We start from the raw sequence: 288,358 nt of genomic DNA on the forward strand, positions 1-288,358 counted from the left end.
TTGAGGAAAAGTACGCCTTGAAATGGAGAGCGGACCCAATAGGCGGAGACAGTGAAACCAGATTCAACCACTCTCGAGCACCCGGCGCCCTCAATTTAATATAAACCCCGTGCAACGTGCTCATTCCATCTGAGAGCAAGCTGCGATGTTACCTGTTTACATTTACGTTTTTACTTCGATATTTATGGGGTCCCGGCGAAGAAAAGTAGGTCATTCGGGATGCAATCATTTCCAAAACGCCGCACACGGTAATGAGGTCATGATTTCTTCTTCTCGAAATGATGTTTCAGGCTCAATGGCCAGAGAGCCGCGCTGTGCCAGATCAAATCATGATATTATATTTGGTTGTTTGCCCCAAATCAATTTTAGTAGAGGAGGAGTTGGAGGTAGAAGTAAGCTAAATAAAGGAGTTGCAGAGTGTGGTGTCCTCCTTTGTCCCCTTTATTCATTATTGTTGAAGGTCAAATTAATCACCTGATGGCCTTTTTGGCTGCGGAGCCAAAGCAAAATCACGGTGACATTAGCACAGCAGGAATTCAACTAAAGCAGCCTCATCGGATTTATATTTATACCCTCAGCCTGCATTGTTCCGTCTTCTTTGCTTGTCTTTTTCTCCTGCACTCATGACATGACTTTACAAGAATATAATGTGGGAAAATGTACACAACCCACTGTAATCTGATTAAATATGACACCATCCATAATGCCATACTGTATTTTCACATGAAAGCCTGATTTGTTGGCAAGTTTGAGTTTGGACTTTTACAAACTGAAGTCATTTTGACCAGTCTGCACTCGTATTTTTATTATTTAAGGGTTGGGGCTTGGGTTTCAGTACATGTGCATGTGTGTGTGCAATTTCTTGTGTTTGTGTGTGTGTGTGTGTGTGTGTGTGTGTGAGAGCATGTTAGTTTGTGAGCAAGTGTGCATTCCACATGCATGACCATAAAGTCATTTTGTAGGATTTATGGAATCAATTATATACTTGTACATAATATGCATGTGTGCGTGTCTGTGTGTGTGTGTGTGTGTGTGTGTGTGTGTGTGTGTGCGTGAGAGAGAGAGAGATGCCATCCAAGTCTTCCCCTGCGGGAACAAAGCACCACTGATCTGATGACACAGTGACCGGAATCATCATGGGACTGCCGGTCCTGTTGGCTGCACACCTTCATCACACACACACACACTTCTGCATACAATATTCACACATCCATATGTACACTGAAAGACATTTTTGTTCTCTGTAATAATTCCTGTAATTCCAATCGGGAAAGAGGTGTCACTGTCACCTTTAATACAAAACTTCATGAGCAGTGTTGCCTTCTGCTCCCACTGCCCTTGTTTCCGGCCGATTTTAGCAACAGCTCTGTGCGGATCGGCCACTTGTTTGCCGACATGTTAGCCATATCGACTTCATTTCATGGCAAACGTGTGTATGATACTCGGCTTGTTGTGGAGTAAGTTCTGCACCAAAGTAGCCAAAAAACAGCTGCTTTAATGTTGGTGATGTAGCATTTTAATCGTTGTGCTCATTTCAGCTCTATATTATTATTCTGGGACTCCACTAGAGAAGCTTTGCATGCTTCACAGTTCCAGAAAGTCCTCGTGTATCTTCTCCTGGCCCTTCATGCAGCCCCTCAGTTCCCCCTCCGTCTGAAACAAGCTGTTTTAGACAAACTGAACCACGTCCAAACACCTGAAGAGTCGTCCTGAGCAGAGCGCTCCAATAACTCAGACAGGCTGAGCGGGTGGACGAGCGTCCCTGTACTTGGTGGCCGTGCTGTGCCTGGAGCAGATGACCTGCTGGGGGGGGGCGTGGCTGAGTGGGGTGACTGTATAGTTGTGACATCACAACCTTACTGAAGTCCCGACGGCTCGTTTAAAGGCACAGTGTCTGAATACGGGCTGTGTGCATTTCTCTGTGGACTGAGCGTTTTCCTACTTTCACAGTATTTATACAGCACCCAGAGCTGCTTTATAATCAAACGAGACATGGAGATCTCACTTTCTACAACATGGGACCTTTAAAAATGTCAAGCCAGAGACAGATGATACGGATGATGTTTTGTGTTGCTCAGACAATGATATTGATTTTGATCTAACCATTTATATATTTAAAATGACAATACTCACTTACTTTTTCCACTTGTACATGCAAAGATTTAGAAAAAGAGGTATAACCATTAAATGGGAGTGTTTTTAATTGCTGCCCTGTCCTTTTTGTACAAGCTGTTTGAACAGATGCCTTTCATTTGGCTGTTGATCATGGTTCCTTTTCTGCTTTTGCTGGTGAAAAAAAAAAAAAAAAAAGAGATCTTCATCTATTTTCAGTTTAATTAACATGAGTCTAATTTTACTTCCTTCATAATTGCTGTACAAGAATAAAACTACCGACATGAGAGTCTCCAGCAAACAAACCAGACTGGGATCAGAATCTCTCAGAAATACTTTTTCTCTCACACTTAACCCAATGTTCCCTCTATAACAAGATTAACTTTCAAAGGATCCCATAATCAATCAATGACATTAGCTGAAGAATTCAACCATGCCAGCAAATCAAACCACATTACTGATTAAGTATTGGATAGACGAGTCTGGCCCTTGAGCGTGACATGTGGAGATTACATGGTGCACCGTCAGGGTCGCACTCATCACACGGCTGTCTTTGGTGACGAGGACGATGAACACAGTGTGTGGTGGCAGCATTGTGACTCACTGGCCGACCACTTCGGCTCATCTCGTGCCGTCTTGCCATCCGTCTTGATTTCGTTCTAGCTCCATAATTGGTGTGACTCACTAATGGCTGTCTGTCAGAGATCACGCTCCACATCCCTCCCCAGCAGCGAGAGTCAGTCAGGGGGTCAGGCCACCACGCCGTGGCTAATGACGGGCAGGACTCGCTGGGCTTCTGATTGACTCTTGTCAGATTTGTAAAGATTTGTTTGTGTTAACTGTAGTACTTCCGTCACTTTTATGCTACTTATATGTTAGCACTTTTCAGATATCCTACAACCTGTGTCAGTGAGTCGTAGTAGGAACAAGGGGAACATGGTTTGTGGAACATGTTATAGCACTTTTAGAACATGTTATAGCACTTTTAGAAATGTCCATACTGGACAAGTCATACTGGACTGTCTTTTTCACATATTTCCAGAAGACGCCTCCCCTCTGAACATCAAGTAGAATGATAGAGTAGATTAAAGCTGCACTTCTTCATATTTCATACATTAACAATGGCTCAAATGACGACGTGTAATGTGAAGGGGCTCACTCGTAATGACGAACCCACAGAGAATGATCAACTTTCACAGCAACAAACAGCTTCACGCAGCGTTTTAGTGTCTTTTAACTCTATGTTTTGTTTTTTTACGGCCTCGCAAGTGATTTTCGAGTTAACTCCTCGTTTTCCCACAGCAGCTTTCAAGGAAAAAGCTCTGATAAACCCCCCTGTACACAACCTGTCCGGCACCAAGCAGCAGACAGACAAAGTTAGCGACCCGCTGGTGAACATAGCGGAGCATTTAACGGCTCAAGAGCCAGATATTTTCCTCAGAAGTTGAGACCGAAACAGAGCAAAAGGGGGAGTAAATATTTCACTTAAATTCATCAGGTGGCCAGAAACACGACCACAAATGAACGATAATGTTGCTCTCTGTTTGCTGGGTGTGTGAAAATACAACTGTTTGCAAACATGTTCGCCTTGTCCGCAATAAGTCATCACTGTGCTAGTTGCACTGACCCCAAGTGGCCAAAAGAAGAAATCAATTCATTTACGTTTGACCAGTTGGCATAAAGTGTTGCTCAAAATATGGATTGAATTTACGCTTAGAGTAATCTATTCTATATAATAACTTTTTCTAAACGGAGAATGGAGGACAATTCAGGCAGCTCATCAGCGTCAACTCCACCTCTGTAGGTGTACCCAGATTGCTACGTCAACTCATTTTATTTGCACGATCAGGACATCTGTTTCCTGGCATCAGTGAATCGGTTGAGAACATATGTCCTCTTGTTTATATGTTCAGGAGGATGCGGGGACCTTTTCCCCTGTACCAATCGATCAGTAAAGAGAGTTTTTCAAGTGTGACTCTGCAAACACTCAACATGTGTCTCCTAAAACAGCACTTAGGAGTCAGTGAACGCACATGGCTGGTAAAAGCATCTTAACATCAGTGGTCCACGATGCTGGAAGCTATATTACTTTATCTGTCTGTAAGCCACGTTATATAAAAATACGGCAGGAAGAACTAATGAAAGAAATAACACAATAAAAGCATTTTACATTATGAAAATGTAGCCTAATGTACAGTTGACACATCAACGATTCCTGCTTGCTTCGAAGAATTAGAATAGAATTAAGTATAGACCATAGAAGTATAGGCTACACTTTGATCAGTTTGACTGCTGCTTGTGGCAGCTGTTGAAACACAAATTATCTTCAAATCAGGCATCCAAAGACAGAAGCTCTGGGATGGTGGAAACCCGTATGCCTGGGACGCTGCTTTGACACCGTGACGGCGTTTTCCCTGGCGCACATTGCGATTTCTGCGAGATTGACAACCGATGTTTACTGTTTCTCCCTCCTCTGTCTTAAAGACTTTATTCTCAACATTTCGACTTCATTCTCAAAATGCAAAAGAAAAACAAAAAACGTCCTCCTCTGATTTATGTTTTGTTATGTCTCGCACTAATGCTGAAAGTTTGACTTTATTCTCGACATTTCTACTTCATTCTCGAAGGCCAAATAAAAAAAAAAAACCTGATCCGTATTCTTCATATATGTTTACACCCTATCTTTAATTTTGTCATCCTGTCTGTCCGTCCTGGGAGAGGGACCCCTCCTCTGCTGCTCTTCCTGAGGTTTCCTCAAACCTTTTTAGGTTGAGGCAGATTTATGATTTGTGATATTGGGCTATATAAATGAAATTGACTTGACTTGACAGCAAGGATCTGTTAAATGGTATTTCAACTTGCCGATCTGATGCAAGCAAGACTGCTGGCAGACAGAAAGCTTGAGCAGATAACCAAGAGTGTGCGGGGGGGGGGGGGGGGGGGGGGCGGCGATAATCATTGTGAGCCACAGACACGATTTTCTACCAGCTCAAACTTTTGCTGTGAACTTTATTATAATCAAATCGATAACAAACGCACCGGTATGACAGGATATAGTGTATTTTGTAATCTGTAATCTCTGTAAATTGATTGCAACATTTACAAATACATCCAAAGAACAATGTAATTGAACCAGCAGCATACGGTGGCAAAGCGGTGCCCGCCTCCCGGCAGGTGAAAGAGAATATTCTTTCAAGGCTAATTACTTTAGAGCCCAATTTAGCAAGTATTTAAATTCATTACCTATTCCAGCCAAAATCTATCTCTGACATTTGGATTTATTTTTAGTTTCCATCTGAATCATCCCAAGGTACCAACAACACAGGGCCTTTTCATTCAGGCCCGTTTCGTCAGGATTCACAATTTTCTGCCTTTGCCCCCCCCCCCCCCCCCCCCCCCCCCCCCCCCGAGATAAAATATTAACGCTGAAGCCTTGACAAAATGATGACATCTTATCAATTAATGATGGGTTTAAAAGAGCAGGGGGAAATAGAAAGCCCTAATGTCCTTTTTCATCTCGTGGAAAAAAGACTGATGTTGTGGAATATTTATACGCCAGCAATTAGACCTGGCCTTTTAAAGAGTACCAGCTCTGACAAATCACTCATCGTGTGAAAATGACATACGTAGTGTTGTTTCGTACAGCTGGGCTGCCTCCGTTTCTAGCTCATGAGAGTAACATAATTTGCATACAGGGACTCCCATGCCTTTCTCTTCCCATTCACCCCACTCGCCCTGAATTAGCTTAAATAAACTATGAAAAATATGAATATGTATATATAAACATTATACCACCCAAAAAGAGAACTTTGACCTCATCTGTCCACGTTCATGTAAACTGATCAGCTGGTGAAGCAATTGTTTGTTCACAGCATAACATCTTTTTAAGATGATAATATGTCAGTGCTGTGCCCCCACCATGCTGCAATAACCAGAGAGGATAAACGGTTCTGCTGTTAACATCAAGAAAGCAGGCAAAGCCGTTAAATGTTACTGTACCGGTCTGTGAGTCACCATGAGTTATGCAAGTTATTCACACTTGGATCATGTTTACAGTGACTCTTTTTATCTCTTATTAGAGCTCTGAAGACCTGTTTTCCATTTAGCTGACATGGAGCTGCGCCAGCCAATTTGATGGGTGTTAACGCCGACTGTGCTGCGCCGACATGTGAGCATCACCCCCCCCCCCCCGCCCCTTAACTGAAACTGCCCTGACACTGTATGCATCAGGTGTTGACAAAATAAAATAAATGCAACACCTGTTCAATACAATGCAAAACCCTTTGAATGAATAATGCCTTTGTGAAGCTCGTAATTTCCAAGTTTGTGTCAGAGAGGTGTTTAAATATTTGAAATCGTAGTTTGATTGTTGGATTGTTCTGTACAGTTTCTTCCCCTCTGCAGTCATCCTGACCCTCCCCCCCCCCCCCCCCCCCCCCAAACACAAACACAAGTTATACGTTATATTAACATACATCACCCCTGTCCCCCCTGCGTTACATTAACGCAGTGGGGGAAGATGTAAATGTTAGACCTAGAAGCGTTAAGGTTACTTCTATTTCAGTAGTTTTATTCTACACTCCAAGTATAGCCTTGGTGCTGTCCATGTGCATAATTGACACGTCCCCACGATGTAGGAAGTAGGAAAACTTGTCATCTATCGATACAGGTTCAAGGTCATGTGGGGGCAGCATTCATTGTACTGAGCGTAGCGGCGTAGCACAAAAGAAACAAAAGAGGCAGACAGAGAGCAGGTTCGAGGTGAGCGCCAAGGCATTGTACTACTCAAACAACACTCACATAACAATATTGTTGGCAGCGCGTTGCGTGTTGTTCATTATTTCAGTGTTTTCAGTTTAGAAACGTTTAGAAAAGTTTATTTCATTTTTCTCTTATTTTTTTTGTAATACTTGAAATAATGTTGAGACATTGGCTGTAGTATGGCCTGTTTGCTCAAAGTATTATTTTGCTAAGTTGTTTCATTTAAATATGTTCTCATGTGAAATGTTAATAACTGTTTATCTATCTGATTGGCACTAAAATCTGCACAAAGGTTCCATACACTTTTTTCTTTTTTTCTTTTCGCAGATAAACCTAGCAACCCACTAAAAAAAGTAGGAAAGAGCCCTAATTCCCATCACTAGTTACCACCTGTCTCTGTTAACACTGGGCTTTCAGGCTACGAGCGGGAGAGGCTGGGGTTGTTTACCACTACCTTACAAGCCAGACTGCGATTGGCACGGAGCTGGATTCCCTGATGTCAGTGGCAGAGAGAAGGACCCTGATTAAACTGTTGTCCATGATGGACAATGGCCGCCACCCTCGTCCTGCTCAACAGACAGATTGAGGAAGTCTTTTGTCCCTCAGGCCGCGTGGCTTTTCAACTCCTCCACAGCTCAACAGGGAGCTGAAACTTACTATAAAGCTCTGCGCATACCTTGTTATTAAAAAAAATATTGACTATAGCTGTTTTGAATATACAGAATGAATGAGACTCTGCTTACACTCAGCATTTTTAATATAAAATGCTAGGATGAGTGCTCGTACTTGAATTGGAATACCAATATTAAGGGTCTACAGCCATGCTGGCGGCTCTGTGAGGCTGTACTTAGTCACAGTGTGATTTGAGCTAAATGCTAACATCTGCATGCTAACAAGCTCAAAATGACAATGCTGACATGCTGATGTTTAGCACTTAACTATGTTCACCAGGTTTCCCGTCTATGTTTTAGCGTGTTAGCATGCTAACATTTGCTAATTAGCACGAGGTACAGCTGAGGCTGATGGGAATGTTAGTAGTTTTATAGAATTTGGCCATATACCAAAGTAGTGGACAAAATTTAATTTTGACCTAATTATGGCACAATGCAAAAAAGTCAGAGGAAGCAGAGGTGATTACAACTGATGCTAAAGAGGACATGAATGTGTGTACAAAAGTTCATGGCAAACCATCCAATAGTTGTTTGAGAGCTTCCCCCCAAAAAAATGTCACCACCACCTGCTGGTGGTGCTCGAGGAAAGTCAGGGGATCACCAGAGTCATCGGGATCAATCTTCTGGAGACCATGAATGTCTGTTCAAGGTTTAATGGCAATCCATCCAATGATATTATTCACAATATTGTTTACAATATTTCAGTCTGGACCAAAGTGGTGGACTGACAGATCAAGTTTGCCATCCCTAGAGCCATGCTATATCACATGCCATGACTAAGGTTCCAGCATAGCATTTGGGGGCAAAAGTCATTCACAATAATTACTTTGGGGATACTAATGATCATTTGTAATAAGAAATAGTTAGAGATATTTATGTTCACAGATGACGGGCTGGGCTCTTTCCAGACCATTTACAGACAGAGGATTTTGGTATGGAAATCCAGGGTTTTATCCAGCAGCTTCCTGACTGAACGGGACCAGATATGGTACCTCACGCAGCTGCACATTCCTGCCTCCTCTCGTAACTTGTTTGAGCAGGAGACCGGGTCCATTTTCCCGGACACGCCATTACTAAGACATCAGTACCTGAGAAAGTGGTGGTACTAAGTGATATATAGCTGTACTCATTTGGATAGAAATGTAATTTGCCAGTAATATACTGTAGGCCCTGTTCATGTGTTTTTGCAGGTGTATGCTGTTCTACAGTCACAAACATTTCACTACATGGACACTGACAGACAAGAATGCCAATATAGCATGAAAAGGATCATGGGAAATTACCCATTACATCTACTGCAACTGTAACTGTATATGACTCATGTGCTTGACATGTACAAAATTGCTTCCACCATGACGAACCTCTGTTAGCACCTGGGGATGAAATTGATTTCACCTGGGGGTGAATTGAGATTGATTTTCTGTGGCTTGATTTTGCTCTTGAAGACAGCACAGTGGCAACGGCGACCTGGAGAAAGCAGAGAACAGACTGTATATGAAGCTTGACAACTTGATGAGATGGCCATTGCACTTAAAACCCGGCTTTGCTGTAGCTTGTAGATATATAGAAGAAATGTACGTCAGAATCCTTCCTTTAAATTGCCGTTTGCTATACATTTCAACTTCCTGGAAATCTTTTAATCAGACGTATGCAAATCAAACCCAGATCAGAACATATTATTTTGCAATCACTCTCTTGACGTCTGTTGCTCCCACCGTTTCATACACACACACACACACACACTTAGACATCTTTATAAAAACACACAGCACTTACAGTAAAGGCTTATCACGACATAACTGCTTGCAACTGTAAGCTTTGAATCTGTGGCGCTGGATGAATATATCAGTCTTTTTCATTCTCCACATTAGTTACCTCAGTTCTGCTGCTTTGTGAGTTGCCCCCCCTTGGTACACGAGCAGCACTCTGTCAGTGGCAAGATACGGCTTCATCTCGCTGGCAGTGAAGGATCTGTCGCGCCGAGCTTAGTAGGGAGACACACATCAGCCAGGATGAACATAGCATCACACCTCCACAAGGTTACCAAACAGCTATTGGGTACGAGTTGTAAACGTCGTAAATTACGCTTTCAGCAATTCTGGTCCAGTCAACTGAGAGTTCCCTTTTGGCATCTAAGTGCCACAGTGGAAGAGAAGTGTTTTCACAGCACTAGAAGAGGCAATTCAATTTGTCCACCGTCACTCTATTTTGAGGGTGAGTCTGAATCGACGAGGAGCAAAGGGATCCTAAATCACCTGTGAACTGCAGGCTTGCAAGGAAGGCAAGGCATGCGGCTCAGGGCATTAGAGTTCAATTGCTCAGTTAAATCTTCGGGCTTCCGCTGAGAGCATAACGACACCCACAAAGCCCTTAAATGCAGCTGTCAATCCATTGTTAAAAGAGGTGCCCCGTAATTAGTGAGTCAGAAAAGGCCATAGGCTTACTGATTGATTTTATTGATCAGCGTCCAGGTGTTATGGCATCTTGTTCTGACCATGGCAGGATTTGTTCTCATAGAACTCTTCTGATAATCCTGCCCGATTGGGTCTTGAGGTCGAGTTCTGGTGATGAATGATCAAGTAGATAGTGGCTTGTGCGCAGTGGGAGTCCCCTTGATATACGATGACGTATTTGATTTTGGGTCTTGACAGCCTCAAGGGTGCACCCAAGACAGGCCGAGATGAAGGATCGGATGGTGGCGTGTGTGCAAGAAGTGAGAGAGAAAATTTCTGTTCCCAACAGTAAAACACATATGATAGAGTTGTTTGGGCAGTGCGAGATACATTTGAACTTACAGGCTTATGTTTAAATGAGGCTAATGATAATAACATGATCTGAAGAGCGAATTAGTGTAGATTTTTTAGCCGCGTTGGCGGTGTGGCTTTACAGATTGCTTGTTTTTTTTTTTGGTCAGTCGGTCCAATAATTTCAACCAGACTGAAATATTTCAACAGCTATTGGATGGATCTCCACGAACACATGTACAGAAATTCATGGTCTCCAGTGGAAGAATCCTGATAACTGACTCCTCTAGCGCCGCAAGCAGGTCAAGGTTTTCACTTATTCTCTGAAATATCTCAACATCTACTTGATTGGATTGGCACAGAATCTTATCTTCTCAAATACCTGAAAAACTAATGACATGCCCATCAGCCTCTGCTGTACCGTGTTCAGTGCTAATTAGCACGCAAACAGGCTGAATTAAGACTGTGAACTTGGTCAACATTATAACATGCTAAACATTCAACATGTTAACGTTGTCATTGTGAGCATGTTAGCATGCTGACGTTAGCATTTAGCTGAAACCACAGCTGTTGGTGGCTATGGCTGTAGACTTTTAGCCTGGCTTTTGTCTTCCTTCAGCATTTCAAATGAATCAGGTTTCAGGAACTTGCAGTGTTAATGCATCCAAGGTAAAAATGCCATAGCTCTGGGCTGTATGATTTTAGCATAGTGGCCACAGTCAGAACTGCAGGCCATGCGATGTTATCTGGTCCAGAAAGAAACTCTGATAAGCCTGGAAAACTATGATATATATGAGCTGGGTGCTCAACTTTCATTGTAATGACTTGGAACACTGTATCCAGTTCTCCAACATGCACGATCCAAGTTACCAACTATAACTGTGTACTTGCTCCTCACCTGCTGCAGGGCAGGAGATTGCTGTTTTTCTAAGCCAGTGTGATGTCTCAGCATCTTAAGCAGAGATGACAGATGAGTTGAGAGTGCTGTCCACAGCCCTCACCTTCATTCTACCCACTTTTTGTCACTGTACTCACATAGATGATGGACGGCACCTGTCAGTGGTTTGACTACATGAGAGTATGAGCACTAATAATGATTCATGGGAAGGTTAAAAAGTTCCCTATAGGCGAATTATTAAGTGAGTGGAGAAGAAGGTGGCTCTCGTGTTTGAGTATCAGCATGAAACAAAACACATAAACACAGAAGATATTGATGGCGTTGATATTTCTTGACCCGTCCATGTTCATGTTTACATGTGGATGGCATGTAGTGGTGTTATTAGTTTGTGTCTCCGCTGTCCCTTCTCCAAAACATTCCAAGCCATAGCACACACTATGAAAACTCCATTAAAGCTGCACTCATCAATTTTCTTTTATCTCAACACTGAATCCAATGACTACGTATCTGTGAAAGATATGAGCGACTCCTCATAAAAGGACCCATAGTGAATTATCCTTTGACTCTGAAGTTCCCCTCAGCTCTGCGGCGCGTTTGTGCGTCTTTCTGCTCATTGTTTTGATTTTACGGCCCGCAACTTTTATACTGCTTTACTATTGATGTGTCACTGCTCTCATTATCTGTAACAGCTTTTGGCAGGACAGAGGCTCAGGCGCAGAGAAAAATTAGCACACGTGTCAGAGTTAAAAAAAACAAAACATAGATGGGAGATCAGTCCAAATTTAGGCAAAAACAAATCAGGCAGGGAGCAGGCAAACTCCAAAAACCAGAGAGACAAACACTAAGGAGAACACACTAGGGAGAACAAAGACAACATGGTGAGGGAGCAGCTAGGGGAGTATATAACGGGGCTGGGGCTGAGAGCAAGACCAGGGACAGGTAAGTGGATGCAGGTGTGGATAATCAAAAAGAAAACCTGCACCATGTGGTCTATTGTGAGTTCCAAAACATCACCAGGGAGCTGGGATTTCAAGAATAATGCAATATATGGCAGAAGCTGAAATTAGGTTCAACATTACTCTTTTAATAAAAATGCATTTTGTAAAGTCTGAAAATCCTTGTCCTCGATTTCAGTCGTCTTGAAGAGAGGAAGAGCGATGGAGAGCAGGAACAAGTAGTCTTTATGCTGGGGGCAGTGACATTGCTCATTTTAATCACTGGAAAGCAAAATGAGTTTAACAAGATGAATACTCTATGGCACCAGCATATCTGTAGTAAGTAAGTACGCTTCAGTTGGGGGTGGGGGGGGGGGGGTCACTCATAAAAAAGCTTGCTGACATGTCAAAGAAACACAATTTGAGATATTATAATTCGATGTGTGCTTTTAAGTGTAGGGTTGAATTGACAGATTGAATCTGTTTTTATATGAGAGTCAAGTGGTAACCTACGTATGTAAACCAGGACCACGGCAGCTGTAAAAGCTGGATTCAGTATGTCAGAGCATGTCGGTAGAGATGCGTGATGTAATCTATCCTCAAATCACCGCCTAACGACTGGAAGGTCCCCTGACGATGGCTCTGCTGGACCTCTCAGGCCTTTACCTCTGGGACTGTAACCTCTGCTCTACGCTTTGCGTCTTCCTCTTCTCCGTCTTTTGACCACGCCAACACTTTCATCTCAGCTGTCACCCATGGCTTGTGGTTTGACAATCTTTGTAAATATTTACTATTTCTTCTCCGTGATGGATATGGAGTCACTTGTGTCACTATCGCTTCAAAGGATGGATTGAAATCTTCCAGTGGGTAGAGGAGAAAGGAAAGGCCGCTCAGCAGAGACGCTGATCAATAAAGACCGTTGAGCAAGGCATTGCATCTCAGCTACTTTCATGGAGCAGCTCAGGCTGTGCTCCCACAGAGCAGCCCTTTCATCCGTGCACCAGTCCAGAAACCCAAGAGACTCAATCCACAATTACTTCAAACGGGAAAGAAGAAATCTGAGAAATAGGGAGCAGAGAATGCTCGGTGTGTTTACCATCAAAAAAAATAAAGCAATGACTTGATGGTCAAATATGTCCTCAATCAATCCTCTTTTCATTTCAATTTTCCATCGTTCTAGAGTGAGGTCTGATATTTGATGGTCAATGCACAGAAAAAAAAAAACCCAATTTAAATTAAACAGTTAAATGAGATTAGACTTGAGATTAGCTGAGTTTGTGCTGAAACAAAGGATACCATGCATGTGGGGTATAAAGAGCATTTATAAAGTACTTAACAAAGGCAAAAAGAAATGCACAGTTAGTCTAGTTAAATGTAAGTTAAATGTAAACATTGTGACTCATCATGAGTTGACTTCTATCATGTCCAGCTTTTCACCTACTTTTCTTTTTGGTGGAAATGGTCTGCTATATTCTTGAGAAAGATGAGTAACTTTGCTCTTTCTAGTTTAGAGAAATTAGTTTTTGATTGACAGCCCAGTGTCCACCGTGTATTAGATACTACTACAAATTCCCCCTTTACATATATATTCCAACAGGCGGGAAGGTCACATGTCGATCGTTGCTGTCTCGATTTGCATTGGCTGTGAGTGAGTCCTATCCAGACCCTCTAATCACAACATCAATCAAAGCAGTTCCCACTTTCATTACCATTTTTGTAAAAAAAAAAAAAAAAAAAAAAAGTACCAACAGAACAACACAGCGCATAATTGCTTTCCAAAAAATATACTTTAATACAGACATTTTTATAACCAGCGTGCATCTATGACTTGTAAACCCATGTAAATAGGGTTCGAGACAAAAGCACTCATGACACAAAAAACATACGACAGAACAAGTCCTGACATGCCTTTGTAAGTACAACACAACAAACAAGTGGAGCGGCTTGATATTCAGGGTTGGGAGGTGAGAAAAAGGAGCTTTGACCCATCTCTACATGTCGGTGGTGTTCCCTCCCTTTATCAGCATGCAGTGCAGTCCGTAATCCATGCACCAAAATGTTACACTGGCAGGGTGTTGTTTGATTTATATCCTGTCTGATCTTCAAGGTGAAGTCACTGCTTCCCGACACACCTACTGTATCTACGCCTGTAGATGCGTTTCGGTTTGTTTGCATGTGTGTGTGTGTGTGTGTGTGTGTGTACATGTTTCAGTAGTGGGGAGGCTTGGGGAAAAGGTTAAATGAATTGGTAGTGATCGGCGAAGACATCGTGTGTGTGTGTGTGTGTGTGTGAACACTTGAACAGGAAGTTTGGATTTTGTTGACACATGGGTGGATAGTATGAGTCGCTGACTAGTCATGGTATTGATGATTGATTAGCTTAGGTAGGCAGTGCTGTGGTTGGAGATTTCCCCAGCGAGACATGGCCGTGAGCAACCAAAGATTTCAAGCCACAACATAACACACACGGAAAAATGAAACACCTTTTGTTGACTTCTGCTGCTGGATTCTTCGCTTGGACTTCACGGTGTCTTGGAACTGTTTTATTTGTCCGCGTGAACCTGTGTGTTACTACACACTGAAAGCGGGACCACCCTGTGATGACAAGGCGCTTGGAGCATTCACATCTATTTGTTGGCTGGCTGTGTGACCCTGCTCGCTTTTGGATGAAGCCCCTGGCTCACTGGGAGATCAGCAAACAACAAGACTGCTCGCCTGAGCTCGTGCCCACACATTAATACACCTTGAAAGATCTGAGCCATCCCTGTGAAAAGTAATGTTGGACATTTATGACTGATGACACTCTGGCCTTTGCTTGTCTCTTAAAAATTATTTCCCACACTGTGGCACCTACTAATTTTGCATTTTACAGCAGCATCAAGAGACATATTTGGGAAAAAAATATTCAGGTTTAAATATTTTACTCTGCTAACCAACAGGCAGTGTTTGCAAATCATGCTTTTACATATTTTTTTCATATAGTGTTTATACAAATTCAGATAATATAATTAAAAAGGGAAAACACTGCCGTACAACATGGCTATACTGTAATTTAGCACAATGAGACAAGTGTTTTTTATTTTACTTTTGCAAACAGTAACAGCTAATTCTCACAGACCTGAGATATGGCTTGAACATTTTAACATCAATAAATTAAGCATGTAATGTTGAGACACGGGCATAATCACCATAAAAAAAAAAAAGAGGCCATCTCCACGAAAATTGCAAATCTCTAGTGGCAACTAAACCACATTTCACACGATGTGTTCCCTCTTGAGTTGACTTTAAATCTGGATTTCCTTTGGCCACCAAACAGGATGTTTCTGGTTGCGATGAAAGCTTAATATAAAAATAAAACACACCAAAAAAACAACAACTTAAAGCTGCATTAATATTTTTTGTTGTCCACTTGGGGGCAAAGAATAGCCAAAGCAAGCTGGCAGATACACAGCCAACACGTGATGGCTGATGTGTTGGCAAACAGTTGCCGACTTGCACTCACATACGGAAACATTTTCTAATAGCATTCCTTTGAAATTGTGTTTCGGGCCACCTCATTAACGTAAGTCTAAACTTCACTCAACTTTTACGTATGTTTTGTTCTCTGTGTTGAGAAAAAAAGATCTAGGGCTGTATTCATCCCGCCGACTATACTAGCAGTACGTGCTGATTTGGCCAAAATGCAGCCTGTAGTATGCAGTATGCAAACAGTCTTCCTCACCTACTGTGTCCCACAATGCAAAGTGACGTAAACAGTTACTGTATCTTCACTCATATTAAATCTACGAGGCCTCATTTAAAAGTTTGTTCCAACTTCCCTAAGGCGGGGGGCATTATCCTAAGTCTTCCGACTAAGCCTGGCCAGGCATACTGCAAAATAAATCAACTTTACAGTTACGTACTGAATGTAGTATTTAGTACATGCTGCATGCTGCATTTGTCGGTTGCGGAAAGCAGCTACCTGCTGCTGAAATGGGGTTGAAGAGAGTGATGAGACTGAACCGCACAGCAAGTGTGCAGCTATAAAAACCAAAATGATCAGCTCAAGAAGCTAAAAAGGAAATAGCCGCTGAGTCGGGTGATGATTCTCTGTGATTTTAGCACTACGAGCAACTCTTTCACAACACACAGAGGCATCTTATCAACTGCTAACACAAGAACGTATTGATTAATGCAGGTTTAAGTTCCACAAACGTTATCCAAAAAGCGTACGTCGTCATCAACAAAGCAACTCGTGAAAAATGACCTCTTACTTCAGGGAAACACTTGTGTGAGACAGAAGCTGACTCGTCACGGTTTCATGTCGTTATGCTAATGATATCAAGGCATCACAATTAAAAATTGGCGCAGATGCATCGATGCCTAAAGATGCGAAATGGTACCCCTACCAGACTGGCCAAACGTGATCGTGGATTGGAACACACTCAGTACATTGCAGACAGACACCATACTGTTACTTTTTTTTTTTAAACATTGTGAAGCACTGTGCAGCATAGAGAATACAACAGTGTTTTGACAAATATCCAGTAATAGCGAACAAACATGCACCACAAAGTCAAGTAGAAGACATTTTAACACTCACTGCTACGTCTACTGCAGCTAACGCTCAAGTGTTGGACTGTGTGACAGTATTTAGCTTTAACATTGCTGCTGACCTGTGCTTATGATGGGAATACTCATTGCTTTTGTACAAGGCTGCTTAGCTAAGCCACTCTTGTGCTAGGTTATTTATTGTTGCATTGTTTCATCACAGTGCCTATAGAGAGCCTATCATAATACAGGTAGTGAACTGCAATCTGTATGCATACGTGTGTGTGTGTGTGTGTGTGTGTGGGTGGGTGCATGTGTGGTGTATGCAGTTGTGTGCATGTTTGTGTGCTGGCACTTCATAAATGTGTTGTCCTCCTGCGTCTGCAACGGAGGCAACAGGAGACTGGCATCTCCGAGTCCCACTGACCACTTCCACCACGAAAAGATGAAAGCTTTGACCCGAACTAGTCTACGCGGGATGAACTAAAAGTGAAAGTATCCAAATTCAGAAGACTCCTCTGTCCTCTTGGCGAGCGGAGATGAATGAAGATGCGCCGCCAAAGCAAAGTACTGAAACGGCATAGAAAAACAACGCTTTCTCTACAGGCGCCATCACAGGGCTTCAAAGGGGAAGGCGAGGACAAGATGAAAGGCTGGATGCATTGTGGAATTTTGAAAAACACTGGCCAGCTCTCAACTAACTGATGTCAAGGTTTGCGTTTTTTAGCAGTCTCTTTTTGCATTGGGATATGAAGGCAGACGCTATCAAGTCGAATCAAGTGCCCTCTAATCACTAGCAGGTGTGCAATGATGGTCTAGCGAACGTCCAAGATATCCTCCATTAACAGGACGGAGTGTCCACCACACAAGTATTTACAAGATATCTAGCGGGGGGGGGGGGGGGGGGTGGTGAAGCGCTGAGCGTGTCTGTCTGTACGGTTCCTTCTTGTGCCCTCGGTTCTTCTTTTTTTTTTAATCAAATATTGAACAGAACTACCGAAACATGCCGGAGCCCGAAACCTTCTCTAGTTTTTGAAGTTTTGTCTCTGTTCTTAATTAATTTTGCAAGTGAAATATAAAAACAAAAGCTAGAATCATCAACTATATATGTATAAAAAAAAAAAAAAAACACCCTTCTAAAGTTGCACTCTCTCCGTCTCCGCAAGAAATGAACGAAAGATTTAAAGTTCTGCCTGTCGTCCAGACAGGCTCTGAAGCACACCGTATCTAGATTACAGGAGGTTATTATGGACTCAGTAAGAGAACACCTATAGGGATGAGGTTTACCGTTACATTGGACACACTTTGTTCTCGGAGATGGGCAGCTGGGCAAATGAGCCGCAGTCGGTGGGAGAATCGTCAGACCTGGGCGACACAGTGCCGCCCACGGGGATGCGGGCCGCAATGGCTGACATTTCTCCCGTTTGACTCTCTGCAGTGATTCCGGGTCGCTCTGAGGTCTGGTTCATGTTGCTGTCTGGGATGGTCCCCATGCCGGTGAAGAGCTGGATTAGGCACTTCCGAAACTGGACAGAAAACAAGAGAATTAAAAGGCTTGATTGAAATCTTTTAGGGAGACTAGGAGAAGTCGATGACCATGGATCAAGAAAAAGCTACAGCACATAACTCCACAGACGTGAGAGTAGTATCAATCTCCTCGTCTACGTCTCGGCAAGACAGCGAAATGCCACACTGAACTGTTCATTGTAATGGATTCAAAAAGTAACCGACTCACTGTTAGCTTACATGCCCCTTATGGCCATTAGGAGGCATGGCAGTGTCTCCAGATACGCATGACACACTAAATCAGTATAATTGAAATTCTTGCCTCTGCATGTGCAATGTGCATAAAATCAGTAATTCGGGGAAATCTTTTTTTTTTTTTTTTGTGGTCAAACACATTTCTGCTGCTAATAATCAGAGAGCATCAGTCACTACATTACACAGCGTGCAGCTGTGTCTGCATTGCCCTCTCAAACACACACACGTACACAATGGCAATGGCAGTGACAGTGACGCCCTGTCAATAGTTTTTCTTGGAAGAACATAGCCATTTTCAACCGGCCCTCACTAATAGTCCCACAATCATTGGTTTCCACATTACTTTGAATCTAAAAACCCTAATTGACCTTTTTTTCAGTGTTGAAGCTCCCACTCTGTGAAGCCCCGGGGAGAAATCATGATTCCTGACCCTTAATGACCTGTCTAATTTAACACACAAGCCTCCTAACTTCTCCCCTCAATCCAGTAATGCTTTCAAAGAGTGGCAATAACACCTCTGTTACCCTCTAACGTCATGAAAAAGCAAAAGGCTGCAATGTTACAGTCTGTGGCTTTGTTCACTCTGGGACCTTAAATACGCTTACTTCTAGTACTTGTATAACGCTTCCCTCCAACACTGAAAAATATAGCTTTTAAAACACTCCCGCAGAGAGAATAAGGTCATAAAATGTCATCTTAATGGCAAAGTGAATAGCCTGAAACACATTTATAGAAGATACTTCCATCTGCTTACATAGTTTAAAGCTGAATTCTAAAGAGTCACAAAGGGCGGTAACACCAATGTCAATCATATCCAATAGGCCTGCACCATTCATTTTATCAATGCAATACCATAATTGTAAGCATCCTGTACTGCAGGAATGGACATTGCCAAAATAACTGATGTTTAATGTTTTGTTTATTGGACCAAAGCCTCTCCCAATAGAGGGTGCAGTTCAAGTTTAAAGGGGGGAAAAAGAGGATAACTTGAGATATGACGAAAGGGAATATGAATATGAAGGGGAATGCTGGATGCGGGAACTCGGGATATGTAGATGCCGTTTTGTGTCAGGTATGTTACGTGGTCGGGTAAAATCATACCTTACACCTGCATTCATTGATTTTTCCTTCCGCTCGGGGGCATACAGTATGACCTTCTAAAGTTCTTCAGGCAAAAAACGGCTGCCTATTGACACATCCAGCTGACGTGTAGCGAAATTAGCATTCATTTGGAGTCGTTTCCCAGTCCACCGGGGGAATGTGAATCCAACATTCACTCTCCTTTTAGCTCTGTTTCGGTCCCCACTAACTCCAGAGGATAATATCTGTCTCTTCCGCCGCTAAATGCTCCTCCATGTTCACCAGCTAATTGCTAACTTTGTCTGTCTTCTATTCGGTGCTGGGTTGCTGCATTTGTGACCTCGGCACTTCGTATGATCCTCTATATTTGGTCACACAGCTTTCCCTACGGAAACCTTATGTTCACCTTTTATACAGCGGGTTGTATCCTCAAAAGTTATTTTCGTTATCTCAAAGACTTTCTGTCCGAAAGGATAAAATGCCTGGGGGCAAAACAATTTTCACCGACTGCACCGGCCACTCACCTGGCCCGCCATAGTTAGAGCAGCAGAGAAGAAATGCAGGGTGGAGTGGCACAGTCTGTGGAAATATTGGATTTAAACGTCAGTTTACTGTCGGGCAGACAGCGGACATCTGTGGGATCATGAAAATACCTTTGATGCTGCAACCTGCTGCTGGATAACAGTTAAAAAAATGTAGCTTTGATTTTTTTTCCCCTAAGGTTTGTGAAGGGGCCACTAAGTGACCAAATCACCGAGTAACGCACGGAGTGCTCTGGTCACAAATTGGGATAGTTGCCGGGCAGGCGGCGCTCAGTGGGTGAATCAGTTGCGTCTGGAGTAAAACCTGGACCTTATTTTTACAAAATTTGGAATTTTGAATTAGGAGGAGAACAAAGTACATTTTGTCAAAACGGATCAATAAAATGTTCCTCTCACATCAGCGCCCTAGTTGGCGAAACATCCATTTATTGATCTACATTAAAGTATATCTTATTAAAACAGTCCAGGCTTCATTTTCTTACATGCTTCATTATTTTTGGATCGCTGCTTTGCCTTTCCTATTGATCGAGCAGTATGGCATTGAGAATCAAAGCCATCCATATGAATTGGATTTATAAATAAGTAATAAATGGATATTTCCAGAATGTTCTTTCACCTTCGACCTTTCTCCCTCTAAAATCGCTACTCCAAGTAGCGCTAGCCATGCATCACGGAAATCCCCTGAGACTCTGGTTCACCTCACCCTGTTATGTAACTGTTATGTATCACAATCCAGCACTAGAGGTCAGCTGACTTCTATAAGCGCTAGCAATTTGGCTGAAGCCACAGGAGCTCTGCTCAAACTAGAGTCTGGCTGCTTGCTGTCCTTATTTACATCCAGTCAATGCCTTCGTGGAGACACTGGCTGACCCATTTCAGATCAGCTGGACATGCAGACTGCATGCAGCTCCCTGGCAAGGGAGGTCTGATCCAGGAGTCAGGCCAAGCACATATACGTGTAGTAGACTTCTAGAAATAGATCACTTTACATCGTGCTGTAGGCAAGCCTCATATTTGGTCATGTTTGTCATAACTGGCCTTGACAGTTTTAATGTTCACTCTGCTGGCCGGGCCGTAAAGAATTGTATTGAAAGAATAAAACCTGTCATGCCACAGGCAATGGAGCAGTGTGAGAACGGGAGGGAATAGATGTTAACATGAAAAGGTTCTTAAAGAACTTCAGGGGACTTCAGTTTCATGTAAAGTGTAATTAGAGCTTCACAGGACAACTTTATACAGTGACTCCAAACTGCAGAAAGAGGTAAAGCAAACTGATGCGACGTCAGTAAATTGGGCACAGCATGCTCGTGTTTACCAGAGATACAAAAGAACTAAAGTTGTTGAGTCCAGCATTCTGGGAGCAGTCAGCCCTGCAGGGCATCAGTGTTTTGCTTGAGGACACTGTGAGGTCTCTTTCTGCACACAGACATTGTTTTGCTGAAGAGCAGAATGCAACGCTTTGCACTGCAAGTCCCACTCTGTGCATCCACGACGCGTACATCATTCACACAACTGCCATAGGATTTTGAATAAGATCCCATCATGCACACTTTGCCTGATGAAGTCATGAAAAAACCCTAATATTTGTCTTAACTTGGCATCACAGTTTCCCAGAGCAGCTTAGTCACCACTGAAATCAGCTTGTGCGCAGGTTGATGAAAATGACAGTTGCCACTGCAGCCATCAAGAAATAATCTTTGATATCCCGCTTAATGGCTGCAATCTGAGTGCTCTTTTCTCACCGTGCAAGGCGCATATTATGATGAAAAGGGATCATAATCAAAATCCATTCCAATTTTAAATAAATACCTGTATATTTTCTCATACTGTATCTAATGTATTTTTTTTAACAGAGCCACGCATGAACATTTGTACTCTCTGGATTTCATGTTTCTTTTATTCATACGTCATGCATTATTGAGAGACAGGCTAACACCCAATAACAAAAGAAAGAAAAAAAAAACATCTCTGCAGCAGCTTTCTTCTGCTGCATACAGTGATGTGTCTCGACTCGGGCAGAGGAAGGAATTTAGCTGCACTGCTAGAACTGGTTTGCTACTGGGTATTGCAAAAAGACAGGAAATACTGAAAAATAACTGAGTTACCTGTTTGTTCATGAAGACGTAGATGATTGGGTTGTAGACAGCAGCTGTCTTGGAAAAGAAGGCGGGGATGGAGGCCAGCCTGGGGTCCAGTTCGATGGTCGGATGAGCTGTGACCAGTATGGAGAAGGCGGCGTACGGCGTCCAGCCCACCATGAATGCCACAATCATCACCACCACCATACGGGTCACCTGCCGCTCTGGCTTCCTGGCAGTGGCCAGACGGCCGTGAGATACCTGAAGGAAACACAGAAAACAAGCTGTAATTCATCAAAGAGTTCATCTCTTAGGATGTGAACAAATACAGGTTTTTTTCAAGGCTGATACACAATTATTTTATCTTAAACTTTTATTTTCTTTTTCAAAAGAAGAAATATTTCGCTTGTGTTTCAAATCATTTTGAGCCTTTGAAACAGCTCTCAGACTACCACAATTCTGTTCTTTAGGCAGGTCACCAGTAAACCGGTAGGGAGTCTCCAGACAGCACCTTTAATTTGGCATCACAATTTCCCTGCACAGCTTAATTGTTACTGTTATAGCCCCTATTGCACCTCTCCTCCCACTTAATGTACTGTGGGTGCATTTACAGAAAGTCACCCAAAATTTGCAGATGGGCCCCTATTAAATGGGAGTTGCCCATTTTGCCCCGTTGGCCATCCAGCCTTGAGTGCAACCGCCATGAAACAGTCTTCATGTCCCACTTAATGGCTCCAATCTGTGGCCTGGAGTAAATTTACAATTTAAGTACAAGCATTTGTCTTCATACCATATGTCAACTGCAGCTACATCGAATGTGAGCAGCAATGACTGGCCAAAACCTGATAATCCTGTAATAAAATCCCCAAATCAGGGTAATACATTCAGCAAACTAACTTGGATATGAATCACTATGAATATAATCCTCCCATCAGCACACTGCTGGAGTCTGAGTCCTTCCACTTTCCCTTCTGGTCCCTGCTGACCTCAAAGTTTCTGTCTCTCAAAACATGTTGGAAACCTTTCAAACTAAAAGCCACGTACCTGTAATCTTAGCACAATAAAGCAATAATCACCCCCCCCCCCTTCCCCTCACCCTTGATGTTCCGATTGGTTTAGAGGAAATTATTTCCTAAACATGACGGAAAGTCTGAGCTGCTTTTATAAAGTGCATTTCATAACTTCGTGATTTGTGTGTCGTGATCTCATACTGACCTTCCTGAGCTTCCGCAGGAGCTTTCCATAGCAGAAAAATATTACTCCCAGAGGCAGAATGAAACAGGTGGTGAAGAAAGTGATGATGTAGCTGTGATCCATCATGTTGGTTGAATACCTGTTCAGAGGTGGAGAGCAAAGATGTTTACGTTGGCATTTTGTGAGCTTTAAACTGCATTAAAACCATTAGAATAGTTTTTGAAATGTTTCGCTTCAAGTAAATGCAGTGACGTGTAGTGCACTATCAATAACAATAGATAGCGATCAATCAACAGATTGATGCATACAGCCTAAAACATGCCAAGCCATTTTGTTTGGTAACATTTGGGTGTCCCTTTAAGAACAAAATGGTTAACAACCGCATAATTTCCCAGCTATGAGCTGTCTGAGAAATGTCATTTTGACATTCAGAGGCTTTTATCTGGCTGGAGAGAAAGACGACAGTTTTGCACCTCATTTGAGCTTCAGTTAAAAGGGAAATTTCACAGCTGAGACAAATCTCTGTGACACAATTAGGAGCCTGGAGGCCACTAATTTAGTCTAATTATGTCATTTCCATGAGAAAGCCTTACCTCCGTCAAATGAAACAAGCTCCAGATTAATGTGTAAGGACCTACCTGGCAGACAGAAAGGTGTGTGTGTGCGTGTGTGTGTGTGTGTGTGTTTGTATACATGCATCTTAATCCTTGGCTGAGCACACGTTTGTGACAGGGCGATTCACGCCTCATTCCTCGTGAATTTATGGTCACGTGACCCATATGCCAAATTGTAAATCATCAAGCAGAAAGATTTGCTTGTTTTTTTTTTTAATTGCTTTTTTGAACAAAACGATTCATTCAGGAGAGTGGGCTGAGCTAAAAGATTTGTTTGTTGGTATATCTGTACAAAATAACTCTCTGGGCCCACGTGATAGCAGCTCACTTGAGGCTGTAACTGTAAAAGTCTTGAATCCCTGATGTGTTCAAGGACCCCTGTGCAGCTCTGGGCCCACTGAATCATTCAGATTTCCTCCCTTCATTCGGCGCCCCTGAAGGCAGGACATGGAAATGCTCATGTTTTTGCTCATTTTTCTTCTAATTGCACCCCTACAGACAGTCATGCAACTTTTGGTTGTGCTCAAGTGGCTCCGCCTGGACTTTCATTAAAACATAATCCACTCCTGTGTCGACCTCATGCCATTTGGCCGAAAGACGCACATAGTTGCATTTGTTCATTCAATTCAATCAGCAGCCCAATTTCAGGTCACCAAATGGATCAGACTAAGTCAATTGGGTCTCCGCACTGGGTGTATTCATTGCTGACTCCACCGGCGCACTTGACCGAATGACGTGTTCAGTTTCCCCAGCAGCTCCATCTTTTGGTCAGGAGGCCAAAATCATTTGAGAGTCGGTGACTTAATGAGCCACTTCCGCATATCAGCCAGGCACCATTTAAACCATCTCCAAGAGCGCAGTCATTTTTGATGAGGTGCATCACATGGACCCGGCCCTGCCGATTCTGTCACAAAATCCCCCCAAAAATCTAATTCGCTGAAAGAATCGAGTCTTCCTGCCACCGGCTGGCGTGGCCCTGCTCACCAGCTGACTGCTCGACTGTCACAGTGAACCTCTTAATTTAAACTGGGGAGCTCAGTTTCAGCTTTGAAAGTTGATGTAACACTGAGTTTTTGGGGAGGTCTTTTTTTGATACTACCACTGGGGGTTGGGGGGGTGTTTAAATCCTTATTGTTTCGTATATATATGTTTTAAGTGAACAACCTTGCATTCAATCACTTTAATACAGCTGCATAAAATCTCACCTCAGCCAGAGGAAGTACTGAATACAAACTCCCCTACACATGACTGCAGTGTCAACAAAAACTGTGACAAAAAAAATATTACTTGGCCACATTTCAACAGCGAAAATGAGGCAAAAACTAAATAAAAGCAGCCAATGATAACAGTTTCAGTCTAGACGGACAAATTAACTAATGTCTATTTCATTACTACTTACTTGCATTATATACTCCTGATTACAGTATCCTCAACTGCCCCCAAATATCCCCTCTTCAGTTAATTTAGCTGCTTGACCACTAATAAGCAGCAACTTGCCAGTAATGTTAGTCAGCTACTTAACAAATGTATAAACTTAAATTCATCTGCAAGCCAACTGAAAATTAGCCAAGAAAGCAGCTGGGACAAACCCCAAAAAGCACACAGCTAACGTTAACGTAACGTGACCAAAACTAGACAAAATGCCTTCAGCTTTTCTACGACTAAAATGTTGATCAAAGGCTATGACTAAATCAAAATCAGGTGCAAAAAATTTAACATTGCACGACTGCTAGACCGAACGGCATCACTGAAACCATTCAGCTTTACAGATGCCGCTAGCACCTTTGTGATTAGGCTAGTCATATACATAATGCATGCTTGTGTCTATGCTTTCATCACATGACACTTAACTAAGCAACAGGCCGACCGCAGAAAAAATGACAACGATAAGTTTAATGGGGGCCTGGGTAGAGGGTTTCTGATTTGCTGTACATGTGCACGTTTTTTTTTTCCCAGCGAGTCCAGGGATTAGAGCAGGCAACCTCCATCTGTGTGTGTCTTTGTGATCAACGTTTGACACGATACCCGAGCACTGGAGGGGATTTGAAAGAAAGTCGGCGGCATACAGGCGGTGGATTGTATCCCGGCCCCTCACCAAGGACGCAGCCACCTGCTGACAATCCGCTGACGCCAACTTCTCCTGCGCCATCCTTCAAAACCGCGCATGTAAGCTTTTTAACATTCCGAAGTCATCCGGTGCAGAACATCCGCACGAATCCCGAGACAAAAAACATGCACATAAATGAGGCTTTTAAAATGCATCAGGCTGTGCACATGGCAACACTGTGGACCTCACACTCCTGCTCCTAGCGCTCCTGCTGTTAACCAAATGTTTCCTGACAGAACTCGTGCAGCGTGCAGCCAGAGGTGGATTGGGTCATATATGCGCTGCGTATCTCCGTAAGGTGATGTCTTACTTGTATTGTCTGAACCATCCGTTACCCCTGCGCTTCATCTGAGCGATGGTTCCCTAACAAGGCTTGAGGCAAACACTCAGCCCCCTATCTGCACGCCTTTGATCAAAGCAGCTAAATAGCATTACCCAGATGGCACCCTGAGGGCCAAGGTCAGAGCCGACCTGTTTCTTGACTTTTTCCACGAGACACATTCGCACAGAGTGAGTTTAACTGAGTTAATTCAACTGAAGCAGCAATGTAGATCTGAGCCACAAGGCTGAGTGTAGAACGTCTATAATCTTTATCTGAAGAAGAATGAACAAAGTTTAGTTTAAAGCTGCTGCAGTCAATATTTTTATAGTAACACTGGGTCAAATGACCACGTGTAATGTAATGGTGTTGCTCATAGTAATTCAACTCTGCACCCCTCAGCTCAACGGAGCATTTTAGCTTCTTTCAGCTCATTGTTTTGGTTTTTACAGCCAATAACTTCACTGTTTGGGTTCAGTCTGACAATAAAGCTGAACCTTGAACCGTACAGCTTCTTGTGCACGTTTAAAGTTTGGTTGGGAAAGCAGGATTTGATTTAAAAAAAAAACTTTTTGCCTCTTAAAAATGATAAAGGAAAGTGAGTGTGTGAGTGTGTGCGCGTGGTGTGAGAAACTGACAAGTTTGCTTCAGCACATACATACAGTAGCATGCGCAGTACATGTGGCTGTCACTCACAAACCACCATTTCTGAATACTTCACAAAAAAAAGCTATTTTTTCTGCATGAAGGTGCGAAAATAATAATTACAAGCGTCAGTATTAAAGGGTCACTTCACCCAAATCATAAAACAAACGTATTGTCTCACTTACTTTGTGGTTTTGTGGCAGGATTTTGAGATGCTGTGCTCTAAAACTAGCGCCCCCCACCCCCAATACAATGGAGGTGAATAGAATGTTGTTTGTGCTGATCAAAGCACGAAAAAAAGACATTTGAAAAATTCCACAGCAACTCCAGAAACAATGTCGTGGCCCAAATCAATAATCCACAAAGCTCACTGTTGAAGGTTTTCACTGGGCTGATTTCTCAGGTACTAAGAAATCGCACAAAAAAACATCCACAGTGAGGATTAAGTGTGAAAAGTAGTTTTTTTTTAGATTAACTGGACCCTTTAAGATCATTTTCTCTGTGTTGTCTGACAGTTTTAACAGCCACAGCTCTTTGAGGTTTACAGAGATAACACAACGCTCGTTCCTCACCAGTCAGGCTCACAGGTGGTTCCGATCTTGCTTATAGTGTATCTGTTCCAGCCCAGCACGGGAGGGAAGGTCCAGATGAAGGAGAAGGTCCAGACGAACAGCAGACCCAGGATCGCATGCTTCGCTTGCAGCCGGATGTTCCCCAGCGGCCGGCAGATCACGAAGAATCGCTCAAAGGACAGGACGGCGAGGGACCACAGGGCCACGATCCCTGGAGCAAACAGCAGGTCAGTGTGGAGGGTGCTCGGTCAGAAACACACAAGTCCTGGAATTTGCTTTTCATTTGTTATCTGACACAGTAATGAACCTAAAAAAAATAGTTCTGTGTCTGTGTATCTGTGTGACATCTCATTAGTGTCATTACATCCACGCTTGTGGAACTGATCGCTCGCCTGGTTAAGATGCCCCCCCCCCCATGCTGTAACCACGCTTCTTAATTTTTGACAAAGTATCCCAAGTCTGTATTGCACATAGTTAAAAGTGGCCGTGCCGTTGCTAGAAATAGTTTAATGATTCCGCGGTGGGTGCATTAGGCTTCCTCCTAATGGGCTAAAAAAAGTCGGCTATAATTATGGTAATAAGTCACTCTCACAGACCGGTTAATTACCTATCTCTCCACAGCCAGGTACTCCTAGTGTCTGCCTACTAGGCTCAGTGGAGAGGACAAAAGAGAGAGGTGGAAACCAGGGTGTTCAATAATGTCGCACACATTTAAACAAGAGGCTCTCCAAAGCTTCACCAATGCAAACTACGCCAATTGTTTTGTAGCTTTTTAAAGTAGACCATCAAAGAGTGTGTTTTTGCTGTCCATCCGCTTTTCACCCAATACATTTCCGCGTATTCATCTGTAAAGCACAGGTGCGCTCAGACAGAAAAAGCACTGAAAATAGACAGAAAAAAAGAAAATATTCTCACCGTGAGCAGAATATTAAGTGGCACATCCATCCTGCTCACGGGAAAGCGCAAGCTCAGCTTAATCACTTTCTAATGTACTCACACATAACACCCCCCCCCCCCACACACACACTCACACACACAGGTGATATGAATGCAACACAGCTGAGAATCACTGTAGCTGCTGTCCAGCCTCGCTCCAGTGGGCTATTGATTATACATCAGCGCCGCTTCCTCCTGATAATCAAGAGAGTCAAATGTTTTCTTCTAGCGCCGCGCCGGCTTCTCATCCTACTGACAAAATGTGTGTGCTTGTGTTGCCATGTGCTCGCGCGCCCCTTTGCCCCACAAATATTTGTTTTCAGGGACTCCTTAATTCTAAAGTTTTTTTCGTGTGGTACTTCAATGCACCACAGTCCCAGCGTACTTAGACTAATGTGGATTTTGTTATTTAGCGTCAGTATGTAAAGTCTATTTCCCAGGCTATATGAATTCAGCTAACACACAATGTAATGCAGGTCTGGCTCCTTATGGGATATATATGTAACCCATACTTAGGGCCAAGGCTGTCTCATTAAAGCGCCACAAGTTAAACTTGATAATAAATCTGTCACCTGTGACCACAGCCAACAAACCATGTACCAGCCTCCGCCTGACTGGATCCAGTATCCTCTTTTCTCTTGATTCCCAGTACTGCAGGCTACCCCCCCCCCCCCCCCCCCCACCCCCAGACTGCCCAGGATCCAACTTTGGGAACCTCTGTATTCTGTCTTAAACAGGGACCCTGAAGGTAATCCACGGACTTAGTTAAATGTTATTCGTGGTCACGGTGCTGGTAACCTACTTATGGCAAGTCATGAACATGTGCGGCGTGTGTTGAGGCTCCTGAACGTGGTTTTGAGTTCTGCCTTAAAAATACTTTCTTTTCTTTCTTTTTTTTGGTCACTGATCCTACAGTCGGGTTTCATGCACACATCGCAAGCAGAGCAGCAAATATCATGCAGGTGCAGTTTCCAAACACCAAACATGAAAAATCTAAAACACCATAAAACACCACAAGTTAACACCGAGTCAGCCACTATAGTGACTTTTTGACCTGAACTCCATGAAGTTTTCCCGTCTCGTATCTCGACCATTTAAAATACAGCTCTACTTCGCGCACACACTGATGTCCATCCAAATCCGTGTGCTCCAGTTTTAGTTTGCCATATGCTCTGTAATGCATATTGCACGTGCAGGGCTGCATTATGGGGGATGAGCTTTAAAGGGTGCAGCAAACAAGCTGCAATAGATTTGCAAAATTCATTTCTGGACCTGATTAAACGAGACAGTAAAAACACTCCTGTGCGGTTAATATGCCGCTTTATACACTGTGAAGTTTCCTTAACGTTCTTGAAGTATTCACTCAGTATCCCTGCAGCAAGTAGTATGTTACTCTGACATCTGTCAAAGCTGCTGACGCCCTGACCCTCAGTCAACTGATTTCCGCACTTTTATTTGACCTCCCTCCCAGATGCCCTGACTTATGAACAGATGTGGAAGTCAGTGCTGATCTGAGGGTGCGCCACGCGGAGCTGTTTCACAGTGGCCGCACATCTTTGCAATATAAGTAGAAAAAGCTCTGACACCTGCAGTTGTGGAGGTTGAGTGATGCAGCCCTACAATTACAGTACCAGAAAGAAAAAAAAAGAAAAGGAAAGAAAAGGAAAGGAAAGGAAAGGAAAGACAGGTAAACCTACCGAAGAAAGTAACAGCAAACCCCTCCAAGACGCAAGCCCACTTCCCAAGGAAGAAATAACCCCTGGCGTTTGTCAGGAAACTTATTAGTCCACCGGTGAGGGAGACCAGGAAGTCAGCGATGGCCAGATTGACTATGATATAGTTCAGGGGCTGCCTGAGTTGTTTGAACTTGAAAGTGACGAACATGACGAGGAAGTTTTCGCTCAGAGACAGCGAGGTGACCACAAACATGACCACGGCCAGGATGGTGAAGTTCCACGGCGCGATGTTCTTGATGGGTCCGTTAAACGGATCATCGGTAGGGGGGAGTTCGGCTGCCACAGTGTAGGACACAGCGTTCACTGACAGGCTTAACGTATCCATTGTCCATGCCCAGAGAGTAGGCTACTTGCTTGGGGACCCTAATCGAGAGGGGGGAGGAGGAGGTGGAGGAGGAGGAGGAGAGGGGGGGGGGCTGTTCTTTCTCTTTTTCTCACGCTCGCAACTTCATGTGGCTCCCGGGCTGCTGCCGCTTACACGCGCTGGCCGCGCCGCGGAGCGTCCTGCGCGCCCTGGGACTCTTTCACAAAGTTCCTGCGTTGAAGTCCTCGCTGGTGGACGCGCATGGTGGAGCACGGGAGAGACGGAGGCGCCGAGTGGAGCTGTCGGAGCGTGGGTCTGGGTCCGTGTGAGAGCGGAGCACACGCTGCGCGGCGCGGACAGAGGCGATGTGCTTGAGAGGCGCTGGCAGCAAGTCAGTGCGTAAATGACCGATCAGTGGCATCTTGGAAGCTCTTATATAGGCGGCTCCGGCATCACCGCTGCAGCGCCCCAGGAGCGGCGACAGGGCGCCGCGCGTCCTCTTCACGCGCGCTTCCTTGCGCGCCGACCAGTCCTGATTAACACACACACACACACACACACACACACACACACACACTAACTGAGCCTCTGCTTTTAGGAATTTTGCCTTTGCCAGTGCGCAATTCATTCATCATGCGTGGTGAGGGACCCCAGCAGGCTGACTGTGGACATTGTAGTGTTCATCACACATTACCTGTGGAACTAAGACGTACTCCACTCAGGCAGCTTTGAGTGATATGTGCCAAACACCTGCGTGCTCAGTCAAGCCTAATCTTGTGTGTGCGCTGCATACAGGCCTTATCAGTGGAGGACACGCAAGTCTAAAGATGCCTTCTGCCTGCTGCATGGTAATTGAAATCAAATAACAGTCCTTGCTGCATCTAAATGTGGCGTCAAGAGGTCAAGTCACCCAACAGGCTGGGCTTTGATTATGTTAGACTGCCCCCCACCACCACCACCACCACATGGACACACACCACCATAACCACCTGCTCCCTAATCATCTAATGAGCTTCAAAAAAAAAAAAAAAAAAAAAGGGACACACTTTCCATGTTTCTCTAATTTCAGTCTTCCACAGATCCAAAAAAAAAGAAAAGAAGAATCATCCGCTAACGTGCTGCAAGCAGAGCGAGAGCGAGCGTTCACCACTGAGCACACAGGATCAGTGAGGAGGAACGAAAGACACTCATGTGCTCCTCACACCGTGCACCTGCACAACATACAGCCACAACAGTCTGCGTGCGAAAGTTTGTGCAACGCGCACGAGTTCTAAAACAATGGCAGAAATCCTTTCGGGGATCTTTTAAATCTGCATGAGGCGACAAATGCACAACCAGGTGATCTATTGAACAGCTATATTAGTTCAATGAGTTATATTTAGGCGAATACACTTTAGGATTAGAGGTTTAGGCAGCTGTGACTGGTCAGGGAAAAGTTATGGGAAATCCTTTGAGTGCATTTTGAAGCGCCCTTTTTTGTGTACAAAGCATGAACGTTATCTGCGTCTAAAGGCGTCATTTTTCTTTCATAACCACAGCACAAGACTTTCTCACTCAAGCCCATCCACAGTACACCTTGGGTGTTCAGGGGAATGGGGAGAATTTCTTATTTAGATGCCTGCCAACATTTCTCCAGCCTGCCTATCTAATTTTATAGCTACGGCTGTCCAAAAATGGCACCTTTCAAAACAGAAAGGAAGATATCTCATGCTACTGGAAGGCGCGCATCATTCTAAGGAGCTGTCTCGTCAATAACTCCAGTGGCCTGTGCAGCAGGTTATGACTCAGAGACATTATCAATAGCTCAAAAGGTTGGAGGAAACAGCTCCCAGCTGAACCTGATAGTGTTGCAGTGATCGTGTTGCCAGAATGGTGCGTAGTCCAGTCGCTCTGAAGAGCTGCTGGAATTAAAAATGTGTTCCAAATTGATTCCACATTTTTCCAAACATGTCATTTATATTTTAGGTTTCACTTTCACATGAAGTTGAAGAGCCAGAACTTGAAGGTCAAGCTCCACGTCAACTTTTCCTCAGAGGTGAATCACCTCCCCGCTGTCTCCATCTCTGCCCAGTCTTTGATCTAGTTCCCTCTTGTGGAAGCCAGCCTGTCACACCTCAGTGACCATCACGTAAATGAGGATTTATCGCCTCCGCTGTCTTTCCAGACCTCTGTATGACTGCTCTTTGTTTGGCAGGTGTTTTAAAGTGCCATTGCCAAGCTCAACCTTGCAGAGTCACAAGAGCAGATCCATTTAGCTTCGGTCCAAACTTAAATTACTGGCTAAAATACTTTCTTTGATTTTCTTTAAATGTGGCGTCACTGCATCAGCGTTGATTTGTATTACACTCTGAGTCAATGATTTAAACCCCAAACAAATCTGAATGCCAGTAATACTGAAGAAACAACATTGCACCACTGTGGCACATGTGGTTTTGCAGTACTGACGTTTTCAACCTTGCTGAGAGACAACGCAATCCCATCTCCTCCTACCCCTCAATTACATGTTTACCAGGCTTCCACCAGGGCAGTGACCTGTGGAATTGGCTGGTCTAGCTGTTTCACCGAAGGCTTAGGGTTGAATGGGGAATATAAGCCCATGGGGGAAATCCTGAGAAGCGCTGGCAGCTGAAGGACAGCCCTAAAATGGACGTGGTCATTCCTTCAGCTCTCTATTACAGTGTGGAAGTGGTAAAAAATGGGAGAAACCTTTACACACTTTTTTCCCAGATTAGCCGGTGGTGCATTGATCCAATGACAAACTGTAGAAGTAGAAGAGGCCCACTGTTGGTTTGTAGAAAGAATTAGATGACAGATAGCTTATATTTATAATATGTGTTGAAATTGCCCTAAATGTACACCCACTGATATTCAACCATCCCAAGTGGAAATGAGTCTCTTTCATATTATCTTGCATATTTTCAAAACAGCTGTTAAGTGTTCTTCATTCTCCATATATAGAGAGTTTGAGAAAATACAAACAATAAGGCATGAGTCTGTCTCTGTCCTGGCTGCTCGTCCAAGCATGAAAGAGAAGTAGCCAATCAGGGTTACACTGAAATGCGAGTCTGTTATTATATTTTTCCTTATCATACTTATACTATTAGAGGAAAATGGTATTTCTAAAGCTGGGCCCTATTTTTTTTTTGTGTTTTCTTTTTACACATTTTGGGGTCTAAATGACTAACAGGTACAATACAATTTGGAATTGGACCAGTAGAGCGCTTCTGTCGGCAGCTGTGAAAAGGGGCTGCAATGGCTGCAATGTAACCCTTGTGGGCAACTGTGCCCGTCAAAGTACGCTCATTGAAAGTGCTTGTTTTTGCCAGTGACGGGCTCAGGTTGTTGTTCAGAGGTGTCTGACAACATTATGGAAAGGATCCCCACAGAGATAGACCTTTTTTGTCAAAGAGTTTTTGTTTAACCAGAAACAGAAAGTCTCGCTCAAGGAGAAGTCTCGCTCTGAAATCTTGTGAGAGGTGAGCTCACGCAGACGAGCCGCTCGTAGAATATAATTTCCAAAGTCATGGCGAGGTGGTGATCCTTTCCACAGTGTTGATAAGTCAACCGGAAGCCGCGATTTCAAAGCTTGCGGGGCAGCAGTAACTAAAGCGCACAGGGTTTAGCAAACTGTCAATTTCAAGCTGCCTCGTCTCAAAATAATCTTCATTTAATATAATAATAATAATATCAAACTATAATGCGCCCCAACACCCTCACCAACTTCATCTCCAGCCATGCTCTGCTGCTCTCCTGTCCGACGGTTTTCACACTTTCAAACTCGGGGCAACCTTTCCACTTTATGGTTTATGGGGTCCCTCTGTTTCCCTGGTGGCCAAGAGGCAAAACTGACCTCACAGGCATCGTTTGTTTCACTTTGCTCCAGATCTCCTGCAGTGTGCAGAAACGCCCCCCAGCTCTGGAGCTTTTGTGTCGGTGTGTGTGAGAGCAGTTGCGATAACATCCTGTGACTTATTTAGGGGAGTTTGGACGTGTTGTGCAAGACGCCGGTCCTCTACTCGATGAAACAGTGTGGAGACTTGGCAGTGAATTGTATTTCTAAAGCTTTCCAAATCTACTGTCGACACACTGACAAGACGATCTGGGATTTAGACTATACACAGCACCTAAGATAGTACAACCACATTTATGTGATAACAGTTGGGAGAAAAAGTAGTACTGAGATCCAAGCTAATTGTCATTGCACTTATGGAGTGAGGAACATGTTTTTTGGGTGGCAGTGAAACAAAACGGTGTCCGTAAAGCCCAACTATCTACCTGATAAGGCCAGGCTTTATGAACGTCTCTGTTTGCTAAATGTTTAGAGTGTATTAGTGTCTATACAATTGCGCCCAGAGGCATTTTGGTCTGTGTCCATTGATAACGTTGGAAATCGAGATGCCAGGCTAAGCTAAGACTGTCCTCTGCTAAAACATACAGTGAAAACATGTAACATTTTCTAGTTAATACATTGCAGTGGACTGTAATTATTGCAGGAGCTTAAGTTTGGCATATGTAAAGGGGCATCGTATACTACTTCTGAATTTCACTAGATGTGAACAGTAGTGTTTTAACCAGTTGCATACTGTGGGGAAAAAAATGTCATTTAATTACCGAGGATGTCCATTGAATATAAAAGTCAATGGAAATGTGTTTATCACAGAAGGAGTAACCGACAAGAGTGAATGTGTGAGAATACTAAATTTAGGGAACTTAGGCCAGGAAACATAAAGAACTGTGAAATGCTCCTGTTTTTAACCTGCTTTACATAGGTTACGTTTCTGTTACTGTGGTGCTCATCCCGGGGTCCCTTAACACACACACAAACATACACCTTTGCTCTTGAGAATCGTGTATTCAAGGTGCGTAGAACGTGTATTTAGAGTTCTCTCACAGACCTGTCTGGTTATCAGAAGTCGAATAAAAAATAAAAAGGGATTTTGTGTAGTGTGATTTCAAAGCGCAGGGTTTTTCTTTGCAATAACTACCAAACACACAAACATTTAAGCCTCCGCTCTGAACAAATTTCCAATACCATCCACATCAGACGTTTGAGCTCACATACCCAACATCTACCTTAACAGACTGGTGTCCTGCATGTGGCACTGGAGCAGTGACTGTGTCTCAGACGTTGAGAGTCGAGGTTCTGCGCCTACCATTTTAACATCTGATACAGCCACCAGCAACAACGTCGGGGCTCACGCCAGTAATTACAACCACTGGGAGAATAAATGTTTTACAAGGAATCTCGCTGCATCTAAAAGCAGCCTGGTTGTATAACAGCAGTGTAGCTGGCCACCACGCCTGTTAACATTTCCCTGAATATATGACACAGAATTTCACTAAATGAGCTATAGGCTAATAAGTGAACTAAATCGCCCCCCCCCCCCTATGGGTAATTTGCATATCATTCCCAAATCGTGCTGGGACTCATCCTCGACATGCTGTTGCCAGGTAGCATGTATCAGCAGATCACGCCTTTGTTATTAAGGGGAGTAGATGATGTGCTCTGGAGTGAGGGGTCATGTGTGCATGAAAGGACATTATCACATGAATGCAAAGCATGTGAAGGAGGTCCGTGTAGAGAGACTGAATAGGAATGTGCGTAGAGAGGAGCAACGCATTGCTGTGGTGCTGCCATGTGAGGGTTAGGTCTCTGCTGTTTGCCGTGTCCTTGTGTTGTGTAGACAAAGCAGGAAAGTAAGCTGAAACATGTCAACTGTATTCAGATTTGACAACGTCTGGGCGACTCCTTTAGCCATTCAGCAGTGAAATACTGTCGTTACCATGTATTAAACATTTCCAAGTACCGGAAAAAAAAAAGATGACGAGCTGTTTCTTGTCGTCTACAGAGCTTTGTGTGCATGTAAGGGTGTCATATGACATTTTAACCCCTAATAATTAATCTTCACCTTTAATTTCAGACTTTAAAGCCTAAGACTGGCGGTAGTCTCCATTTTTCTTACTGGCAACAAATCCCATGATGAGATCAAAAACAACAATGAATTGATCCTGCTAACAAGTACTGTCTATGCCATAGAGCTCCATTGTTGTCCACAAACTATTATGTCCCTTCATTACCATGAACACACAGTGTAGTTTATTTCCAGTCAGTACTCACTAGTACACGTATTAATGTGTATTAATCTCTGGCTGAAAATAGTCCCCCAACGAACGCATCGTGGTGCACAGCAGTGGTGGAAAGTACAATTACACAAATAATGTACTTAAGTACAATTTTGAGGAACTTGTACTTTACTTGAGTGTTTCCATTTTCTTCTACTTCACATGTCTACTCAGAGGCAATTATTGCACTTTTTACTCCACTACATTTATTTGATAACTTTATCCACTAGTTACTCAGCCGACTCAGATTTATAATACAAAATACAATGAACAAATACATTATGATGTATGGGTTAAGATATGAAAAGACTTTATTGATCCCGGGGGGGAAAATTCACAAGCTACCCAGCAATATATGAAGTGATTCAACTTAGCCCCACCTTCACCAGCTGCAACATTAAAGTGACGGACACCTTACCGCATCAATACTTTCAATCCAATGATATCATATATTTTTTCAAAATGACCCATTCTGCATAATGAGCACTCTTTTTTTCACTCTTTTAAAGCAGGACTTTTGCAGGACAAGTGAAAATATGTGTCTCTTTGTTTCTGAACAGCCAAACAAACAGCAAACACCAGAAGTGACGACGGTGAGTCCGCCAGGGGACAAATAATAACAACTTCCTCCTTGTAAACATCAGGGCTCACACGAAATGAGGTTTAAGTTCTGAGAAGCAGCACCTAAGGGGCACCAATCACCTCATCACTGCTCTCATTTCTTCATAGACTTAACACTAGATGTTACTATTCATTTGACAGCATATTAGAGTCTCGAGATGCTACATGCTCCATCGTTAAGAAGCTGTGATTCTGATTTAAAAAGGTGCATTTTTCCCTCTGGAGGCAGATTAATCCTATCTTACACATACGATGTCTCTTTCTTTGACATACAGCAGTCAAACGGAGGTCACGCTATCATTCTTTGTGAAATCAAAATCAGGCAGATCAATACTTCCCACTAGCCTCTGTTGACTCGGCGAGATAACCTCTGCCATTCTCCTCGCAGCTCTGTGCTTTTCCAAGAAAGCGGCTCTAAACCCAGTTTTGAGTAATGACTTAGTGAGAGGTTTTACGTTGATTACTCTTGAGGCTCCGGTAGGATGGGCCGCTCTGTAAAACTAAAAGCAGCAGGCCATCTGCAGGGAATTGCATTACCCCCAAAGACAGGAGAACAGACAATGATTATACACAAATTCCAAACGCAATCCCTCCTGGGTTACATGCTTTCTTTAGACACAAATGTCATTAAGTGCATAAAGGGACACCGTTTAGAAGAAGAATGATGCACGCTATAGACATATGGACATAATCCCGTGTTTGTGGGGTGACTGTTCATGCGTTTAACCTTGCTAAATATGTGTTTACCTTGAGAGATGTTTAATGCAACAATAAAAATCAATTACAGGCATGCAATGAAAGCCAGAGCCAGTCGGAGGAGGAAATATCTGTATAATTATAGGTCACCTACAGCTACTGATTTTTAGATTAGGTTTTACTGATTTTAAATGAGTGAGGACAAATCGGATAATCGTCAGCTGAGAGTTAAATGTGTCCTTTGAGATGCTATTGTGTTACTAGCCTACTGCACACAACCTGTGCTCATCTTAAAACCCATTTTGCCCCACTGGCAACAATTGTTGCCGAAGTATATCACTGTCATTTTCTATTCACAATAAAAAATCTTAAAGGTTCGAATGCATCTTTTTCCACTTATATGCTAGTAGACAACTTAGACTAAGGTTTTGATGCATAAAAAATAATTTCCAAGTGCTTCCTGTCACATAACATCACCTGCTTCCTGCTCCTTCCGGCTGAAGACATGGCGGATGCAAATCCTCCTGGAAAGAGGTCATTTTCATAAATTTCTTATGATTTTCCCCCCAAACATATTTATTATTATTTAATCATTGAAGTCTCTAGAGTAACCCTCCCCCAAAAAATTGTACCTGGGATAAATATTTTTTTGTTCATGGGCTTGTTTCTGTGACTGGCAACAATTGTTGCCGGTCATAAAAATGCAGTTTTCTTCAAAACAAAGTGGAAGAAATAAATACATAACATGATTCAGAGGGACTCAACTGATAAAATGATATGCCTTACAACTCCGAAAAAATTTTGGGCACAAATGGGTTTTAAGCATGTGTGGAAAAGGTTGTTGGGAAGGAAATGCTCTGGAAAGTGCTGCTGTTGATTGAAACTCAGCCTAAACTTACTATTATAGTATTTTGATCATCCTGGAGTTGAAGAGAGGTCGTCTAACTCCTGTCCCAAAGCTACTTGGATGAGGATCAGGGAAAAAATCTGGGCGTCCCTAGTTTGACTGAGAGCTTTGGTTTTTCAACAAGAAATCACTTCAAACAGAGGCTCAGGCTAGAGGCCCCCTGACGCCTTGGTTCCCTCGGGCCTATGCCCATTCAGTAGCCCATCCATTAGACTGTCAGACTGTGAGGAATAAGGTACTTTTTTTCCAATCTTAAGGCGACTCAAAGGAATTGTTTGACGTTTTGGGGAATGCGCTCATTCACTATCTTGCAAAGAGCGAGATGAGAAGATCACCACTCTCACATCTGTACGTCAAGCGTGAAGCTAAAGCCAGCAGCCGGTTTAGCTTAGCTTAGCTTCACGTAAAGGCTAGAAACAGGCGTAAACAGCTAGCCTGGCTCAGTCCAAAGGTAACAAAATCTGCCTGCCAGCACCTCTAAAGCCACTAATTAGCAACTTGTATTTCATTTGTTTAATCTGTGTAAAAGCTAAGCTTGCTGGCTGCTGACTGTAGAAAGAAATTGAATGAGCATGTAGCTTTAAGTACAACACATTTTTCTTGATGACCAATCTCAGTTGAACTGTTTTAATGCGAAGCAGCAGCAGGGTATTTTGTTTGAATTAGCAGTAACTTAATACAGCTCTGCAGAGTGTAAAGAGAGCAAACTGTAAACACTGGCTGTTATCAATTAGATGTATTACATGCATGCATCATTTCCCTGTGAATCCTTTGTGCTTACGTTGGCAATCTGTATCCAGTGTGGGAATGGCGGACTCCGCCACTACCAATAAAAACTACTATATAGAGAGGTGATTACTGATCGTAAATACATTGAATGGCTATCTCAGAAAAAAAATGCTGACCATAAATAATATTAAAAATGTGTTTCTGAAGGATTATAAACTTTAAATGGTTAACAACTTCCTTAAATACTCACTGTAACCTTTTATCTTGGCCACACTCAATTTTCCAGCAAATTTCCCCCCATAATTCTGCCACACCGCGTAGCATGTAGCAAATACCTGCTGTATACGAAAGCTGGATAACAAGAGGTAAGACATGAGTAACTTTCTCATAATAGGAAGTGATCCGACATTTACAGACATGCCCCCGGAGAGTAGTTTGGAAAGGTCAAGCCACTGCAACACCAGTGGAGGCCCGCATGCGTGAGTGTCGCATTACACCAAATGAACAGCATAATGCCGTGCTCTCTGATTCAGCACAGTGCTAAAAGGTTACAACAAATGACAAACAGTTTAACACCAAAGTCATTTATCTGCACAATGGCAAAGGTTGCTGCAGCTTCATGGGACTGTTGCATATTATTAGCATGTGCAGGGAACATCTGTCATTGTGTACAATTACAAAAGAGTAATTAGCATTTATATAGCTTCCAAATGTGGCAGGGGAACATGATTAGGATAACTACAGGAGGGGTAAAGGCTGAGGTGTGACGCGTGTGAGAGCGTTCACGTCCAACTTTGCTATTATGCCACTTTCCCCAACAGACCAATTAACATATGTTGGTGAACATGACATCTAATAGTTTAGGATGAAAATTAGATGAAGGAAATAATTTGAACTTTCACGGCTTTTCATTTCTTATTCATGAAAGAAATGTAGTTGCTGAGGTTGTGATTTACACTCCGGCCTGCACGAGTGGCACAATCAGATTGTTTCCAGCTGCCCGTAGCCTCGATTCCATCTTCCCCGGGCTTGACCAATACACTAATGTGGGGATAAATGCCAGTCCATTTCCCTTACCTGCCTCTTTCAGGAAAGGCGTTGACAATTATCATTCGTCTCCTGATGGGGGGTTGTCTGGGCCTCTCATGTGGCAGATAAGAGAGTAGGCAAATAAACTGGGAGAGAGAAACGTGTAATGCCATTCGGCGGACTGGCATATGAAGAAAGGTCCCGGGATGAGTGTCATCAAAACAAGTCGCTAAAATCTTATTCCACCCCCCACCCCCCTTCCCAGACCAGACACCCAGTCAGGGCCATGGCTTTTGATCTCTAAAAGGTCCACAGAGTGGGAAGAAATTAACAGAGGCTGAAGGTGCAGAAATGATATTGGCACTTTGTCATAGGTCATCACTGCTTCACATACCGGAGGCCTGCAAAGTCAATAGGTGTTCATTCAAAGGGAGAGAAATCAGAGCGAGGAGTACAAAGCAAATTTGACTTGAGCGACTCTCCTTGGTCGATCTGCAGGGCCTGAGTCAATTTGAAGTTCCCCCTAATTCTGCCGAAACTTTCAGACTCAGGACAAATATTGAGGCACGCTGTTACCATATCAGAGGAATTGATTTGTTTTCAGGGTTTTCAGGTGTGTGTGTGCTGTTTCCCAGACTGACAACTTCTATCTAATGAGTTCGCTTGGACTTAATTAAGCTGTTATCGTCTTTTCCTGCTCTTCACTCCGTATCACACACTTGAAATAACTAAGATTTTAGACACTGAGTCCCAGTCCCCTGAATGTACCCCCACTATTTTTTTTAATTATTTGGGTATTTTCTATTTTATCTGTTTAGTCAACTGTTCAGTCTTTGTGCTAAGATAAGCTAACCAGCTGCTACAGGAAGATTCATCAGAATCAGAATCAGAATCAGAAACTGTTTATTGCCAAGTAACATACATTACAAGGAATTTGCTGTGGTCTGAAGGTGCTATTGTTTTGATAACAAATAAGTAGAATATAAAAGCTAAAATAACAATAAGAATAAAAATAAAAATAAGATAAGATAAATAACAACAGTGCAGTGACCAGAATAAAGTAAAGTGTCCAGATAAAGTGTCCAGTAGAGGGTGAGTGCGTTAATGTAACGCAGTGGGCAGTGATGTACTTTAATATAACGTTCATGTATACCGTACAGATATGAGACTGGTATTGATCTTCTCACTTAAGTCTTGACAAGAAAACAAATAATCGTACTGAAATCACACTGTAAAATACCCCATTGTGTAAGTTTTGTATTTGCACAATATAAACTCCCCGAATGTTGCTAAAAAAAAACAAGCCTAAATCTCCAGGGGAAAATACAGAGGACATGAATTCAGGTAACTTTCTGCTGAGTCTTTCAGGTTACATGATCTATTAGTTCAAGATAAACCAAACATTACTCGTGTTACTGTTCATTCTATTATTTTTCCCACCTTTTGTGCCTTCTCTATTTTTACATATCGCTCCAGCCTTTCTTTGGGTAAAAATGTTCAATAGAAGGGCAGAGAGGAGATACATAAATCCTCAACAATATCTGTCTTTTTTTTTTCAAGCTCGCCAAAAGTTTCTTGTTTTGAAATACACTGTTATTGAAGTTCTTGGAGTTGTGTGAGATTTAAAAGAACATAAGTTATGATTTGGGTTGAACTTTCTGAGACGAGATTATTTCTGATTCCTGGATATTTTCTGTATGTCCCAGAGTTTGAAATGTAAAGACTCAGACTCATCCATCTGTTTCCAACCCAAACGCCAACACCTGATATGTTGCTCCTGTTTGAATGCATTCCAAGTCAATCTCTCCGTCTGTTTCCAGTCTTTATGCTAAGCTAAGCTAAATGGCTGCTGGCTTTAGCTTCACGCTTAAAGTGCAGATATGAGAGTGGTGATCTTCTCATCTAACTCTTCAAGATAGCGAATCCGCATATTTCCCAAAACGTCAAACAATTCCTTTGAGTCGATTGGAAAAATCGCATCTTATTCCTCACAGTCTGACAGTATAATGGATGGGCTACTGAATGGGCATAGGCCCGGGGGAACCAAGGCGTCAGGGGGCCCCGAGTCTGAACCTCTGTGAGAAGTGTGTTTTTGAAAAACCAAAGATCTCAGTCAAGTCAAGATTTTTTCCCTGATCCCCTTTCAGGTCCTTTAATGTTGAGTATCTGTCATACCTTGTACAATCAGATTTTAGACACTGATTTTTTTGCTTAAAACTGCTATTCCTTACCATTTGTAGACTTTGTGCATCGTTTTATACACATTTATTCCCAGTCCAGACACAGTATGTATCTTTAGGAACTTCAGAGTTTCAAATAAACATCTATGGGTTTGATCAAAGTTTGTACAGACTAAAACAGTCCCTCTCAATCATCACTTCTGACCCACTAGAAGTGTGTGGCGGGGGTCTGTATCTGCTGAGAGCCTGTATTTTCTTATTTTGCCGTGTTCGGGACATTTCTCGGTGTCAACCTTTGGGCAGTGGGTGTGTAGCCCCCACAGCCAATAACACCGTGTAGGGTGTGAGGGGGCGGGACTAAAAACGTAGAGACCAGGCGCCAGATCGTAAGCACGTGTCCAAGAGGACGCTACGAGCCGGGAGAGGAGGACTTTGAGTGTTGTGTTTACAAACCGCAACCGACAAATCCTACTCATTCTGCTTTTAAGAAAAGCTTCCGCTAATATCTGAACTTTCATTTCCCAAAATAAAGACTTAACTCTTTGGTCAGGTCAGAGCCGGGGCAGTAAAGGTGAAAACACTGATTAGAAGGACGTTAGCGCCCCATGTGGCTCTTTGGAGGAGCTCAGCGTTGCTAAATGAGCGTGGCCTACGGTGAGGAGTGTGATGGAGCAGCTGGCTGACTGATGGGACCTTCAGCGCCGCTGGAAATCCAGACTGGATGCCCCTGATGCATGTCTCAGGCCACAGACACTTCTGAGAAAGTCGACCAGATTTATCCACACCCCCCTCCCCTTGCTGTGTGCATGTTTGTGTGTGTATGCGTCTCTGTGTATGTGCTTGTTCATGCTTATGCGCAAGTAAAAATACATGGATGTATTTTCCCTGTGCAAGCATCTGGTGTACTCTGTGCTTAGACTGGCATTTCGAGGTTAAAGGCGGACTGAAACGTGCTGAAAAAAACTTACTGAAGAGGTTTTTCCTGTAGAAGCATTCAAATGTTCTGGCTCCGTTTAATATTTTGGCCTGTATAAGCTATTTAATGTATATAATGTACTTAGACAAATCATATTGCTTTAATTATGTTTAGATGATTGGTTAAAAATAGGAGAACATTTTAATTACTTTTGCCGAGAATATGAAATGTGGAAAGGATATCACATCATTCACGTATTCCTATCCTTCTTTCTACCCATAGTTTTGGTTGTTCACTAGTGTCAAATGTCCAATAAAAAGGGAAATCATGTGACTAAAAAAAAAAAAAAAAACCTCTCCAATAAAATCCCTCAGATTAATAAAAGTTCTTTAAAGGTTAGCAACTCCTTAATACTCCTCAAAACGCACCTGGGATGCAGTTGGAGCATTGTAATTCCAAGGTCACAAGTTTCCCCGCTTGCTCTAATGAGGCGCGCCGCAAAATTGAGATCAAACACAAATCACGTCGAGAGGGCAGCAGGGAAGGGGCGAGGCGGGCGAAGACGGGGCTCCAGAAACGAGGCCAGTCTCAGCTGTTCGCCTGGAGACTCGAGAAGGCCAAGGAGATGTTGATCTGTCTGCGCTGAGAAAAAAAACCATGTGTCACCTCAAAAAACACAACCCTCCTCCCCCTTCATCCCACTGCGGCCACATGGGGACCGGGCAGACATGATGTTCTTCACTCCCTTCATCTGTATTACACAACATGACCCACTTTGTCTTGATCGTCCAGAGAAGACGTACCGGCAACAAGTACGCGGCGCAGGCAGAAATTGTATTTTGGGTGGGCCAATACAAAAGAGGGTGGGCCATCTTTTTCCAGAAAAATCTATGAAAAGTTAGAAGAAAAAACAACAAACAGACTAAAGGAAAAACGAGCGACCAGTTAACTTTGCAACGTTCTGCATCCCAAAGGCAATAACAGCAAAACACTGCCTATCCAGCAGAGCATCAGTCTGTAAGGGCTGTAAGGGCATAGACTAAAAGTGCCAATGCGCAGCCGGCTGGATATAGACTAAAGGACGGCTATATCCAGCCGGCTGCGCATCGGCTCTACAGCCATTGATAATTATATTTTATTGTGGCTTTCGACTACAAACTCTTGCTGACAGGAACACTGAGCATTTCCTATACACTTTGACTTTGGGAAGTGGTCAGTGGCCACAACCGATGGTGTGTTTAAATGTCTATTGAATCATTCACACCAATTAGCACCCTGGATTTACCCAATCAGTCACCGTATAGCTTTGTTAAAAATGCTAGCAATGCTACTTTCACCATGAATCAACATCTCAACTGACTGGTAGATTTGATTTTTGGAATTTTGCTTCTAGTGGGAAAGAGGAGAGAGAGGGGTATGACATGCAACAAAGGACATAGCAGTTATATGGCTTGCACTGTAACCACTTGCCTACCGGGGCACAGTTGAGACTGAATGTGAATGTGATTCCTTTTTTTCCCCTGTTGTACGGACCTGTTTTTTTTCACCACACACAGTCTGCAGAAGAACATTGGATCATTCCCCACTGAACAAGGCCATGTTCAGAATAAGATGTCATCCGCTAATCCACCGGGACGCATCAGGTAGTTTTTAGAAGAAAATGTCGGCCTGTATTCATTCTACCGCAAAACCACTGTAGGAGGAATACAGACACATCAGCAGTCGTCAGCCTAACAGATTGGTAGGACGGGCGAGTGTCCAAGTTAGGAGTTGAAGAGAACAGCTTGAAGGCTAATGAGCCAGTCAAGTGGATATCCTCTAGAAAAATATGTCAGGAGCTGCTCTCATCTCGGCGATGTGCTCAGCTGAACTATAGCTTAATTCCTCTTCAGACACACAGACCCTTCTTGGAATCTTTAGACTAACGAAGCGGAATAAACCTATTAACCTGTTGGACAACATGTGGAAAATACCACATCACTACGTTCAGCATCTATCAAACTCAGGAAAATCCCTCTGTAAAAACAGAGAAGAAGGAGCGGTCAGGTGTGAGAGAATTTACACAGAAAGCAAAGCAGAATGCATAAAACCAATCGCTTGTCATTTTCTGTTACGGAAACAGATTGGAATGGCTCCACTGCATTTTAATTATTTCAGTTTAACTCTGCATGTAGATTTTAACGAAAAAAATGGTTTGGTCATTTATCACCGAATAGCAGTTTCACTCTGCATCCTGCGCTGATTAAAATGACAGGAGAGGGCTCCTGTCGGCGCTGGCTTGCAAAAAAAAAGAAAAAATAAGCAGGAAAGACGTAAACTGCCCATAGTTCCTTCTGTCTGGCATCTGTGCACTCAGCAGAGGTTATAACCTGCTCTGGAGAGGACAACAGGAAGTCTACCAATTTGACTGGCAGGTAGCCGCTCAGTCTCTGACACACGTGAAGCCATTAATGCAGTGCTGGGCGGCAGACTCCGGTGTGTTCATGTGCGTGCATGTCTACATGTGCACACATTCAAGTGCATGAAAGTGCATACATGTTATGAAATGTTATTTTTCTCACAAGTAATAATAATACTGATGCATTTTGTATTTTCAAATAGTAGATGTAAACCTTGATGTAAAGACCTTTGAGCCGATGTTCCACGCCTTGCCTGAAAGGGTACAGCAGGTTCACTTTTTGTTTCGTGCCAACTCTAAACGGTCGCTGTAATTGTTCCTCCTGTACTAACTCTATTCCCTAGAAATTATGTTCATATAGTAATAATTTGTTTTCCCAATGATGCTGCGATGGGAAACTGAATTCCTGCCTGGATTATGTCTATGGGCTTTTCGAGATCAGGAAGCGCTGCATATCGGTGCAGCACTGAAGTCACAGGGAGGTGGTCGGTGCACAAAGGTTTAGGTTAGGGAAAGTAAAAATCAAGTTATTTGGATGGCTGTAGGCTGGCGCAGCTACACGCTGCTTTGCGCGAGTCCTTCTTTCTCCCGAACCTCCTCGACCGAGGTGGTGAGTGCAGAGTTAACATGACCCGTACAGAGTCACATTTATGGAAAACACGCTAGGTTGAACTATGCCAAAATCTTGCATTAACCAAGTGCTGTGAGTGCCTTAACATAACTGTTCAAAAAAAAAAGTAGATAAGCGGATATTGCAGGCAAACAAATGGAATGTGTTGTCAGTATCAACATTTTTACAGTTTGCCAGATATGTTAATCAGTAACATTTCCTCATTATGTCCCCTGTATGTGCAATTTCAGGGAGACAGCGTTGTTTGCTCATAGTGTCCCTGAAGAGATCCCTTCCTCGCATGATTCCAGTGGAAGTGATGGGGGACAAAATCCACATGCCTCCTTCTGTGTAGAGTCCAGTCTTCCAGATACCCTCTTTGTGTTTCTTTCTGACTGACAGTAACACAAAGACGGAACTTCATTCTAGAAAATCTGACGACACCCACTTGATTTGACGAACTCTGAACATGGAAGCCTCATATAACCAAGTGCTTTCTTTGGATAGGGATTTGCTTTAGGTAGAGATCTCAGGTCAAACACTTTCCACCAGGATACACAGTTCAGTTCTTTGCCGAGTCAGTGAGATTTCCAAGGAGCTGGAGCACTGTGGAGGCAAACTCCTCAGACTGCTGTGTGTCTGATTAATATAGGCAGCGCTCCTTAAGCAGAGTCAGGCACCAGCCTCATGTGAATTCATGAGGGGTAGAGGAGTGGGAGTGACTCTCCCCTCGTGGTGACAGCTCTCCTGGAGTGAATCACCAAATGGGCTGTGAGCTCCCCGGGGAGAGTGTGCTCACAGTGGAGTCGCTGTAACACATCCACCACTCCCAATGGAGGGTCACCTGGATCAGGAAATTCTATCTAAATCCTGACATTGTTTTATATTGAAGCAGGGATAACAGGCCTCAGCACAGATAGCTACACATGTAAAGACAAACCTCGAGGGGGGCGCAGGAAAGAGGGATTAATAGTGGTTCTGCATCAGATACTTTTCTGACTTTCTGACTTCTCTGCTGCTCCCCTTCACTGCATCCACATGCAAATGTCACCTGGCAAACAGAGCACCATGTAAGAAGTTACAACCTTGGTTTATCTCTCTGTGTCTATGGCATTTTCTCTTTTTTACTCCCATGATATGAAAACTGGTGCTGAGGTTAAAGACCTGATAAAACTTAAGAAAGGCACATCTATTAGTCATTAAAAGATGAAGTGATAAATCATTAACGGGATGATAGGAGAGGGGAGTTATGTTGCTACTGAGGTGCACGGGTCCAGTACTGTGCTGGACACTTAAAAGTCCTTCTGAAAAGGTAACATGTCCAAAATTCACTCTGCTTTTAGCTCTGTTTTGGTCTCCACCAACCCCTGAGAAAACATATCTGATTCTGTAGCTGCTAAATGCTCCACCATGTTCACCAGCTAGTCGCTAACTTTGTCTGTCTGCCGTTTGAGCAGGTAACGTACAGTGGGGTCTGTAAATTGTAGTGTTGGGAGGAGACTATAGACGTAAAATATGAGAAAACTGAACACTAAGAAATGGAAATGACTGAATGAGTAAAGTCGGGTCAGTAACACAGTATTAATCAGAGAGGCTTATTTTTAGTATGGGTCAACCCCAAACACATTTATCAAGTAATGTACACAGCGGATGCTGATTTGCACCGCATGCTTTGTTGGGGAGCTGGTAACACTCCTTACAGAAGCAGCAACACAATGACTTACTCCTGTGTCATATTTAATTCACATTTGTACCAACCCATTAAGCAAAACATGCCGGACACACTTAGTGTTAAGCTTCAGAGCTCCCGCAAACTCTAACTGACTCAGTTCTGAGATGACCGCAGTCGTCTGGTACAACTCTAAGTGATTAAGCCATAACTTGAGATTGTGTCAGAGGACCAACACTCAACTATAAAATCCCATTTCAAAACATTTGGTTTCAATAGACAGTGTCAGTGTCAGTGTTTGAACGGTGGTGGTGTATTACTTTGACTTAATGTTCTCCACAGTTCCATACCATCCATCCATTTGTCAAGTAATATTGTGGACAGTGTATCATACATCATGTTGCTGTTTCTGCACTGTAAGTGCACTTGTCCTTGCACTTTGTTCCAGCACAGACTGTGTTTCCTCCCCAGCGTTGCCACCAGTGCATCTCCTATATTCATGTACTTGAGAACATTGCAATTTATTCCTCCACTTATGTCACAGTGTCACTTCAAAGGAATAAGACCGAGCATTACTCTCTTTCTGTAGCTCTGATTTATAAAACTTGAACTGTGGATCAAGATGGAGATATTGTCATAATAGTGGGTCATGTTTTGCACTCATACTGTACTTTTGCCTCGCTGTATACGATTGCCCTCTGCCAGTGCCTCTTGATTCACAGGCTTATTGTAAATTCCTCTTTATTACACTGATAATCTGAATCAAAATGAGTTTCTGATATTATTGTGTGCTGTGTTTGTCTTTGGTTTAAAAGGGCATATTGTGATATTGCTTATAGACAACTTAAATGCTTCTTTGGCCGGGTATTTGTAAAGCAGACATAGTGCCTCAGTTTAGTTACTAAAAAGTGCATGTTGTGTACTAAATGTAAGTAATATTGAATGTAACCTCAAAGAAAACAGCCAGATGTAAATGTGCTTCAATACATGTTGTTTTTGAGTTAGCTGGTCTTTTATTTTTGATGGGAAATTATTTCATATCACCTCAAAGCTATACTATAATTTTTAAAATGCACCTGCACATATGTACAGTATTTTACCTTTTTCTGAGAGGAATATGAATGTGCATCTGGTTGATCAAGTCATAAAGAAACTAGCTTAAAAGAAGGAAGAGACGAGATATATGTAGGGGGAAAATGAATCCAAACTGTCAACAGAGACGCAAGAAATCCCTGTGCTTCTTTCCTTTGTAGTCCGTCGATGAGAGTTAGATACCGCTCTATCTGTGCGCTAACTAAGAAGCTGGAGCGCGGTTAGCTAGGCTTAGCGAGAAAGAAGCATGGTTAAAAGAACATCTCTAAAGCTCACTAATCAAACGTGCTGTATCTAGCTCGTTTATTTCTTAAAACTTAATGGCAAGTTTATGCTAAGCTAAGCTAACTGTCCGCTAGCTCCAGCTTCACATTTAGAATCCACCGAGAGTGGTGCTGATCTGCTCACCTTGACAAGAAAGCGACCTTGCAGGGTATGAGGAAGACAGCGCAGCAGGGAGCAAAAAGCAATATTATGGATCAGTTGTCATTGGTGTCACACACCCCCCTGTGGTCATTACAGTGATTACTTAACAAAGCCACAGGGGGCACAGAAGAAACGAGGGAGCAGTTCACAGTGAGGTCTGTGGATTATCCTGCTGAGCGACGAGGACTTATTTCTGGAGAGAGATCTTACTGTTGAATTGTTCGCATGTCTATTTTCAATGCTGTGAGAACCTCAAACAAAATGCTATTTCATAGATACATTTCTCACAGTGCATTATCTCAAAGCGTGGGTGTCTCCGGGGGGGGTACATGTTCACACGTTTGGTGCATATGGGCCGTCCACATTACGATCATGAGCGTTTCGACCCTTTTGCATCTGGCATAAACCATCAGGTGACTCTGTCTTCTGCTTTTGAGGTTCATCACAGTAAAATGATCATCAGCGCTTTGAAAGGCGATGATGTGTTCTGGCTCTGTGAAGGAAACACATCACCCTTCTTTGCCGTCACCTAGAAGCTTTTATTTTCATTGTTATGTTAGCCGCTGTGTATTGTGAATGCATGATACGAGCAGCAGCACTTCCGTTGGTAGCATCGAGTGGGATCTTATTAAAATATTGCAGCTGAAGGAATGGTTTCAGTCAGTGTAACTCGAGTCTGGGTGGTTTTCATGCAGGCACACGCTGACAATGCAAGTCATTCACAGCGAAGCTCAATCAAAAATAATAGTTTCACTGCTGCAGCAGAGGCTGAAAAGAAGCCAGGTCGCTGTGTGGTTACAATATAATCCTGATTTACCCCCCAAATCAGGTCAGAATCTATGAGCTGAGGCTATTGATTGGTCTGAATGACCGCGCTGTCACTGTTTTCGAACAATACCTCCATTTGTTCCTGCCTCTGTGTGGTTGGATGTTTACCTGTCTGATATGAAGGAGGCGGCCGCGATCTAATTACAGTCCCCATGTATACACAATTAAACCAATCTCCTGCTTTTCTGTTCCTTTGCAGTTGGATTGTACAATGAGGTGTCCGCCTGAGCTCAATGGTAATGAGAGCGTGGCAAAAGAGCCCCCTTGTGACAGGTCGCCGTCATCTATCAGCTTTTATCCTCTTTCAGGCCTGCTCCTATAATCAACCACGACGCTAGCGTGTGTGAAAGCTCATCACATTACCAATGAAAACAATTTGGCGCTAATGGCGCTCTGGCGTGGTATTGATTTTATAGGTTTATACCCAGCTGCCCAAACCGTGTTTACACAGCACCATGACCTTTAACCACACAGGTACTGGACTTGGATGGAGATGGAAGAGTTTGGACAGTTTTTATAATCCCTGCCAGCTAATATGTCTTCATTTGAAGGCTGACATGAGAACGCTACCCAGGCCGCAGTTTTATACAGTACTGTAAGGTCGTGATGGATGTAATCAATTACAGTGGTGATGGTAGGCAACCTGCAGCCATGTCCCTCCTCCTCTGTCCCCCCTCCAGCCTGGAGAAGCCAGCATCTCCCTCTGCCCTGGACTATCCCCACCAGTTCATCTCTATTAGGGGGCAAATGAGCTGTCGAGCTGCTCGCACAAGTGATCAGACAAACGAAGTAGGACTCTGTCCTCTGGAGAGGCTCCTGTCACCCCAGTATGGGCATCTTCCTTCCACTCTGCACGCCGAGGCTACTGATCGATCAATAACCTAGACACGAATTGCTTCTTTAAAAGAAAAAGTAAGCCTTTATAAGCCACTTAAAAACATTGATTCAAAATTTAGTTCCACAAACCTGCTCATTAGGGATGACTTGGGTGATAGCAATGGTGGGCATTTCTCATGAAATATCGCTGTTGTCTGGTAATTCCAAGTTCTGACCCAGAAACAAAAGCTTAGAGAATAGATAATGCTGCCAGGCCAGGCCACTCATTTATCTTTATCCGGATAAACTCCTTATCCTTCATCTGCCTTTAATTCTCTCACTTCTCATTTGCTCTGTCATCGATACCGGCAAAAGCCAAAGCGGGCCGGCCAGCTGCCAAGGAGAGCAGACATTAACACGCCGTCCCTGTAAAATATCCTCAAGAACGAACAAAACAAAACAAAAAAAAAAAAAAGCAAATTGTTTTCGGGAAAGTGAAGAAAAGTCAAACGGCAGTGGCCACCGAGGCCTTCGCGTTGCGTCAGAGGCAGGTGAACCCTAGCAGTGCTGACCTTTGGGTGTCGGAGCGATCCATCAGCCTGACCCTGTGGGTGCTCCAGCTCCCCTAAACAGCCCAGTCTGTACCCTTGATATCTGCCTAACAGGAGGCATTACATTAATCTCAGTGCTGACACTGGTTACGATAGCACCAGTGGAACTTCCTGGATGCTCCAGCTCCACCATCCAACTTCTAGCCTCGAATCACTTCTGTGCTCATCATCTTGATAACACAACTTTTTCAGCTTCACAAGCCCACATCATGTCTATCCTTACTGCTGTAAGTGTAGAACTCGTTCCTTGGACGTTAATGCTCAGGAAGACTTTTATATGAACCGGCCAACTTCTTTCAGATCAACAAAATCACCACAGTGAAGAAATGTTTTTCTTCCCAGCTGGGTTTGTTGAAACACTGTGACTCACCAAAAGGACACAGACATCATTTGTTGGAAATCACTGACAAATGAACTTTCAGAATACTCTAAACCATGTTTTTTTTTTCAAGGCATTAACATTTTAGGAAAAGGTTAATGCTTCATGATTGACAGATATTTCATTTCAATTCTCAGCACCCTTAAAGAAAAGGTAAAACAAACACCCTGAATCCAGACACCTCGAGGGAACCAGCGTTGCAATCATTTGACTAAATGCTGCTTCAATTACTGGCTGTCACCCAAACAGGATGTTGCAACTTTAATGCCAATGCCACCTGACCCATGTTCCTGCCTATGTTCCCTTTCTAGTTATGTCTGCCATACTGTACAATATACACTGTTGCCCATAAAGTTGGATTAATTTTGTTTTCAGACACATTCCTCTTTTTATTCCTATTTATATCAGTAATGACCTTTGACCAGGTGCAATGATTACATACTGAGTCCCAGTTACCCAGGTGAAACGAATTCATGCTTAACAGTTGTTTGGCGCTATAAAAGGCAAGACATTCGCTGTGTTGTCCTTTTCCTGCTTAAAGTCTGTATGCAGTAAGTCCACGTTTTCAGAATTGGCTGTGTCATTTTCAACCAAATTTGACACAGAGGTTCCCTAGGCTACGCCTCGTCCGACGCAACTGGCAATACGCCAAAGAGCGCTTGCACTCCGACAGGACGGACACAAACAAGCCAACATTGCTGATTTCCTTGGATTATCGCAGAGTGCGGTCTGTAAAATCCTCAAACATCATCGAGAGGAGGGTCATTTGAGGCCACGAAAATCTCCAGGACGACCACGACTAACTACCAGACGAGATGATCGGCAACTGCTTAATCTGTGCCGTAGAAATCGGAAAATGCCAACGAGCCGCCTTCGTCGTTTGTGGAGAAGACACCATGGAATCAACGTTTCCCGCCAAACTGTAAATCGAAGATTGCTTCAGCATTGTTACCGAGCAAGACGAATGACCAAGTGTCCACGCCTAACTGTTCAACGCAGAGATTGTTGGGCTAGGGAGCACATAAGATTACAGCTTGGGCACTGGCGACATGTTGTCTTTATGGTTGAGTGTCGCTATATCCTTGACCGTATAGATGGAAGACAAAGGGTGCGGGGATGAAGTGGTGAGAGCCTCCGCGATGACTGCATCCAGGAAACCACTCAGGGAGGTGGCGGCTCAGTGATGGTATGGGCCGGTATTCATTATGGAGGAAAAACGCCATTGGTGGTGCTGGATGGAAACGTCAACGCCGTCGTGTACCAGGACATCCTGGAGAACCATTGTCTCCCACACGCAAGAAGGGTCTATGGGAACAACTGTAGGCTGCAAGACGACAACGCAAGAGCACACAGGGCAGCTGCCGTGAGAGAACTTCTTGATGCAGAGGGGGTGCAGCATATGAACCCTATCGAGCATGCCTGGGATGCCTTAGGCCGAGCCCTTAATGAGAGGGACAATATTCCTCAGAGTCTACAGGAATTAGCCCGGGATCTGACCGAAGAGGGGGACGCCCTGCCCCTTGACGGCATCAACAAGCTTGAGGACAGTACGCTACGAGGTCTTAACGCATTGATCTGTGTCAGGGGTGGCCATACTCAATATTAGTGACTGAGTGACGTCTGAAAGAGTAATACTGGACATTCTTATGCATGAAATCCCCTCGAATATGTGTTTCCTGTTAAATTGACCAAGGTTGAAAAATTGAAACAAAGCCCTTAATCCTATTGTTCAATACCCCCAATTTTGTTTGTGGTTTAATTTTCACTGTCATATGTTTGGAAGAGATTGATCAATAAAGTTTTGAGAAGATATACACTTTATCTATCAAGAATAAATCACATTGTCACAATCATTTCATGAGAAGAGGTACAAAATATTTTATTCCAACTTTATGGGCAACAGTGTATTTTCATGACCACTTGTACGATGTTCTCTACAAACACACCTTTTAGTGATGTTATGTACTGTAACTACAAATCTGTTTTGTCCTCTTTGACACAAAAGTGAAATTTACTTTGTAAAACTCACAAAGTTGGATAAGAACCTCCTCTTTGCCTTCAAGTACCGCCCCAATTCAGGCACTCAACGATCTCGCTGCCACTCTCAGTACAACTGATCACAACGGACTCCTGGACCATTTAGGAAAAAACAGACTGGAGCACCGTGGCCCAGCACTGTCTTGGCTCATTTCCCATCTATCGGATAAAATGCCCTGCGTGGTTCACAGTATGCTATCTGAACTCTCCAAAAGGTAATTTAAGGTTTGGTGAGCACGCCCCCCCTTGGCGCACACAGACGAAAAAAATCTGGAAGTTGTCCATCTTCTGCCATGACCATATGCGGAGCAACATTTAGTTTGATCTGTTTTCCTGTTATGTACTGTAACTACAAATGCAAGAGAGACTGAGACACCAAAGCAAGTGGATTTGTGATCTTTGTTGCGGTGGCTCCCCCTGCAGATGGATACAGATTCTGGCACTGGTCAAACTCCTACTAATCCACCAGATTACGTGTCCCATGTGCTTTAACTCATAGTCACTGTCCATGTTACTGTTCTGTCTGATAAAGCTCAGCCATCCTGGTAAGGGATCTCTCTAAAAGTGGATCGGAGCCATGACGGGAGATGCCACCAAAACTCATCAACTTGCACTAATGCACTAATAGCAATAATAATGGTATAAACTGCCCCGCCTTAACAGTGGAGAGAGGGAGCTTTCAGTTGTTCACAGTCTGCACACAGTCCTGAGAAGAGGTCTAATCCGGCAACATAAGTGAAAACACCTGTGTGGCCGGACTGGTCTGCATCCGATTCAGTTGCACATTGCTGGAAGATTTGCAAAGAACCCCTTTTCACAAACCAAATTAAGCTTGTGCTAACATGCCCCAAACCTCAACAATGGAGAAGCACCTGCAAATAGTTTCAAGAAACAACAACGGTTCAAACAATTAAAGCCGTAAAAGACTTCCAGAACTGCTCGATCTGTACTTTTCCCAATACAGACATCCAGAGAAGAACTGCTGCATGTTAGAAAGCAGGTGCACGTGTGCATCGTAGCAAATGGATACTGGGAAAATAGATGACTTGACATTCAGCTCTTCTCAACTCATGGCATGTTGTAAAACTGCATTTGTAGATGGACAGTATATATTCATTCCATTGCAACCATTTTGCGATCACATGGCTTGCTGCGTCCATGAATCCCCGCCTGATTTAGATCTTTGCACCGGGTCGCAGGCAGCGTACGTGTGTTATCGCAGTACCTCAAGGTGACTGGCTCTCCCTTCATCTCCCGGGGGAATCGAATCAATCACAGATCTGTAATGTCAGCCACGGCCTCGCCTCGTTAGTATATTGTCGGGTCAGCCACAACATCTCCATTAGTTATGTGAAATGCGGCCTGCAAATGCAACTCAGCGTCATTAAGACATCATGAATCTGATGCTCAGGTATTACAGTGTCGACTACTGACGCGCAGTCCACAAGAATGTGACATCCAACAGCAAAACCAGCAGTGCGGTCAACTGAGCGCGATCAATTCCGAAGGCAGAACATTCGGGAGTGTGATGGAAAAGGGGAAATATTAAATGTGTTTGCCACATTTGCGTTGAGACTGCAGCGTGCTGGCCGAGTTATTTTCCTCCTTGTTGTTTGTGTTGCCAGCACAAAGCAATAAGCCGACCACGTACCCTTTGTTGGACCAGTGCTCACTGAGGTATCCAAGGGAAATTCAAGGGGGTGATATTCCAAAATCCTCAAGTATCTGTGAAGGTATGGTTCTCTGCTGTCTGGCCCTGCCCGGGCTCAACAAATAGGCCGCCTTTGAGTTTGGCCAAAAACAATGTTTTTCTGAGCCACGGTCAATGAAAGCCGAGATGCACCACCCAGCACTTTCATTTCCCTCAAGTCCCCCCAGGTTATTGCTCCCTGGTCTGCGCTGTAATGCAGCTTTCCCCCTCTGATTTCTAAATGGCCACATTACACGGAAACAAACACACCAGTTTTGTCTCGACAGAAATGACTATGCGGAGAGAAATGTGTCGAATTTTACTCAGCATACTGCAAGGTTTACAGTAATACTATATATACTACCAGGCTAATGTCTTAAGTATTGCTATAATACAGTTGTTTACTTTCCAAAAATGAAAAGAAATCATAAACTCACCCAGCATACTCAGGGCGGGGAACACTGTGAGAAGGAGAACCCGGATCGAACTGGTTCAGGGTCTTGGGTGAACATACCTGTTTGACGCAAACAAGCAAACGCTGTCATGGCATCTAGACGGCCTAAAAGTAAGTTATATAAATAACACTTCATTTGGATGTTCAACTAACTAGAGATATGTAAACTTATTGGTGAAATCATTATTTTGGTTTAATATTTTTTTGTACATGTAACCACAAAGTGTTCTTCGTTAATATATCACACGAGGGGGGGGGGGGGGGGGGGGGGGTCATATATGTGTATTATTTTAATCTTAAAGCCACCGGGTGTGTCATTTTTACCCTCCCAGTGAAAATGGGTGTGTTTCTTTCACCCCATACGTTCACTTTTCAAACTACAAAGTCCTCCTTCATTGCACTATATGATATTTCTGATATGAAACCCTTCTTTATTGTCACTAAGTTAGCACCGGAGAATCCAACTGAAGAGGAACAGAACAGAACATGTATACATGTAAGTACAGCCAAGTGTTGGTTTTCAGCATCTAAAGTCAAGTTGTACACCAGTGGTTCCTTTCTAAATGATCTGCCTTTAATTTACAGCCTCAGCTCACCACTGATGCACGAGGGCAGAGACCTTAGGGTGCCACTCGAGGTCCGGACGCACAACCAGGAGGCCCTTGCAGTTCCTTGTCCTTCTTCTTGATGCGGGTTGCCATCTAGTGGTTCTACTGGGTCCATACTGTTCCTAAAGGAGGGGTTTCACAGCACAGATCTGAGCTACTACAGAGGACACTTTGAATAAAATGAGCAAGTAGAAATGCATTCCGTAATGTAATCACGAAAGACAAGGTACGACTAATTCGGTGGTTCCCAAAAAGCCATTTCAGGGTGGTGGAATGAAACTGAAGCAAAGCTGGTTGGACCTGTCAAACGCAGGTGTCACTGATAACAACAGTGATTGCAGCAATCAGTGTTGTTATCAGTGACACCTTGTTATCAGCTAATTGAAAATAAAGACCTGGACTTTGTTTTGATATATGATGCCAGCTGATATGAGCCAAGCTGTAGTTGAACATAAAGGTGAACATTACTACTTTAAATGAAGGCACTGTCAGTGGCGTATTGCAGTGCCTCCAGTGGTGAGCACACACATTTAACTCTTCATTCTTACTAATGCAACACCTTTTATCCTAACCGATGTAAGCAGTGTGTTAAAATAGTGCTGGACTTAGTGGATCACATTGGGCGTGCAGTGCTCTGATTCACTAAAAAGGGGCAAACCAGCTCAAGATGCACAATAAAACATTTGTTTTATTTAACAGAAACGTGTCAGTGGGGAAAATGTTTGACAATGTGAACACATTTTGTGAATCTACACAGGATAAAGTAAAGGTATTTAAAAATGTAAAAGTATTAACTGTTTGATTTAGGAGGCAAGTCAAAAACCTAAGGAGTTGAAAGTCATTCTATTCTAGTAATCATACACCGGTAACTGAGTGCGGTGTGATGAAATAATCGATTAGTGGTAAAGAAACAGACTGTTCAGGCCTCTGTGACTGAGACACGGTGCTTCACAGAAATGACCAAAGAGTGAAAAAGACCAAAAACACAGGAGTGGTAGTTTTCAGCTGGCTGAAAACTCCAAATATACTCATAGTGAATATAAATAAAGAAATGTGACCGGAAAAGGCCAGCGCTCTTAAACTGCACTGTTGCCCTTCACAATAATCCTGATTTCGGGTTTCACGTTTGTCTATTTTGTCCAGTTAAAATGTGGCAGCTTCTGTATCAAATCAGCAGAGGGAGTCGTCACCCCTCGGTTGCTGCTGCACACGTCACTCGGGGATGTTCGCTCCCTGCGTGAGTTCCTCTTTGCGCCACCAGAGGGCGGTCCTGGCCAAATTATACAGGCTCTCATTTTGGATTTCCTGTGACTCACTGACATGAAATCACATGTTTGAAAAAAGGGGGTCCCAGTCCCTTCCCCTCCATTTGACTTCCCGCTGGGCGTTTAAAGAGAGAGAGAGACTGTGGCTGTGTGCTGAGAGCAGCCAATAAGTGTCTTACATTACAGCTGGTCGACTGGTGAATCTCTAGGACTGCTTTGTAAAATGACAATATTTTTAAAGGGTCAAGTACTTTTTTTTGTTGTTGCAGTTTTTGCTTTCTCTGTAATTCGGGTGTATTTGCGTGTACATCTAAAACGGTCATTGTGTTCGTGGGTTTAAAGCACAGGGAGGCACTGGCCGGGGACTCTGAGCACATCCACTGACTGCAACAAGCGTCTTTTTGTTCAAACATCTGCTTATCTTCACCGTCGCTGTTCTGTCAATTCCCATTTGTGTCGAGGTTGCACTCAGATAAGATTATCTGCACGCTGTTTATTAACCTATTTCCCTTCAGTGGCGGGACAAAGGCCTGCGGTGCGCGCCATCAGCAGGCCAACAAGCCATTATTAAAAAAAAAAAAAAAATCACAAAAGAATCCGCGGCATAAATCAGGCTCATATTCATCTGGACCTACTGCTGAGAGCAACAGGTTCACCTTTTACTCCAAATGTTTGAATTAATAATAATAAAATCAACATTTCCTATTAAGCATTTATTGCAATGGTTAACTATTTTATTCTTCTTTGTTATTATCGCTGTTAATAGGCTATTATTATTATTATTATTATTATTATCATTATCATTTATATATGGCCATTGTATTCTTTTTTTTAAATGATAATGCAGGTGTGGTCAACTCTCAGTCAACACCCTGGTGTTTAATCGCAGAATTAAATGTTATTTCATTAGTTTAATAATTTTTCCAATAATGATCAATCAAGATTTTCTTTTTTCTTTTTTTTTTACCCTCCGTCGGTTTAGTGAGCGCCACGTCTCCTCCTGTAACAAATTCGAGTTTAAGAGTTTAAACTTTAAATCATTTGTAAATTTAGAAGATAAAAATTCGAATCATTCATTATGTTAAATTGCGATTATGGTTTCACGGTGACGGGCCGCTTGGCAGCTCTCGTCTTTGGCTGCAGATGAACTGGAGCAAGTGCCCATCTTTCTGCCATTGATCTGACACCGGGTCAGCCAGTAGCTGCTTCATTTAACATTTCACAAAAGCGAAGGGACCGAGCAACGGCTGTCAGCTTTGCTCTTCAGAAAGATTACAGGACGATGTTTATTTTTGTCGATACATAGCTTCTCCCATAGTGATCATTTTGGAAAGACTTTCGAACAAGGCAATAAAATCAATGCATGGCCTGTGATCAGGGGAGAATACGCGGATATAAATTAGAAAAAGAGGGCCATTTGCAGAATTAGAAAACGTGTGTACTGCATCCCTTCAACTTGAAGAAATACAGTCAAAATTGTGAATCACCTCGCGTTGAAAACCTTTTTAAAATCCACAATCTTTCCCCGGTGAGCAAATGGGCAGCAAGGTGCATTTGCTGAAGCCTTTCAAATGCTAACGTGGCCATATTTCACTCTTACAACCTCCTCACATCTCCATAAAATATTACAGCACTCAGAGTGATGACTGGAGCCCGGCGCCTTCTCACACACACACACACACACACACACACACTTTCACCGTAATAACGCAGTTTGTCTCAAAGAAAGAAAGAAAACACTGATTATCTCAGTCATAATAAAAAGCCAGCGCCGAGTTTATACTCTGTATCCAGCTCGGTTCCACCTGAAAGGCCAGACACTGCTCTGCTCTTTTTGTCCACTTCTTTCAAACGCTTGATGAAATAACATGAAATAAAACGAGTAGGTAAAACGAGTGAAGCCGTATTTTATTTATTTTTTTATTTTTTTATTTTTTACGAAGGCAGATTGCGCTGGAATAACTATAAAATAATAGTTTATGCGACCTCATTCTCCAAAGTGCCGGGATCAACTCGCAAAATATTGTGCAAAGGAAATAATAATGATAAAAAAAAAAACAGGCTGACTGGTTGTAAGGTCCTCATAATATATCAATTTAAAAAAAAAAATGTAAATACAAAACAAAATTAAAAGAAAGTTGAATCTGTTTTTTCTTCCGCGGACTTGTCTTTAAAATGGAATCTTCTATCTCCGTCAAATTCTCCACAAACGTGAGGAGTCCTGCCTCACCCCCCCGCTGGGTCCCGTCTCTGCTTTAATACACTCACACTGTCTGCGGTAACAGCTTATAATGTAAATGTATATTCTTTGTCATATGTGGAAACAATGATTTCCGCGGTGTGAGACGCATCATTAACAGCACAGCTAAAGATCTTAATAGAGTGGGGCTGCCGGTGCATTCAAGGTCTCCTCCGACACCCTGACTTCCCACATTTTCAAAGTCTTCAATACGGCTTTGAGCAACAGTCGAGTGGTTTTAATCGAGGATGAAAAGGAGGTGTATATTTATCGACTATTTGCTATAATGGGGCTATTTGCTTCTGCACGGAAAAGTCCGAAAAATGTTAATCTGGCGTGGCCTTTTTAGAACACATTCAGAGTGAGTACAAATAGCCAATGCTATTTTTCGAAAAAGGCGCACAACTCTTAAACTCTAGTCTTAAAAATAATAACAGGCTATATGTTACATTCGCCTGCTTTTTTAGGCCGTGTACCCGTTGTGAAACGTCACTTATGCGCAACATAGATCATCATCTATCACAATTAAATCCAGTCGGTCGCAATGAGCGCTGAGCAGCGTCGGTCACTTGCAGCTGAACTGGAAACTGCGATTTCCGACAGCACGTCAAGGCAGCACCCGTCCAGCAGAGATGCACGTGCGAAGCAGCGGAGCTTCCGTCTCCTCCAATCAGGGCGCTGTCTCACTCAGCCCCGTCCAATGGGAATAGCGCGCGTGCAGGTGGCTGCGCTATTATCAGCGGGTCCCGCTTCACTCCCAGCCTAGAGCGAGTCAATTTATGGAAAGACAAGTCGACCCCTTTAATGGTTCCCATCAAAACCACTAAAAACGTCGTCAGGCCGTCCGACTTCCGCGAGGATTCCTGTGGCGGACGCACGCAGCCTCCTCCCAGCTGACAGACTCCGACCAAAACAAACACGCGGAGACATTTTTGGGGAGTTTGACCAAGCTCTTCGCTTCCCGAGAGAGACGAGAAAGTGCGCGTTTGCTCAAGTTTTCCAACATTTCAAGAGTCTGCTTCTTCCTCCTCCAGGATACTTTTGCAGAAGGCGGCGGAAGTGGCCTGGCTCCTGACTGTCACCGGTCCGCTCTGCGCCTTTATTTACTCCTGTTACTTTCTTTTTATCTCCCGTTTTTATCCCAGCGAGTTTGGTGGTTCATGTTCACAAATGTTAGCGGTCGGGCAGATGGAGGCTAACCGGCAGAGTGCTTTCGTCCTGGGCAGCACCCCGCTGGCGGCGTTGCACAATATGACCGAGATGAAGACGTCCCTGTTCCCTTACGCGCTGCAGCAGAGCCCGGCGGGCTTCAAGGCGCCCCACATCTCCAACCTCAACTCCCAGCTCGCCATTGGGACCCCGCACGGAATAAGCGACATCCTGGGGAGACCCATCACCACGGCCGGACAGCTGCTCTCCGGGTTCCCCAGGATAAACGGCCTGACTACCGCCGCGGCAGCGGGGATGTACTTCAGCCCGACGATGTCGCGGTACCCGAAGCCCCTGGCCGAGCTGCCGGGGAGGGCGCCCATCTTCTGGCCCGGGGTGATGCAGGGTTCTCCCTGGAGGGACCCGCGGATTCACTGTCCTAGTAAGTCCTGTCTGTCTGTCTTGTCTTGTCTGTCTGTCTGTCCACTTTAGGATCAGTGTATGCACAGTATAAACTCAGAAAGGCCAGGGCTCCTCTGTGGGGCTGCAGAGTGAATTTGTAGAGCTATGTCGCTTGTCTTGTGATTTTAGATATTATTTAGGCCTGCAGGAGGCCTGTCACCAAGCAGAGCCAACACACACAAACAAATCGAACTGCACTTTAGTTTACACAGTCACCACAGCCGATCTGAATGTCTTCTTATGAATATTAAAGCTGTGCCAAAAGGATAAAGTGTTATTAAGCACCACAGGGGCGAGACTCTTGAGCATCACAGACACTGGAAGTTCCCAATAGAACATTACATTTTAATGGGAGACTTGGGACTTTCAACCTTAATATATAATACAATTAATAGTATTAATGTTTAATATTAGGCTCTAATAGTACAGCCGCAATTAGTCGGTCAGTAAACGCATCACGTAGCTCCGACTCACTCCAGGAGTATTAACTTACAGGAGCATCTCAAGATAAACAGTTGTTTGTGCTTCCACTGTTCTGTGGAGAACTGACCTGCCCGCGTTTCTCTCGTTTTTTGTCCCTTCCTTCTCTCCAGGTCAGACTAATTTAATGATGGACAAGGACGGCAAGAAGAAACACTCCAGGCCGACGTTTTCAGGACAGCAGATTTTTGCGCTGGAAAAAACCTTCGAGCAGACGAAATACCTGGCCGGCCCGGAGAGAGCCCGCCTGGCTTACTCTTTAGGAATGACCGAGAGCCAAGTCAAGGTAAAAACAAACAAACAAACAAACAAACAAACAAACTAAACAAACTGTCAGACACCTGCTTAGTCGTTTTAGGCGAACGTGGAAATTATTATTTGGACTTTCACTTTTCTGCAATTTGTCCAATCCTACTTTTGAGTGCGCAGGCCGAGGCAGGTTATTTCTGAACAACTGCAGACAACTCAGTTATATTATCAACTCAAATGTATTATTATTGCTGTTATATGAATGTAGCCAGGGTTATTTACGCCTGCTGTGATCAGTTTGAATAATGGACCATGTCTGCCTTGGAAGTCGTTTCTGGACCTGTTGAGCATCTGTGCGCGTCTCTCCTCCTCCCCCCCCCCCCCCCCCCCCCCAACAGGTCTGGTTCCAGAACAGAAGAACCAAATGGCGGAAGAGACACGCGGCAGAGATGGCCACGGCCAAGAAGAAGCACGACTCGGAGACGGAGAAGATGAAGGAGAGCTCGGACAACGAGGACGACGACGAGTACAACAAGCCGCTGGACCCAAATTCAGACGACGAGAAAATCACGAGACTGTTGAAAAAGCACAAGGCCACCAACCTGGCGCTGATCAGCCCCTGCAGTAACAGCTCGGACACCTTGTGATGCCCACAGCCTGAGGGGGGAGGGGGGTGGTGGTGGCAAAGGGTCCAACAGAGACTTGTCGCACTCTTTCTGACCCCCTTTCCACCACATGACATTACGGACATGACGCCTGACGGGATCGCATTGAGCTCAGACGGAGCGAGAAAAAAAAATGCGTAAAAAAAACAAAACAAAAAAGAAAACAAGCCCCGCCAAGACGCGCTGAAGACGCGCTGAAGACGCGCTGAAGACGCGCTCACCAAAAGGTGGCCAGAGACGCATTTGGCCGCATCCAAGACCCACTGACAGACACTGCACACACGGAGATACACCTCCTGCCACAACTGGACTGCAAGAAGACTGATAACCACAAGCTCACGCCAGTTGAAAGGACAACAACAACAACAACAACAACAAAAAAAACAAAAAAAAAACACAAATATTGGGACTGGAAATTGTTTTGGCGACGCAAATCAGTTTTTAACTCATAGGACTGGAGTTTTAACAGCAGGTGTAAATGTAAACAGAATATTATATATACACACACACACACACACTCCGGATCAGTGTTGGGCTCATTAGCTGCTTCCCTCTCACTCATGCAGGGTAACTCATGTCACAGTATTTCCCGTGACACCTCTTGCAGCCTCTGGCACCTTTTAAAAAGTCAGGGAGGCCGCTGAATGTCCTTATTAATTATTATCATTATTAATTGGTGGCATCATTTTCAGTATTGTTTTCATCTGGAGAAAGATGTTTGCCATGTTTTTTTTAATTCAGCTTTAATCTTTTTTTAATTTTTTTTTTTTTTTGGTTTAAACAAAAGCCACTTTTTTTTTTTTGTTTGTTTTTGTTTCAATGGAGCTGATTTAACAGGGGCAACACTGATCCGGATCCCGGACGCATGTTTGTTTTAAAATGGCAGGTGTGAACGGGGCCTGCCTGTGATGCTTCTAAAGCTCAGTTTAACCAGGGTATCCACAGTCCTAAAAGGCGAGAGAATCAGACGTTGTGAGGGGGCGCAGGCTTCGAGACCTGCGGCCTAAAGGTGGAGATGTTCAAGAGATTGTATATATTTTTTACGGAATAAGTTATGTCGTTTCAGCCAGTGGGAACGTGGCAGCCTTTTTCTCCCTCCGCGCTTACACCCCCCCACCCACCCCCCTCTCAGATATACCTGCTGCTTTCTTTTTAATTCCCGTTAACGTCGCCCCCCCCCCTTTTTTTTTCTCTCCACGTTTTGCAGATCTCCATCCAGCACCGGCACACACACATGTATAGAGGCAAGATGCTGTAAATATTCACTGTAAAAACAAAACAAAAACAACAACAACCAAACGCCCAGCTTGTGTTAACGACATCCCAGCACACACACTTTTCTTTGCGGTTTCACTCGAGAATGTTTCAGTTTGACCTCATCACGCAGTGTGTGTGTGTGTGTGTGTGTCGGAATTAAAGAGAGTATTATTGCTTCCGGGGAGGTTAGAGGAAGAAAAAAAAAAACACTTTGTATTATGAATAAATTATTTAACAAGCATTTTTGTTGTATTATGAGTTTTGTTTGAATGTACGGGCTTAATATAAATTAAAGATAAATTCATGACTATCAATAATTGAATTTCATTATTGGCAACAGTGATGCTTTTAGAGGGTTCGTGCTGATTTAACGTGAGAAGGATATATATTTCTATCTGAAGCGGAAATGAGGAAAGGAAATAGGAAGCAGGCCAGTAATAATAATAATCATGTATCTGTACATTTGATTTAGTTGGCGCATTTTTCAGCCAGTGTTTACTAAAAAGCAATGTGACATTTAAAATGTTTTTTTTTTAATCCACAGGTTCAGCTTTTATTTCTGTTTTCCGTTAAGGCGTCCCAACAAGTTACATCAAGAGTAAAGATTATTAGCAGTAGTATTAGTAGTATTAAAGGCTGCTGGGGTTTTTTTACTAATCAAAGCGGAACATGCCACTAAAAGTCTTTTAATACTGGAGTGTGTCTTTAGCAGCCACTTTCATACTCCCCACCTCCGGACTGATGACCTCCGTCGGGCCTCTGGTCCCCTGGGGGGCTGACCAGCAACACCAGTCACTGTTAGTGCATCTAAGGAAACGATCGGTCACAGTTTTATACTCGGTTTTTATACTTGATGCTCGGTGGAAATAGTCGCTGGACTTTCTGTTCAGATCTCACCCAGTGACGTGGAGACCCGTGTCAGAAGTGCCCCCCCTCTGGCTCTCACGTGGTACTACGCCGGCTCCTTCCTCCCTGTAGTTGAGAGCCGATGGGAGCTTTCCGTCGTGGTCTTTGATAAACCGTGTATGAAGGGGACACCGGCCCCCACATAAAGTGACTCCGAATGAAGAAAACGGAGAAAACTTCGATAAAACGTTTGTAACGGAAACTTTCTTACAGGCTGATATTCCCACGCCTAATGATGGCGTTATAATGCCTTTATTGTATTCTTCTTCTTTTTAAAACTTCCTTTTGGTATATATATATATTATATATATATAATATATATATATATATATATAATATATATATATGCACTTTTGTGAGCGTGTTTGTATGGAACCCTCCTGAAGGTCATTGGTGAAATTCGGAATAGTTCCGATTAGTTTTCGGGAGGTTTCGGTTTAGTATCAAATGAGCCACATAAACTGCTCATCTGCCGGTTACAGTGCGCGCAATGTAAAGAGCAAATAGACGTTTTGAAGTGGATTTATAAGATGTAAAATAAATAGAATGTACACGTCAATAGGAATGCCTCACTTTGCTTCAGCCTGGATAAAAATGTCCGTTTAAGTGCGTAAAAGTGCATTTCGCTGCAAGAACATGACGTGTATAAATACATCCGATGGGAATATGAGCCTTTATGGTGATACCACAGTAAGTACAAAATATAAACAGCCTGCAGAAGGCCGATAGAACTTAAATATAAAGCTATAAAGCTATAATCCTGTAGGAAAATTATATTTCGTTCGTGCGTATGGAGGCCCATCTCCAGCCAATTACAGCTGGTGTCACAACGCCCCCCACCCCCCCCAAAGAAAAACGGCCGTATGAGATGCGTAACTCTCACGCCTGTTGGCGAGCCCCACCCCTCTGTAACACTGCTGCGGTAATACACTGACGACACACTGATGAGCCCGCGGAGGGGCTTAATTGATGAAGCCCTCATTGTGCGGCAAAGTGGTAAAAATGAGAGGCAATGAGGACCAACAGCCAGTGAGCTCTAATGGTTTTTTATTGCTTGAGAACTGCATCACCTACAGCGGGAGGCCAGGCCGTCCAGGAGGGGCTAGAATAAAATCTCTATCTGCTGTTACAAGATGGAGTGAAGAAAGAAACTGCGGCTTATACTCCTACAGTGTGCTCACAATGACCAGCGGCAACAAAATCAAGCAGGAAAAAAAGAATTAAAACAAAAACAACAACAAACAAAAAAAAAAAAAAAACTTTTTGCCTACGAACCAAATCACGCGAGACAACAGAAAGTCTGCGGCAGGCACAAAATCATTTCCACTTGCGGTGATTTAGATTTAAAAATAATAATAATAATAATAATAATAATAAAATAAAATAAAAATAAAAAATCACGGAGGATCAACCTGACGGCTTCACACAGTCTGAAATCTGTAGTGTAGGAGGTGACATGAAATAAAAGGTCGCCCCTTTAATGCTCCAATTCTTTGCAATGAAGGCTGCTGAGGGCTACAAACAAATAAAAAGCAAGCCTTCCTGCTCCTTCCCCGCGCTTAGAGTTTCTCTCTAGTTTGTTTGTTTGTTTATTTTGTTTTTTTTTTAAGACATTTCATAATCAATACCATTACCATCTGACTTAAGTATTTTATAACTCTTACACACTTCATTTCTGTGTGGGATACTTGGCACCATAATGCAGTAACACAACAAAACAAAAACAAAAAAAAAAACAGTTTACATTTTTAAGGATACCCAAGCCTAAAATATCACATTCAGAACCATAACATTATAGAAATAAGTTAGAGTAAGAATAATAATGAAATAATGTGAGAGTGCTATATATGAAACATTATCTTATATACTTGCATGGTCTATGGCACTGCTTAAAACATTCTTGGATAGGCAATAAATCACTGAACAGCTTCTGCTCCTCTCCTCCTTGTACTGACTATTCCAAAGGTCACGGTGGCTGCAGGAACACCCACACAGCCGCTCCCGTCCGCGCACGCTTCAGCATAAACATTTTGGTAAAGAATTATAAATTATCTCTTTAAAAAGTACAGTATATAAAATGAGACTCAACTGATGTGTCAGGCATGGCAGTGTGTGGCGCACACGACAACAACGACAACTCAAAAAAAACAAAACAAAAACAAAAAAAAAAAAATATATATATATATATATATTCATTTGTTGAAATAAACTGAACAGTTCTATCTATTCCAACAAAGGGACCACGCAGTTTGGTCAGAAAAGAGAACGGCACTAAAACCATCAACAAGTCTATGTTATACTGTCCAATGTACAAATAACCCTAACAATATAGATATACAACTTTTTTTGCATTGCACTTTTCTTTTTTTAAAACACCTTACATACTGTGTGGAAAGTAGCTTCTATACATAGAGGCATACCTAAAAATGGCAAGTACGGTGTCTAAAAGGATGTAGTAGGACTGATTTCAATTAGAGTTTTGGCAACGAGGCTGTGGCATGGAAAAGAGGCGTCCGTCCGTCCGTCCGTCCTTTTTTTTTTCTTCTCTGGGGAATGGGGTTGCATGGCAACAGTGAGGTCAGCGATGTGTGTCTTGTCTGGAGCCGGGCCCTCGGGTGCTCGTCCACATCTCAACAAGTGTTTTATGGAGAGAAACCGGCTGGGTGTTTTTTTTTTTTGTTGTTTTTTTTCTCGTATGGATGAGGTGTCAGGACAACTGCAACTGGTCAGCACGGCTGAAAAACTTTGTGTCGGTTCTTCAGTGTACGCTTGTGCAAACTGTGTGTGTGTGTGTGTGTGTGTGTGTGTGTGTGTGTGTGTGTGTGTGTGTGTTGGTGTCCTGTTTGTTTCTCTGGTGTTCTCACAGAGGCGCTTCACGGAATATCTTCTCCCCCCTTTGGCAACACTTCCCTGTGGAGAGAAAAAAGGCAACGTTTTATTCCTAAATACCAAGAAATCATTTCAATCAAAGACAAATGACCTGATGCCCACTTTGTTTTAAGGAAGTTTAAATACAAAATGCAGCTCTAGTTTGTCAGTAAATGTCTTAAAATGACTGGAGCATTTTAAGCAGTCATGTCACACTTTTCCACTGATGGTGTTTTATTCTGGAATAAAACCATTTGTGCAAAGTCATGAAAAAGAAATCGAGCAAATCAAAGCAAACAATGGCAACAATGGGAAGAATTATAATTAAGAAAAAAAGAATATTTACCACGACATCACTGCACCACACAACACTTGTGCTTATTTGCATTAGGTTTACCTGCCCCCGCTGTTATTCGGAAGGACAGGAAGACAGGCTGGCAGGGGGACAGAGACAAACCACAGTCAGAGACAACAAGTTGCAGACCCCTGGGACCAGTGTGAGCCACTTCCCTCTCTGACCACCGATTGGCTCGCAGGTTAAACTCACATACCAGCGGCGTGTGTTTTTGGCCCCCCCGTGCTAACTACATTGGACATTTTTTTAAACATAGCTGGCTGTGATTTTAGCAGCAGCGTGTGGCGGGGAGGTGGGGGCCGCTGCAGTACCTCTCAGTGTGCTCGGGTCACCTCGCACACACACTCTACTGTCTGTGTCACACTAAGTATTGATGAAAGACCTGACTTAAGGCGCCTCTCTTTCAGCAGAAGGCCTTCTGTCTGACACCGCAGAGTCTGAAGCGACAGTGTTAAACACTTTCTATACAGTCCGCTTTAAAAAACATCCTCTCTGTGCTGCTCTGACCTCGCGCCCTTAAACATAAGCAGCTCGAAGTAAAAAAGGCTGACTCACTCTGGAATAAAGCTGCTGGTGGGATTCTATCTGTCTTTTTCTTTTAATTCTCGATCATAAGAATTGTTCATGCTTCAAAATGTTCTTCCTGTCCGCCTGTAAAGCATCTGAAACAGCATTTACACTACGGAAACTAAAACTTTAAACTCAGGGGAGTAATGGCGCTTCAGCAATGAGGCGTTAGAGCTGTTGTTGGTAATAAAATCAATGCAGGTGAAAGCCAGTGTAGCAACTAAACCAACCTTTAATAACATTATCAACCTCATTTAGCTGCAACACGTTAATATCCAGATAAACCGCATGTTCCCCACTCAGACTCAGTTTACAGTGAACAGTTTAATGACAACACGGAGAGGGCAGAGCCCCCTGTTGTTACCTTGTGGTCCCCCATGCAGACATTGGGCCCGATGTTATCATAGACTATAGACTTCTCCTCGTTTTCAGGCTGCAGAGACACAAAAAGTGTTGGGGATGAAAACGTGACGAACAATATGTTTTATTCTTCGTATGGAGCGGCCGGTCCGCGCTGCGCTCACACACACACACACACACACACACACACACACACACACACACACACACACACACACACACACACACACACACACACACACACACACACACACACACACACACACACACACACACACACGCACACACACACACACACACACACACACACGCGCACACACACGCGCACACACACGCGCACACACACACACGGTCAGCAGTGCCCTGTTAGTAGTTACACGGCGCAGTCATTACAGGCTTGTGTCATGTTTCATGACGCATTCCTGGATGAGCAATCAATGTGCCGGCTCCATTGAACACAATTAGTGGGGATTATATTGTTGATTTCAAAATAAAACCGTACAGCGGTGAGATTAAAACAGGTCCATACTACTAAACACAATACCAGCACTGTGGCTGTGCACCATTTGGACATTGAAATGAATTGTGAAAATCAGCCAGGACAATAACAATTAGTTTAGGTGCCAATAAAATCCTCATTATGTCGCCAGTGCGGTCACTCGTTTATTTACCATTTGCATACGGTTTCTGGTTCACATACTCACTCTGACTCAGCCATTCAGTTTGCAGTTTAGTATAAATAGTTGGGGTGGATACACACCAGTTGTAGCTGGCAAGTAATTAAGGGTTTATTATGTACTTAGACACTTAGATCGCTGGATTGTAAGGAACAGCCTTTAGTATTTACAGACACAACAAAATGAATCAAAGTAACCAACAGAAAGTGAAAAAAATGGATTGCTGGATTTCTCAGTTATGAAGAACAACTCAGGAGACGTCATAGGTTTGTTCTGCTGAACTCCTTCAAGGGAAATTGTTGTTGCAGACTCAGTGGCCCAGCATCCGATTTAGGAAGAACACAAGCATGCATTGAACTGAATGCACCTCCAGCACAGTTTTTTTTTTAACTTTGAGACTTGTGCAGTGAAGAGAAATGGAAAAAAAGCGGGAGTCATTTACAAAGTGGACATTTGCGTGTGGACCAAACGCTCTCTCGCTGTAATCTGAGTGCCTATCTGAGGGAACCAGGTTCCAATATCGCTCTCTGCACACAGAGAAGCTGTTACTCACTCGCACATGAATCTGCAGACTGTGAGTATAAATCACACTTGTCTGGTTGAACTAAAGACTTTTTAAACAGCCGCACCCCCCCCCCCCCATGTGTAGGCTATACACACACTCACACAGAGGCTGGTGGGTGCTACCAGTTGTGACTCGGTGAGCTGCACTGGCGCCTCAGAAGAAAGAGACAGAGAGCTCGAGAATGAACCATAAAGCGAAATCCAAATTAACTTCAGGCCAATCCTGCAGCGGAGCGGGGTCAGCACACCTCACTCTACCTTTCCTGGCGGGCCCCACGCACCGGCACCTCTCTATTTGTCTGGCCCCCCGAGCCGCTGCCTCCCAAAGCCCGGGATACATTCATCAAACGCACACTTGATAATTTACAAAGGCAGCATAAAATTGTTGATTTTTTTTTTTTTCCCCCGGCGCTGCATAATCTTTAGACAGATAAACAAATTACCCAGGGCCCCACCGGCAGAGAGGGAGCGCTCGCTCGGCTAAACATTCATTACCGGCGCTCCCGGAGCCGGTGCCGCGCCGCGCAGCCAGCGGGCAACCTTTGGCGTGTTAGGGCTCGGCAAGCAGAAAATAACATGATGGCGAGTTAACCGACCGCGCCATGATAGATGACGCCACACGCCGGGCTGTTTACGGGCCTGTGTCTCAACAATCTGTAATGCTCGGAGCCAGAGAGAGTGTGTGTGTGTGTGTGTGTGTGTGTGTGTGTGTGTGTGAGCTCAGTGAATCATCAGCCAATCTGCGAACACACTAACTGTTCCACTCTGTCCCCTGCATTACAAGCAATTAGCCGGTGCTTGAGGGGAAGAAAAGCAAACAACAACCCAGCTGTGAGTGAGTGAGTGTGTGTGTGTGTGTGTGTATGTGTGTGTGTGTGTGTGTGAATCACTTTTTTACATAATTCTGACACATTAAGTGGGTGAAACAAACTGGGTGTTATCATTCTAAAATGCTTTACAGTCTTTGTTTTTCAGCGCTCACTGTAACACAGGGATCAGAGTTGTTGTTGTTAGTTTGGCTTCCAGTGAAGAAGAAAGATCAGGAAGGAATTTCTCATTTGCGGTGGACAAAAGAAAGCCAAACTTCCTGAGCAGCCCCCCGCGGTGGGCCGTACCTGTACAATACACTGCTGCATGTCTCTCTCACACACACACACACACACACACACGAAAGCCTGGAAAACACTCCAACCTCTAGCGTTGAACTTAATCCTGGTGTTTGAGAATCTAAAACGCGAGGAAATTTCCGCACTTCCTGGATTGTTTCTGGGGATTGTGGCAGCTCATTTTTATTTTGGGAATAAAGAAATCTGGGGAGAACTTGGCAGCGCTGCACGGTGGATCTATAAGTAATCCAGCAAACAAAGTAGAGGGAGAGGATAGAGGTGGCAGCTTGGCTGCAGTTTACAATGCTGGGATGGATCTGGGTGGGCCCTGCAGGGTTTGACTCTCCGAGGAAGCAGACAGATCTGCAGCTTTATGAAGAAGACGGGGCCCACTGGGGTGAAGTGCTGGGATATATATACTGTCTGGGTGGACCCACGGCTTAGCGCTCCAAATTAATATTCGCAGACACCTCATCCTTCCATCTGTGAAGTGACAGAGGGCGAGGGTGAAAGGGGGGGGGGGCTAATGTGGATCAAGGACGATAGAGTTGTAGAAATAAAGGGTGAGACATGTATAAAAGAAACCTGTATTTTAGTTGAGGAGACATTTTGGTGAAAATATGAAGGAATCTGACTTTTAAAGGCAATCAAAAGCCCCCTGAGTTGGATCTAAAGTGGCGGGTTTAGGCTCACCTTGAAGACCAGCTCTCTGGCAGAGGCAGACAGGAGGATTCGGTCGCACCAGGCGGGGCATCTGGTGTTCATGTACTGCTTCCCCTGACTGCTGTCTTCACTGTACGGATAACTGAGGAGACACACAAGCGAAAACACAATCAGTGAATAGACAGATATAGACTCACACGGCAAACATTTATACACGCCGGAGTGGCATCCAAGTGATAGTGAAGTTTATTTTCTAGTAAAGTGCTGCACAAATAACACGACGATAGAGGAGAGCCAATAAGGAAGGCAATAAATATGATTTGTGTGAATCAACAGGGCTCCGGAGGAGTAATAAATGTGAGACGCCGCGTCATCCGCGTTTTCTCAGAGGCGAGAGATCTAAATGTTTTCCCGAGAAGACAGGAGGTCTATAAGTATGACCAATCATCGGAGTAATCTCTTGAATCAACACACATGGATGGCTCAATCAGAGCAACCTCCCTCTGCCAACTGTACACGTTGCGAGGGTCTGCGAGAGAGAGAGAGAGAGGGAAAATAAAAAAGGAAGAATGAGAGTGATTTCGTCGGAGTGAGACTCAGTTGCCCATATGTAGAGCCGCATCCCTACAGGGTCATCAAAAACAGATTAGGTGCCGCAGCAAATGGCCGAGAGAGATTGCATCTTAGAACAGCAGGGAACAATCGCATGATTTAAGCGGCGGCGGCGCGGGGCTGGAGTCGGGCGTAGAGAGCCATCGAGCTGGTGCAGATTTACATTGTTGAGAATTCAATTTGCCCCTTCCGCTCATCTAACGGCTTCAGATTTACACGCCACCAATCCAATTTGTTTGTCGGCGCTCATCAGCATGTAAGACCGGGCTTACATACTGTAATACCAATCCAATTTGCTCCTTCAGTGCCAAAGAGCCTCTCCTCTTACAATGGCGATATCCTAATGATAAAATAAACACGTGCATCTGGCCCTTCGATTCATCACACCCGCCGAGCTCTGCTAGCGTAATTGGACTTTGTGCTAAGGCAGAATATGCTTAATGAGGGTTTGGTTGTGGTGGCTACTGCTACAGTTACTCACGCTGCTGCAGCTACTGGTGCGGCTAGTGCTGCTTCTCTATGTGCTCACATCGGTTCATCAGTTCAGTGTGCCTCTTCTGATGGGACTAACGCTGAGGGCAAAGTTAGCGTTTGGTTGTGCGTTTCTGTGTCTTTTCAGACCTCATTGTGACGGCAAAAATGCAACAACGCTGCCATTTTAATGTTTCATCTGAACATAACTTACAAGGACTTTAGAGGTGCCCCCGTTGGCCTAGGGGTTAAGGCGCAGACCATGAACATCCCCTTTTCATATGCAACTAGGGACCTTTGTTGTTGTTGCACATTTCCTGTCATCTCTCCTCTGTCCCTGTCCAACGCCCAATTATAATAATGATTTAGCAGACTTTTTAAACCTTTTCTAGAATGACACATTTCCAAAGGGCTGAACTCCCAACTTATACATCCTGTCTTACTGACAGTTGCATGCCATCAAAAGCTCCACCGTGATGGAACCAAAGATCCTCTCAGGATAAAAACTGTTTTTAATCTGTGTTAAAATAGCTGTTACGGAAGGAAAGAAGAAAAACATCAATATAACAGGTGATCCCAAACTTTTGACCGGTTGAGTATATGTGTGTGTGATCTCACACACACACACACACACACACACACACACACACACACACACACACACACACACACACACACACAGAGAGAGCCCCCCCACCAGGTGAACAAACAGACCTACAGAAAGCTACTTAGAGAAGTTCCCTGCCTCCAATTAGCATTAATAGCACTTAAACCATGGGGGAAATGCATGGGGGTTTTGGTATGCTAATCAAAGGGCTAAAGAAGTGATCCCGGGATAAAAGAGAGCACGAAGAATAGGATGAGTGAAACAGAGATGGACAGGGAGGCAGAAGAGAGGGGATAAAGACGGATCAGACAGAAAGAGGCAAAGTGAGGGTGGAAAAGAGCAAAGTCTTCAAAGGGCTTCGTGGAGCTGCTCGACTTCAGGGTGGCCTGAATGCTCCCTCTTCCTGAGGGACGGTCCCCGGCCTTAAACAGCCCGTGAACTATCCTCCTATCAGGGACTCTGTTATAGCTTTATTGACTAACAAGCCTGGGGTCATTTTGGTGTTAAAGAGATTGAGAGAAAATCAAGCCCCCCCCCCCCCCCCCCCCCCACCTCCTTCAAACAATGAACTCCCGCCTGATAGCAAACTTCCCCCAAACACTTCAGCAACAAAACTTTGCTATCGTTCAGTCATTTTTGATGACAGCCAGCCATTGTAGAAGCTGATTAAAAATACTCAACAATGGCCATTAAAGGGCCATTCTGCGTCCCTGTGTGTGCAGGTATAGGTTGTTCCCCTTTCTGTTTTACCGCACCCTCCGTTGGCTCCAATGGAGATAACAAGTCTTAATGCAACAGCAAACAGTGGAATGGCGCGCTGGGGCCAAAGTGATTAATGTGTCCGATTAGCGAGCTCACAAACTTATCGGGGAAGGTAAACGGTCCGAGAGGGCGTGTGGGCTGGAGGCCGTCAGCTCATATCAGACCCTTATTGCCTGCAGCAAGACTAATTACACTAATTAATGGGCCAAGCTGATAACTCCAACAATTGTGTACCTGTATAGGAGGGGGAGCTGCACTTCCACACACACACACACACACACACACACACACACACACACACACACACACACATATACATACAAACAGTCACATACACTGCTTTACCAACTCTGGTCTCAGGGCAAACATGTTAGACTACCAACAATGGTTACATTTGCAGAAAAGTTGTCAAATAAAAGGAAAATAACTCAAATAATTACAATAGGCAGCCATGAATGACGTGTAGTTGGGTCAAAACCTAAAGAACACGTGTGACAGGAAGAACACAGGCTCGATTCATGCATTCATTCGACGATTCAGGTAATTACAGCTGAAATATCTGCCACTTTGTCCTGATTGGTTTGCTGTTGAAACAAATGGGTTCTGTTACAGTTTAAGATGCATTTAGGAATGAAACGCACATCACACTTCCTGCACTTAATGCACCGGAGCCAAACGGTGTTCTTGGTGGTACTCAAAACCTATAAAGGTCATATGAAACAATTAAAAACAAAACTAGAATAGCAGAGAAAATACAGACTTGGATTTGTCTTCAACCTAAATGTGAAAGCGAAATCTGTTTTTCCTTATTGCAGGGTTCAAGATCTTTTGTCTAAAAAAAAAAAAAAAAGAATCTAATATAATGGCAACATATGCTGTAATTCATTTAGTAATGAACTAACTCGGTATAAAGTTGTGTCCCAAATCCACATTTTTTCTAAGCAGATTTTGAGTATGTATGTTCACATTGTAAAGGTGACAATCAAGTGTAATCAACAGCATTTTATGGTTTCCTGGTAGTATAAAATGGTTATGTATGTTGATTTCTTGTACACTAGCTGCAAACCAGTATAAAACTAGTATATTATAAAGATTAGCATGTAGCATACAAAGTGTACAACAGCTACCCTGCAGGTGCATAGATGTTGAGAAAGTACCAAAAAATCGACGGCTAAAAAGATCTGCACACTGCCTTTAAATATACTGTACACTCGAGAGGCCAAGTTTAGACGCTGCTGACGGCGGGATGACTGGAATATTTGTCCTGCCAGGTGTCTTTGTCTTGGTCCCAGTCTCACAGCCCTCACCTCTTGTGTAAAGTCTCCATGCTTTCCTGCCTGTTCCTCCCTTCTTTTGTGCTTCTGACCACATCTCAGATGATACATGTGTGTACAGTCGCACATCGAGACCCTCTAGCACCCATCGAGAGCTCATTCATTCATGCTTGGTTTGGGGCTTAATGTTTGACTTGGCTGCCGGCACATCGCTCACATGCGTTCCCGGCCGGTTGTCGGCTTGTTTGTCTTGCAACAGTAAAAACTGGCGAGGTGAGCAGAGGCCCTACCTATAGTGTGTCACTCCGCCTCACCCAGCGGAGGGAGAGGCTGTCGGGACACACATTACTGGACTGTACAAGTCACAGTATCCACACACGCTGTATTTGAACAACATCTAAAATAAAAAGATTTTAAAAAGCTAAGCTAAAGTTAAGATTTTGTTGGTAAGTCAGACCACCAACCTGTCCACCAATCCTTAGGACCGGATACACAGTCCTGGCATGGATTGCTCCAGGCTAGACTTCCTTGTCCCACATTCTCTTATCTCCCCCATCAAAAGCTATTACCTTGTTCTACATAATGACTAATAAGTGACAGGCCAAACAGTGGGCTTTTCGGGTGCGCAGTATTTAATGAGGGCAATATAAACTTGGGAATATAAGGTAGGGCAGGAAGCCAAAGATAAGAGTCATAGTAACAGTGACACGAGGTCAAGGGTGGTGAGGAGCATCATGGGACGTTGGAGTGGCCATTGCCGGGCTGGGATTGGCTTAAAAAAAAGTCAGAAACTGTGGGTTTCAAACGACTCGCCACCTCTACAGCTATGTTTGTTTGCCGTTGTCAGGGGAGGCTTGGCAAAACACAAGACACACACACACACACACACACACACACACACACACACACACACACACGGATTCAAAAAGATCAGCCAAATGCTATCAATAAAGCTGAATGTTTGCTTCAGTTTGTAGAGCTGGGAGGCTCGCAGGCACAACATTGGCATAGTGCAGTACAAACAGAGTGAAATGCCATCAGTAGCTCATGGCTCGCAGCCTGCTGGGGTTCAGCTATGACATGTTCTGCCTTTAGCTGCTCTAAATGAAGACGACACAGATGGCATCCGTTTAATCCTCCCCGCGGAAGATCGTTTTTTAAAACAAAGCCTCCCTCTCAGTGGCATCGTCTCAGACAAGACAGTGGACAATCTTCAGCTGTTATCGGCCACAATGGCCCCTCATCGTTTTCACAGGCTCTCCAGTAGTTCGAATGATGGATGCGCTGCTGGTTGTAAAACAATGTTCCTGTTCAGTAGATCAGCTTGTAAGGCTGTAATCCTGTGGCTGCGCTGAGCCAACACGAGCCATGCCCTCACAGTGGAGCTCGGACGCAGCGCTTTGACCAAACACTGTCGTTCAAGTACATCTGCGGACTCCTTACATGGAGCCACGTGTCTCCGCTCCAGTATGGCATGGCTGTTCATGGAGCAGGGAACAAGAAGCCTCGTTCATGCAGGATGCAAACAGCGGAGCTATAGGACGAATGCATTCACTGTCAAACACACGCATGCACATGTAGAGAGGGTGACATCATCTGTACAGGCCTTCAGAGGCCAGGGGTGTTGTGTGAAGAGTGTTATTCACAGAACAAAGACGGCGACTGTATACAGGAGAGCCATCTGCGCAAGCACTTCCTATGAGCTCAAAACAAGTCTCGAGGAATCCTCCACCGCTCCGACAACTGTCTCATACGTACTTATTAGCAGTTATTGAGGAACTGGCAGGTAGCCATCTGTGTCACTGACCAAAATTCTCTCTCATCTGAAGGGCAAAGTCATTCTGTCTGGCATCAGCTTTCAAACGCCCCCCCTACCCCTTTCCTCTTTCATGAACCTGCGAATGTTGTAGCTCTCCCCGGCAGGCAAGTCGCTTTTTGGCTCGTCCTCATAGACCTGCACCTTTGGAAAAAAACGTACGCTAACGTGCCAAGGTTGGTCCCGGGGGTGCTTCCCAAACAAGCGAAGACACAAGTGTTTATCAGTTTCTGACTCCTCGCTGACCCCGCCTCCTGACCCCGGGGCCACGCTCTGCATCTTTCCATGTCTAGACTTGACAAACACAGACACATGGGACTGGAGCCATGCCGTTCCAAATAGCACCTTCCCATCGTTCCCTCTATATGTGCTTAAACAGAGGTTCGGCTAAGTATCGTAAAAAAAATTCATGCCAGAGAGATACGTATATGTTTGCACTGTGCTAGCGAATTCCCAAACTGCTCATTTTCAGGTTGTTGGCAGCCAAACTTTTTAAAATCCAGAACAGGTAACAAATTATACTTTGCGTCCATGTAGCCACAAGAGTCTGCATTGAGCACGGTGGCAGGTTGTTAATGAACTTTCACTTGAGCTTTTACTCAGTTGCATTTCGGTGGATTGATGTGGCTAGTTACTTTTAGTCATGCTAGCAGCATTATTCTTGGGATGGCAATGTCGGCCTGCCCACCACTTTGGCACAGACTGAAATATCTCGAGACCCATTGGTTGGATTGCCATGGCATTTTGTACAGACACTCGTGTTTTTCCGAGAAGATGAATCCTACTGACTTTGGTGATCCGTTGACTTTTTCTCTAGTGCCTCATCAGGTCAAAATTTGTTATCATGCTGACATGCTAAACTAAGATGATGTACATGGTAAATATACCTGCTAAACATCAGAAAGTTACCACTGTCATCGAGAGCAGGTTAGCATGCTGACATCCTACAGTGTTTTTAGCAACACTAGCTGTACCTCACTCGTACCCAGATGTTACGTACTGTATCTGCACCTTGGCTCCTCTGTCCCACTTCACAAACAGACCCATGGGACAGCAGCCAGGCACCACACTCCAGACTTTTTCCATCTTTTCCACCCACCAACGTTGCACAACTTCCACACCATCTCCCTGCTCTGAAATCACTCACGATTTGTCCATTGATGGAGTTGTACCGCTGGTCTGATGTCACTCAAAATCTCCCTCAAAGCCCATTCCCAGTAACCATGTTACGGGCAGAATACATTCTGTCACTGCTCCCTCATTGTCCACTGCATTTTCCTCCTGAAGCTGGGGGTCCCGATTCAATTTTTACATCGATCCCATGCAAAAAAAAAAAAGAAAAGGGGCAAAGAAATCAGATCAGAGGAGTACTAAAAGCTTTCCCTTAAATCAATCAAAATACATGAATAAGTTACTGGTGCCTTAGTATGTTTTAGGGGATATTACCGTAGTTGTGCCATTCCTAATATGAAATCAAACGTACCATAATGTACAGTAAAACATCCCATTATTTTCAGTCAAATGGCCATATTGCAGGCTATGCAATATAATGACCTAATGGCTTGTTGCAGTCTGGTGCATTAAGCACAGGAGAAACTGTGTCTAAATAAATGATTGGTTCCTGATTAACAGACTCGTCCATTCTCTCCCGTAAACTGGTTGAGGAGACTAGTAACCATACATGGGCTCCTGTGTGCAAGCCGTCCCGCAGCAGCCGACTGGCTCCGGGTCCAGCTATGACAAGGCCCGGGCAAATTCCTCACCCCGGTGCGCGAGCACTTAGACTTGTCACGGCCACCTTTGACAGACGGCTTTTTGAAAGTAAAGAGATATGCGTTTTACAGCTTGCAGCCTCTGCAGCGATGCGGGGGCCAGGGATGCTTCAGCTGTAGTTACCTGGTAAAAAGAGAAAGCTGGAGATGCACTTCTGCACTGTGGCCGTCGCTACGTATGTACATCAGTCACTGTGTGTTATCCAATCCTTAGTTCACCCTTGACAGCATGTCTCATTTTGTGACTTCTTATCCACTACAGGACAACAGACAGCATTAACTTGCAGATTAAATGTTTGAGACCAGTATTGATTTATAGATTTAAACAAAAGTGAGCCGTGTGTGTGTGTGTGTGTGTGTGTGTGTCAGTGAGGGTGTGTTCTGATGGCCTGTGTTAAAAAGAGTAATAACCTCACAGATGGCGAGGGGCTGGTCCGGAGCAGGCTATGTGATGGAGAACAATCGCTGAGGCTTGATTGCTCAAGGAGCACAAGGCAGACCTGACAGGGGGAGGGGTACCAGTATATGTGTGTGGGGTGTGTTATCTGTGAAGTGGGAGGAGAGAGGGGGGGGGGGGGGGGGGGGGGGGGGCGTTGTTTAAGTTTAACTAGGCCACTGCTACCCATTACAAGGCTGACAATGAGTGGTTTGTCGCGCGCGCAGAGTAGATCAAATCAAATTTCATATGCTGCTCCTGGGTTTCATCTATTTGATTCATCATCACCTCAAGTATGTGGGAATCATTTGTATTCTCCCACGGCAGCACCTTCATCCCTCCCTGTGGAGAGATGATTCAGTATTATATGGATAGGTGCAAAAGTCAGCCAGTGTAAAAGGACAATAAATCCACCTGTCACTTATGCAAAGTGATGTAAATGGGGTCCCTGATTAAGACACAGAGTCATTTAAAAAACAGGGACTGGCAGAACCTTGACACACTCACACTCAAAGCCACTCACACATTCACACACGCTTTGATAGCTCTATGTATCTCAAACCCTCTCTCTCTCTCTCACACACACACACACACATACACACACACTAAAATCCCCCGCCGCCCTGCGCCTGCCACTAGAGCAGTTTATCAAGTAATTATTGTTTGATTACAGCGTTTCATTATCTGCACTGATTGAGTCACAACCGACGGCAAAGGTCAAGCGCCATTAACGCGCTGCTCCCGAAACATATTTCCACGCCGGCCGCGTGTTTGCCCTCCCTCTCCTCTGAAAGGGCTAATTGCAAATGCATTTGTTTGAGGAAGAGGAGAGGAGACCACCCGCTCCAGTCTCCCCCAAGTCCCACTGAGATGGAATATCAATGCTGCACACACACACGTGTGAAAAAAACATACACATGGGAGCAGTTTGGGACCACATCCAATCATACTTAACAACTGATAGCCATCAAACACAGATCCAACAGCTTTCATAAAACCATTTTGGACAATAAGGGGGTGATTGACTCCTTCTGACTTAACATATTAATAATAATGAGTCCTTATGGCCAGGATCTGGTCCGCATAGTCACTGCATTCACCAACACGTGCTAGTACCCAGTGGGTGAGAACGTAAGCCTCAGGGTGTCCTCTATTTATGTCTTTATTCCCTCATTTTGCCGATGTCCAGTGAAAACCACGCATCTCTGAACTTCAACTGAAGGATTAAGTCTTCCTTTATAATTTGAGAAAATTGTCTTGGGCGAAATATATCATTTTACACCCCCATGAATTCTTTCAAAAAGAAATAAAGTGTATTTATTAGCTCTTACAGAGTGAATGTTTTGGAGAAACATGGTTTTCACACGACAGCAATCATGCGTCACTCTGTCTATTAACTTTAACATGTGAAACTACTTATTCTTTTACTCTTACTCATTTTGGTAAAGACTTTATATTTTGATAGCTGTCATGCGTACAGGGTTCTTCTGCGTATGGGGCTTAGATTGAATGAAATGAATTCCTTTGTGTTACCAATCAATAACTGCATTCTTATGTTTGGTGGATGCAGCTAAATTTTGCACATCATCGCCTCTCACCAGCTAATAATGTACTTGAATGATGTATTTCCAGCTTTTACTCAGAAAGTTTCATTAGGGTAAATACATATTATTAGGGACTTCTTAAAGGACAAACAGGTGGCTGCTTCATTCAGACAAAGCGAGTTGTTGGTCTCAGATTTCGTGTTGATAATAGATGTTGCAGAACCACGTCTGTTTCTGGCGAAACTACAGTCCGCCTGCTGTTATCACTGCAGGAACGCCAGACAGTAGCAGGAAACCAGAGAGCAGTGTAGTGTTGTAGATCTTAGTGGCATAGGTCAAACAAAGTTGTGTGTGATGTCAAGTGGATCCATACCTGGGTGGGAAAGAGATCTCCAGTTCATGCAGCCGATCCTTGAACACCGACAGCTCTTTGTCATACTCTAAAAGCTGTGGAAAGAAAACAAAACGTTTGGGCATGAGGAGAGAGCAAAGTTTGAATTGTTTCTGCCTTTTTAAAAAAAAAACAAAAAAAAAAACATTTTTGATCAAGGGAAAGTCAACCGAGCCTGATTGCTCTTTTTCAGCTCTGCTCTGCTTTACATTCATACGCCACACATTCGCCTGGAAAAGTAGGTTACACACTGTAGGCCGAAGATATCTTACGGGTCCTGCTGAGCAGTCTTTCTGATTACAAATACGGCCCACATGGTGCGTACTTGGGCTTCAAACTTTAGATTTGTCTTCTGAAAAAGAAGTCGATTTCTTCCTGCAGACACATGCCAAGTCCCTTTTATTTGATGTCTGATATTAGCTGAACCTGGAAGTCAATGTTCAGTCTCAGTGAGGGGATGGATGAGAGTGAGCCAAATGAGAGTTGAGGAGGGTAGAGCAGGACACCGTCTTGTTTATTTTGTTATTTCCATGTTGCACGCTGGCAAAAACTGACAGCAGTTGACCAGTTCTGTGTGTGCGTTACTAGCCCTGTTCTACTGGGGGTCTATCTCTCCACAGTGACAGTGCGTCCACACACTCTTCATCAATCATGTCTCCTCACCCAGCTGTACTCACTCACCAGAGTGTACACACACACGTCCCCCAATTTCCCCCCTTTCACAAAACCCATAAATCATTAGTGAAAAGTGCAATTAGCGGCTTCTTGTACACATTAATTATCTGGGAGATGAACAGGTAGCTCGGGCACCTGCATGACTGCCTCCCTGAGAGACTGACAGTGACATCTCCCGGCAACCACCGGGGGGCCCTTGCGCTAGCCCCACCCTTTCTTTTCACAGAGTACGACATCGACAGGGAGCCGAGACTTGCTTGTTTAGTGGTAAATTGGGCTATTGTACACGTTGCAAACACCAGGCTACAATTACGGCCCGATGAAGACCTCATCCTAGACGATGTGAGCCTGACAGCGGTTGTATAGGCAGCTTGACGTTAATGACATTACATCGGTGTATTACATGCCGCAATATGTTGATGGCTACATGATGAAATATCAACGGCGATGACGCGGTGCACATGGGTAATATTTGGAAGGACGTCCTCGCAAAGTGGAGACATGGGCGGAGGGAGGAGGGTGTCTGATGAATATTATTATATCAGTGGAAGGTAACTACAGTCGTCCATCTACGCTGACACATTTATGTTGTCCGTGTATGACTGTGTGCGCATTGTTTGTCTCCACAGCACTGCCGAGCACACATGTATAAATAAGCCAAGGTCCAGTATGTGCCTTCACGACGACGCTCTGTGTGTTTGTGTGTATGTGTGATTATGTGTCAGTGGTGTAGAACAGTGGCCATTACTTGCAGGCAGAGGGGGCCTCCCAGACGGAGTCTCGGTGGTTCAGGAGGGCAGATGTGCCGCATTCATCAAACTCACAGTGCCGGGGTCACAGGAGAGACTTGCACACTGTGGATGAGGGATGGCTGAGCAGGGGATGCAACCCCACGCTCCACTGTACAGCCCGCCTCACCATCCACCCGCGGATACCTTCCTCTAGTGTGTGTGTGTGTGTGTGTGACTGATGCTGGATGTTTGATGCCGATAGCAATACCCATAATTGGGTATAATCTGATAATTTATTGTGAAATTAAAAATGGCAAATAATTGATAATTAAAAGACCCAGCTCCCCTTAGTTACGGTTGCTATGCCTGTCACAGTGATAACGGTTGCCATTTAATAAGATTTTGCTACTTGAAAAAAACAATGGCCTCCTACTATCAGACAGATGTAGACAAAAGCAGGCTTCTAAACTCTAGCCGTTGATTTTGCCGGCTGAAAAGACAACAGTCCCAAGCAGAATTTATTAGTTGTAGCTAGCTAGCTAACTAAGCTACCATTAGCTTCACAAGTGGGTTTAAAACGCCGTCTCCAGCTGACTTTATAATGTTCCAAACTGACGCGCTACAAAAGGAGAACGCTGTAAAGGGGGTGACGATCACCACTGCTGTGTAGAGCAGTTGCTGGAGGGTAAACTTCCCAAAATCCAACGGAGCAGAGCCGCTAACGTTAGCCCACACTCTGATACAGTCCCATCCGCTAACCTGCCCATGCTCACACTGGTATAATGTTGAGGTCAGGTCCACAGGTGGGATCCTGTTTGTTTGTGGTAAAGCACCTTAGATTAGCAGTGTGCGACACCGTTTAAACAGCAGGGGGTGAGCAACATATGGCTGTGTGTGCCTTAAGTGAATGTTGAGTAATTCATTCAGGTGAATAGAAAAACCCGGCAGCCACAGATTTCACACTACATTTCATCCCAGGTCAATTAAGCATAATGCCCTGCTGCTTTGCCAGGTCAGTGGTTTGAAGAAAAAAAGAAAAGAAAACAGCTTATATTGGTTCAAGGCCTCGTGACATTCTAAAGCCAGGAGTAGTTTGTCAACCAGAAGTGACCTTGGGAGTTGTGGAGGAGGTGGTGGTGGTGGTGGTGGTGGTGGTGGCGGCGGCGAGATGATGCTGCTCCCGGCAATAAGAAGATGAAGAAGTGTCCGGGTAAAAACTACTACCCTGTCATGGGCACAAATTTCTGACTTTGCTTGGATGATCAGCGCGCTCTTAAATCAGAGTGGTGGTGATAGTTAAGAGGCAGGAAGTTGAGGGAGGGGGTATAAAAAAAGAAAAAAGAAAAAGGGAATGCGAGGTCTGTGGCCCCAAACTGTCCCTCTCACTGTGCCGGAGGCTTGTCCACCTGTAATTGTGCTTTGATTTACGCGTTGTCAAATATCCCCTGTGACAACACCTGCTGCCATTAAAACCCATCAATAAATGTTGGGGTGAAAGGTCATTTAATTTGATTTTTACACCTCACACTTGGCTTTCATTGCAGGGGCCATATTTTTCCTTCTTTTTATGGGATCTTCATTATTTTGAGTGAAAAAGCGATAAACTGTCACTGACGGGGGGGTGGGGGGGGGTGGCTGGCTGATTGCGTTGACCCCTCTCAACACCAAACAAAACCCAACACTGTGGTACACTGCACCTCTGAACTCTTCATTTCCATGTAAATTAAATTATGTAGAGAGGAAGGGAATCAGACAAAGACTGGTAAGTAACAAAATCAGAAAATGGCAAAGATGACTTCCACAATAAGGGCACGATTTTGACTTTTTTCCCCCCACTTAAGCATTGTTAGAAGAACTAGACAATGATTATGGAAAAACTCAGCTTGAACATAGCCATATAACAATAAATAAGGCCTACTGTACATGCACGCTATCTATTCTGATAAGGCTAAGTAAGCAGTCAGGACTTTCTGGAATCATTCAAATTAGAGCTAACAAAGAGACAACCAGGGACCCAATACAGCATAAATCCTGTAAAGTCAGATTGTGTTTAGCATGGCTTCTGTATTGCCACTTAAGAGCTCTGACAGGGGGAAAAAAAAACTTCGGGCTGGAGCGGCATTTGTTCTTTATTTTTTTATGCCCTCTCATGTTTAAAACGTCTCTGGGCTTCTGAGTAATGCCGAGGACTACGCTGCCAGCATGACAAGGAGAGGCAGGCCAGACAGAAAGGTTCATCACTTCTTACAGCCAGTACACAAACAGCCCCCCCCCCCCCATCTGCTGACACCACACAGATAAAGTTACAATAAAGAGATACTGAAACAAAATCAATGGGGACGGAGCAGGAGGAGGAGGGGGGACAGCCCCCGCGGGCGTGTGCTCCAGGAGAAGAAGAAAGTGTGCTGATCTACAGATGCACAAACATGCACAACACGCATGCGTTCACACACACACACACACACACACACACACACACACACACACACACACACACACACACACACTCACACACTCACACACACACACCTCCCCTATGCCCCTCCCGTCTCTCCACTGGAGCAAGGCCCCGCGGTGCCCCTTGACGCCACGAGCGCCCGGAAAATTTAATCTTCCCAAATACTCATCAGGGCTCTCCATCGTCCCGCCGTGACAGCGCCGGGGATAATTAATTATACAATTTCGATGGGAATATCGACTAAACAAACCTATTAATCATAGCAAAAGTCAATAGGCATGGACACATTCAATCATGTCCCGGCCAATGATTACTCCTCTCAAAATACAATAATTATTTTCAAGAGCTGCCTCGAATTAAATTTCTGTCAAGCTGGTACAAGTCTTGCACTTGATGAAGGATGCAATGGATTTTTTTTTTTCTTTCCTCTTCCCCAGTGGAGGAGTGTGAGGAGGGACATTTATCCTTTTGGAAAGGTAGTTTGTTTTATAAGGATCATAACATGGTGTGTTTAACTAGACCATGACCATCAGATTATCTCTGATGCCCCCATTATGTCATCCATCTTGTCTGGCTTGGGGAGGAGGAGGAGGAGGAGGAGGAGGAAATCGGGGGTGCCTCAGCCTCCTACAGCTACTGTTACACAGTTCCTACACATTTCTGCCCATCAGATTCAATGATTCTCCCGTGTCCAGCAGTACAAAGTGTAAAGTCAATATCTGCCAGCATCTGAGTCTTTCAAATTCCATCTTTGGTTAAATACCTGAATGATGTCCATTTTTTTTTTTATCACTGGGGGTGTGTTTATATGCTTTTATTAAAAGGAGGAAAAATCACACAATAACATTTATTTAAGACATATGTTTAAAGATGATTTCTCCCCCCCAAAATAACCACATTTCAATTAGTAGGTCAAGCAGACACAAGTGACACTGTGTTACTAATCCCACAGTTTCTTTTTTTTAAGAAAATAAAGTTTGGAGGTTAAGTCGAGCTGAATTTTGTGGAAGCACTGTGAAACGTCAGCGCTAGAAGTAGCTGACACAGAACACAGTAAATCTGTGATCTTCCAGCCCAGAAAAGTTTAAATTTAAAGAAATCTCAGGGGGGAGAAGTTGTGGAGTAAATTCCACGACCTTTTGGGATTTTTACAACTACAGGGGCTGCATTCAGTACACAGGCATAAAACAGAGCGACGCTGAGAAAGAGCATTTGTGCTCAGCAAACCTTCCCTGCATAAATAAAAATTAAACAAAGTATGATGGGGGGGGTCATAGAAAAGAACAGGAGCTACTGATTTTTAAACACTTGTTTAAACACTTGTGTTTTTTTATTTATTTACAGCATCTGTGTTGCAGTAACACCCCACCCATCTGTCAATAAATTTGATTGAGGCCTTTTCAGATGTTTAAAATGACTCAGTGACTAATTCAGAGGCATGCAACATGGAACATGTATACAACAAACAATGTTATACATTACATTCGACAAAACCTTTAACATGTGTACAACCAAATAAAAAACCTGCTTTAACATACCATTTCTTTGGATTCAAATTTTTGTAAAACAATTCCAATTAAAGTTCCTAAATGATAATATTGAATCATCACCCACAACTTATGGTGTGGCCAACAACACATAAACTCTATGCTTCCTGTCTGACAATCCATTCTGTTCTCTGTGTGTGTGTGTGTGTGTGTGTGTGTGCATGTGCGCGTCCCTGTGCGGTCCAAGGTCCAACTTTGAACCGCTTAATGTAATATACAGCCATATAAAAGTGGAAGTGTGTACGGGTGTTTTTCTTTCACACACACTTAACACTGACCTCATCTACACTCAGTCTCATTTAAAAGTTATTCCAAAGACATTTGGCCCCCCCAGCGACAAAGAGAGTGTCTGTCTTGTGCATGAGCTTCTTTTCCTCTACTAGCCTTTTCTGTACTACGACTGTGCTACTTCCTACTATTCACATGCAAAAAGCCCTCGAATCAAATTTTGTAGCTGTAATGAATCTTTCGTCTTTCATTCTGTCCCGCTCACAGATAATCTATTTGAAATGAAGTAAGTGTGACTACACAGTGGGGGGGAAAAAAGTCTATAAAGTTGATCAAATGAATTGAATTTGTAATGAGTGAGTGGAAGTGCAGAAGTGTGAGAGTAGATGAATATATAAAAGGGTTAGGAAGCAAAGGGGTGACTTACTGAGGTCCCATTGTTTTCCCGGAAAACGTCCTGGTTGACATAATTAAAAAGCTTCTTTTCAAGTTGAAGAACAACCTGCATCAGTGGCAAGAGAGAGAAACGGTGCTCTGATTAATACCAATGCTAATGTGAACTGCACTTTGCAATTAGAGCGCTAATGAACAGCAGTGCGCTGCAGTGGCAGACAGCACTGTTAATTCTACACGTGTCGCACACCACTTCACGCTGCATGTTAACACAACCTGTATCGTGACAAATACAGAACTGGAAAATGATTTGTAATTGAGAGTTTAAGTCCATCATATTCCTATTAAGGCCAAATGAATTCAGTTCAATGGAATCGCCACAATCAGTGGAGCGAATCCACGCAAACCTTTCACATCAAGTTCAACTTTAGTGAACTTTGACACGCGAAATTCTAACCACTGACTAATAGCTGGCCATGTTGACAGTGCTGACCTCTGAGGGAACGGAGAGCAGGAGAGTTGTAATGGTAGCTTAATAGCTGTGTTCTTTTCTTTCACCCTCCTCTGATGGAGAATGAACTGCTCCACAAAAAAAATTTTTTGCATGATTTTTAGACAGTTTTGAGACAGGAGTCAAATATATTTCTTGAATAGCCTGTGCCGACTTATTGTCCCGTTAGCGACTGAGCAAACAAGCTGAGTGAGTGAAATTCACTATGCCCCTTTCTGTTGTGACTAGGCCTTGGGACAAATTCGTTTTTCATTGAAATTTGACAAAAAGAGGTGAGGACAGCAATATGATTTAATTTCATTTATAAATGCATGCTCATTTAAATGAGGTCATGACAAGTCAGTGCTGTGATAATGCAGCGTCAACGCAGTTGTAGCTCACCTTTCGGTCGTTATCACTTTCGCGGAATATTAGCTTGTCGACTTCATTGGTGTCTGCGGCTCTGACGGTCTGCATGGTGGCAGTGGAGCAGAGACTCTGGAGGTGAGAGAGGAAGAGGGTGGAAAGGTCAAATCCTGTTAGGAATACGTGCTAGTAAAGAAAACAGAACGGTCTTAAAATGGAAATCATTTATGCATTCATATTCATTTCACTTTGTTCACCAGATGTTCATACGTAATTAGAGCTGCCCCCCCCCCCCCCCCACCCCCAACACACACCATCACACACACAATTTGTACAGTAGTTTATAATGCTCTGAGAGCACTGCGCCACATTTGAATGATTGTTAAAGAACTGTCCCACAAACTACCACCTCACTGTCCCTTCTCTTTATCTGGGTCTATGTACTGACCCCGTGGACTGTGTGCATGGTTAAATTCCCCTTTGTGGACTCTTTTAACAATTAGTTAAACATTCGACCATCTGTGTTTGAAGACAGTTGAATGAGGTAATCCCTCAGCCAGCGGTTCCCATACCGGCGCGGCAGAGACTTGGGTGACCTGATTGAAATTCAAAGCACAGATTAGATAATCGGGTCAAGCCAATATAGCGAGCAGAAAAAGGCCCTTTAGACTGAAATGTCACAAATCAGTCCGGCTTCGGCCACGAAGAAACGGCACACCAGATTAGAACAAACACCATGCCCTGAGAGAAAGTGGAACAACTCTCTGCGCTCCCCCCCCTCCGCACCGCCTCAACCCCATTCCTCCATGCTCACCCCCTCCTTCTCCAAAAGCAACTTTCTAAAGCCCTAACAAATCGCTCCATCTTTCACTCATTTAGGCCATCCAAATGCAGGGTCAATATGGTCCCCTGGCAGCCAAATGCTAATGCGCTTAAGTGCGCTTAAGCAGCTTTGTGCAATGAATAGGCCAAAGAAGGAGCTAGTGAGAAGGGCAAGAGATACTTTCCCTGTCAAAAAGTCATTGTAGCCACGACTAGCAAAGACAACCACAGAGAGTCATTTATTTGCCATCTTTGATTAGCGGCAACGGCACCAAATGTGGTCATGTGTTATACTTTCTGTTCAATACATTTTTTTAAAAATTCATTTCAGATATAAGTGACAAAACCTGCAACCTTTCCAGACAGTGTAGTGAAGGTTGTGAGGATGAAATATATATATATATAAAACTTTAATGTTTTTGGATTCTGCGAGCATCGGAGTCTTGTAATTCTTCCAAGTGAGCCCCCTTCTCTCGTCCGCTTTGCAAATCCAAAAGTCAGTCAAGCAGAAATCCCCGGGCCACTCCACAGCTACCACTGAGGCCCGGAGCTCACGCTGCTCACTGGCACAATAAGCATCAATATCTAAAGGAATAGCAACAGCCCCTCCATTCATGTTCAAATGATTGTGATAATCCAGTAAGCGGGGATCATGATATGTGTCCTCTACACCTGCGCAAGTAAATGCATGGAAATGCACGCTGATATGAACAGAGAGAAGACCATACATGCAGAAGAGAGGGATGACATCACTGAACCACACGTTGTGTATTCATGTTCGCTTGCATCTTGTGCCAAGAGTGTCACTGCAGGGAAGGCTCAATTAGAAAAAAAAAGAAGAAGACAATTAGCTAATGCTGCCTTTTCTTGTGGGGCGGAGGGGTGGGGGGGTGTCTTTTGCAATTACATTGTGGATTCCTGGGTGAATTGAACTATTTAAGCTTCAGGGAAACGAATGATTCCAACTGCACTTTTTATATTTGGTCTATTGGAAGAGCGACAAAGAAGCTGAAGGCACTTCATTTATTTGAGCTGTGTTCTGCACACACTCAAATTGTCAAACTGAACAGGTTAAAGCTGTTTCCTTTCCATTTGTGTGGCCAGTGCTTTGGGTATCCTGGGCGGTCCCGGACTGTCGCATGGTGTTGGATGCTGACATGTGGCTGACTGATCTATTCATAAGTTCATTGACTGACCAATCAGCGTGGCAGTGCAGTTGGTGGTGGCCGATTGCACCCGATTGATCACAGCTGTCCTTCGAGAAAAACATCCCCCTCGTTCGACACACAGACAGCCTCCAAGCCTCCGGCCCCGCTCTTCCAGGTGCCTCTGTCATAAGATCTGCCCACCAAACATCGAGATGAGAACCCCATGCTGTCACTTAAGACCATATCAATGCAGTGATGTCTCCTTCTGACTTCCAGCACAGCCCGAGTGGTTGTGCAGAATCTCCTGCCTCCTAAGCAAATTACACGCAGACACGCTCTCACTGACCACCCTAAATTATATTACCATATTACTCACTCCTTATTTAATACATGACAATTAGTCTGAGAGCAGGAGAGAGGAACCCAGGCAAAATATGAACAGACAGCTGTTGGGAAAAGCAGTTGTAGTCCAGGAGACAGTGAGGATGTCTTCACTCCTCTGGGCTCTGTAGCTGATCCTGCAAAGTGACTTGGCATCAAATCTCTGCATTATGGGTCACAGGTCAACACTGAGTGTTTGTAGAGGGCCAGAGGCCGGGGGGCTGGGACGAGGGGTTGCCGAGGAAGGCGCTGCCTTTGTGCATCAATGGAGGATAATCTCATGACTGTCGAAGGAGGAAGCGGCTGTTTAAAGGAGCTCTCTATTCCAGCTGCTCTCCTTAGAAGAGAGGTTAAAGCAATCTGTCCCACTTCAAAGACCAAAGACACACACACATTCAGGCCTTCTGTCTCTGGTCCTGCCAACAGATGGAGGCGATCCACTGTGCCCAACTGAAACACTGAGAAACCCACACACAGCACCATGGCACTCCTGACAATGCATATCACACACACACACAGGGGTGTTTTACATGTCAGCATTTAGAAAAGACACAGACTAAAGGCAAGTAGCCACAGACAAGAAACAAAAAAAAAAAGTGTGGCACTCAGCCCCCTACTGAAGATGTAAAAACAGGTAACATTTATATAGTATCATTAAAAAAGATAAAACAGCTGGACACCAGTTCTTGGCAAAATGTTACTCGAACAGGAGCAAATGGTTTGTTGGGGGACTATTTTCAGCCACGGATGAATACACATTTGGTAAGCTTGTGATTATTGACAGCAGCAGGACGGTGAATGTGGGATTGAATCGAAATAACCTGCAGTGTGTTTGTAGTAATGAAGGAGCACGTCGCCCAGTGCAACAGTGTGCCTCACTGATGGGTTTTTAATAGTTTTTGGATGACAATGGAGCTCTACGGCACAGAAGAGGAGGATATATCAGGCTTTAGGTACACAGACAATATGTGTTAGTGGGATCCTTTAAAGCTTTATTTGTCTTCTTGCAACACTTTTTTTCAGTATATTACACAGGATACTTCATTATAGTGTATGGTTTACACCAGCCCTTTGAACCATGGTCTGTATTTGAGATCCTGTTTAACTTGATATCTAATGACCTGTCCTTGGTTCACTATATATATATATATATATATACATATATATATACACACGCAGTGTATTTGTTTTATGCCTTTGTCCATATTGACTCTGATGGAGACATAGTACATAGTGTTGAAACCTTTGTCTGGTTAGTAGATGTCAGCATAGTTTGTATTTTCAATACAATCAGAATCACAAGTATGAACAAGTAGCAGGTATTTGTGACATAACAGGGTAGCCAGTGCACAATTCATCCAAACTCCTCTGGGGTTTACATTCCCCCCTCCCTCACCTCCCCAATCCCATGCCATGATTCACACTACTCACTGAACTGTCATTCCACCGATATAATAATCCACTGAGTGCATTTACAACTCGGTGATTAAAACCCAATTAGGCAGAGAGAGTATGAGACAGTGTGCACAGGGAGAGACAGGATGAGTGGACAATGAGCTAACTATTCATTCTTCATTACCAGAGGCAGGGGACAGGGGCTCCCCTTCGTGTCAGCAGGGGCAGCGGCATTGTCAGAACGCGCCATTATTTTCCTCGCTGCCACGCAAAGCCGGGCTGCCAGCTGAGTTAAGGTGTGCCAGCGGGGCTGGCAGGTTCAGGGTGAATTGCTTAGCACTCCGATCACTTTTCTCCCGCTCTCCACCGTTCATCACGCCCATCCCGCATGCATGATTGCGACATCTGCCCGAGCCGGGTAAAAGGGGGCATCCAAAGTAGGCAACAACAAATTCGGCCTCCTGCTTTCCTGCCAGCTATTACACAGGAAAGCCAGTAAATCAGCTGTGACCCTCCCCACCCGATCTGACTGGACACAAGCCAGAGTTATCCACTCCTCTCTCCCTGTGGCCGGCTAATTTAATGCTTCCAAACACTGTGGATTCATCATTGACACACACACACACACACACACACACACACACACACACACACACACACACACAGCAGGATGGGGATTCAACATGGAGGAGAGGCGAGAGTGGACACATCATCACCCGCAGAGTTAGCCTGCGTGTGACCCACTGGTCAGCAACTGACCCTAGTAAACCTGGCCTGTGTCACCCCTAACAGCAAGTAACGAACCCTCACCCCTTCCCATGAACTCGCTCAGCTGTGTGAGAGTGGACACTAAGGGTTGATGGCAGTGTGTGCGTCGTAGGAGGTCTCCCAAACTGCCACGCCCTCGCCAAAAAAAACGAGCTTGGAGAGGTAAGAGGGCGTGCAAGGTAGTGATAATGTGCCCTATTTATCTTGTGCATTATAACATCTGGGAAACTTCTCTAAAAACAATGGCGCGCATTGAGGGCTGCCATTCTGGCTTTACCTTCAGAAACTGGCCAAAAAGCATTTGTCCCCTCGGAATGGATAATGGACAGGCCACAAATCATTCAGGACAACAGGACGGAGGGGTGTGTGTGTGTGTGTGCGTGAGAGAGAGAGAGAAACTGAATGTATGTGTATGTTTTGTGTGAGTGTGTGTGTGTGTGTGTGTGTGTTCCCCCCTGGTATTTAACTTCTCTGCTGGCCCATTCTGCAGGGCCCCGCAGGACAAATTGCCCTGCATGGTTGTCTTTGAGAGGCAGTGCAGCGCGCAGAGAAAGGGACAGGGCTGAAACACAGGGAACAGGCCTATAAAAATTCATCACTTTGACCCCGGCGACCTCCCACTACTGGGGGGTAGCACAGACAGACACACACACACACACACACACACACACACACACTCTCTCACACACACACACACACAGATGCACAAGCACGCACTTGCTCACCCACCAAACCTCCTAATCAGAGCTGGGAGCAAAAAAATCTGAAATGATCTCCCAACATATCAAGAAAAGATTCATACGAACAGAAACACACAGCAACTTAAACAAAGCCAAGCGGAGCCACAGAAGTGTACTAAGCCTCCTGATCTCTCTTCTTTCTCTCACACATGCACTGTAGCAGACACAATGGCCATGGAAAAGCCTTCTACACAGGAAAAGGCCACCAGATGCTTCATTGTGACCGTGTCTCTGTGTAAAGTAGTGGCAGTAAAAGGAGGGTGGGCTCTCCTGAGGCGCATTAGTCCCAGTAAGGGGAGGACATTGTCTCAAGCCGGGCTCTTGACACATTACTGCCACCTGTACAAAGAAAACCTAATGAGAGATTTAATCTGAGAAACCTCCCCTGCCACTTTTAGCCAGCACTTTGAAACCAACCGCGGCAGATGTCTGCAAGACTGTTTAACGCACCGGCTTCCCTTAACCTCTCAATAAGGCCACGCACGCTTAAATTGCTCAATAGCCATCTCGATGTGGCATTCATTTGAATGTTGTTAGCTGCAGTTGTTATGTTTCCAACAGGAGGCGTTGTGATCTGGAGGAGTAGCCAGCAGCGCTGTGGCCATTCATGTTTTCTTTTTACCGCCTCGGACAGAAAAAGAGCATTTATCCTGTTAATGAGGAAACAAATTCACAACCAACCGTGCAGCAATCACCGCAGCACATTTAAACATGGCCAACAGTAGAGCTATTGATATATAGTATAAACACTTACTAAGCACCTGGAAACACTGCACCCTCAATTAATTTACCTATCCCACCGAAGCTCTAGCTGGGAATCAATTACAGGAAACAGACAGTGAGGTAATTTGTCGTTGCTGAGTCAATTACAGAATATCGAAGACCCAATCAGTGATTGGTGATTAGTGATGGTCCAATAGGAATGCAGAGTCTGTCGAGTTCATTACTCTGGTGTTCGATAAAGCCCGGTTAGCACCATCAACAAGACGAACCACAAACGTCCAACAGATTCTTTCATATGTTAGAAAATGTCAACAATCATAAACACTGATTTCAGCAGTGAAAATCGTTATATAGGAGTATTATAACTTCTCTGTAGCAACAGTTGTGCTACCAAAGCAGCTGATGGCTTTTTCAGGCAGGCAGGTGACCAGCTCTCTTCCCTCCAGTGCGCACTGGGAGGAGAAGACCCTGGCAAGGCACAAAACCCTCCTCACACACAAAGAACATTGATTCATTTGGAGCACCACCCTTTAATTTGTTTGCACCATTTCATCTAAATGATGTGCTTGTCGGCCAGGGTGAGAGGGAGAGGTGTAATTCAGGCAAGGGAAAGGGAAAGAGGAAGGTACAGGGGAGGAGGGGGTCTTAAGAAACCCCACCACAGGGCGCTAGGCAACCATCTAGTGGGTGGGCTTTGTGATACATTTTACCAATTTTTCATGCCCATCCCTCTTGATGTGACCCCACTCAGGGCCTTTTATGCCCCTGACAGCTCTGCGCAGGAAAACATGCTGCCGCTCTGATAGCATGAAATCGGGAACAAAGACCCCCAGGGAGAGGAGAAGGGGGCCACCGAGGCACGCTGTGCTCCGGTCCCGCCTGGCTCTGGACACAAACAGATGTTAGGCCAGCCCCGGCTCTCTCTGCCCCCTGAAAGAGGAGGCCCCCCGTCAGAGAAATGGGCCTGAAACGCATTGTTTTGGGCCTCCTCTAAGACAAAAACGGGAGCCACTCCTTCTGAAAGGGCCCAGCAATATGGCCGTCACAGATAAATCACACAAGGGGGAGTGAGAGAAAGGCCCATGAATTCTCAATGTGGCCCTTAATGGGCCCTCTTAAATATGATGGGATATTTGTGCGCGCATGTGAATGGAGCCCAGCGACTTTTAATGTCAGAGGGCTAAGTTGTTTAAAAGCCCACGGTGCCAGCACCGGGTTTACAGCTGTGTTACAATGAGCCATTCTGCTGCTGACAGTAGATTCACACTGGGGAAACCTGTAGGCCAAGTTGTTTAAATGATCCTAGCATTTCTACTGGCTAGCAAAACATTTTATCATCACTCATCTGTTGTCCTTTTTTTTTCATTTTGAGCCCAGGCAAACAAACACCATGAGTTAAGGTATTGCCTGATTTGAAAGGGAACTGTGACCGACTTGTTGAGTAGGCAGTGAATCCAGCCATTCTTATAGAGACCGCTTCTTTGCATATGCATTAGAACAAACTATAATGATGAAAATGTTTGTGCACAACTCCCAGAGGCAACATGTGTTATCTTGGCAACCACTCCATCCTTCAGAGAGAGAGAGAGAGAGAGGGAGAGAGAAAAAACAATTATTGTGCTCCGTTCTACAAAGGCCGAGGACTGCATTAGTCAAAAATAGACTGACATCATACAAGTTGGACACTATGTACCAGTCACAAAGAGATCCCTATCCCTCACAGTTTATGCCACATTTCATCTGGACTAAATAATAGCATCACTGTTAGCTGTCGCTGCTCCTCCTTGGGATTTCAAAGGCAGGGGTCCGTTCTGACTAACAGAAGACGAGACAAACCATCAATAAAGCAGGAGATAAAGGAAGACCGAGCTGGAAGCCAAAGTTGATTATTCCTGATTTATAGAGAGATTACATTGTCTGGAAAAAGTGCTGGATTCAATAAAAAAGACATAGATTGAATATTGAGTCCACTTGAATTTACAGACTGATCGGATTATTCACTAATTCAATTTAGAATATTTATATTGTTTGCATAATCTTGGCAACTGCATCATGGTTGCTAATACATGCGAGACACGAAGAGACTTTTAAATACACGGTAACATTTCACATACACAGCTTTCTGTCGTGTTACAACATGCCTTCGCTAGTTTAGTGTCCATGTGTTTGCGACATACCAAGACGTTCTGGCTAATAAACTGCACATAATCTGCTTCACGGAACCAATTCAATACCAGAGTTTTTTGTGAGAATGGAGCTCCCTCAAAGAGACTAAGCATCTTGTGTCTTTTCTTTTGGTCGTCTCCTGTCCTTGATCTTTAAAGACAAATTTTAAACAATTAGTTGATAAATCCACCACCAAAAATGTACTGGTTCCAGCTTCTGATATATGAATATTTGCTATTAAAAATATTTGATATTTCATAGACTAAATGATTAATCTAGAAAATAATTGGCAGATGGTTTGATAATGAAAACAATCATTAGTTGCGGCCCTAATTTGATGACATGTGCTGTGAAATGCTAGGAGACATTTTCGGATAAAGAGGAAATAGCAGAGAAGATGTTCAAGACAGAGCAGGACAAAACAGAGAAGAAAGAGAGAGTTTTGGGGGGGGGGGGGCAGAATGAAAACATGAGAAGATAAATCACAAAGAATGAGTGAGTGAACGTTTTATGGACTGTATGTAGGAGCATTTAAGGCTTAAGTCATGTCAAAGTACTTTTATATTTCTAACGGCAGTAATTTGCAAAAAAGAAGATATAAATGCATCACAACACTTGGAGAAATCTGCCTTTATGCATCTAAAGTTCACTAATAGCATAAATGACACATTTCTCTTGGATGTGTCAGACATACTGCAAGTGGCTTTTATAAACAACTATACAACTATTGTGGGCGAAGGAGTGACGGTGCAGCAGTAGTGCATCAAGGTTGGAGTAAAAACACCGGCTCCAGCTGGAGAGGACAGCAGTGGTGAGCGGATGAGGGGTAACTCAGGTTACATCCCTGACCGGGGCCAACCCCAGGGGCCTACAAGGCAACGTGCCCTCCGAGGCCCTGTTAGTGCCAGGCTCTGCGCTCATCCTTGGCTTGGTTTGTCACGCCATCCCACCGTTGGCATGGTGTTCCCAGCTGCCAGTCACAGTGCCCCAACCCCTCCTCCTCCTCCGAGTACACAATGGCAATAGCATGGCTGGCGCCGGGCTCAAACGGCCTGTTGTTAATGAGCAGGACCAACAGAAGCCACTGCTTGTTCTTCATTTGCCAGCGTTTTAATTATATGGACAGCGCTCCCATCAAAGCAGCATCGCTCAAGTTACGCCCTCATAGCTGAACCCCCCCCCCCCCCCCCCCGTGTCTTCGGCGCTGTATTCATTAGCATCGAAAGCAAACAGAGAGAAGAGAGAGAGGGAACAGGCGCTGTTGTCTAGAGGGAATAGTCTCCCTCTATTTCCAGATGGGCTATCTTTGATATAATGGGCCCTCATTGTGATAGATTGGACTCTTCTAGCCAGATAACATGCCTTTATTGTACTGGAAGGAAACATCTCCATTGCAGGCTTCACCTGCGTGGGTCAAATAGTAGGTGCTAATAACTCTGTTGCATGGTGTGTAGTAAATGGGTGGGGTTTACTGCATCAGGACAATTGGAACAGTGTCAGGTGGGTTGTCTTTCACAGAGAAGTATATTGATTTAGTAGGCTTTGACAAACCATGTAAAGGATTTGTCAATACAGTTTGGCCTAGCAATAAAATAGTCAAACACAACACTCCAATGGCTTCTCTCAGTAAGCGGAGCCTTGCTAACACTCCATATTTGACAATGAAGTAAGTAAAGAAGGAGAAGAGAGCACTTCAACAACATTGCCCTGAAGAATTATAATATTAAAAACTGTCACATTTATTGCAATAAGCTTCCCCTTTTAGTCAAAATCTGATTAAGTACAAGAGGGGCTGGTTCGTGTACGTGTGTGTACATCTGTGACTCTGGGTGTAAATGCATGAGTGTATCTGGGGAACTGAAGGCAGCCAAGGAGGGTCGCAGTCCCTGGTGTCAGGGGTTCCACAGAACAGAGGCCCAATCAGTGCTGGCCCGCTGGTTAATGGATGGATGGCCCCCAAAATTAATTAGCCTGACTAATGTAGTGTACACTTAATTACACTGGCCGCCTTTTGATTTATAGCCGGCCAGATACACACATGCTAGTCAAAGTCGGGCTGAAAAAGGGAAGAAATTGTTTTCCCTTTACTGGTGCGGATTATTTACCCAGACTAGGTTCAGCAGCCAGGATGAACTCTTGCTGGTTTCAACGAGAGGGGCGACACAAAGACTGTGTCCTCCCACTACTTAAACTATAATATGATTATTAGTACAACTTCAAGCAAACGATGGTGCTCCCAGATGGTTAGTCACTTAAGTCCTTCTTCCAGACTGGTTCAAAGGTAGCAATCTTCCCAAACCCTTCTGTACAAAATAAACACAAACAAAGAAAAGATGGCATTCGTGACAGAATCTTTAATATGTCTTCCAAAACAATTGCTTGCTTATATTTCTATCTCTGTTGTCACGGGGGCGTGTGCATTGAGTAACTCCACAGTGTGAAAAAAAATGAATGATCCATCATGCTGGCCTGTCATTACTGAGCATTTTACAGCATTCATTAGGAGTGGGGCTAGTCTAGGGCCCCACCTTTAATTTCATGCTGCTCAAGCGAGAGAAAGGACACAGGACAAAGGGAGGAAGATTGATGCCCGGTCCGGCCCTCTGCACTTCCTGCAGACGCAGACAGGGGGTGCTGATCCAACCCTCTTACCCGTCAGAGAGAGAGAGAGAGAGAGAGAGAGAGAGAGAGAGAGAGAGAGAGAGAGAGAGAGAGAGAGGGCCGGCTAGCCTAATGAAATCTGTCCATGTAGCAGCAGATCAGGCCCAATTAAAAACAGCCCCACACCATGTCACAGGGACAGTAGATCAAGTCAGCAATTAACCTTCCCGCTGGCCTCTATCAATCCTTAAATTGGAGCGGGCCGGCCAGCAGCACACAATCTCTGCAGATATTAAATTTACATTCTATTAAGTTTAATTAGGAGGGATTTTAAATATACTAGGAGTCCAGGCATGGAGCCCTGGGCCTGTCATCAATAGCAGTGATTCACGGCCACCGGCCACCTCCAGGGACACATACACACACTCTCACTCTCTCTCTCTCTCTCTCTCTCTCACACACACACACACACCACTGCACACCTTATACCACCCTCTGACTGAAGCATGGGACCAGAAACCTGTGTTTGCTGTAGGTGTGAATGGGTCAACAAGGACTATGTGACCTGGCATCATGACTGAGCTCAGAACGTAGGAGCTGGCACTGCTCGGCTTTGGTCTGAACGGGGGTTTCTATCATAAGATTTTCCAGGGGTTACCGTAGGATTATTATCATAACCTCATTGTTACACTAAACATGACACATATTGGCAGCGACTGCTGGTTTGTGTGGGACTGCCTGATCTTGCAGGATTCCTGACCATTGCTGCCCGTTCCAGACAGCCTGCTGTCAACTGTTAGGTACCGGAGCGGCAGACTTGAGAGCAGCAGTGAACAGTGTTACGGTTTAAAAATTAAAAAGTTGGATTAGGGATGCCATTATTTAATGATAAATGTCTGTGACCAACTGCATGACTAGTCTCAAAAGGGAGACCAAGAAAGAAACAGAATGGAAGTGGGCGAAAAAAAGAGATCAAGAATAAACATCTTTTTCTTAACTGAGGCACGCAGATTTGCGTGACCGAGATCAATAACGACAACCGCACCGGGCATGTAGTGCTCACTGCCTGCGTCCACCCGACGTCTTTGGGCCCTCCTTGAGAACTCGAGAATCAAGTCTCAGACGCTACGTGTTTAGGCCTCTTTTATTGCAACAACACGCATTGAATTTTTAGTCAGTTAATCACTGTTGGCTTGAATGTGTCTTGAACACGAGTGCTCGATGAGGGATTAAACGAAATCACAGGCAGCACATCAACAAGTGGACTGTGAAGTGTCTGACTCGCTAGACGAAATCTTCAAAACCATTCCTTTGCGGTTTCCTGTTTCATCAGCACCGATGCAAAGCGTGATCAAGCCAAAGCATGATCAGACCCATGGGAGAGGAGAGAGAAGGTTGGTGGGGACTGGACCACCTCCAGGCTGCTCAGCCCTAGCATTAGTCTCCACGTGGCTGTGTCCTTTGTCTGCCAGTCAAAGGGCCGCTGAATGGGGGTCAATTGAAACCAATTCCCTCTGTCGGACACAATTAATGGGGTTGCCCGGACCGGGCAGAAGGGGGGCGGCCGCAGGCCTTTGGTTACTGATCCTGCCGCACAAGCATGCCAGGAATTTGCCACCTGGAATTTGCCCTGTGACAATAACAAACCCACCCCCTTCCAAACCCACCTCCTTTTCTGTACACACATGGATACATCCTAAAATACCTCCTGTCCCATCCACCCACCCACAAGGCAGGATGGGTGACGGGGGAGTGGCTAGTGGTTGTCCACAGTCTAGTCTCCCACAATGGACCAGAGACAGAGAAGAAGAGAGGTGGTGTAGCGTGCAGCTGTAGAGAAATGTACTGGAGTATTTTCTGATCCAGTGACTCTCAAAGTGGGGCCTAGTGATCCCCATGGGTGCTCGAGGGTTGTGTCCCTGGTGATCAAATCAAAAAAAGGGCAAGTCGTTTAATTTTGCCATTATTTTCGTCCACTTAACACGGCAAAAGTATCTTTTCATCTGCTTCGGTTTTTTGAGGCCTTTCCTATCCAGTGAGAGTGGAGAGAGAAAAGTGAGAAAAGCAAAAAATTGAAGACTCTCAGGCAGTGAGAATGCGAGCCGGCCTCTCCGGCCCGAATCAATCTTGGGATAAGTATGGACGATCGATCCACCACCAGCCCATCTACAGTTAAGCACTTCAGTGGATGTGCACTAATTGTCCTGTTGACATTAATTGTCATTAAAGGGCTTAAAACGGCCTCCCGGCTGTGAGTTACATCCTGCGCTGAGGTTGCAACCCATTTGTTTATTGGTGACATCACAGCTCTCTCACGGGTCACAGTTAAACCAGACAGGTGGACCACTGCGCGGGGCGGGCTCATGTGAAGCAGTGCTGCTCGCACAGATGACATCAGCCTCTTCTGTTGTCCCCGTTAAATGGTTGAGGGAAAATGTCTAGGTGTGTGTGTGTGTGTGGTTTATGCCACAGCCCACAGCTCTAACTTCCTGAGGGGGAAGTCTTAAAGGCCCCCCTGCATTGCTGCCACACCCCTTTAAATGGGGTGAATCAATCAGATTCATTTGGCCTAACAAATTGGTTTGTGTGTGTGTATTTGTGTGTGTATTCGCTCTGGATGTGAATGTGTATGCGAATGGGGGCCAAGGTGCATAAGAAAGGAGCTGTGTGGAGGGGTGGGGGGTGGACACACACCGATGCAAGCCTAACACATCCCTGGAAAAGGGGTCACGACCCCTCCTGCACTCAAACAGCATTTCAGAGTGGTAGAGACATGGAGAGGGTGAGTGCTTACCTACCACAGAGAAGCACGGACGAGACAGGAAACACGAGGAGAGAGTTATCGAGATTAGCTATACAGCATCAACACAAATCATCCCATCTGACTTTGTTTGATTGGAAGCTTTCCTTCCAGATCATTGCATCCATGTTGCCTGCCATTGAAAACGCACCTTTCTTATAAAACCAGATAACATTTTACATATTTGATGTGTAACACACGGTGTCTTTTATCACAGCAACGCTGAAGTTGACTTCTGAATAGCTTCAGTGTTTGCACATCTGCTGTTGTGGATTCAGTAGTTGGATTTATCATCTCCGAAGTGACGCATTTTCACATGATCAGACAGTTATTGTGACCCAATTACAGATACAAAATCAAATGTGCTGCACAAACTTTGAGGCAATCAATCAATGCCCCTGATAAACTGCTGATTCCACTTAGCTTGCCATTCTTCATGGGGTGGTTATTTACTGCACCCCTAGTGGCCAGATGACTAAACTACAGCACAAGAGCTTTCTTCTTGTGCGCCACACAGATTGAAGTCCTTCCTAAGTCATTTGAGCAAAACCCCTCCATTCAGAGAGCCTCCCCTCCTCTTCCCTTCTCCCCTGAATGGGGCTCTGGTTGAGACGAACAATGCCCACACCTTGAACAGGCCCACTGACTCGAGGGTCATTGTGCCGGAGAGGAGGGAGAGGATCGGCCAACAAGTGGCTCTCCCACTCTGTTATCACAGGACACCACTGTCTGCGGTGGGGCCTTTATGACTCGTTATGCCACCAACTCCCCCATCTCCTCACGGGGAATGCTGAATGACTGCGCTACCTTGGCTCTCACTGGCCTCATTTGCACCAAGAAAAGGAGGGGAGGAGGAGGAAGAAAGAGGGGCAGGAGAGGAAGGGAGAGAGAAAGAGCAGTGAATGGCACCATAACATAACAATGCACTTGGAGGCTCAGTTGGCAAACACAGCTGGGCCCGCAACAGTGAAGCGTTTAATGAGTCATAACTCTGAAGAGACAGTGGGCTCCTAAAACCACTTTTACTATATTGCAGTCTCTCTCTAATACACACAAACACAAGCACACTTTATATTACTACGAGTTTGATAGTACTTAACCACATATGTATGTAGTTTATTAGCCTACAGTGGTGCACCAGTTTCCCCATACCGCACAGATAATCTGTACAATTAGCCTTTTCATGACTAATGCGTCAGGCGTAATACAAAAACACTCACCTCAATAACCTGCTTCGAGTCCAGCCTGAAGTTAAAGTCTCCAAAGACAAAATATGGCAGCTTCTCATACCGCTGGTCCGTGATCCTGAAAAACACCACAACCAATTTGTCAGTGAGAGTTTTAAACCACCACCATAACCTCTGTGATGGGTGCTGGTAGATGGGACAGCTCACAACCATCATTCCTAATGATCCCAAGTTCTAAATTCACAATTTTGACATACATTTCTTTTCTGATTCCCCTGACCTCAGGGTATTCAGTTCACGAGGGCCACAGCACCACCTGGTGGTCTGAACTCGATTAAAAAGGGTTTCACCTTTCCAAAGCAGGGGACAAGTCTTTTGGCACATTACTTTTACGGCATTCATGACGCTATGGATGTAAGAATTGGGCGGACAGAGAAAATGACAGAAACATGGAATGTGAAATGCAAAATTTCAGGAAAAGCAGGAGGTCTATGATGAGGACTTATACGTTTACAGGAGCAAAGGATGTATTGGAGTTTAAACAGCTTGCAATCTTGAAAAAAAAACCTTGGACAAATGGTACGTCATGACTGAGATAAAAACCTGAAACACAGATATCCCAGCTATACTATCTTAATATTACTGTATTTGCCTTCAGGAAACCATGCATTATGCAGATCTAGTGATATGTTTAATAGATTTGCAAATTCATATGTGCAACGATTCACGCAGAAACAAATGAATGACCGACTGAAACTGCTCAGAGACCAGGTCATCCCTGCACCAAGTGTTGTTCATCTTCTGGGACTCGTCTGTTGTACTCGTCTCTGAATGCACGCTAGGGTGTTCAAGTAAACATGCTTTCGGTTCAAACTTGTTAATTCTCAGCTGACACCACAATTGAATTAACAAATCTTGATCATTCCCTTTGATAATCTGCTTTGATGGCAGAGAAAGTTCACGTGACTGAATTGATCAAAGGGGAGAGTGAACCAGCCCCAACCCCGAAGAGATGAATTCTGAAGATATTCTCTGTGTTGGTCCTGATGGCAGCTGCCTCAGAGAGAGGGAAGCTCAACCGACTCTGTAGATGTGTTGGGGGGTTATGGGTATGAGATCGAGAGTCAGAAAGACTTGTACAGCTTGAAATACTCCAACCGCCCATGCTGCCACAGGCTCGGCTTCAGTTGGAGTGTAAATAAAGTGACTCTTGATTGTGCTCTTTTGATGCCTCCCAAGGTTTTTTAAATCCGGCATATGTTATTGTCCCTTGTCTTGCAAATGCTCTTAATGCACTGCATGCGTTTCTTTTATCAACCTGAGAGTACTTAGTGTCAGAGGATTCATAGAGTTAGATCCTCTTTGTCATGGACTACTTCCAGATCTCCAGAACCACGCCACAGCGCCAGCATCCCGGTACTTTAAAAAAAAAAAGCACCTAAGCGACATATAATTAACTCCTATGCCTCATCACCTACTTAAAAGTGGCTCTTCTACAGAGCCGAGATAGGAAATTAAGGTGGACGCAGCGCAGCCTCTTGTGTAATTAATGATTCAGGATGCTTGGCTCGCTATCTCCACTAACCGTGCGGATAAATCTCACCGTGGACTTCCCAGGCCCAGATAACAATATATTTATGAGGCCGTAAAGAGAGAAGAAGCCTCTTCTTAGTGGAGGGTCTCGGCTCTGGCCGGCTGTCGTAAAGCATGGCCACTTTTTCTCTATGAGACAGAGAGAGGAAATGGCAGGAAGGCGAAGGTGACTGGAGTGAGGAGGGGCTATTATATTAAATTATATTAAACAGAGAGCATGTAACTTTGACATCCCATTATATTAAACACAAACTAGATCGTATTTCTATCCCATAGGACTTTCAAGAGGGTTAGCATCTAGAGTTGAATCTCCAAAATAACAACCAAACTGTTTCAAATCGATGAATGGTTTGGTCTATAAAATATCAGAAATTTAGAAAAATGCCTATTACAATTTCACAGATCCCTTGTTTGTCTGACCAAGGCTCCAAAGCCCAAACGGTATTCAGTTCACTGTCATAGAAAAGCGGCAAACGTCAACATTTGAGAATCTGGAGCCTGTGAATCTTGTCGTTTTTGTTTGAACGCTTCATTTCTTCAACTAATCAATCGTTTCAGCTCTACTCACAATACTAAAAGGCTTCTACTTTGACGGCAGTAGCATCAAGTTTCCAAAGCAAATGGCAGTTGACGTGGCGGTATCGTAAAACAGCTTGCGGTAACAGAATAAAGAGGTGGGGCCAAATAGAAGCAATGACATGCTTGGGTTGTGTGTGTAAATGAAATATATGTGCCTTGAGAGGCAGGTCTTGTAGGTGTGTGTACGGACACCTGCGGACATGAGCAGCTGATGAAATATATGTCATGCGGACCCTCGCAGATCCTAAGGTTTACATGGACGTTCAAATAGAATTTGCCTTAAGGTATTAAAATCATGAACCTTCATCACAGCTCCAGATCAAATTCATTGGGATCCATCAGCCTCAGGACACCTGAGTGCACCTCTCCAATGTCTTCTTAAAAATAAGGAAGACATGTTGCCTACATTTTTAAATTGGCTCATTGACAGCACTGGTCCCAGGAGGGATCTGTGGTTCAGTAGCCAAAAGAGTCGCCATGGATCTTTGAGCAAAACAATGAACTCCTACAATCTGACTCACTGCATATCACTATGATAAGATTCTGAGTTAAAACTTTATTAAACTGTACAAGTAATAACAGTTTCCAGTATACAGACTATATGTGTGTGTGTGTGTGTGTGTGTGTGTCTGCTCATTTATACACTCAAACTGGGACTGATGTCATTAATGACCTTACATCCCGGTGCTAAAAGACTCAGCTCTATTCAAACAGGGTTAGTTTATCCCATTGGCTCGATTGGAGGGCAGTAAAATGGCCGTACGCAGACGTCAGTGCAGTTGTTATAGGCGTGGGAACTCTTGTATTCCTTGTGCTAATAGAGAATTTACCACATCTGCTGTTGTGAGTGAGGAATACGGGCGACAGTCAACCTAACAAAATACAAACTCAGTTTTACGTTGTTTCGGTCAGTAATCTGTACATGTGACTCGAAAAAAAGATATAAGACAGATAAGAGAATGGGTTAAAAGATGAATGGGGAAAAGTGGGTGAAAAGTAAGGCAGGGAAGATAACAAGTAAGAGAGTATGTGTGGTTTCTCCAGAGCCTGGAGGTCTTCCTCCTCCATGTCCTGTAGCTTTATCCCGCTAACAGCCGTGTCTAATACCCGCAGCCTGGCTGTTTTGTCTGCTGCTCCAAGGTATCAGCCACAGGTCAGAAGGTAACACTCTGTTTACACGATCATTTCCTAAAGCACTCATGGTGACCCGCTGGTGTGAAAGTTGACTTTTTTTTCTTGGCCTTTGTGGGGGGGAACGAAGAATTGCAACATTAGCTACAGCTACTGGGCGTGAAAGGGGTCTGAGGGTGGGGGGTCCCGAGCTTGGGGGGCCCCTCCTCGCTGACCCTCACCCTCAGCGGGGGCCCCATTAGCCTCGTCATCACAGTTCATTCAGGCAAACTGTAACAGTGTCAGTGACATTCTCCCACAAAGACGCACTCCTTTACACAGTCTATAAACATGCTTCTCCTGGCCAATTCATCGCGCAGTGACACCCCTGAAAGAGGCTCTTCACAAGGGCCGTTCTCACTGAGGTTTGGGCAGGGGCCTTCGTCAGGCCTTCCTAGGGGCCACACAAAGACAGGGGTCAGACGCTAATTTATAACATGGCCCCCGGCTCTGCTCCCAGGCTCCTTAAACCACCAGCACAAAGCAACCGCAGCACATTCTCTCTTTCTGTTTCCACTTTTCTCTCACACACAAACATGCTGTCATGAAAAAAAACACACCTGTGCCCAAGACTCCGAAAAACGCTCTTCCACCAAAGACACAGACAGCATCTCAGTCTCACAGATAACACTCATGTACATCACAATAACGCGTAGAAAACCTGCTTATAAATCTTTCTCCTTCACAGCAGCCTCAATCCCTCACTGACTCCTCGCCAGATTACACGCCGTGATTGACAGCTAAACTGAGCCATAATAGACAGTCGATATGGGATTATGAGGGTGCAGCGGGGGGCCATGTCATGATTATATTGACAAGATGACTTACCATAAGTTGGCCGTTCAGATTCGACTTTGCACACAATGGCTGGGCCGAGCGCAGTCATCCATTGTAAGTAAATGTTGAGAATTTGGGAGAATGTTAACATTGTGAAGAATGTGCTGGGTGACGTCTTTCTGAATGGGCCAGGGGTGGCCCCTGACAGGACCTTTGACACCGCAGGACAGCCTTCCCCTCGTCCCCCTGTTAGCACCCTAGCACCTCAGTGACGCCCACCCCACCAAGAACACCATGCAGGAAAGATGTGGTGCTGAGGGGGTGTGAGGATGTCGCTGCGGTCACACAGAGGTTAACAAATAAGTCAACTCGAGCCAACGGCGTTGTCAACACAAACTCGAGATGAGTAAAGGTGGAGCCAACTTATGAGATAATACGATACGAGGAGGGAACAAGGAAACGTTCCATTCCAACGGTCACTGAGAGGTGTCTGCTGAATCTGTTCTCCGTGGAATTTTGTCTAAAATGGACAAAAAGGGTCTCCCCAGGTCCCTTGTGTGTCAATTAGGTTTTGGTAATTTGATTACTTGCAAATTTGTCTGGGAATTTGCACCACTATGGTACAACTTAACTGCATCATCAGCTGCATTATTACATAATATTGTGGCCCTGCCTCTTAAAATCTAGATGTACAGTAACACCTTTGTTATTCCAGTGTATACTGTGCTAACATGGTGCTTTATCCTAAATAGGAGAAATGCACCAAAATGAAAAATCTAAATTAACTGTGTCTCATCCAATTACCATGACGTGATTACAGAGGGTCAGGTAGTGTTTCAGTATAGGAGTGCCAGTTGGTTTCTGGGTCCCTGTGCGAACTATACTGAGGCTGCCATGAACAGTACTTGATGGTAACATGGGCACAAATAGGGGCCTGACAGCAAATTTTAATTTGGGCCCTCAAACATGTTACATTTGGCTACGCCTGTAAGAGCAGAGGAAATTAGAGCTATATATAAAGACAAAGATGGTCAAAATATGTCCACACATTTACTACCAGTCTCATCTACAGTGTATGTAATGTACATGCAATATTCTCAGGGGTATTTTTACTTGTCTGGCTAACACAGGGATTGCATGTCAATGCTTTGGTTGCCTGCGTGGCCAGAAAAGTCAAAAAGAGAGACGGGTGACAAAGCTGTAACCGACAAATCTCTGAATGGCCCATGTCCATCTATAAAATGTAGAAAAATGGGGGTAGGGGAACATTCAAAATTCTTTTCAGGTGCTGGATATCCATATATATCTATCCCCCACCCTCTCTCAGAGTGACTGCTGGAGCACGGTGTGTGCGTGTGTGTGTGTGTGTGTGTGTGTGTGTGTGTGTGTGTGTGTGTGTGTGTGTGTGTGTGTGAAATAAACAGGTCCACTGTGAGCAGAGAGACACTGGGGAAGATTAACCTCTGCTCCTGCAGGCCTCCCAGGGTGAGAAGGCAGTTCAGAGTCACACACCGACAAACACACGCACACACACACACACACACGCACACACACACGCACACACACACGCACACACACACAAAACAGTAACCTTGTCATACAACGTAATTTGAATATTGCTGCTATATGTGTGTATGTGTACACGCACACTGAGGAAGAGCAAAACAAGCATCAGAGTTTCCTTTCAAAAGGACACATGACATGGAGTATGAACACGATACTTGCATGGACACACACACACACACACACACACACACACACACACACACACACACACCCACACACACACACAATCTACTCTCTTTAATAAATTCATTCTGGCTTTATGGAGGATCTCCCTGTGATTATCCAGTCCTCCCTCTTGCAGCTCAACATGTCTATTGGCTGGAAACTAGCCGGCCTTTCTCTGCTCTTTCAGCCTGTTGTTCTGGGAAAAGCCTAAAGGGAAACATTTAGATTGGAGGGCTCTTTGAGACGCTCTGACAGTTGACTGATGACCGTCCATAAAATGACAAAGCATCGCTGTGTGGTGGCCAGTGCGGCCCACTGCCTCCCCATGGGAAACTAATTGCTTTGAATTGTTAACGGCAACATTATTTTTCTGCCAATCATTGCTTTTCAATGCCCCGAAAATGAGCATGAAACAAGTCTTTTCAGCGAACAAAACAGTTAAATGTCCCCAATGTTGATCAAATTAACTTCAGCACTGTGACAATGGACTATATTTGTGTGAAAATAATGGCGCGCCACAAAGGACGCCTTTATGCCAGGATTTCACAGTTGTAATGTAAAACTGTTCTCCCCTGAACCGGACCAGCCACTCTGAATGGGGGGTTGGAAAAAAGAAACAAACTCCAATACACAAAAGGGATTCTTTTTTTTTTTTTAAGGAAGAGAAAAAAAAACTGTTGATTTTATCTCATGCTATCATTTCAGGTCTCATTTAGCAGCCATGTTCTCCATCCTCCAGAGGTTTCAGGATCACTTCCATTACATCAGCTGTCTCGCGCAGAAATAAGCTAATAAGCAGATTTGTTTTTACTGCATTCACATTTACAGCATCTTGTCCCTTTATGGCAAGAACACTATTCCTTACATTCTATAAAATGTCAAATTAAATTATTCTTAAAAACATAAAGCAAATATATTTAGTGCACTTAAGTGCATTTAAGTGCACTTAAAAACTATTAAATCTTGACATAATTATTAAAAACAAGGATTCTCCACATCAAGGCGTAGCTGAGTCAACAAGGTAAGTAATGCCCGATGCAGCCCCTGAGCACACACTGTATGTGCATTTTCAAAGGACAGGAAAACAAGAAGGGGATGCATTTCAAGCAGAGCTTTGCTTTACTCTTGTGGAAGTGGCCCACACATCAACACAGCTACAGAGCAGTGCTTTTTTGATGTGACTCAATAGTGAGGGTCTGGCTGGCTAAACGCTGTTCCTTCTCAGCATTGTTCCCCCGAGGCCTTGAAGCACTTTGGAGATAAACACCGTTTAGCAGTTAAAAGGGCCACAGAGGAAAAGGCTTATCAGATGTCTTCTCAATGGGCCGTAAGCTGCATTATTAGGCCTGGGCCCCAGATAAGGTGGAGGCTGAAGTTTTGAGCCCCGGCAGCAGGACTCCCCAGCGCTGCCGTGTGATCAGGCTCCTGTGCCGGCCGCCTCACAGAACTCAGCTGGTGGTGTGTGTAAACCCCCCCCCCCCCCCCCCCCCCCCCCCACACACACACACACACACACACACACACACACACACACACACACACACACACACACACACTCCTCTCCCATCCCGCAATGAGAGATTAGAGCTCGGGGAGAGAAGAGAGAAGGAGGGGGAGTTTGGCTTTAGAGATTCCCCCTTTCCCTTTTCCTGCTCTGCTTTCTGGGGGTAGGAGTCAGAGTCAGGACAATGGCCAAAAAGATGGTTCCCAACCAGCCGCTGAATGGGAACACTGTTGGTGGTAGCGCTTCATTCAAAGCCCGGCCCGGGCACATTGTCCTCCCAGAACGGCAGAGGAGAATGGAGTTTGCTGGTGGCTGCCAAAAGGTTAGCAGCCTCTGTGAAAGGACCAACCCATTATTCACTGCCCTTTACAGAGCCCAAGCACCCTTTGTGCTCCTCCTCCCTTCCCTCCGCACCGCCAGCTTTTTCTCACTCCGATGCTCCGGATCTGCGCCCGACGGTTTCCCCCCAAAGTGAGCGACTGAGGCGCGATGCCACCGCTATCCCACCCCTGTACCCCTGTAGCAAGGAATACCAGGGTAGCCGGAACATATAACGACCTCCCCTCCACCACCTTGCCTCACACCACTTACCCCTCTCATCCCCACCCCTGTCAAAAAAAAAAAAAAAGGAACCTTTAAATGATATGGCCCAGAAGTAACAACAGGGTTACCATTCACAACACAAGGGGATTTAGAAAGAGGGAGCGTGGAAACTGCCACTCAGCCAACACAACTTCTATTCAATCCCCTCAGCCACCCGACTTAAACGCAGAGACTCCGCCATTTAGGTGTATTTACAAGGGGACCTTTAAAAATAAATCAAGTGCATGATGAAAGCAGAGGAAATACAATGAAAACACTTAAATGTAAGCAACAACAGAGGTCCTTTTGAAACTTCATTATGCCAGTAAATCCAGGTAAGTTACAGCGCAATAAAAACTGCAAAAGCTGCCTTATTCTTAAAACACTCCAACTTCCCTGTCCATTAAAGACGGACCATTCTTCCATCAAATCCAGAATGAAGTACAGGTAAAATATGACCTCGTAGAGAATACTTGGAAAAGCGCCTCATAATTCATGCACGTCAGAAAGCCGGGTGATAATGTATGCCACCCATTTATGCATGTAGTTATTCAAAGTGGAGGCGGCGGGGAGCCATGTCGTGCATTCTGATGCCATTTGAATGGGAGGTCACCTGCTGCGACGCTGCTACCAGGCTTTTATTCGGTGTTAGCATGGCCAGGTAGGGAGCAGAGGTTGCTCCGCGCACTCTCTCATTCTGCTCCGCTGCAAATGGATATCCCATAAATCACATTAGCGCGCCCTATGAATGGGTAGCCTGGCCTGTTTGTATAGAGGCTTTACTCAGCGGCAGGGCTGAGAAATCTTTACCATTAACAATTAAGATTCCTAGATCCTCGCCACCATAATTACAAATGTTACATTTATTCAGAGGGTTGATCCTCTTGGGAGCATGAATATGCAATTGGCATGGCAATCTGCCTGTTACACTATAATATTTCTAGTATAGAATTGGAGGCAGATTTAATTGAAATAAGGGCAATCATTTTTGATATCTGGTGTACAAAGTTGACAAACAGAGCTGGCGGCTGAGCTCAGGATGCAAAATGGAAAGAGTTCGTCCCCTGAGGAGCATGAATATGCTCAGTAAATGTCAAGACGATCAAATTAGGATTCATCCTTTCGGGACCGACATTTTCCATTGCAAACCCGAATTTCGAAATGTACCAAATCTTTTTTTCAAGGGGAAATTTTGACCTGTCAGTGGCGTCAGGTCAGGATCACCTGAATCGTTCCATCATGGGGGCCAAGACTTTTTATATCATATCAGTACTTTTTTTTTTACATACATTGGACCCAAGTGTTGGACAGACATATGGCCCAAATGGCTAAACACTTTCATCCTTTTTGCCTGCCGGTAGTGGGACAAAACCGAAAATGAATGTAGGATTACACCACCAAAAAAAAAAAAAAAAAAAAAGAAAATGCTGAAAAGTAAGGAGGGGTTGGAGAGAGGGACAGAAAAAGAACAGATAAAAGAGAGCTGGGAGTTCACAGACCGTGTAGTGAGTAAGACCCCCTACTTTTACAGACAGATGTAATCCCACTGGTCTAGGACTGAATCCCACCGAAATCTTCTCCGCTGCACCTCTCCTGCTGGGCTCACTCTAAGCCTACATTACAATATCAGTACAGGTTTGTGGGAATTGTGGACAGTATGTACTACATTTTTGGACATATCGAATTCCCATTCTTAAATTAACAATATTATGCTGATTATCTGAAGAAATGCAGGTAAAGACTTCATTCCTCTCTACATGCAATGAGTCCAATAAACTGTGATGAAGTCTGACAACACAGTGACGGAGTGACTTGAATTTTCCTCTTTATGGTCATATCTCAGTGAAGGAGAAAGGGGTCCCCCCCTTGATCTCTTCAAGACTAAAGTACGGATGAAAAACTACGAGAGAAATAGAGGCGGCGTGTACAGTACCTGTCTAAAACGTAGCCCAGCGCCTTCTGCCTGGTCCCAGAGTAGACAGAGGGGCTCTTCTCCCAGGCCACCAAGTTGGATGCATCGTGGAAAAGGTGGATGTTGACCAGATCAAAGGCACTGGGATGAAAGAGCACAGTCTGAGTGACCTTCTTCAACCAGAACATGTGCTAGTTTGTGAAGAAATTACAGGTTTCTTTTTTTTTTTATGAATCCATCAACTGCATTAAGACTTTATCTTTTAACACAGTAATCATAGACAACTAAAGCGCTGGTGAAAGTTAATTATATGCATTTTTAATGGGGGTTTGGAATCAAACTCTTGCACACAAAAATTATATTGGACTGTTACTTATAAGTGAATGTGATGACAATGAATCCCCAGAGAGAGAGATTTACGAAACAAGGCAGTAGATGAGCTTTTGGTTAAATGACAGTAACGATTAGACAATAACAAGGAAGCATTTTGTCATTAGCGACAGTACACATTATCTGATTTTTCCTGATGGTTCTCTAACCCAGACCCACAAACACTACATACAAGTGCAGATATCACTACATACAGACACTAATCTGCTTTCTTTCAGTCTGTCCTGTCAGGGGGGGGGGAAGCAAGATAGCTCAATGTACAGTGATGAACACCTCCCCTGCTGATCCTATCAATCTGGGCTGTTTTGTTAGCACGGTGTCAGGCAGGGTGACCCAGAGGAATTGGTCTTATCTCAAGGGGGGTTTATTCTGCAGTGACATCCAGAACAAATGAATACATGCATGGCTTTGGCTATCTCTGTCTATCCCATCTCTGATCTGATCTCCCTATTCTTCACCAGCCTCTCTCGATCCCTCTCTCTCTCTCTCTCTCTCTCTGCCGCTTTTGTCAAACGCCGTGCCCCTATTAAATGCTTACCGTTTCAGCTCTTTAGTTCTCATGTCATCCCTCTATTAGATTACAATCCCCGTCTACCACCCCTCAGCCACCCTCCCCCTCTCATCCCCGTCCCCTGCTCTGCACACTGGAAGCCAGCGTTGGTATTCATCCCGTACAGGTTCAATTGCATGTAATGTTTTTTGTCATCTGTCATATGCAACTGCTTGACTAACGTGATTACGTCTAATCAAATCCCCGCTTGCTTCCGTGGCACACTGTTCGGAGAGGGTTCAGCCATGTAACTCACTCTCTCTCTCTCTCTCCTCCTGTGCTCGTCTACGATAACCACGCAGCCCACCGCGGCTTGTGGGTAAAGCCACAAGTTTTATTCAGAAAACTCACCAGTCAGCCAGGGCCCATCGAGTTCTGATGAATCCCTTTCTGGACCACTTGCACTGCAGAACAGAGAGACTCAATTTAGGGTGACATGGGGAGAATGTGACATTAGTGAGGATTCAACAGGCATCATGAGGCTAATAAATGTTTCACAATCAAGTAACAATGCCCATCATCTGGGAGCACACTTTCTGTCACAGCGTAAAAATTAAAAAAAATGTCCTGGAAACTCAACTTATAAGGGCTTTAATGAAATGAAAGAGCTGGAATAATCTAATAACCTAATCTAATCGAATAGGTTAGCAGAAGTCAAAGTAACTACGTACATTTACTCAAGTACTGTACTGAAGTACACCTTATACTTCTGCTTCACTAAATTTCAGAGGGGATTACTGCACTTTTTACTCCACTATATTTACAGAATCTGACCGCGATAGTGTGAAGGTACTTTACACAAAATTAGTGCACTGTTACGAAACACTACCCAGCGGCATATAAAACTGGAAAAATAGGTTGACAGTGACCAGCCTCAACATTAAAATGCTGTTTACATATTAATACATCAATAATATCACTCCAATAATACCATGTATATTAAAATGATAATTTGGCCATTCTGCAGTGAGCCAAGTCATTTTGTTCCTAAAATGTGGTCCCACTAGTACTAGTATGAGTACTTCTTCCACCACTGGGGGTTAGTCAGTCGACTTTGGAATTAAGTGGCAACTCATTTTCCTAATTGATTACCTGAAGTGTTTAAGTCAGTTTTCTGTCAGAAATGCCAAAAACAACCCTATTTGCAGGTTGTCAGTTGTGAGTTGCTGCTTTCCTTTATCTCATGTGTTAGTAAATGAAATATCCCATCCCAGCAATTTGATAACATTAACTTGTCACCATTTTATAGACCAAAAGAATAACTGATTAATTAAAAAACAAACACCACATTAATCGAGAAGGAAAATACTCGTTAGTTGCAGCACAGCAGTTGCAGGAACACACTTCTTTTTTTCTTTTTTTCCATTTTTTAATATGGACAATTCTTATTAGGCAGGAAGCCTGTTTATTTAAACCCAGCTGACAGAAATACATCTATCATCTTTTCTTTTCTTCAGACACTTCAAAAGTTACTTTAAAGTGCCACATGCCCGTTAAATAACGCAGAGAAATGTAATGTGAATGGCTGCAGCACAGAACCTACAGTCTGTGTGGGTGAAAGTTATAGAAAATACACAGCGCATACACATACAAGTGTGCGAACACTGCAGACAGCCAGTGTGCAGCTGTTTGATCAGATCCCACCAGCCTTGAGTTAATTATCCAATCACAAGTCCAAAGATGTTTCTCAAGCAGCACATGATTCACCATGAAGCTGGTTATTAAATGAGAGACAAATTGATGTTGCGAGTGTTCTCATTCTGAATAGATAAATAAGTCTCTTTCCCTCGGCCTCTCTCTTTTTCTGTCCATCTCCCTCTGATACTCCTAATGGGGAGTTAACTGCGGTGATGAATAAACTAATTACGGGCCAGGTCACATAATTACAAATTGACTAATTTTATTTTAAAAACTCAGATGCAAATTAAAAGGCTAAGAGGTATTTGATTGCGCCTCACATCCTTCAATCTGCATTAGTACAAGATTAACTGTATCAAATTGAATTACATTAGCATACTTGAATTAATCCATACTGCCTCGGCAGGATGTATGGGCCCAATTATAACTCGCCGTCCCAATATTGTGACTTTGAAAGGAGCAAATGGAATTAGATGCGAGTGTCACACTGCAGCAACGGATTGACCTTACACTTAGGAAAATATGATTTAAACAACCGGAACCAGAATATATTGAAAGGAAAAACAAAAACTAAGATCAGTAATTACATTCAAATGCACGTGTGTGTGTGTGTGTGTGTGTGTTCGACTACGCATTGACTATGTTGCACAGAACAATCCATTAGTGCGCTGAACTGTGGGCGTTTGCTGATGTAAAGTTGAGGTAAGAAAATCTTGAGAGTGGGGAGGCTGCTCCTCAACCAAGACGACAAGATGAAGAGTGAGTATTTGGGGGTGGGGGTGGCTTGGACTTGCTCAGTGCCCATACAAGCTCTGACTGCAGCCAGAGACGTTTAATCTCGATTTAATTTAAAGAGCCATTAACTACAATCGCAGCATTAAAATCCATCACTTCCTTGACACCCGGCCCCAGATTGCCCCATTTCCTCCACGTATGACTGATTGAACCCCTGCTTCATCGCTTGCTTATAAAACACACACACACACGCTGTAAACACACACACACACACACACGCGGTAAACGCGCAGACGACCATCCCAGTCAAGCGGAACAAGCGTCTACGTATCGGAAAGTAAGAAATAAAAAAATATACTCTGCTATCTAATTTTTTGCCAATTTCAGTGCTTTTATTTTGTAATAGGAGTCCAGTTAAGATGATTATCTCACGCAATCAATCAAAGAGCCGAAGAAGAAAAGAGTCTCTCTCTCTCTCTCTCTATTGGTTGACATGGTGACATCATGATTTGGTTGCCGCAGCTGATATTGGAGCAGAGATGATGACACAGATGCTGTCCAGCCCCATTTAATCTCCTGCTGAAACATCATCATCACCCCTCCCTCCCTCCCTCCCTTGCCACTCCGCGCGCACACACACACACACACACACACACACACACACACACACACACACACACACACATCTTAAAAACAGATGAATTTAGCCAGTGTACTCTTTGATAAGCTATGTCACAGTGATATAGAATAGAAGACGCGTTTGGATGAAATGGACAGGTGACATGTACTCATATCATACATCAGGTTTGGGGGCTATAAAGAGTCAGTGAGAGGGGGCGGGGGGGGGGGTGGGAGGAGTCAAAGGGCAACGGTAAAAGGTCACAAGGCTCCGGGGTGACATTGGCTGACCTTCCACAGGTCAGCGATGGCGTCTCCGCCCATGACAGTGATGAACGGCAGCTACGCAGTGGGTCACATCCAGGGGTGTCGGGCAATACATATACAGGCTGACCACAACACACACACACACACGGGATGAGACAGACACAGACAGACAGAGGAAATAAGAAAAAAAAAAAAAGACAACATGATGGAGGAAAGCAGGACCATCGCATTCACTGGAAGCTGGAAACCACTACATAAAACTCCCCAATTGTGACCAATGGAAAATTATGCTCCTATAAAATGTCAGACATGACACACACACGATCCTACTCCCAGTCCTTGTCCAAAACACCCTCCCACCACCGTTTCCCGGTCCATCCCGTTTGATTCTTTGACCTTTCTTATATTTCAGCTCAAAGTCCGACCCCCATAAATAATATTATGGCAGGGTGATGTTTGGAGGGGGGTGATAGAAGAGTGCAGGACAGGAGGGGCAGGGGGGGGGGGTGGTGGTGGGGGTCACACAAAAGCCCTGTGACAGAAATGCACTGCGAGTAATAAGTAATACACACAAACGCTGATTGATCTGAGCCCCGGTAGACAGTCACATTTATCTTTATTCCATCATCTGTTGGCGGGGGGGGGGGGGGGGCTCACATAGAGGTTTATGTGACTGGACATCACATGAATGTACATGTGTGTGTTTGGATAAAGATGCACCACATATGCAGGGAGCAGGAAGTGCTTTAAGAATTCACACGGTAGTTTAATGGAGAAACGAAGGAAAATGGTGGATTCAAAAAGCCTATATTTGATTTTGTTTGCAGTGCAGTCCAGTTGTTTTTCTGCTCCTTCATTTAGCTTCCATTTCAGCATTATCCCCTCATTCATGAGCTCCTCACAGTCTCGCGGCTCACGCCTGTCAGGGGGGGACAGCATCTGTGTCACAGGTGTCTTTGTCTGGTGATAAACGCAGGGAGCGTTTTACAGGCGATGCCAGTTTAAATGACTTCATCTCCTTAACGTACGCAGCCCATCCATGAATCACACGTGGTGTTTAAATCAAAGGAGCAACACATGAAGGAAGTTAACTTTCAGCGGCGGGGCAGAACTTGAAAGTAATCACAGCCACGTATCAGAGCGTACTACAGAGGGCACTAAAAGGGGATGAAAAGTCAATGCTTTTATGGACACGCTCATGGTGCCAAACAACAAATAGAAACTCATATGGATGTTGATCTACAGCCTGTCCCGCTCTTTCCCTTCTCTCTTTTCCTTTTATTTTTTTCCTCCTACGGCTGTGTAAAACAATCGATAGCAAGGGCACATTAAGGTCTGGGTCGTATACTTTATTTATATAAGGCAATGACAAATCCTCGTGATGCAATGGCTTTTTTTTTTTTTTTTCTTTTTTTTTCTTGGAGGCATGTATTACCGCGCCAAACAAATAAATATATTAATGCCCACTGGGGAGGCGGAGAGATTGACGGAACAACGGGAAACGACAGGCCGCCAAAATCCATCACGGCGACCTTTCAAAAGAAATGCGCCTGCAATTTTGTCCACTTCCTTCTTATTCAGCCTTTCAATTAACGTCCCCGCTTCTCTCCCCTCCGCTTACAGCTATAACTCAGGGTGGGATTACGGAAAAAAGAACCCACGTTTTGCATACGGACGGGGTTGTCACTTAAATCAGAATCAAACTACTGCGGGAGCAGAAAGCAGGAAGTGTGAATGGAAGTGATTTCAGCCAGTGTTTTATTTTATGACATTGAGTTCAGCCACTTTTAAGAGCTGAAATAGAAAGCCATCATGAGCACGGTCCGGGTTATGTGACGACGGATCTTCTCAAAGCGTGAAGTCATATTATTCTGACATAAAGTTTTTGATTGTTCTCTTTCCGCGCTAAGTAGCACGCGCTGCACTAGAGCTCAAACATTTCAGTCAATCAATCCACGAGTCGACTGACCGATGAATAACTATTTTGATAATCGACATTCGTTTACTTTTCAAGTAAAAATGCCAAACATTTGCTTCTTAAATGTGAGTGTTTTCTCCTTTTCTCTGTTGACAAAATGAGCAATTTGAATCACCTTAAGTTCCAACTGTGGTGGATATTTTTTCTCAGTTCTGTAGAATTGAATCTGTGGTGATTAATCATTTAATTTCGAAAATCATTTCCACCTCAAATCGAAGATTCAAATAAGAGGTAGCTGCAGCCCTGCTCTGCACGCAGCACCTTGTGAGGATTTGCAAATAAAAAGACACACACTTCACGTGCCTGAACCAGCGCGCAGCACTCAAGTGCAGTGAAATGTACTGAATGATATTTGGCTTCTCTTTTATACACACAAACACACACACACACACACAGACAGCAAGCCCTCCCACCATGATGTCATCAGCAGCTCGCTCAGTGACACTTTATTAATGGGAGACTATAAAGGTGAGACACAAGCAGAGACACACACACACACACACACACACACTGTCTCCCAGCGGCCACCTGAGCTGTCTGCTGTCACTCTCTAACCTTCCCCAGAGGATCCTCTCTGACAAACTGGATGAATTCCAAATCTTTTTTCTTCTTCCCCTTTTTCGTTTTGCATTGATTAGTTATGAGCATGTAAACAAGATACCTGCCCTCTGTGTCTCTTCTCACGACTTCAATCAATAATCATTCGGCTCGTTGCACGTCCGTTAACAACAGTTAACTCGACACATCTGAGGCTGCGTGTCCCAAAACTGAGTCAACTGGTTTGGGACTCCGTGCGGCGTTCCGTCCGGTCCAAGATCCGCGTGTAATAGGATTCCTCAAAGCTGCAGATGGATGGCAAATCTAGGCGGTTTCATCTACTAAAAGAGGGCATAAATCACTAGCGGAGGAAGCGGGGACGAGGCAGGGGTTATCACCAGTCTGCCTCCCTCATGAGAGCTTTGCATTAAAGCATTAGTGAAATTAATTCATCTTTCATAAGAGGTTTGAGCAGTATCTGTGATCTATGATAACAACCAATTTCTCACTACGGAGGGGCCGGAGGAGGGGGAGGAGAGAGAAAAAAATACTCGGCGACCCTGATAGACTACACAAATCTGCTCTTTTTAAATGGGCTAACATTATCTGGAGTGCTGCTCTCTGGAGCATCATCCCAGATTCATATCCCAGCCGGGAAAGAGGCATAAATCACCGGGCAAAACTTTTCTCATCTGTCCCCCCCCCCCACCGCCCCCCACCCCGGCCCGCGCGCCCGCCTCCATGCCTCACACACCTCCCTTCTCTCTACATCACTCCCCTCATCCCTCTCGCGCTGTGCTATGCCAGGTTTGTTTTGTGGTTTTCCTTTGCTTGCCCTGTTAAACGCAGAACAATGCTTCTGCTGTAATCACTTTAAATGGCTGCGCGCCTCAATCAGTGTAATTGGTTTTAGATCATCTATGGAATGGGGAAGTGGGAAACCTGAGCTGTTTTGGGTGTGTGTGTGACTGCATGCATTTGTGTGTCTATGTCTAGGGTGGCTCAGGGTGGGGAGTCCTGCAGTGTGTGAAAGAGACGGAAATTGGGGGGAAGTGTGTGAAGGGGCCGTATCCATCTGTTTTGCATATATTTGCAGAGGCGGCCGTCGGAGCATGGTTGACAGATGAGTGGGGAGTGCGGGGATGACACACGGGCGGTCGTGCTCTTTATTACTATATCAGCACAGCTATGCTCGGCGCTCTGATGGCACACCACGCCGAAACCAGAAAAGCCCGAACACAGCGGAGTGAGCACAGATATTGCTCCACGGGACACGGCAGACACAAAGGGGACTTTCTCCGTTTCACGATTTGACGATTTTTTTTTTTTTTTGACTGATTTGTCTTCAAATCAGCCACGTGTCAGCCGGATTTCCTTGAAGCAGGAAAAAACAAAACTGGACCGTAAAACACAAAAAATGCATAGAAAATGTGACGGCTTTTGAAAAATCAATGAAACACAGGGAAAAGGAAATCTCTTTTTGTATAAATTATTACCTGAAGTTTGGCATTGTGAACGTCTTTTAACGTATTTTATAAGATTTCTTTTGCAATCTTGCTTGGGGGAATGTGTCTATATAAATGTGTGATAAAAAAAAAGGGCAAAGGATACTGCACGTCAAATGAGTGACTGATCACTTTTTCCAAGCTTATATAAACCTGCATACTGCATACCACGTAAAAAAAAACTGTGTTCATTTGTCATGACACATTTCCTCCTCACATCATCTGTGATATCTGTCAGTCCACGTCTCCGCAAGACAGCTGAGCCACCACCAGTCCCTCAAGTGCTCTTATCACATTACCCACCTCAGGAAAGTAGTCCTGTGGAAACTTCTCCTTCTCCAGCGAGGGTGTGCTTTCTAGTGTCTCTGAGTAGGTCTCCTTCCCTACCACCTTCTTGAATTTCTTGGCTGTGTGGAGACGGAGGGAGGACGGAGAGAGAGAGAGAGAAGGGGAGCAGGTGGAGAAACAGAGCAAAGAAAAGGGAGAAAGACAGTTTATTGTTACAAACGTGGTTGGTTCATTTTTGGAGAGCCCATGTGTGAATCCTCTAAAACAATTACTGAGAGCCCGAGCAACGTTTGGCTTCCTCAGACAACTGCACCACCTGCTGGTCAGAGTGAGGAACATCTGTATTCAGCTGGGGAGCTGAGCGTGAGAGGTCACCACACAGGTAAAATAAAAAAGTATGCGTGTCTGTCTTTGATCTCACAGGAAGATGGCTGACGACCCTGAACATATCCTCAAGCAAAGTGCCTTGTCATGTCAGGACATTATTTACCGTAACATGAACATGAACATGAAAGAACTGGGCCAACCTGGAGCAATGCTTCTCCTTTTTACTTTGTACAGTACAGACAGCACATGTTGCATGTCTGTCTGTCCTCTCTTTGTATTCCTGAGGTTAAAGGGATTTTTTTTTTTTTTTTGTGGAGTGCTTCCTTATCCGAATCAAGAGAATCTAGAGGGTTGTACGTTCTGTTAAGTCTTCTGAGGCATGTTGGCGATTTGTGATTTCGGGGCGACATAAATACACAACCCATATTTGCGGAGGGACTCGATTAAATGTGTGTGAGGGAGAACTGGTGTCAGTTCGGGGTGTAACAACACACAACACAACATATCATGGCAACGGGATGGCAATATGAAACAAATCTGATCAGTTTTGTTCTTCAGTTTAGATGTGTATAAAAAAAACACTACTTCATTTCATACAGATTTGATGCTGAATGAGGGAACTTTGTGCTTCTTCCAGTTTGGTTTTGAACTGTTTGAGTATTAAACTGAGCTGTGAGGTGACTGTAATGTCAGTTCACTTTCAGTCTGCGTAGGAAGCTGGATTTCTCTAAAACCACAGCAAGAGTTCTTTTTCCACGGAAGACATTTTGACATGCCACAGTAGGTAATAATAAAATCAACTCGAAATGAATTCCATTTAGCTGCTTGTGCATGCTGGCTCACTGTCACCCTGTCATGGCTTGCTGGGACACTTGAATAGAACAGAGCCGGTGTTAATGTGATTAGCAACGTCTGTGCTTTTTCTAGTATGACAAGTCAAAATGGCCTCAAACAAAGCTACAGAGTTAGTTACAGCAGTTTATGTAATTCTGCCTTGAAATCAAATCTCTAAAGTACGTGTGTGTACATGGGGAGTGGTCCTCTCCCCTCACGACCCCTCCCCTGTCTTCGCCCTGTCCTTCACTGGGGTAACTGGTGCTAATGCTGACTTGGGTCTAATAGGAAACGAGGCGCCTCCACATCTATATCCCTCCTTTAATTAGCGCGGCCGCCGGACCCCGGGGCCCTCTGACACGGCAGGCTGATGAGACCGCCGTAACTGTCCAATAACCCGCCGCACACCATTACTGTAGGCCCGAAATCTTATGAATTAAATCCTAATATTAATAAGCATTACCATTCTGCCCCCCCACCCCCCCACCCCCTTTACATTATCCTCAAAGCCAATCTCAGCTCGCTGGTTTTGATGGAAGCGGGAATAGCCTGCAAATGGTTGTGTGTGACATGCAGGGGTGGGATGAAGGGGCCACGGTGTGAGGATTTCATTTCAAGACAGTGGTGGTGATGATGTATATGTGGAGGTGTGTTGTGGGGGGCGGGGGGAGGGGGGGGGGCACTCACCTTTGAAATCAAACTGGTGGATGTTTTTCAACGACTCGTGGATAAAGTAGAAACTCCCCAGAGCCTGCAAGAGGAAAAGTACTTGTGAGATTTGGAGATATTTACCATAAATGATTCCATTCTTTTTCCAAGACATTTGGACATTTTGCAAAAACTTCCAACCTGTTTAAGAGCTACAACTGAGCACATCATTTTCCTAGTTTCCAAGAACGCTGCTCATGGCCGTCTCACAATGCAGAGTGTGCAAAGGATTGACCTGACGTGAGAATGCTTGACTAATAAACTGGGCTACAAGTGCAGAGCCTCCCTCTTTAACACACTCCACAGCACACTACACACCATCAACTACACAACAACAGGTGCAACGTGCCCTCAGTACAGTACACTCAGCACAGTCTCTGTACGACCCCATTCTCGGGCTCAGAGTCGTCTAATGTGGCGAGTCAACAATTTAAGCTTTCAAAGGACACATTCAGATGGACTTTTGAATGAGCAAAGATCGACTTCAATAGGCTTAAAATCTTAATTTTCCCTGTGAACAATCAGGAAACTTTCCCAGTCGGGGGACAGGCCAATCAAAGTCTGTGGGAAGAAGTGAGAGTCGTGCAGAGGGGGATTTGATGCGGTTCACAGTCCACTACACTGCTTTCTGTTGCCCTCTTTACATTTAGGGCAAATGGAGGCAAAAGCTCAAGCTCAATCCCCTGTGTCTTTGAGATAGCAGACCTCTGGCTCGGGATAATTCTGAGTCTCCTTCCACTCTGCAGAGGGCGGTGAGGAACTTTCGCTACAGAGCGACCAAATGAAAACATAAGCGAGCGGAGAGCAAAAGACAAAGGGAGTTAGGCAGAATGCAGTGATAAGAGATAAGAGATCGTGGAAGGTGGGACTCTCAGGTACAGTCGAAGAAAGAGGAGCGACGAAGAGAGGTTGGACGGGTGCGATCGAAAGGAGGAGGAGACGTTTGTAGAAGAAAAGGCTCCGGGCGTGACGACGGATTTAGTCGGGAGGGTTTTCCTACCTTCCTCCTATTGAGGCCGGGCTCAGGCGCCTCTCTCCGGGCACGCTGGGAGAGAGTTTGGGCCGGGCCGCTGCATTATTTATGAGTGCCGGCACATCTTCAGATTAAACATTTGCTGATTTGTCAAAAGCACAAACATGAGGTCCTGCCCATCTCCTTGACATGTAAGTTCAGCCGGCGGGAAACACTGTCGCACATTTAATTGATGAGAACGGCGGCTGGTGACCCGAAACCCCCGCCGCGCTCCCCTCCCTCCCTCGTCCCTTCTCCTGCTCTGACGGAGGACAGAGAGAAAAGGGGGGGGGGGCGAGCATGTGAGGGGATGGCGTTGGGTGAAGGCAGGACTCAAGGTCACAGCTTCCCATTGCGAGAGGACGGCTTCCAGGAAGGCCCCCCGACACTTATTTGTGCTCGCTTGTCTTTATGTTCTCTTTCACCTCAAAGTGCCAACAACAGACTCGGAGACAGAGACAGATAGGACGACAGGCAGAGGGAGGGGGGGGGGGGAACGCTGCGGTTTGTCAAAATGGTGTCGCTATGCTAACTGCTGCTGTTTGTGTGAACATCTCAGTGGGCAGTAGAGTACAAATGACTATTTTCTAACATGACGCATAAAAAATATGAGGTATACTTCACTCTATTAGAAATTCTATTGTAGAACTGATATTTCTCTGGAAAGTCAATGTACTACTGTGGAAACAGTAAGTCAATTTATCAATTTGTTGAAAATGAACAGACCAAAATGTTAAGAACTGATCAATGGTTTATGTAAACGGATGAGAAAAAACGTCAAAGATTCACTGGCTCCACCTGCTCGAATATGAAGATTTTCTTCTATTTTCTGTTCGTATCGTGTTGTACATTCAATATCTTCGGGATTTACAGAGAACAAAGAAAAACAACTCTATCAAGATTTCACTTGGTGCTCTGGGTTATAATAATTTTTTATTAATAACAGTTTTAGCCCCAAAGGGAGTGCAGTCATTGGCTTAGAGAAAATGTGCAAACTTGATTTGTGATTACAGGGAGTCTTCAACAACTATAGTCTGCAAAATAAATAAATAAATAAAAAGAAAGAACTAACTAAAGAACTAAATGATTAAACCCTTCACTTTAATTCCAAACACAGTCTCTGCTGCAGTGGAAGCTGATCCCTCAACAGGCCCTCGATGCCGGAGACCACAAAAAAATAAAATGAATATGACATCAAACAAATCGGCATGAATCAATTTTCAGATAAATGATAAACAACTATGCTTAAGTGGCTATCCGTGTAATCGCAAAAAATCTACTTAACCCTCAACCCTAATAAATATTTATTTGACATCAGGGTCCAGAACCCGGCAGCTGCTCTGCTCTCTCTCTCCTCTGCCTCCCTGCTGCACTCTTCATGAAGAAGCTATTATATTAGCAGGGCGCAATTATCGCTGTCTCTGTTCTCACATTGATGATCATAAGAGCTGTAATATTAAAGATAGTTTCTTGGGTAACCAATGAATATCCAACCAGGATTTCGATGTTTCTTAAACACAAACTGGCACAAATTAATGCACTCCAATGTGCGCTTGTATAAGGGCTGTACGAGGAAATGAAACAGCGTGTCAGACAGCGGCTTTAGGCTCAACAGGAGGAGACAGAGAGACACTCAGTGAGCAGGTTAGGTTCACAGTGTTACCACAGTAACTGACACACTGACCCACAGTTAAAGTCAGCTGTGTTTCTGGAACTGAAAACCCAGAGTTTCCCTCATCTCAGGGTTAACTAACTCAGTTTTCACTAAACCCGCTTTCTGAAACAGGGTTATCAAATATATGTTGAATGTGTGTGTGTGTGTGTGTGTGTGTGTGTGTGTGTGTGTGTGTGTGTGTGTGTGTGTGTGTGTGTTCGTACAAGTGTGTAGTTGACATTTCCAAACCCCAGCAGATACGGGCTGAACAAGTCCCAATAGACTGGCTGGTGGAAAATAGAGACTTGAGAGCTTGCAGTACATAGCCTGCATACTTTGCTCCGCTGAATGCTTTATCGATACCGAGGGCTGCAAAAATTAGTTCTGGCCGGCGACGAGAAGCAGGAATTCGGTGACCTCTGAATAGATTTTCTGCGTTTAATGTGAAAAATGAGCCATAAAGCAAACATAAAAGTAATAATTTTTCTTCAAGGTCTCACCTCCAATCTGTGCTAAGGGAGAGTGGCCAGTCCCAGGAGAGCTGACACACACACACTCCAGTGTCACCACAGTGTCACTGTACAACTTCCGAGGGTAATGTTCTGCTGTCCCCCAGACGCTAGCAAAGTGCAGGCTTATGGGTTCGTGGAGCATGGCGACGAGCGTGTGTGTCCAATGAGGGTTTTAATAGGAAAGTAGATGATGCAGCCATAAAGCACTTCAGCAAGGGGGAACTGACTCAAAACATGTTCAAATTCTTTTCTTTCTTTTTCTTTTTAACTGTGTTCAGGTTGGATGCCTGCACTTTGTACACAGAATTTGCTCAATAAAATGTTGTAGTTTTCTATTTTAGATAGTTGTTCATTGCGGTAACAGAAGTTTCTTACACACCTGGGGATGAGTGTTAATTCTCCGTAAAAAAGAATAGGGTACCACTGTCCTGTGGGTCCTATAGTGAAGGTTTTAATTGAATTTAGAAGTAAAATGGTTAACTGAGACCATAGTATTGAGGGTTTTTTTTGTGTGTGTTTTGGGAGTGTTGCTATCCCAGTTCATAAGTCAAGTCAATTCTATTTCTACAGCCCAATATCACAAATTTACCTCAAGGGCGCTTCACAATGGGGAAAACGTGGAGGAAACCTCAGGAACAGAAGAGGGATCCCTTTTCGTCTTTGGTAAGCTCATCTTGCTTTTCATATTTTTTGGCAATGTTGGCACCTCATCCTGTCTCATTCCTGAGTTGAGTGTCTGGTACAGGTGGTGCTTTGTCAGCCTTTAGGCATAATTATGATTGGTTACAACTTGGGTCTTGTTTTTGCAGTTTTGGACATCATTCCAATCCATGTTAATCGGATTACACTGGGAACACGACGGACCGTGACATGTTTCGAGATCTCAGAAATGAACTGGATACAGTCGCAGTATTACTGACGGGACGGGTGGCCAAAACTATGAATATAAGACAAGTTGTACTAAAACAGAATTACCCTTTAACAGCGCTTCCTTTAAAGTGATACAGTACTCGCATCGTGATGGTGGTATCTCAATGTTGCGGCTACAGGCTCGTTATAGCCGCCTCAGAGAAATACCTCCTCAGGGTTTTCTGAGGCATTTTGCCCTCTAGACAGCGGAGACAAAATGGGCTGTTTTCCAGTTTATATCTCGTTGCTCAGAAATCCCTGGAGTCCCCTCATCTGTCAAATCACGAGTGATGCCACACTTCCACATAAACCTGCACATAGAAACATAACCACAAAAAAAACAACCTCACAAATGTAGCCCCCCCCCCCCCCCCACACACACACACACACACACACACACAGACTTATCGGAAAGGTCAATCAGATAAGCTGTCACGAAGAAATGGTGTTGCGATATATCAGAAACACATGCTATGTCAAAACAGCTTAGAGAAGGAGGCAGAGACATAAGCTCTGACTAATAGGTGCATAATAACCTCATTAGTCACTAAGGACCAGCATTCACACATGGCTACATTCTCAACATACTCCAAATCAAAGTGTCAAGGGTGAATCCTTCGGCAGACAATGGAACAGCGTGCTATGTGCTCTGACAGCTACTGAATGTAAGAACCCACATATCTATTTCAAGATCAGCCCTCTATGTCCCAGCAAGGGACCCATTGATATGCAGGCTCTGGGGCTAAAAGAGCACCTTCACGGGAGCCTCTCTGCACAAATCTCCAATACTGCACAAACAGCCTGTTTGTCATCCCCGGCAAGGAAAACACCGCGGCACAAAAGTGAGCAGCATCAATAGAGATGGCTTGCTTTTTCAGCCCAGAGATACAGATGGAGAAGCCTTAGTATTTTCTACCCCTCCTGAGCCCACCGCCCACCCCGGGCTGCCATATGTGTTTGCCAAGGCCCTCTCCCAGTGCCATTGATTGAGTATTCAGAGTATTGAGCCACAGTGTCTATTATTCATCGGCTGCCTGGAAGGCCTGACTGGATACACAGACAAAACTCTCATTAAAACTTCCTCTGTCACTTCCTGTGATTTGAAAGCGGCCCGAGTGTTGGAGCCATCCGTCACGTCCTGAAGGAGCCCTTGTCTCTGGGGTGTGTGTTTGTGTGTGTGTGTGTGTGTGTTGGTGGGGGGCATAGGTAAGGGACAGAGGGAGGGAATTAGACCATTCCAAGATATACTAAAAGGAAACATGTTAACATAAATTTACTTATTTATTTCACAGTAATTAAGATTTAAGTTAAGCTTACTCTCCGTAATGCTCTTCCACTGCCCCCATGAGGGACCTCATGAGCAGCCCTTGCAAGAAAATTGGTTTACATGGCAAAGCGGGACTAGTATTGATTCCTTACAATTAAAACAGGAACGGCAGATCCAGACCACCTGAACCTCATTTTGACTGGAATTGTGGCTACAGAGGATAATACTGAGCTGTAGCATCAGGATATGGTCAGATGAGGCCGCTTACACTGAAATGCTGTAATAATGTTTGCATCTGTGTGCTTACAAAACCAATAAGACAAAGAGTCTACAGACAAGCTAGCAGCTCTGCAAGACTGTAATGGTCACCAAACGTTTACAAAGGCCATCAACATTTCACTCTCACAAATGTCAACCTGCTGGTGGCGCTAGAGGAAATGTCAGGGGATCACCAAAATCATTAGGACTCATCTTCTGGGGACCATGAATGTCTGTACCAAATTTGGTGCCAATCCATCTTGTAGATGTTGGGATATTTCAAAGGATACGTGAAATCTACCCAACAGTTGTTTAGATATTTCTGTACGGACCAAAGTGAAGAACTGACCTGGCCAACCCTAGATCCACAATCAGAAACCACTGTATTTGCTACATTCCCCAAACCCCAACCTCCATCCATCCATTTATTGATTGTTAATTTCAAGTAAACCCCCCCCACGGCTGTATGGATCAGTTATGATACCTGTATTTTAGCTCTGTAGACTGTTTCCGGGCTTCCACTTCATTATTCTAAAATCTCCCAGAATGCAGAGCGACACGCGCTTGTGATTGATCTCAAAACCACTGATTTTATTTTCTTTTGAGGAAAATATTATGGATGGGTCTAAACAAGGCATAATTGGCCAAACCCACGGCAGCGCCTGACCTGCCAACAATCCAGACCCACTCCCAAGGTTGGCTGCCTCCCTGGGAAATATTGTGCATTAATTTCATTTAGTCTCCCCTCCAACATTCAATGGTAGAAGTTAATTAAATTGCTTGTCCATTGTGTTCATCCACTTACAAAGTTAATGATATTGTGCCGGGGAATTAAAGAGCGTTTTATAAAGCGCACGGGATGGGAGCTGGCAGGCACTACATTGCCCAGTTGAACCCTGTCAGTCGGCGGGCTTCTGGACCCCCTAATTAGCGGTGAAATGGATGCTTCCATCTGCCAATTTCCTGCCACGCTCATCAGTCGTGCAGTCGCTCCTCTAACCTGCCCGGCAGAGGGGTCTAAAGCAATAAAACCATCAGAGCAATGACATTCAACAAAAAAAAAAAGAAAAGAACAGTGAATACGCGGATACATGATATGACTCAGACTTTAAAAGAGCTTCTTTATAATGCCGGGGCTTTTTATTTTTTGCTCTAGACCACATCATTGGCTTCTTCAGCATAATCCAGATGGAAGAGTTTGATAACTTTGTTAAAAATGTTCGATACACACAGTACCAGCACCTTGCTTCTATTTTCAGAGTGGGTGGTTTTAATAAATGTCCTCTGATAAAGCAATAAGAAAGAAATGTGGAGGTGCACATTTTGATGTAAAACATGCTGTATACTTATAGGAAAGGTACATAACTCCAGTCCTAACTAAAAGGATAACAATCTAAATTCAATTCAATGCATCATTTCTGCACTGTTCCCATTTTCCAGTAAGGTAGCAGCGCCTGTTCCCTATGGAGAATGATTAATGCTCATATATATTCCAGCTGCATATTTACTAATACCATGTTGGTACTTCAGCAGCTTTTAACAAGAACATAAAAACAGAGGATCAAAGTAAATGGGATTACACCTGTGGGGCTTTTGCTGCTGTTGACCTCTTAAGGAGGCTGGGCAAAATGCCCTTTGCATGGGAGAACAGTCCATAAAATTCATGGTGGAAATGAATTAAATGAAGCCGTGGTCAGGGCGTAGCTTGACACAGGTACAACTTGCATATGAACTGCAGGCTCAAAAGCAGAAAGCAGCTAAAGCGACAGCCAGTGGTGTATAAGGCAAGGATTAGCTTGTTACGTTTCTCACAGTTTTCTTATACTACTCCCAGGAGATGTACATTTTGAGTTACAGCTTTTGAATTTTAAAGTATTAAAAGTAACAAGGGGTGATGCAGGTTAGCCAGATGAGGAAGGTTGTTCCGTCTGGTGTCAGTCATATATCAGGTAACAGGAAGCAAATGGAGTAACTGGAGGTGTGGAGTTTGAAAGAAGTGGGCATTTAAGAGGAAGGGAGGATCTAATGAGAGACGCCCTTGAGTTGCATTATGGGAAGTGCAGCAGTGCAGTGTTTCTGGAGATATCTCGGCCTCTGCTGCTTCGATTTTGACCATTCTGTTTTAAATCTTGTGAGCCCCCCAACTTCATGGAAAAGCAGCCCTAAATCTCCTGACTACTTAACCTTGAGCTACACTCTTAATCCAGAAATGTAGCGCTAACCACATTTTGAAAGATTAACCCTACGCCAGACACAGAATATCTACAGTACACACTGTTTTAACAGTATGGTTTGAATCACTTGAGTCTGAGCAGACACTTGAAGTAGTTAGTAACATACCATATTAAGTTTCCACCACTATTTCTTAATTGTCGATTAAGGATAGGGATTTCTTTCCCCAAGTACTCAGCTAATCGAATTTTAATTAGTCTAAAGACTGTCAAAAAATAGTAACTGCTTAGTTTATGAGATTAAACAAGGAAATCAGCCAAGTTTCATATTTTCACACTCATTACTGCATTTTCCAAATATGGTTTATATAATGTTTTTTGTTTTTTTTTACCAGCTCCTCTATATTAACTTTCGTTCTGGTCAAAAGGGTGCACACTGCATATTCAAAGGTTGCATTTAAAAAAAATTCAAGACAACTCGAAACACTTCCACCTGGTTATAGCTGGTGGAAACATTCTACATAACACCAGGGAAGTGGACCTATTCTAAGCTTTTCTAGGTCTACATAAGGCTCTGGCAGTGGACCTACATGTAATGTTGATGAAAAACTAAATCAAACGCCAAAATGCTTTGTTGATGTCACCTCATCTTAACTCGGAGATACTTGACAATATATTTCCAATGACTTAAGAGGTCATCAGGACCTTGTATGCATATATATATATATATATATATGATCTTCCATGTTTTAACCTAATTAAAGAGTAATGTCAGAGATGCTGATACTACTACACCACTATGTGTCATGCTCTGGTGAATTGCTGTTGACTAGAGCAGTTTAACAAGGTCACCCAACCCCATACTTTACACACACAGCTATGTTGAGATTGTTCTGTAACTTCATAATAAAGCTCAGGTCAAAACACTGCAGTGCACAATTTAATCAAGACACAACCACAACTAGTACTAAAACAGGATGTAACATTCACTCAATGACAAACAGTGAAGAGCAATATGTGGGACAATTATAGTTCTAAAGGGACATTTTTACAATGTCTGTCCCCGCTAACAAGGTCAACTTCTCAAGCGTAAGTGTATCAGACATCTGCAATTGAGCATGAAAAGACCTTTCTTCTTTCTTCACAGGAAAACAATCTTTTGAAAGCAATCTTCAAATAAACCGTTGATCTTAAGAGGCCAGCACGGTAAGTGGCCACTTTCTTTAAATAACTAACTACGCTGTCCAGGCTTCAAATCATCGTTTTAAAAGGGGATACGAAGATGATGAATATTTGCCTTATTAGATTGTTCCCACAGATGAAAAATCAAAGTCTGAACAATTGAGGTATCCATTAGTAATTAAAGTGACATTACCTCCTCTCTATTTTCTCAGGCCACTGCTTGGTTGCCAGAGCCATTATTCAATTGTTTCGGATGCTGGGGGATAAAATGCCTTTAATATACTTATGCTCATTAATGTAAATCATATTTGGCTATGGATGTCCAATAATCAAAAAGAATATTTCAACTTGTAATTCCCCATCTGTAAAAGTATTCCCATTAGGGGAAGAGGTCCATGCAAATGACAGGTCTTTGAGCTCATTGATTTTTTTTCCTTTTTTTTTTTTTTCATCTCTGCATTTCGGAAAGGCCGCTAATGTTGTCATGGACTGTTCATCAATCTATATTATTATCTGATTTAATATTATGCCTATTCATGTGGCCTCATTTGTGAACGAATTGATTGAATTAGGATCATACAGGCTGTAGAGAGAATGGATGCAATATCATTTTAACTGATCGCTGTGGTTGGATGAAGACCAGTTTGAAAAGTTTGTGATATTGGATGAACGCAAAACTTGTTTACTTGCCATTAATGAGCACTTCGTTTTTTTAATTTACTTTAAACATTTTACTGCATTTGTAGAGGTGAAGTGTGCACATGTGTGTGACCAGTGACACAAGCAACTTTCGATGTCAAATAATCAGTATTGAGCAAACTCAACTCCCCCTGAGGACACTGGGATAGCTGTCAGAGCTGTGATGTCAGCTGGAAAAGTAATCAATCAGCTTCTGTCCAGAGGTAGCTTTGATTCTGTCCCTGTCCCACGCTGCCCGTGGTTCGCTCATGTGGCCTTGTAATGACAAAGTGGCATCCTTGGCTGCCCAATGAGATACAGCTCTATTGCAGAGTGCCATAATGAAATATATCAGTTTGCCGCATCTTAGTGGCATTACTTTGTCACTTGTGAGAAGAATTTATCAGGAAGGTCCTCATTTCTCTGTATCAAGAGCCCTTCCTCCTCCCTTAGTACAAACACAACTCTTCCTAAATGAAGGCAACATCGTCTAGATCATGAGCCATCTCGTGAAACATCTATAAAATATGACAGCTTCCACGGCACAGGGACAATCGATGGTCTACAGTGTCTCCTCGGGCCCTGAGGCTCGAGAGCGCTCCTCTGAAGATCAAGCCGAGAAGTCACCCCATCAGAGCAGAGGGTTCAGTTTTGAGGGTGCGCTCAGAAAAATCATTTTTCCCCCCCCAATGTATAAAAAAAATAAGCAGCTTTCTGTCTGGGTATGAGCAGAGGCGTTCTCGGAGCACAACAGTGACCACGGGACCGTGAAGCTTTAGAGGAGTCTGCAAAAACACACGCAGCGGCTCGTCTCAGGCTAAGACGCCCGTCCGGTGGCTCTTTGTGGCCTTCTTTGTCTTTATGTAAAAACCAATGCTCGCCAATGATGTGTTATGTAAAATTCCCAGAGGCTTGATTTAAATGGTTGGATATCCTCCATGCTAGCTTAGTTATACTCCAGTGCATCGCCCCTAAGAGCACACGGACGCTGCATGAAAAGCAAATGTAAATGCAGCCTCAGCTTCTTAGATAACCAGAAATTATGTCATGGTGTTTTTTCCTCTTATTGTATTATTATAATAATAAATAAAAAAGAGCGAACAACGGAGGACTTTTCTTGCGCAGATGTTTCTTTTTATCGGTACAATCGCAGCATCCGGCCTCTCCCGTGGCCCCTCTTAAAAGACAGCTTTAAGATGCGAGTGAGCAGAGGTCCTGTGCCAGGGGCAAGAGTGGCAGCAAACCCACGTCTGCTCTCCTGTAAATATCACACCCACAGAAATGTGGAAAGAAAAAGAGGATTTGGAGGGGCCCATGCAGGTCTGCAACAAGGCCCCTGGGTCGCCCCCCTTTGAGTGCTCGACAGATGACCAGGTGGTACTGTATTGTATGTCATTAGGTCACGTGTCAGTAGAGAAGAATACGCAATGTACAGTACATCTGTTACAGCTGAGAACTAATTTGACTCAACACTAGACATGACGCTGGCTTTGCAGGTGGCATCATGAAGATTTAGCGGAGCAGTGGCTGTGCACAAACAGGGGCTCAAAATGAACAACCAAGCTTTCTTTGAGTTGTGTAGGTGAATTACCTACCGATACTATATCAATGCATCTATGGGAAACTGTAGAGTACTTTTTCATGAAACGTCTTCTAAACAGATGTCTTTAAGTGTTCCTTACCACCAGAACTCAAAATGCTCCACAAATGGGACCATTTTAAATCTAAAAGAGGGATCAGACATGTAGTTGTAAACACGTGTTTATGGTATTTGTATTGTAATACTGTTTATGTTGTTTAGTAAGTGTGTAAAGGCCCATTTATATTCGTGCTTTCCAATTTAATTTCCAGTTTTGCCCAAAAGCTTTGAACCTCCAGAATGATATATCAGCTGAGAGCACTATAGATGCTCTATATCAACAATTATCCACACATTTCTATACGCTCACTCCACTGATTTATCTTCCTAAAGTCTCCAAGACCCAGACTCACTACACAGAGGCTATATGGTTCAGATCTCTGTAGCTCAGCATTCTGAGAAATGCTTCATTTCCAGTTGGCCAAAGAGTGCTTTGAAAAGTGTTGTTTTTTTTCTTTTCAGAAATGTAATTAGGCAGTTAAAATTAAGAGCTTGAATTTAACTGAAAGAGCATAACATCCAATCTAATTAGAGGGCTCTTTAATGAGTTGGAAATTAGCTACAGCGTGGTGCACACAGGGCGCCATTGTGCCTTGAACTTGTGCAGGGACCCTGCTGACTGGGTCACCCTTTGTGTTAGATTGGTTCCCACTTGGGAAGCATTACTCACTGAAATATGGTTATGCTTTGCTTTATGCCTTTACAAGACCTTTAGAAGACCCCACTTGGATATGTTCTGAAGTGAAGTTTGAAATGAATAGTCCTTTTACCTAAAATGCAAGTGTTTCTCTGCCATCAAGCTGCCGCCGAGGCAACAAACAGAAGAACGTACAACATAAAGCAAGGGCAACAAACTCAACCAACATCGGGGGCGAGTGAGTGTAGTCAATAAATGAGCCTATATATTTGCTTGGTCAATCATAGGAGATGCATTTCGGTGTGTGCATGAAACAGCACAGAGACAATACATCATAAGCTATTGCGCGCTCCGCCCTCAAACAAACCCACAGTTTGTGGTTTCATCAGGCAGACTGTGGAGGTCCCGTGACATCAGGCTGCCTTTTTCGTTTGCCCAGCACCGCCCCTCATCTGCTGAAGCCCGTCTACCTCTGACCTCCAGAACCTCACAGCGACTGCATTAATTTTCCTAACAAAAATCAATCGGCCCGAGGAATGGGACAAGGAGGAAGGCCCTCGTTATTGCGCCGGGCAGGACACACCCTCTGACTGGGAGTGTACGGCTGTTTTTATAGGTAATAGTTTAACAGGGGGTGGTGGCTAGGGGACAAAGGGATTGCTCATTTCCCCTGACCCCACAGATGAGTCATTCCAAATAAACTTACACGTTCCCCATTTAATATCGAAAAATGAGGCCTTGAGACAATTTGGGGATTATTTGTGGTGAGTTTGTTCTGTGTTAATCAAAAACGGGGGAAGCATATGAGATTAATTTGTTTGAAAAGATGGCACTGGAGTGTTGAGGCTTGAGAAGGAAAATAATGCATTCAGTCAAGGGCAAGAGAGGGCATATGACTGAAAATTCCCAGCCATGTGGCGGTTTCATTTTTGTTTGTCTATTTATATGCTGGCTCGTCGAACAGACTCTCAAACATTCCCCAAAATCAGATTAGGAAATTATGAGCCCTATAATTAACCGGCTGTTTCAGTCGAGAGCTTCGGCTTCCTATTTCCTAATGAAGAGCGAGTGAAAAATGATTTAATAATGCTACAAATGTGCTTTATGAGCTATTAATATGTAGTACATAACATAAACATGACAACAATATTGGCTACACATTTAAAGATCTGAATAAAGTGTCCATGGTGGCCAGAGTATAGAGTTATGACAGTTAAAGAGGAAAGGCAGGCGCTGCATGGAGAGCTTGTGATGCCATTACTCTGACAGCAAGCGGGAGATCATCAGCCTGGGCAGGGAGGTGGAGTGACTGTGTGTGTGTGTGTGTGTGTGTGTGTGTGTGTGTTTAAAATGGCCTATGTGTTTAAAATGTGCTGCACAATACCTGCTAATTCTATTAAGTGCTCCTGTGGTGTGGCTGTGTGGTTATGGGTTGATGTAAATGGACGGCTGGTTGACTAAACAATGCAATAGCATTAGAATAAGGTGATTGGATGACAGAGTGGAGTAGAAGGCCCGAGCCCAGCCACCTCGGGCCTTGCCAAGTCCATTACGTGTATTGGAGACATCTTGATATCCGTCACGGGGAGTTGCCAGCCAAGAGAGAGAAGAGGTTGTTGTTTTTGTTTAGCCTTCATCGTCAAGATGGCTTCCACCTCGCGGCGTCCAGGCGAAGGTAATGCAATCAAATGAGGACCTCACAAAACAACCCCGCCCGCCCCTCCTTTCAATCTGCTCCGGGACCTTTGGGCTGTTTTAGGAAACACTGGTAGTCAACGGGCTCAAGGACAAGCATAGACTTGAGTTCTGTTTTTGACTTTGCCACCGAGCCATTGCGGTCTGATTTCATGATGCCTTTCCATAAATTATTTAGAAAGCTCTGGACAGCCCAGAGTGCAGAACAACAAAACAAAGTTGGGGATGAAGAGGAGAGCATGCAACACGGACCGCGAGTACAGCTGCGACAACATATTACCGCCGTAACATATGGAGTTACCGCCATGATCGCTGCGGGTCGTCCAGTATATCTGGTTACATTTATACTACGGCCACTGACAACTCTAGGCTCTTACTGGCCAGCAGGTGTCCGTTAATTACCAGTTACCAGACAGTATCAAACTGTAAGATATTAGTAAATAGCTGCTCAGTTAAGGAGAGGGATTCTAGGACTCTTCATGAATTTGACACTTTTACCATCCGAGTTGTACGTCCACTATCCTGATTGGTGATTATCCCTTCCCTTTCTGTCTTTGTTCATTTTATCATCTGTCACACGTTCTATTTTTGCACTGCATGCAACTGCATTTACATAATGTACTTCCCTCCTGTGTCTGCACACAGCCTTGGCTTTATTCTTATCCCGGCCCCTCACTCTAAGAGCCAGTCATTAAACACACTTGTGGAGTGTGATTGTTGAGTGTGCTCATTGGAGACAGGTGTCAAGAGGTTGTTTCTACTGCTGTAATTACCCCACAACACAGCGCTTACCACAGCAGCCGCAGGCTTTCTTCAAACTGGGGGAGAAATTGCTTGGATTTAATGTAACGATTTTTGGCCCTGATATTAACCAGCTGTGCGTGACACCGGGCTCCGGCGAGGAGATCAATTCCCCAGGAAGGTGGCGTCTTCTTCAGACGGGCCGGTGAGCCGGGATGAGAGGGACAATCACGGACCGGCACTTCTACCACTGTGGGGGGATGTTTGGATTAGAGGCGAGGTGGTTCGCTGCAGGTGTCTCACCCCTGCTCCCTCTACACCCTAACACCCCCCTCTCATGCCACTCCCTCCTTCTGTACATGATACCTGGTGTGGGGGCAAGGTGCTCCCGGAGGAGGGAGGGGATATATATATGTACACTTAGGCAGGAGAAAGGTCAGGCGGGCTGAATGCGGCAGGCAAACAGGCAGTGGGGGTCTGGGGGCCTGGGGATGAATCACAGGAGAATTGGTGCATGGCAGTGAATGAATAACCCGCCATGGCTCCCCAAACCCCATTATTTCCCTCCTTCTCCAGCGGGGCCTGAAATTCATGTCTGCGCATGCTGCCAGTTCATTAGGGGGAGGATGTCATTCCTCTTCTGGCTGCGGCAGGACAGGCCAGGCGGGCCCCAGGAGGACCCGGCCCTGTTTAATTCCACATCAACCGCTCCACTGAGGGCCTTAATCTCTGCTTGTGTGATCAATACTATATCAGTGTAAATTAAAATGACAATTTTAAAGTAATTAAGCCTGTTAATGCTCGATTCAAATGTCATTATTTGCACGAGGAGAGGCAGATGGCTGGATGTGTATACTATTTGTGCGTGAAGGAGGGGTTTTTTTTTTGGGGAGGGGGGTAAATTACAAGCCATGTCCACAGTGACAGGTAAAGCGCTTTAACTGGCACAGCCCAATGTTACCGCCGCCGCCGCCGCCACCAAAAGGAGGGCTTAACAAAAGCAGATTAACTCTCCACCCATGCCGGCCCACAGACCTCTCCAATTTCAGAGGAGGATAACCCAATTGCCGAAATCTGATTTGTACAACCAAACCCAATTACGGCCATATTAGATGAGAAGTGGCAGGGAGAGAACGCTCGCCGAGGGAGGCAGGAAAAATAGAGGGGGCGGGGGAGGTGGGGTAGGGTGCGGGGGGGGGGGAGAAACGTTACACAATAAAAATGCACTTAACTATAGAATGAAGCCCAGCAGTAATTGTGTGATTCGATTATTTTTGTCTCCCTCCTCACTCCGCTTTTGAAAGGCTATTTAGAGTCATTGTTAGAGTGAAATAAATGGGGCCCAACGTTAACCTTGTCCCTGTGTGTGTGTGTGTGTGTGTGTGTGTGTGTGTGTGTGTGTGTGTGTCCTGTCTCATGTGAAGTGAGGTGATGTGTAAGTGAAAAGGAAATGAAATGATCACATTGTTGGTTGTTATTATGACAGGCTCGCGGCCCACAGCCGGTGACCCTGCACTCCTCTTAGACCAGATCCACCAATTACACCCAATCACACCGGTTAGGGGCCACACAGGGGCCCGACAAGCGCACTTCCTCCTGCAACTGTTGCCCTGTGGAGACGGTACCTAACGTCATTAAGAATCAGACCTGCAGTTTCCACTTTCTGTTTCTTCATTTTGCTCAGTGCTCTCTAACACACACGCCTATTCTAAACCACAACGAAAGGGACAGCAATGATATGAACTGCCACTGGTGACGAGCAGTCCACCTCACGAGTCAGTCTAATGAAGCAGCTCACAGAATGTCCCTCAGCTGAAAAGGCCCATATCTCACAATTAGCGGCGAACAAGTCACGTGGTGACAAAACAACAGGAAGTGTAGTGATTAAAAGGAGGTCATTAGCAGCGCAGTATAGATCCGTCATGGATGTGTCCGTCACTGCTCAGCTCATTCAGCAGGAAAAAGTAAAAAAAAAAAAAAAAAAAGCTGTCACATGACAGAATCATTCTGCGACGCTGTCGTCACCGAGGTTGAACCACCCGTGGCGGTTAGAGGAAATGGCCTGAAGGTGCAGTTATTTGGCAGCTCTACAGCAAATGTCCCACAGCGGTGTGACTGCTCGTTCAGATGAATGATGCGAATAGCCTGAATGCTAATTATTATTGATATGCACCATCTTTATCCCACATGATCAGCATTTAGGATGTGGGTGTCGGTTTAGAAACATTTCAATCAACAATCAGATAGCTAGTTAATTTTTTCCCTAAATGAAGTGAACATGATATTGTGAGCTATTAAACCTCTGAAATGTGACTGACTGACTGACTTTATCACAAAGTCTGCAGCGGTACAGCTAGGACCCGAAGCACTGCCCTCAGTGGTGCAGCTCCATGAATTATTAAATACATGCCAATAGTGAACAGATAGAAAGCATCCCGGCTGAAAAACAAGGGCAACCTGTGGGTATTTAATTAGCAGGGTGGGTGCTCCCATGCATGCCTGATCATGCAGGGTAAAGGACACCCAGGGGCTGGAGAAACGCTTGGCACTGTATTGGTTTGCATCCAAGCTGTCCGATCCATCATGCTGTCTGTTGACTGGTGTTTGCAGAGCCAGCCCTTATTAATTATCAGCTCATTTGGAGAGGGAGGGAGGGAGGGTGGGGTGGGAAGGGGGGTAACAAGGGTAGGGTGTGGGCGGTAGGTGCTAGGTCCTCTTTCATCATTGTAAGCAATCGCTCCAAGAGAACTCTACTGAGAGTGATTAAGGTCAATGTGGCCTGACACGCTGGATGTCTCCTGCAGGCGAGGAGGTGTGGATGCCCCGGGGGGTGGAGACGTGGGAGGCGAATGCGTAAGCTGTAGGTATCTGATCCACATTGCTGTATCCTATAGCCTCAGTGATAGCATTATAGTGATGGGCTCTCAGCCTAGAGGGTTGAATACACTCACCTAACTCAGAGAGACAAACACTAAAATCCCTTTGACGCAGTGTAACAGACGCTTCCACTCAGTGAAACAAATCACTGCTGCCTGTTTAAATGTTGTCCACACTTGCTTAAATATTTAGATCTCGCAGCTCTTTAAAGACTTCAAACTGCGGCATAATATAAGAAGTCTATAAATCTAGCAGGCAGCAAGAGAACCGCACCTCTCAGAGCAATGCTGGTTGTACCGGGCAGCTTTCAGGTATCCATGAAAAAGAGAACTCGTGCTCAGCATCTCTGCTAAATGTATCTATTCAAACAACGCTTTAAAAAAAAAAAAAGTATCTGGATGGTCTATATTTCTCAATACGCACGGTGTGATGACATGAGGTATGATCATGTTGCCTTGTGCCTTGAAAGTCAGTCTTTTTCAGCCCAAATTCCCTCTTTGTCGTTCCCTGGATAATGTTCGTAATACAAAAGGAGCAGTTTTGTGCAAAAAAAAAAAATTTAGACTGAAGCAAGCCTCTGCTGACACGTCAAGACCAGAGCTGCTTTTGAGAGTGAAAGAGAGTTAGTCGCCAACTATTTTGATAATTGATGAATCGATTCAGTCATTTTCCAAGCAAAACTTGGAATTTTCCAAGCAAAACTTGGTTTGAACAGCAAAACTGTTCAAACGGTTCCAGCTTCTTAAATGTGAGGATTTGCTGCTTTTCTTTGTCGTTTGTGACAGTAAATTAAGAGTCTTTGGGTTTTGGACTGCTGGTTGGACAAAAGAAGCGATTTCAAGGCGTCACTTTTGTGATGAGGTTTTTTTCCACAATTGTTTGACATTTCATAGACTGAACGATTTATTGATGAATCGTGACCGTAATCGTCGGATCGATAATCGATAATGAAAACAATCGTTAGTCGCAGCCCTGGTCAACACTCATGTCACCAGCGCTGGTCTCAACACATCTACATAAACATGTTGACATGCACTGACAGGTGGACACTATATTTCAGTTCAGATTACATGGAAACATTAACACTATTAACACTATTAACACCTCCCACAGCAATAACCAGTGGTGGAAAATAGTATTAATACATTTGATCTAGTTACGACTTACTTTCAGATTTCAGAAAATTTTACACACAAAACATAAATAATTTTATATAATAATAATAGTTTTATAAAATAGAATGCGCTGTTATAGATTTAACTACCCAACAGTACTTTGACCAGAATTAAGCAACATTGCTTACATGTTAATGCATCATTAATAACAATCCAAATACACAATATGTATAATAATACAACATAACAGTGCATCATTGCAGTGTTTAAATATACATATGCATGTGGGTTTGTGTGTGTGTGTGTGTGTGTATGATGCATGTTGCTGTGCAGATTTTTGGAGAGTTAAGGGACCGGGGTGGGGTGGTTGGGGGTCTTTTTAGTCCTTGGAGAGGGGGGACTGTGAGAGCTGTGAGGGCTCTCAATAGACAGAGGATTATGGAAATCAAAGCTGAGAGATTAGCTAATGGGAATATAATGGCCACTGACTGCCTGGGTCAGCTGGGCCATGCAAATGAAGCAGCTACAGCCGGTGGTGGAGGAAGAATCAATACGTACGGGCAAAGTGCTGGCTGAAGATGGCCCTGTATCAGTAATGCTACACAGACGTACATGTATACATGTATATGCACAGAGAGAGAGAGAGAGGCAGAGAGAGAGAGAGAGAGAGAGAGAGAGAGAGAGAGAGAGAGAGAGGCAGAGAGAGAGAGAGAGGCAGAGAGAGAGGGCCTGAAGCCAGCAGACAGGAGTGAGCTTTCAGCAAGAGGACCCGGCTCAAGTGGGGAACCGGAGATATCGCCAGCTCCTGCGACCCCCCCCCTCCGCCCACCCCCCCCCAGCTCCCTCTCACTGATGTCAACAGGCAGCATGTGACTCTCCCCGACGCCTGGCTCTCATCCCCACTGACACAGCACTGAGATGCAGATGCTGGTCCAGCCCCGCTCTCCACGCTCCATCAAATATCTATTCATCCCGCTTGGCCCCAAAAAACAGAACAAACGTCCTTGTGGACAATCAATAGTGCTGCTTCCAGGACAGCCAAGTATTACGACAGCATTTAGATACACTAAGTAGTTTATTTTCCTGCGGACTCTGGACAATCTGACATCCGCCATTTAGGATGTGCGGATATTAACCTTCTTCGGATGTATGAGGTAAAGTGGGTGTCGTAAAATGCAATTGACTGGGACGCGCGGCGGCTTTCATCATCAAACTAAATGGAACATCGCCTCTCTTATATATCAGAATACCAATTTTGAGCGTGTCAGAAAAATTTCAATTTCAGGTGGGAGCGGAGGGACTCCGGCTCCCCCGTGCCTGGCCTCTCCCCTCTCATTTTCATTCCTGCCCGCTCTGCGCGGCCATTCATCAGGCCCCGGGCAGAGGACACCTCCCGCCTGCTCACAAATGCATGGAGCAGGCAATAAAATTAACCTTGTGGCAATTGTTTTCCCACCCGTTTGATGGCCCCGTGTCAGCTCATCTGTTATAGCGTGAAGGAATAAAAAAGTCAAGCTCGGATGTGCAAAAAATTATGACTCTGGGTTGGGGGGGGGGTACCTGAATGGAGCCGAGCTAATGCCAGATTATGGAGTCAAAACCCGATCAATCAGTGTTAGGGAGTCGCTGAAAAGATGGTTGCTTGTTGATTTGTGTCTGGAAACAATGGAGAGCATCAGGAGCCTGGTAGGTGGTTATTATGAAGACTAGTGGGCAACAAGATGGTGGGATATTCTTACAGTTCAGCTAGCCACCAGCCCTGACCAGGCGCTTCACTGGGCGGGGAGGAACAAGACGGAGGAGGGAGGAGGGTTAGAGGGGGGCGGGAGGATAAAAATCCTTCAGAGGGTGTTTATTTGCTCTCAACACCTCCTAAGCGATCAATATTTTTAATTTGGGTCCGAGTTATTATTTTTCACATCACTGCGCCGGGGAGCAGAGTAAAGTGGCTCATATTTTAGCACTAAAAAGATCGATATGACAGGCTCACCTTCACTCTGCCCCCTCGGTGGTTGGGGGCCGCACATCATAATGGACGGTGGCGAGGTACACCCGGCCCGCCTCATGCTGGAATCACATCATTATCTGTGGCTGGAGACCCCCACCACCACCACCACAACAACACCCCTCCCCTCCACTGCAGGACGACAACACCTCCACCTCCAACACAACTGATTTACTCCCCCAGCTAAATCCCGTCCAAACACACACACACACACACACACTGGTAAACACTTTATCAGAGCGTTGTTTATGAGGAGACGCTCGGTGTGTGTCGCTGGACGGCCTGTGCCCGCGGCAGTGATGATCCGGGAGGGCAAAAGGCTCAGTTCCACCAGATTTGACTGCTCGTAATAAATGCATCAATTTCTCCACCTCTTTACACAATCTATTAATTATATCTACATCTTCAGTCAAAATATTTTCACACAGGGAAGGCCCACTCTCTGCCTCATAACTCACGTCTGATGGCAGATTCATTGATTGTCGCTCAACCCATGTCCTGAGAGTGTGCGTTTCCAGCGTGCGTGCTTGCATCAGTGTTTATTCAGCTTTGCCACTATATATATATATATATTTATATATGTGTGTGTGTGTGTGTGTGTGCACTTATGTCTGCCCTGAGAGTATGAGTGATGGCCGTGGAGAGTTATGGCCTGGCGATATTACCGTGCTGACATCTACTCCATTCAAGTGGCCTCAGTCGGTGCCGTACTTCTCACCATATTGAAATAAGAGCTCTCTTAGATTTAGTTAGCAATATTTTAACCTGCTTATATGCCTGCTGCGGCCTTTTTAAACACAGAGCTGAGAGGTGGAGGAGGGAGGGAGGGGGGGGCTGCTCCTGCTAGTTAACCTCGGTGTGTAAAACCAACAGACTGTACACAGAGACCCTTCCTCTATGACCCCACTTTCTCTGGAAAGTATATAATCTCTACATGCAAGCCAGTTTTGTTTCATCATGAAAAAGGTGGAACAGGCGGGTGATAGAGGGTGCAGTTAAAAAAAAAAAAAAAAACGATAAATGCGAGTGACACGCATTTCTGGGCAATACCGTAAACACACTCGCGCTGAGGCCTTGTCAGCACAGAGGGACACTAAGTGTTCATAAATTCCTGGCCGAGCAGAGCAGTACCGATGATTGCATTACAGCGCGCTGCCTGGAGGAGAATTAAGGACTCACCTCTTGAGCAGAGGGAGGCGGAGCTGCTGGCAGCCACTGACAGGGCTGCTCTACTGACCAGGGATCAGACGGCAGGAAAGGCCGAAAATTAAGAGTCTAGCTGATGCTGATAATCAGTTTGTTGAAAGCCTGAAATTTACAATGTGAGAGACTATAGGTGGGGTGTCTGTGCCTTGCTCATAGACTCAAAACGTTGCTGTGGTGGTCAAACCAGCAACTCCTCCGCCTCAATAAAGACTAGTCAGCAGCATTTGCTTAACCTGCATTAGACTTTCTCTATGATGGACTTTTGACAAGTAAACATGCATCTTCTGGTAACACATATTCCAGCCACAAAGAAAAAAGAAATGTATGTGCTCCTCTTTATGGGAACCATTACAAATAAATTGTACTCAAATAACAGAAAAAAGAAAAGAAGTGCTACAAGCCTAATTTAAAGCTTAGCTCTCCGAGGGACTGGTTCATTTAAACGTTTCATTTGTGAAACGCCAACTCAGTCTGTGTGCATCGTCCACATTTACAAAATCTATTTCTGTTTTTATCTTGCTAAACACTGTGCAGTTCCCTGTAAAGCTTTCGTTTTGTGGTTCTTTTGCTCTTCTTTATTTTCCTGCCTTTTTATTTGCTAAAAACTCCATATAAATTAGGAATTGGGTATTTTCAATTAGAGGAGCTGATTTACTGTAAATGTTCGTTCAAATTCTAATTTACTTCAGAAAAAAAAACAAACAGGCGGTTTTATGAAGTGAAATGCAACTTATTTCACATTACATGAATAATTTGTTCACATTCAGCCTACCAGTTGAATACCTCTCTTTTATTCACAAAAATCCAGTCAAATCTAAACTTCCTTCAAGTTGGGGTCCATGCTAAACAGCTGCCTGCTTTTCATTGCAGGCCTGTTACCGTTTGTACGCACTCCAGCAGAAGACACTGATGATAATGACATCAGAAACAGCTTGCTTTGGACTTGAAGTATGAATGTTTTCGATCCGTGACAGAAATTGGTCAGGACCAAGTGCTTGCATACTATAAACACACACGCAAGTGCATACACACACACAACCACAGGGTAAAAAGGAGACAGCGGTGTCCTGTCAAGCCACTGAGTCTGATTTATCCTCCGTCGCTGCTCTCATTCCTGTCCTGCAGACCACAGACATGAGGGATGCCTTTAATTTCCCATTAAAATGCCCTGGAACAACTGAGGGCTGAGGAGGCAGTGTGTGCCGCGTGTGTCACCCTCGGTGTGTGTGGATAGCTTGATTAGACTGTGTGACAGTGGGAGGTGTGTGTGTGTGTGTGTGTGTGTGTGTGCGTGTGTGTGTGTGTGTGTTTGTGCATGCGGGTTTGCAGGCGTTTCCGTTAAGCCGCGCGGACACCAGAGTACAAGTGTGTGTCAGAAAGCGGTAACATGAGCGCACATCATTCCAGATGACACGGGCTGCAGCTCCAGGGCCAGGCCCACGATAAATATTAATGGCCAAGAACAAGTGGATTGGGAGTTGAGTTATCAGGGCGGGCCTTCCTAATTGACATTTTACCTGCTGTATACCTTAACAGGGCTGTAAAACACCGGGCCCGGGCTCAGCCGTAGGGGGGAACGTGTCAGTCAAGCTCTTCCCCATCGCTGCCGCCTTTCCTCTGGGAGGAGGGGAGGAGCTGCAGCTCGCCTGGACTTCCCGTTGCTCATAATCAGCACCAATGTGTTACATGTGGCATTTTAACATCAAGGAATTATTACTATTTAATTTGGAGAAATTAAGATTGAGTAGACGGACGAGGGTACGGGTTATTCCAGCCTCTCCGCTGCATTTTAGATTATGTATCAGCAGGTCGGATTTGGAAGTTAGCCTGTCTGATTTTACGAAACAAAAGATGGTTTCTGCTCAACAAATAAAACAAAAGTTCATTTCAGATCCACTTTTCTGACTAAACAATCTTAAAAGGGATTTCTACTGTATTCTAAATAATGCCATTCACCAAATTCCACTTGTTAAATAGATATTTTGGATTTAAGCACAGTTAGGGCTTGATTATTTTCAATATTTTCTCAATGAGTCTTTTGGTCCATAAAGTCAAAAACAATTTTCCAAATTGAGCCAAAATTGACAAAACCCAAAGAGATTCAGTGTACTATCATATAAGAAAACCAGCAAAAAGGAACCAGTGCGTTTTTTGCTTTAAAAATGAGTTTGAGCCTGTCGTCTAATTGATTAACGGACTCGTTTTTTCAGCTCTAATCACAGTTGCAAAAAAAAAAAAGGGGTCTCTTGTTACAGAACTTCACACATTCATTCATCAATCCCATTCCTCTCTTTCACCGACACAGACATGCAGTTCAAACACACTCTCGCAGTGTGCAGGCATGTAAACAACCTCGCTGGCCTTTACCATACACTCGCCACATTACTACACTCCCACTCATCCAAAAACATTCACTTGTCACACAAAGTGGGAGCTCTGGACCCAGAAAAGTGTTCCCACTTACATGATCTGAAAATTGACAGGCGGGGCAGACAACAAACAATTATCCCCGGAGCACGAGGAGGGGAGAAAAAAAATCGAAGAATGAGAAAACAAATACGGGTGATGTCATCAAAGCTAAATGGCAAGCCCTGTGTGAGAAAGACTGGAGAGTCTATTCATATTTACTGTTGCCAGGATTTCAATATCAACATCATAGAAAGCACATCAGATGTTTCCCTTTCCACCGACTGACTCACAAAGAGCAGCACAAACTGCCATCTCTGTTTGGTGAAAATGAAAATACAACAAAAAGGTTAATCTATAGACAAACACCATTAAATAAACAGCTCATAATGCCGGGATATTAGCGGCGCTTATATGAAATGGCAGATAATTATATTTTCCAAAGGCCAATGTTTGTAATATTTTTTTGAAAAGAGCAAATGTGACTGAGTGGGCGCTGTGATTTATGAGCGTTTGTGGAGGTGCAGTGTAGCGTGGTGATAACGCCAAAAAAACACACACAACTCAGCGATCAGAGACAAAACTGGGACCAGTCCATATCTGGGCCGATCTCTGCGTGTTATTCTAAAGTCCTTTTCCCCCCCCCCACGTAATCTCCTGGGAGTGCAGACATGATCACCTGACATACCTGTGGACTGTCAATGAAGCACCTGACAGAAAGCTACAGTTAAAGCCGTGTTTGCTTGTGAAACCTCAGGATGGTCACAGAGCACGGTCCTCTGCTGCTGCTGTTACGTTCGGGCGTCTGGCTCCACCAAGTGGCCACATACAAAACATCTAGCGGCTGTTCAACAAACACATGAATGAAAAGGGTCTTTCACTAAGATTAAAGGTTCTATCATGAGTATAATTCCATACATGGCCAAATGACATCCAGGGATGTTAGTATTATTTATTGACATGTCAGTCATCATGAAGATGATGGTACTATCCCGCTATTTTTTATACTTTTTTATATATTTATTATACTTTTACAAAACGGACAAATTCATATATTTGCATTGGCTTTTAGTTTTATTATTTAGGCCAATGCATTTTTAGCCTGTGTATCCATTGCCTACTTTTCTTAACTATGAGCTGAAGCAAAACATGTTATGTTTCAACCTGAACTCAGACAACTAAATCATTTCCAAGTATCTACTGCCACCTAGTGGCCATCTGCTGTTACTATCTATTGAAGGATTATCATTATATTGTTACAGGTATATTACAATGAACAGATCCCATGAAGTATCTATATATAGTTTCTCTTTGCATCAACCAACAGATGCTTATGACAGTTGTGTCATGTTTGTGGTCTATTTTAGATTATGCTGTATTCAGATCTTAGTAAGCCACACCCCCTAAAAGATGCATTCTTGAATTTAAACTCATTGCATGCTCAAAACCAAACCCCCCCCTGGTTAACGTTATCTACAGCTGCATCTGACACGCACATGGTGGGTGATAGTTTTGAGTTCATGTTCTATCTGTTGCAAATGGACGGTGCAATTTTGACCACAAGCTAACATTCCCCCACAGTGTTCTAATTTCAGAGCTGTGTTCACAAAATGACTTGTGTGGTGGCGTCAGCGTCTGAGGCGTTTCCTTGTTGGCCACATCAGAATTCACAGAAATGGGGGGCTGTCAAGACTGAAAAGTGTAAGGATTCATAAAACTTGCACGGTTACTACTACTGCTGCTATTACTACTACTAATTCAACACATGCACCCTTAGATGGCAACCACTTCAAGAGTGTGTGCGTACTTTCCCGCAGAACGTGAATGCACCATCAATGGATCAAACGACACTTACTGTGAAATGCTCCTGGGATTTGTAGTTCTCATCGAGGTAGACGCGGACTCTGCTGTACTCCTTCATGGCATCACTGGACAGCAGCTCTCTGATGGACGGAAGACACACACGTGTATATCAGGAAATTCCAATCAAATCAAACTGTTTTCCTCAAGCTGAACCACATTTAAAATAACTCTTCATTCAATCAAGTGAATATTGACCCTGATCCAGGAATTACACATGTATTCTTTCAAAATAAAACAACACATTTGGCTGTGCTGACGTGCAGCTGTGATGCGACCAGTGGGGGGAGTAGTCCGTTCACTTTAAAAACAGACTGTTCAGCTATTACCATTATGATACAACAATTCGGAAAATGACGACATCATGAGCACAATACTTACTTGACAAAACTATCAACGTGTGACATGGACGCCTCATAATTCTTCCCACCCACCTCTTGACAGTGCACTGCCAAGAAGTGAGGCTTATGTGACTGTACTGTCTGAAAGAGAAGAGAGAGAAACACAGGTCAAAGAGGAGGGAAGGGGAAAACAGTTTTAATGCACTTTATTTCTCAGTGCAAGTGCATCGGCTCTAACAACCCAACAGCAAGCCCATTTACTCGTAATAAACAAACCTTAAGTTGAATTATTCAGTCGAGGACAAAACCTATATGAGCGTGGCGCCTGGGCCTCTACAATTCTTCCTAACTCGACTCTGTGACATGCTACTGTATTTACACAAGACAAAGTGCCTTGCTAATGTAGGCAGAAGGCACTTAGTGAGCTTGTTCCACAAGCATAACGTCGGCCCCTCTTCATCTAGCGTCAGGGATGTGCCTGCAGCGCAGTATGTATGTACAGCAGGGTGTGACAGATGCTCACGCGTCACCACTCGTGCTGACGGATCACTCACTACACCAATAACAGCTCCACTGCTGCAGGGATATGTCAGGAATGTTTATCAGAACGTGGGCAGGAGCCAAGCAAATACAAGTCTGTTACTGGGAAGAAAAAAAAATTAAGTTGTAAGGAAATGAATATAAACTTGCCAGCGTGTTATGTCATTAATACAAATCGGTGGTTACATAATGTATGTAAGGCATATAAAGTCTCACTTCCTGTAGGCTATCCCCTCCAGAGTCACATGACCTCATGTTGCTTTCCTTTAACATTCCCTCTTACACGTAGTGAGGTGTTTGTGAGCACCCTGTCAGAGGTGCTCAGAGTGGCTGACCTCTAATGGAGAATCAATACCGCAGAGTGATTTAGAGCACTCACAAGCACTCACAGGGTCGGGCCTATGGATGGTAGGCAGAGGACATACATCAATGTCACTGGGTAGTGGGGGGGGGGGGTCTCTTGGGGGGAGCGACAAATGGTCCCTGGAACCGAACGGAGCCCCGCTACTTGGCCAGCACCGCACCTCAGCGTTGCATTATGCTCAGTACAGGCCCAATCAAATAAAAGTAATGTATGGCAATAACGCTATGGATTTTCCATCAACCTATGGCTTGTCACTTAGCCTGATGACCCAACAGCGGGGACCTACAGCCGCTCAAACTTGGAAAGATTAGTGGACCTATCAACTCGCGACGGAAAAGGTCACACTCTCAAGGAGCTTGCAACTAATGTCAGGCTCGAATGTGACGTGTACATGTGTGTGTGTGTGCGCACACACAGGTACACACACCAACACGCACGTGCTTGTGTTAATCGACTGCATTCTATTTATCTTTCCAGGCCGTAAATTCACGTCTATGTTGGCAAACAGACAGTATCCAGGTGGTAATTTCATTAACAGAATCACCAATGCTATCAGCCCCAAACCAAACAGCATCAACCAGTGACCTTCCTTTACTTTGGCAAAGAGCAAGCCTGTGACCAATATCCAATTAAATCTACCACTGTTAACATTTGAGTGGTCGGTTAGTGGCCGAGATATTGACATGCCAAATATTGTGTCTGTAAAACACGAGTTTACGATGGGCAACAACAGTAGTGGCCTCTCTAAACAGCCCTCAGACAGTGACAGCTGCTGTGGCAGTGGTGAGAAAAGCCTGTGTGGCCGTGCTGACATGACCAACACAGCACTGCCATATGGGACCATTTCTCACCCTCACAAGGATGTCAGACGCTGGTGTGTTGGATTACGGAGGTGTGTCCTCTCATCCTCTCTCTGCTCTTCATATTACCATGGCCTGAGTCTTGACAACATTTGAATTCCACCCAGGTTTCCATTCATCTAAATTACATATTTGTCAAACTGAGGCCTGTTCGAGTATGCGCTGCCCTAATCAAAGTGGGTGTCTTCGAAATTCACAACCCTTCACTCGGTGATCGCAGCAAACATCCAGAATGCTCCTGGTTGTGTATGATCACGTTGTGTTGTTGTTCATTTTGATCAGAGAGAGGACCATGTGACACACCGTGTGACACGTGTATTAAAAGACACATAACAAACCATAACGTTCCTCGAACTAGAAAAGAAACATTTCTGGAGAAAATGAGTAAGTGTGCTCGCTGCTGAGAATATGCAGTTGGAACTTGTGGAATAGCTGAACCAACTGAATTTGTAGCTGAAGTGACAGCTGATGTCCAAATACTACAAGGAGTTGAATTAGCAATTAAAAGGTTTTTATTTATTTTTTTACTTATTATTACAAAGAGCTGAAAGATGCCAGATTAAGTGCATAAACTGATACGAGATATCAGTTTGTCAGTGTCAGCTGAATTGTAAATTGGGTATAAATAGTGAAAGTTGTTGGACTTTTTTTATGTTCAAAGGTCAGTCATTAGTGTAACCATTAAAAGTAGTTCAAGGTTGAGGTGTAAAAGATGAACGCAATTCAATTGTCAGCTGACGTGCGAGTGGCAAAAGTAAGTTAAGGCTGGGCTAAAAGGTAATGTTTATTTGTTGAAGATTAGACCTAACCGAAGGCTAAACATCAGTGAAGGTTTCATTTATCATGCTAGCCCATCTTTGGTGCTAGCCTGGGTCAAGTCGTCATACTGTTTTGAAATGAATTAACAAAATGTTCGGTCTCCTCGGTGTCACAAGATTTTATTTACTCTGATAAATCATATTTTGTGACAACTTGTAATCCTTATTTACGCCGAAGAATATAAGTTGGAGTTTTTACAGTTTGTTTCATCTTCATAAACTAGTCAAGAAATCAAAAGATGCACTGTGCACTAGATATCATCTACGAGACATAGAGGGCCTTTGATGAAGACTAATCAGGAGAGCCTGAGTCCTATTTCATGGTTCCTATCTAGAAGAACCATCTTCTATTGTCCAGCTGTGGAGCATTCGCTCACTCAGAAGATTCTGTGAACAGAATATGGGAAATATGGGGCTTTGGGGGACAAGTTCATCAGGTTACTTTTTTATAAAGAGCTATAACATTGAATCAAAAAGGCTGTCATTCCAATACATCTCTATGTCCGGCAGGCCTGGGGTTTAACCTTCAGGAGCAATAACATAATTACAGATTGGGTCTTTAAACAAAACATCAAATCAATGAACTGATGACCTTCACCACCGTGCGGCTCTGAAATTTACAGATCACAAGACTGGATGCGGCGACCTGACTCGATCACTGGCTTGCGACGGTCCAAAGACATTTACAATGCAAATTGGCTGTGGGATTATTCAATTCAGTGTGGTGCAATGCAAAGCACTGTTTATACTCCCGCAGCAGCAATGCCGGATTCCCATTTAACCAAGTTCATCGCACACGTGTGGAGCAGGCAAATGACCCTGCTTTGCTTAGGTGTAAATGACTGGGGTATCCTGAGACCGAGTGAGAGTCCATGATACAGGATTTGATTGGACTCACTGGCATGAGAAGTAAGGAAATGAGAAACAAAGACTTTGAAAAAAGCCTTAGTCATTGCATTGCATCACTCCAAAATAATGGCAGTTAATAGTTTTGCTTTTTCACTTAAATTTAGATTCATACGGCCCAATACAATTCAAGCAAGCGTTAAACCCAAGTCCCAAGAATTCACCCCCAGCTGCTTCGTTGAACAGAGTCTGGTAATTTTGTAATACCAACAAATATGAAGTCACAAATAACTGTCCCTTACGGTAACTAAGCCTGATGGATGTTTCCTGTAAATAGCTGCCTCTGACAATCACGCCAGTTAAGGACACGTGAAGAAAAAGCTGAATGAGTAATAGCACAAAGTTTGTTTCATTTTGTTATATCAGCCTTTGCACGTACGAGTAAGTGCTGACTGCCAGATGTCAACATCTGGTACACTCACAGGTAGATTCCGGTAAATGGTTAAGTTCTCGAAGAAAAGAGAGACCTACATTTCCAGACTACAGACTTTGTTGCAGTGCAGTTTGTTCTCACCTGCATGGATAAACTGAACTAAACAAGTTTACACTGCAGAGTTTGTCTAAACTGCTCCAAACATGCTTGGTATGAAGAGACACAGCCTCTGGAAAAAGAGAGTCAGGAAGCTACATGGAGTCAGATCAAGAGCAGAAACAGCGATCACTGTTGCAGGTTTTGCGGTAGCTAATGTAAACATGTCTATGAACTATGACCGAGGTGTGACATTAAATAAATAACTTTATTTCCTCCAGGAATTCCCTTAAGCTGCAGGTCTGCTGCGCCGTTCACTGTGCTGAATAGCTGAGGGAAACAAGACACAACAGCTAGAACACACACTGACACACAGACACATATATAACAGACACGTGGGAACGCTGCAGGTACCAACAGGCAACCTTGTCCAATGCCCTTTGCTGTAGTCGCACCTCTGTAAAAGCCAGTTGAACAGCTTCTGTTTATTTTCCATGATGTTGCAGTGGAACCACAGGGTGATTCGCTTTGACGCGTAAAATAATGACTTTCCGTCATACGCTTTCCGTACAAGCCAGGACTAAGTCGGCGAGTTGAAGTGTGCAATGCATTCAGTTGCCTTGGCGTGGAGTGTTACAGCGTGAATTAGCAACACCTGTTTCAAGTGTTCTTGAATGTTTCCTGATGACAAGATGTTCTTACATGATTAAAGCGACAGTGCTGATTGAGTTTACTGGGTCTGAGACCAAAGTTTTCCTGTGTGAAACGGCCTTTGGCTTCTTGCCAAGTCACCTCAAAGCAGAAGTCATGACACCATACTGTCGTAAACATATAACATGCTTTTCCTTCTCACATTCACTGAGGTTTTTCGAAGAAAATCATCATCAGTCAGTTTAGAGTTCATGACCAAATAGCAGGCGTTGGACCAGAAGACACAGTGAGTGCATTGTGTGTGCAGAGGGGTCACGATGAGCCAGCGCAGCGTGGCTGATTGTAGTTAACTCTAGCCGTCACCGCTGGTTGTTCCCAGCCGTGCCGAGTTCAGAGTCTGATGCTTCTTTCCATGACGTCAGCCGGCAGCGGCACAGAGCTGGCATGAGGCTACAGGCCTGCCTGGTTCACACAGGGGCACACCTCTCTCCCTCCCTCTCCCTGCATGCTGCTCTTTCCCTCTTTCTCACTGCACACATGAGCAGATATGATACGTTCCTGCTGCACAATGCAAACAGAATTCCTCAACAGCCGTAACCAGAACATGCCTCTCCACGCACACACACACACACACACACACACACACTTATGATATCCAATAACCTCAGTGGTAAACAAAACACACAGGTTGGAATCACCTGGCAATCGACATGTTTTGGCACGCCAGGGACGCTAATAATTACAGGGGAGGGAGAGCAAAGCCAAAGTTGACAAAGACTCAGAGACTTGCTGAGCAGAGGTTTGTTAATCTGTATTTTCTAACTTCTGCAACTAGCTGCACAGTCTCAAATGAGGTCAAATTCTTTTGTCATAATGAGGCGCTTTTAATAGAGGCATTATAAAAACTACTAAAACTGGAAACCAGGGAAGTCCCAAATCAGTTTCAAAGATCAGTATCAGAGCCAACTGAGGCATATCTTAATTGGTTAGTACTGGTTAGATTAAACCCAAAGCAAATCAGATTTGTTTATTTGAACCAATCAGGTAGCAGGCTTGGTACCTGTAAACTTCCACTAAAATCTGCAGGGAGACTTAAGCAAATCCACAGCTACCAGCAGCTTTAGGACCGATATCCAGCTAAAGCTACCCCTCCTTTCTCTAATGTGGGACCAACGCAACACTGAGTGTGCAGGATCTGACAATGACTCAGGAACATGAACGAAGGCAGGCGGGCTAGGCTAACTATCTTCCACTTTCTGATGGAAGCTAGTTAGCCTAGCTTGCTAGCTTTTTATTGTCCAAGTGGATTACAAACGTTGACAGCTCAACGGGCCCTCCCAAATGTTGAATGTCGTAAAGGGAAATCGCCAACAGTTGATAACCAGTGCTATGTGGGCTTAATGATGGAGGGGAAAACGTCTTGTATCAGTATTTGTAGACTACACATGGCTATGACGTTCTCTAGTCAGTAGCCCAGCGTGTCTCGTAGCTACACCAGCCCTGTTATCAGTCAACCGCTGTCTTGGAAAACATCCACCAAGAGGCTTGAAGCCTAGACGTATATATATCCTATGTCCAAAAACTGTTAAATTAAAAAAGTATGCACAATGGCTGTGGTATTATTATTGTTTACATTTCCTTAAACAAAAGTGAAAAGCTAAGTAAGCAGCTAAACTGACTTTCTGCTGAGTGAAAGTAAGCAAAAGTCATGAGGCCAGCCACGACATGTTTCAGCTCTCAGTAACGTAACCGCTGTGGATTTGAGGTGACATAAGGAAGACTTAATGGAACTTATTGGTCTGGCATTTATCAGGAAACAATCACGCATTCAGTATTCAGTTCTTGGTTATTAGTCCTGCATCACATTTCCTTTTATGTGAGGATATCCATGACTCCCACTTGAGGCAATCTATTACAGACAGGGCGCTTGACTGCAGTTGCACTGCAATAAAAAACAGATCTCAGATGCCTCCAGAGTTGTGCTGAGCTCTTTGACATGGACTGTACTAACACGTATTGTTGCATATTTCAAACATCCTGATTAGTTGAGTTGTGAACCATCTAATAATCTGAATACAATCTCCTAAGGCTAAAAGTATACATTTTTATGTCCTTTCGACAATATTTGAATATGTGAAAGACAGTATTCTTGTATACGCTCGGGGCTAAGAAGAATGACGACAGTCAGGCAGTGTGTGTGTGTGTGTGTGTGTGTGTGTGTTCAGGGTGAGTCTGGAATAGTCACAACCAATGGACCAATGCTTCCTGGGAATAGTAAATAAGATTGTGTGTTTTTCTCAACAGTGTTTGAGGTGTCGTTTATTTACTTAGTTTACATACTGGTCTGAACTAACCACTTTTTCCTTATGTGAGAGCAGTAGCAGACAGAAAAATGTGTTCAATGCAGAGAACTAGAAGTGAAAAATATATTTTTGTGTGTAAAATGTGTAAAATGCAGGCACTAAGAGCCAACAGGAACAGGCAGCTACTCCTCATGTAGCATTGATGCTGCCTGAGGAAGAATACCAAGTTTGCCTGCATGTGTACACATATTGAGCATACTGGAATATTTGATTTCACTTCCCTGCATTGAAGAGATCCGATATTTATATCTGAAACACTTGAAGCAAAAAGTATGTTTGACTTCTGCCCACAGAAACTACATTATGAATGAAGCAGAGAAACAAGATAACGCAACATCCACAAATAGAAACCCTTGCTGTCAGTATGAAGCAGTGTGAGTCCACGCTTTCTAAATAGTTAATGAACACAGTGTATTCTTATCTCACCTCACCACACCTTTCACTTTCACTGAACGCTTTTCCTTCAGGTGTCCTAACTACACTGTGCAGTTATTCATTCATTCACCAACACGCTCACAGCTTTGCATCATGGTGTCATGACTGGAAAATGAATGTCTGGGTCACATGCAGTTATTCCAGGATACTTCTTCCCAATAAAGCTGCAACTGGAAAACCACTGTAAGTCAAACCACTTCCTGATGAGAGAATCACCCTGAGCTGAAAAGTGTTTTGTTTCGGAGCGACCTCACATCGCCCTCATCACACTGAGCGATGGATTTCTGAGTGGTTGACTGCTTGTGTACCTGGACGCTACCCAGGTAGGATCCTCCCTCCTGTTTGGCCGGTCTTTAAGGTCCCATATTATTATTCTGGGACTCCACTAGAGTAGCTTTGCATGCTTCACAGTCCTTATGTATCTTCTACTGGACTAGACCTGCTTTATGATCAAACAAGACATGGAGATCTCACTTTCTACAACATGGGACCTTTAATAGCCGAGACATAGGCACTATCATCAGGCTGCAGACATTCACGGCTCTAATGCCGCTTGGTTGGCACTGGCACGCTACTATCACTGACACAAATCAATACTGGGCTATTTAGCTTGACAGCAGTGTTGAGTAACGCTGTAAGAATTGCTCAATTCCGGCCGTCCTTACTGATAAATTTGGAGATACAGCTAATTTCATTCTGTGTCTCTTCTCCTCTTTCTTTATCCTTGGGCGCCTTTCATTATCAATCTTATTTTTTCAGAGTTTATATCCGACTTTCCTTTTGAGTCATTCCGTCTGGTATTTATCAAGTGCTGCCACATTTGACTTTGACAGCTTTGTACCAACTTCTGTATGGAGGGTTTGCTGCTGGTGAAGTGACTGCATTTGAATTCTTCTCACTCTCTGTGTAAGGAAATATAAACTTTAGTAATACTGTAGCCATTGTGCATATTAATAATAAATTAAAAAAAATAATAGATAAAAAAAGAGGATGTCTGTCCCTTTATAGCTTTTGTAGAAAAGTTTGTCTTACACGCCAAAAGTCAGCTACCTAGCTTCCACTCAGAAAGTTGAAGCTATATAGCTTAGCTCGCTAATGTTAGCACAGATTCCCACTGACATTGCTTACTTAGTCACATTATTTTAACACCTGCTGAGTCATCAGCAGCTCCCCCACAAAGGAGGGCTGCTAGCTAGCATCAGCGGTCTTTCTTTCATGGGTCCTGTTGTTGTGTCAAAAGCCGTCAAAACTCAACAGGAAGTCCTGTAAGGTCCGCACAGCCGTGCATTACTCCACGATTCAAATCATGACACAAGTAATTAACATGTGCATTCAGAGAGTAGCGTACGAAGTGCTCAAATCACGGATGGTACGAAGCAACAACTAACAACGTCGGCTCCCCAGCTGGTTGACTGCCGGTGTGGCCGCTGCAACTGAAGTGATATAATTTGTGATATAACATATCATTTTAAATTCCATTTGAACTGCTCCGCAGAAATATGCCCTCTGGAAGTGGCACTTTAATGACAACATCTTCCAGAATGTACCTGCCTGCTGAATTTATTTTCAAAACCGCAACGCTCCCTCTCGCATCTCTCTCTGTCTGTCACTTTCACACAGCAGTTCAGAGTTCTAGCTGCCTCACTTCCCTTACCCCGGTGGAAAGAGTTGTGGTTAGTCAGGGGTTCCTATGTAGATGAAAAGATAAGATATGAAACATGACTGAGCTCGAGCTTTTGCTTTCTGGAAAAAAATTTAGAGGGGTGAAAATAAGGTGAATAAGATCACAGCGGCTTAACCCAACATTAGTCTGCAAGATTTTTTAAAAACAGACGACCAAACATGATCAGTTGATTATGAAAAGATATAGATGAACATATTTTTTAAGTGCAAGCTTTTGATCAAAAAGCAAGGGCGTCACAGGTTACAGCAGGACTAGATTTAGACTTTCAATTTACAGAAGACGTTGTAGCTGTAGGAAGCACATGCCCTCACTTGAGTTAAGCCACAGAGTTTCAACTGAAAAAGAAAAATCACGTGGACTGCCCCCAAGGTCTGTGGTCACATTCCCATGAAAACCCCATACAGTAATATGTCACTTGTTGGACTAACATCATTGCATATTTGAGGACGGACAGTGGATCACTTACCTGGTAAAACTCCCTCAGCCATGTTTTCTGTAGATTTTCAGGCTGGAAAGAGAGAGAAAAAAAAAAAGAGATTTTAGCGACATATTTTCTGACATCATCACAGATCCAGTGTGGTTCAAAGTGTGTGTGTGTGTGTGTGTGTGTGTGTGTGTGTGTGTGTGTGTGTGTGTGTGTGTGTGTATGTTTTCACTTGTTTCAAATGCCAGATGGGTTGTGCTGCATTACGCCATTTGGCAAATCGGAAGGAAACATAGCAAACTGACATCTGGGTACTGTCTTGTTCGACCCAACTCTGATGTTTGACATCTAAACCGACACATTTCTCTTGATCAACAACAAACACATTGGTGAGGTACATACGGCCTATCTATATAATACATGCACAACCACGTGCTGTTGTCGGTGCATCTACTGACAGGAAGTTGTCTTCCTCCAATAACTGCATCTCATGGTCATGAATGAACCACTGCTCTGGGGCATCGACGAGCCTCTTCGCCATCTTTCTTCCTCTCACCTTCTTTTGCTCGGCCTGTATCCGTCACCCCCTCCCTCTCTCTCCTCCACTTTAAAAGGCTATTCCCAGACCTGGACTCCACTTAGTTTGTGCAGTGGAAACAGAGACAGAGCCTTGGGCAGTCTACCATTTAAGGAGAGATCTCCCTATGTCGATAACTAGGTCTGATGAACAGCTCGGTGTGCGTGTGTGTGTGTGTGTGTGTGTGTGTGAGTGTGTGAGTGAGAGAGTTTGTCCTAACAAGACTAGTCTATAATAAGAATACACAAGGGATCTACAGGCTCTGTTGGTATCTGTAACAAAGCCCTAGTATATTAAAGAAGTACGTGTAGTATCCTTGGATGGCAACAGGGCACAAAGCAATACCTCGTCGCCATGGCAACTCTATCTAAAAACATTATACTCATTGGACAAAACAATCTTAATATTTTGATTTAATGAACAGGTTTTTACCAGTACATTTGCCTGTGAGTGCTGTACTTAAGTACAATTCTGAGGTACTATACTATAGTAAATAGCTGTAGTTACCAGTTGGACAAAGATTTTGATTATTAATACAAAATATAAAACGGCTGTTGTTTGGCAAGAAAGAGTTACAGCACGAGACTCCCCACAAAACGACAAATTGCCAATTTTTTAGATGAATCAAACAAGATACAGGTATTAATCAGTGGGCTTCAGAGCTGCTGGTAGCACATAACCAGCACCTAGGCTAGCTGTTTCCCCCAACTTCCAGTCTTCATGCTAAGCTAAGCTAACTGGCCTTCTGGCTCTAGGTCTGTACCTAACACACAGTCATAAGAGGGGTATCAATCTTTTCATCTAAAGCTTGGGGAAAAAGCTGAAGAATAGTCAAGTCAATTTTATTTATATAGCCGAACTTCACAAATCACAAATTTGCCTCAGGGGGCTTTAGAATCTGTACAGCATACGGCACCCTCTGTCCTTGGACCCTCGATTGGAGTGAGGAAAAACCCTTTTAAGAGGGAAAGATGGAAGAACCCTCTCCCAGGACAGACGAACTAGTACACATAAAGATTCTTTCTACTCTTTGACAGTCGGGAGGGAGCATATATCGTACGACTGCACTAGACAACACACTGAGCGACTGGTCAGTAAAGACTGGAGTTCTGGCTGTAGACGACCCTACAAATCCAGCGAGAAAGTCGACTGTCGTGTGTTCTTGTACAAAAAACAAACAGAAAAGGCCAAAAAGGGGGAACACAAGGGGCGAGATCCTGGATGTGGAGCAACGCTGACTGTAGAGGCAACAGAGGGAATTGGAGGTGAGCGAACTTTGTAAAAATGAAGCTAACTTCAGGTAAAGCTGTTTATTTATCAGTATGTTCCACTCAGGTTGACAAACAAACTATCTGCTGACTGTCAACACCAACTGGCCGAGACTGGAACAGATCCCGGTCCACCTTGGTCCGGTCAGTCGTCACACCCAGATCATATTCATAATATTACAAACCTTAACTAAGTAAGCAATAAATGAACCATTCCTTCATCATCAAGGTAGGAATTCAATGCAGAAATTCTGTACTTTCCACACATACACTCACATACTAACAGATTCATTAATGCTGATATATGTTTCACATTTCCAGGGGCACCTCAGTGTCTCAAGACGTAGCAAGTGTGTGTTGTGTGTGTGTGTGTGCGCGCGCCATCGTCCCAGCCTCATCCAGATCAGACAGAGCGTAGGTCTATATAAGGACATAAGCACTGGACCTTGTCATTAGTCACATGGATGGAGGAAGAGGAAAAGAGAGCCAGACTGAGACAGGCAGACAGAGGAACAGAAAGGTTCAAAGCAGAGAGCTGCCACCTGACCGTCCTGGTAGCATTGTAACCGGCCACATACAGTCATAAGTTAATGACAGGTCAGACTGTTTGGCGAGTGCTTTTCGGGGGTTGTAGAACATCATGCAGCGCGTGTTTGAGTTGGTGGCTTATTGGCAAGCGGTGAACCAAAACCACATTTAGATGTGTGTTTCCATGTGCGTCTCAGTGGGATCTCACTGATAGTGCCATCCCGTAAAATAACAGCTCTCGACGAATCATCCAGATATTTTTAGCTCTTTCCATTGGTTGTTTCTCCCAGGACCACTGTTAGCCACACTCTCCAATTTCAAAGGTTTCCTGTGTATCACACAGACACTGCGCAGCGCCGGGTGCAAGGGTGATGAGTTTAATCTCTCAAAAATCTCCCTGTACAAGTTGATGAAACAACGCAGCGGACACCAGACTGACGGAGGGGTGACCGCGGTAATGTGGCAATAAAACCATACTGTTGACGGTTTTACAAACAAGTCTTAAAGTATCTCATCTGGGGAATATGTGTCCTAGATCAACTTGGCATGGAGCAGAGAGTGGAAAGAAAAACCCATACAGCAGCTCTGCCGCGTAGAAATTCGTCAGATATAGGCTGACCCATCTCTGATGTGACGGTTCCGGGGAACAGATGCTGGCCTTGCCCGGGTGGCTCAGAGGAGGGCCGGCGAGCCCTCAGAGGCCCGGGCCCTGGAGAGAAAGTGGGCTAATAGCGGAAGGGAAGGGAAGTCGAACCGAGTCTATATCTGCAGCCGCGGCACTCTGCCACCCACCCTAGGCTCATCAGAAGTTAATTTGCAGTTAATTAGAAAGTGGGGCTACACTGGCAGAGAGAGGTAAAAATAAACCCATACCCTCCCCAGCCTCTCCTCCACGCACACCTCCTCTTCCTCCGCTGGCACTTTCACTTGCTCAGTTCTCTCCACCTCCTCTCTCTTCTTTGCCCATGCCTCCGTTTTCTCAGTCGATGGCCTACTTTTGAGAAAGCGTGGGGAACTAAAGAGGCTCTGCTTGGGTTTTTAGTGGAAATCTATTGAAAATTCCAGCCATTAAAAAGTAGATCTCAACTAGTGTGCTTGCACTGTTTTAATCACTTGCATTTGCACAGAAGTGGTAAACATTGGACAGAACTCAACATGACAACATATCGCTTCCTTTTCGGTTTGATGTGACAATAAAACATGACAACTGTCAACTTCTCAGCTCTTCGTCTCACTAAAACAACATCACAGCACTTTCTATGAGCACGGAGCGAAGGTAAGACGGTCTTGTGACAAGATATTTGCCAATTGCAAATGGCCAGGCTTTGAATTTGACAAATGCAAAGCGCTGTAGCTGGGCACGCTTGCCAAAATGTGGTGTCACACCTGTGAACGACCTTGGACTGATATTTCTGATATTACTGAGTATTCAATCTGTACTTAAAGGGTCTGTTTACCCAAATCACAAAAGGTGTTTTTTCCCCACTTACCCCAGTTTTAAGTTCTGAGATTATGTGACATCAGCAGTTCAACAGAAGTAATTAACCTTGCCGTGAACAATCTTTATTGGAACTATTTTCTACAGCATAAATAGTCCCCCCAAATAGGTTTCAGTGTCTGTATGACTCGACACCACTAGATGTCTGTGTATGTGCGAAATGTTGTTTTTGTAATTTGAGTGAACTGACTAACTCTAAACCACAAAGCGGGGCTGCAGCAGAAAACATGCCATCTTCCGTAATTAGGACTCTGTAGACTCTCCCTACTTGCAAAAACATAATGTGTGGAGACGTCTCTATAAGAAGAAGCAGGAAGCGATGAATCAAATCTTGTGTGCGTAAGTTACCTCTCACTAGATTATTCTAAAATAACTGTTACTATGAACATTAGTAGGAATGCCATCAGCACATAGTCTGTACCCTAAATGCAGACAATGACATCCATTACAGTGTATGCGGCTCTGCTGGACTAAAAACAGTAAGACGACGCTCGACGAGTTGAGCAGAGGTCACAACCCTCACAGGTCGTGACCTGCAGTGCACACGCTGTTCCCCCCCCTTTAGTGAGGCATTCTTCGGCTTATAGTGTAGCATTCCCCAACCCATTTTGGCATTACAGCAGGCCGTTCAAACTCAGGCTGGTAGGGAAATTACGTCAAGGCCCGTCCCGTTAAAAGACCCCTGTGGCTGATCTGCTGGGAACACATGGCCACCACATGAGTTTCCTCTCTTTTTCCACCTCCTCCTCCTACTCCTCAAAGTAATCCTTGCAATGTTTCCTCTTGGCCTCGATTTCAACTACAATATTATTATTTTCATTAGGTTCTGCTGATCTCTAGGTTTGTCAGTCCTCCCGTCTCCGCTGGCTGTTATTCTGTTTCATCCTTCTCAACAATTGTGCTATTCTTCTATTCCCAGCATGCATGCCCAGCTCTCACTTTCTCAGACCAGGCCGGCATGGGGTAAGAGAAATACAGTTTAAAATAAAAAACAAAAAAAAACTTGCAAGCTCCATAATTGAAAAGACGAGAGTGGAGATGAGGAGTCTTAAAAAAGCAACGGTTGCTTGGTTACACCTGGCACTAATGCCAGACACACACAGGTCTACCACAGAAAAAAAAGCTGCATTTGAGGTACTACTTATCAGTGCAGTAGGGGTGGCTAATGTGGTTTTCTCTTTCCATCTCCGTCTCTGACATAAAACCCAGTGGACCTCGCTCAAAAGCTAATCAGACACACGACGGAAAAAACATATGAAAACCTTCTGCACATGAAGAGCGTCTCAACATGTAGAGTAAGACACATGAATGGCATGAGCGAGGATGGATGCTTTTATCTGGAGTGCCTGACACGCTGGTTTGAATGATGTGGGCTGATGAAGAACATTTCTGAATGGAAGCAGCTGAAGGCTGAACTTCGGTGCCAATATTCAATACTACACCAAACACAGCGACGAGGAGGAAAATATTCGAGCATGTTCCTGTGCTATGTAATGAAAATTGCATATCACTTCAGATTAAAGGAGTGGTCCACCGATTCTACACATGAAGTTCTGTTTACCGGTCACTAGAAAGAAAACAGTTGTGTGATGTCTTGTGCGTCTCTGGAGGAAGTCTGGGGAAATAACCCTAATGGTGTCATCAAGGCTTAACTTGGTTAAATTGTGCTTAAATGTCAGCATAGTCAAACTACTAGCTTAACACCCTCTCCATCTCAGCTGTGATGTACTTGATTCGCATAAAAGGCAAATATTTCTGATAAATGACAATCATATTTGTCTGCGCCCCCTTTTCAATGCTTGAACCTACATTAATAGACTTTTCTGGCCACATGGGGGCAGCACAACAAGCTGTGACATATATTTATAAAGTTGATATGGTTGCCAATTTACGCATTACATTAGCAGGAGTTAGCAGCATTAGCAGGATTAGGAGCTGTGTTTGAGTCCGCCTGATGATGGATCTTTAGCTGCTAAATGCTCCACTGCGTTCATCAGTTGGTCCCTGACTTTTTGCTGTTTGAAAAAAATACTGATTATAGCAGATTTTAAGTTTTGGTATGGCGGCTCGGAGGTAACCAAACACACATTGGCTGGCCAATCCCGCTCTGCCCACTCAGCTTGGTCTTCTGGTTTGTTTTGAAGCAGTCTGTCTCACCTCCTATAGTCAAAATATCTAAAACTCCCTGTGAATTATATATTCAATAAGTCATGTCCAATTTGAGCACACAAACTATGAACTCGGCATGATAAGAAGAAATGGATGCAATGGATGCATCAGTGATTTCAAAATCACAACCACCTCATTTGCCTTGCAAAATGAGAGAATAAATCAGTGACAGCGTTTACAACCGCGAAGGCTGGGAATGCTTCTCCAAACAACCCCGGCTCACAACCTCTTTTCAAAGAGAATCCCGTCGCTGCTTTGATATTGTTCCAAGCTCAACTGAATTATGGCCACTTCTTCTTAATTTTATTTCCTCAAATCCAACGCAAACAATCTAATTAATACCAACAAGAAGCTGCTAGATCCCAAACAAAAATCTAAATGAAGACGTTAAAATGTTCAGCAGGGGCAGTGGGCATGCAACAGAGGCCTTTCACGTTAAAGCCTTGGTCTCCGTTTTTTCCAACCCTCGTGGCACAGCTCCTTGTGCATGGGCAGCTGGTGTGTGTGTGTGTGTGTGTGTGTGTTGACAGACTGTTAGAAAGGAGGTTACTGGCTTTCAGGGGAGCGGGCAGCCGACTAAAAATACCCTGCCTGCATGGAGGCCATTGACCGAGGGAGGGGATCTGAGGAAGGAGAGCAGCTGGAGAGTCAGCAGGGGAATCAGTTGATTGGCTGGCCACATGTCCTTCAACAGGTTGCCGCCGGTGTCACTTTCCCTTAACAACTCTCCTTCATAGTTGCTCAGCGGACGCGGAGGTGTGTCCCCTCAGTGTTTTATTTAACTCCACATCAAAGTGGCTCATTATGGAATTAATTAGAGCAAACCCACTCTGAGGAAACACTAAATTAGACCTAAGCTGACTCCTGAGAGATGTCTTCATCCTTCTAGAGGATAAGGTATGGAGGAGGGTTAAGGCGTCAGTATGCTTCAAACAAAGTGCCAATCGAATCATCTAATAGCGCCGGAAATCCCACTTGGGTACCTCTCAATGCCAGATTCAGGGGAGGGGGGGGGGGGCTGCATCTGACAGCTTTAAAACTTTCAGAAACAGACAATCCGACAAGCTCGCCCACCTGTGTGGAGCAGAGTGTGCAGGATTTGAACCTCTAAAGTACTTTTTTTTTTTTTTCACACAACTACTTCCATCAAACAGGCGCAACACCATGAATGCCTTCACGGAAAGACTGTCCAAAAATGCGCGCCATTTGAACTATCATCATGTCTCGCCCCTCTCTAGAGTCAAGTTTCCCTCCACATTTTGCGCAGATTTTAACCGAATCACCAGAGATTCAGCAAAATAAAAAGTATGAATTAATATGCGTTTCCATCCAATATCGTCATGCGTATATTAGAAGAGGAAGACGGCGCAATGAGATGACGTAAATAAAAGAGCTCCAGTCAAACAACAAAGGAAAGAAAAGGATGAGAAACGTGATGGAAGTTGTTTGTTTCATGTATCAATTTGAGGAAGGTTACAGTTTTTTTATTATTATGTCTAGCATTTCTGTATTTTTGCACTCAAATCAAATATGCCCAAAAAAGGTGGATGGAGCTAGTTCATTTGAAGCATAGCAAGCAAGCCTTTGGACTGGTGTGGAGCAGGGTTAGACTGATTTCGGTTTCCTGAAAACAATACCTGTACTGGCCTCAAAATGTGGACACTTGTACGCAAATGTCATCCAGTGCATCCTTTTAGCCACATCAGCCACACCCAGCAGTCAGGGGTGAAACAGACTTGACACTTCCAAGCAGAGAAGGCCCTCTTTTAAGCCCGAGTGTTGAGTTACGTCAATGGAAAATGTACCCTTACAGACACGATGGGTTTGAGCTTGGGCTCAGGCCAAATTCGCAAAATATACTGTACAATTGCAGCACCCCTCTGTTCCCCTGCAACGACACCTCGCTGATCATGCCATTTAATCATGCAAATGAATGCTGAGAGTGACTGCTGCAAGTTTTGTTTCATGATGTTTTTTATTTAGTAAGGAACCACGACTAAATAAGGGCCATATAATCTGTTAATCTGTTTTGCATTCATGTTCGACTGCGTTTTTTTGCCGGCGCTCTAGTGCTTGTGAGCTCTTCGAGGTGTTTCCCTGCCTTTTACCCTGAACCTGAAGAGAAAGAAGCAGGTACAGATGCATGGATGATGGAGTTTTTGTCTCTCAATGCGTTAAAAGCATTTCTACTCAGCTATGCTATAAAAACCCTTTTTCCAACTAAATGTGTCATACTTAAAGACACTCAATAAATCATCATCACTGTATTAAGAAGCATCAGAGGATGAGCTCAGAGTGTCAGCTTAAGGGCCATTGCCGTTAACAGGCAGGTAAATGGGCAGGTAAACTACTACTATATTTAATAATATAATTGTATACTTAGAAGGTGCTCTAAACAGAAGAGCAACAGAAGCAGACAACAACAGTATATAAGCGTGAACAGAACGGTATAGTTAAAAATGGAAAAATAGTATTCATACAAATGTGAGCGCACCCACCGCTTTTAGTGTGAATCAACACTCCAATCAGCTGGGATTTGTGTAGATTAAGTGTCATCAGAAAACAGGAAATTACAGCACTCAGAGCAACCACAGCTGTGTGGTTCGAACGCCTTTTTCCTCTCTGCATGAGAGTGCAGCACACACACACTTTACAACACCGTTCAAAAGCACACACACCTCCTAGATGTACGGACACGGTATCTGTTGAGGGTGACACAGCCAAGGTAACACTCACTTTAACACAGATCAAAGCCTCGGTCAATCCAGTTGTCAAAAATGTCTTCTAATAAATTATTTAATCGTGCATTTGTGGAAAACGTCAGTTTGCCACTCACATCTAAGATACTGCAATATACTGCAGATACTGCATTATTGAAAAGTGTCCACGTTGTGCAATACACACTTGGCCTAAAAGGAGCCCAGCAACTGACTTCGCTACTATCTGAACAGTGTGAGCTCTCCCACTCACACCTCTGCCATGTGTTACTCAACACAGACAGCAAACTCCCTTCACCAACATGATGCACAGAGCTACTGTACGGCACTCAAATCCCTCTTTAGAGAGAAGTCATGAAGAGCAACTTCCAACATCTGTCCTAATTCAATGAGATGTACGACTACATTTCATTCAATACTGACACTTAATAAACTCAACCTACTCAACCTGTACTATGTTCCAGACTAAACGTGCACCATTAACGTTGTTGCACCTGAGGCATTAATGTTTCCTCATGCTGCATTTATTTCATACCCACCAGTATTGTAGGGGGTTGCTGTTAAGCTGGCAGTTCTACACAGAACTGCACAAGTTACAGAAACGGCATAGTTATGTTCAAATCCCTTTTCTGTTGGAATCAAAAATATGCCAATCCAGCCTTTAAGGCTCAAAAGATGTAGCTTGGTCAAACACAGCCTACGTATAGTGTTACACTCACAGCCGCTGGGACGCAAACTACGAAAAAACCCACAACACCTGGGGTCTCTGAAAAATAGTGAAAGTAGCCTTACCTACTGAAAGAAAAGGCACAACACTGAATTCAATGATAAAACATTACATTTGCAGCACAGCAAAGTGCATGTAAGCTTGTGTGTGTGTGTGCGTGTGTGTGCGTGTGCGTGTGCGTGTATATAAAGGTCAGGCACGTGCAGCACTCCACAAAATCCAGGACATGTCTCCACAAGACGCCTAAAAATAATCAACTGGGGGTTTCACAAGCCCTTGGGGAATGTCAAGAAGCCACAGTGTAAAAGTGAGTTGGATTCATAGTGACTGCGATTCATGTCAATAGAATAAATCACGCGTTTCCACGCAGAAATGCTCAGTAGGTTTCAAACTGTTTTTGCCAGTGAGGCTGAATACACTGCTTCCGTTTCCTCACACACGACACAACAATTTACAAAATTCACCATAAAACATCATCAGTGGGGTCAGGCTGTAAAGGGGAACATCCATCACCACCAGGTCTTGGGGGGGGGGGGGGGGGGGGGGGTTCCTACAGCATTATGTGAAAAAAGTTGTATAAAGTCTGAAGAAGCGAGCTGACCGGACCTTTGCAGGCCGCTCCACACCTCTGCTTGAAGCTAGAGGCTCCAGGCTACATTAGCTGCTGCTGGCATAAAACACCCCAACCCTCCGACCAAACTGTTGCATGGTCCAGTTGCATTGTGGGTAATGCAAGTGCCACGTTTTGACAAGGAATCTGGAATAATAAAATCATATGTATCAATTTTGATCCTTTTTTTTTTTTTTTTTTTTTATAACTGCCCAACAACAAGCGCAATGCTGAATCTTTCATCTTTTTAAATACATTAACACCAACAATCAGATGTGGTGATTCTTTAGATTATCCAATATACGGCGTGTACTTAACGGAGAGCCTTGTACTGAATAACACAGTACATCATTACACCCCTGTTAAATACATGCAGGTCGCCTGGATACTAACTAGTCACAGCTTAATGTAGGAATCATATTAGCCTGTCTCGATGCATGCCCTGCATCTGTGTGTCTGCATATAAAAATAACAGAGAAATACTGTAAACCACCACTGAGAGAGGAAGGGAGGGTCTGGTGTTTCAGATGCCACCCATGCCCACCACACTGTAATTACGAGCAAAGATAAAGACCATCCATACTGTGGGGGCCTGCTGTGCCTCCCTTTGATCCACACCGAGGCTTGTTCACATTCACCCGCCTGTGATTAGAGCGCTGAAGGCTGCTTACTGTATCTCTACTGTTCAACAGTGCTACAGGGCTTTCCTTAGTGATCCAGATAAATGATAAACTGCTACTATTCATCTGTCTCCGTATACAGTACTCAACAATGTCTGTTCTGTTGCTCACAGAGAATCACCAAGAACAATCATTTCCTAACTCGATACATTTTCCGGACGTTCATCTCTCCGCTGACTTAATCTTGGGTGGTGTCCTGTATGACTTTTTATGGACCTAATAATAATAATAATAATAATAATAAAAAAATTAAAAAAACGCTGTTACTCATGGAGATAAGAAGCTATCGGCAACGGTTTCAGTCAGTGCAAGGCGGCCTCGCCCAAGACTGGTCCTGGTCTACAGCCAAGTGAGCCCTGATGTTTCAAGCTTATCCTGAGAAACAAGGAACAGCATGCTAGTATAAAACAAGGCCAAAATCAGTTCAGCTGTGTACATTTAACAATGTATATAAATTGCGTATATAACTTGTTGTTTAGGGCAAAGGTTGTGGTGACAGCTTCAAGTAGAGTACGTCATTTTTCAACAACTGCAAAAATGCCTTTCACAATAAGGGACATCACAATGGAAATGAGAGCGGAGTGAATGACACTAGTGGAATTTTTAAAAACATGGAAATGTAATTCTTTCCCAATGTTTTTCCAAACTTTCTAAGCCTGTGCGTCCTTCACACAAATGGATAAAATAACCCTGAGCAAATGAGTTCATATAGCACCAATATATTTTCAAGAAAACAAATAGAAAATAGATTTACTTTGATTCTAATTGTGGGGACAAAGGGTGAAATGTCCAGCCACCGAAAGTGAATGCCTAATGCTATCTTCTCCTTAAAGAGATGAAGTGCAGTAAAGCAAAGCTCTTTCACACTTCCTGTGAAGCAGCTCATTAACAGTGACAGGCTGAGGTCGTGCTAAAAAAACATCCACGCCTGAATGAACTTCTCTGGAAAAGAAATAAAAACGTTCAACTTTTACAAGCACCAGACACTTTCCTGACGACTCCGACAACGTTCCACGTGGCATCAGTAATTGAAAGATCTAATAAAATGCTGTTCAGGCCTGGTTACTGTCACTGTAAGTAGAGTGTCTTGTTCAAGTAATAACCTGTAAAGCATCTCAAGCAATAGAGAGTCCAAGCATTATGCATTATTGGGAAATGAGAAAATGTACAAAGCTGGGGTTTTCCCACACGAACATTAACTGATCAGCAGGGCACCTACTAAGAAAACTGGGATTTCTTATTGTTTTGAGCTGAAAATGCATTCTATCTGAGATTTAAAAGCTTTGTCAGATGCAGTGCTTAAAGTTAATCCTCATGTTTACTTTGCCCCCGCCGGGGTAACTCAACAGAAGGAGCAGAGACAGCAGCTATGCTGCAGAGTAAGTTACATTATCAAGGAACCAAACAAAGAGTCTATCTGCATGATATTTATGATGCACAGAATCCTACCAGTGTTTCTCCAAAAATAACTTTGTCTCCATTATCAGTTCTTTTCCCAAGAAACTTTGGGACAAACATGTCAACTTGGAGGAGTTATTTCAGCAGTTGGTGGTGACTAAGTGTCAGTTAAGGGGTTCTGGCACGACTTCCCATATTCGTAAGATACTTAAGACTTGAAGGATAAAAACTCCAGCAACACGTGTAACAATAAGAACTTTGAGAACCGTCTTTTCTAACCAGGGTCACCGCTGTAGCCTTCATCAGGTGACTCTAATGCTCCAAGTGTTGCTGGAGTTTTGACCCTTCAGAGTTCCGGTTTTAGATTTCTTTTACTGTCAGAACATGTGACAAGGAAGGCAGGGACCCCCCCCCCCCCCCTCCAGCAGCCTCAAAATCCAGAAAGCTGTGCTTCTGGGGGCACACAAACCACACATGATCAGATAGTAAGGGCTTTTCTGCACAGGTGTGATAGAAGCTGCAGGAATGTATACTAGTTAACAATTCACGACTAATCAACTGACCGAAAATGAATCGGCAACCATTCTTATTCTTAAACATAGCTTATCAATTAAAAACTCAGCTTCTCCATTGTGAAGATGCACTGCTTTTCTCTGCCTTACATCATTGTAAACTGAACATCTTTGGGTGTTGGACCATCATGGTCGTTCAAAACAAGGCATCTGAAGTTGAGCGTGAAAGTTCTTCCTTGGCCTTGGAAATGTAACCACAGAAAAAACAGTCTGAACCGCATCTCACTCCCTTCCTTGGAGACGATTGTGGTTGCTTTCTGTTCTTCAAGCCTGATTTTTTTTTTTAGTCTCTCGTCTTCTGACCCTAAGTGCCCAAAACTGCAAAGACAACTTTCTATGTTTCCAGAGGTGCTATGCAATATTTTTGGACATTACCATTTAAAATTATTAATGTTACAATAAACATTACAACACAGCATTACTGCACAGCTGCTCAACAGTACTTTCTACCGAAACTCCAAAAGTGCAGGTATTGCCTTTACAGCGGGCAAGGCGCTCGGTGCTCGGACGGCACGAGGACATCCTGTTGGACACATTCGAACTGGTTCTGCTCACACTTTAAATAAGGACATGCTTAGAAACACGTATGCATAATTTAGCAACAGAAGAAAGAGAGAGAGAGACAGAGAATTAGGCCGTGACAGATTCAACATAAAAAGCCTGCTCTACTTTCTCAAGCTTTGAAAAGTCACTCGGATGCCTCCCATCTCTAGAGGCATCTGCACAGAGATGTTTGATGAGGATGGAGCCGGGGGGGGGGGGGGGTTGATTCTGACATTGATTCCGGAGTTTGTGTCTTGGTGTTTAGGACCATTACTTGTATCGATTCAATAAAACCAACAAAAGAGAGACTTTTGGTGTTAATCCAGAGAGCTACCAAAAAAGACAAATGTCACATCAACAGCAAAATACAACCTAATAAGCTTTTACTGTGGTTACATGAATAACTGACTGTTAGGTTATTAACATGCCATGCTATCTACTGTTGCTATTGGCTTATGTTTAAATCATGTCGTCTCTTGTAAGCAAGAGCAATCATTTCCCTCTTTGCATAACTTGCGATCTCTCTCTCACGGTACTTTTTTTCGTTTTCTGTTTCCTAAATGTGAGCCTAGAGGTGTGATGACTGCATGTAAATGAGGTTGTGTCTATAATTATTTGCACATCCATGAATCAGCGTTGACCCTGACAGGTGTAGTGTGGTTATTCAGTCTGAAAAAGGTTCAAACAACTTGCTATAATTCCGAATCAAACGCGATAATTAAAGGTTATTTGTCAGGACAAAGAGTAACTTGTCTTTGGAGTCAAGCCAAAAAGGTTGGAAGTCTTTGCAATATTGAAACTCAAAGCAATAAAGCGACTCTCGCTCTGAAGTTGACATTGACCCACATTTTAATCCTGAATTAGTATCTTAACGGCAGCATTGCGGACAGAGTGAGCTCAGTAGACCATGGACAGCAAGAATAATCTTTGGCTTAGTGGCCAAAAAAAGAAGATGTAATCATTCTGTAATCTGTTTATGTGTGAGAATAACATGTGATTACACCTATAATACAAATCCCTGGTGCCAGTGTGATTTCCCAAACCCGTGCCCCTGAGCCTTGAGATTCTGCTAAAAATGATGAGGCATCAGCCTTTCAACCTTTAATTTTGAACTGCTATCTAGCAAGGAAGCAACAGGAAATGGTTTAGAGTAGGAGGAGGAGAGACAACTCAATGTCTGTAGTACAAGTTGCGTTTCCCTCAGGTGGCAGCGCGTACCCTCCTACTTCCTGTACAGAAATCGCAGTATTCTAGTGATACTGTAACTGTACTACTGCTCTGCTTCTGTCTTGTGGGGTCACCAGATCCTCTCTCTGCATCATCAGTCTCTCAGCTGGTTTTTTACCCTCTCTCTGTTCATGTTGTCCCTCTACCCCCTTGGTTGTCATTTTTTTTTTTTTGGTCTTGCCCTCTTGCCGTTGTCTGTTCTTATCTCGCAGCGCTCTCCTGCACACAGCATCCTGTTTGCACTGGGGCAGGACAAACATTGTCTCTGTGTGACGCCGAAGACATTTCACAGGCTATCACGTTTTCAGCATGGGCCCGATATCTCTATAATTGGGTTCTTCCTGCTGTGGGAGTGCTCGAGAGAGAGAGAGAGAGAGAGAGAGAGAGAGAGAGAGAGAGAGAGAGAGAGAGTGAGAATGGGAAGGGGAAAAAAAGGGGAGGAAAAAGAGTGAGCAACGGGGGGGGGCACAGAAGGGTCAGTTTCCATTTCCACCAGGACCCCAGGACCCCATTAAAATGTCTCTGAGAAGCCCCGCAACAATTCTTTCTGTCATGTTTCCGTGTACTATGTAGAGCAGAAAAATCAACATACGGATCTGTGTCACACAAAAATAGGTTACATTCATCATAGTTCATCAGGCAAGTCCAAAACAGGGCAAGCCTGACTCTGCCGTGCTTTTCCAACAGAAAGAAGGTCCAAAATATGTCCAAATCAAGAATATATCTCCCAAGTAGCCCTCTCAGTTAATGGTTCCCCTCAGCATTGACCTTCACAGAGTGCCATAAAATCGGACTTCCAAACTAAACAGTGGAGAGGGCACTGGATTTCCACAACGCGGTGCCCAGGCCCAGGCCTCAACCATACACCACAACAGCCCTCAGTGGTTAAAGCCTGGGCTAGGCGAAGACGTTGGACACACGACAAGCTTGTTAAAGACGACCATCTGCTGAAGTGACTGAAATGTGCAAGTGAGTATTTCCCCGTGACCTGGCCCTGCAGCTGGACTCTCTGAATCCTTCTGTTCCTTCAGTTTCACCTCCTCTCTCTTCCTACATAAAATATTGTCTGTGGCTCCTCCCTGGATATTTTAAGACATTTCCATTTTTTTCTTACAAACGTCAGAACACAAACTGTTCTGGAGGGATCCAACCCAACAGGATGAGTTATATGGGCCCTCTGTGAGAGTCACTTGATCTCGTTATCTGCTGTTCATCTGAGCCCAGCACCTGTAAGGTCCCTGCAAGCGGGGCATACACGTTTCCCTTCATTTGGTTCCTTTTTTGGCAATAAGAGTTCACACTCTTGATGAAACAATTTCACAATGCTGTTTCACAACTTTCTTATGAACTGACATCACAGAGCAGCAGTTGGGAAAGTGATAAGTTTAGCCTACATTTCAGAGGACATTTCAAGTGTGTCATACATTTGGCAGCGGGAGGAGATAACTTATTTTAGAGTGAGAGAATTAGCCTCGTGGCCATGTAGGTCATTTGAAAGACAGAAGGAGAGGGGAGAGTGTGAGATATGAAGCATCTCAGCCTGGAAATGGCACTGTAATGTATGTAATGTATGCTGCCATAGAAGAAACATGTCACTCAGTTCAGCTACTCACACAGATTTTTCTCTGCATAGTGAAGTCACAAGCGCACCTAAGTTGTTTGATCTTTGGCACATGGTCTACTGTTACAACACAATCTTGTATCTACTAACTAAGACTAAGAGTCTACAGCCATGCTAACATCATTATGGTGCACGGTAAAAAGCACAATGCTAATATGCTGATGTTTAGCAGCTATAATGTTTACCGTGTTCATCATCTTAGCTTAATATTTGCTAACTAGCACTAAACACTATTAGTCTTAACACTGGGAAAAAAATCTGGTCACCAAAGTCTGTAGAATTCATCCTCTGAGGACCATAAATGCCTGTACCAAAATGAGATGGCGCATCTTGTCGTTGTTGCGATAATTCACTGGACAAGTGAAAACGTATCCACGTACTGGTGGCTCTACATGGAAATTCTCGGAAGTTGTTTGGATTCATCCCCTGGGGACCCATCCAATGGTTGCTGAGATATCTCTGTCTGGACCAAAGCGATGAGACCAACCAACCCACAATGCCGTTCAATAAAGCCATGCCGCTAGCGTGGCTAAGAATCTATATACATGTTGTATGTTTTGTACTGTACAAACCTACTGTGCGTGTGTCTTACTGTTGAAGCCAGCAGCAGCAAAGCAATCAATCTAATTTACTCTAATCCCAAGAGTGATATGAGCATTCACACATCCAGCCAGGTACTGAGAAATGAGTGTAAGTCCACGAATGGAATGACCCTCACACACATGCTGCTAGATGATATAGATGAGTGGGAGCTGCGATGTGGGCAGACACTGAGAACAACAATGATCACCTGAACAAAGGCAAACAATTTTAGGCACAGCGGACTGCAAAAACTGAATCCTGCCCTGCCTGGAATCTATTCCTATCCTTAAAATGATTCACTGTTTTCAGGCATTAATTCTCTGCAACGGTGTCCTCGCTGTCTGTGGGGCTACATCTCCCTTTAGAGTGCAGTGGGTCTCACAACACACCTCATCCTCATTTCTACAGATGCAACCACCCGGGTTCCCATTTACTTCAGTCTGTTCCCATTCATCATCTGATGTATCTAATCACGTCTCCCGGGCAGTCCCGTCGCTCTCTGGTGACCTTGCAGCAGAATGAGGGCATACAATAAGACAGAGTAAAATGGGGACACTGCGCACACACACACACACACACACACACACACAGACAGGATAAGGAGTGTAGACTGGTCACCACGAGAGACGTGTAAACAGGAATTGAGAGACAAAGTTCTACGTAATCTCTCTGTTCCAGATGCAAAATTCGTACGAACTCACAAACAGCCTTTGCGCCCAGACACACACACTATTGTCTCAGACAAAAACTAAGCCATTTGGGCAAACCCAAGTGAAGAGAGTCCACTGAGCCACACAAGACAGATACAAAACATTGTGTGCCTAAACTCACCTTTACTTCCTCTGAGGTGAAACAGAATTGAGTTTAAAAGGCACACACAAACACACACACACACACACACTGGGCATGCCCATGCACGGAGGGGGTTAATCCATAGGGCCCTTATTTTTAGTCCCCTAAGGTTGTTTCACACATTGACTCTCGGCAGCAAAGTGTCATCTTTCCCACCACAGCGTGACGAACAAAAATGAAAACCTAGTATACGGCTGGACCGTGTATGGTCAGTGAGCTGTACTGCTGCCAAATTGTTACCCGTCTGTAATGTGAATTCCTGCATATTAAATGTTCATCTGCAGTTTTCTGTAGTGGTCCCAACAATATGTGTTCTTAAAGTGTACTGAAGCAGGATATCACATGACATGGTTAAGCTACGTTTGAGTCAAAAAAATGTTAGAAATGCAGTTTCAAGAACAAAACTTCCATTCATATCTTAAGATATTTGATATGAAAGAGAACTTATAATGAGGCAGATTACGATCTGTAATAGTAAATGGCAGAGTTTATAAGTTAGGCAGTATATTGGAGTTACAGTGAGGTATGAGCATGAGTAAGTAAATGACTTCTTCTGACGCTACTGCCATTTACAGTGGTCCTTTATATTAGACTGCATCCGCCTTTTGATGATGATGATGATGATGATCAACCTACGGCTGTAACATTACTTGTTGTTGCGACAAGAGGAGAGAGAGAGAGAGAGAGAGAGAGAGAACACCAATTATTTATACTGATATATTTATAAATGTTGCTTGGCTTCTACCGGCAGCTTGTTAGAATATTCTGCCGACTTCCTCTGGAGAGATAGACAACATGGTCTGATCAATGACCTCAGAAGTCTTAAGTCCTCAGATAATATCCAAGACCAGCAGAATGTCACATGCAGCGCGCAATAGGGTTCAATTCTAGGAAAAAGTGAGTGCATGTGTGAGTACAAGTCAAGTCAAATGAACTCATAATGGCCCCTGCCGATTTGCATCTTAGCACTGCATTGTGCCTTGACAAACTGTAAACTGGTGTACTAAACTCATTATAGTAAGTAAGTTATTGTAAGGACAGGAAAAAGCCCCAGTGTCTGCCATATCAGACGGTGGCACGGTTTCAGTACGGAGCCTTGTACTGAGAAGTAGAAGCAGAAAACATGACACGCCAGACCCAGACCAGCATCTCCGGCCACCTATCTCCTCAAGTGTCTGTTCACAGGCCACTTTACCTCTGCCAGCAGCCAATCAGATAAGACACTCACTCTGCCGCTCACGTCTCACTCCCACTGTGTTTGCAAACACGTACATGTGAGCACAAAGGACAGAACAAGTGCCTCAGTCAAGACCAACACCCAATGGGCTGGACCTGCTGCTGAGAATGCAAACATACAGTAGCTTTCACTCCACTTAGCCTTCATTTTACACACATTTACACAGGAAGAAAAAAAAACAAAAACACACACATTGCCATCGAGAACTTCCACTGGAGGAGATGGGGGTTCAGCATTTTGCTCAGGGGCAACTTGGAGGTAGCTCTTAAAAACTGGGTGATCATACTAAATGTTAAAGTGAATCCCTGAGTGATGCAGGGCAGACGGGCTTCTGCTCGTTTAATTATGTTCTTGAAGCCATGTATCATATGTTTAACCTGGCCACATTATGCAGACCAGTGCATTACTAGGACAAAACTTGACATGTAACTGTAGATACTCGTCTTTAACAACTTGAAGTATACTGAAATATTACAGTTACAGTCTGTTGATTACTACAGGTAGACTAGATATCCATATGAAGAGGAGTGCAACAGAAGAAGACCTAAATAGGCCAGGGTTTAAGGGTCAAGGGCATGCTGCCTGTAAAATAGATTCATGTTCCTAGAATCCTCTAGATATAAAGATAATAAAGACGTGCCACATAAAGAAGCAGCCAGGCATTTTACAAGACAGGAGCACAAACCAGATGCCAAACCTTGTAAACCCTTGTATTATTTTGTGCCTGGCAGCTTTATGTCTTTTGGACAGCTTTAAATAGCTTAAGTACATGGTTTTCTTTCTGCCATAATACTGCAGTGGTACAGTAAAGCTGCTAAGTTTCTACCGCCCAACTGACACACTAAGCAGGGCTTGAGCAGGAACATGCATTTACAATTTTTTACTTACACAATTTAACAAGGTTTCCATCTGTCACACAGACAAAGCAAATACCTATAAAAGCTAAATGATGAGCATTAGCAGGAGGATAGAATGCACTCCTTTTTCACCAGGCATTCTAACTAGCCTCTCGCTGGCCAAATTGGGTACTAAAAGCCTGTAAAGCAGGCAAGGTAGAGACGGTGCCATCTGTTCAGCTGGTATGTGGAGTGGCATCTCGGGGCAGGGCTGTCCCATGGAGTTCGAGAGGGACTTGTCTGGAGGGGCGCTGACAGGCCGCAGGCAAATGGCCAGGGCAAACCTTCAGACGTGTGTGTGTTCGTGTAAAGTGTGAAGTCTTCTTCCTTTTATCTACAGGCCTGTCAATCCAATGACCACTTATATCACTGCTCGACCATCCACCTTTCTGTTCAAGTCTGTTTACTGTTCCAGCGACAAATCTTCAGCTATTTCATCAATGACACCCACTGAACCACTGACTGGCGCCCCTCTGACATAGCAGTGTGTTGCAACTGAAAAAAAGTTGCAGCAGAAACACAGTGCAATTTGTGTCTTTGCCATAAAAAGCAATAGCAAGAACATTTTTTAGTCAAAGCACAAGTTAGCCCTTAAAATAACTAATCCCTACTTGATTTATTGTCCCCTTTGCTAGCCTTCTCACTGTTTTCATCACTGGAAGAGGAAATTTGGGCGAGGCTCAATATTCAACTGTCACAGTTTCCCAGGGCCGGGGACCATGGGGAAGCCATAGAGAAATACTAGGATGTCTTAGACAAAGATATACTTGTGGTTGAGGTCTATATATAGCTGCCAGAGGAGAGGGAGAAGCAGTGGAGACGCGAGGGAGGGTCGGCATTGTTCGAGCTGTCCGCAGTGGAAACTTTACCGTTGGTGGTGGAAGACCAAGTGATAACCCTCTGCAAAGGCCAGGGATGATAAGGCAGTGAGTGGGACCACACACACACACACACACACACACACACACACACACGACTCAGCACAAATAAACACATATTCGCTGGAAAACTGGCAAAGGCCCAGTGACAATTTCAGAAACAAAAGGGGAAATCAGTAGGGAGTGGTCATACTCCCACCCAACAACTCACATCAGCATGCTCGACAGTAGAGCTGCAGCTAACCTGCTTTTCGGCTTGCAATCACGACCACTGTCATCATAAAATAGATCATAAAATTGATCACAAATATTTGATTCCCATCGGCCTTTTTTCATTGAAGACATTCTGACGTGTCATAGCAGGAAAAGCTTGATGCTTCACAGGAGGGGTTGAGAAATACACTAATAAATACATAAAAATGGGCTACAGCTACATTACGGTGTGTTATAAAGTATAAACTATTCATTATGTGTTTATATACTGCTTATAATGCTAAATAGTGGGTGTTCAAGAAAACTCTGTGTATGTGATTGCTAGAGACAACCTAAAAATGCTGCATTGTCCTATGTGCACGTTGCATGGAGCACACTGGATACCTGCTGGTGCGAAGACAGATTGTCCCAGTTCGAAGCTAAGGTGTCTCCGCTGTACTGTTGTTGGCTAAGGTAGATATTACTGTTTTAGTATACAGTACCAACCTCTTGGGGGAAAAAAAGAATTACATTCAAGGTCCTTGACTGTTCTGGGCCTTCCTTTTCTCCAGAAGTGAGGCTGAGAGTGGGAGGACTAATGATGCAGTAATTAAAGCAGGCGCCAAGCTCCAACACCACAGCAGCTTGCTGAGGAGTAACACTCAATACCAACCCCCACCCCCCACCCCCCACCCCTCCTGTGCAGCTGGCCCTGTGTTTGCATCTGAGGGAAGAAAACAACACGAGCTTTCTGGATGCAGCACAAGTGACTAGCAGCAGCCACAAAACTAATATTCCCATGTGCTGCATATATACAGTACACATCTACATCCCACACTACGCTTTCTCAAGTATAATACATGCAAAGCTGAAACTCTTTGGAGTGCCATGTGACACAGAACAGCGGCTATCAAGCTATTTCAGTAGTGATGGAGTGCCAGCAGCGAGTGTGTATTAGTGAGTGTGTGTATTATGTATTGCTCTATCGGCGTACATCTTGGCTCGCCTTAAATGGGAACCAGAGTGTGTCAAACAGTCAAATACTGATGTTCATTGGGAGGGGGTTTTCCATTATGGCTTAGCAAGTTGTTGAGAGAAACCAGACGTAGTTCCGAGTGATGGGCTATATACTTTTTAGCAATGCAACACTTTGATTGATGCATGCGCACGCTTTTTTAATTCCTCCAAAAATGCATGTTTGTGAGCTAAATCATACGCGACATTTATAGAAGCACAGCACGCAGTGACACCATGCAGGTTCTCTGACCAACGGCGTGACTGCAGCAGGAGCAGGAAACCATGAGCATAGACAGTACCAGGACCCTGCTTAATGACTTGGCCAGACCAGCTAGCACTTTTTCAGGCTGGGGCCACGGTGGAAAAAAAAACAATGGCCTTAACTGGGAAATATTCGGCCACCGACTGTACGTGGACCAGAGACAATAAGCACTCTCCATCAAAGGCTTAGGGTTAAATAAACACCCGTCCTGCGGGGAATGTGTGGCCAAGTGTGTATGGGGAAAAAAAGATAAAGGGAACTGGTGAGTGTAGAGTCTCTGCGGGGGGATAAAGGGAGAGAGGAGAGGGAACAAGTGCAACCCAGCTGGAGAGGCCTCTTTCCTCTGGATTAATAAACCAGTGCAGTAACACCTTAGCTGCAAAGACGTAGACACCAGGAGAGACTGCAGCCTGTGAAAGCTTGCTAGTGGAGACCTGCCCCAAGTGTCCAAAATTTCATCACAGCATGTCGCAGAAGACTTTGCAGAGGACATGTGACACTCATCACGTGCTTCTATGTAAGACGTGGCTATGCCCAAAAATGAAAGTGAGCATTGTGGCAAAAGTTGACCCTCGTTCAAGTTTTTTGGGTTTTTTTTTTATCTTAGCCGTTTCCTCCTTCCTTCCAGTGTTTATGCTAAGCTAAGCTAACCATCTTGTGGCTGTAGCTTCACATTTAGCTTACAGATACGGTTACAGAGTGGTATCCATCTTCTCATCGAACTCTCGTGAAGAAAGCGAATAAGCATGTTTCTGAAAATGTTGAACCGGAAACAACAACAAAACCCCCCCCCCCACATATATTAAAGAATCCTCCATTCTGCTCCATGCTCCATTTTAGAACTGGTTCTCAATATCCAAGCCTAAATGTTATTCAGTTAAAAGTGTGCATAGCTGTAAAGAAACAATATCTTCCATCAGCCCAACTGTAACTACAACACAACAGCGTCACAGTTTTCTGGACCTTGCCTTAATCACGTCAGCAATGGCTAAGGAACGGGTTGCTTTTAACACAGCACAGTTTGAAGTTGCAAAGAGAAGTTTTTTAGTGAGCAGATTCCTCAAACAATTCTTGTTCAACACAACGCCATTTCCGAAATAAATGCGTTGAAAGTGGAGTAGCGCTGACGCAGGATGGAGAGAAAAGCATGTGTACGTGTCCGTGTCAGCGCGTGACTACAGCGAACACAGTAAGACACGTAAAACTGACATCATCACAACAGATCGTATGCAAGTGAAATGGATCACAGATAAAAACGTAAGTGGACAGAAGGCCCGCTGTTGCTTAGCTGTTTAAAACACACACACACACACACACTTTGGGTTTACAAGATGAAAGGGAGCCAAATTCCGCTGCACATAAACTGCGCTCAGAACTCCAGGTATAAATACCAACAGTTTCATGACACACCATTTGAAACATAAAAACATAAAAACAAAAAAACGTCTTTCCATAAACTACACAACGGTCTCTACTTCCAGAAGATTGCCCAAATCTCGACTACAAATGTGTTCTTGGAGAAAATCATAGCTCTGGTTTTGTCCTTACTAAGTATAGCACAACCCAAGCCCACATGGTCAGCCTCAACCAGAGTTTGATAAAAAGCAAACAAGTGAGAAGCACGCAGAGCTGTGAACTTTCCGACCACACGAGGACACGATTCTCATCATGCGTGTGCAACACCTATGTCAAACCACTGACGGGGGAGTTAAAAAAGGGCTTCCACTCAAATCCCCATGTGCTAATATCTAACGGTCCACATCAAGACTTCTCTGAAACCATAAACACGCTTGATTAAGATTTGAAATTCCTTTTGTCAAACCACTACAGTCAGGTGAGACTCTGTGATTTGGGTTTCAACAGCAGAAGGACATTATAATAACTTAAATGTGACACAAGAGGCAATGAGCTGTACAAAGAGACAGACTCACGTGGAAAATACTGAAAATACACTCAGCATTCACTGGACACACGACTCACATCCTCAAAGACAATGCATGAGTTAACAGCCAGGCATGTCTGGACATGGAGCTACAGTTTGGGAAATCCACAGTGTGTGTGTGTGTGTGTTTGAGACATGGAGACCTCCTTCAGGTAACTCCTCTCTGCACAGCAGCTAACTATTCAGCATGTGCAGACGGGAGGCAGCCGCTGCTGCTGCTGGAGCCTCCTGGCATCCAGGCTGCAGGGCCCTAACTTTGACTGAGGCAGCATCGCACCACCATAATGACATTAGTGCGCTGTGGGCCTGACACATTACCACCTAATCAGCCCTACATGTGTCTGTTACTCAAGTAACCCGGTTTTGTGATGATGCACGTAAATGACAGTAAATGGGTTAGAATAACCCACATTCACTTCCATATTAAACATGTGGGCTCTGAAGCTTTCTGGCACTGTGTGGTTGTCAATGTGAAAGTCAGACTTGATGGCAACAGAAAGTGGCAGCAAGCAGTGCAGATAAAATAATACACTTAATAACTAGTGCGGAGCTCTTGAACGCCGCGCGTCTTTAATGAGACTTGTCAATTACTACGGCTAGTGCGACAATGGCCGGAGGTGACTTTAACCTCTTGTACTGAAAGGAAAGATCCAAGGTGTCCAGAATAAATGTCTCAGATAAAAATGACCACAACAACACGTAGAACATGAATCTTATGAGTCCTTTCCTCATCAGTGGGATGGGTGGGGGGGGTGTCTCTCTCCGGCTTTCCCATCCCGGATAATTATGGCTCTTGGAGTGAACCCAAGCTTCCTTTGCTCCACGTCGACACTCCCACCCTTATCCCAGTTCCTTATCTGGGTCCAACGGGGCCTGGCTATTCATTGTCCCGCTCTGCTGTCTCACTCACACACACACACACACACACTGTCAAATCCTCCTGAGCAGGGTCAATGAACTCTGGAAAAAGTTGAGCTGTGTCGACCCACTGTCTCGTGTTATACATTACTGGCAGTTGGTGTGTATGTCTGTCTCCATATTCACATATACGTCTGTGCGTGCGTCATCTCCCCTGAGAGACCCCCACTATGAACTCTCTCCTGGCTGGTTCAGTGAGCTACTGCTTATTTTGCCTGGTAAGATCAACACCTCAGTGCAGCTGGCGGGGGTGACAGATCATTCCCCACAGCAGCAACACGATCACCTCCACACCTCGGCCGGTTTGGGCCGGAGCAGACTCTGCGCGGGACCGCGGTGACCTGACTCAGGACCCAGGAGATGCACAAAGGAACACACAGCCAGATAAGCTGGATGTTAGTCAGCCACAACAGCTCTTTGAGCTTCTTTCCATTTTCTCTGTGCCGTGCCGTTTGCTCCCACCTTGCATTACGCTCTCTGAATTGTACATCACTTGAGTCCATTAAGAGTTACAGAGGAGGGGAGAGAAGCTCCGCTAGCCAGATAGCTCGCTCACTTTCAGTTAGGAATCTTGTTAGCTCAGTCGCTAACGGGACAGAAAGTTCACGCAAGTTATTCGTACCACCGACTCCCGTCTCAGAACTGTCTGCAAACCATTCCTCTTCTCATACTCTGACAGAGGAACGCTAAATAAATCCGGAGCTGTGTTGCACCCTCCATTTTGGACTCTCCGCTCCCTCAATGGTCAGCCCAAAGTTGAACTCACCATGGAACATTTGTATTGAAATATTGTATATTGTCCTTATATTGTCCTTTTCTAAGGCCAGAAATCCCATGCCCACTACTCTATGGAGTGATTACTGAATCATGGAATTATACTGTGGTTTCCCCACATTAATTCAGATGAATGCTAAAAAAAAATACCACAGTGCCGAAGAACCACCAACAGCCATTGCAAAATAGAGCATAAAAGGAAGTGGTGACATCAAAAGACAGTAAGCTCTTACTCCTGTATGTTACCTAATGAGTTTGTGGAAGTGAACTCGCTGACTGATGTCCAGCCGTCACGGTGACAAGTCTGCAACAAGTCAGTGCGTCTGGCACACATTCCATCATGAGAGCGACCGGCAGTGTGAAGGAAACCCAGAGCAGTGAGTGACGCAGACGCCGGGGCTCACCTCTCACGACAGAACAAAAAAAAAAACGATCCTGGAGGGCCCTCAACTTTCACCCCTAGTGACAGGCTGGAGTGGCTGCGAGAGGCTTGACTCTGTGCAGGGGCTCTCCTTCAAGACCTGAACACCATCGCGCTCTGCTGTGGTCTCCACTTCCAAACATGAGGTTTTAATGCGAATGATTATACATGCAATGCCACACAACATGAAAAATAAATGAATAAATGAATAAATAAACAAACAACAGATTATAACATTCACACCACATGCATGCAACCATGTTTTAAAGTACAAGCATATGCTACAATCAAACACAAATAATGCGTGATACAAGTTACACCACTAATAATTTGGCATTTTCTTCAAAAGAACTCATGTAATTTTCTAAATTACATAACAGTTTTACTAAGAATCAAGACTTACATAAGACATTAATTTACCATCAGACATGGCTAAACGTTTATTATTCATTATAATGAATTGTTACATATATAATTGCCACAGTGGGATGCTGGTGATGGTGAGGAATATGTTTGTTTACTTTAAATATTCTGACTTTTTCGTCGCCTGCTGGTGGCAACTCTCAGCTCTCTTCAACATCTTTTCCCTTTTTGAAATTCTAATTCCGTGTTATGACAGGACGGAGGAGGGCAGAGCCGGGAGAACACCAAAATAGCATCATCTGATCTTTCTTTCATAAACTTTTCCACTCCTGCAGCAACACACTCGAACAGACTTTGGCAGAGAAAGAAACGCCAAAAAGAAAAAAAAAAAAATCAAGCTGTCAGATGAAGTATTTAGTCACAGTCTCTGCTGCTGAGCTTCTCCTCATAAAACTTGAGCTGAAAAATCTGGAGGAAAGACTTGATATTAAGAATAAAGCCATTTTCACGTTGTTAGCGTCCTCCATATCAACGCAGCATCTCGTCTGGTATCACACATTTGCACTTCTATTGCCAACACTATAAATACGCATCCTGAATGCTCAATTACATTATTGAGTTTGGGAATTCACTACGAACAGCCATGTGACTAAAGGCTAAATATAGTTTCTAGGGTCTACGCGGGCCGCAGTAACATCTTCACATGTTTACAAGGAAAATACATTTGAACCACACCGCTCCTTACCACTAATGAGATGCAGAGTAAGTCTGGCACTGACAAAGACCTCGAAAATACCTCCCAACCACGCACACACATTGTATTATAGGCATTGAAGACAAAATACTGGGAGCAGTGAATGCATAGCTTCCAGGTTTACGTCAGGCAGGATTTTTTTCCGTCTTTGGAGGTGTACATATGCCAGCTAAGTGGGGTCCAGGCTGTGATAGCCTGAGCTAATGAGCTGTCAGTAGACAGGAGAGGGAGAAACAGAGAGACATGATGAAAAATAAGTTGGAAGACCAAACCCACAAGGGGGGCTATTCATAGTAATCTATTGCATCACCATATGGTCATCTTGGCTTGGCAAACAAGAGGTGCATGTAATCAAAAGCAGAGTGGCTGTAATCAAAAAGCAAGCCGCAGCCAGTGACCAGTGTTTTCTGCAGTGCGAGCACTCGAGGAGAACGTAGGAGCCATCATTAGGACACCAGGAACCGAGAGGAGTCCACCCGTATAGCCTTCGAAAGCAGAGCAACAAATCGGCTCACACCCTCGGCAATAACAGCTAGCTGGAGAGTTGGCATCCGTTTGTCAGGTTTTAATCATTTGGATTAATCCAACTGAGCTTTCCAACTGGAAAGTCTCCAAAAGTAACCGATATGATCTCTCAATTACTATCAGCGAGCCAGATTCAGTTACCGCCAGAGATCACAGAATGGACGAGGAAGCTCAAATCACACCTATAGTTTGTTTTCTCTGGGCCGAACCCTGGTGGAAAAGTTGACTTTGTTACTTTTCTGCTTGGTTTGTTTAGGATCAGACCGCACAAATGCAAGCAAATTCGGGCCTGTAAACATAACTGACAAAGACCTCGGAGCGGTAGAGGTTTTGGGTGGTGGAAGATGTTCAGTGTTTCCGATCATCAGAATTTTATGGAATTACACGACTCTGTGGAGCTGTCCTACGGTGAACTTTCCAAATGTTGACCTCATTGTTAAGCACGAATGGTTATGACCATTGACAAGTTAGTACTCAGCATTAACAAATTAGAGACTAACCCCCCACCCCGCTGCTGAAAAAAAGTCCTAGAGGAAACACTGATGTCAAATCAAGTGGATTCCAGAACCTGAAACTTAAGTGAAGCATGCTGGGCATATCTGCACAGGCTTGTCTGAAGTGTATTTTCTCACATGTTCATGTCAGGTATGGTAAACATGAACTACAGGTGGAAGCTTTCCTCCAGCACTTGTTACGTTAGTTTTAAGGTTTTTTTCCAAAGCAGGAATTTCAACGTCCAAACTTTCCATTTTGGAGTTCATTCAGTAGATTAGCTTCACACTTGGAGAAGTACACCTCCCATCCTCTTTCAAAACAAAACCCGCTCCTCGGGCGTCAAGGCTCTGTTATTTGGTGACACCCAAGTCCAGCCAGCACGTAGTCCACCTGTTTAAACAAGCCAATACTAAAAAAGAAAACACTCCAGAGCTCTTCAAACATGGTTGATGTGAACATGCCCACATACTGGCATGAGGGTCCAACCAGAGCAACAGTTAACTAATGTAATGACTCCACTCCATCATAAAAACCTCGTCTGTTCTTCAGGTCGCTGCCACAGGCCTGCTACAGCGTGGCTTGTTTATTAAGTTCCACAGTGTTTTAAAGGGATGACAACAGCCGACAGTGACGCAAAATCATCAGTTGGCTTCATCTGTGGTGAACTGTGTACTACAGGAACAGGAATCCCGTGGTGCCTTCCCCACTGCGTCTTCAGGATGGGAAACGGATAATAAAACCAAGCCTGCGGAGTAGATACCCTGAAGCTTGGGGGAACTTAATGTATAATGTAGGATAATGTATGTTCAAGAAAGCTTCATCGTCATCCGGCTGCCGTTTAATACCCCTTAAGTGTATCAGCACAAGGTCAACATGTAACATTCTTTGCTCAACCTAAATTAGGTACATTTGTTCAACGGGAGTCCTATCAGTAAAAGTGATCGAGTCTAAGCATCATCACTTCAAACTAAGAGCACTGCCTGGCCAAAGACTTTACCTTAGACACGCAAAGAGAGCACGTGAGACTCAACGTCAGAGAATGAAGCTGACCGGCAGAATAGCCGTTCTAACATCAAGGCATTAGTCAAAAACTTGGACCAGGACAGCATCTTGGGGGGGTTCTGTTCCTGTTGGACCACCTACAGCATACAGCTTGCAGCTTGCGGGCACAGACATGGCGCTGTGACGCAGTGACCATCTAAGATACTGTACTTTTGTGGTGAGATGCTTAAAACCGCTTGCTATACCTTTGCTTCACTGTTAACTACATAGAAATAAGATTTATTGCAGTAATTTGTCATTTAAAATGCCAGTTCAATTAAAGCTGCACAGATAAAAATGGCATATGAAGTTTGGGCAGTAAGAGTAAAGTTGTTACCTGTATGTAATTTCTACAGTTCCTATATGCCATACATAATGAATGTGCTATTTCTGCTTTCAAAAATGGCAGTCTTGCTTTAGATTTAACACAACCTATTTTCCCCTCACAGCGACACCAGCTTCAGAGAGCACAGAACAAACGGACTCTCCACTTGTGTCCAGTGAGCTCTCCGCACGCTCCGTATGTGTGGCGCTCCCCAAGTTTGATCTGCGTCATTCTACCCGCGAAACCTGCGAACCTGAGGGTCCAAATAGCCTAACACAGCCGACATCTCGTCCTCTTCATCTGAAGGCACCCCTTTCTCCTACACCTTCAATCAACAAAGAAATGAAATCTGCGTATATTTTACATTAAAAGGCTTTAATCAGTACTTGCAGAGTGGCACTCCTTGGTTAAACACACCACAACTGCATGTTGAGGCTGTTGGAAGAGTGCGTTTACATTTGTAATGGCTGTAAACATAGGAGCCTGCAGCCATGTAATTTGAGTTGCAGTGTGGGAACATACCTCCAACTTTAGAGGGCCTGAAGCATTTCACATTGTATCTTCAGGGTCAGGCTATGCAGCCATGACACAGAACCTTCTCATCTACAACGGACCTAATAGTGAGCATTAAAGGCAGTCCACAAAGACTTCATTCAACTCACATCTGCATCATAAGGGCTGCCAACACACTGCAGACTACAGATAGCCTCATATATGACCAGCACACCCACTGGTAGAAGGAAACATGCTCTAATGTGCATTTTGTCTCAGTCTGTTAGAAGTCTGGTGGAGAAAAAAAAAAAAACCCCAAAAGACACCCAAAGCGTGCTGCTTGTGAGAGGCAGGCTATTTATAGGCTTACTCCAGTGAGAGAGGCGGCTCTTCCCTCATGTTTGGGATCAGCTCTTCACACGGGTGAAAGGAGGGAGGAAGAGGGGGGACTCTCTTCTATTGACAAAACACTGAAAGTGACACAAAGTGTTGGAACTTGAAGCGTTTAATCACAGCTGTTACACTTCCCACCATAATTAAGTGCCACTAGGTACCACGCTACAGCCTAACACAGAAACAGCTAAGAGTCCAAATACGTGATAACAGCCGTGGATATCATTCAACAACCTGCACAGACACTCCTTAGGAGGCCTGACACACCTATTCTTGCACAGAGCACGCTTTTGCATTCTTCAGCCAAGCAAGCAAGTGGCTTCATCTCGAGTGGATATTTGAATGCTGCCGGCTCTCATAAAAGATGCAAATGGGATGTTGGTGAGTCTACAATCTCGATTATTCACAACGCTGCCTACTCTAGGAAACACCATACCTCAAGCAAGCAAGCAGCATCTCCAGTGATGCAGTGGTCAACAAACATACTCCTATATATAAAAGAACATATTAAAAAAACACTCCTTCTGGTAATCAACCACAAATATTAGTAACCTCCTGTGACAAATTCATAGCAGGATATGGTTCATGTAACTTATACAAATGTGGTTTTACTGATGTGATGCTCACAAGCAGATTCACATCAGGCTAAAAAAAAGGTGGGTGTACTCTGCAAAGGTAAACTGCCACTGCACGCCTGATTATCTAAGTTCCTGAGATACCTGAGACCCATTATGGCCACGGCACCACTACAGCAGCGAACGGGGGGTACGGATGAAGATCCAATATACTCCCCCATCTTTACATTCATCCAGAACAGGCGGAGGGCGTGAAAGGCAAAGTGGGTCACGGCACGCGTAGAACACAGAGAGCTAGCATGCGTCTTCATGTTTATGAGAGGCCCATGTGTCTGTGCGCGAGACTGTAGGTGTTCAGGGTACCGCACGCGACTTGACGCACACGAGTCGTGACCAGCGGAGACGGTTTCTCAGCGTGGCACGAGAAGACGGAGTTGACATTGTGACAAATAAACAAAAACAAAAACAAAACAAGCCAAAGCACAACACGGGCAGCAGCGAACGGACAGCGTTCATCAATGGAGAAACTCACATCCTCGAACAGGGATCCGACGTTGGCTGTCACCAGCAGTATTCCTGTGCCTTGCGCTGCTGTCAGCTTCCCTGCCATAATTCTCTCTCGCAGGTGGGACTGGGGGACTTGCACGGCGGACTTCGTAGGTGAGAAGCGGGAAGAAAAAACACACACAAACGTGAAGGCGGCGAATGTCTCACGGAACTGGTTACAAGACTGGGAAATTGCGACTGAAGCCGGGGTTGAGGCGGCTCGGCTGGAGCATATTTTTCAGCAGTGGCCGTGCATCTACTAGGAGTTGCTCTGCAGTAGAAGGTCCGTTTGGCGGCGGCGGCGGCTAGCGTGCTGCTTCTCGTGCTACTTTTTCACGTTCAGAGCCATCGCAAAAGTTTCCGTTTTAATCCACGGCGAGCGCCCGAGGGCTCTGGTTCATTTCAGGTACGAGTGTTTTGCCTAGCTTTTGTGCAGTGTAAAAGTCTCCCTCCGAAAGCAGGACTCTCTGCCAGGACCATTGCCTTCACTGTTTAGAGCGGATAGGCTGGAGTCCTTCACTGCTCTGACGTCACCGTGCCAATGGAAACGCGGGGCTGTCTTAAAGGGCCAGCGCACCGTAAACACAGCGGCTCTGCCTCCAACGTCACGGCGCCCATTATCGGACGCCACTGGTTTTCAGTTTGTCCACCCATGTTTGTCCGTGAGCCACAATTTGCGTTTGTTTTAAAAGTAAGTAGCTGTTTTTTGTTTTTTTCTTATGTAAACAGTTTCAATTTTTCATGTTGTCGACAATGTAACATTTCTTACAGTGCAGTCTACACGTTTCTGGCGGGAATTGATGGAGAGCTTTGCATGAGAATCTTGCAAGGTTGAATCTTTTTGAGCATTTAATGAACAACTTCAAGGTTCAGACATATCACCCGCAAGAATGCAGCTTCCTTGTCGACGCATATTTGTCCATGAATGCTTCTGATGCCACATCGTCTTTGAGAATGCCAGAAGCATAGTTCATATCTGACACAGACACCCATACTTACTTATTCACGCCTCAAGCAGAAACACCAGAACCACATGCAGTCCACTGGCTGAGGTCACAGACCACCTGAAGGTACCCTTGATTCCTTTTCTTCACTTTAGAGGTAGCAGAGGTGCAGTGTCCATCAGTACTACTGAGATATTTGCATGAGTTCAGACATGTAAGTCTAGTGACTAACCATGAACCAGCTGGAACTAGGGCGTGAATAGGTTATCAGGCCAGGTCTGTTTTCCTTACGTATATGGTTTAGCTTTTAGTTTTATGTTCTTTGTTTCCCGTTTTTAGATTATAGACAATAAGAAAATGTATGAGAGAGAGACTGAGAACCAACAGAACTGTCCTGGGTGAGATTAAAACTCAAGATCATCATCATTTAAAGCTGGTATCCATAATGGTTTTGGGGGGAGGGTTCAACTGACATATCACCTGTAACATGGAGTATCATTTAAAAAATGGTACATTTACTGTAGTTGGAGACATACTCCATACCCCATTCATGTGATTTTTGACCATTAGGGGCAGAGAGACTCCAAAACAAACAATTTATTTCTTACACGTTCAGCTAAAACAAAGCAATGTGGATACACCTTTGCAGTGTCTTGCCAAATGTTCACTGGCATTTTAGCACTGTGGTCTCTTAAACTTGCCAGATGTTACCCATCAGCCATTTCACACTGGGCAGTTTACTGGAGTGAATGGCATTCAGTGAACCATTTAAATAGGTGTCGATGTAGTCCGCTTCAGAGCATTCAGAATTGTCATGTCCCACCTCTGATTAGCCTTGACAAGATCCTCTGCGATCTTGTGGATGCCTAACAGCAGATAGTTATCACACTAATCTATGTAACTGGGCTCAATCAGCAGCCATTGGCAGACAGCTACAATGGTCCTGACCTGACGCACATGTCCTCACATGTAGTGCTACAGAATGAAGACTATAATTGCCCTTTCCATTGTGTGTGTGTGTGTGTGTGTGAGATCCTTGCATAGGCCTAGACACCCTTTGCCAAATGTGGACACGCACTCTTTGATCTAAAGATTTCCTATTTAGGTTTTGGCAGGAAGGTCTTGGAACATTTCGCATTAAGAGACTGGAAACCAAAATCTGTGTGCATGACTGGATTTTGCCAAGGGTGCTCAGAGACACCGCCAAGCTCATGTGTAATGGATTATTGTGAATGAGAATAGATTATATCAGCTTTTTTTCCTGGCTACACAAAACCCGTTTGTTGTCAACAAATTGCTCATCCAGCATTAGCTCACCTGTTTACTGACACAAGGCTTAGGACTGAACACAGGTAACCTCATTTTACAAAAATGACTGTCGAATGCCAGCTTAGGCTGAAGAGTTCACCTGATGACAGTAAACAGAGGTCAAACTGATTTTGGGCTCTAAAAGATGTGTACAACATAGGGTCACGTGCTCCTGTTTGAATGCAGTGGGGCCGGCAGATGTGGTCATCAGCCAGATTTTGGGAGGTGAAATGATCAGTGATGCTTTCTGTCTCCTTTGAGCTTCTGAAACCTGACATCCGGCAGAAACACAGCGGGGCTCTTCTGCATCATTCACAGGTCATCATCTATTAATCGCAGACATGCTTTTCACGCTGCATGATGTGATCCCCCCTGATGATTTTCAGGGAGCCCGGGACCATAAATAGCTCACTCCAGTCAAAGGTAGTTTGAGGTCGACAGCGTAGGGCAGGCATATGACACGCTGGATAACAGCGCAATGAGCTCCTGTTGGTAAGAGGACAGATGAGGTAATGGAATCAGAGCCAGAGCTCACTTTATTGAGAAAGTTAAATAAATCTTTTGGCCTCTCAAGGTTGCCATATTGTATTTTGTGTGAATTGTATTGTCACCACATTCAGTGAGCGTCCAGCTGTGTGGAGATGACAGGAGGGAGCGGTGGCAATCCTCAAATGGCTAAAGTATGGCTCATGGAGCTATTATGTTAACAGCATCAGACTAGTGTGTGTGAGTGTGTGTGTGTTTGGGGAGGCGGGGGGGACCATGGTCATGGCTCACTAAGAGTCTTTGAAGAGAGCTGAGAGATTATCGCCAAAACGAGAGTGCTCACAGCTGTGTCTGGCATGGGTGTGTGTGTGTGTGTGTGTGTGTGTGTGTGTGTGTGTGTGTGTCTGTGTGTGTGTGTGTTTGGGGGGGTGTCTTTGTGACTCCCATGTTGTGATTGTGTTTACATGCGTGTATGTTTATTTATATGGTGTTTCGCCATGTTCTGTATGCGTGAACACGATGTGCTACAGAATATCCGTAATCAGTCATTCAGACATATAAAGACGACGAATGATAACATTCAGAGGGAAGACGGTGCTATTGTGTGTGTCCACGTACAGATCCTTCGTTAAAACGGATCAGTCTGCCCTTGAAAACAATCCAAACTAGATAATATCTCTTTTGCAGAATGCTATACTCATCACTATCACAGTAAACAAAGTACCATTAGAGCTATGTAAACTGTGCGGACTGTTCTGGAACGTTCTTAGTCTGACTGACTAATGTTTATCATTAAGTTAACATTTTGTTGCCGTATATGCTTACAGTAAGTCATGCCAGGTTTGGATGACTGAGAGTTAATAGTTTTGCTCAGGAGGAGGCCGAAAGAAGACAAAGCTAAAAAAAATAAATAAATAATAAAAAAAGAAAACCATTAGCGGTGTCCTTAATAGGCAGAAGAGGAAGGAAGGAATGGAGAAGCAGAGGATGAGGAAGACGGGAGCGAGGGGAGGAATATGAAGTTGGTGCCCCGCTACAAGTAGAGCTCAGCAAGCCCACCATGAAATAACAGATGAACCTAATCATTAGCGGAATAGTGGAAATACCAGAAAGAAGCGCAGTGAAATTTATCGGTGCGTCTTTGCAAAGTATTTGGTTTAGAAGCTTGTTGACGTGCGACTACTGGCAGGACTGGCGAGCTAGCCACTGAAGCACTAGCCAGTCGGGGCATGCTAGGGATAGCCAGTCACAACAGTACCCTGAGTTTCTGTCTATTTTCTCTGTACCGGGCTGTGTGGCACATCATTTCATTCAATAAAGAGTTTCATTGAAGAGATAAATATTAACTTTCTGGGGGTCCTGAGGTTACCCGCTGATTAGCTTAGCTTAGCATAGAGACTGTAAACAGCTAGCCTTGTCTGTCCAAAGGTAGTCTCACATGGCTCAACCCACTACCATTCTGGTATATGTTTGTAATTCCCTTAAACCAATCGCAATCGTCTCGGGCGGCCGCTAAGCCCAGGATGCAGTGACGGTGCAAAACTGTAACACACAGATATCAGTGCAAACGAATGAATGAATGAAATGACAGCTTGTGGTTTCGCAGGGGGTTACGCGAGTCTCTGCTGGCTGCTTAACAACCTTACAGTGATGACAAGAATCCAGGAAAAGTCACTGCTCTCGGCAAGAAATCCGAAAATTGCGAACTATGCACTCAAAACTATATTTCTGAAAAACCATCTATTCCCAGGCAACCGTATCCCAGCTGTCATCTTTGACCGTGAGATAGTGTCTGCTAAGCCTTGCATGCCTCCGAAACTTTTCTTCCTGCTAATCAAACAGCTCGAAGGGAGAGCAAGTGGAAATGGCCCTAAAAATAACAGGACAAATATGTGTGGAGGTCTGTGTGCAAACAGATAACAACTCAGGTAATGTGTTCCATGAGGGTCAGTAAATACTACACCGTTAGCTCTAGGCAGGATATCCCACAGGGGGAACGTAAGGAGGGGTAATGAAATTTGTGTGTGTGTGTGTGTGTGTGTGTGTGTGTGTGTGTGTGTGTCTGCTGCTGATAAAGAAGTTCTACGCACTGACCAGAAGCCCCTCCTTCTGCACTCTGGGTAATGGAAAAAATTATGTTGGAATTCCAGACTGCAAACAAGTATGTGCCCTTTGACCCTGATCTCTCTACTGCTTAAATTTGGCTAATCTAAAAATAGGCAAACCTGGAAATATCCAGGCTTTCTCATGTCTCCCAAGGAGCCGGGATTCAGCCATGTAATGATGAATTAAGACTCGCTCGACATGAAGTTTTATCTCCAGCCTCACTCAGGACTCGGCCATGTAGACCTGATGTATGTATCCCAGGAGAGGCAGCTGTGTTAGCATGGGAATTTAGCATGAGAAAACTGTTTCATGAGTGGAAGGGAGGTCTGTGTGCACTTTTGTGCTGGAGATAGAGAAAGAGAGAGAGTGTGTGTTTGTGTGTGTGTGTGTGTGTGGATGTAGGTTTATTTTTGAGTCATTCCAGGGACAATTTATGTCTCTGACGTATTTCCATATCATCTGAATAAAATGTTTGCCTGCAGTGCTTTCAGATTGTTTGAACAAAACTATCATGTTTCCTTCAATGAACCGTCATTTGCATTACCTGAGGATGTAGTTCATTTACTGACATAAGTCGAAGTATGTTCATTCAACCTCCGAGGACTCGCACAAGTGTGTGCACTTGTGCACTGCATATACGTACACTGAGGGCTGCGAATAAAACATGACAAGATGATTTTAATGGGGGGAAACAACCAATAGTTTCACTGCTGTATTTTCCTAGTTTTTAAAATGTTTAACCTACACTTTTCCCCCTTAGTCGCCCCCGTAGTAGCTTTAAACCTGCAACAACTGATTATTTTGGCCACATGGGGGCAGCAGAAACAAGCTGTGTTCACCAGCTAGTTGCTAGCTGTGTCTGTCTGCTGTTTGGTGCTGAGCAGGTAGTGTAAAGTGGGTGTTCAGAGATTCTTCACTGAAAACAACTGCTTGCTGAGGCCGAAAGTTACGCTATGAGAGCGGTGAGCGTGAACCGAAACAGTAAAGTTGAGGCCCGGACAGCTAAACAATGGGCTGAAACTCGCTTTAAAGCTCCATAACGCCGAAAGGAGCTGCAGATGTTCACTGATGATACAATATGACTGTATGACTGTGTATTTTCAAACCATATACATGTTTTAAAAGTTCTTAAATGAAGTTCTTCAACAAATGCGTGTGAGCCCTAAACACATGCATGCCATGCGTCCCCATGTTCTTCATCACATGAGGATTAAAGGCCAGATCAAATTCAACCCTGTGAGTTCATGTTAACTGGTGTTACCTTGTGCACGGTCAAGGCGTTGGCGTATATATATGCATCACTCTAATGACAATATTTACTATGAGTCAAACAGTTGAAATTCAGCATTCAAACAAGTATGATTTACATGTTTTCCACCAAGAATGCAGCTTGAATTGTGAAATGAGCCAAACAAACCCAAATCTGTGAAAAATGAAGGAACTCTTTATGCTTATGAGTGAAAAGAAATGTGCCAATGTAGTCTCACAATTTACACAATAGCATCTTTTTCATATTCTTATTAATACGCTCCATTTCTGAGTGCCTCGTTTTTATCGCTTGTTTGTATTGAAGGGTTGCTAATTGCTTGAAGAGAGTTTGTAGAAAAGCAGAACATCATTTTGTGGTCCATAAATTCCCCCATTTCAAGTAATGCCTCTTCACTTGTGCTTGATTCATCAAAACATAGTATAAATAAATGCCCTGAAATATGGAGAAAACATACCGTCTCCCCACACAAAAAACCCGAGCACACAAAGTGGACCTGCAGGGCCATGAAAAGCTGGGGGCTTCGGTTAACCCTGTCATATCATTTCAGTTGGGTCAGTTCACAAAGTTAGCCTTTTCTGCCTGGACTGTAGCCTTAAATCTCTGGCATATTTCTCCACCTCTCTCTCTTGGCCAGAGTGGATCCCACTGCGAGGAAGCCTATTTTGGAGCTCCCACTGGGTGCTTTATAATATCGCCCCATACTAATTTATCCTCCCTTACCAATTAATTTGGAGCATGTTAGTCTACTGGGACAAAGGTCAGTTATTTTCTGAAAGAGGCTGCTGATGGCCTAAATCATATTTAGTTCAACAGGGACTGACTGGTGAGACTGTCCCTGCTTCAACTCATTGTCAATACTATTTTCAGTACATTTCTAATGACGTAACTTTGAAATTCTATTGAAACAATACTTCAATCTAAAAAAGCAATAATTCAAACTTATTTTAACTTAGCTTTAAAGCTGCTATAATGAATATTTTGACACTAACATGGAGGAAATTGTTATCTGCAATGTGAAAGGGGTCCCTCATAGTGACTAACATGGAATATTTTTAACCCAACCCTTCCGTTCCCTTCACCTTTATGGAGCGTTTTATCATCTTTCAGCTCATTGTTTCGGTTTTACAGAGTGAAACTTTAATGTTATGATTCAGTCTCACCGGTCTCAGCAACCTCGCTCCCAGGTCAGGCAGCTGCTTTCAGTGAAAAGGTTCAGATGCACCCACTGTGCGCTACCTGCACAGCACCAAACGGCGGACAGGCTAAAGTTATCAACTAGCTGGTGAACTTTCTGAAGCATTTAGCAGCTGAAGAGACACGTACTTCCTTCAGGGTTTGGTGGAGACTAAAACAGAGCTAAAAGGAGGTTGGACAGAAGCATTTGGCGTAACTATTTTCTGAGGTAATAGTATGTCAGTGTTGTGTTTACAGCTTAGTGAGAACCTTTGCTAGTTTCCCTACCGCTTCACTCACACCTTTTGGTCTTGCACAATCCTCCTGTGGTCGTGTATTAGCAGCCTCAGAGTTAAAGTTTATTTCACCATTTAAACCAAACACGTAACTGAGCCTTTTCTTTTTCATCTGCCATTCAAACTCCACGCACTCATGTGACATGTTAGACCCAAATCTGTCAATCTTGGAAGCATTATTTTGCCCTTAGAGGGTGAATTCTGTCTGTATTACTGCCATCTAGAGGTGAGTGGCCGAGCACACAGTTTCAACTTGTGTCTCACTAAACAGCAAAACTTGAGTGAGCGGCAATATCCTCAGTTCCAAAGCAGCTTTTTCTTTTTCAGTAAATAGGGTCCACTCAGAAATACTTGTGCGTCACAAGCCTGAAGCCATTCACCGTACTAAAAACAACAACCATTTCAGCAACAGCAGCCCGTCCAAAAACACAGAGGAGGTTGCCCTGCTCATGGCCAAGATCACCTCTCCCACTCACTCCATTTATTTAAACCATAACTGGCAATGTGTCAAGCCAACGACCCCGTGATTCAGACTTCTTGTAATGAGAGGACTGTACTAAATATAAACCGAGGGGATTAGGCCTTTTTTTTTTTTTTGGTGCTTGTCAAACACAAAGCTCCTGAAGGTGCTGAAAACAGGCCTGTGTGTATCTAGGAAACGGCTGCTGCCAAAATGGGAAACAAACCACGCTCTGTGCTGCTCTCCAGAGCCTTATGTAAATGTCCCGGGCAGAGCGGGGCTTAATTGACACCAACCGGTGGCCCCGGCCAGAGTGAAAATGATGAAATTGTTCCACCTTGTGACCAACGTATGCTTGCTCTCAACATCAGAACTGAGCTTCCTTGTCTGACCTGTTTATGCGTTCTGGCAGTCGAGTGTGTCGAGGGTGTAAACTATTTACCTGAAATGAAACTTTTTTTCGTTGAGTGGAAACACACGGACACACAAACTGGTTGAGCGGCTAAATTAGACGGCGTGCTGCTCCTCATTACACAAGTATCCGCAGAAGGAGCTGGAAAGATTGAATCCTCTCTTTTTTTAAGTACAGAATCATGGGAACAATGGTGGAAATGGGAGAAAGTCGCTCGAGGAACACAAATGAAAAAAGTGTGCATTCTGGCCTTCTTCCAGGAGATGGCAGTAGATGTCAAATGTGTTGCGGCCGCTGATCTAATTCCAAAATCTGCATAGTGAAAGAGGATGTGAGGAAAATGAATGTGTCAGTCACTGGCATGGGCATGTTACAAGTGATGTGGTGACACCTGTACCAGAGGGATATGACGGCTGCAAGGCTATTTCAGGACTCCTCATATCCTGTTGTACAGGATGTTTGCCTACTCTACATTTACATACATGTGCTTTTTTGAATGAACATGCTGCTTCCTCTATATGCTGTGGTGCAGTTTGATGTTCTGTTTTCAGCATGGACACCTTAATCTGAACAACGACTCATTTAAACACCCCTTCATGTTCAATGAGTCCAACGAAACCTCCATTCTCTAAAGTGTCGGGTTCCTTTTTTGTAATAATTGTTTTTATTTGTTTTTTTTCAACACAGTACAGCATCTTACAGGCAATCACTGACGAACAGATGACAAAGCAAATCTGGGCGCATAGACGTAGCTGATACAAATGAACGTACCGAAGCTGGAATGTTTACTTCCTACTGAATTCTGTTCTTTAGATAAATGAAAAGACGAGACCAAATTTCAGAGTAATTCCCCGTATCAGTAGTCCTTCAAATCAGAGAAGCAATGTACGTCATTCACTTTAACAATTCTTATCTGACTCATCCAGTCCTTGAAGCGCCAATAAAGTCCTAATTCTTGTTCTGACATATCCAATACTCTCTCCAATACTTCTGATAACCTGTTTCTGAATCGGAGAGACAAAAAGAGCATTCTAAATGAAGTACCTGCTGCACTTTGAACAGTAATTATCACCCATGATTCTCTAACATGGTATATAATAGCATGTGTGTATACTAGTAGTGTGTAAATGCATTTCCAACGGACCACCCTTCATTAGCCAACATGTTTTTCCACATATCGTCTCCTATGTTTGAATTAAGGCCCCTTTCTCAGATCTTTATTGGTGTACAGATTATTTGCCATAATTCTATAAAATGCTGAGGCTAATTAAGGTAGGATAATAGTTTGTTCTCCTTTGTACTTAATACATTATACCATCATCTGTTAAGCCACAGTCTTTCACATCTCTATACAAACCACTGACTTTTCTTATCCAACCACAGTTTCCGTAGAATACTGTTTTCTCAAATGAAATCGATGGTTTATTCCAGATGGACACATTTCCCTGCTCATGTTGAGAGACATGAGACGACTTCAGATTTCATATGTAAGAACAAGTGCAGTTTCTGCACTGTCGTAGATTACGTTGCAATATTATGGCCGTATTTTTTGTAATACTTACAGAACTCAGAACATAAATGCATATATAAATGCCAGGGAAGCAACTGTAGTTACAGACACAACTTACAATGCCTGTCACAGAAGTAATGTTCAGAAGTGCTGAAACATGAAGTAAACTAGTGTGTTTTCATGGTGTTGGGAAGCTACAGACGCTGAGGAAGTATCCACCCCGAAGATCTGTGTAAACAGCTGTCAACAAGGGAAACAAAAACACTAAGCACCTTAAAAAAAAAAACTTAAAAATCGTATTTAGTCTTGTGCACAGTAGCACTCTCCTCAACCTCTTGTTTGACTCTTTCACTTATGTAGCTGGCTGATCCTGTTAATGAGTATTTGATAAAGTGCTGCGTGTGTGTGTGTGTGTGTGTGTGTGTAGTTATTACTATATTTACATACTGTCAGTTACCTCTAAAGTACCACTGGGTGGCAGTATTGGACTTATTTTGCCTCCCTTCAGTGGATGCTGGTTGGAATTGTGAAGACACAGATTCAGTTGATTGTTACCGTGCCAGTTTGTATTGTTTGGATAATTTAGTCAGTGAGGCATTATCTGACCTTGTGATCCTGGTCAAGTATTGAAAATCATTCACTCCCCGGTTTAACACAAGTTGTTCCCAAGGCACCTCCTGAGTCTGTAGTGAATTTTGGTTCAATTTAGCTTAAACTGCTTTTGAAGGCCGTCACTCCAGGGTTGTGGGTGGTATCCAGGATTGACTATGGAGATATCTGGCTAATGCCCACACTGACCAGAATCCCATTATCCAGTCCAGATGAGGGGGCATGATAACATCCTGAATGACAGGTCTGTGGCAGCTGTGTGGTGAGCCCCCCTCCCCGCTCCCCACCCCTCGTCTCCGAGTGTCCGTTCACAGTGGGAGGCGTTTGTTACTGTGTGACAGCTGTCACGGCCCCCTCTTGCCCTCACCCCTTCCTCCAGCACAGCTTTCCACATCATTACCTCTCACCATAACCTGCTGTCCCTTCAAACCCGTCAACAAAAGGAGAAATCTCTGCATATGAGGAAGGAATTTGGTGCAGTGATTAAAATCAGTCAATTTATGAGTCCTCGGTGATTCTGAGCAATAAACTGACGCCTTCAAATTAAAGTGCTTTGTTTGTAATAAACTAAGAAGGAATTGTAATGGGGCGCCAGAAAAGACCAAGAAGCAACACCTACAGAAGTTCAAACCTTTTCAACAAGAAATTACAAGAAACAAGATGTCACCCTGCACACACACTTTGTTTGATTGACAGATGACATTTGGGAAGTGGAGTGCAAAAAGACCCCAGAAATTAGCACTTAGAAGCAAATATGTGACAAGGAAAACAACATGGAGGTGTGCAGTGAAACATTGAAATAAGTTGATATGGTTGGGTTCTCACCAAAAACTTTCCTGCAGTTTCATGTTAGAGCCTATGGAAAAACCAACACTATACACCCTCTTCAGGGTGTCCATAATTAGTCTTCAAAAAGTCCATTTGTCAATAGTCCAAAGATTTCATGCAGATCAACTGTATGTATTAGACTGACAATAGTGAATGGTGAGGGCAGGACTCCCAAGGGGTCACCAGATGATTAGCAAGACTATAGCCGTGCTAGTGGCTCTGTGAAAGTGTGCTGAGGCACAGCAGTGCTTTGAGTTAAATGCTAACATCAGCAAGCTAACATGCTCAGAATGACATCCGTTTAGCAGGTATACTGTGTACTATGCTCATCATCTTAAGTTCGCACTGGATTTATTTCTCTAGGGGGAGGTGGGGCGATCTTAAAATGGCCCGCCCTGTTCAGTGATTTTAATGTGGGTAATTTTCCCCAACCACCCCAATAATAATTACAGCTGTGATTACGTACTGTTTTTCAGCGAACTCGCTGGTCCTCCTGTAATTTAAATCCCGTGTGGAGCGGCGTCCTTGTACTTTAAAGTGGATCTCTGAGTTCTTTTCTGCAGGAAGAGCCGCTTCTCCCACTTCTTTAGTCTTTTTTTTATCAGCTCAGTGTGAAATTTGACTTTTGTGTGAAAATGGGGAAAGTCAAAAATGTTTTTTGCTGAGCTGATAGATGGAAACACGCCAACACAAACATATAAACCCAGTGATGACACAAAAGCCATCAGGCTCATCAAATGGGCTGTTGTAATGCTACACATAGTTACTAGTATTCTCTTTTCAACCCTGTTTTTAGCCGATATTGTTTTTTACATTTTGGCAGATTGGGGTCATTAACAGAATGCCAAATTAGCTATTAGCAGTTCCTGTTTATACAACTATAGACAACTATCACTGGATTCCTTTGATACTCAAGAAAGCTTAAAATGTGAAAATGTGAAGTTCTGAAGCGTCTTTCTTTCTTTCTAAGTGGATTTATGGAAGTTTCTTTAAATACTGAGAAGCATAGTTTTTGTGCCAATCCATCAAGTGGATGTTGAGATATTGATATTTCACTGGATAAGTGACAACTGGTGTCGTTAAATGGAAAGGCAAGGGATCACCAAAATCACAAGGCTTCATCCTCTGGGCACCATGAACATCGCTACCAAATTTCATGGCAATCCATCCAATAGTTGTTAGGATATTATCGCCAAAGTGGTGCGACCGACCAGCGGACGAAGAATGCCATCCCTAGAGCCTTCCCTTTTTACCTCTTCAGGCCACTAAACTCTGCAGGCTCCACATTTAGGCCATAATCTGTGGTTTGGGGTCACAACTAGACATTGCCTCATTTGAAGTTAGAAAACCTCAGCAATAGGTTTCATGTTCACTTTAGACGGTTTAGCGCAGTTAATGCCAAACCTACAAGACGGTATGGTCATCCTTGAGGCCTTATCTGGAGGTGGTCGATGGATTCAATATCACCCATGTGGATACGCATGAAATAAAGACACTTGTAGAGAAGAGGATCGCTGAGGTGGTGTTGAGGAAGCACAGATACAGGCGTGCCATCGAGCAGGCAATGTCAAAGAAAGCAGATGTGGTTTTCCTTTGCGGGATGAGTCATACACAAGCCAATGGACATTCTTCTGCATACTAATAGCATGGCTATAATTCATAACATAGCTAGTCAGGGTTGGACAATATTGGTCTTGGCTTTTAAAAGCTGAATATCTTCCTGTTATTGTCATGCATACCCAATGTGATGACTATGACACAGCTGCATTTTGTAATATCGGAACCAGTTCACTTAATCTAATGAAAACATACTGAATACGAGCACAAAATCCCTTTATTAGTCGGTTCCCTCCAAAAGCGCAAGTGCTGGAACTGGCTTTCGATAGCCGACACCTTTGTTGTGAATATAGTTTAATCTTTAATTTAAAAGACGTCAGCAGTGAGGCGGTTTTACAAGAGAACAAACGTCTCCGCCCAAGGCTGTAAATGCCGTGTGGGATTCTATGCTGTAAACGTGCAATGGCTTTGTGATTGCCAACACAGCCTACTCCTCTACTGTGCTTTACCATTCTATTGTACTGAGAAATGCAGAAGAATATAATACAATATAGTACGGAGTAGACCATGAATCACAGCACGAGTTCCCTATTCAGCACAGCACAGAAGGTCATTTAATCAGATATTGCTCATCTCTTTCAAGTGTAAATTCAGCTATGTGTCCTACATGTGAGCCATAACTTCTTTAATCCACCGCTCCATGCAAAGTATGCAAGACTCCATCGGGAACTTATTCTATTTCTTCATTTCCTCCTTAAAGACTTTAAAAGTCGTTGATAAGCGTTTTTGTCATTGACTAACACAATCCCAGATACCACAGAAGAAGAATCCAGCCTGTCTGTCGGATGAGTCACAGGTTGAGCAGCTAATTCAGGGAGGAGGTCAATCCAATGAGGCGATGACACAGTCCTTCCTGTGTGTACCACCGTCCTGTTGATTCATGGCCTACTTTCCGCAAAGTCCCTGGCACTGTCACCTTGCACCACACACACACACACACACACACACACACACACACACTCATAAGACATAGGGCGGCGTAAACATCTACATGGTTTCTGAGATAGAATGAAGTCATGAGCATTTACTTCAACAGAACTAACTTTTATTGGAGTAGATTGTATCAGTGATTTGACCTCCACCAATAGGCTAAATGTTAGCTTACATGAACTAGATCCGCTGAAGTGAAAAAAAGATTCAAATCACTTAGTTTAGTCTAAACTTTAGTCTAAACTAAGCAGTCGCATCACCATTCAAAGGCACTTCAGCACGCGAACCGCGGACGTTCAGCGCTGACTCGGACTGTTTTCACTTCAGTGGTAACGTTTTGTTTCCACTCCAAGCTGTTGCACACGTTCGGCATCGCACGTGAGATTAATAGCTCAGCAGCCTGTTATTAACGACAGACTTATCAGATGGTGATTGTCTCTGTTGCTTTCGCGGCCCCCTTTAATGGGCTTTTAACAATGGTGATTCAGTATAGTCCTGTATCTTCTACTTCTGCCAAACCTGAAAGCTGATGGCAACACTTTAATGGAGGTTATGGATTTGTGAGCGGGTTCATAGCCTCTTAAATCCTGCTTGCCGTCTTTGTAAAAAAAAAAAAAAAGGGTCACATTAAATGAGTACAAATTAGGGAGCTGAACGTACGTGGACTTCTTTATCAATGTGGCACCTTTGAAAAAACGGAGCCGCTCACATGGAGCACACCAAATGTCACACAGTTGAGGCTGGAGTTTGTGACTGGGTCCACTGGATGCCGTCTCGCTCTTCATTCTTTCACCTTGGTTTGCCCAGCCTTTGTCCTGCATAATTCCACTCTGCATGACTCACCGAGCTGGCATCAAGGTAGTCTGGCACTGATTCTGTCCAAAAGGTTACAGCATTGTGATTCAGACCCTGAATCACTTAACCATTATGAGCTCTTGATGTCTGGTGCATATGGTGTGTGTGTGTGTGTGGGTGTGTGTGGGTGTGTGTGTGGGCCAATGTGCATTCACTTACACATTCTTTGTGTGTTGTGAGAGCAGCAGCCTGTGCACCAGGGGGCATTACATTAAGATATTCTATTTCACCTCGGCTGTGGGGTGAAAACACTGACGATAATTATTTCAGATCTGATATCAAATTAAACACAGATCGTGCGAGATTTAATTAGGGGGTAATTAATTGCTGCCCTGATTAAGGGTGAATCACAGATACATTCAATCTGGCTGATTCATTTAAGCACACGAAGCATAATGTGTAACAGCTGAAAGGCCTTGCTGGATGGCTTTAGCAGAGATGCAGTGCAGGGCTCTTTTCTGTCAGAGGAAGCCATTGATTTCCTCCCTGCTGATAACTCTGTGGTGTGTGTGTGTGTGTGTGTGTGTGTGTGTGTGTGTGTGTGTGTGTGTATGTGAGTCACTCATCTCTGAGCTGGAGCTGGGAGCTGTCGATGAGATGAGTGGAAAACCTGTCAGAGAGTGATGTGGCAGTTAGACACCACCACGGCCCCGAGGGAACTGTGGGTGAGAAATGTGTTGCCTCTCTGCTGGATTTCACCGTCCTCCTCCAACCAGGGCGAAGGGAGGCGCCGTAAAAAGACCTGTTCATATACGTTCGAGATAGCCGCTGTTCCATCAGCCTCCATCAATGTGTTTTACCAGGGAGTTTTTGTTCTGTTTGTTCCGAGAAGCTGAAACATGATAGCGGGTTTTCCCTCTCCACAGTCAAAGTTAAACGCTACTCTAAAGGTACTACTCCTACTAAGCGCTACCCAAAGTTACACGTTAAACTCAACTTCTACACTGGACATCAAAATTCGAGCAATTTAACATTTTAACCAAGATTAAACAACTATTTTGTTAGCATTCAGCTACAGCTTCTTAGCTGTAGGTGCTATAAAAGCCCAACAGTGCAGTGTTGAATGCCAACAAAAAAACATTTGTCTCACTGTTATCCACTTTTACTTCAAATATCATATGTCACGTACAATATTTCAGGTCACTGGCCGATGAACGTGACCCTGCATGACAAAAACATTGTCTAGAAAGCCGGGAGAACAGAGAAAGTGGGTGGGCTCCCCATAAACCAGTGTTGCACCGAATTCTGTGACCCATAAGATTATGCGACAAGAAGAGAAATTTCAACTGTATTGACAAATCCTCCTCCAAATGTTTATACCGTACTTTCACATATGGGTCTCCAAAAACGGTGCCCCCATGGTATTTAATTGGGCCACAGATTATCTTTGTATGACACTTGAAGATCATCATTTGCCCCGATAAGCTCGCCCTAGCATCTATCTACGCTTTGCCATGTGTTTGAAGGCTGTACCAGCGACTGGCGTGCAACAGAATTTCAAGAATGAGTCACAGATTTCTTTCTTTGCTCGTAATATCTTATCTGACCTTCATCCGAAGTGACTGTAAACATTTCCGTTGAACGCACCCGAGGGAGCTGAAACCCAAAACGGACCTGACCTGCCGCCCCGAGGCCCAAAGCGGCAATTACAGAGAAAACGCTCTGCGCTCGTTATCGCAAAAGTACACTTTGCCTTTCCTTTGCCTGAATTCAGGTCGATGTCTCACACAAGTGAGGGAGTCCGTGATGGGGCCGGCACGCTGAACCCTCTTTGAAGTGCCCGTGTGTGTGTTTCACATGGGGAGAGGCAGAGATAATGACTGCGCAGCCATGGGTATGAACGCACACAGTGGCATTTCCCCCGTCCGGGAACACAGCCCACAATCGAGGCCCGAAACACTGACTCATCAAGACACGTACTGTAGGGAGAGCGAGGAGCAGAGAGAGAGAGAGGAGGACAGAGCCAGAGTGGTTGTCGTTTGTTCTGCACATTTGTCATTTCCTCAGTGTCAGACGTTACCTTAACGAGAGCGCTGAGAACATTTCAAAGGCTTTAACGTGGCCCCCCGCCGCAGACGCCAGCGCGCTTATTCCAGCTGCGGGGGCCGAATGCGAAGCGAGAGTCGTGGAATGACACGAGCAGCTCCTCTTACCCACTGCGGAGAGGGCGGTGGCGTGCAGAAGACTCGGCGAGCTGTGTGGTTATTATTCTCCTCTGGAACACCAGCCGATGCTGATCTGCCATACAAGGCCAAAGAATGTCAAATATGAGGGAGGGCAGGGAGCGCGTGAAGCCGGCTCTCTCGCATCTCCGGGCGCACACACACACTTACTTCACGCGCACAGAAATATTGAAGAATCAACAGTTCCCAGGCCTCGGGAGGTGGAAGCTATGCAAACTCAGCTGCTCTGACTTACAGTAAGCAAGTAAGCTCCTTGGCTTAACCACAACCTGAGCACAGATCTGTTTTCTTTTCTTCCAGAGAGCTGAGCTAAGGCCGTTTTCACAGACCCCCAAGCATTGGAGGTAAACTCTCTGGTGCTTGTACCATGTCTTATTAGGATTTTCATCTCCACAAACTCCTTGGGTCTGCACCAAGGCTGCAGTAATACCCCAGGCCTCCAGGCCTCCAGGCCTTTAGGGAAAGCTGTTCATATCAATACAACACCAGCATTTATAGCTACTTTTGAGACAGAAATCAGTTCATTTCAGAGGAATCCATCACTCCACAATCCAGTTTTTGATAACTGCTGGAGCATAAACTGCTCCGCTAATTGACGTGTGGTTGGTACAACTACGTTCCCACATTTTATTTCAAGTTTCTCTTAATACAACACTCACATAACCACGTGTACATTGAAACAGTTGCTTTGATCATTCCTTCTGTCCATACTGGCCCCGAAGAGACCCCTTCCTAATGTGTCGCCAGCCTAAGAGATGGAGGACAAAATCCACAGTCCTTCTTTTTGTGCTAATGCGAAGCTTCAGCTGTCTGAGTTAGCCAGATTAAGTGGGTGTCTCCGGACACTGTTAATTTGCTGAGCTGGAGGGGTAGCAACACAGAGAGGGAACTGAGTTTTAGAAACACTAGTGGAGGATCCCCACTGGCTTCATCAGACTGCTGAAGCCTGAACTGGAAGACGTTTAGATCCTAAGTCGAAATACCACACTGTAGAATATACGTATCAAAATTAAAAGTACTCCCTGTGCAGAATATAGTTGAAAAAGGTTGTGTGTTAACTGTTGTTACTGTGTTAACTTACTGTAACAGAGCGCTTCCAGCACCACCTATTTCCCGAGGACACGCAAATAAATGTGGCCGGGCCACTGTCCGGCCTGACTGGGAGCGGACAACATCAACATGTCAGATCTGTTTTTGCGCCATCAGTTTTTCTTTCTGTTTCAGACCCCCTTTGGTTTCGGTCAGAGCCTTCCCTAAATCCCTAATCTCAGGCAGAGTTGTCTATTTGTCTTTCTTCCCCATCCTTGTCCCATTGCCCTCTATTCCGCAACTGGGTTAAGCAACCTGCTGTGTAGACCAACAGACCGACTTCAGATTTACTTTTCACTGCAGCTCTGACAAATTCATACGCCACACCCATATCTGACCAGATCAGAGAAATACCTTAAATACATGAACTTATTGTTATTATTTCAGTTTGAAGTAAAGTCAAAATCAGCGTGAGCCACACTTGATTTAGGAGACTTGGATTATGTGCTGGTCACTCTAGTTTTTGTTAGATGTGTACATCTTATTTTGTGGTGTGATTCTGCGGCGCAAAGGTCGAACTAGAGGCAAAGAGGCATTTTCAAACATCAGCGTGAAACAAAGCAAACAGGACACGCTGAGCTAAAGTGTGAACATAATGTGGTGATCCTGACTGAGGCCATTTTCATTTTGGCACCTGTGGCAGTCCAGCCTCACCTCATTATCAAAAAGGCGCTAATCCACTGGATCCTGTTAACCTCACACACTCACACTCTCTCTCACACACACACACACACACACACACTAGATCCCTTTAACCCCTCCTTCCGAGTTAATTAGATTGCAGTCTGTTCAGAGGAGAGAGTTTTGGGAGCCATCCGAGGCTCCAGTAAGCGCCTGTTGTGGTGCTGCAATGTTAATAGTCCTGGATTAGTGAGACAATGGAGGTGGCGCTGGGATCAAGCTGTGAGGAGGCAGGGTTCACAGATGGGATCAGCATAGCTGCAGGGCCGGGCTGCGCACACACACACACACACACACACACACACACACACACACACACACACACACACACACACACACACAGGACAAGAGAGTCAATGCAAGTGTGCAAAAAATCTACATACGTGTGTGTATGTCCAGATATACAACACAAAAGCACACATATACACACATTACACACACATCAGGAGGATCACATCATCATCATCACATTCCAGCCTCACACACACACACACACACACACACACACCAACCTACCTAATACATTTTTACAGACATTTGTTTTTGCACACAGACGGACACTTTTACGATTTAAGATCCTCAAACCTAGTTCTGATCCCACACCCCCACCCCTTCCCCTTCCCCTTCCCCAATACCTGATCCCAGCCTCACTCTGATCCCTGTGCCTACTCCAACCCAAATGTTCCATCGTATGGGATCAGTAGCTCACAAGCAAGTGTTCAAGACCTGGTCACAGCCTAGGACCAGGTAGGACAGGAGACCGTCTGAATAACATACTGAAGAGGACGGGCTGGGATCATGGTTTTCTTCCCCCATCTTTTTAATATTTTGTTTTAAGGTTTTTATTAAGGAGGTTTTATGTTCAGAGGAGTTTTACATTATTTTACCTGTGTCTGTGCACCCCGAGCTACACCCTCGGGATGTAGACCGCCTCTCTTTCAACCTAATCTGAGTAAGAACAGGATCTGTGTGTGTGCGTGTGTGTGTGTGAGAGAGAGAGAGATGATCTTGGAACGTCCTTTTCCATTGTGCCTGATGCTTTTGATGTTGCCAACATGCCGCGGTTCCGAAGTAATAGACAGATAAGGAAGGACCAGAGCAACCAGAGGGCACGCAGTGGACAGAAAGAGATACCAGCAGATAAGCGATACAGTAAATTCCACTGCATGTGAGGAATGTGTGTGTGACGGATGGAGAAAACCAGCAAGATGAGAGATAGAAGAAGACAGATGGTATGATAGGTTACATATTAAGATATTAACACACCCTGAGCAGAGCGGGTGCCAAGAACCCCCCTAATGTACACAACTCCTTCCCACGCATTTCTGGTTGATATGTTGTCAACCTGTTTCAATGTTCATACAGCTCTCCGGGGAATCATTTGATGGGCACACACACACACACACACACACACACACACACACACACACTTCAGAAGAGGTTTGGGGGGGGGAATGAAATGTCACCCGGTTAAGATGTGAATACATAATCAAATGTAGACCTGGGTAAGAGAGTATTTACAAATGAGCCTCAGGGGTTTTATCTGCTCACATTACCGGCTGGGCCAGGTTTAGCTCATTACTGAATGCCACAAAAAAAAAGGGGGGGGGGGGGGGGTTGGGATTTTGCTCATTTTTCTGTGATTGGCAGCTCACGTGATATTTAAAGCAGAGTGCTGCTGTTGGCGACGGAAGACGACTAAAGGCCAGTCCACATAGACGTGAAAACTATTTTTGTTCAGTACATTTCAGCCTGGCGAAGACAGTTCGGGCCGGCCGGCTGAACGGAGGCTTCAGTCGCGCTCACGTCTCCCTTTAAATGTGGATTCCCAGAGTGCAGAGCCAGGCGAGCGGCTGTCAGGCACAGCGCTGCTTTGAGCCAATGCTAATGTTAATGACAACGTTAACATGCTGCTGTTCAGCGGGCGCAACGTTTAGTACAGCTGAGGCCGATGGGAATTGGTTTTCCAGGTGTTTGGTCATGAACCAAAATGTTTTCTTTTAGCTGATGGTGGTCATACCCTTCATCCATGGCACCAAAAACATAAAAGACATAAAAGGTACCAAATTTGACATGACAATCTCTCCAGTTGTTGTTTAGACATTTCACTCAAAACCACACATTTGTAAAACAACAACAACATCTGTACGAAATGTCATGGCAATCCATATACATGTTGCTGATGTACTCTGACTAGTCTGGCTCCGGGAGCTCAGCAAACGCAGAGGTGTGGTAGATGCAATGTCTCCTTGAATTTCCTGTTTCCCAGAGCACACTCATGTAACGGCTGCATACAACGTCCAAGTGTGTGTGTGTGTGTGTGTGTTCTCGTGCAACACTTGCTGTGTTGATTTGACGGCCTGAGCGGACAAATGGCAAGAAATGGTCACACTGGAAAAAAATACTAGCAACGTAGTTAGCACTGTAAGACAGTCTGGTGGTTTATATCACAGCCTGCACTGGGTACTCATGACATACTTACTTAGGGAATGTGGGTGTGACACATTTGCGTTAAGGAGGGACCTGAACAATAAATAGAGACTTATTTCTGATCACCCTATACATGCACACAGTAACCACAGGTACAGACAGGGAACCAACAGGCTGAGCCTACGCGTCCTTTTGCAATAGCTATGTCATGAACTGTATGCAGTGGTAACGAAGCCCTTTATTATCATTTCATCTCATAGTTTCATTTCAATACTTTCGGTCCATTTTCCTGATTGTACTTACATGCTTTCACTTGAGTAACACTTTCAATGCAGGACTCTTACTTGTAATGTAGTATTTTTACGGTGTGATATTGGTACCTTTACTTAAGTAAAGGACCTGAATACTCTAGGTTCTTCATCAGATAGGTCTTACACTGGATAAGCGTTTCATTATCTTTAATTGACGATACCATAATGAATTGTATTGCAATATTGGCGTTGTTATCCCGTTTTACCACTTTATTTAGTCTGTCTTGCAGCAACAATATTACTGTAGCCTGTAAATAGGTACTCAGTAATAATACTGACTGTGATTTATGTCTCAGTCCCTCTTGAACACAAAGTTGTTATTCAGTACTTATGCGCAAACCTCTTGGCTCCTTTCGTTGTACTTCCATACAGCATTTGTCCCGGTGCCCTGTAACTATTTCATCGATTCCCCACATGCACTAAATAGATACACTGTCATATGTGGGCTGTAATCTAAAGTGTTACTGTGTCTTCAGTTCAAATATGACTCATTACCACCGCTGCATCTCATCCCTCATCTTTCTCCACCTTTTCCAGTCCGCTCACGTGGGCTTCTACTGTATCTGACAAAGCAGAAAAGATGTAAAGTAGCCTTACAGACAACAAATCATGCCCAGACAGATATCACAGGGACGATTTAGAAAGATTTCAGTGGAAGTGTGTTCAAGGCTTTAAAAGTAATTTGACAGCCTTATATCTGCTTGTTTCCATTCAAGGTCACACGTGCTCGATCCTCTGGCGTTTTAACATTTAAGATGCAGCTCGCTGTCTATAAATCCAGCCGTGACCTTTTAACTACTCGACTTTTTTCGAGCCGCATTTCCTTGACAAAAAGTACACAAGCATTCCTGGTACGTACAGCTGCCTCGACGGGCTGTTATGCAACCATTAGTCAGCCTAGTCGACGCTATCCCGTCATTTCGTCTTTTCACACAGAAGCCGCGGACTCTCTTCCTCCCTGTGGTGACACTGGCACACTGGTGGTTTAAAAGCCCGCAGGGTGTTTCGCCGGGCCGTGGCCTCAGTAGCAGAACACCACCACGGTCAGGGGGCGATGGAGGAGGTGGTAAACAAGAGGTGGAGAAAGAGAAGAAAGAGAAGGACAGATGGGAGGACACGTAGGATTGAGACAAAGGCTTTAATAGACCATCCACTGTTAAAACCATTTGGGAAGGGACAATAAATCAACACGGGGGGTATGATGAAGTCCCCATGTTTAAAATGAATTTCATGAAGAGATGCTGAGGAATTGCTCATGATCTCTCTTCATGATGTTATATGTCTCTGCATAGAGAGCCCATCCCCCTTTAGTCCCTGCAGTGAGAGCAGGCAGGCTGGTAAAGTTGGGGGCAGGGCGGCTCTCTCTCTCTCTTTCTTTCAGTCACAGGAGCCTGCCGGCAGCTGCTCGGGGAGGCCTGGGGCTGCCTGCCTACTGCCGGGCAGGACCACAGCCACATCCTGGAATATTCTGCGCAGGGCTCATGCATGTTCACGGCCGCGGACGACCACAAGCTGGAGCAGCCTGACATAAAGGCGGCCTTGACAAAGAAGTTCCCAGTGTTTACACAGTCTGTCCACTTGTGTTAATATTTGAGGAATCCCTGCGTGTGTGTGTGTGTGTGTGTGCGCGGGGCCGGGAGAGAGACGTGACACACAAACGCACACACGTTTAAAGGTTTAAAGTCCATCACAACTGACGGCTGCTTCCTGTCGGGGGGCCCAAACTGCGATTATGCAGGTCACATGGCTTGACCCGCCGGCTGTCCTGTAAATTGTCGAGTTTGAGCCGCGCCCAGATCCTTGAGAAATGTATCTGGTCTCTTCCTGGAATTGCGTTGAGCAAGTTTGGGAAAGGCTGCATATTTGGCAACCGTGAGAGAAAATAAATTCAGAAATTGCATAACGCGACTATTGTTGAGGAACGTCTTAATGCTGTAATGTCTTTAATCAGAATCAGCACGGGACACATAAGGACACGTTGCAGCACACGTTTCGACACTTCCGTTCACCTTCAAGCTGAAACATTGATACAAATGAAAGAAAATGACACGCATATAAAGTGTGTATTATCCATATTACATTATAAAGGCAGAGAGGAAGACAGGGAGGATAGCTGTGAATGTAAATGAGAGGCTGAAGTAATCAAACCCCAAATGATTAACTTGGATCAATAAAACGACCCGTTTTAAAAAGCCTGGCAGCAAACTTGGGCTGTCAATACAGATGACAGGAGTGAGAAATGACTCTGAGGCATCACGGACAAAGGAGGAGACAGCTCTCCCCATGCGCGGCCATGGAGACGCGCCAAGGCCTGCTTTTTGGAGCCACCATGCCGTTTGCCTAGCAACTCCCGGGACAGGTGGAACACGTCGAGTAAACGCACACGCGTCAGGCTAGATGGCCTTTTCGTTTTCCTCGCCACTGTAAAGCTTTTCACACGCTAAGAGGATAGGTATCCTCTGTGGTAAATAAAAAGTGGACACTGCATCCTCATAAGGACGTGTGTGTGTGTGTGTGTGTGTCCAAGTGATGAGTATACTGTGCAAAATCATTGTTTCTGCAGGCCTCTTGTCTATGGAAGCCCATTTCCACCGGGAACAGAAAAAATAAATAGGTCATGATACAATATGCTCTACTAATTCTTTAGTTATGATAATCTAATCATTTTGATTCACTCAGTCAAAATGATTGAAGTCAAAAGTGACCCATGATAAAAAAAAATGTAAATGTCCACGGGTGACTTACACTTCTATTTACAAAAATAATATACTTATTATTTTTGATTATTTTTATCTCACAGTTTTACTAGAAATGTAACCATGTTACCGTGAGTATTTACCATATCTATATGAGGACTCATTTTTACAATTCATTTCTTTTGCCGGCAGAACTGGGCTTCCGCACATGCCAATATCCAGACGCACAGTAACGTTGCTGACCTCCAGTTCAACCACTCTGCTTCACCACACCCTCTTGAGTAAGCCCAAGTTTTAACTAAGTTCCGGAGGACAATTCCATTAACATCCGCATCATGTTACGCCCAAGTCGGGACCACCCACCGAGCCTAATCTGGGGAAGCAGACCCGTCGTCTGAATAGCGTCAAGGCAGGTTTGCTTTCTTAGCCTTGGCTCTCAGCCTCTCGCGCCCGTTCCTGTGAGCATCCCCTCACACAGGGCTCAGATAGACCATGGCTTCCTCCAAAGTTAATTACGGCCACAGCTTGCATGGAGGCATATCATTAGCAGTAATTGCACACAGCATCCCACTGCCATGTGCCTCCCTTTTCTTTTTTTTTTTTTTGTCCCAGTTTTACGCTGCACTGATCCATGAAGGGGCAGCAGCGCACCCCTCCACATGCTGTGAAGGAGAACGTGGTGGATGGAGTGATGCAACTCCAGGCCCCTCCGTGTGCGAGCATGTGCTCACATCCATCAAGTCCCTGGGACTGGGTTTCAAAGAGGCCGGGGATAAACGGAGCACGGGGATGGATGGTGCAGTTCCATGTCAACTCGAGGAAATACAGGGATTACTGAGAGGCAGAGCGTGTTTGTTATGTAAGCATGTGTATGTGTTGTCATATCAACTGTGGGGCGGTTCCCTACTGCTTGGTTTGTGGAACTGGTTGGTACACACTGAACCATGACTTGTGGATTTTCAAAATCTAAATGCAATTAGCCTGTTTCATCTCTGCAGCCTGGGCAGGCAGATGGCTGAGGCCCACTTTGTAAAGTAGGCTGCTGCAGTGCGCCACCACACTCCACCTGTATGGAGATGAAGCTCTGGGTTTGCTCTAAGATCTCCTGGGTCTCTGGTATAGTATTACACAGGGTAGTCTACCGTGGCCCTGAGAGGCCCGCGCACTGCAGTTTAAGAAAACACACGCAAGCACAAGCCAATGAAGAAGACATCTCCGACAAAATACAGCGCAAAGAGATGAAACATGAGCAGACTGAGGAAAAGAGCTGACAAGCTTTCAGTTTAGAACTCCGGTCGCTTGAATCAGATGCAGATATCTGCTACACACCTAGTGTACAGAAAGTGTACATTATGTACAGACTAATATCGCCTGTATCATGCTGAGTCATGGACTAAGTAACTACACGAGACTTTGTATTGTGTGTAACGTAGCTGCAGTGTTGCTGTATTTGTTTGCGTTGCGTGTGTGTTTGCATCGCGTTTAGCTGTGCTGCATATGCGACTGCCTGCTGTGCACTGAGCTCTCAGGGCCACCGTAGCTACTGGCTCATATTCCGGTTAAGATCACGTGTTGGATGAAGTGTGTTTGTGTGCATGCGCATTCATGAATGTCCAAATACTAATGAATAATCTTATCTCAGAATCGCAGATAACATGGGAATAAGCATGTCAAAAAGCCCATTGTGAACACATTGGAGCGGACATTTTCCCCCTCATAGCCAAGGGATCCGCAGTGAAAGGTGATGTTGGCGCCACCTCAATAAAAACTGCCCCCCCAGCATGACAAATCTCTCCACAGTGGTCGCTGCCTGCAGGTCTCCCAGCAAACACAGTTTCTTTGTTTCCCAGCATCTTGTGCTCGAGTGTGTATGTGTTTATTTGAGTGTGACTCCACAGCTAGGCTCAGAAAAAGCGGCTCGCCCTCCTGCCTTTATACCACCCCCCCCCCCCCACCCCACCCCCGGCCTCACCTGCACAGTGTGGCGACACTAAGCAACAACAGCCACTGAGCCAAACACAGCCTCAGATGGCGGGGACTCGCCTGCGGGAAGAACAGACTTAACACAAACTAGAAAAACCAACACAGACGCTGCAGCTGCAATAAACACAGAGGCAGAACCAGATGGGTTTATCTAAACTGTAAATCAGGGCTGTATTTCCACGGGGCTGACGCTGACCTTTCATGTGTGAACACCAGACAATCCTCTCCGATTTGAGGGAGGCTGCCTCGCAGCTAGTGAGTGCTGCATGTGATAATCTCAACCCGGGCTTCAGGTCCGGGCACAGTATCGCCGCACTTGTTCCCTTCGTGTTGCTAAATGCTGAAATGAGCGGTCATTTTTCGGGAAAACAATGGAGGCTTCTGACATCCAGGAAGCAAGACCGACCAGCAGTGCAACAGCTTCCGACTGTGGCACAAGGCCTTCGAATGGGGCAATGAAGAAAACAATAGGACTGTGATCCATCTACCTGAGAAGCGGGAAGTACTCACCACAGGATTCTTTGGTAATGATCAACAGTCAGTCAGCGCTGCTTCCTGTCCTGATTCATAATCGCCCATAGTACAGTCTCACCAATAGCTTCAATTTTGGGAACCTTAGCCCTCTGAGCCAGAGCAGCTTCTCATTGGGCTAAAACACAGCCCAATGCTGCGTTCAGAAACCGCGGGAAATGTCACATTTGAAGCTCGAGAGTATAGTCAGACAGGTTCTTTTACATTCTCAGGCCGTATTGACTTAAAGGAATAGCACAGTGAGAAGATTCGTACCACTCTCACATGTGTACGCTAAATATGAAGCTACAGCCAGGAGACGGTTAACTTGGCTTTGCTTGAAGACTGGAAACCGAGGGAAACGGCTGGCCTGGCTCTGTCCAAACATGACAGAATCGTCTCTCCGTCCCTTTAAAGCTCACTAATGAACGCATTATATCTCGTTTGTTTAATCCGTATGAAAACCAAAAGTGTATAACTCGAGGTATAACTTCTTTCGAGGTGCTGGTAGGTAATTTTAGCAAGCAGTAGCTCAAAGCTGGATTCATTGGTGAAGTTAGTAGTGCTGGCCTTTAACACCCCAAGTGGTTTATTTCTGGAGTATCTGTTATCTGTCTAATACCACACACCTGCTTTATGGCCTATCGCTGAGTTGAATCAGTCATTTTGCTTTGGTCCACGAGAAACAGAGTGGGGAGTTATGAAATGTCTGGCAGTAGACAGCTCAGAGGTGTGAAATGAGAGCAGGCCTGGGGGTGGGGGGGTGGGGATCTACATCTGAGCCTCTATAGTAAAATGATCTGATCAGGAGATAGCTTACCACTGAGCGGCACACACTAATTACGCAACAGACATACTTAACCACTCCTATTTATGACGGGGAGGCTACAAATCAGCACGCGTGGCATGGCCACAGCTGAGGAAGAGCCTGGAAGATGTGTGAGGAGGGCAGAGAGGGAGGAAGATACAGGGACAGCCTATTGCAGCCTGCAGCACAGTAATGGACTATTTTTGGACAGTTTAGCGCGCATATAACCTTGCTTGTTAATGTTTAGGGTTTAAATGGCTTTGAAACGGTTCCAACGTCAAGTAAGAACCCAAAGGACCAATGACGTTGGCAAGATGTTTCATTCATAAATGTAAATTTAGCAATAAAAAAAACAACACATTTTGTTGTTTGCCTGAATGATGTTGAGCAATTTGACTTTCTAGGGTCGATCAAGACACTGTTTTTACATTTTTGTCTAGCGTGATATACCTGGCCCTTTTGTTATTTGCTATTTGTTTACAATCCCTTGTACACCGAATCTGTATTGTGTTCTTTTAAGAGGACATTACATAATTGCGTTAACGGGCCGAGTAGTACTCCTCAGGGTGAGTCGACTGGGGTACGAGTTAAACAGGCATTCCACCGATTACATTTTACACATGCTCCTTTAACAGGACTTCAAAATCGGAACATCACAGGCTGACAAACAACTGCAGCTACCACCGCAACGTCAGTGACAAAGCGACCCATCCACAACAGCACAGGTATTGCTTTATATTTTATTTTATGTACAGTACATGTAAAAAAGAAAACAAAAAAAGTAGCCAATAACATTGACCAACGTGCGCAACAGTAGATAGCCATGTTGCTCATACACGGGAAAATCCTGGCGGCCGTTTCCCCTCTCTCTCTCTCTCTCTCTCGCGCTCTCTCTCTCTCTCTCTCAGGCATACGTACAGTTAGACTCTCCCACTCCTCATTGCGCGAGGCTGCCTGGAAACTAGCCGGGGCTTGACAGCCAACGGTCAAACCGCAGATTATCAAAAAGGAGGGGCGGGGGGGGGGGCAGCGCATTACCTGCTCCCCTGACGAACGCACTCCTCTCGCTGACAATCAATGAGATAGTTTTCAGCCGGCAGAAAGGAGACGGGCTGGTTGGCTGAGCGTGACTGTGTGCAATCTTCGGTACGTTTTTTTTTTTTTTTTTTTTTTTTTTTTTTAAATACGGACCGACAGCCGTGGTCTCTTGCCTTTCGCAGCCCACCCTCCCCCCTCCCCCCCTTTTCCAACAGCGCTGCTTTCAACACAAAGGTCACTAAAGGTCAGCGGCGCAGACTGCTTTTGCCGGATGACTCAATAACTGCAGGCTCCGACTAGTAGCGAGCTTCTCTCCAGCACACTCAGCAGTTGAATTCACAGTATTCTTACAGCATGTTGTTAGTTTTTTTTTTTTTTTTTCTTTTCTTCTTCTTTCGCCCAAAGTCACTCATAAAGCTTTAACTGATAATGCATAGGGGGCTTTGACACATTTGTTCACCCATGTTTCTCCAGTGGAAATGTTTTTAACGTGGATTTTTGTAGTGTGTGTGGCAGATAAGCTGAAGAGAGAGAAAACACACCAAGTCTAATGCGAGAATACAGTGTACACAACCATCCGTGTCTGGTGTCCCCAAAAATCGTACAATAAAATAAAATAAAAAAAGGATTTGTTTGTTTTGTTTTATCTCCAAGGCCATGGATAGTCAACCACAAAGACTTCTGAACTCCCCTGCTGCCTATCAGAGCTGTATCTCGCAGCAGTGTTTCAGACAGTGAGCTTACAGCAGGCCACCAAGGTACAGATAAAGTGCTTTTTTTTTCTTAAACGTGACGCTTTAAATAATTGAAGTGATGGAAAAATGGTTCTCAGGAAAAATAAGAGTTGGAGGGGTGGGAGGGTGTTTGTGTGTAGGGGTGGGGTTGGCTGACATGACACTCCCTATAGGTAAAAAATGAAATGAAAGAGACACACAACATGATTCTGGAGGAGAAGTTCAGTATAAATACATCCACAAATCCAACTAGTGTCGCAGAAGGCTACGAGGATGGAACACTGATCGCTAGGAGAGCCGGAACACTCACTACTGTCTCTGGATGGAGCCGTTCACATTTTCAGAAGTAAGAAGGTTCAGGGTAAGACTTTTTAAAACCTGCGTCCAGGGGTGGGGGTGGTCCTTTGAAGACGCCACCGGCTTCCTCTGGCTGGACGTTGGACCTCGCAGCGAACACATCAGCGGCGAGGACCGCGATAATGACAGCAGCAGACTGGGAGGTTTGCGCGAGATTGTAGTAGAAGGGTGGATCATAATAAACCATTACAGATAATAAATACATTTGGGTCCATGTAGTGTTGTTATTCAGCTCTATTGAAATATGATTAAATCTAGAAAAAATAAAATAAAATAAAGGAGGAATAATTTAGTTCATAGTGGACCACGTGATGCCTGGCCTTTTTTTTTTTTTGCTCCCTTATCCAGTCTCAACAACACTCCACCTTGGCGGCCATTTTTTCGACCAGCCTTGTGAAAAAGAAAAAAAAAAAAAAAAAAACGGCCTATAAATAGTAGCCGTGGCAACCTCACGTGTTCCCCTCATGGGTCTTGATGACAGCGTCTGAGAATTCAGAAAAACCAGTCCTCTCAGTCAGTCCTCAGCCTCTACACAAGAGAAAAAGAAGGGGGGGGGGGGGGGGGGGCACAAAGTAAAGATAATGAGCAAACAAGGCAGGTCATATATCCGGCGTGGGGAATGTCTGAGTGTACAAGGCCCAGCACTGGGAGAGATGTGGCCCTCAACATGTCATGTTATTCATCTGAAGATTATGGAGCACTATGAAGTGAACGTCAGCTACTTTCCAGCCTGCTGAAAACCACCATGTGGCTGACAGAGCAAGAAAAAAAAAGAAAAAAAGAAGGGCTTTCTTTAGGAGCTTTGGGGAAAAAAAACGCACCAAATATAGGCTCGTCTTAACTCCTTACTGTGTACATTCTCAACTACAACCAACCTCTTCTTGGCTACTGAGGCCATAACAGAGGAAACAGAAGGGTTTGGAGCTGCCCGTCTTTCTCTCGTATCACTCAGAAACAACATCTAACCTTTGAGTGTGTGTCGAGGACCCGCTGCTCGGCTACGCCGAGAAAATGCACAAGGAAACCATGGGAACAAGCTTGGGATAGTCACAGCTTGACAGTGTGACATAGCCGAAAAAACTATTTTTATGCACTTGCAGTGGCCTAATCTCGGCTCACTGTGCTATAGCAGCGCTGTCTACTTTCTGAAATTAGCGTTTTTAAACAAGCAATTCCGGTTAAAAGTACGGCCCCTGCCTGCACTAAAGCAGTATTAATGTTTGTTTTGGCCGCTTTGAACACAGCAACTCCTTTCATGACATAAATGTAGCAGGGGCCTCCGGCAGGACTATAAGTATTTGTGCAAATAAGCAGGTTGGTGCAGCATCACTTTCACTCAGCTCACATTCCCCCCAAAAGATCAACATGAACATCATCAAATAAGCCATTTTATAAAGGAAATCTAAGGGCAGGGCTGGGCAACATGACTTGAACGTCTTTCGCAATGGATGGCCACATTGACTCAGTGATGATAACACCTTTACCTGTGCACAACATCCTACTAGTCCAGAGATTATGACTCTTTGTGACGACCAAAGGGAGAAAAATTCCTTCACGGTGTCTCATTTATCGGCTTCTCATTTTTAGCCGGCCCTGACTGTCATATCAGCTGTCGCTAATCAATCAAAATCAGTCTGTTGTCCGGTTATTGTTAATGTGCGAGCTGGTGTCTGCACTCAGCCAAAGATCATCTGTGAGGGAGGAAACTCCACACTCCACTCTTTCTTTTTTTTTTTGTCGTTCTAACAACTCTGATGCATCATCTCCAGTAAAAAAAAACGATCCGGCCCGATGGTGACTCATCAGTTTCAGGAATCGGAATCTCCCGGTTAAAAACTTTCATTCATATCACATCAATAACTGAAGCTCATCAATGTCATCGTTTCGAAGCAGCCATATTTGGATCAAGTAGCTCGTGAAAAATAAGAAGGCTCCTGCTGTTATTTCAGTGTCAGATAAACATTTAATCAGCACTGCGTAGACTGAGCGTGAGTTTGGCACAAGCGTATTTCTATTGTATTTCCAGGTTGTAGCTGCATACTGAGAACATCAGTTAGACTGCAACTGGCTTTTCCGCCTTGAGATTTCAACTGAATCTCTCGGGTCTTGAAACTTAAATTACGTTCCAATTTTTAACGCTAAACCTAAAAAAGGTTCAATAAGGGATCTGAATAGATTCAGATTCGAAAAAGCGGATTTGATACTGGGTTCAGATAGGATAAAAGAAGGGAAGTATTAATGTAATTTCTTTACAAAACTGGGCGCCACTATTTTGTTTTTTTATTTAGACGCAAAAGTGCCCCATTAAAATAAATATAAATCCCTGCAAATGCTGCGTCCTTTTTTCATGGCCATACACTCTGTACTGTATTGCATGGTGGACTTTCAGCTGATGCTTCCTTTTGTAGCTGCAGCTATTTTCCAACAGTATTCACGTTTTGCTTTGTTTGGCTCTGTATCATGTTTACCGACGCTAAAATGTGCTCAAACCACCGCAGTGGCCTCTACTCTCTGTCATACCTGCAACATTTGAGTAGTTTTCTCTTACTAGCCGGCGCACTCTGAGTTAATCACATAACGTAGAGCTACTTGTTGGACTGCCTCTGTTTGAATGACCCCACACAAAAGGACACAAGCACCTGCTGACCGACAGCGATTGGTTGCTTGTACAGAGGGTAAACGGGTTTGTTGTTGTACTTTCAAAATGCAGAGAGATTAATAATTAAAATAAAGTTTTGGTAAATGGATCAATTTGCAGCCCAGCCCTATTTGAAGTATTCGAAAAGCACGGGGACACATTCATCAAAAGTAGTAGATGTGATACAAACACATGTAACGTCTAACTGACCTACGTGTCGCCGTGGGAAAGCAGCGACGTAATCTCGGGGCCCATGTGGCCCACGGCCTTGGCAGCCTCCAGGATGGCTCTCCTGTACATCCCTTTCTTCTTGCGGTTGAAGCGGGACCTGAAGAATTCTCTGAAGGGCGACAGTTTGGCGACGGAGAGCTGGGAGGTGGTGGGTGAGCCGAACCACGCCACCTTTGCCTGGGGCCACTGGGCCTCGCAATTGGCCGTCTCCTGTTTGCGGGTGCCGCTGATGCTGAGGACGCGCGCTGGCCACCAGGGGAAGCCGTGAATCTTCCCCCACACAATGTCGCCCACCGCCACGGCGTGACCCTCTTCCGTCACACACTTTGTCATGCTGCGGGTGTGAAGCCGCACCGTGAGCGGTGGCACCGTCTTGCAGTCTTCTTGTGAGGGTACAGAGGATGAGGTCACAGACAGGTCTTCGCCTGGGGCCAGATCGCACAGCTCTGGCGAGGTGCCGTCGGAGCTGAAGGACTTGGACTCATCTAGACTGTCGCTGCTGCAGACTGACAGGCTAGAAGAATCCGCTTTGCGCTTACGGAAATTGATGAGAAGGGTGAGGTCGCTGTGGCCGCGATCCGCCTCCTCTCCTGAACTCCCTGACCACAACTCCAGAGAGTTTTTGCCTTCCCCTGAGTCCTCAGAGTGGGGGTGGCAGGGACCAGGCATCCTGGGGCTTCGTCTCCTGGTGCCGCCTACAAGTTCTGCCTCATACTCGACCACACTCTCCTCCCCCTCCCCCTGAGGGGGTCTCAAGCGGATCTTTGGGGAAGGCAAGTCCTGACCCACTGTTGTAAAAGGCCTGGTTAGTTTGAGTTTAGGAATGGACACGGTGAGGCCAGACCTTGTGGCATCTAGAATGTGCCGTTGCTCCTTGGTGGGATCAGAAGGCATCTTGCCATTTTCTCCCATGCCGTTCTGCACCAGTTGTTTGGGGCAGAATGGCTTGACTGAACCGTGGACTCTAGCGGGGATCTTCATGACCTCCCCCTTCCCCTGCGGAGTGCTGTAGGAGATCTTTATGACAGGACTGTGGGGGATAACGTCACCTCCGGGGAACTTCTCCCCTTCAGTTTCCCCCCTTTTGTCCTTCCTGAGGCGCTTGCTGTCAAGGCTGGTGACATTCTCACGTCTCTTAGTGTCCTTGGTTGCGACTACGTCCTCTTTTCTCGACAACTTAGACGGGGTGTCCTTGTCATCGCCATCATCGTCGCTCTGTAGTGCATTCTCTTTTCTAGAAGTCTTAGTGTTGCTCACGCCATCTTTGCTGTCCTCATCACTATTCAGTGTGTTCTTGCACTTTTCACACAGTACCTGCCGTGGCCGCAGACGGATAGTACTCATGGTCATGCGGCCGGGCTCTCGCGTTCGCCTCTTCTTTCTCTTGATTGGTCGCGGAGGGGGCTGAGGTACCCATTGGCTGTAGCTGTGGCGCACCCATAAGGGCTGAGGGAAGGGGGCTCCTTCAAAATAAGGAGGGTAAGGAGTCTGTCCAGCTGGCACTGGTGTGGGTACGGGGCAGGGAAGAGGTGCAGTCGGTGGGCTGCTTTCAGGGAGAGTGTTTTCATCCTTTGGTCTGTGTGAAGACTGGCTGGGCGATTTGGAAACCGGTCCCTCACTCAGAACTTCCGGGATTTCACAAGCCGGTTTAGGTATCGGGCAGTCCCTGGGTTTTTCTGTGAAATCTGGTAGGCAGAACAGCCCAGTCCTAAGACGAGAGAGAGAGAAAAAGCAACAACAAATGAACAACTGTGCGTCTCATTGAGCTTCGTTAGAGTGCTACAGTGAAGGCCATGCAAGCCAACACAAACAAACGTGTTGTTACACATGACAAGATTTATTTTAGATAAGCAATTTCCACGATACTGTAATGCCGTGCTTGTATTTCACCATGTCGGATAACTTAATGCCAGTGGGACAGGACAAATCAAACACCTTGCTGTTTCAATTAGGCCAACAGAGAAGGGAGCACCTAAAGCTGTTCAAAGCCTCTCCTACAAGTGGCCTACCAGAGGCTTTCAGTAGGAAAACCTATTTTACCATTTTGTTTTACTTTGACTGGACACACTGACACCCCTTTCCATGTCACCTGTATGCTGAAAATTCTTTAGGTGTGGGGGTTGGGGACCGCAAGCGGCTAGGCAGTTATCTGTTCTGCTGCCTTAGGCCACGGAAACTGAACAATAGTGTCACTGACTCTCTTTTAGTGATTTTGTGTGTTCCTTTTCGTACGCTGGAACCAGCAAACATGTCCAAAGAAGGCCCAACTGCCAAGGAGTCTTTGAGAGGTGGCTGGCAGGCAACAGTAACATGGCTGTGTTGCTTTTAGTCAGGAGACAGCAGACAAAGAGACTACAGGATGCCCAGGAACCCCCCCCCCCCCCAACATCTGACTGAACAAAAACAATCCCATGAATCACTCGGGATTCAGAGAGGTAGGGAAGGAGCCAGGAGATTTCAGTTTGTTTTTGCATCCGTGTCTGCTCAGGGATTATGTGTGGTGAGATTATTAATTAGTGCACATTTGGGGAGCCCGTTCTCCTCCCCAGGAGAAGCAACTGGCAGGCACCTTCCGAATAATAGTCTCTTGGCGCTGCTTGTTCCTCTCACCTTTTTATATGCGCCTCTAAAGCAGCAAAATATTGGCCTTCACGGTGATTGACACGGCACAAACACGGCTGCCTGTGACAGGGAACAGGCAGTGCTAGTTAAGCACAGTACAAGGACGCAGCATATGACCAGCCACGATTCACTGCACTGTTCGCGTTGTGTACAGTGTAACTAGACGCAGAGATCTCCCTGAATTATAGACCAAGACGATCACATGAAGGAAAAAAAAAAAAAACCTGCGGGGGACAATGACAGGAAATGTATTTCCATGATCTGAAAAGGAAGAAGAAGTCAAATTTTGTCAGTGACAAGGCCTGAAATAAAGGCCTATTTTAAAGTTATTCCAAGGCCTGCCTTTTCCCATTTGGGTGGGTTATTTTCAGGACTGCTTGAGCGCTCACATGAAAAACTATCTAAGCATACTAAGGGGCAAAGCTGGTCAGATTCTGATTCTGGTTGTCTATAAATAGTCTAAAGCCAGTGGCTTTTAAGGTGCACAGCACCAAGAGCAACACAGGGCTTATACATGTGACACAGGCCAAGAGGGGGCAGATAAGACATGACACTGATACATGTCAAAATATACATATGTGGCTTTTACATGTGAAGATTGTGTTTTCTAGTTAGTTGGAGAGGGAGAGAGAGAGAGAGAGAGAGAGGGCCTTTTCTTGTTAAAACACAGAGCCTGAGATGGCCAATGGATCTTATTAGAACCAGGTTTAAAGAAAAAAAGCATTACAGTTGTGCTTCACCAAACCCCACATGCATCTTTATTGCCATTTTCCATTGTTTCTACAGATCAACAGTGACTGGTTGTGGAGGGCTATTTCTCAATAGAGCAGCTGTATTTCAGATTGTTTGAAATGAAACATCACTCCAGAAAACTAGCAAGTGACACAGTGCAATACCATCTGTTTGTGTAAATACATCAAAACACCACTGATATACAGAATAGTTTTCAGCTAAGGCCTACCCTTTTACTGAGTACGTTTTAGCTGCTCTGTATTTGATTAGGCTAACAATAAGCTATAGATGAACCCAGTGACATTAGTTATTGTTCAAGAGAAGTCACCAACAATCTCTGTAGACAGGGCCACTGTCTTGGCAAACAGTATTCCACCATGGTAAAATAACGCATTTGACCATCTCACTGTGGGCTTCAATAAAATCAGTTTGCCATTAGCCGACCAGCTAGCAGATAGCTATCCTGTCAGCTACAATAACCAACGAGTCTTTTGTATGGAGGCCCAGTTAGCTAACAGCTAGCTAACTAGCTAGCTTTGACTTGTTAGCCTCAAAAGGTAGATTAGCCGTTAGCTGAGTTTAGCAAATGGATTTCAGAGATAAAATATGTAGAGACAATAGACGAAATAACACTCACTTTTTGTTGCAGTCGAGTAATATCCCCGTGTAGCTCCTTTCCCGATAGGTAAGCGTCACCACCAGTGTATCGTTAACTATTTGATCGATAGTGACAGGTACCCGAGAGCCGGCCCGCAGCTCCTCGGCCACAGCCTCCATGTTTCCCGGCGTGTAGTGTCCGGCTCGGCGGTGCTCGATCCCGGCCAAGGGAGCCACGGTCGCGTCGGCCAAAGATCCGTCTCCCCTTCGATATTGGAGCAGGAGGCTACACCAGGGCATAAAATGACGCCATCACCCCCACCAAGTCAATTACAACAGTACTGCCACCGCTGACATCACGCTCTCTGTGCTAGAGGAGCAGAAATCTCCCAAGATAAGGCCTACCCTTTCTCTGTCTCACTTAGACTTGTTTGATGCCATTCATTAGTGCGGATTTTTTTTAGCTCGGGGATGCCTCCGTTTTTCCACTGCGAGAGGCTCACGGCGTTTTTGCTACAAACTTATATCACCATTACACCGGAAAAATAGATGAAATATGCATGCATTTTCTGACATGCTGTGAGCGATACGGTCGTAAACTCTGACAAATGTGAGATGAATATGACCTGTACTTAAATATTCACCCTGAGACACACAGCCACCAGTCTCAACTACAATTAGTTACACTTTTCTCAACAGCATTACATGTGCCGTTCGCCACTATTCTGCTGCATATCTACCCATTATTAACTTAAAATGGTATTATTTGTGACATGAAAATAAACGATGGGTGAATTGAGCTTAGGTTGACCTTTATTTACCATTATTATTACCATTTCTAATGAATGCCCCTTCTTATATTTTAAGCCTTGTTTAATTCACATTGTTTGGTGGTAATTCAGTTTTTAAAATTGACACATGAAATATGGTCTGGTGAGCCAATGTAACATTCAATAACTGAATGGCTTCATTTCACACAGTAAATAAGTAGCAGCACCACATTTACCTTGTGCATATTTGAGGTGAATGCGAAACATGACTAGTTTGTATAATGGAGGGGGGTGTCTGGCCCAAGAGAAAGAACTGATATTTAATTTTTAAGTATGGAGCGTTACAATTGTCATTCATAAAGGGATCAGTCTTTACAATGAATTTTGAGTATGGATTCAAAAATCAAAACACCAGGAGTGACTATGAGTGATTATAATCTCTGTCAAGGAAACTCTGCCAGGTGTCTCCGGTGAAGACAGTGAAACACTTCTGAAGATCTCTTCCCCGATTTCTCTTCCTCTCTAGGAGCCGAGCCTGCAACTTCCTCATCTGTTATTCAAAGTGGGAGCAAAACAAACAAATTCAGATCAATAACCTTGGGTTAAATATGGATGGGCTGTGTGAATACTGAAGTACAGGTCTGACCTCTTCCACATCTTGCTCTGCTGCCGCCATCTGCTCCGTGCTCGTGCCCCTGGGATGCCGGCGTCGCTCCTGCATCTTCTCGACGCGGGCGCGGATCTGCCGCTCCAGCTCACGGGCTGACCTGGAGGGCCACACGGGTCAAAAGGTCAACATTTCATACCGAAGGACTGAATATTTAGATGCTCAGGTACGGCCAGTGGTATCATAGCCTTTGTGTCTGGCAGACAACTGATTAAAAATGCAAACCTGCGACCGGCTGTTTTCACCTTAGTTCAGATTTATTCTATCAATGACAACAGAAAAGTCTAAGGCGCACTATCTAATCTGGTTCATCTGTTTTTGGGGCATAATGTTGCTCAGGAAGAACAAAAGAAACTGCTCTATGGTGGGCGTACAGTCTCTCTTTGTCCACTAGGTGTCTCTAGCTTTCCACCTGCATCTGCATGGCTCACAGTTGTAGAGCATGCAAAATGCCATTTGGTGGATACTTTCATGCCTTAAGGTCAGGCCAAAGACCTGTTGTTCCAGTACTCGTATGGCTCAGGATGTTCTGTCTCACTGTTTGAGTTGTACACACCAAAATATCCCAAATATACAGATACAGTCTGTACAGCAGTCTTTCCATCAGGTCCACTATCCCTCACTGATTTCCCTTACTAAAGACAATTCAGATGTTGATTTTGCAAACAAGGCTGCAACTGAATATCAGGAAGTCCCCAATATTTTGTACATTCAGTGTTAAAGCTGTCCTAAAGTCCTGGCCAATGCGGCAGGTCTGATTCTGATTCTTATACTGGCTCAGGTTTCAGGTTGTTGTGCACTACTTTTGTTTGTTGTCTGTAGTTGACAGTCTTTTGGTCACCAAGAGCTCCCATTTACCTGGCCTCCTCACACTCTGTGATGGCCATTCTGGTCTGACTTTGAGGAGTATCACAGCTGTCCTCCACACCGGGTTTAGAATCTGTTTCCTGTAACAGAGAGAAGAGGTGTTTATTATCATGTACAACATTGTGAACATGATACAGCTGTTGCGACACCTCCTACAAAGGTAGCTGCAACACAACGTCGTCGTTGTGTCAAATTACCCACACAGGGTTGTTCTTTACTACGTTTCTCAGTGAATATTTACACTGATGTTGCCGGTTGAATGCAAACATTACGAGCTGCTCTTCAGCTGTGTGCATGCAAATGCAGTCGACAGTCAAATTACTCAAAACCATCCATCTGCATTCTCTACAGTTTGTGTGTGCCTGCGTGCATACATCAGCTTTGGTAGCTACATGCCGCTGCTGTGCGATCACTGACGCAGCACACTCCATCACAAGCGCCGGCATCTGTCGCTGCCTCCAACAGCCACTACCTGAAAAGTCATTCACTAGCATCAAACTGTTCTTCATCTTGTGCTAATTTCATATTTATTGATATGCTCCTCTAGTCCTCTACATGTCACAGAGGTGGTGCTCTACTGCCCCCTTGTGGTTGACAGGTTGACAGGTGGAAATCAAGGTGATGCGTTGGCCACACATACCTCTTGTTTTCTTTGTCTTTCATGCTTCTTCAGCTTGTGCTCGGACATTTTCTTCTCCTGTGCGGTCTTGGCCTGTGTGCGCCACTTCTGAAGGGCCTCTTGGCTTCTACGGGGGAGCCAGATAACAACGCACTGTAATAGATCTAAGTCAAGGAAATGGGCTATTGTGTCTAAATGGTTGCAAAGGGGTCTGCAAACAATGATTATTCTTTCTGTCTTATATGGATTCCTTACCGTTAGTCACTTGGGCAAATGCCAATTAGACACAATGTAGTCCTGCTTTATGAAACAACATTATGTCATACCTTTGGTATTGCCTGGCCTGATTATTCTGTGCAATTGTTCCAATGTAATGGTCAAAATGCAGTCCAGTGGGATAGTCAGTGAGGCATTTATTACATTGAACTCAAGCTCTTACAGGAACGTACTTTCTTCTCTGCTCGAGAACAGCTTGTTTCTCCTTCAGCTCTTTCATTGCGGCCTGTCTCCTTTCCTCTGGCCTCTTCCAGTGCCGACTGTCAAACAGAGCCAGCTCGGGAATTACGCCGGCCTTCGTAGTTGCCTTTTTCCTGACAAATAAATTGAAACAAAATGCTTTATTTTTATTGCTCTCCTGAGCTCCGAGTCCCAGCGGAGGCAGCCAGGGAGATGTTTATCGCTTGGTCTCCTCTGCAGAGAATGTCATTAAAAAGTGTTTTGCTATCCTTTTCCGAGGCACCGAGCCATACGCTTGGCCCTCCACCGCAACTCCAAACCTCAGCACAAAAGTTATCTACTGAAACAAAACCAATCCACCTCCTCTGTCCTACTATCAGATAGCCAATACCACTTTCAAACTTCATTGCACGTTATATCTGAAGAGATGAAATATGATTTATGCCCAGCAGATATTTGCTGCCTCGATACATTGTACAAAAACAATAGCAGGAGTGATTAAATTAGTCGTTTTGGATTTCTCCAGGCATAACTCAACTTACAGCTGTATCTGGTCCAGACATGTTGTTTTAAACAGTTTGACATTTTATAGAAATACAATTATTCGCTTTGTGGCAGAGAGATAAGAATAACAATCTTCTCCTCGAACTCTTGGGAAAAAAAGCAAATAAGCTAATATCCCAACATGTGAAACTATAACAGAGGAAAAGCTTTTTCACTTACTCCTTCCACCCTAATACCTTTACTTTGCTTACCTTTGGGTAACAGGAAGAAGGCACGACTTGTGGTTTCTATCCACCTGTGCTATTGAGCCCAGCTCAGCTTTGTCCAGCAGGATCATCTTGTGTTTGAGCTCCCTGAACCTCTGCAGCTCATCCTCATCCACCGACTCATCCTGCTCCTCCATGCTGGACCCCATCAGCTCTGACAGCTGGAGCTTCTCCACCACTGGCAATTCTACCAATGAAACAACCATGGCAGCAACAAGTATAATGTGGGGGCAGCCAAAACTGGCAGCAGTCACTGCTGTCTACAGATAAAGTGGCTGGTAGAAGCACTTGATGATGATAAAACCGGCTGAGTATCAAGAATTTCTGACAGAAAACAGAGTTCTTTTCCAACTGCAGCCAAGACGTGCCAGCATTTCACCAACAAATTCACATTAATAACAGCAGGTACAACACTCCCTTCTTACTGCCGAGCAAGATATGTGGACAGCAAGTTTTCACCGGATTAAGAAAACAAGGGTCTGAATGTGACTTTTACCCACATGTAGGATAATTACTAAATCCTCCATGTTATCGCAGCTGAATTTAAAGGTTGATGACAATGCAGTATGTAAATGAATGGTGTATATTCAAGTCGGCTAAACTTATACTCTGAGCCAATTAAATGAAAGGAGATTTCCCCCAGGAGACCGGAGCCCTGTCTTTGTTAATAACCTTGTAGGCAGGGAGATAAATCGTTTGATTGAGGGGTTTGGCTCCGCTCATTGTGCAGCAGCAGCCTCTCCTGTGGAGGGCTGTCTTGGGCTTCTCACAGTGATTACCTCCAGACAGTGCTTAGTGACAGAGAGCTCCTGTTTAGAGCCCACAGGTTATCGATCATTTTCATCTGGCTAAAAATATTACAGAGTTGGAACGTGGGGGGGGGTGGGTAGAGTCAGCCGAGTGGCACGCGCCGTCTCCAAGGCAACAGAAGTCACACCAGTGAAGTGGTACCAGGGCAAGGAGCTATTTTTGTGGCCAGCCGTCCTATCTTTGACAAAAAAAAAGAGCAGATGGCTAGATACTGAACACCTTGCTGCTGCACTGTTCAAAGTTAAGGTGCCTTTGATTCACCTGGGGGGGTCTTCCTCACGCTAACTGGCCGCTTAGCCATAGCACTCCTGAGGTACTGGAGGATGCTCCGGACCCCCTGGTTCACAATGTCTTGCGGAGGGAAACTGATGGGGCAGTTCCTCAGGTTCAGGCCTTTGAGGGTGATCACATTTCCTGGGAAAGATGGGCAAATAAAGAATCCCTTAGAACTATGTTTACAGGTTACACTTTTTGCATTTAGCTGACACCCCTATCCAGAATCATTTACAATAAGTGCAGGAATCTTACACACTGTATATTCCTTGATTATCACTCTTAATGTACTGTACATGCAAGCAACAGTTTTAGTGACAACAGCAGAAAGAGGACAGCAAAACATGTGAAAACATACTGTGTATTCTCTCTCTTCATAACTACTAATTATTCAATGCATGTAGTCTAGCTCTAAATTTGCTGCCAGCGAGGCTTACTGAAACTGATTAAACAGAAAGACAGGTTGTTATTTCAAAGAGAGAAACAGAGACATTGCTTCCTGGTAAAGGTGACCGAACTCAACCCACCCAACTCTGGCGGAAGTTCCGAGATGGGATTTCCTTCCAGAAGTAACGTTTTCAGAGATCTACATGAACGAAAATCAGATTATTAGATGATTGCAACGGTCTTGACCAAGACGCACGTTTAATCCTAAACTGAACACGAAAATATGCCATTGTCATAAAGAATCTCATTTTGCCACACTTTGGGAAGTCTAAAATAGAAAAAAAAAAAAAAAAAAAAGAGGATATTATCTAAAAATGTTCTAAAATGTGACAAAGAAACATACTGTTCTCCCATGGTGGGCTTGGAATCAATCAGCATCATCATTTCAAAGAACAGTTGCATAAGTAACCCACCTGTGCAAGCCAATTTCGGTAGGGAGCGATGCAATCTGGTTATTTCTGAGGTCCAGCCACAGCAGGTTGGGCAAGCTGATGAATATTGAATCCGGGATACTGGATACCTGGTTGCCTTCGAGGTATAAATACTGCAGATGACACAATGAGCAGTTAGAATGAGTAGATAAAGCAGAAGAAGACGTTATACTGAGATATAAACTGATGTTCTACTGATTTCTTTCCTTGACAGCCACTGCAGCACGTGTGGCTAGGTGGGTAGAGGTTGACAAATGCACAGTGATGTCTAAACTGACCTTTAGTGTGCTGTTTTTCAAAATACTCTCTGCAACATGTCTCAGCTTAGTCCTGCTCAGACACAATGTCTCTGTTGAATAATATTCTGGGAGCTCCCGTGGCTCAGCATCCTCGGGCGGAACGTGGGGGGTCTGTGGTTTGACAACACTGTTCCCAAAGACAAAGCTCAGCTGCAGGTCAGGGACCTCCTCCTCCTCCTCCTTCTCTGGGGAAGACATTGTTGAAGTGATGCTGAGATGTTATTATTAGCTATTGTACACACACCATTGTTCGGGGCGTTCAAGTGTCTTCTTGCAGTGGCATTTTTCTGCTTATGTCTGAAAATAAGAAAGTTCAGGTAAGTATCACATTCAATGGACAGGTTTCTGTCTAAACAGCGGAATTCTTTTACGTGGCATTTTAGAACTTCACTGCTGCTGCTAGCTAACATTAGCATTAACGTTTCAACTAGCTAACAGCCACCGTATTAGCTTACCTGGAATTTGAATAAACACACTGACTCAGAATCCTCTTATAATAAAAGAATTATAAAACAAACAAACAAAAAAAAAACCCCGAAACGACAATGTCATGCTAACTTTTAGCTGCCGCCTGACGAGTTTGACGTCGTAACCATGGCAACGGGGTCAACAAAAACTACGGCAACCGTCCACGTGCAAACAAGGCGAACTGCATCCGCGATGTATCAACCAGAGACTTTTAATAATACGCATTAATACTCGGCAAATGTGAGCAGGTCACATGCCAAAGCTTCATCGGACATTATTAGTAAATGTGTTATACTTTATAATGTGCAGTATTGTAACAGAGCAGCAACAGGAGCAAATAAACATAGTGTGCATGTTGAAGACAAAGTGTTAAATCCTCTTTCCCCCTCAGTGATCCCGGCACCACCCATCCATCCCCTAATGGGATTGTGGAATAATTCACCTAGGGGGCCGGAGGACAGCACCAGTTTTCTGCTGGTACCAAGCGGTGGGAGCCCTGCAGCTCGTACTGAGTTATCCCGGCTTCACCTACAGAGGTTGGTCCTCATGTGTTGATATGCATGACAGTATGTGATACAGAGCTACGTCGACTACAGTCACTGGCCAGCAACTGTCACACTACTCTCACAACTGTCAAGTAAGTCGGAGTATATGGGGGTAGCTTCCGGTTATCAGTTTCAATATAAAAGTCTCCTTGGCAAACGTTTCCCGTAAGCAAAGATTATACAAGACTGGAGGGATTTTTGAAAGATATAAATCAATTTTCTTTCTTTTGTCCATTTCACTAAAGGCTTTTACTGACGTGCTCTATAAGCAAGAGGTCATAGCGTAAAACAGGTATTTATTTTGATAGACATCCTACTCATATTTCTTGTCAAGACTGCATTTAATCACTGCTAAATTCATCGTGTATTGCTTTAAAGAAGATTTATGATCTAAATTAATTGAACTGGACTTTGCACTGCTGTAGCGTAAATTAATTCAAGTTAATTTATCAACTTTATTCATCCATAGCCACACTGCACGGATAAGTTCACGTTCTCCAATTGATCCGTATGATGCCCCCACCAGTTGCTGCTCATTTGAGGCGACTGCAGTGCCTCTACAAGGTTTGCTGAGCTTTTATTTTGTAAGACAAAACCGCACGACTTCCTGTCTTCTCTTAGCTAACTGCGGCTAACTCGACGCAGCTCTTACTCTCAGCCCCGACAAACATAAGTCTCTCGGTTTGGCTGGCAGGCTACGGAAGACAACTGAACACTACCAGCACCGAGTGATTATATTTACCTCCAACTGTAACAGACCGGAACAGTCTTTCTTTTTCAAACATTTCACGGCTCGTCGCTACCTGCCGCACGTGCTCTCCCACTGGTTTAGACGGAGTTTAAGTGGCGGCGCGCTCTCATTTTCGGCAGCATAAATAACGGGGAAAGAAAGCGAAATAACGGACACGGTTCGGGTGAAATGCATGGCTAATGACTGCTGTCTTTTGAGGAGGGTGTCCGACACAGAGCTGTAGTTTCTCCTGGAAGAGGCGAGGAATGCAATCTGAGCATCAATGTTTCACTGGGGCAAGTGGAAGAAGAGGATGGGAGCCAATAGTTCTTCAAAGCGACCCGTTTTCGATGAAAAGGAAGATGGTAAGTGATGGAAAAGTGAAGCGCCCCCCCCCCTCCCCACACACACACACACACACAAAAAAAATACTAGCAAAAATAACAATAGCAAGTTGTAGCTAAGAGTCACAGTTGTGTTTGTCTGTGTTTAAGTCATAGTGTCCTTTGCTTCAAGTTTGCAGCCGCCGGTAATACTGACGCAGAGTTGTGCTGTGAAGCTAAGTTGTCAAAGTTTCTGCTAAGGAACTGAAGTGTTGGGAGAACAACACTGTTGCTGTTCACGCAGTTTTATCCTCGAAGACAAGGGAGGCCCGTGTTGCCCTTCTTTTTATTTATTTATTTTTTAACAAAGGCTGCTTTTGTGTTTCTGGGCTGTTGGAGGCGTGAAGTCCAACTTCCTGCTAATGGACAGCTAATCTATCCGTCAGTTGTATTATCCAGAGGAGATAACGCAACGAGCACAGTAACCTGAAATGAGTGTCTCCATCACGCCTGGACGACGCGCACTGACGCCATATAAAGTTTCCCGCTTCGAGTTTATCCTATAAAATGAGTGCCTTGCTCACAGGGCAGAAAGTGCAGCTTCACCGCTCACAGTCACAGTTCACATATCTGCTGCTCACACTGTGAGAGAAATACATTGAATGCCTTGAATGAACTCTTTGAAATGTGGACTATTTGAAGACAGATAGCTAATTGCATAATTAAGGCGGGATTAGTGTCATGCATGGAAGTAATGTTAATTCACGATATCTTGTCAGTGTATGAGAAATAAGCCTCTTGGAAGTGCACCCAATGAGCTCAGCACTGAATCTCTCTGATAGACTACAGCAACCCAGTGTTGCCACGGAGCCACCATCGATGTGCTGGCCAAGTTACAGGCAAAACTTGAGTAAATTAGGTCATTTCACTGCAGGGATGTAGTCATATGGCCTCTGTGTGTGTGTGTGTGTTTGGTACACGTTCCTACATACAAGGATAACCCAATTAAGCTAACAGCTTTTTGTCAATAGCCTTTGGAGAAAAGTGTCCAGCTCTAATTCAGATTACTTATCAAGGGGAGTGCTTATTGAAAAGAATATAGGAGTGGCCCCACAGCCTTAAGTGGTGTTTTCTCACTGTTCCAGCACTTGATCAAAGCCAGGACCCTCATCGCTTAATGTATTGAGGGTTTAGAGAGATGTTCTTGGCTCGACTGTACACATTTCTGTCTCTATAGCGGTTCTGTGCGATTAAAAGGAGAAACCTTGAGGCTCGGGGCTGAACCTCTCAAGGCTGAGATGGTGTGTTTTCTCCACTTTGTCTGTGCTGAATGTGAAGAGAGAGAGAGAGAGAGAGAGAGACGCTGTTATCTTTATTATCAGACTGAAATCAGTTTCCATACCCTCCCATCATCAATATGAGGCAGGTGCCACTTATGCATGACCTACAAAACACTAATAACTGCCGTGCTTTAATTTCAATTTCCATCCACTGTGTCAGCAGCCAGTGCATCATCAGCATCACCATGGTCATCATACCTGCCTTTGTCATAACCACTATCATGATGCATAGCTTGAGGTCCACTTTGGTGTGCTTGATGTCATTGTACAATGTTGCCATTACCAAGATGCACTACTGTGCTGTTACTACTGTAGAGTGTGTCCCTTTATGCAGCAATGAAACACTCATCTGCTGAACACACAGTGAACAGTAGGTACGGAGTAAAATGGGCGGAGGGCACTGGCGCGTTAAAAAGAGACAACTGTTAATGCCAGTCTGATCACCTTACCCCCTTCATCTTTCAAAGGGCTGCCTAGCACTGCTAACAGCCTGAGCAAACCGTGGTGCTGCTGCGTTGTGGATTGCTGACTTAGACTCGAGGAGTCTCTTGCTGCCTCTCAGGTCTCTTAGAAACAGCATCTCTTGGCTTCTTGGAAAACAGCATATGGCCTACATTAGGCAGTAATATTAGAGCAGCGTTTGGCTCAAAAGGCTGCAAACATAATCAAGCGGTCAGGTTGATGTCCAAGCGTAGCTGCCAAAAGGGCTTTTTTGGCAGATAGTTTGATTAGCAAAGGGAGGCTGTGGAATTGATTGAGGTGCACATCCTGCTTGTTTCTGCATTGCTTTCCTCACCGAAACTCGTTGACAACAGCATTGAGGGTGAGAAATGAATAAAAGTCAGTGGTAGATAAATGGTGGATAAGGTCTTTATTTTTGTCTTTGGGTGCTAAATCAGTGATCATTTGTTTGTTAAATTTCAGATGTGCCGGTTTCATCACCATAAGGTTGCGAGTGGAGACTGTGCAAAGTCACTGCGCCCGGCCAAGAGATAGTTCAGCACATAACCCCCCCATTGAACCAAAACGTGTTATTTATACACGTCAGTTTTTGTGCGGAACAAATGAGTTATAATGTGTTCATTAGCCAGGCTAGCTGTTTCTCCCTGTTTTGTGTGTTTGCTCTAAGCTAAGCTAACCAGCTGCTGGTGGTAGCTTCATATTTACTGTGGGCAAGAAAGTGACTTACCAAATGTGGAATTATTCTTTTAAGATGAAGCAATGGCTCGTTGGACCCCTTCAAAGCCAGCTGTATATTCTAATGAGTTCAAACAAAGACAAAGACAAAAAAAATCTGTCCTCTCAGGCTGTTTGAATTTGAATGATTTTTAGATGCACAACCATCCAGTATGTAAAAAGTAGGAAAAAAATAGACAAAATCTTGTGTAGCAGTTTTCTTGTCAATCATCATATGACCTTTGAGATTTATCTTGTGACCTCTTAAAGGGTCCCCAACCCCGAGGTTGGAAACCACTGTCCTATACCATGTCCTTAGTGAATAATGATGAACTATGAGCAGCTGTGTGTCCAGAATCCAGCTGCAGCACTTAGGATCAGTCTATTCATTGTTTAAGACGTGGAGTCTTGGCTGCTGGTACGAGCACATCACTCTGGGCTATGGTAACTTCAGGTGGGTATTGTCAATATTTTGACAATTTTATAGACAAACTGTTGGGAGAATGATCAATAAATGAACCCATAAAGAAAGCTCTCATTAATTGCAGCCCTAATGTAAATGAGTTTTTCTCCACAAAGTCGTAACAGTAGAGGCTGGCTGACTGACTGTATAGTTTAACTATTAGTCACTCTCTCCAAGTCCTCATCTGAACTTGGAACAGCACTAGCTTGCCGCTTTTTGAAAGAGAGGCACTTGTTGTGAATGTGATACAGTATTCAGGAGAGAGTGCAGAATTGACAAATGCCTGCTTTAATTGAGCTTGGGCACGGACTTGGTGTACTTGTTAGTTTTGCTCCAAAGGATTTACAAAGTGTTCAAAATGTGTGCGTGATTGTGCATACAGAAGACGCTGTTAATTGTGTTGTCTGTTTATTGTGTTGTTACATAGTTGTATGCACTTGATCATCCGTGTTAAGCCAAAGGCAAATTTCCACTTCTGTGGACGATAAACTTCTATTCTTTGTGTGGGCGTGTGTGTGTGCGTGTGTGTGTGTGTGTGTGCCTGCCTGAATGTCTGAGTGTGTGCGTGGCTGCTCTTCCCGTCAAGGATAAGTGTAAGAGGCAATGAAAGCAGATTTGGTTGAGGATAAAGATAGATGCAGAGAGAGATGGCTGATTACTTGCACTGAATACTGAGGCTCTCACTTTCTTTCATCTCTGATACATACTCTCAATTTCTCTCTCTCTCTTCTATTCAACTCAACTTCATGGCTGCCTGCAGCTACTGGCCTCTTGCCACAGCAGAGGGCCACTATAATTGACCATAGTAGTAACGCAATAGGTGGGGAACACTGTCCTGGTCATATTGCAGTCTCATCTGATGGCAGAGCGTGGGTTATTTCCGTTGTAGCAACTTAATGCGTGTAATGATCAAATGTATAGCAACAGTTCGTTCCAAAATATCAAACTGTCATCCCTCAAGAATAAACATGTTCAGTGATTTGAGGAAAATATATAATTGTGAGTTTTCTGCCCAATATTGCGATTTATGTTGCAATTATTTTCTAGAAATGAAACTACAGACCTTTATTTGAGCTGCAAGAGCTCATAACGGAAAGGAATTGAGCACTCACAGCTTGTCATTTAGTTGAAGTTTAAGCCCTGAAAGGAGTTGAAGTGCCAGTCGAATTGCAGTTGATAAATTGAGCTGGAAGTGGCAGTTGAAGTGGAATGAAAATAAGTTAATGAAGTGAAAGAAGATGTCAGTTTAAGTGTAAGCACTGAAAGCAGTTGAACATGATGTTGTATGAACAGTAGAAGTTTTTTTTGTCAGAGGTGAAGACCTGTGACTTGAAAGGGTTTGAAGTGTAAGCTTTAAAAGAAGCTGCGATGTCAGTTCATGTGCAATCACTGGAAGCACTCGGTTAAAGCTGAGCTAACTCTCGGTTAAAGAATAAGAAATGACAGAAGTTGAAACGTCAGTTGACGTGTTACTTACAGGGTTTTCCTTCTACGTCAACTTGCCTCGTTTTCTACAGAAACGTTCACCAAATGTATTAAGATATCACATTAGATTACATTTCTCAATAATATTCTAATATAGGCATTACATTTAAAGTGGCGTTATATTCATGTTTAACCGTTGCATGGTTAGCCACTTACAGTAATAATGACAAACTGCTGCTAAGTCAGGCCTGACAATGTTTTCATATCTGACTGACTGCACCCTCTGCTACAGTTGACAGCTTTGCGTAGGCCTTTTCAACAGCAGTCATTTTGACTTGTGATGGTAGGAAAAGCACAGGTGTTACTAATAACATTAATGATGGCACCGTTCTCTTTGCCATGATAGTGTGACAGTGAGCTGGCGTGCACAATATCAGGGCCCTGAAACTGAAGCAGCTAAATGGAATTCAGCCATCATTCACTTTATTACTTACTCCTGTGCGTTTCCTTCTGTCGCGCATCAAAGGAAGGCCTTCTGTGCTTTTTCTCTTTGGAACAACCCCCCCCCCCCCCCCACATGAGATACAACACCTCATGAAAGCAGTTCACAGTGCCTCGTGTGCACTTTTCGTCCATCTCTCCGGTCTTATGTAACCTTGTTTGCTTCAGGTGATGTGCAGGTGATGACAGTTGTAGCGGCTCCAGTGCCAGAGCGAAGGAGTCTTCAAAGAGATGAGCTCAGCTTGATGCCTAGGTGACAGCACAGGGAAGAAAGGTCGCTCTTGCTTGTTGAGGTGTGTGCGTCTGTGCCTGTTTCTGTGCAGGGAGGAAGGGATTAGGACAAGGGGAATGCAATTGAAGTGGGCTTGGTGGGGCGGAGGGGTGTCTGTGTTCATTCTCTACACGCCTCATGATTGCTTTGTCTCTCCTTTCTGCTCTTTTTGTCACTGCATATGCACTTTCCCTGAGTCTGTGAGCCTTATTGTTGACCATGAATCCGTCTTTGTCATGGGAAATGAAAGACTTGGAGTTGATAAGAGGAGCGTCTAATAAAGCAAACAAAACTGTTACCTGTGGGCACACTTGCAGCAGTAGTGAGGTTAGTTCAATATTTGCCTCTCTGGCCTTTTATGGAGAAATATATTACTGCTTTCAGCCCGCATTCAGTTCATTCCCGCTGCTTCAATTACTGAACTAGATTCATGACAGAGGGAAGAGGAGCAGCAGTCTCGCCGAGGCAATTCCTGCGGGAAACCCGAATGAAACTGTAAGTACATTTTCACTGTCCCCATTGCTCGGGCAACCTCGCAGCAAATGAGGAGGATCGGAGAGGATGAAGACTCGGATCGCAAATCACAAAGTCAACACGAGTTGCTTGACAGACTGACAGATGTAAACTCTCTGTAGTTAGTAATCCCATTCATTACGCAGGATGTGTGTGCGTGTGTGTGTGTGTGTGTGTGTAGTATCTGACTGTGTGGGGAGGCCTCTGTGCAGTGTAGTGAGACAAACCCTGGGCTCCTACGTTTAAGTCAGCAGCCAGCCCAGACTTTATTGCCCATGGAAACCAATTAAAACCAGTTTTCAGATACTCTCAGCATCCCTGCATTGTTTCCACGTCAAAATTCTTCCAACGTTTAAGAATAATAGTCCGACTGGTTGGCTGTGTTTTTTTTTGCTTTTTTTTAATATAAACTTTTAAGTATATAGGCTTGACCTTTTTGATTAAGTACTTATAACTAGTACTTAGTGCTTATATACTAAATATATATGCTAAGTTATCCAAAGTTGCAGGGGGATTATTGACTGTTCCCGCATGGCACAAATACAGATAAGTTTGCCAGACATGCTAATGATTGCAGCTCATGTTAGAAGAGATAAGACAGTTTAATCCATTCCTTACACCATTATTCCTGTTTTTTTTTTTTTTTTGTTTTATAAAAGCTTAAAGAAAGTTTCTCACTATCTGTCTGATAGCAAAAGTAGGCAAACTTTTAAACTGACAATGAAACGATAGCATTTTTTGTTATGGCCGTCTGTCTGAGATTCGTTTTTTTTTTCCAGGAGGCTATTTGTAAGTGAGAGAATGAGGTCAGAGGAAGGTGACTCTGTTCTTCACATTAACTGCGAGAGGACAGGACAGGACTGCGCGCCTGTTGGCCAGCCTCTATACAGTCAGAATACCACACCACCCACCACCACCGTGCCTCTTCGTGGAGCTCTGAGCTCACTTGTATTGCCAGAGGGTTTGTCACACTCAATATGTTTACATGCACACAAGAAACAAGGTTATTGAGAGAAATCAGGTTAAGAAATCAGAGGACATGTTTACATCCATGTTACCGTAAAACCCGTGTTTACATGCAGTTGGTCAGTAATCCGATTTCTCCCCTACCCCCAACCATATTTTTTAACCAAGGGCTTTGGATTTAATTATTTTGGACACAAGGATGCACCACTTCAAGTAATAATCTTCCCTTTCATCATTCCCTTTGGTCGTGCACAGTTACTGTTCAGTGTCCACGTGGCTGAAAATCGGGTTTTCTAGCAGAAATCTAAATCCACATTTCTCTTAACCCCTTACCTCAATTAAGCCGAGTTTCTCTCAGACAGCCAACAGTAACCCCCCCCCACACACACATATACACTCACTGGTGGCACACAAGCACACACATCCATATTCTCATTCTTGAAATACTCTACAGTGAATGGCCACTGAAATGTGATGCTATTAAATGTGACAGAGGCTCCTCCTTTCCCGCTGCCTGTTATACCCCCGGGGGAGTGTGCATGCAAACAAGCCTCCTTCACTTCGTGGATCAGAGGTCTATAAAAACTGTACTGGACCACGCAGGTGTCGAAAGAGGTGTGTCTTGGGCCACTTTCAGAGAATTCAAGGTGTTGTGTAAACAATGTTTTGGAGGTTTTGGAAATTGGGTTTGGGCTGAGGCATCATGTGAGCGCACACCTGACTGCTGAACTGAATATACAGCCCTGGTGCTTGTCCTAAATACCTGCGAGGACTAATAGAAGTCAGGTGTATCTGGGCCAGAACACGATGTGTCCTGCCTGTGCTTCAAACTCAGAGCTGCTAAGGGGAAAGAACTAGGCCACAGTGTCCATTTCCTCTCACCTTAAACACGCACTTAGAGGCAGTGTCATACACGCCATGCCTCAGCTAAAGCACAGTTTTGGCAGTGCTTAAACGTTCCATCTTCTCCTATGGTTGGAGAGCAAAGCCAGTGTTGCCTAAACTGAGCTGTTTTCTTTTGTCCCTGAGGTAGAATTCCCCTCTTTTACCTCCACTGTGAGTGCTCAGTGATACACTGATTATAAAAAGTCTTCTTTAAATGTTTGCATATGAAGCATTTCCTGAAAATGATCTCAAATTGGGATCGGAAATGTTAACGTGAATCTTTTATGGTACACCAAGACCGTCCCTCTGAAGCACATACTGCAATTTAGTATTTAGTGTGTTCATATGAAGACAGCTGGTGTTGGAAGTGAAGATGCATTATTCAGCCCTCAGTGTACTTTTCACCTTTGACTGCCTGAAAATAAAGTGTTTTTTATTTTTTCAAAACTCAATACCTGAGCAGTATAGAGCTGAACTGTATAGAGCTCTATTTAGAGTCTAGGCCACATCACCCTTTTCCTTTTCTCTTAGAGACTCTTTGTGACTGCTCTTCCTCTTCCTATCCCTCTACCACACTCCCTCCCACCACCTCCCACCAGACTCTAAATAGATCCCTAATGTATCCCTCTGTGAACAGTGGAAAGGTTAGTATGGCATTTTTGTCCATCTCTTCGCGGCGGTGTGTCACAGCCCAGTGGTTTGTGAAAACCAGGTCCTGCTGAAGATGCAGGAGGATGTTGGAAGCGGTCAGGGTCGGGTACTGGGATACAGTTCTCAACTGGACCCACTGGACAGCTGCCTACATGGGTGGTTATGCGTGAGTCAATGCATGTGCGTAGTGTTAACAATATGGCGGAAGCTCTCTCTCAAAGGTGTAGCCAAACGTCGCTGCATTTCCTGCAGCATTGTGTTCGAATCCAATGTTTTTCATGACGCTAATGCTAGCATGTCCGACGCAATTTAAAAACAAGCGTAAAACAGGGACATTCAACGTGTGCATGGTGAGATAGAGAATATTGGTATTTAGATGTTTTCTTCAAATGTTCCAAAAGGAATTGCAGCATACCTTGTCATTAACGACAAGTGACGGGTTTATTGCACTTAAATCTGCTGAAAAAAAGGTTGCTTTTGTTGTTACTCAAATGAGGTGGAAAGGATTACAACCAAGATTAGAGCAGAACATGCACACATTTAAGATGATGCTACCAGCAAACGATTGGCATTGGCAAACTCAAACGATAAATCGCTGATCAAAATAGCGGCCGATTTATTTTCTGCTGATCGAATAATTAATGGATCGACCAGTTGTTTCAGCTTTAAAAGACACCCAGCTTTGGTCTGTACCTCTAGCTTTAACGATTATGCAGTGGCTGACCTGGTTTCAGCGTGCTGGTTTGGGATGATGACCTTTGAGGAGTCGGGCTGGGCTGAATCCATTGCTTTTTCACTGCAGAAACTTGACACCGTGCTGCAGGAGTAACTTACACTTAACATCGACTTGCAGTGTAGACGTGTTGTCTGACCCCAGATATAGTGAGAAGCCATAGGCAGTTCATCACAAGTCCAGCACGATGCCTTCCCTGTGTTTTCTTAAGGGGCCGAAACATGATGAATACACAATGTGCCAATGCCGGCCCAGGAGTTGTGAATCACAGTGAATTAATTATTCCAATGCAGGGACTAGGAGATGATGTGGCATCCCTGTAACGTAACATAGACAGAGAGAAACACACACACACGCACACAAAGGAACACATTGCTATGGTAACCTCAGAAGTTTTCACACGGTCCAGATGATGTTTCTTTGTGACAGTGCTGTGCATGCCAGAGTCCCCATGCTGCAGTGCAGAATTATCCTCTGAAGTGTTCTCGTCTTGCTCCCCTCTTCGTCTTGACAGCCTTTAGATGTACGATACAGCCTCCCGTAGTGATTTCTCTGTGCGTAGGGGTCCAATTTCACATCTCCTCTTTCATTCTCAGCGCTATGGCTCCCGGTTTGTGAAGATTTACTTGACATCTGTGCAGCATTCAACTTTACAACTGCGCAATACTGTGCATACTCACACGTACTGTACAAAAAGTTTATGACTGCTTTTTACATTGTGTTGCAACTGCATTTGCACGTGCTTGTGTTTGACTAAATGCATGTACAGGTGGGTAACTTGAGTGAAACTCTAGGCCAAACCGTGGATGTTACAGTGGTCTGCTCATACAGTGCAGGGCAGAGCAGGAAGCATACATGGTTGAAGTTAGAATCCTTTACATTTCGGTCCTGTTTGATTTGGCGACACCCGTGGTTACTGTGGTAACAGCAAGCATTACAGGTTCCAAAACTCAGGAGGCAACACTCCTTGAGCAGCTACTTTGTCAGAAATCGAACAGACGTGCAACTGCATAGTGCAGCCAAACACAGTCACGTTGTTTTTATAAAGAAAATGGTCAGTAATAATTGCAACCGCAATCTGATTCCATGCTGGCACAGAGTGAGTAGTTTTCCACACAACAGCAGGACACAGTAAAGTTGGTTACCTTGCTGAGGAGTTGGAGGTGTGCAGCCTGGTAACAGTGAGGCTGTTTATAGATGAGTTCAAATGAAAAAATGCTGGATTATGCGCTGCAGCATTTCCCGTAAATCTCTTATGCAAGGCAAGTTGAATCCAGTGCGGGAATGGCGGACTCCACCACTAACAATGAAATGCATTGAAATGTAGCCCTGTCGGGGACTGTCTCTGACTCCCATAGAAAAGCTCTGGGAACGGCCACTAATGAGTTAGTCTTCATCCTTGAAGTCTTTTCTCTTGAAGGGCTGTGGTTTAAAAATTGCAGACCATGAATAGTGTTGAGAACGGTTTGATTTTATTTATGAAAATCTTTAGGATTATATTTTATGTTAGAAGTAAGATTGATGGATATGCACAGATGTTTGAAGAAATAAGTTGCATTTGAGCAAGACCTCCTTCACAATAGGATGAAAAGGTAGACTAAGAGAGCAGAATTAAAACAGGGAACGACAGGGAGGAGAGATATGGATATCCTAAAGAGTTAGACGTGGCAAACAAGATGACTGGCCAGTGTCTCCATCCACACTAGTCTGGGGAGACGGGCTAGGTGGATGATGGATGTAGAAATAAACAGGCATGACGGCTCGGGGAGAAAATCAGTAGTTTCTATCAGTTGGCAATGAAGCACCCAATAACACTTTGGCAGTTGATGTGTCATCCTTGATCTACAGTGTGCCCTCTATTGATCTTCTTTAAGGCCCCAGCAGTTCAACTTCATTCTAATTTGGTGAGTAACCTTAGCAACAAGGTACGGCACATGAATCACATGCCCCACTAGTTGTTTTTGAATGGAGGTTCATCACATTAGTGAGGCACACAAACAGGAAAAAAAAAAAACCAGCCAGATCAAGCCTTAATGGATGCTTTAATTTTCCAGCAGTATGAATCTTTTGTGTCATCATAAAAGCTGTCCAGCAGATGAAGATAGAAAAAAAAATCACTCTCAGGGTAATTAATGCACATGCAAGGAGACTCAAAGACGTTAACGCCACGTGGCGGTCTGTCCTCAGGGATTGTCGGCCCACTACTGGAATTGAATACAGAGTTGCACCGGCACACCCTGCGTACGTAAACCCCCACCCCCCCCATCCTCGTCCAATTATCAGTTGAGATCCATAGCTGAAATTGTCACGGCTATAAAGACAATGAGCTCTGTGGTGCTCATGTATATTCATGAGGATGCTCTGTTTAGAGAGCCCGCAATTAGGCTGTATTAGCGCTCTAGTGTACAAGGAGAAAATTATGATGATGGCTGCTCAGTGATGATAGTGATTTAAGTAAACAAATTCATCAAACGCGGCCTTCAGCGCGCTGCAGAGGCACTTCGCTGTCGGGCTTGAAATTTAAGACAGCAAGCATTTGCTTCTTGTCGCCAGTCACAGAGTAAACCTTAGCTACATAACAATCTCTGAGGTAAACAGGGAGACTCCGTGTTTCAATGAACTACTTACAGAGGCGGTAGTTCTCTCTGTCACAAACAAGCAGTGTAACTGTGGAAACTGAGTGTGACTTCTTCACCTGATCCTCGTTCCGTACAGTCGTCAGCGAGTGCACTAGTTTGTGTGAGAAGCACCTCCAAGGGCCCGGTCTTGAAACTTGGAACTACTTGAAATGAATCATGCCGGCAGTGATGACTATTCAAGCCACCACCATATTCTCTTTATCGCCGTCCAAGGCACATGCAGCCCTCCCTGTGCTGATCAAAAGAACATGCCCCCCCCCCCCACACATCTTGTAATGAGAGTCCCATCAATAAAGATCAAAGGAGGATCAGTGCAAGGTCAAGATCAAGATGGGTCTATAACCGGCGCTCAGTCTTGCTAGCTTGAGAAACAGCGAATGCCAATAGCTAAATGTCTTGGATTTACAGTGAGTTGAATCGTACAGTAAATCTTCCTGCCCCTCAATGTGTTCGATTGGAGGCTCAGTATCAAAGGCTCAAGTGTGTCCCAGCAGCAGCTCGACTACTACAGACCATGAAATACGGCTTACTACTGCGATAAAATATTCAGCAGTCACGTGGGAGAAGCTGCTGTAAAGCAAACAGTTTTTTTTTTCTCTTATTCAGAGCAGTTCTTACTATGATCCGAGCGGCACTGTGTAGTGTCACATGCAAAGCGAAGTGTCACATGCACTCAGGCTCTGATCCTCCTGCCAGCGTCTGTGTAGAGATACCAAACTACCGCCACGAGAACTTGAGCAAAGCACGCAGCCCTCATCATATTCGGCGGGTGGCTGCTGCTGATGCTGTAAAGCTGCCGAGTACGCGGCATGGCGGTTCTGCGCGCTCTGTATGCAAATGGTAACCTGTCAGCAAAGTCTGAGAAAGAGCTTGTACACAGGCTGATAACATTGTACAGAGGCAGACAGCATGGGATTGGATTAGAAGCAGAGGCGTATTCTCCAAAGACAGAACAGGAAGGGATCGATGCTAGGAGGTTTTTTGATCCCAGTCCAATGGGCTTATCCACACAGGGTGCGTTCGCTCAGTGTGATTTGACTCTAAATGTACTCGGCATTAACATTTCAGAGTTTACTTCTGTTCTGTGTCAAACTACTTTACATTTGAAAAGGATTGAGCCTTACTTTGATATTTAATCATTACGCCATACCAATATTTCAATATTCAGATTCATTTTACCACCCTTGAAATAATGACCCATTTGGTTCCTGCTCTGCTGGGCTTTGTGCAAACTGTGTATCCATCCACCACAGTAGCTGAGGTAGAAACACATCTATTATTTGATTAATGTCTAATCCAACCTCTTGAAATCTATAATATCTGGCTCTTCTCGCTTTGTGCATTGTCGGAGTTTCTTCACCAGCCACTTGTTGAATTTGTTGAATCTCTGCCATTTCCTATAGGACAGGAAGCCTGTGTGAACTCCCTATAAGGACCATATAACCATCGGGACTCATGCATCTGGACTAAAGCCCGAGCAATAGATCCGTCGACCGATGCTAGCTCCTCACAGATGTATCATATTGGCCGATAAGTAACAAGAGAAGGCCGTAGAGAAATGTTTGATGTAGTTTAGAAAATGTCGGCATTATATAGTCTGTCCACAATTAAGCACACGTTTATTTTCCACCTGTAGAATGTTCTGCTCAGTACATACTGTGCCTTGGTCATAATTCCTTTACGTTCCTCATTAAAAATGCTTGTTTATGTCCTGCGTTTATATTAAGAAACAATTAAAGGCCCATATATTGGATATTTGAAACTCTCAAATGTTTGTCAAAAAACAGACCTTTGAACTAAAACTAGGAGGTGAAAGCGACTGAAATCCACTGCAAACAGCAGGAATCGATCATTTTTTGAAATCTCAGTGGGATCTGCAGTACCACCAACTCTTTCACACAACAAGAACTCATTTAGAACAATGTTGAAATATTTGTATGTTAATCATTTTTAATGGAGCCTCATATGAAGTGAGCTGTTCATACTGGCACTCAAAATAAGTATCCATAGAGTATTTTAACTGCTTAAAATATGCATTTTCAGTGTCACCAATACTACAATAAGATTGGATTTACTTTCATTTATTAAATGGAAGTATTTTTGCTTGCAACAGTGACAGAACTTCAACCTCTCCCGGTTCAGCCCCCTCAGCACAAACACATTGAGTAGTGAATGGAAGGAGCACTGAGCCATGGCTGCCACGTATTAAGTGGTACCGTGTAGATCAATGTGCTTGAGCTCGAGTATTAGTCCCCCCCCCCCATTAGGATAGTGCTTTGCCTCCCTCCCCATTTCTTGGTAGCATCCCGCCTCAGCTCCATTTCAGGTGACAGTGGAACAGTATCATCGGCCCGGTTTATTGATCATGTGGTGATTCTCCTCCAGTTAAGACATCGCCTCTTTGGGGAACCCGGGGTGAAATTGGAGGCCGCAGAGTGGAGAGTGAGATGTCGTGGGGGGTGTTTTGATTTTCTGAGGAATGCATCAATACTTAATCTTCTGCTCTCTGAGTGGTTGTACATTAAACCAAATTGAAGCTCAGTTATTTTCTCTACTAGATAACTGTCACTTGGGTGGGGGGGGGGGCGGTATCTCAACACAAAAGGTCTCCAATTTTGACTAAACCTAGAGAATTTTCTACATTCACTGTTTTAAAAATGACACTTAGTTTAAGATGGAACTACGGTTAATGCTCAAAAACACGAGGGGACATATGAATGCATGTCTTGGGGTGATTTGTGTTTCTTGACCACATGCAGCTACTGTGTTTTATCACACCTTGCAATACCATAAATCCATCTCAACCTTTTCCCATGCCGGGGACGTTTGCATAAATAACATACACTCACAACCTCGGAGCGCCCAAGCATCTGTTTGGAGTGAGTCACACCGCCTCTATCTGAACTGCAGGTACTTGTGTATGAGTTGAACTCATAATTCATCAGCATCTGCGCTCTTGATAAATTGCCACCCCACCCCACCCCCCCGCACAACCCTCTTTGTGCCAGGAGCCGCGACTGTGATGGTGATTAATAAAGAACGTCTCATGAAAATTGCATTATCTTAGGATTCATAATTAATGCCAAAATATGACTATAGAAACTTTGTACCGCACTCATGTTAATGTTAATTGTCATTTATTGGGTTTTTTGTTTTTGTTTGTGTCAACATGTTCTGCCTCCGACACAGCTGTTAATTGCAGCCTTTTTGTTTTTCACTATGTTCCAACAACGACTCCTTTTTCCCCCCCGATTTCTTTTCATCTTTGAAGGATTGATGCCATTGACTGTTGTTACGGGTGCTGCAGATCAGTTTTGTCTTACTTTCTAAAGGTTGTCTCGTTGAAGAGAGTCGCTTTGAAAGGCTGTCTCATCAGACCCCTCTGCAATTCAGTATTTCCCCGGGTATAATTAGCAAGGTTAATGATCTCGTTGCATAATGTATTTTTCGTGGTCTTGGAGGTGTCCTCCACACGGTTCACCTTGTCTAGCTTCCCCTCTTCCCTCTTTTATCATCCACTGTATCCCAATTGATGGTATTAACTGCAATCATTACAGAAATGAGCTGAGCTTTTCAGTTTGTATGAACCACCAACATTATTGGCTTGTTGTTGTTAAGCTGCTCCGAAGCAAGAAAGACCTGAGAATGGGTCCATCTCCCTTTGTATCACCACATCTCTCACAGCCCCAAATAGTGCTGAAACAATTCATCGATTTATCAATGACAGTACGTTAATCAACATATTGAGTTCTTTGTCAGGCGAAAATGTCAAATGTTGGCTGATTCCAGCACCCTTAAATGTGAATATTTAAAGGCAAACGATGATTAGAAAACATATTATTTGGGTTGTCCCTGGGTGTGGAAGCAAAAAAATCCCATTTATTTTTCCTATAGATGCTGTGAGGTGAGGAGCACTTCCACGGCTCGGATGGTCCTGAAACAAAAGATGAACAACTGTTGAAGATCATATCCGGTTCTTTGACAAAAAGTTTTATGGTGCAAACCTTTGTACATAAAGAAAACATGAGATGAGAAGTTACCAGGGACTCCCATGACGCATTTTGGCAAGAAACATCCTTTAACAGAGCTTAAAATGATGTTACAAGCATTTTTTCATTTATATATTTATATATATATAAATATTCATTCTTGTAGCCTTAATCATGGAGGTACAACTGACTAGCTGTTGGAACTGAAGACACTTGGCTGATTTGAACTGTTCCAGGTATTTTTTGAAGTAGTAAAAAATAGGTAATTTTTATCCTAGTCTGGCCCTGGTAGCAACGATGAAATATTTTGGATTTTGCTACAGTTCTGGCTTCTTCTCCATCTCAATGGCTCATGGGTAACGTAGTATTTAGAGCCGCCCCGCCATGCCAAACTGGTTTCTCAGAAACAAAGTAAAAATAGTTCAAACTGGTGGCCATAGCATTAACCCACAGGATTGTTCAATTATTCAGGAGACTTCTGTGCTAAAGTAATATTGAGGGGATCATTAAAAGAAACAAGAAACAACTTCAGCCCACTTTGCAACTCTACTCCTTTAACTTCTTTTAGTGAGGGCTGAATTGTGGCTCAATAAGAGGTTTTAAGCACATGAACACACACATACACACACACACTCTCAGACTCACACTTTCCATGCCCCTTGACATGAGCCAATACCAGCTCCTCCACAGGAGCCAGCCACCCGTCGAGGACCCCCGTGGAGCCGACTCAGCACACCATCCTGGTGTGTCAGCAGCTCCCAGCCCCTACAGGGGACGAGATGCTGTCGTTCTCCCGCTGTCTCCATGGCAGATCAGATTCACTCATAGTCTTTTGTGCAGCATCCCCTGAAACCCGAGAGCGCTGCAGGCACCGTCCAACCTCGCTCACCATCAGCTCGCTGGTTCCTCTCGAGCACCGATTCGCCGCGAAACGACACAAATTTCGAGCGCCATTAGCAGCGTTTGTCGACTGTAGTTCATTTCACTGGCCAGTCTGTGTTGTGACTTAAGTCAGCGTAAAGCTTGCATGGCATGAAAGACCTATACTGCCTCCCACATGATTCTTCCCCCCAGCATGTGGGACCCAGCCTGGCACATGGGGGCTGAAGCGACGGCTACAGGAAACACTTTGCCCCCTCTAATTATCCCCTTAGAATGGAACAAGGCCCGAATCTCTTTTACCCCTGAATCTGAAGAGCAGCTCCTTTCACCAGGCCATTTAAACTGGGGGGGGGGGGGCACTTTTGTTTTGCTTCCCAGTACCCGATGACTCATACTCCGAGGAAGCGCTGTGATGCAGGGAACATCGATTGAACAAAAAAAAAAAACCAGTTGAGGGGGATGGTTAATTGTGCTATCAGTCATGTAGAATCATGTTCCAAGTCTTTAATAGTGAATTTGTTTTTCTTTCTTTATTTTTTAAGACGACAGATTGAAAAGAATTCAAATGTTTTGCATACACATATATGCCAGGTATATTAATATATCAACATGTAGACACATTTCCACAGTGTGACTCAGTGATGTGAGAATGTTGGACTCCTCCTAATGAAGTCAGGTTCTGGGTTTATTCAAGTGTTGACTGATATCGGAGAAAAAGTCAATAACTTGCTATTAATTCAAATTAAGATACACGGGTCAAGTCATATCACAGCAACATGTCAAAATACTCTACAGTATGGATATTAGAAGTGACATGCAGGAATCCAGGTGTGCATTAAGTTTGACATTTTTCAGATAAATTTATACTGCGTTAGGATTCATGACATCCCCGTAACGGATACAGTTCAGTGAGTGAGGGCTGTGAAGCGCTGTGTACTTTGAAAGCAACATCCTACGCAAACTCAGTTGTACTGTCTGCCATTGCTGTCACATCTGTGAGTGAGTGGACTGTCGGAGAAGCTGTTCAGCCGCCCGACAAGCACTTCTGTCGAGTTGAGTCCACTGAGGGAAAGGCATCATCATCATCATCATTCTCACGTGAGAAAAGAGAAACCTCTGAACCCACCATGCTGTACGCACAGTTTTCTTCACATTTCTCTTCATCCCTCCTTAATGCCTCACGGATAGCTATGTTCGTGGTACAGTGTCTCTGTGTGCCGGCGCCAGGGTGCAGTCAGAGCCACGCCATATGAGAGGATTAGCAATGTACAAAAGACTGAGCGGGGAGAATCCATGCTGGATTAGTCTATCTTCCAGACAAAACACGCAAACCACACCTTGCGTCCTTCAGTCTGGAAGCGCAAAGCATCGCGGGTTGTACCTCCTCGTTCTGGGGTCAGCTGGCAGTGGGTCTGCCTCGAGGAGCCCAGCGTGCGCTCTCGTCTCTCATGATCGCTCCTTGTCTACACGGACGGGGGGGCCCGAGCAGATCAGGATGTGAGCTTCAGAGGCTGACTGACTTTTAAGGAGGAGCTGCGTGAGTTAGCGCCACGCCCGCTGCGCTCACATCTGCCTGGGGCACTGCTACACACACATACACACACACACACACACACACACACAGAACAGAGGCAAGTCTTAATCAGCAACATGGATGACCAGGAGGAGGTCAGTCAGCTCATCAGCCCACGTTCCCACAGTGTGGTACGTGCAGCACATAGTAACATGGTGACTGATTTCTCTGGCTTACATCAGTAGCAATGCACTTTTACATATATGGCTGTAGCCAGTGAAGGTTTAAGCCAGCGACTGTTGATTTCACCAGCTACGATGTCAACTGTCGCTGGTACATTGACTCAGCTGTAGCTAAGTACAGTTCATTCTTCATTCTTCAGTTCAAGTCTTGTCTGGTTAATATGCTCTCTGCGGTATCTGTAGCATTCACGCTTGGCCAAAGGTTGTTTTGTTGAAGAGGAAACACCATATTCACCATTCTAATATTGATGTCAAAAATAAGGAGTGGGCCATGTCTTTTTTTTTTTTTTACATAAACAGTTCGGGGCTTTGTCCAAAATCACCTCCTGATTCACTCATTCACTACTCCGTATATATTGGACACTCAGTAGTTTACTCAGTAGGGAACAGCGAATTAAGATTTCTCTTACTAATCATCATCATTTTGCATCCTGACTGACCGGTGAGTCGCTCAACGGTCATTTTTGCATTGGTAAAATGTGGAGCATTGTGGGATTGTTAGCAGAAAGCAGTGCACATGCCATTGGACACTTCCATTTTTATTTTTGTCCCATTGAGCAAGGCCATCTAATAAAGCGATGTTTTAATCTTTAAGATTTCAGTCCTGGTTGATTTGACGACACCTGTGGTTACTGGGGAGAGGCCTAACAGCAAGTGTGGCTTGACAGTACTGCAGGTCACAGAAGTCTGGGGCCAGCAAAACAAGCTATTGTCATTTTAATAAAGACGTCAGGCAATAATTGTCCTTCTCCCGTCATCGACTTTACGCTGCACACGGCTACGAATAGCAGGGCACGGTGGAAGGAGTTGGTTGGAAATGTGCAGCCCGTCGCCTGCAGCGCTTCATCAAACAGCTCACTGTGGCCGCTCCCTCATGTTCCATTGCTCCCCTGCAATATTTCAAACTGACCCGCTGTCAAGAAATGTCGAAAAAAATGACCGTTGTCTTGTTTTGTAGACGCATTGCACGGCGGCCATGGCCTGCCCTCAATACAATGCAATAGCATTATTTTTATGTGATTGTGTAAATCTAGAAACCAGATACGTTTGTGATAATGCTAGGTACAATTACATGTTGTTTAGCATTATGTACAGCACAAAATACAGGCCTGTAGTTTAATGTGTTGAAAGCAATTAAAACTGTGATTGCAGTATAGGTCAGAAAAATCACAAATTGTTCTGTTGCATTATACCGGGGTTTCGTTTTGTGCTCGTACTGAGAGTACTTCCTCCTGACAAGGCTGTAAAACTCTTCTCATCCAACCCGCCCTCCCTCTCAGGACTTAGTTTAAACTCTGCACCACACACAGGACATTTCTATCAGTCAGCAGAACACACAGCCACTGAAGAAGGCAATGGGCCAAACCGTCTTAACTGTGCCATTGCACATATTGATATAACAAAATAAATGAAGATGAATGATTGCAGCGCAGTGAGCGGGGTGTTTGTCTGAAATGGGACTCCTCTGCCTTTGCCTCCGCTCCGATGTTCCCACCAGATAAGTTGGAATTCCAAATTAAGCATTTTCATTCAGAGATGATGGGCCTTTTCTATTTCGTCTCGTTCATTCGCTCACATTTAAGCGGGCAATAGCTGATCTTGGAAATCCATTCAGTGGCTTTGTACAAAGTGTACAGTTTTCTGTGACGTAGCTCAAACTCATTTGAATCACTTCATCCACACACTGAATGTTTTATGTGTTGTGCTGTTACGTCCTGCATTTGCCTCATGTTGTGACTATTGTGCTCTGGTTCAGTGTCATTGCTTTTCAGTTTTCATGACCGTTCTTAGTCTGAAATACAGTGTCCTTCTCTCCCTTCGTGTTCAGATAAGCTGGTTTTCATTCTAATGGAAAATATCCTTCGTGTCCTATTGAAAAACTTTGATTTGACAGTACCAGTCCAATGTACAGTACAGCCAGAGAGTATTAGGATAGTAATATGTTTTTGATTGTTATGGCTCTGTACCCCAGAACATTAGATTTGAGACGACACAGTGACTATTCGTTTGAAGTGCTGACTCTCAGCTTGCGAGTGTTCAGGTCCGTATCGGGTGAGCAGTGTGGGACTCGTAGCACACAGATTAAATGTGATGACTTTATTTTAACTTGCCCAATTACTTTCTTACCCATAAAAGTGGGGGACTCTGTATAAAAAGGACTGCAAGCCCATCTGATGTAGCTGTTAACACCCTCAAATAGTCATTTCACTGTGTGTCTCATTTTAAATCAAATGTGCCACTGAGCTATAATACCTTATGATTGCACTACATGTCGTGTTCCCTGTCCTGAAATGTTGCTGACGGAATCCCTCTCTCTCTCTCTTTCTCTTCACAGTGAACTTTGACCACTTCCAGATATTGCGGGCCATTGGGAAAGGGAGCTTTGGAAAGGTAGCGTAACCTCCATTTTTCATTCAGTAGGATGTGTGTGTGTGTGCTCCGTACCTTCAATTACCCTGCACAGTCTTTATCTCTGCTGAAGAATCAGAGAAGGCTAGCACGACGGGCCGTGAGAGACTACACTTTAGTTCTCATGATGTTATGGTGCTGAAACCTCATTTTTCTATTGTAATAACAGTTCTAAATACGACTTATGCAATTCTTTCTATAAGGTCACTCAGAAGACAGCCAATTTACTTTTCATCGCATGCCAGCCGACCTGTTGGAAGTTTTGACCCCACGTCTCCGTTTAATTACAGAGCGGCACAATACTGTGGCAGCATTTGTCATCAGGCTCAATGGTTGGGTTGACTACAGCTGGGAGGAGAACTTGGCGTGTGTGCGTGTGCGTGCTGCATATTGTGAAACCAAATTACTGCAGTTCTTTTCAACCTTGTCTCAGGTGCCAATATCATCATGGGTGGCCATTGTTGATAAAACAGACATTTTGGATTAACTTGTGGGCCATTTGTTAGTTGAAGAATTCCTTTGTGTTCGTATTGAATGCCTGCATGAGACTTCAGTAATGAATTCAGGGCGCGCGCGTGTGTGTGTGTCTGTGTGTGTCGACACACAACTGGGCTCCAGAGATTGGAATAGTTTATCTTCATTTTGAATCCCAAATATCACGGCTAATATTTGTTCATTATACTCGTGTCTGTGCACGACTTTGCAAATTCTTTCTGCTTTGCTCTTCGCCAAACAATCTTTTTTCTAAAACATGTCCCCCCTGTTATACGGAAAGTCATTGCCCAATGCTGAATACATTACCATGTGAATTTATGTTAATTTTTACTTATTGCTTTGTTCCCTCAAGCTGCTGTCACTTTTCTCTATGATACTGAAGGGAATCTGCAGAAAGCCAGGAAATGCACTGCGTGCAGGCCTAGCTTTAGAGACTGAAGCAGGGCAACCCAAACGTTTTGGCTCCCTTGATTATTTACACTAGATTTTACAGTTTTTGGAATAAATACCACATGTAAATCAATGTTCATTCATGTTTTTGATTTTAAAATTCAAACATAAAGAGCTTGAAATAAGCCGCTGTCCTGGCCGAGAAAGATCCTCTAAAAAAAAACAACAACGTTTCGATGGCAAGCTGCTGCTTTTCTTTGGACACTTCCCTTTCTGCTGCATTAGACAAGCGAAGCCAACTGCTTCATCCAAGAGGCAAGAACACGGTTATTGTCTGAGAGCTGGCTCCCAGTTACGCAATATCTGTAACACAGTCATGTTCGCACACACTTTTCTATGGAGACAGACACGCGTACACGCACAAACTACCCTCACACAGTCCGACAGATGCTCACTGAGACGTCCAGATAAAGTTTGTCCTTGTTGGAGGTCATCCTGTCTGTGTTTTTTTGGCCCACTGTGGCCCCACTCTGTGTTCCTGCTGTGTCTGAATGCTTAACAGCACGAGCCTTTAGCTTCTCAACACTGAACTGATGCCAGTGTTCGTGTGTGTAAGCGGAGATGTAGTTGGAAACAAAGATGAACAAAACAAACAAAACACCCATTTAAAAAAAAGAATACATCACATTTTCAGATTTGAATTGATTTCTGCTTTTTGCACCATAACGTATGACATCAACTTGATATTGTAGAATTATTTACCAAATTAAATTTGGTCACAATGATTTATGTATGTGTGTACAACGATTACAAAAACAAAATCGCAGCGTAAAGATGTGTGTGGTTGAGAGAAACACAAAGAGAGTGGGACAGAATCAGCCACATGGAGAGGTATTTACCTCACACTGTAGCACTGTGAAACATGAGCTGTATATTCCAGCTTGTGTAGGTGCTCCAAGAAAATGGGTTCTTTGTACTGGAGATGTGTGTGTGTGTGTGTGTGTGTGTGTGTACGTGTCGGTGTGCATTTGTGAAAGAGGGAGTCGTGAGTTTAGGTTGGAGCTGAGAAAGGGGAGGCAGCCAGAAGGGAAGCAGAGGAAACCTCCTCCTTCCAAAGCCATCTGCAAACATGGCTGACACGGGTCTCTTTCTCTCTCTATACTTCCTTTTAGACAGAAGTACAGTATTGGCGTTGGTATCTTTCTCTACCGTTCCTCTGGCTCTCACTCTTTCAACACAAGAGCCTCACTGTCTTTGTCATCCACCCCTGTCTTAAAGCTTGGGCAGACTACACTTTAAGGTCCCTCAGTACACTTTCCTCTTCCAAAAGTGGTTACATGGAGAAACCCGCGGTGGTCCCAGATCGCACCGTGTGAGAAGTCCACTGACGGTCAATTTGCAAACCAACCAATCGGAATATGACACACAATGACGCATGAACACACCTGCAGTTGCATGTTAACGCACTGTGTATTGGTGCCACAGCCGCTGGCATACCCGCACTGCAGGTTATGGTTGTGCAAACTGGAGATGGAGGCTAATTAGTAGGCTACACGTTGCGCTTCCGCTCCTCCTCTGTATATTTGAAAAGCCTCATTTATGTCTTGGTGTAGCCGATGAAGGCTTACTCTGTTGTGGAGGTACTGGGCGTGGCACAGGACCCTGATGCATATGACCAAAGCTTCTTTACTGTTTGGCAACTTTATTGTTTTGCTTCATGTCCTGTCCTGCCTGCTTGCATCTACATCGTAGCGGCACAATTCACTTCGCATTCGATGCACCATTTGACAAAATGGGACAGTCTGATACAGATTGCAATCTAGACTCTTGAGACCCATCTCACAGTGTAACACACAATTCACTTGTGCATCTTGTTTATGGCTCTCATAAAACCCAACATGTCCAAAAACTGCGGTAGCATCTGAGATGGCTCACGACAAGGTCCAGAACCAGATGGTCTAGAGGGTTTGTGTCTTAGAAATCAAAAAGGCGATGGAAAAGGCGAATCACAGCGGAAGGTGTGCTGTCTCAAATCTGTCTATTTTCCTCTTGCCTCTTGATATATCGGTGCAGGTACCTCTCTTCCTCCCTTCCTCTCCTTTTAATACATCAGGCCCAGTTTCTCTCTCTACCCCCCTCTGTTCCTCCCGCAAATTCAATTCAAGCGTGTTTTATGGGCTCAACAAACGAAGCCAGTGTTGGCAAATAAAATATGGCATTAATATTGTTTGAATTCCCACTCTAAGTGCAGTCTCTCTTTACTTGTCCCTCTGATGTTTTGGAGCATCTGTCCTCTACCAGGTGGGGGTGGAGAGTGATGGTAGCTAGGTGTGATTATTTTCACAGCAGTGGAGAATATAGCTCATTTGTAACATGGCTGCTAGAGGGCTGGATGGCCATATACAGCACCAGAGTCGGGATAATTGCCTGCTCCCCTGTTGCTCTCGCTCTCCTCCTCTACCATTTCCCCATGAGCGTCACACTTTTGCCCCCCTTTGTCACTCCATCTTCTCAGCTCAGGCTGTAGGTGACTGTCGTTTCCGCCGCAGGGCTCATTAAGGCCGGTGCTGAGAGGGCTTGAGGGGGGAGTCGACACTCGAGGGGCTACATGACAGTCATCGGCACTGACAGCAGTTAGTGACAGCTCCTTAATGCCAACAGTCAGATGGACAGGTAAACATCTAAACAGAGAGCGGAGAGCGCGAAGGGAGGCGGATGCGGAAGAAGGTCAGCGGGAGTGCAGGTGCTCAGCTGGTGTTTTCTACATCCTCATGCCCGTTACCACACACACACACACACACACACACACTTCAGTGGGAATAAACCCTCATTAGGACAGTGTGATGGAAGTAGAAAGACAGACGAACAGAGACAGGCGCTGGAAAATAAGTGGGAGTGGAAGCAGATGATACAGCGAGGGGAAAGGACAGCGAGAGAGGCTGCGACACCCTCATCATATCGGGGAAGGTAGTGGCATCTGTGGAAAGGTCGGGAGATGATGAAGCCTTTGTTAGCGTTTTCTCTCTCCGTTAGCCCTGCAGGGCTCCCAGGCAGCACACTGAGAGTCCTCCTGCCTCTAAAGACTGACAGTTGAGCCTCTTCTTACCCACAGGACTTCTCCCTCCTCTTTACCTTCTAGCTGCAGGTGTGAAGGGCTCAGATGAGAGTTGGTTTTGCAGAGTGCAGCTTTGCAGCACAGCCCAGCCGCAGTGTAGCCCTCGGCAACCTATTAGCCTAGAAATGTATGCTCTTCCATTACAGTGCACCTCTATAGGCTTCACAGTACAAAGCTCCACTGCACAGCCACTAAAAGAAACAGGAGTCATGTAGATACAATAGCTGCAGGACTCGAAAAGCTGCTTGAACACAACATCCAGGGAGCTGAGAAATCTTGAAATGCCATTCATTTGTTAAGTTTTAAATATATCATTTTACCCATTTCTTTTTCTGTTGATAACATGGCAGGGCAAATTTCGAATTCAAAAAAATGTAGGGCATTTGGAGGCGTTAATATTAACATTCCTGCCAACAAAATATAGCATACAAAGTACATGGTAGAAAATGAGAATGGCAGCAATGCTGTGAGCCAGAAAGCTGTCATGACCTCTAAAATCTTTCACCGCAGGCTGCATCTTACTTCATCACCGTCCAAGCATGGACATTAATGAGCTGTGTATCAGGAGTATTGTAGCCTTTCCACTAATGATAGGGTTAAATTCTTGCTTGTATTCATTATAATGCCAAGCATTCTTCCCCAGAGAATACCACCGAATTTCAGTATTCACGTGTACTGTATCATTATTTAACTTCACTGCCTGCGTTAGCCAGAAACAGAAGAAAGAGTTTTGTTCCACCTCCACAATTCTGATATCTGTGCAGCTCCACGGAGAATGAATTGCAAAGTGCGACAGTAGCCAGCATTTTTCTGATTAAAATCTGATACAGAACAGTGATAAAAATGACTCTTATTTGGCTTTAAAAGTTCAGATAAGAATTCCATCAACCTGCAAACCTCGATGTCCTTTCATCATCAATGCAGCTTCCCTGGGCTGAACATGGAGATAGACCAGAGACTTATATACTTAATGTATAGCCTTTGAAGATATTGTACATTGACATTTTTCCAAAACCAAATTCACAAGAGCAACATGGTAAGGAATTGATTTAAAAAGTGTGTTTCTCGAATGTACGCTGCGACCGCATGTCTGGATGACTAGCTAAAAACCTATAGTAACGTAGATCAAATGTGCTCGTTACAGGTGTCGTTTCAACTGGCAAAATGTATTGTCACCAACCAGAAATGAGAAGCTAGCTTTTGCCTTCTTGTGTTTGAGATCAAGGACCCAGGTTTCAAAGATGACTAAGACTTTTGAGTGGTGAATCTTTTCCACCATTATCAACGTAAACTGCATATGTACTGTGCAAGAACACGGCCAAGGGGGGCAGGGCTTAGTGAGCCTATCAATCCACTGTGAGAGCTAAAGTGCTCGTGCATTTGACGGAGCAAAAAAAATATGTATGTCAGTGTTGCGGTTGGTCCCACAGGCATAGGAACGGTGAACTGAGTGGCGTTCCCCTTTAACGGAGAGCTCGGGGAATGAAAACCTTCAAACAGGAAAAGGAGCAAGCTGTCAGGCACGCGAACTAAAATACCGTGTCAAATCCCTGTTGTTAACAAGACAGGGATCAAGCTAACAGGCGGGGTGTCAATCACTGTAATGGTCAACTTTTATCCCTGGCTGATTTTTCGATCATGCTTTAATTTTAAAAGAAGGCACCTTGAGTTATCAAGCAGCACGTATTTCCATCGCGACGATATGGAACAAGATATCAAATCAAAACACAGCCTCCAGATTCTATCACGTTTGATGAATATGTATGAGATTTTCCACCTTTAATGAAACATGCAGTTGCACCTCCAACACCTTCAGTAAGCCTGAAGAGAATATACTCGAGATAAGCCTTCAGGCACTTTTTTTTGAGCATCTTTAGTCTCCTTTACATTCTCCGATGCATGTAATCCCCATTATGCTACCCTTATATTTTCCCACCTTCATACACCAGTGGCTTCAAAGTCTTTTTATATAAATTGGAGGTAAGCACATACTCGAGGCATGCTGGCTTATACATTTGAGCTTTGAGCACAATTTTCTGCCACTTGTGTCTTTTCCCGGGGGGTATTTTTGAATTTTTATATCATTTAACTGGTGTGTATAAATAGTTTTTCTTTTGTTGCAGACATGCAGCACAATATTTAGAAGCCTGCTTTACTTTCTCCTGTCCCACTCATTTCTGACAGAACAGCCCGTAGTTCAAATTGAAAGTCCATTGTTGAATACTAGTTAGGGATGCACCAATCAGACACACCAGGGCCGACACGGAGCTTAATAAACAGATTGGGTACCAATCTAACATTAAATATAGTGCCTTTGTTATTGTAAAATTCAATGTTTTACCGGTTAGATTCAGTAACTATTTTGTTCTTTTTGTAATCCTGGTAAGTCATTTTTTCAAGCACGAATGCACATTCACCTGCTCTAGCTTCTCAGGTGTGAGAATGTGCTGCTGTTATTCATCAAATATGACAGTGAACTAACCATCTTTAGGTTTGGAGTGTTGGTCAGACAAAACAGGGCATTTGAAGACGTCACCTTGTACGGCTGCAGACAGTGGCCGGTTGGAAAATGTCAACATATGGCCCAACCCTTGTATTGCATTGGTACTCGGTACTGGCAGATACCCAGAGCTAAGGTATCCGAGTGGATATTGGGAGAGAAAAAGTCGGATTGGTGCTTCCCAACTTAAGTATTTTTAGTTTGAAAAGTGTAAACAAGGAGCCATTGCTCAGACTGTTTAGGCGTTTCCCTTAGTGAGACCAAATCCCTGTATGATGTTCAGTGATTTTCACTGGAGGCTGCTTCACAGACTGAAGCACTCCCAGGCTGTCAGAGGAATGTGTGTTTGCGAGTGCAAAGTACATGTGAGGTGCTGACGTGCTCGCATTGTGTGTCAGCATAAAATGTGAGGTCATGTCGTGTGTATTCATCTGTGCTTGAGATGATTCTCACACTTTCTTCTCGTGTACTACAAAGCTTCACTTTGCTGAGTCTCAGAAGAAGTCTGATCCATGACCGTGCTCATTAATGGTCATGCCTGCTGTAATAGTCCATCCTGGAGCTGTGCAAATGGACGGCCAAGCTCAGTAAACACTTTTATTTCCTGCAGGCTGACAGCAGCCGCTGTGGAGCAGAAGACATCCAGTGGAATGAACCAAATGAAAGAGCAAATTATTCCTTCTTCTCCCCGGATGACATGTTCATCAGACCCTGAAAGTGTGTTTTGCCTCGCTTGCCTCTCTCAAAGCACTCTTGCCCAAATGCAGAGTTGGGGAGAGCTGTGTATGTGCGTGCGAGTGAGTGTGCGTGCTTGCGTGTCTTCAGGTTGTCCTGTACTCAAATAACTCTTTTTTTTTTTTGCAAGCAGTGCTTGACGACGCTGAGTGTCAACCATCGCACCGACAACAAACACGAGCTGAAACTTAATCCCAGGGAATGATTGATGTCAGCACTTAATGTACAGTATATTTCCTCTGAACTTAAGAGGAGAGACGCAATCTAACCCCCCCCCCCCCCTCGCCTCAGGCAGTGGTCTTCTATCTGTTCGTGTTTCCCCATGTGTCTCAGTCAGAGGCTTCTGGCCGACTTGGCACTTACCTGACCTAGAAAACAGAAAATCCGCAGCTTCCTGAACGAGTCCACTAAATTTAACACCCAACCTTTTTCTCCTCTCTGCAAGCCTCATTGTCCCAGGAGCTTTAGGCCTTCTGACAACAATTGATAGGACTGCTAACTATAGCAGAACAGTGGAGGGGATGAGGAGTAAGAAAGAAGGCGGACTGTGAGAGGTAAACAACATGCAGCCATCCCTGGGACTTAGCAGCGACGCTCCGCTTTGATGCGCGACATGAAAGAGCTTTTTCAGTGGTCTGAGTGATATGTGCAGCTAACAAGCATTTAAGTGCACGTGTTCGGGGAGCGCGTAACATTGAGATTAACCAGAGGGCGGTCTGGGTAGAAGAGCGGGAGGCTGAGGCAGAGGTCTGGCGTGCAGACCTGGACCTCATGAAAGATTTAGAGGGGCGAAAAGGGAATTTGGGCTCTTTATTTATATTTGTTGAGAATCACCTGCCGAGAGGCCCGGGCCACACAAGGACACAGAGAGTGACTGCAGGTCAGCCCGCTCTGATGCCTTGTAGGAGTATGGTTCCCAGAGATATGCTATTGACATACTACCTGTTACTGAAGGTGGCTGAGTGGTAAGAGAGTCTGTCCCGAGACCTTGCGTCAACCTTTTTATCTCACGAGCATTGTCTAATTGTGACTAATGATGTCGTGGTACTGTAAATACTGGACATTAGGACAGGGATCACCCCTCCAATTTTATATATCAAAAGCCCATATTGGGGACCATTCCATTCTTTTTTTTTGACCTGTCTCTTTGCAAGTCACCCAACTTTACGGAAGTGGCTTGACTACTCTTAAAATCTCTATCCTGAAACAGCTTACTGTGTTATCAGTTGGCAGCTACTTGCTTACTTTTCCAAAATATACATTTGTACATAATGCTACTTTAATTGCTCGTCCACACTGGAACCACACGCCTTCCCCCTCGCCTCAGCTCGTGCGCAGTGCACACCTGCATCTGTTCGCCTTTGTTTGTGTTTTGTCGTTGACTTTGTTTGCACTCAGGCACTTTTATTGTGTTTACTCGTGTGCTAGGTAATTGATGTATTCATTTAAGAGCGAGATTCTCTTGTTTGCATCTATACCAAAGGGTGAATCTTAAAAAAAACAACACATTTCTATCTCAGGAGGGATAATTAAGCCTTTTTCTACGCCGTTTTCAGTCCAATTTTGTTAAAAAAAATATTGTGAGCACATTGTACCCAATATATATATATTGATCCATGAGTTTATATGGCTGTAAGTTGTTTTAAGATTATTTCAGAAGATATTGAAACACTTTTGAGATATAAAACCATGACTAATACCAAGATGATAAGCGAGCAAGTGAGAGTCAGATAAACTAAAACAGTCAGACTGGCTTTTACACTTATCTTTGATGCAGCCTCTAAATATTTGAAAACAAAACCAAAGAAACTTCATCATGATAATACGACAACCAAAAACCCATACAAACTCCACTCTCATATGACAATAATGTATTGCTGTGTCACCCAGCTCTGTTTATAGATACCATAAATACCATAAATCACCTTATAATGCCTCTGAAATCACCATGAGCCCCTGGGGTTGCTGCTGCCAAGGTTTACAACCGCCTCCACTTCGTGCGTTCAGTTGTTATTCTGTGTCATGTCAGCGTCCCCCCGACAAGACACTACACTCTGGCCTTCTCATGAGATATCCGGCCTGACTGTGAGATAAATGATCAAATATATATCGCAAAGGCCATGCGTGAAATTGTAGCGGCAGGTAGGATTTAATATCTCCTCGGTGATGGATGAAACACATTATTAAAGGACAGTAATCATCTTCCTGGCTTCCTATTTTGAGTGTAGTTTGAGGCGCTTGCCTATAGGCCCTGTCAGTCTTACTCTGCTCCAATATTTTCCACACCTCTTCTTTCATAACTGCCTGCATAATACTCGATTGTTAGGTGTCCCTCAGTTAACAAAAGGGTATTCAAGGAGCTGTTCGTCTTGAACTCGGCTTTTTAATACCACAGAACTCATTAAACTATTGGTGCCTCAAGTCTCGATTAAGTTTTAATGAAATCGAAAGAGAAAGCACCTCTTGGGTTTTATTAAGATAAGGTAAAGAATTATCTGCATGACCCGGTATTTTTTTTCCCCTTCAAATTGGTGTGCTTCTGTGGTACTGGTCACTTTCAGAAACTATTTCTTTTACTCCAACTAGATAGGATAGATTTTAGTCGGGAGGATGAATTGTTCTTTTTTTTTTTTTTCATTGTGAATTCTCCGATGCCCTGTGGAATCATTATCCACTGTCCTCCCAAATTAACATCATCCACCCATCCAGCAACCGGGGTAAAAACAAAAAAAAAAGGCTGAAGTCAGAGCTGGACAGGGCATCTCAGTGGAATATATAATTAGTCTCATGATCTGCAGATGGGTCATTAAATCTCAGTTGAATCTTTCCAGCAGATTCAGGAGGAATCATGCTTCCTAACAAGGAAGGCTTGTTTGAGGTGTTATATGAGGCTACATGTCAGGGTTTTACATACATTTCAAAACGTTTTGACTCTAATTGCATTGTGCCTTCTTTTTTTTTTCTTTAAATTACAGCATCTTTGAACAATCTTTACCCTTTCAGTAGGCTGCATGCCTTCTGCACAGTTTTAGTCTCTGATGGTCTGTTGAATATGAAAAGCTGAATTATTAATGGGTTACTGATGCTTTCAAAACAGAGTGTACAAGTAGCTGCTCGCATCACAAGCAATGGAAGACCTGCCATTGTTATTCAGTAATTGCTGCTCGTATTGCCTCATTAGGGATCCTCAAAAGTTTTTTTTTTTTTGTTTACAGCATATGGGTGAATAACTGTACTGGCTTTATTTAGAATGGTGGATGTTTTAATGTGTTGTTCAATTGCAGGAACGTGTTTCTCTGCCTGCCAGGCGCCCCTGGCTGACCCTATGGAGATTAACTCCAGGAAACAGCCCGCCGAGCTCCTCGTTATTAGCGCCGTTCCTCCTTTCTTAGCACTGATTAAATAATGATTGTGCTGCAGAAAAACAAAGTTGGTTTCATGCCTCAGAGCTCAAAACTATTAAAAGTGAACGTCGGAAGCAGAGGATGCGATGCAGAGGAGGGGTTCTCCCGGCCCCTGCCTTTGAGGATGAGACAGACAGGTGCTCTCATCTGTAGCGTTCCTTCACGTGCGTCGTCCTCACCTTTGAAATTCCTCCACATCAAATGACTCCGCACTTCTAACGGCGTCCATAGAGAAATCGATAGGTCCCACTCTCTGTGTACGTGTGTGTGCCTGTCGGACCACCTCTAAAAAGCTCTCTTTAGGAGAGATAAACAGGTGCTATGTGCAGCTGGTGGTCAGAGATTACAGCCAGCGTTGTGACAGCATCTCACCCAGGGCCAGCGCTGTCCTCCTTCCTGCCGCTCGGAGATGTGGGAATCTGGAGCCAAGTATAAACCCTGGACACAGACCATATGAATGGCCTTTTTTTTTTTTCTCTCCTTGCAATTGTATTTGCTCATCAACCGCAACACCATTCAAGTTCCCTGTTGCACGGGACCAGAGCAGTCTGACAGCTGCAGCGCTCAATTCATTGTCACCTGGACCGTAAAACAGCGAGTTTTACTCGCACGCCGTATGTAAATACAGCTGGACAAAACACTGGTGTGCATTCAGCGTTCCTCCTCAAACAAGGCCCCGTTTGAATTCAAATGGCCATGGTAAACATGCAAATGCAAGTAAAGGTCTGGCGGTATTATACATTTTTCTTTTTGTCAACTAATCCCATGAAAAGACCAAAACCATGTGTCCCACTAACAAGTATTGTGTGTGTGTGTATCTTCTCCCTCTGTGCCGCAGAGCTCCATTGTTGTCCAAAAACTATTAAAAACACATCAACGAGTCACACTGTTGCACTGATGTTCCTTCATTACCATGAACAGAGGCACAGTAGTGTGTTTTGAGTCGGTCCACACATACACTCTCTTGCTGCCGTAAACACTCAGTAGCACATCAAATATGTGGCTGAAAACAGTTCCCGACAAAATCAACTATTTACTCCCTGTGTCAGTAACATTTGCTAAACACCACAATGCCGAGCTGCTACTGAGCCTTTAAAAAATGAAAAGGCGGTGCTCTCTTTCTCTGTGCTCTTCCTACTGGTTTTGAAGTTGCTGGGGATCCGTTGGAAAGAAGATGATATCTCGTACTTCCTTGTATCAATCAGTTTTTGGGCTGTTTGGTCACTGCCAATCAAATCTGAACGTAACACAAAACCACACAATCCGGATGAAGCAGAATAGATGGGTTTTTGTGTGATAAGCTCATAATAAATAATACCTAAAGATGTTGCTTTTCTAATGCATTTTCTAGTGGACAGAGTCTCTCTCCCCCCGTTTCATGTCTAAAAAAGAAAAATCCCCAAAAAGTTATCTTAAAAAAAAAAAAAGAAAATCCAGAGCCTGGCTCACCAGGAATGTGCCAATGTATTAGCCAGCTCTTTCCCCAGATGCACTGCCAGACAGCCAGTAGAGAAATTTGGCACCATCCTCTGACTCGCCCCAAGCCCCCCCCCCCCCCCCCCCCCTTCCTGTTTCAAAAACAAAATGACCTTTATCTCTGACAAATATTCAAAAGCAATCTGAATAGCAGGTGTCCCTAAGAATTTAACAATGGAAACCTCACCAGCAGTGTGACAGTGGGTTGGCTCATGCTGACCATTAGCATTTTTTGAGGTAATGTTACAGAATTAATTAGGGACACTTTAGTGTCCATTACTGCTCGGAGAGAATCGGTCTCAGAAGCCGTCGCTCTCTCTGTGCCTCAGTCCTAAGCCTGCACGTCGCCGCGATAGCCGGAATCTTCCATCTCAACTGATTTCAATCTAGGTGGAAATGTCTCCATTCATATGCAAATGTATGGCAAAACATTCTGCTTCGCACCTCGCGCCTCAAAATTGTAGCTTTTTTTCTGCTCCATACTAAACTGGCCTAATGCATTGAATTGCTAAAATGCTCAATGAATATATGAATAAATCCTTTTCAAAAGTCATCATTTCACTCGGCTGACCGGCTCCTGAGGATTCCAGATAAGACGGGGCTGGTGGGAGATCACTGACAGTGTGATGTCTGATTGGTTGAGAAACTCCGGGTTTTCCATTCTACACAGCTGCAACAATCATTAGTCTCCTCAATAAAGGAAAATAGCTGTATATGAAGCCATCTCCTGTGCTTGTAAAAGAATAGCAATGGAACACAGAGACGAGGGTCAACACAGGAAAATATATAATCGTGAAAAAACATTAACCAATTCACAAGTCTGACAATATACGGTTAACTTCAACATACGGAGTTGAACTTCAACAAATGGACTTGCACAGACACTTTGAGGGGCAGTAATTCACAACAGAACAACAAAATGTTTCAGTTGCAAACATTCAGATGGCTTCTGCCTCCCTCAACTCTTTCTCTCTGTGTCAATGTGCAACACTGGTTCACGTGTACATCTATTTTCATCTTGGGTGGCCACAGTCGACGTCATTAACAGGTGGTCTCCCTACCACGGGCAGGAGTACCTCAAAATCAAGTAGAAATGACTGAATATTTCACTTTTTAAAAATGATTTTACTATGGTTCAAACCTGGGGGCAACATGTAAATCAAACACAACTGCTGAGCAAATCACCAGCATAAAGATCAAGAACCTCCGTTATGTTCATTCACAAAGAAAAAGAAAGGTGTAAGTTTCCCTCTCAATGACTTCTTTGAAAGGAGTGAATGCTGACAGGACAGATGATGACTTGTTGAATGGGGTCTTGGCAGACTCACTCACAACAGTAATGATAAGAATAGCGGCAATTACAGCAATAATTCCTTTTTATTTGGGCCAGAGGGGCACATCAGCCAAAAAAGGGGCAAAGGGGCAACATCTTTAGGCTGTAGAGCCACCATACAGTGCTCAAGACTTTGCTACAACATTATGGGTTGACCGTTCGGAGTGCGGGGCTGATTGCTTGGGGCCCCCGGAAGTGTTGCTCTCAGCATTCTCGAGAGCAGGCTCATCCTGAGAACATGCGTGTACTTTAGATTTTCATCAACATTTTCTGAATTAGACCAAACGATTTAGATTGATTTCCATTCATCTCAGCACGGCATGACCAGATGCTTGCTTTAAACAGAAAATCCACCACAGTGAACATTTTTTTTGAAGTTATGAAGTAATAGAGTTGTGAGCAGGGACCATTTTCCACTCTCCTCAGTAGTGCTTTCAACTTAACAGATCACATCTCCTAGAAGATTGTGTTCTGTTCCGCTTATATAAAATAAAAGTCCACTGAATGCGGTACTATCAGTGCAGCCATAATTTCCAGTTATCCAGATAAGGTTCTGCTTTTCATCATCTCGTACGAGAAAATTTCCTCTCAAGTTAGTTCCCACACAACATCTCTCACTCTCGCAAGGTAGCTGGATGTTACGTGTGGTGTACACAGTGGAGGTCTCATGCGAGTGGCTTGCTGCTTGTATGTAAGAGACTTACTTCTGGCACGCTCTGTTAGAGAATGTTACCGCTTTTGCTCCCAACAGAGCCATAAAGAAGATTTCCAAAATAGGTCCTGAGCCAGTGAAATGCCAGAGTGTCTCTAAAAATGGACTCCGTTTTCTTGTTTCGTGTCTCACGGAAGACGCAGACATGGAAAATTGCTTGAACATAAATGGGTTAAGGTGCATGTGGGAAAGGGGCTTATTAGGCATGACGGTGGAAGTATGAATGAAAATGTGCAGATAACCTTCTGGAGTCTGGCAGGATTTGAAGGAGTTTATGTAGTCTACCTTCTAGCACAGTGCAGATGGTACAGACTGGCCTGGCTGAGAGCTAAGAGAAACTGGGTCTGTGTTAAGCTCAACGAGGGAGATGGAAAAAGGGGGGGGGCCTGGAGCTGCGTGGTATCTTGCTGAGGGCTAAAAGAAAAAAAGTCTAGAAAGGAGGTATGGGGTATGGTTGAACTGATAGGGAGACTTGAAATCCAATAGCAGGATTTGCAAATTTAAACTGGCATTGAGCAATATTTCCTGCTGACATTCGACATTTTTAAATTACATAAATGTTTGTGTTGAACGTATAAGTTTGGCGTTTCCCCCAGAAGCATTTTCGTTGTCTTTGTAGGGATAAGGGAAGTCATTAAACATTTAAAGCCTGCGCTGACTGATAATGGCAACCATATTGATAACGATACAGATGTATTGATGTGAAATCTGATCAAAATGTTACATGAGAATCAAATGACAGTTCATTATTGTCCAATTATAGCGTAGCAACTGTTCTAATGTGAGCTGCAATCAATAGCATGTCCGGCTAACTAGCTTACTGCCTACAGTAAGAAGTGCGCGAGCGTTACTTCAGGCTAAGGAGCATATTATTAACTAACTACATACGTTTGTGGGTTTACAGTTTATGTAAAAATGCCCTGTTTATTAGCTAGCACATCCACTGTGTAGTATTTCCCCGGTGTGTGTTAGCCTGTCCCGGATGCTACCAGAGTTTAGGCTAACGTTAGCAGCTCTGTTCTGTTCTTTATTGGATTTTGGGTTTACCCACCAGCAACCCCAGCAATGTTACATAAGATAGCGTGTGTGCCAAACACATCAGTTAGTCCTCATCCTAAAAGCCTCTTTCTCTTGTATCATTAAAAGGGAAAACATACTGCTTGTAAAGTACAACCAGGAAGCAGCCAAACTGTCACCTTGGGACTAAGATACAGTCTGTTGTTACATTTTTGCTTATAATATGTATGAAACTGAGACTAACTAGATCTACACTGCAGTACGACACCAGTGCTGTTTCTTTATTTCCATGTTTTCTACATGAATCATCAGCTGGCGAGGAGGACGACTTTTTGCCTGAGACATGCAGCTTCAACCTCTTTTGGAACTTTATCGTGTATGTAATGTATACATGATACAAGATTCTGCTTTTAAAAGGAGTCAATTTTCAACTCACAGAGCTGACTTTAGCTAAAGCTGATAAAATCATCCAGCAACTGTTGCTATTTCAGCTGAATGATTTCGACGGCTGAAATCTGCGATCATGGTAAACTGTGTAGCAAAAAGAAAGCCTCTCCCTCAGTGTAATCTGTCACTTTATTGAGGAGGAGGAACAGGTTTGATGCATGTCAGCTGTGATGAGCTAATGAAAGTGACAGTAAGGAGAATCTGGGCCTGGAGGAGATCCAGACGGAGGAAACAGGAGAGAGTGGAGTCAGACCTGGCACTCATGTGAGCTCCGTGCTTGAGGGGAAACCATGAGCCCAATTAAATAGATGGTGTTTTACACAGTAATACATTTCCTTCCTGTCACCACATGGGAAGTGTCCATTTTGACACTTTTGACACATTTAGTTTGGTGTTCAGTCTTAAAATCCCCCCCCCCCACTGAGTCAATCAAGTGACAAAAAAAACACCTTTCTTAATCTTTATTATTTGTTTGTACCGCAGGTCATTTGAATGTAGCAGACAAATCCAAAGTAACAAATTTCAAGATGATGTCAGCATAGTTATGAAAAATGTGCAGCCATGCATCTGCACAGCTGTGCAAACATCCATCTGCATGGAAGCAGGTGAGGTTTTCTCTCTTTTGTAAGACTTAGAAACTGAACAAACGAGAAAATGACTAGCTGAGATGAGTGTGTTTGGTTTTTTTTTGTTGCAGTGCATCAGGGCCAGAGTGCTGTGTAAAACAGCCATCTGTCTGGCTCAGACTGTAATGAAGAGACCTGTGCCTTGGTGGACAATTCAATCCAGATAAGGTCTATAACAGAAATATCAGGGGGCTGCTTAGCTTTTGATGCTTCACAGGATGGTCAAGTGCTACACCTGGGGCATTGGGGGACACTTTTTAGGGACAAAACAGCTGCTTAGGATTTATTCCTGAAGTACTTTGACAGTGAATGATGACCTGAATGTTCTGTCTTTAGTGAAGGTTTTACATTCGCTACGTTTACATGCACACAAGAAGCCAGGTTACTGGGAGAAACAAAGTTAAGGAGGAAAATCAGAGAGTGCTTTTACATGCAGGTGGTCGGTAATCAGATTCCACACCGACCCCCTACAATCCTTTTGAACCAAGGCTGGCACATTTTAAGTGTCTTACAGGGATGAGTAATGATGTTTCCTGCTGTACTGCTGCCGCAACGATACTTTTTCTGTCTCAAGTCTTTGCCATGCACCTGCCGTCTTGTAAAAATCCACTTAAATATCAGCAAGACAACAAAATCAGCTGTCTCTGTTAGAAATCTAGCTGAGTTAACCCGATTTCCTGTAATCCCCTTCCCCAATTAAGGAAACCAGGGTTCTTGTTTACATAATGTGGAAGAAATCAGGATAAAGAAATAAAAGCTTAACAGTATTTTTGTGCATCTCGTTAGACATTTCCCATTTGAAGCTACTGTAAATGCGTGTTTTCCCTCTGGCCCACTTAAGCATTTTACTGACAGTGTCGAGCGTTGGTGGCATCCCTGCTCAACAGTCATGCAAATTAGATCTTACCACCCTTTGGAGCCTGCTGTAAAGCCACATTAAAGGATAGTCTATTTTAATACAATATGTACTGAATGCTGAGTATTCCTTCCTCCTCTCCAAACTGGCCATAAAGTGATCCCTTAGTAGCGCGGCTAACTCTCTCAACATACATTTGGTTTATGAGTTCTGTATTAAGATTCAAACCTACCCTTTCACCGTCTCCATTCCATGCTGTCCTCCATTGATTGGTCTCAAGGTAACACAAAAAAATAGTGTGAAGACAGACAAGCAACCCTCAGAATATAATTCCCTACTTGTGTGCAGGGAAGGATTTGCAGCAGACACGTGATCTCTTTAATGACTGTGGTTGGACAGTGATGCGACCGAAATGACTCCGACCTCTCTGGTGCCCCGTCCCGCTCCCGACCCGCAGCCACTTCCTGACAAAACCGCAAAACTTGTGATGAATAAATAACGAGGTGATTTGTTTGGAAGTGGTTTCCGCCGCCAACTTCTGGGTTTGAAAATGAAGTTCATTAGAGTTTGCTCAGCGCGTCAGCGTTTTGTGCCTCTGCATAGGGTATCCATCGCAACGACCGCATTAATCAACAGCTGAAAGATGCTGTGGGCTATTTTGAAAACATATTTGATTTGCATAGCAGCGTGGCTGAAACTTGGCTCCGACACCTTAGCAGTGATGTAATCCTCGTTTCCCTGCCAATGCAATTTTTGCAATCAGATCTGTGTTCATTCGAGCGTGTTTATTTGTTATTTTATAAAATCTAATGTGCTTAATTTTGTCCATTTCTCTTTCTCTCCCCCCTCTCCCTCTTTTTCTCTCCATCCTGTCCTTGCTTGCTGCAGGTATGCATTGTGCAAAAGAGGGACACCGAGAAGATGTACGCCATGAAGTACATGAACAAACAGCAGTGCATAGAGAGAGATGAGGTCCGAAACGTCTTTAGAGAGCTTGAGATCCTACAGGAAATTGAACATGTTTTTTTAGTAAATCTCTGGTGACTATCCTATGTTTTTACACTTTCAATGTGGTCTGCGCTGCCTGTGTCGGTCGCCTGCTTTGTCTGTCTGTGCTTTTCTGTGTATTTATTCTCAATAGACAAGTGCATGCTCGCTCTCAGATCTGTTGCAGCCCTAAAATAGATCTTTGTGAATATTATGTTCCAAGTGTTGCATGCACTTTATCTTCTGCATTTGGCACTGAGTGGGAAAACAAAACAAAGTTTTGTTAGTTTCATTAAGGCTTGAAACAAATTTTGCTCCAGAAACCAAACCGCTATTAACTTATGAAACAATTAACACAGGAGAGATATTTTTGGATATTAATTTTGACTCTGAGCCCATGTAACACGCATTTGATAATTACTGTGGTTTGAAATGACCTCACTCTTCCCTTGAGTCTGATATGTGGGTGAACGGAGGCTGCTTTCATTATTCAACGCTCATCTCCGAGCGGGACACATTTCTAAATGTAATTGGGGACCTGGCACGGCATTCACGGCATATTACACAAAGCACTTCACTCCTCTGTAATTGGTGGAATGATATTGCACGTGCCTATCTTCGGAGCAATCGCCGGTGGAATATTTTGTTATTCCCGCATCCCATGATGGATCGATTATGTGGCGATAGTGAGCAGATGAACCAAGACAAAGTGGCGTCCCGGACTCGTTCCCTCACCAAGTTGTGAATGATTTAAGTTGAATCTACAGGATAATCTAGAGAAGCCACTCTACTAGAACAAACTGAGGGCATTTTAATGAGCGTACAGTAGTAGGTCTGTGTATTTTTTATAGTATAATTCCCTGCAGGAGTGTATGGCTGCCAAAGCCTTCTGTGTTCTAGTTTTCCATGTGCTGTGCTGCTCTCTCTCGCTCTCTCTCTCTATCTCTCTCTCTCTCTCTCATACTCTGCATCCAGCACTATTTCAAATGCCCATTAGTGACAAAAATGCTAAACTGTATCATTGCGGCTACGTGGGAACGAGAAGTTTCACTCTTCACACCTCCTTCCTCAGTTTTATGTCGGCTTCACAGAGATGCTCCAGAGAGGGCCCATCCATCTCACTGGGAGCATGTAAGAAAATGTGATCCTAGCCAGCTTCCCTCATACCAAGTGTGTAATTGTCACACACACACACACACACACACACACAAATAGTCCTAGTTGGTCTGTTGTGTGACATACCTCTAGTGACATCATATGCATGCAGAGACTTTTTGTTTGATTTGCCAAGGATTTGAGATGAGAGTGAAAACATTCAACAGCAACTGTTAATAAGCCACAGGACACACTGGCAGTGGTTTATATGAACAGTATCTTTGGTGGAAAGTAGTTCCAGCAACAACTGTTCATTGGGACAGGGATGTTGTTTCTGGAAAAGAAACATTGCTGTTGAATGTTTAAATAAGTTTGAACACCACAAACAAAAAATGTTATTCACCTCCATGGTACCCACTGGTGACAGAAATCTCTGAGATCTCAAAACCTGGACAACTAAAACATCTGTAAGTCTTTTTTTTTTTCTGCAGGTGGGTGTGGTGCTTGGACCCCGTTATACTTGCAGGTGTTTGGGTTTTTTTTTGATATTGGGAGGTGCAGACCCTTTCAAGAAGGAAAGATGTCTATGATTTTTTCGACATGAGTGTCTCCTAAAGGAAATATAATTGGCAGAAATGCTCAGTGTACCCTAATGGTACCCCAACAGTTTATATTTTTTGCGAAAGTTATCGCTGTTGAAGTTAAGGGCCTTAAGTCGGCTTCTCTGAACAGTAGTGTCCCCTTCCCTCATCGTCAGAGCTTGCCTGTTTGTATTTGGCTGGCCTTCTTGAAAAACATCGGGAAGCTGTCAAATCTGCATAACAAATAAAGCATCACAGTGACAGGTTGCAGAAACTGTTGCCATCAGATCGTGTGACGAGACAGAGATGCCATGTGAAAGCAGCTGGGTGTCTGGATGCAGCTGTTACTATACGAGTCCGTTGGTGTGGCACGCACAGACCCCGAACTTGGGCAGCTGTGTTGACGTTTTTGTGACGTTAGCATCACTCTGGTCCCATGCGAATCCACCAGAGACGGTGACGAAATGTGTAGAATAGCTTTGCTCCAGAACACCATTTGTGGTACCCTCATTGTGCAAACCTACCGTCAGGAGGTCAAGTGTGGAGCTGTTCCATCCTCACCAAGGAAATGGATTCATGCAGGACTGCTCTAAAGATCATCTGTGGGAACTAAAGCCTCTCGTGTTGAGCGTTCTCTCTGCACACACAAAAAAAAGTATAATTCGAGGAAAGTTTTGCTTTTTCTCCTCGAGCTGGAGAAAACAGTGAGACATGAAGGAAATCAATTTATAGCTTGAGTCTATGGTAAGGTATGGTTCCTTATTTCTGCCCCAGTTTACGCAGACACTTTGCGAGCGTCTGTGTGTGACAGCATTGTTATGTGTTGCACCTGTATGCAGCTCATGAGCTGTCTGCCTCATTTAGCTGCTGTTTGAGACAGCATCTCAGCCGACAAGTAATGAGATAGGACTGATGAGAACTCCGCTTCATCTTCCCATCGTCTCCCTTACTGTATAACAACTAGCAACCTAATTGGTTCACCGTGTGGGTATGCTGTTTGACCAATTCCCTGTTGATCAGACAGTTGCCAGTGTGCATAGGCTCGTCAAACAGAGCGTTACAAATTCTGGCGCTTGGCATTTGGGCACTTCGGCACATTTTTAATGGATGTGCGATAGACCAGCTGGGGTTTTTAGGGAACTGCCTTTTTTCAAAAGCAAACAAAACGTAAAAAGATGCAAGTCACGAGAAACACCAGGTTTGATAAAGCTTCAGAGGAGTCTTTTTTATTGATGCAGTGCCAGGAGGGAGCCAAAGAGACAGTCAGAGTCAGAGAGAATGTGGGAAAATACACCAAACAGCTGTCAGAGGAAGTAATGATTCCTGCAATCACGGGGGGGGGGGGGGCATCGCGTAGAGGATGGGTGCACAAGACAGCACTAAAAAAGTATTTGGCATTGATTTGTTTTGTCAAAAAAAGAGATGTGCAGACTAAGAGGATTTGTAAGGTTTTCCTCCAGCTCTTACCTACACACACAGACACACTTTCTGTCTCGACTTCACCGAAACATCCTGAATTTCCGCTGCTCCGTCCGTAGCTTCAGAGGAAATTCATTAGGAAGCAACCTTGTGAAAGCCCGCACTGAATCCCATCAGCATGGTAAAGGCTGCCTTTAAGCTGGGCGGATGTCAAGTTTGCAGCCCACAGTAATTGCTGCGACCATTCCCTCGCTGCATAGATATGATGTGTAGGAGTCGAGGGTACATTGAATGGATTACCTTGGAGGGGGAAAAATGAACTATCATCTGCTGCACACACCAAATCCACATAAATCCTTGTAAGGATTTGTGACACATGAGAAGACGCCGACTTCTTGTTTCCCCTCACATATGTTCGAAACCGCAAAGTGCAGGGGTCACCTCGCCCCACCGAGAAGCAGGGAGAGAAGAACCAGCATTAGGGCGCAGCGATGAATGTGATCCCCTTGGTCTACGGAGTATAGTACTTCATTATAAAAGCAAGTTTCGCCTCAAGCGTTACATCACAACAGATCACTCTCAAACAGCATCACCCGTTCTCCCTGAGGGCCCAGAGACGCAGCAGTGAATCATGGCCAAATGGACGCTGCCATGGCGCTGCTGAAAACAGCAGAGCGACGAGGGTAGTCGCAGCGAGTGTCGTCAAAGAGTTAGAGCTTTAAACACAGTCCCTTGGGATCGTCTTAAAGGATTTTAAAGGTTTCAAAACCAAAACAGGGGTGAGTCATCTGGAAGAGCGGTCTGTGGTGCTTTCCTTCTACTGTCCATCCCTTCATCAGCGTCCAAAAGTGAGCAAGAGGAGTGGTGAGGATGGATGTGCCGTGTTCAGCCTCCATTAGGAATATTGATTTCAGGCCGGGATGGAAGGTCTTGGGAGACTGTGGAACAAATTAGCCTCTACCCCCCCAGTCAGCAGTTATAACAAGCCCTGAGAGGGGGCTTAGCCTTAAATCATCCTCATAAAAAGCAAAATATGGGATCATTTCCAAAAGCGCAGGAGTCTGTTACTCTAATATGGCATTGTGAATCCACAGATTATTTTGCCCTGGAATTGCAGCCTTGAAGGACTTTTCTGAAACTGCCCCACACACTACTTTTAAAGAACTTTTTTGTAGGGCGCGGAAAGTGCACCTTGTGAAAGCAGGCCAGTGGAGGTGTTGTGTCTTAAGGCGACCGGCTGAAGGCCGCTGAGAGGAGACGCAGCGTTCACTCGCACCATTGTTGCAGGAATCCTCAGAGGAGCATGAGCGAGTGTCTCGTGATTGAGTCATGCAGCCAGTTCCAGCCAGCACATCTCTATCATCAACTTTATGTAGGCCATTGAAACTTTGCAGACCAACTCGAGCCAACAGAATCACAAGCTCTTGTTTCTCTCTCGCTTTTTCCTCAAAACTCTTCTCCTCTCGTGCTGTCCCTCTATTTCCCTCTCTCCTCCCTGCCTCCCAGGGCTCATTTGTCATTGTGGCCTGATTATTTCAGCCTGTTCCTTGTACTCCTTCCAGCCAGCTAACCTTCCTCCCTTAGTCGCTGTGACTGTCGCAGCCTAGTCCTGTCCTGGCCTTTCCACATGGCCTCCTCCTGGTTTTGGACAGTAACAGCTCTCCCAGACCCCAGATTACTGCCAGGCATTCACTGACGCTCAAGGGTTTGACCCGCAACTCCTCTGTGCTCATTATGAAGCACCACGCAATAAATTGTGTTCATTTTTCAATATCAAGAGCAACTGAGGGCACATTAAATGAGATTAGTGGTAAAATATTATTTGGACCGTTTACAGTGTCCCAGTGTGTGAAGTTCTATAACATAGATATAGAATAGCTGAAGCTGCGCTCAACATTTGTGCATTGACAATAGATGAAATGACTAATGTGAAAGGTGTCTCTTAAAGTGACAAACCCACAGAAAAATATTAACTCTGCAGTTTCCCACAGCTCTACTTAGCATAAAAGCTTCTTTCAGTTCATTGTTTTGGTTTTATAGGTTCAGTCCCACTTAGGTAGCTCTGTTTTCATCCATGGATACCAGTCAGTATCATCACTACAGCATCTCACGGCAGTTCATTTCAAATTTAAGTCATCTCAACTCAAGGCTGCATCTTGCATCACATGGTGGAGTGAAATTAACCAGCAAGCAGTTAGAACGCTTTCTACATTCAACGGCTCTTCAGGAGATTCAGAGCTACATTCTGGATCCAACAAACATGCTCCAGAAGTAGCCATAATGTGATCTCTTCTTTTTCCATGATTGACACAGATGATTGCTGGAAATACAAATGTCTCTTCTAGGCATTTGTTCTTATTGTCTCTGCCATATGCGGACAAAATTACCATCTTGAATGTAGATCACAACCTGTCACATTTCATCTCTCCTCTGTCCCCAATGTATACTGTCCCCTTACAGTAGATATGTCCTTGAATACCTGCATCTGGAATGATTTTTTCCTTACCCTCCTTAAGGGACAAGATGAGGAGCCTGGACATCTGGAAAGAGCTCGCAGTGGAACTCTTGTTCCTCTGTATAAAAAGCAGCCAGTTGAGGTTAGGATTCTTCCTTGACAACTCCTTGTAAAGGTATTCCGGGCATGTCCACCTGGGACGAGACCCAGGGGTAGACCCTGAGCATGCTGGACAGATTGTACATCTTATCTGGCCTAGCAACACCTTGGGATCCCCCAGGAACATGCTGGAGGACGTGGCTTGGGAAAGGGACACCTGGACTTTACACCACTTTGCTTAAGGCTGGAGTATGCTAGAGACTAACCGGTTCGTACAACATGTCGTTTGACGGTGTCAAAAGTTAATACCTGTTCCGCATGATGGGGTTTAGAGCTTGCGATCATAGAGAGTGATAAGACGCTATCATCCCTACAAATGGGCATAAGGGCACACACTTTCTCTCTTCAACAGCATTCATAGTGTTGCACTTGGTTGTACTCATGAAAAGTGATGGAAGTAGTTGTGTGAAATAGGAAAAAAGGGAGCTTGAGAAAGACCCTGTATACTTTGTTACTTCAAAACATTGGCAATTGCAACGGCAAGTTGGCTGACTTTCAGAAAGCACTTTGTCTGAAGTATACTGACCCCTTTAATCTGCTACCACGGTGACCAAGACCTGAATAATTGCCAGAAAACAGACGGAGGGATGGGTGGACTTGTATATTTCAAAACAAGTACCCTTTAACTAAAACTGTACTTGTCACTTTCCTGTCTTTTATTGTTTCACCAGTATTCCTTTCCACTCCCAGAGAGCAGAAGAGTCCTTTATTGGATTTAGGACTGTCAAATGGAGTGAAGTGTTCCCCCCAAAAAATGGGAAATAAAGTTGTTTGTGTTTCTTCTCTGTCCCATCCTTTGCAAGAGTCTTAAAGGTGACAAGGCTTGTCAGCGCTGGAGCTTTCATATGCTCCAGTTGTCGGCCCATATCTGACATCTCCTTGTCACCTCAGCGAAGGTGGGGAAGGAAGTGACAACCAGCCCGAGCTGCTGCAGCCTTTCTCCTAGGAGCCCAGATATTTCGGCAGCGGCACGGGAAGACTGCCTTGTGGACCACTGAGATAGCGTGTGCCGCCTCAGAGGAAGCTCATCTGTCAACTGGATACTGGGAATCAGACTGTGACAATGAGGTGATAAAAAGGTGACAGTGAGGAATCCCTGCCAGCAGCAAACAACATCCTGGGGCCGACCATCTGCCGAGGCGGCTCTGTGTTTTAATAGTGAGGCTGATCTTTGAAGGGTCAGGGCGGGTTGGTTTACTGTGTCTGATATAGGTGGCTCTACTGTCATTTCCTATTGAGTGCATGTTACAGGACTGCCTTGCCGCAGTAGTGGCAGGGTGTCTAATGAGACAGAGGAAAAGTGGGTGATGGTAGTACAACCTTCGTGCAAGATCGTGCAAGAAGTTTTTTCTTTGTCTTGCAATTGAGGCTCATAATCTAATGCATCAGGGAAGAACGCTACAGTATGTGTTGTTTTGTGTTCACTGAGTCAATAGAGTGTGCTTTCTGCCCATTATCTATCCTATCACATGAAAGTCTAGGCCATTTCATCAATTAATCTACGCAGTGTATTAGGAGAAGAGAAAGACCAAACCGTACTGCAAACGGGCTTTCTTTTCTTCTGTGGCAGAACCACCAATCTGTGGATGAGATGGAATGAGTTTCGCTCTGCAGCAAACAGGCCCCATTTCTCACTTATAGAGAGGCAGGAAATTGCACCTGAATAGGACCAATCAGAATGTCCCCCTGGGTGTTCAGGGCCAAGCCTGAAGATACAGAGGGAACCTGCAGCTATAATAAAAGAAGTAATACCACCACAGTATCAGAGCTTTAATGGGAAAATAAAGAATTGGCTCAGTAGCAACCACATTAAACCGAGTTTGATAGGAGAAATCACTAAGGCTCAGTTTGTTTTCCCTCCTCCGCTGCAAAATGACATGGGGGGCCTATTAAGATATTATTCTGCCTTTTCTTTTTTTTTCTTTTTTTCATAGATGAGATATTAAATTCTGTTGTACAAAAACAGTTTGTTCACCCGTGTGGCTTAATGTTTTGTTCAGTGTCTGGGGCAGAAATTGTGGAGCGGAGTGTTACAAATCCCCACCCAGATCACTGAGAGGCTGTGCTTTAATTTGATGTGCATGATTAGTAAGCCTGATTGACAAAATATGTTTAGCGGACCACGAGCAGCCTTCAATTAAGTCGAATCAAGCAAAGATGGGCTGCTTTCAAGATTTAATTCGACAGTAACTTCCTCTCTTTTTGCATTCCTTCAGATATGTGGCATGTTGTGAGGGTAGTGATGGGTGTTCTATTATTATTATATCTATGACCTTCCAATGTGCATGTTCAAAGCCTGCCTCAAGCATTGACATACATATTATGCAATATGCATGAATGTTGCTGATTCAAAGGTATTTGCTTAGGTACAAGACAGATACAGATGCATGAATAGGGCATGTTTTCCTGTGGTTGCACGTAGATATGGCTTTCTACCATGTGTGTCCTTGTGTTTGTATAAACAGGCATGTGTGTCTGCAGATATAACACATGCAATGTACTTTGTTTACTGCATGCAGGAGCATATAAGGCCCTATACTGTGTGTGCTTCTTGTGTCTGTGCTCGGTCAGTTTGCATAGATTTTCTTTCCACACTGGACAGTGAGTGAGCACTGTGTCCTCCCCCGGTCCCAGGTACTCCTTCCAGGATGAAGAGGACATGTTCATGGTGGTGGACCTCCTGCTGGGAGGAGATCTGCGCTACCACCTGCAGCAGAGCGTCCAGTTCAGCGAGGACGCCGTCAAACTCTACCTCTGTGAGATGACACTGGCGCTCGACTACCTGCAGAACCAGCACATCATCCATAGGTAACGCGTTCCTCTTTTTCATTTCCTCAGCTCAGGTCTCCAAAACGTCCTTCCACTATGTTAACCAGCTAGTTTCTGACTCTGTGCCCTGCAGGTAGCATACAGTGGGCTTATCAGAATTTGTTCAGGTGAAAACGGCTGCCTGCTGCATCTGGAAACAACTGATGAGAGCTGTGAGACTAAAATTTGCTGAGGGAAACTGTAACTTGTGACTTATTGATCTGTTTTGTAGACAAAAGTCATGGTAGTATGGATTCTTTTAGGTCCTCGTTGTTGAAGTTTTACACCGGACAAAGTGACTTAAACATTAAATACAATGTCATTGCCGATGTGGGACCAGACGCCTTATTGTCTGGGTTTTGATCCAATCTTCAAAACAGCAGATCAGAGAGAGACAGACACGTTAAACACCCAAACACACCCATAGTGTTCGTATCCACAATACTTATAATGATTTTCAAATACACCAAAAGCACCAGTGTCAGTGCCATTACATCATTATAGTTTCTTTCATCAAATAGACTAAAACCACAGTTTCAAGTTCAAAGGCTAGAATTCCTCCTGCATTGAAACAACTCTGAAGATCAACTCAAGGTTGTGTCTCCGACTTTTAGTATTCAGGAGGTTTTCGTCATTGTGTTCAGCTCCTCCGGCTTGCGGCGTTATTGTCGATGATTTATGAATGCAATGATTCACTCTTCAGAGTGGAACTCGAACGCCAAAATGAATTCAAGTCAAAGTCGAGCGTATTTTCTTTACATCGCGACGTGTTATCTCCTCTCCATATACTGCAATCATCTTTTTCCTTTGTGTAAGCACTCTTCGTGTCAGAACCACAGAGTCGCAGTGCCTTTCAAACTAGCTTTATATGCAGTTCTTTGTGCTGTAAACATGACTCAGGTGTGTTAGTATAGATGTATATATATATATATTTACAGCCACCTTTATCATGTCCTGTTGACTAATCCACCTGCTTGATCTCAGCATTCTGTCAGATGACACTGCATTATTCTTCATGCATGGACTACAGCTACAGAGAAAGGGCAGTAGAAAGGGTTAGTCATGCTTTTATTTTGGAAAGTGTGCCCTTTACATGTTCTCGATTTCGCACCATTTTTAACCTCCTGTTGTATCCGTGCACTCACAATCACTCTGTCCAAACTCTGTTTTTAAGAGTAGAAGTATCAACATAGATGACCACACATGCGGGAGGAGCCTTATACAAGCAGACTGTGTGAAGGCTTTTTTCATACAGTTTTCATTGAGTCTTGGTGTGGGCTGAAGGTATTACTTATCTAGGCATTTGGGCATCCTTGTTTTTTTATTTACGTTACTTTATATCTATATAAAGATAGCCCTCGTGTGTTCCTGTAATTGTTACCATCCATCATCTTCAACGAGGGTGGACTCGCTGTCCGCAGCTTTTTGTCCAAATATGCTGAGCGCAGCAGTTTGCGTCTGTGCAGTCCAGTAAGTGAAAGAGCTGGATCCCTGCAGACGGCTGATTTAGTGCCGCAGACGGCTGAAAAACAGTTTGCACCTCGTTCAAAACCTCGTTGGTGCTGCATTTCTTCCTTCAAACAACAGTATACTGTCTGTGTGTGTGTGTGTGTGTGTGTGTGTGTGTGTGTGTGTGTGTGTGTCTAGTTGTGCAGTTTTGTATGTCTGTGGACAGTGAAGCCTGTGTTCTCTGATTTACCTACACATTCAGCACAGTATCAACAAAAACTTGTGAAACTTATGAAGCACCTTGCCTGCAAATGTGTAAATCCAGGTGTCTTAGTAAAATGAACTAATTGAAAATACATAAAGAAGCTCTGCATAAGTGTTAAAAGAAAGACATTTTGTGAAATACCGAGGGTTAGCATAGCATGTTTTATCTTATTTGTTTATTCTGTATACAAACGGGGGGGTTAGAACTATTTCTTGGCTCGGAGCAGTAACTTCCTGGCATCCTCCAGCACGGCTCATTGGTAGTTAGTGGTATCGATCTTCTCATCTAGCAAGAAAGCGAATAAGTGTGTGTTCCAAAATGATCCCTGTTATTAAAAGCAAAACATTACCACATAAAAAACGCATTAGGCGCCATATACTGCATACTGTGTATGGAATTAGATTTTTATATGTACATCATTCTACAAATGTTTACCCACACAGGTGGATTTACAGTAAGCTGCTTGAGTGTATGCGCCTGCATTATACAGATTGACATATCGTATCACATTTCTCATGAGTTCCATGTATTATATAACATTACAAGCGTGTGTGATGCAGTGTAAATCCAGCGAGTCAGTCACTCTCCCACGTTTCACTACACCACAGGTAGCGACTGTCTCTTGTTTTCCCCCCCAGTCTAGTTGGCAAAGACGTCTGTGATGTACATTTCAGAACTGCCATTAGAAGTAGGTGACAGATGCTGCCTATGTGTGCCGGGGTTTTTTTTTTTTCTCTCAATGTTTTTTTTCACCCTCTCCTTGACATCAACTGTTCTGCCTTTGACACAATTGTGTCTGCTCTCGGAGCCGTAATCCAATCCCTGGGTATCCATGGCCGTCCCCAGCTCTACAATTTTGTTCCACCCTGTAAGTTTTTGACAGGAGAATACTATACAATTATTTTGTTGCACCAACTGAAGGAAGAAGGGTCTCCGGTCTCCTAGCAACAGTCATCTGCCACTATGCCCAAGGAGGTAAAATTGGTCCTATGAGAAGAAGGGAAGTAGAAGTGGAGAGTCCTTTTTCCTGTCTCTCCTCCTCTCTTTTGTTTTCCTCTCTGCACAGACCAACAGATTGCTTCATCTGTCTCCATCATACCTTCAACATGTTAAAACTGCTGCTCGTCAGATCACCTCACCCAGGCGGCCTGTTCCTGCACAAAATCAGAATTCACTTTACATGCCGTTTAATGTTGGTTTCTCTGCTTGCTGCAAATTGAGTTCAGCGTTGAGTGAATTTTTGTACATCAAACAAAATGGCACGCCGCTGTAGCTGGCACTCGTATCAGGATTCTTCCTGTGGACATGTATGTAATTCCCTCCAGCCTCGCACTGCTGCATCAGTCCACTCCACCACTCCCCTTCAAGAGTTTTGGCAGATGATATTAGCATCAGCTTAGCATTGCATAGCCTCAGTTGAACAAAGGCGTCCTATGGGAAGTGTAGATGCTCTCTGCGGACCGTGTGTATTCTCCACACCAGCGTGACGTGCGGCATAATTAAATAAGCTGTGTGCACTCTGTTAATTGCCTGCGGAGGGCTTGGAGGAAATGTCGAGATGTGTGTGTGTGTGTGTGTGTGTGTGTGTGCACGGGTGTAAGTGTGTGCCCCAATGTGTCCGTTGCATGGGTGCCCGGTGTACTAAGCATGTGCAGACAAACCTGAGAGAGCCTCCAGGGGGGATCGGTGATGGTTGTGTGCTCATGTGCTCTGGCAACGTTTGAAATGCAGGGAATGAGAATTGTCTCACTGACACACACACACAAGCACGCACACACACATGCACAAATTTAACATGTTGCAACAACATGTAATTCACACAGCCGCCAAACACCTCCTACAGGCTTTTGCATCCACACATACTGTACACATCTAATCTCAGTCTTTCCCACCTGGCCACAGACACTATGCACTATTACACTGTTTGTGATTTAACAGAGAATTATAGGGAGAGATTATGCATTTAGTAAAAGTGTTCAGATTCGGGGTATTTGCTAACAGCAACAGTTCATTAGTGTTTCCAGCCGCCTATTTTCATGCCCATTTTCAGGAGAAATAAAACAACTCTGGCACAAATAAAAGGAGTGGAGATGCCGGAAATTCTGGGAAGAAGCAAGTTTTTACAATTGGCTAAAGAGGAAAAGTTGATATACTGATAAATCATGATGTAGATGAAGCATGTGACTTAAATGTCCAGTGACAATGGACCTCCCTCATGTTAATACATGAAACAAACCTGACTAATGTTAGGGCTGAGATGGTTAGGACTAAAATTAGGGTGCTTTTCTGTATTAAGGTGATTTACGTGACGAACCTTTTTTTGATCTGAGTGTCTTGTCTCCTTTTTAGAGATGTCAAGCCGGACAACATCCTGTTGGATGAGCAAGGTAAGAGTGTGAACCATTGACTTTGTGTGTGTGAGTGTGTGTGCGCAGCAGATGAGTTCAATAATACTCAGCCTTTATTTTAGCCTACGTGGACAGGAAGGGGGAGCACACCTTCAAAC

General features: G+C 44.2%; 6 protein-coding genes across 8 annotated transcripts in view; 2 read left to right on the plus strand and 4 right to left on the minus strand.

Moving 5' to 3' along the window:
• Positions 1 to 17,940: 17,940 nt before the first annotated feature.
• valopa (vertebrate ancient long opsin a) lies at positions 17,941 to 30,569 on the minus strand. Its single transcript, XM_070916669.1, has 5 exons — positions 30,197 to 30,569; positions 27,564 to 27,774; positions 23,328 to 23,445; positions 22,140 to 22,373; positions 17,941 to 18,177 (listed from the first exon to the last, which is right to left on the minus strand). Exons 1-5 carry the CDS (start codon positions 30,558 to 30,560, stop codon positions 17,941 to 17,943), a joined length of 1,164 nt encoding a protein of 387 aa, XP_070772770.1. The 5' UTR covers positions 30,561 to 30,569.
• Positions 30,570 to 62,032: 31,463 nt separating this feature from the next.
• On the plus strand, positions 62,033 to 63,849 carry nkx6.2 (NK6 homeobox 2). Its single transcript, XM_070915846.1, has 3 exons — positions 62,033 to 62,453; positions 63,067 to 63,239; positions 63,601 to 63,849. Exons 1-3 carry the CDS (start codon positions 62,033 to 62,035, stop codon positions 63,847 to 63,849), a joined length of 843 nt encoding a protein of 280 aa, XP_070771947.1.
• Positions 63,850 to 69,251: 5,402 nt separating this feature from the next.
• Positions 69,252 to 192,225, minus strand: LOC139294069 (inositol polyphosphate-5-phosphatase A). The gene is made up of 15 exons (XM_070915845.1): positions 191,998 to 192,225; positions 160,439 to 160,480; positions 150,923 to 151,023; positions 150,537 to 150,624; positions 124,697 to 124,760; positions 122,864 to 122,967; positions 115,634 to 115,686; positions 114,364 to 114,483; positions 104,528 to 104,612; positions 89,800 to 89,895; positions 88,942 to 89,016; positions 82,858 to 82,931; positions 73,221 to 73,332; positions 70,185 to 70,253; positions 69,252 to 69,332 (listed from the first exon to the last, which is right to left on the minus strand). Exons 1-15 carry the CDS (start codon positions 192,073 to 192,075, stop codon positions 69,252 to 69,254), a joined length of 1,242 nt encoding a protein of 413 aa, XP_070771946.1. The 5' UTR covers positions 192,076 to 192,225.
• A 29,837-nt stretch (positions 192,226 to 222,062) lies between these two features.
• On the minus strand, positions 222,063 to 228,668 carry pwwp2b (PWWP domain containing 2B). Its single transcript, XM_070916443.1, has 3 exons — positions 228,496 to 228,668; positions 224,484 to 226,212; positions 222,063 to 222,163 (listed from the first exon to the last, which is right to left on the minus strand). Exons 1-2 carry the CDS (start codon positions 228,633 to 228,635, stop codon positions 224,484 to 224,486), a joined length of 1,869 nt encoding a protein of 622 aa, XP_070772544.1. The 5' UTR covers positions 228,636 to 228,668; the 3' UTR covers positions 222,063 to 222,163.
• Positions 228,669 to 229,646: 978 nt separating this feature from the next.
• Positions 229,647 to 235,062, minus strand: LOC139294623 (leucine-rich repeat-containing protein 27-like). The gene is made up of 11 exons (XM_070916544.1): positions 234,844 to 235,062; positions 234,548 to 234,678; positions 234,215 to 234,273; positions 233,676 to 233,828; positions 233,477 to 233,592; positions 232,590 to 232,864; positions 231,828 to 231,968; positions 231,394 to 231,505; positions 230,751 to 230,839; positions 229,872 to 229,992; positions 229,647 to 229,775 (listed from the first exon to the last, which is right to left on the minus strand). The coding sequence occupies exons 1-11, from the start codon at positions 235,060 to 235,062 to the stop codon at positions 229,647 to 229,649; spliced, it is 1,545 nt and encodes a 514-aa protein (XP_070772645.1).
• A 40,478-nt stretch (positions 235,063 to 275,540) lies between these two features.
• LOC139294224 (serine/threonine-protein kinase 32C-like) overlaps positions 275,541 to 288,358 on the plus strand; it is a 23,197-nt gene continuing 10,379 nt past the window's right edge. For all 3 annotated transcript variants that reach the window (XM_070916068.1, XM_070916069.1, XM_070916070.1), the window contains exons 1-3: positions 275,541 to 275,674; positions 283,965 to 284,138; positions 288,202 to 288,239. In XM_070916068.1, coding sequence (XP_070772169.1) covers positions 275,556 to 275,674; positions 283,965 to 284,138; positions 288,202 to 288,239 — 331 coding nt within the window. In that variant the 5' untranslated portion in view covers positions 275,541 to 275,555. The remainder of the gene's footprint in view (positions 275,675 to 283,964; positions 284,139 to 288,201; positions 288,240 to 288,358) is intronic.

This window comes from Enoplosus armatus, chromosome 12 (genome assembly GCF_043641665.1).
Source record: "Enoplosus armatus isolate fEnoArm2 chromosome 12, fEnoArm2.hap1, whole genome shotgun sequence".
NCBI lineage: Eukaryota > Metazoa > Chordata > Actinopteri > Centrarchiformes > Enoplosidae > Enoplosus > Enoplosus armatus.

Excerpts from the sequence above, each read along its gene's own strand:
- LOC139294069 (XM_070915845.1), bottom strand. The coding sequence starts at position 192,075 with ATGGCAGGGAAGCTGACAGCAGCGCAAGGCACAGGAATACTGCTGGTG. Across the intron at positions 151,024-160,438 it reads GGCTGAGGGAGTTTTACCAG|ACAGTACAGTCACATAAGCC; the intron begins GTAAGTGATCCA and ends CTTCTCTTTCAG. Across the intron at positions 73,333-82,857 it reads GAGATCTCTTTCCCACCCAG|TTATCCGTACAGTGAAGACA; the intron begins GTATGGATCCAC and ends GTGTCTCCTCAG.
- LOC139294623 (XM_070916544.1), bottom strand. The coding sequence starts at position 235,062 with ATGTCTTCCCCAGAGAAGGAGGAGGAGGAGGAGGTCCCTGACCTGCAG. Across the intron at positions 231,506-231,827 it reads GTTCTCGAGCAGAGAAGAAA|AAGCCAAGAGGCCCTTCAGA; the intron begins GTACGTTCCTGT and ends GCTCCCCCGTAG. Across the intron at positions 229,776-229,871 it reads CAGAGCAAGATGTGGAAGAG|ATGAGGAAGTTGCAGGCTCG; the intron begins GTCAGACCTGTA and ends TTTGAATAACAG.
- valopa (XM_070916669.1), bottom strand. The coding sequence starts at position 30,560 with ATGGATACGTTAAGCCTGTCAGTGAACGCTGTGTCCTACACTGTGGCA. Across the intron at positions 22,374-23,327 it reads TCCTGCGGAAGCTCAGGAAG|GTATCTCACGGCCGTCTGGC; the intron begins GTCAGTATGAGA and ends TGTTTCCTTCAG. Across the intron at positions 18,178-22,139 it reads ACGTCTTCATGAACAAACAG|TTTCGGAAGTGCCTAATCCA; the intron begins GTAACTCAGTTA and ends TTTTCTGTCCAG.
- nkx6.2 (XM_070915846.1), top strand. The coding sequence starts at position 62,033 with ATGTTAGCGGTCGGGCAGATGGAGGCTAACCGGCAGAGTGCTTTCGTC. Across the intron at positions 62,454-63,066 it reads CCCGCGGATTCACTGTCCTA|GTCAGACTAATTTAATGATG; the intron begins GTAAGTCCTGTC and ends CCTTCTCTCCAG. Across the intron at positions 63,240-63,600 it reads TGACCGAGAGCCAAGTCAAG|GTCTGGTTCCAGAACAGAAG; the intron begins GTAAAAACAAAC and ends CCCCCCCAACAG.
- pwwp2b (XM_070916443.1), bottom strand. The coding sequence starts at position 228,635 with ATGGAGGCTGTGGCCGAGGAGCTGCGGGCCGGCTCTCGGGTACCTGTC. Across the intron at positions 226,213-228,495 it reads TTACTCGACTGCAACAAAAA|GACTGGGCTGTTCTGCCTAC; the intron begins GTGAGTGTTATT and ends CTCTCGTCTTAG.